Source organism: Plectropomus leopardus, chromosome 1, assembly GCF_026936395.1.
Source record: "Plectropomus leopardus strain MGB_pleo_1.0 chromosome 1, ASM2693639v1, whole genome shotgun sequence".
Taxonomy (NCBI): Eukaryota; Metazoa; Chordata; class Actinopteri; order Perciformes; family Serranidae; genus Plectropomus; species Plectropomus leopardus.
In genome coordinates, this window is record NC_142176.1 from 29,229,100 (window position 1) to 29,504,850 (window position 275,751).

Below are 275,751 nucleotides of genomic sequence, written 5' to 3' on the forward strand. Positions count from 1 at the left end.
GCACTACTCTGTTAGAGGTTATTGATAAACTTCTACTGGATATGCTCTGCTGCTCCCATTGGGAGTGCCCCCACTCCTCTCCCCTCCCAGAGTTTCACATGTGAAAAGTTCATTTGGCATGCAGGGACATTTTCATGTGAAAAACACATTAGCAATTCAAACTGTTGTTCCCACATGAAAACTAAGATTGTTTTTCCCCTTGTGACAAAAATTGTATGTATCCTGCATTAAGCAGAACAGAAGCAGTAACTTTTAAAATCACTATTTACTTCTATACAGAACCTGGACTGATACTGTGAAGAGAATCTAAAATAAACTAGTAAAACAAAGCAAGCATCATGTAGCATCTGCATCCCTAAATTGTCCTTTATTTGGCCTTTTAAGCTATGACCAATACAAAAAGAAATGATTATTATCCTTCAGAAAATTGCTAAGTAACCATGGTAAAAACATAAGCCAATGAGCAACACAGTTTAGCCCGTGCAGGACAAGGTTGTGAAATTACACTTCCACATATTCCTTAAATGTGTCTGTCTGCCTAAAAAGAAAAGATATTTACATTCCAAAATTAATATTAGATAGGCTATAACTGGTTATAAGTTCATTTAAGTTCTCATATTTGTTTCCTTGACTTAAAATAATAACCACAAACCAGTAAAATGACAGCTTTGTCAAATCAGATTTTAAAGGTGGCTTTAAAGAAATTTGTAAAAAAAAAAAAAAAAAATGGTTTTTGGTTTCTACCCTCCTCTCCACTCTATTCAGCAGCAGCAACAGAGTCAGTAGCAGCAAGCCTTTTATTTATAGCTGCTCGGCTTCGCACTGGCCCTGCCTGCCTGTCACAAGACCCAGCAGTGGATCCTCTGACGACAGCATCTGACTGACTGACGGGGAGCAAGAGAAGGACAACAGAGTCGAGAGGAAGAGAAAGAGGCTGTGAGGAAAAGAAAGAAACCGTGATAGCCTGAATTGGGAAATAACATGAGGGGAGCAAAGCCAGAGAGAAGGAAAAAAGAAAGAAACAGAGGGCAAAGCAAGTGCCTTTTTTCTCATCGAATACACTGCATTTAACACCATACCGTGCTCACAGAAAACAGACAGGTCGCCTAGATTTTTATAGTGACATGGGTTCTTTCAATGGCGATTTTCTTATTTTTATATGGGTTACAATATGTTCTCCGTCTGCTGTAATGATGATACAGCAAATCCATCTCCTGAGTGTCCCTCCTTCCTCTATAAACTAATAAAAAAAGAAAGAACGAACTGCATTTGGAATTTAAAGAAATCAAGATTAAAAGCATTTTCAAACAATTTGCCAAAGGGTAACAATTTACACATAGTCATTAGTTTATCCTTCTAAAAGCCCTTATCCTAGAAACCAATTTAGAGAGACATTTAAAAAACATTTTGGACTAAAAAGACATAAATATTATAATACAGACCCTCTCTCTTAAAAGTCTATAAGTGATTGAAAACATGTGCTATAAAGTTTTTTTTTCCACTTACTACTATTACTGCATTGCTTCTTCTCTATTTTCACTTACAGGAATGCACATTAAATGCAAAAGCCACGTTCTATTCTGTATGTTTATTATGCTGCTGGTTACTTAAATTTCCCTCGGGATCAAGAAAGTACCTATCTATCTATCTATCTAATACATTAATAGTCATTTGCAAAAATAACTGTAATAAAATAAAATACATTTTAAAAGTTGTTTTTTGTTGTTGTTTTTTTTTAAATGTGACACCTTCTTTCTTTGGGTTGCTGCCAGCTAAAAGAACAACTTGACAAGATTGTTTCAGCTATGCTGAATCACATGAAATAAACATTCAATACATATATATCAGGGCCAAGCAGGGCATTCCCAAGTGTAGCAGTGGCAATCATGAGCTGCTGCCTTAGTAAAAACTTCACACAGAGCGTCAAGTTGAACAAAGCACCTGATGCCAACCAGGGCGTCTGAGTCCTGGTTTCATTATGAATGCATTAATCAACTGGCTACCAATCAGGCTATTATCTATTAAGAACTTCTTACCGTATGAAGATAAAACAAAACACAAAGTTTCAATTGCTGGATCAGGTAAGCTGTCAAACGTGCTGTATGGAGCCGCAATCTCTAGGAAGTAATGCAGGCAGGTTGACCACCAACCTGATGCTGTGCTTTGAATTAATTTCGCCTGTGATCACAGATAGCAACCTTTTTTGTACAGACTACTGTGAAGAAGGCTGAATATTTCTACCATGTCTACAAAAATATTGTGTACTGCCGGTGGCAATGGGTGTCAAGCTAAGTCAACAAATACTGTATATAGTATCATGTAATTGCTGTGTTTGATAAAAGGTGTGATGCAGAAAAACATACATCTTCAAACCGATAATGGTGTGGCAGAGTCTTGGACTTTGTATTAGATATCTGTGTTGGCTCAGTGATAGTAATGAGAGCAATTGCTTTTCTCCGGACTCCTCAGATAACAGATTAGAAATCCTTCTGCTGAGCTGTCCTTAAGTGTCCTTAAGTGGTATAACATTCATTTAACACACTAAGATCAAATTAATTATTTTTATTTTCCATGTTGATTTTTATACCCATATCCTGGGGGTAACAAGATAACAGAGAGAGAGACACCACGAAAATCTATTCACTTTACCACTTTTGCCTTTTTTGATATATCAGAATACATGGTGAAGAGAGGAAATTAGCAGTGTTGAACAGATGAGGGTCAGATAGGGGACGACCATGTTACCTGGCCCACAGCCCTCTCCTTGCCCTGAGATAAGATTAGCCTGCTACCTAAAACCCTCTGGTGTGAGGAAAGGGGTGGGTGGTGGGAAACCCCCCAGTCAGAGCCAAACACCAGTCACCTCAGGACAGGAGGTCAGAGAGGAGGAGAGCAGAGGAGCAGGCAGTGGTACTGTTGTTTTATCAATGGCCTTGGTTGCAAAGCCCCTGCACTGTTCCTGAAATCCTGATGCGTCACACACTCCTCAAGTATCCATGCATCAGACAGCCAATCCGGTTAAATAAAGATCTGTAAGAGGCTTTGCTGTATCTAAGATAATAATAGCTCTACCTCACTGGGAGATATTTTAGCGAAGCACATCTTTGTGGATGTTTGTGACACACCACAAAGACGATTGCGTTCTCACGGTAACCACAGGGAACAGCCTGACCCAGTGGTGATGGTGGCATCCACTTTGGCTCCTTGACACAAGGCTCAACAGGCCTCTGGCTGACCGTCGCACTGCCTAGGGATTTTCGCTTGGGGGATAATCCGTAGAGACTCTGTTCCTCCCTCCTCCTACTCTCACTGCACACAAAGTGTGTCAGGGTCCTGTGACCGCTGGTGACACACAGGCCCACATTCTGAGAAAGCCCAGTTTACTACTGAGGGAAGGAAGGATTTTTCTTTCCCGAAGAAGATGTCCTCCCCACTACAGCAGATGCTGGTGCCCTTTATGTGTGTATGGGTTTATGTGTGTATGGGTGTAAAAGTGTGGGTGTTGTTGTGTTCCTGTGTACCTGTGGCTGTGCCTTCCTGTGTCTTTTTGCACTTACTGTGTGGGTTTATGTGAGTGTACTCTAGTGTGTGTATGTATGTGCGCACATCCCAACACATTTTACTGTCTTAGGTTACCCACTCGCCCCAACACCATGTGGTGCTGAAGCTGGAGGGTAACCTTAGCCAGGGTTCCCTTTGTGGTGAGCAAGCAGGTTGATTAGAACAGGCTCTGCTTACATCCCCTGTACAGAAGGCTTTGTGTTTAGCCCAGTCTCCTCTTTCAGCCCTCCTCAGAAGCTGCTGCCCAACAGACCAGAGCAAAAGTGTGCCAACACACCATGTACAATAAGCGTCATGCGATTCATGAAATAAGCTTTGTATAAATTATAAGTTTCCATATTTGAAAGCATTAATTCTGATGTTCTTGAATTTCCTGGTCTGTAAAACAAGTAAAAATCGAAAGGCTCGTTTAACTTTTTTAAAAAACATTTCTGAAGAATTGTAGACATCTGTCAGGTGTCAGGTCTCACAGATGATGCACTCCTGTTTCTATAAATCAGTCCACATTGACAACAAGAGACACGTGTTTTTATGTTCCAAGTTAAAGATGCACCAATTGAACTTTTTCTTGAAAATTTAAGATTTGCATACATCACTGTAAGGAACTAATTTTTGTCCATTTTTATGTTATGTAACAACAGGTCAGAGATTGCTGTAACATTACAAACTGAGCCAGCAGCTGACTGTGACTCAACATACATGTATGTGATATAAATGAAGAGTGTACATCTTGATTAACGCATTAAATAATTTAAAAACAATTCAACAATAACCCATTTATATTCGGAAAAAAAGAAAACATCCTCCTTTGAAGAGGTATTAAAACCCTTTTTAGAATTAAAAATCACATTTTACATTTTTAATATTAGGGTTGAAAGCTATAGATATTTGCAGTATATCCAGAGGAGCTCACAATAGCAAATTTAATTCCTTCCTCTTTCCAAGAACTCTGCAGCTGGCTAGTTGCCTACATTTCTAAACACAGAGCCTGTGACGCACATGCACGCATGTATTGTACGGGCTGGCCTACACCTGTGGCTCTAAACCTTCCTGGCTGGGTTTGTGCCAAACCTACTGGTGATCCCTGTATGTGTAGGTGGTTGGGATTTGTGTACATATAAAATTCAGTAAGAGTGAGGGAGAGAGAGAAATCCAAATGTAGGGGAGTGAGAGGGAAGGCTGGATTTATCTAGAGTTATGAGGAACATATCATATAAACAGTAGAATCCTTAGGGTACGTTTCTCGGTTTAATCGGACATCTGCAGAGCCTTGTTACTGTCTTATCCTGTAAAGTTATGTTAGGGTTACATCAAAAAGCCTTCCTTTGCCGTCACAGCAGACTCACCAGCCAGCAGAGGCTTAACAATGGCAGCCTAAGCCAATGTTAACATATGCCGGCAGCTAAATTAAGCTCCTAATTAACAATCTCATGCCGAGATAACATTATGGGATAAACATAGAGTGCCAAGTAACCACCTGAGCTAAATACCCATCAACGCACAAAGATCCCTCTCAAACACATCACTAATTGCCTTTAGAGTACATTAATTCAGTACTCCAGAAAAGCATCCCAGGAAATGTTGAAACTTATAGTTTAATCATAATGATACCCTTTATTTACATGGAATTTACAAAAATGATTTACAAACTATAATAGTAAAAATAAATTTCAATGTTTAAAACAAATCCAGTCAAAATACTTCCTGTGCAGGCAAGCATTCATTAACAAAGCTAGATTTGCAAGAGCTAGGACTAATCATTTAAAGACATCCAGCACTTTAGAGAAGCTCTTCATGACATTTAGAGTATAACTGACTTTGAGTCTGATTCAGGTTGACTCCACAGGTTTCTCAACATGGAGATGGCCAGTGGGTAGCGGTAAACAGTACTAAAACCACCAACAGTGCTAACAACAATGCTGGCAACAGTGCTAACAACAGTGCTGACAGAGCTAATGGTGTTAAGCCACTATGTCTTTGTCAGAATAAAAAACATCTTAACATGGAAAATAATTGTTTGCGGCTATATCAATGCTTTGAATGTTGTATACTGAACCTTCAATATAAAAAAAACAGATATAGCAGGACATGTCTTTAACTTAGGGTTATATAACGGTGTACAGCGACTAAATGTCTACAGAAATTAAACTCAATACGATATCACTGGATTACGTGCCCCACAACGAGCACACCATGCACACTTCACCAAACAACGGCCACATCACTGATGGTAACAAGCTAATAATCCACCATTCACCTTTTTTTTTACTCCAACAAGAGCTGAAACCAGATTTTCCAAATATTTATAAAGCACAATTTAATCTGTGCTATTGTATTTACATATTGTATTCAGTGACATATCTGGCATCTACTGGCCCAGTAACAGGGACTCATCTTGGCAATATCTATGAGTGTGTTTACAGTTATCTAACAAATTTGGTAACTTTTTGCAGTAACCTGGTTTCATAAAGATCATGTAAAGGAGAAACCTGGTTTCCTTAATCAGGAATCATATGGAAAACCCGGTAATGGACTTCTGCTAGGAAAAACTTGAGGTTTTGGCCAATATGCTTAACTAAGTTTTTTATGCATGCTGCATGTCTGCATGTTGCACCAGGCAAGGATTATTACTGTTAGATTTAAAAATAGCGTAGTTTGTAGTAAAATTAGGTTTCCAAAAGCAGACAATTTCTACATTTCAGACAAACACATACAAACTGAGGAAATACTATATAGCTTATCCTCTCATCTATAGCATCATACGCATATCACAAACACATTTTAAATATGCCAGCCTCAATATAATAGGTAGGGGGTGATGGACACACAGATTAGTCGCATGTAAACACAGGTTTTTGAGTAACAAGGTTATTCCAGTGCATCAAAATGCACGCTGCCCCGCCCATTAACTTGGTTTCTCCCAATAACCCAGTTTCTTATGAGCATGTAAACAAACAATGTGTCAGACAGTTCATGTATGTATTGGTTTTCAGTGGGGCAGGAGAGCCACAGTACATTAGAAGATTGGCCTCCAAGGCAAACACAAGCTGCTTGATGGCCTGCAATAACCCAGAGCAGATAACATCAGAGGCTACTGCTAGCAGGGGTGACATTTAAACAATCTGTCAGGGCTGACTGTGCATGTATCTGAAAAAGTCAGCCGCGGGGAGAGAGAGAAAGAGAGAGAGAGCGCGGGAGAGGGACAGGCAGGGAAACAGAGCTTTTGTGTTCCTTTATGTGTGAGAGACAAGGAGAAAAAGCAAGAGAGACAGAGTGTGTGAGAGAAAAATACAGAGCGGAGAGAGACAAGAAAGAGAGGAAAGCTGACATTTACACACTGTTGATCTGTAGTGCAGCTGCAGTATACACACATAGCTGATAAATGCACAAGTTTGTCCTCCAAACAAGTTCATAACAAATCATACAGATTATTAGACTGGATATGTTTCTGAAATATCCAAGCATCAAACAACTAATGCTAGTTACAAAAATGTAACGATGTTATATCGCTATTAGTGAAGTCAGCGGCTAACCGTATTGACCAGTTATGCATGTCAGTCTGAAGGTTAACTTTTCTGCTCTTCTGTTTACTGCACAGCGCAGCGGGGTCCAATGGTGGCTAGCTAGTGGCGTTCAGCAAATACTGCTAGCAAAGCCGGTCCAACCCAACAGCGTTGCTGTGGAAATATTGTGCCCACCCTCCGGTCTTCCTGCATGTTTCTCCAATGAGTTAGCAGCTAATATTAAACCACAAAACCCGTTTAGTACTGTTAACTATGGTATGACTGTTAACACCATTAGCAGTGTCAGCACAGCTAGTGGTGCTAAAATAGCTAAAGGGGTTTTGCCGCTCATAATTAAACCACTTACTAAATGGGGCTACCCTGGGGGGAGATCAGAGGGTGGCTACCATGTTTCCACAGGTTACTAGCAGTAATCTCTGAATGAACAGCATGGCTCGGGTGTATATTATGAAAAATATACAACCTTCATGATATCAGACTAGATATCGTCTTAGATTTTGGATATCATAATACTGTAAGTGTTGTCTTTCCCTTATATCCACATTACTGATGATTATTTATAAAAAAAATTATGTAACTATTTTGCGAAAACAACAACAGTCAACTCTACAGTACATGATACTGAGGTATTTGCTTAAAAATATTGTGATATTATATGTAAATTTCCTTCTCTCCACATGTCGACAATGTCCACCCCAACCTCCTGGCCTCCACCCACCTTCACACAGATTAAAAAACTGTACTAGCAGAACAACTTCTCATTATCTACGTTGCTTGTGCGGCAGTGGAATAGATGATGAGGATGTGGTGAGTTAATAAAAAGAAATGCAGTGTCCTCAAGTAAAGGGTCCATTTGCTCTGCTTGAGGGAGAGCCTCGAAACAGTCCTTTATCATGGTTGTGATCAGGCCATTACAACACAACAGAAAAAAACTAACAGGAAACAATCAAGGCAAACAGGAAGGCAGCAATCTCCCCTCCAGAAACATAAATGGAAGTGGAATACGTATAGAAAAAAATCTACTCTTCCTCCTCTTCAAAAACTCTTCCTTTCCATCTTCTTCACAGCTCTGCAAGTTTTCACATGTTTAACAAAATGACAAGAATATCTCAACCACAGAGGCCCTGTTCATGTTTTACTCTCTTGAGCATAATGTGCATAAAGTGATCAGCAGTTAATATTTGTAAAACCTCTATCCACAATTGTTGTGCCCTTTTTGCCCAGCTGTCAAAGTCCACATGGTCCACATTCCAATTGTGACCCATGTAGGAGGGTCCACACAAACACATAGGTTTCAACTAAAATATGTAATATATCCCATTTAAAACCTCCTATCATTTCTCTTTTTTTTAAAGTCCCCACAAAAATCACTGTTCCTTGAAAACTCACTTTAGAATATATCACACCCAGTCATAAAAGGAGTAGGACGAGAAAAACTACACAGGGTAGAAGTGCCAATACCAAGCATTAAACTTACTGAAATAAGGCACTGATGAGTAGCCTAAAATGGGATTCAAACCACCCTAATCCTTTGTGTAGCAAGCCTCATAGTAGAATAGGACCAAAGAGAGAAGGAAAAAATGAAAGCAGATGCAGGAGTTCAACAGCTTTCTCTCTGGTGTAATGCAGCCTCTGACATGTTGATACAGCGCAGCCAGCGGTAGCTTCAGTTACACTAAATTTAAACTAGACAGATGCCACACATAGTTACTCATGCCTCGCCCCAGGAAACAAACGTCTCATTCATCACACTGGGTGCTGGGACCCCCGTCAGTTCAGCAGGGTTAGGGGGCACCCACATGGTGATCTAGCCCCACATGTGGACCTCATGCATGACTGTCTGACCTATGACCTTTCTGTCTTCTACATTTTCATAGAAGTATTAGAACCTACAAACTCTATTTCTGACCTATAAAACCTTCAATCTAAAATTATAACATTCACAAAGTCCATATACATTACCTCATCCATCTGTTAAAATCTCCAGCCCTGTTTCTGTTTGTATGTTTTCCCATCTTCTTTGGTTTTCATGTTTTCGACAGTTTTTGGATATAATTTTTTGTGACTTTTGTTATAATTAACTATGGATATCAACAGGTATCAATGTCCTAAAAAAATGTCTAACAAGTCTTACATCAACAAACTTCGTAATTAAAATTACAAAAAAAATGCAAGATAACAGCACATTAGCGAAGTAGTCAAGTGCAGTACAACATCGTGAAACGATGCCACTTAATTTAAAGTTGGACACATTTCAACTGAAAACTTCTCACCAAATTAGCCGCGTGTGTCAATAAAAAAATCTATTGTTATGTCAGGGAAGGTGTAATATACTTTCTAACAAAGTTCAGGACAGCCTGTACTCTAATGACAGCTGCTTTTCTGAGTGGTGGCTCCCACCTCTCAACAAAAGTCTAAACAAATACACACACACGCACACACATACATAAACACACACACAGAGACACACACGAAAACACCTGGCTAGAGTCTGGGAGTGCTGACACACTCACCTGGCGATGTAGCGCACAGCATTCTTCCACTCCTCTCCTCGTTAAGATTGCAAAGTGCTTGAGCAGTAAAAAGTTGAAGGCTGCAGACGTGCTGGGACGAGAGGGGTTCTCCTCCACTAAGTACAAACGAGTCACTAGAACCTGCCGCCTGCCCTCTGCCACTCTCTTTGGGAGCTCAAAATAGTCCACCATGAGAGCGATGTAATTTCAGTCTTTCCCACGACTGAGAGGATCGTGCTCTTGGTTCAGAGACGTAAAGCAATGACAACAACATAGACAAGGGCAAAATTGCTTTCTCTGCTAGTAGCTCTCAGTTTGATCATTTCATCATGCCAAGTCTGCACATTTACATATCTTAATTTCTAACCATGACAAAGACAATCCTGCATGTACAAGCGTATTAACAGAACAAAATCAAACCTGACTAGTCCCTAAGTGGTTGTGGTGACTGCTGGCATCTGGAGATTTCATTAGCCTAGATCAGTCTCTCTGATGTCAGTGGTGGTCTCTCACATCCTGAGAGAGCAGTCAGAAAGGAAAGAAACCTCAGTCATGCTGGTGGCAGGTCTGCAATGCTCTGTGCTGGTATGGCGGCAAATGCACAACCACAAAGACTTCTTTCAATTTTCGAGATAAGAAAAAAGCAAGAACAAAAAAAGTCAATGAATATGGAATACACACAAAAAGAAACGTCTAGACAAAGAGAGTGAGTAAACAAAAATACTGTTCATGTTCCCCTTACCAGCAGCTAGAGAGCAGTGTGCCCCCCTCTCTTTTTATTCCACCCTGCCATCTGAACCCCACATGGCATGTCTGGGCAGAAAGCCAGACACCTCCACCATGGATCTACAACTCTGCCACCCATAAAGGGCACTTCTGCGCCCCCCCGCTTCATACCACCTCTAACGCCCAATGAGGCCACTGCTCGTGACCTGCATAGCCCTTACTCACATATACCTTATTTCTACCACTCACACAACCACTTCACATAGACACTCTATCACAAATGGAGTAAGTGGTACTTGAAGAGATAAGCCCAAATACATGTTGTAACATACTGTAAGATGGATTGTGTTATTTTCATACGTTAAACTTAATTCAAAGACAGTGAAGGAGAAATATGTTCTATAATTAGTATGTACAACCAAGCTTACCCTGTTTGATACTATAGATGAAAGCAAGTGTGAGGCTACTGTCGGTAGCAAGCAAAACCATCACACACGAGTGTTTCACAATGATAGAGCTGTACGCTACAAAGTGAAAAGGTCTGGGACTGTCTGCCATTATGCATAAAGTTACTTAAACTCGTATACTTCTTAACACGTGGTATCCGCTGCAAATATACAGGAGGCCGCCTAAGTGTTTTTTAAACAGCCTAATGATGAATTTAAAAAGAAAAAAGAAGGCACTGAGCTGAACCATCACAGGAAAAAATTGTGCACAAAAGAAGAGAAACATGAGGACAAGCAATGGTGACATGGTATTAACGGAAACATAAGAGGCTCAACGTATGCATTAGCATGGTGACCAAGCTAATGCCTACGGGAAGGTTATAACGTTACAGCAACATTCAACACCCTCATAAGATGTTTTTGGTATGATAATGTGTTGACCACAGATAACCCGTGATTGAATTCACCACATAATGCCAGCAAGAGTAGCTCATCAGATGGTACATTTGTGAGTAAACATTGCATAAGTTTACTTAACTAGTGGCTATTTCATTAGAATTAAATTAAATGTTAATTAAATACAAAATAATAATAATTAAAAACAACTTCAATATATTCCCTCATCTGTGAACATGGTTTCTGCCTGAATTACATCAGCAATTACGGCTGTTAAACAATGATGACAATAACCTGAACCAGCAAATTTGTCTTGATAATTTACTTGAATAATTAATCAATTATCTGAAGTGCCATTAACAATTTTACTGAGTTCATTTATACTAAATTGATACTCAACATGATGTGCAGACCTCATGGTAAACCACTTTTACTGAAAATATATTCTATGGAACAAACAGCCTGTGGAAATTTAAATGTTCAGAGCTTTGAGGGACACACATTAAATCCCATGTGCCGTTTTGTAATAGATGTTGGCAAAGGTTTCACGGGTGGACTATCTCAAAAACAACGATCTGTATGTAAAGATAGCGCTGTGCCCAACTCAGAATTACATCAGTGGAATCTGATTTGGCTATTCAGAATGAATATTCAACTCTTCTTCCCTCTTTTCAATCCAGAGTTTGAGACTTTGAACGGGATTCAGCAGGACGTTCAGTGTGACAGTGACATTTGCAAAACATAGTAAACTAGCTAACTATGGGAACAACGGATTAGAAATGTGGAGAAGGCAGAAGATGACGTTATCTCAAAGCCTGACTGGGTAAAGCATCTACTCTCTCAGGCAGCTGCGTCCGTGTCCGTAGCTGCCTGTACCAAGGAGCACCATGAAAGTGAGGAGTGCTCACTTTGCAGCTAAACCTGGGAAAGTATACTGCACACTGACAAACAAAAAACAGAAAAACTGCTTGACTTGAAGGAATTTCAGCCAACAGAAGGGTCTCCGACTGATGATTCAAATCTTTAGTCAGAAAATGTTTTTTGTGATTTGTGTGAAATGATCCTTCAACTAAACAAATAAAAACTTTGATTTAGAAGAACATCCTGATCTCCATAAACACACGGTTGAGGGAAAATGGCTACAAAGGTATTGACTTTGGATGGACTAACATTTTGCAAACAATTCAGTAAACCAAAAATGAAAAGTGATGAATTCTGCCATTCAACAGAATGTTACCAACACAATGCACTGTGTAGAGAGGGCATGAATGAAAACACAGACAACTGAAAGGCATTACTGGAGATGAACATCAGCAGATCTGACCTCAAGCAGAGAGTACACACCTGCTTGTTGAAAATGGTAAAACTTAAGTGAAAGTTCATGAAAGGGTCTGCAGGAAAATTAGAGAACCTGGAGTTTCTGGTAAGTCTATAAATCTGTTTTCTGTGCTTTTATACAGTCAGAATAAATAAAGTGTGAATAAATTAATTTATCGATTTTAAAGCTATTCTCTGTCCTTCCTTCAGATTTATTTCAGTGAATTTTGGATGATCCCATCTAATTTGCTGACGGACCTGTTCTTCTTTTCAGCTGGCAGTGCACGCAATCAGGGGAAAACCCTTACAGTAAGCTTGCCCAATGCCTCTGAATAGAACAGTGGAATATTTCACCTCAAAGAGGTGACTGTTTCCTGAGCAACAAGAAAACACTCAGAGAGAGCAAGAAAATGAAGAGGCAGACACCCATATGAACAAAGAAGAGCACAAAAAAGACAGACGGAGAGGCAGGGCGCTATGCTGCACCACACCATTAAACAGTTTTTTAAATCACCATTAAATATGCAAGAAGAAATGCTGATGACAGCAAGATAACCGACAGCTGGCCTGAGAGTAAAAGTGTGCAGGAAGCCATTTTTCACTAATCAACTTTGATAAAGAAAAAGATGAAGAGAAAATATCTAAAACAAAGATGATGACAATTGTCATAAACACGAGCAACCAGCTTCCATAACAGCACCCTTTTAGAGAGTTAAGCATTGTGACATATGGTAACTTCTGTGCAGCTGGTAAAAGAGACATAGAAATGTGGCAATGATGTCTCATTTTTATTTTGAGAGACGTCCCCTCTCCTTTTCTCGACATCACAGCCCAGTTGAAGCATCATTCAACAATAAGAAATTTAATGGAGTAAAAACCCGACAGATATTCACAGTAGACGTTCCCCAGCTTGTTACAAAAACAAGCCCTGACTTGATCCTTGCCTTCAGAAAAGGAGACCAACTCAGGAGTGTGCAACTCCCTGTTACTCTGACTGTGTGATCCTGTATTACACTCCAGTTATTAATTTGGACAGGCGCCCCCCTTTTGGGCCAACTCATACAGTCCGGACCAGATTAAAACCACTTGCACAGTGGTGCTTTTATTCCTACGCTTATTCCAACTGCAGTTTTTCCCCTCGTCCCATCTCCAAATCAAACTTTTTTAATCGAAGGAAAAATTGATTTAAGATCGCACAAGCCAAACCTTCATGGAGTCATTACTTTCCCAGAGTTTCATGAAAAGGACACAGCTGAAGAATTCACATGTTCCAGTTGTTTGGGCCCAAAGATGGAAACCAGTGAGAAGCTGAATTTAGCATAGATGCAAAGATAAACACAAATGCCATTAATCAATTCATTTGTGGTTTTAAATCCAGCTCATGACCTTTGTTGTTTTGTATATCACTCAGCCTGTGCACAATGTATACTAAAGACTTTTCCCACACATTTATTGTCAAGTTTTAACTGAATAGATAACCAAATTTTGAAAAGGCAGCAGCTTCTGTCATTCACAGGAATAACTTGGATGTTGTCTGAATTTTTACGGATAGCAGATGACAGATCCAGGACCATCGTTTTTTTTTCATTTCACTGCAACACCACCTGAGTCTAGTTTCCACCGAGGAAGTTTTGTCTGCAATTGCGATGCTTTGTGCAGACATTTGCAATGCATGCTTTCTGAATACATGCCATAGTTTATTGGTTAATTTTCAACCTTATTCAAGTGTCTGCACTGAAATCAGTAAATGCCTTAAATGACAAGTAAATACCAAAAGGGTGAAATCTGCTCCTGACAATCATAATGCATTTCAACTTTACCCGTTCGCATTTTGCTGGAAATTACACTTAAACAGAAACTGCCTAGTGCAGCCAAAATGAAAACACACCCTTCTGCACCTGTAAGACCTTTTAAAAAGTTTTATTTATCCACATATCACATGTGATCAATATCTCATAACATGCTATTTTGCAATTTTTGGATGAATATATAATGCATCCCCACAAGCAACAACTTATTTTGACGGTATGTGACCAGTTGTATACCAAGCACAATCTGTAATGTTCTATACTGCCAGAAGCTAACAGCAGTTTCGTAGGGTTTTCTTTCCTCACAAAAAAACATTAGTTTATTTTTTTTCTTTAAGTAGAAGCATTTCTGTAAGTAAATTAAAAAAACAACATATGTTTAGTTGTGTAGTAATGTTCCTGGCACTGTATGACAACATGACATATTTATTATCAACCTGTTCCATCACTTCACTGCATAAAAGCAAGCAACAAATTTTATCCCAACCATTTATATGGCTGTCAGTTAACACTACATAAATTGGAACAATTTGTCATAATGTGTATAATTTGAGACACATTCCTTTTATTTCAGTCTAAAATATCTGGCATTTCTTAAAGTTTTGATCAAAAGATCTGCCAAATTATATCTGATGCTTCCCATTTAGTTCCCATTTTAAATGTTTTCCAAAACTTAATCCAAAATAGCAGTCTTAGCAAGCAAAGACATTAATTCACTTCATATCTAGTTTTTCACAACCAAGCCTGTATTGATAGCTTACTTTATTTATATTGATATAACACGATTGAGATTATCTGCCATTAATAATTAACAAACCATGCATTGCTTAATCAATCTGATTCTCTTCTTCTTAACTGTGACATTAATTTCCGAGATATCCTTTTGAAGGAAAAATACTGTCCCTTAAGTCTTTTTTTCCTTTTTGATAGGCATTCTCATTTTTGTGGAATACTTTCACCTGCAGGAGAGAGGAGATCGTGTCAAGCTGCAAAGATCCTCATCTAGATTCAAACCCAAGGCATCTTATTTAGCCCAGGACAAAGACACTTTTTTATGTTCTTGGTATTTTCATAACTTGAGGCATTTTAAATCTCAGCAATATATGGCTTATAGTCTGGTCAACTTCAGCACATTACAAAAGCCATACCCTGGGGTGAAAGAAGATACTTACAAATTATAATAGGTCTTGCTATGTATTAAAGTAGTGACGAAGATGACAGAGTTTAGCAGAATGGAGTGTGCTGGAGCCTATTTCAAAACACCTTACAGCTAGATATCAGGTCAGTTATGGAATCACGTTTGAGGAAACTTGTCAAGCTACAATCAAGAGGACAACCTCACCTCCCTTGTACACCTTCTCCTCTTAAAATCTATCTTTATGGCATTGTGTTAGTGTTGGGACTCATTCAGACGGCACTAATAATGGTAATAACTACATAGTTTCAGGGTATATTTAATGAAATTTTAATATTGACAATGTGACAGTATTGTAGAGTTTACTGCCAGTTCTTTTACTAAATGTTTTTACAATGAGGTTTTTTAAAATCATTTGCAATGTGGATATAATAACTAAGTGAGTAAAGACAAATAACAGAACAGGTAGAATAGTCTGGTAAGTTCAGACAACTGTATTACTTTACTAATCAGCCTTTATAACCAGGAAAAGACAACACTGATAAATTTATGATATCCAAAATCTAAAATGACGATTGATGTTTACATATTGCCCAGCCTTATATACATACATAATATATATGTGTGTGTGTGTGTGTGTGTGTGTGTGTATATATGTACATATATATGTGTGGATATATATATATATATATATATATATATATATCCACACATACACACACACACACACATACACACACTTTGGATAAATTGATCTCTGTACTGGCAGAATAAGATAATGCCTTCAATATGTAATTAAGTGCACATAAAAACATTTCAGGACAATTTGTTGTTTTTGTAGCTGTGCATCAAACTTGGACATTTAGGTCTTTACATTTGCAAATATCAACAATAACTAATAACTCGTTTTGTTAAATTAAGTGAATGATCTTTATGACCATGCACACCTAACAATAATTAATAATTAACAATTATTACAGTAGAATAAAACAGCGGATGTGGTTGTTGAAACATTGCATCATCTATCATACTTTTTTTAAAAACTTATTTTGTAAACAACAAGTTATTAAAAGTTTTGACTAAATCGGCATGTGCTTCTTTGCAGAAATGTTCCTCTGTGACATTCAAACTGGTCCCTCCTTCAGCCATACTTCACTTACACCATGTCAACTGGAACAGTTGCAGTCACTCCCGCCAGTTACACGGCGTTTACAGTCGACGTGCAATGTGTTGCAAAAACTGAACGAGGCATTTACAAGTTTGAACTCACAGCTAAATAAGCATATGGCGATAACTGCACTTGTGCCACCGTGCTAGCATGTCAAGCTAATGACAGCTGTTGTTGTGGACATTAGCTGGGCGACCATTGAAAAGACGCGTGATACTTTAATATCTCCATCTCACACAAACACAAAAAAAAACCGTCTTATTGGGGTCGGTTCCTGTTTTACAGAGCACACAGTATCGAGATTGCGGTCGAAAGCTGCCGGGCTAAATTAAGCCAGAAGTAGCTAGGTTAGGGTGAGTAACTTATGTTAACATTACAGCATACTGTGCCGTTAGTTTACTACCAAACCAAGGGGAAACAGACTGACCTGCGGGGCCTAACGGCTGCTGCTGCCCGTCCTCTCCAAAAATCAGTCTGAAGTCCAGCTCCTCATTCCCGGGGCAGTTTGCAGTAGTCATCGGGTTTGACAGCTCGGGTTCTACCCCGCCACTCGACCGTCGACCGCTGGAGCAATTTATGCTCTCCTAAAATGTCACAACATTTACCGACTGCCACCACGCCGAACTTCAACTTCTGTTCATCTAACTCGAGCGCTTTTGGCCATACACGATCCCGTGCTTCCCCCCTCGTTTGACAAATCCAAAATACAGGTCGTTGGCTCCTCTTCCTCTGGCAGTTGACTGCTAAAATTCTGGCTTCAACTTAAGAGAAACTCGTCTGCCCCCCCTCTCTCTCTCTCTCTGTCTCTCCTTCCCTCACTGTTTCTCTGTCTGCCGACCGAGTCAACAACAAAGAGGCGCTTTCTTTGCCAGTCTTTAATCTTCGCTATAAAGCCGATGAATTGTCCTTTTTAATTGTCCCGATCCCCCTTTCTCTCTGTCTCTCCTGCTGTCTGTTTCGCTATCGCTCTCAGTCTCCGGAGCTCCTATCCCAACTTTTACTAACCCCGCGTGACAAGGCTGTTCCAGTGGTGACGTCAGCAGACACAACACAACTCAGGGCGCGCGCACACACACACACACACAAACACACTGCTCCTCCGCTATGGAGTTAATAAACAGTTTATTAAAGCCATATCAAGTTATGGGCCTGAAGTATATTGTTTTGGAATGTTAAATGTTTTGTGACATTCCTGGAAAGTAAAATAATACATAATAATTTACACAGGAAGAAATGGTTAGACACTAAACCAAATATCTTATAAACACTGATATCTTACTTTTGTGTCTTTTTGCCTTTTTTTTTTTTACTTTTGTACTGTAGCTGTATGTTGTAATTCTATGTTGCTTTGGTGTTAATAAATGTAACAAATATTGACCTTTTTGTCCTCTTTTTCATTCTAACTGTTATTGTATGCATGTTATTGTATGTAATCTTGGTGTTGTCATTTTTTTTTCTTAACTAAAAGCGTTTGGATAAAAGCAATAGTACTGTATGTGAAACATTAGTTACTACAGCATGTCTGTAACAGGCTGAAGTTGTAGGCCTACTACGACTATGTAAATAGATTAAACTTTTATGTCATTTATTGATGGCTTTTGGCAATATAGCACCCTGTTAGCTAAGGTGAAGAACAAAAAAGCTATCAAGACATTTAAATTGTTAAATCTTTGTAATGTGATCTAACCTGACATTATGAAATGTAAATATATTTTTTTGTTTGTTTATTTTTTTTAGTTTTAATCTTTGTGTTGTGTCTACAATTTATTTATTTTGTTTATTTGTTTTTCCCCTATACATATCTGTATGCATGTTTGTAATAATCTTGTATTCAATAAAGAAAGTTTGAAAGAAAAAGAAAAAAACACGTATACACACACACACACACACACACACAGCTCCTCAGCTATGGAGTTAATAAACTGTTAATCAAAGCCATATCAAGTTATGGACCTAAAGTATATTATTTTTGAAGGTATTCTATGTTTTGTGACATTTCTGGAAAGCAAAAAAAAAACCAACATAAAAATACATGGGGAACATCCTGCCTCAAAGTTCTAATAATTAATATCTTTGATTATGTCTTTTCAGTGTGTTAATATGCTGTGATTGCAGAACAAAGTGTTCAAAAATTTTCAATTCACGCAGCAAACCTTTTGACCTTGCATCAACTAGGTCTTACAGCACTTTGCTCTATTTAATTGGTCCTCCATTCTCTTCCAACCACCCAACATTAGATTACATCCGATTACGCCTGGCCCTCTCAACCCTACCTCTTTGTGTAGTTCCAATCTAAGCCATGATTGGTGAGTACAATGACATGATGCACTTTTTACCTTTAGATCCCTTTAGCCTGTCAGCACAGGGGCCCATTAATTTCTAATCAGCCAATTTAGGATTGTTAATGGTGCTGCACAGTAGGTAGTGAAGAATAAGCATCTTAATCATAGCTTTTTGGATGATTTAGGTTGTAGATAGTGCAGCCTCAATATCAGCTCTAACCTGGGTGTCACTAAAAAAAAATGTTGTTTCTGTTCTATCTCTTTTAACTGTTTCTTCAGGCTGGAGGAGGGTGTTTGAAATGTTGTCCTTTATTTTTCCCCTGCTCAAATGGGGATTTTTTAACAGCCTTTTGCACTTGGTGGGACTGAGAGGGTATTTCATACCAGGACACTAAAATAAAATGTTGGCCAAAGGCACAATGCGTTGAACAGGTAAATAAACTGTGACCAACCGTTCTGAAAATGTCTACAGTAAATCTGTACGGCCAGTCAAAGAGATGTGTGCGTTTTAAAATCCATTTTGTTAAATGCAACTTTGACAATGCAAGCTAATGAGTAATGCCTATGTGCATATTCAGTAACCACACAGTGTATTCATACTCTAAGGAATTCCTTTCTGTTATATCACAATGCAATTCTTAGAATTTCCTACTAGTGGTATGGTGGCAAGGGTAAATCTGCAGGTAGAATAAAGCAATAGTAAATCCGTCTGTATACTGACTGTTCCGCTGTCTTTAACCTCTGTGTCTCTATCCAACCCATCAATCTCCTTGGGTTAATCTTTATTGGTAAGCAACACAGAGGTTAATGCACTCTAAAGCTTTCATGTGTTGCTGCTTTGATGATCTTCTTGCCTGACAACATTTGTTTTAGAGTTCAATTATTTCCTGCTTTCACCCTGTTGGAGATATAAGTATTGACAGCACGTGGGGGTATTCAAATTCTTGTTGTGAAGCCCCCTCCCCGTACTATGCACACACACACACACACACACACACACACACACGCGCGCGCGCGCACGCACACGCACACGTATGTGGATTATCAAGAGTGTCTTCTTCTATCAAGCAAGTTTTTAATGTTTCACCAAGGGTTTTTGCAACACTGATAAGCAGAGTTATAAAACAGTGGAAGCTTTTATGATGTGCATTTTAGCCACTACTAATTCTACCCATCACAGATTAATGAAACTAGAGCAATATTTTTTTTACAGTTACGATAAATTTGCAATTAAAGAAACAAATATCTACAATTAAAGAAACAACCGAGAACATTTTTTTTGTATAAACTGAATTGTCATCTTTTCTTTTATTTATTGAAGCCAAACATGCAGAGAATAAGAAAGGGATCACTTATTATATTGCTGAAAAATAATTTATGCAAGAGCACATTTTGATGTACATCTATCAACACAACTTGCACGCATAGCAGACAACAGCCTCTTATTTTTCTGACACAGCCACACTACATATACCTATGCTAGATGCATGTGGGCGTACAGACAGGCGCTCCGCTCACAAATGCATCTGAAAGCATCAATATCACATTTCCTGTGGTCTTTATTTCCAAGCAAAAGCACAAAGTTTACCCTTGATTTCTATGCCACCTTCTGAAGAAATGCTCTTTCAAAAGACTGAAACTTGTTCTTTTTAGTACTGTAAGGGTTGGTGTCTCTAAACTTCATACAATATAGTAATATCTTGAAGGTTTAGACTGTTTTCAGGTGTGCAGTCTGATTAACAGGTAAAAAAAACCATTTCTACTCAAAAATGTGTTGTAATAAGTAACATTGCTCTCGTTGAAACCTTAAAGAACAAAGGAGGCTATTTTTGAGGCATAATCTAAGCAACAGTACTTTCAGATAGTCACACATACTTATTGCATTAAATCAGTAATGTCCCATATAAGTAACAAACAATTTCAGTCTATATTTAGATATACTATGGAATGAGGCCACTAAATTATTCAAGTTTCATATTTGATTGACTTGCAATGGAACAAAGAGGCAAAACAAATTTAACTGGAATATCATCCTTAACTGCTGCTATTGCCCTGTCGCAACATATTTGAGTCGATACTTCATTAAAAATAATGCAAGAAGATGATGAAAGGAAAATACTGATTCAGAAACACTCCTTAAAATGATGCAAACACACTAAGGATTGATCTTTTCAATTATATCAACTATTTAGTGTTGCACTCCACACATGCTCACAAAGGAATGGAGAACATACAGTTTTAGTTCTAATGAACCCAAACAGTTTTTAAATAACTGACTGTAAGACTTGTTCGTCATATTGCTCTAAAATTAAATTATAAAGTAATCATCACATTATTATGTGGCACTGACATGACTTGACTGAACTTTCTCCTGTGCTGCAGCTGTGTCTCCAGACCCTCCCGAGTCTAATTCAGGTTACCGGCGTCTCTTATCTTCACTGATGACCTTTGAAGGGAGGAGATAAAGAAAACAAATTGTGTGGGAGGCTGTAGATGTGGTTTGTGATATTATGTTCTTGTAGAGAAAGTTATGAAGGAAAAAAAAAAAAACATCAACAGCATCTGCCCCCACACTGGTCCTGTTTGAGAGGTGTCACTCTTTCAAGGATTGGGGTTTGCACACACTGCAGAAATGCAACGCAGCACCTTGGCAACACGCGAGATGTTCACTAAATGTCATCAAATATCACATTGCACACAGGCCTGTAACAACAGAATGTCAGCTGATAAAGGTTTTAAGGCTCACTTTGGCAATTACACTGTTTTGTAGACAAAATCTTATTTTTATTCATTCTGCTGCATTTGAAAAGTAATTTCTGCATTTTATTTATTTTATGACTGAATTCATCTGTATTTGATTTATAGACTAATGCAACAGAGTAGAATAGTGAGAGATATGCAGATTATTGCAGAACAAGAGGTTATAGACAAACAATATGTTTTATTTATTTTGAAACCATCTGAAAGAAATATCGTTGAATTGTGAGAAAACTTGCAAAAACTTGCCATCAGAGCTCCGAGTGGCATTTATGGGGACAGAAATCTTCCTTGTTGATTTATGCTGCCCTCTGTTGATTAGTCTGTGAAACTGTTGACTGAGTGACGTGATAAGCGAGTTGGACAAATGCTTCTCAACATGCAATCACAAGAACATGGTCTAATCATGAAATATATATATATATATATATATATATATATATATATATATATATATATAAATGATTTTTTATTTATTTTAATGTTTAATTAATTTAAATTGCAGGTACATTACAGAAAGCCATTTAGATGTAAGCAACCAGTATTATGCCCAGTTCAGTGTTGTTTTTTTTTTTTTTGTTTTGGAACACCCCCAGTTCATTGGGGATTCCACGGCATCGGTTTGTCCAACATGTGACTCTATTACTGAAAGTGTGTGTGATGTTCTGTAGCTACAGTTAATCAATCGGTGAGCTGATTCATTCACAGCACATGGGTAGGGTAGCTGGTGTACGATCAATGCTACATGTGACAGCAACACTGAGGCACACAGCTGCTGTCCTTTTTTTATGCAGGGTATAAATCTAAATGTCCTTTGCAGAAATATAATATGATGGGAAGATAAAATATGTGAACCCAAATAAAAAAATAAAAACATTCCTTGCAGGCAACTGGAGGGAGACAAGGCCAAACTGCAGAGGCTTATGTCCCCCTTTGGACCCTCTCTGGATGCCTGCCTGGTTAGATTAGTCTCCTTTTTATTAGCTTACACTCCCAGTGGCGAGGCAGCAACACTGGATTATCCCCCTAAGAACTCCGGGGCAGGCATACAAAATTATTCCTGTCTGCTGCCTTTAAGTAGTAAGTGTAAACATGTACCATGTAGGCATGCTTTAAAAGATTAATAAATCTTTCAACAATGCTCAGAAAAAAATGTCATTCTGCTTTCTTTGTCAATTCTCAGATAAATACAAATGAACTTATAACGCCTCGGGTTTGGTTTTCACTGAGGGGAATTGCCAGAGCTCAGTCATGTTGACAACAATTGACTGTCACTGTTGAGTCAATGACAACGCTTTTTTTCACCCCCTTCTAATCTATTACAACCTCTGACATTACTGTACTGCAGGCAGTGCTGATTCACCAGGGCAATGATTAGCTGATTGATTTACCATTAGAACAGACGTACCATGTACAAGGCTTCGAAATAAATACAGTAATCAGGCTGGAAAAGAACACTTGTCTATTGATGGTACATTGATTTTTTTTTTGTCTGAAACTGTTATTTTTACTCTTTTTTTTGCAGACAATATGGTGAAATGTAACTAAGTCCATATCATAAATACTCTACTTAAATACAAATTTAAGGTACTTTTATTTTACTTGAGCGTTTTTATCTCATGCCTTTTTCTGCTTCTACTCTATGACACTTAAAAGTAAAGTAAATATATAAAAAATATATAAGTAAAAGTAAATATTGCACTTTTTACTCCACTATAATTTTTTGATCACTTTACTCACAAGTTACTTTACAAAATAAGACTTTTGTGCTCATACCATACAAACATATAGCTACAAGTGCAGCTGAGACAATTGACTGATTGATTAGGAAAGTAATTGACAACTATTTTGATAATCTTTTAGAAGATCTTTAATTTAATTTTTTTGATGATTCCAACTTCTCAAATATAAGGATTTGCTGCTTTAAATTTTAATTAATTATTTTGATTTAAAAAATTGATTATTTTTTCGCTGCATTTGAAGACTACTTCTACTTCTAATACATTACATATGTTTCCATATTTCCAGAGTGTAATTACATACTTATACATACTTTTACTTAAGTCCCATTTTCCATGCAGGGTTTTTACTAGTAACAGAGTAGTTTTTTTTTCTTTTTCTTTTTTAAAATACAATTTGGTATTAATAGCCTATTTTTATGGTTGTCGGCCTAAATACTTCCTCCATCACTGTATAGAAATAATTAGCCTACCTTGTAAACTACCCAAATAGTATGTACATAATATATTTTCTTCACGGAATATTAAATTAAAATCATTAAATATTGCGCTGACAAAGAAAGGCTTTCAAAACTTTATCTGTTGCCAGCATTTCTGTGTTTATTTAATATATTTAATAACAATCATATTTAATTTTTCAATTACTGTTTGTATAGTTATCATGGAAGTTTTATTTTTGTTTCTTTTACAGTTGTGTTTATATTCTTATGTTTGTATTTGTGGCCGATTTTGAATAAAATGAGAAAAACAAATATGTATTTTGCGTTTCTGCATACGTCATCACCCCACGCCCATGTGACATCATCAACATTCGCCAGTAAAGCATGGCGATGTAGCTGTCAAATTGATCGGGATGCTAAGAGATTTGCAATGTTTTTTGGATATTTAGAGTGACTTTTAAAGATTCCCAGCGCTTTAAACTGGTTCCGTTTTCATAGTTTAGTCGTTTGTTTTCGTTTCTGTTGACTCCTAGCTGCTCGCGCGACAGTTAAACATCAAAATGCACTCCGTGAAGGTCGGCTGTTTGGCTTCGGCTGCATCGCGAGCTCTCAGCTCATGTGGAGTCCACTGTCGTGAGTTTCTTAAAGTGTCTGCTTGCTCTCATGGTCAGTGCTCTGCTAATCAGACTCGTTTTTGTCGCTCAGCGGCCTCGCCAGAGGTGACAGTTATCCGTATTCCTCGCGACATGCAGAAGCACATTGAAAATGTGAAACAGACTCGAGGCAAGTACAAGATCAACAACATCAAAGCCGGAAAGCTCCTGATCCAGAGCAAGAACCCTGATCTGAACCAGTCTGCTGCATACACTCTGGGGAAGTTTGAGCAGCCTGTTTTGTGCTCAAAAGGATGGAAACATGTCAAATCATTCGGTGACTATTTCACCATAAACAACATCAAGAGTGTTGCACCTTTTGTGGTTGAAAATCAGAATGAGGACGAGGAACAGAGAGCATCTATGACATTTCATAACCTCCGCATCTGCAAGGAGCTGGTGGAAGCTTTGAACAGTATTAACATTACCCATCCCACCACGGTGCAGCTGCAGACCATCCCAAAAATCATGAAAGGTCATAATGTTCTCTGTGCCGGAGAGACGGGCAGTGGGAAAACACTAAGTTACCTCCTGCCTATTGTGCACAGGCTGCAGGCTGAAAAGGAACCAGAGATGTACGATGAAAAAGAACACAATATTCGTGCTGTGGTTCTGGTGCCTTCCAGAGAGCTCGCCGAGCAAGTGGCGGCTGTGTCAAGGACACTGTGTGCTCCATTAGGCTTTGTGACGAGGTCTGTGGGTGGGGGGCGAGGTGTTGGTCACATAAAGGAAGTCTTCAAGAGGGATCATCCAGATATTTTAGTGGCCACACCAGGTGCGCTGGTCAAGGCCCTGCGGAGACGCTATTTGGACTTGAGCCAGCTGAGCTTCTTTGTGGTAGACGAGGCTGACACCATGTTCGACCCCAGCTTTTCTGACATGCTAGAGAACATCCTCAGCCACACAGACATTGCTAGTAATCCCAAGGAAACACAAGGCCTCAGCCGTAAGGCCCAGCTGCTGGTGGTCGGGGCCACCTTCCCCGGGGGTGTCGGGGAAGTGCTCAGCCAGGTGACAGATCTTGGCAGCATGGTGGTCATCAAGAGCAAGATGCTGCACTTCCTCATGCCACACGTCAAGCAGACGTTCCTGAAGGTAAAGGGTTCTGACAAGATCCTGGAGCTCAACCAAGCATTGAAGCTGCTCCAACAGAAACAAGGAGGAGGTGCTGCTCTGGTGTTCTGCAACAAGTCTGCCACCGTCAACTGGCTGGGGTACCTGCTGGAAGAGATGGGGGTGAAGCACGCACGTCTGCAAGGGGAGATGCCCGCTGCTGTGCGTGCAGGAATCTTCAAATCCTTCCAGAAGGGCCTGGTCGATGTGCTGATCTGCACTGACATTGCTTCACGAGGCCTGGACACATCCCGAGTGCACTTGGTTGTCAACTATGACGCCCCAGAATCTCACACAGACTACATCCACAGAGCCGGGAGAGTGGGGAGGGCAGGAGGGGTGGAGGATGGGGAGGTGCTCAGCTTTGTCACTCATGCGTGGGATGTGGAGCTGGTGCAGAAGATTGAGACTGCTGCACGTAGGAGAAGTAGTTTGCCAGGGATGGAATCTGAAATGCGTGTGCCAAAACCCAAAGTAGCAGAGGCGGAGGAGTAGAAATGTGTTTTTTGTATGTTTGCAAATAGAAAAGCCTCTGGTGAAAATGTTACTGTATGTGTTTTGTTGGTACTGAAATGTAGAAAACATTGTCAGCAGAATTAATCAGACAGATTTGTTCAAAACAGAATTATAGGTGGCTGTTTTTCTTTTTTCTTTGCCTAAAACACTTTATTGTATATATATTTTTTAAATCAAGAATAAAATTGCCCAGTTATGCTTGATCGTGCTTTGGAAGAAAATTCTACAAACATATTTGCTTTTTTTGGTACTAAACTAGCAAGCAATTGGGAAAAAATGCAGGAAAATTACTTGAAAAAAACAAGTAACTGACCCCGTAAAAGTGATTAAAATTATGATTATTTTGTGATATTGATAATTTGTGAAACATTTATTACCAAGTTGCTCATTGCCTTTTTTTCCTCGTTTTCTAAAAAAAAAAAAAAAAAAATACAATACCACCAATATGCTCAGGGTTCAAAGGATTAAATACTTGTGAAAGGCATCTGAAAGCAGGACAAGTATAGTGATGTCAGTCCAGGTTTCAAAGGGTTAATCTGTTCATTAACTGCTTATTTAGACTTAAAATACTGATTACATTATTTGCAGTCAGCTGATGCAGTAATTTATTTTAAAAAATGGTTGGACTTCAAAGTAAAATCAAATCGTATACTTCTCTAATCTTGTTTTATTTACCTCAGTTAATCTATTGAGCAATTTGGAAAAATGTGTTATCTTTGAAAAATGTACTAGCCATTTTCTTTATGACAAAAAACAAGATTTTCTTGATCCTTTAAGGGTGTGTTGGTCCAGTTTTGGCTTCTCTTGAATGCAAAAATAACATCCTGAAATAGATTTGATACTGAAAACAGAAACTGTCTGGGTTGGTGAGTGTAGAGTAATTTTTTATGTAAACCTGTGCAACGAAGTAATGTGATGACTGTGACTGACATTTCTGTAGACTTTTAACAAAACAAAACCTGTTGGCCACCTGAGTTTAAGAGTTTAAATAATTTCTCCAACACCGCAGCACCCTTAATAATTTGAAAAAAAACAAAACAGCAGTCAACTTTGCCCGATCTACCTCTTAAAATGTGTAAAATATGTTTTATATTGATAATATCATGCAGACAAATATTGAATTTTCTGGAGATCCTTTTGTAATCATCCTTACCATAATTTCAATAGTTGTGTATTTTTTTCTGTAAATATGTGCTGCATGTAATTAGCCACCAGGTGGTGCCATTCGTCTTCTTTCAGCTCATGCACTTGAGCTGCACAGTTGACAGGTCAACACTTGTGTACAGACTTTTGTGCTCAGTACAATTAACATATGTGTACAGTCACAAGGTGCCAGTGTCTAAAAGATTTTGCTAATTCCAGTAGGGTACATTTCATGTTTGCAGTACAGAAACGCTCCATCAGGTCACACCACTAATCATTAATCTCCAGTCAAGTTGAACACATGCCAAAACCTGATGTTTCTACTGTTGATGTGATAGGTCCGCTGTAGTTGAAAGGATTTTTTTCCCTCTCCTGTGCCTGTGGGTGCTTGTTGAAAGGAAACCGCAAAAGTGTCAACATGAAAATCTGCCAGTGAAGAAAAATCTTTTGGATCTTATTTCAAAGGTAATGGCTTATCCTGTAACCCTAATTTCATGGTTCAGTGGGTGTTGCTTTAGGCAACTTTTTGGTTTTACATGAATTATGGATAGATGACGACAAACTTCCAAGTAGACATTTCTGCCTTGAAACAGCGTGTAGTCTTATTTTGAAAAAGCTGTCTATCAGTCAGTCATTTTACACATCAGGTGATTTATGCTGGAGTGTTTGTGGAAGTATAAAGATTATAGCGGCAGACAGAGGGTCGGACAGACGTGTTAATGGCTCTGACAGTAACGAGGGGCTGCCATCAGAATGTCTGGAATCTAGCTGAGATTGTCCTGCTCCGGCTCGGGTCAACATCTTTAAGCTTCAACCCCCCACCTTAGGTTCACATTTCACCCAACTGTACCCCGACAACATGTCCGCTTATAGCATGTGGAGCAAATGCCTCCAATCCCTCAATTTATATTTTTGTCCTGTGTCACCTCAGCTGACCCCTGCAAAAATAATATACTATCAAATGTCCCACTTCCAGTTAGTTGCTAAGCGCCACATTAAGTATTTTATGGCTAACATAATTTTAGACCATAGCGCTTACCCTTAAAGGGCCACTCTAGCAATTTCATGTATGACCAATTTACGCAATACAAAAATTGGTTTCATTTCTTTCAAACACACAGAAGAAACATAATGAGCAAGAAATGTCCCACAAACTACAAAAAAGAAGCATAAGGTGACAAGGAAATTAACTGAAAAAAAGAAGCTGGGGGATGGGGCTGTGGAGTGTTATTAGGTGTTATAAAGAATGAGGGGAAAAATGTTTAGAAAACTTTATCATTTTCTTAATTGTATATTTAAAATCATTCATTTATTCATTGTCTGTAACTGCTTGTCCACGTAAGGGTCATGGGGAGGCTGGAAGCCTGTCCCAGCTGTCAATTGGGCAAAAGGCGAGGCACACTGTGGACAGGTCTCCAGACTGTTGCGGGGCTGACACATAGAGACACACCACCATTCAGTCACATTCACACCTAAAGGTAAATAAGAGTCACAAATTAACCTAACCTGCATGTCTTTGAAATGTTGGAGAAACCTGAAGAAACCCATGCAGACACAGGGGAGAACATGCAAATTCCACACAGAAGGTCCCCCTTGCCCAAAATCCAAACCTTGCCCCAACCCGGGTTTGAACCGGGGACCCTCTTGCTGTGAACAACCATTTAAAAATGAATGTTCCCTCACTAAGCCAACCCCACCACCCCTTCATATATAACAAACAGTCCCTTAATTTCTGGATTATCTCTTGGCATGCTCTTTTGGATCCTGGCTTGTTAAACAAAGGCAAAGCAAAGGAGGAGCATGGCGTAGGCTGGTTTGAGGTCACTTGTTCTCACCACTGAGCCTACAGTAAAACAAACAATGAGTATATTTGAGCAGGTGGTGATGTTTGCATGCCTTCCACAGGGAGTTCTCCTTTCTTTGTTTCTTACTTTGTATCTTTTTTTTTTTTTTTTTTTGCTTGAAACCAATACTTAAAGGGTATTAACTTTGTATCTATACAACATTTGCCCAGTTTTAATAAGAATCAGAAATACTTTATTGTTCTCTGGGGGACGTTGTGGTTTGTTACTGTTACAATTGCTCTGGTGGCAAGCATAGAGAATTATAGAAAGTCGAAATAGGTAGCAGCGCAAAATGTTTGAAAACACAAAATAGAAATACAGTAATAATAAAAACCAACTAAGTTTGGGAATATTTAAAATTCTAAAGATGTGTAATGTACTGACTGTGTTAAGTGTGTAAGAAGACAGAATAAAAATACAGTAATAATAATAATAATAATAGTAAGAAACTATTTGCACAAGTATATGAATATATATAATATTATAAAAACGCATAATGTGCTGAGTGTGTAGGTGTATAAAAATACAAAACTATGTACCCTATGCTACAATGCCATGTATAAAACTATTATATAAAGTAAGATGTATAAAATATAAAATATGTGTATGATGCTACAATGCACAACCGATATATATGAAAAGAAAGAAAAACAAGACTATATACAACATATACAATATTTGTGGCATGTTAAATATAGCGTACATTCAAGAGTTTAAAGAATATTGTACATTTGAACAATTGCACAGGATTGCTGTAGTTAATAATTACTAAATATTTGTTAATTAGTTAATGAGATCATAGAAATAATAAGAACTAATTTACCTCCATTTGTTCCCGTGGGCAATGGGTGTGTGTGAATGAACTAGGCTATTTATTTCCATTCTTTATTTACACAACTAAGTGTAACATAAATCCAGTAAACAATTAAGCATATACAAATAAAACAATAACAAAAACCCTGGGGGATATTACATTAAATAGAACTATAGAACTATTGAAAAACATATATAAATCGGTGAGTATTTTCATATAATGTGCAACATCCTTTCATATAATGTGCAATAATAGGTTATTTGTTGCTAAACTTACATTATGTATGATGTCGTTTGCAAAAATCTTTACCAAATTAATTACAATAAAGGTTTTGTCTTTTTTCTTGGGTAATTGGGAACGCCAAACACCACATTTTCCCAAAATAATGCAAAGTCTTCAGAGATATGGTCCATGATGAATCTCCACACGTCCATACAACATTTCTTTGTGTGAGTTCAATGCCCAAAAAAATGTGTAAAACAGTTTCAAAGAGTTCATCCCAAAAAGAGCAGGATGTATTTATGTCTTCTTTTAAATTTCTGCATGTAGCGGTTGGCAGGGTGTGAATGGACTACAAAGCGCTTGGTCCATTAATAATGACGCATTTCCTCTTTGCCCCACCATGGGATTATCTCCCCCCTCCCCATTTACACACACACACATAGTACCGCCGCTGCTGCTCGCGCACAGTCCAGCCACTTGGAAATTTCCCTCAACGCGGAGGATATTTTACTGCTGAGAAGCGGGACTGTCGGCTAATGTGCATCTTCTCCGGGCTGCCTTGCTAGAAATGCCCCAGTAAAGGATCTGAAGGTAGGTTCACAACCCTGTAATCGGCTTATTCCGCTGCCCATCTCCCCCGCAGCAGACGTGTAGAGATGTGTCTGACCTTCTCTCCGACCAAAGCTTTATATTAAACCCCGCACGCTGTGTGTGCTCGAGCCCAGCGCGAGTCCAAGTCCCCTGGATGGGAGCCTCTCTGTGGCCGCGTTTATATTTCGTCTGGTCTGAATGGACCGCTGCTTAAGTTGTGTTTCAGAGGCTGTGATGCTTATTTGAACCAACGAAACTTGCGGTGCCTTTTCTGTCGACTTCTCCGGGTTTTGGCGACTTTACAGAGAGCACGGGGCTGCTGCAGGGGGTCACCCGGTGAGTCTTTCTCTTGGTTGTTGGGATTCAGCATGTGGACAACGGAGGGAGGGTTGTATGGTGGGTGTGCAGAGTCAAAGAGCCACGGAGAGTTCACGGTAACATTGCACCGGCCAGGGAGAACCAGCCTCCGCCATGTTAAGTTACCATTTCATTCAAGCCGCCTCTAACGCCACAGGCAATTGTTCCCAACTTTTATTTTAATTAAACATGCCGTCAAGACTGCCATGTCTGTCACGCGCACATTTAAGGGCGGCCACCTGTGTAAAGCGCGTGGCTGTCGATGGTGTTAAAGAACCAGCTCGTGAGAGGAGCACACGTTATAGCTTCGCTACACCGTTTAACATCATATAGCCTGCATGCAGTGAATGTGATGAGCCGCGGGCGTTATTTCTAGCATGGTTTCCTGTGATTTGTGCATGTGGTTGCCACAGTCAAGGTGACAATGAGAGCAGCATGAGGGGGAAAAGTGCGACATGTAGAATATTGTATGGCTTCTCTGCATCAGCAGCTGTCCTTCCAGATTATATTGCATGATTGTGGGGATGGTTGCCTGTGTTGGCTCCGCTGCCACACCCCTTCATAGAAAGACTGCCACTCCAGTCACATGCTGCTATATGTGTTATTATTGCTGCAGGAAATCTCATGTTTTCAAATGTGTCCTCCCATCTGGCAAGGGAGTGAGTTGAATGATCACTTGTTTATGGGCCAAGTTTGGGCTCAAGGATCAATACACTCCATAGTGCAATTAGCGGATCAATGAGCAGTCGATGAATGTCAGTGGTGCCCTGTGTGGGACTGTGTGCTGGTTTGGGGGCAGACGTGACAGGTCATATGAGATGAGGGGCACCGGTGAAGCAAGGCGATGTTTGATGTGCAAGTGAGTTTCTCTGGCAGTTTAATGGGCAAAAGTAAATCGTCCCCTGAAGCCTCCCCTCACACGCACACACCATTCCCCACTCCCCCACTGGCTGCAGAGACCTTGGCTTGTCAGAAAAAGACACATGACCTTATAGACTGCAGGCTCCGATGTGTGTGTAATACCTCAGCAACGAGTGCTCTCCTCTGACTGGTTTGTTACACATCCTCAAGGCATGTCCAGTCTGTGATCTTGAAATCCAGTTGGGTGTTAGGACAGCAATACTTGTGGGAACGGTTGGCACTTATTAAATATATTTTCCCCCCAAAAATCTATAGTTAATAACAGTGTGAAGAAAATTACAGCAGCACGAGAATGTCATCCCATCCCCTCAAGTTGCCTTATGTTAAAATCTGTCCTTTCAAAATGGCAGCTCTTGCCTAATGAGCCCCCGTTCTTCTGCACTGATCAGTTATGCCTCTGTTTCATCTTGGTGAAAATGTCATTTTCTCAAGCCTCATAGTTAACCGGTACCATCAGCTGCTTCTGCTGCTTAGTATGCAACTCTGCCACCAGCGTAGACACTGATCATTTATTAAACTGACCAAACTCTATCTGGCTTTACTGACATAAAAGCAGCAATCAAAAGCTTTTTCATTATATTAGCAACTACGCTGACCTTTTTGGGGAATGTGTTTATGCGTCCATTATGCTAATAGTTTGAAACCAATCTTCTGAAAGCAGAGTGATCAACAATTGCACTCTTTACTGCACGTAGCTGTTCAGTTATTCAGTGCTGAAATCAGTGGCAGGAAAGGAGAAGCAGAGTGAATCTTCAGCAAATGACGTCTGCACGTAATGAAAGCTGAAAGCAGCTATGCTTTGCATTAGTGGAAGAACTTAAAATCATTCTGTGAATGACTTCCAGCATAACCTACAGCCCTGTTGTCATTGAAACATCTAACACAAGGCAAACAATTGATTTTCAAAGTCCTGCCTATTGGTGTATAGCCATGGGGGACTAACCTTCAATGACCATGTGCATCTGGCTTGTAAAAACCTTCATGGCCAATCTCTTCCGGCAGTGAAGGGGTTACTCATCAGCAGCACATGGCTAATTTATTGATCCGTAGCTATAATCTGCATGACAACAGGCCTTTGCTGTCAACCAGTGACCACAGAGAGGAAGTAATAAGCAACCCGTAATGACACTTTAATCTCAAGAGGCACAAATGTTAATGCACTGGGCCACGGGAAGGGAGCCAACAGTTTGCTGCCAGCCAGGTAGCTCTGCTGTGCATGCAGGAAGTGTCAATCAGAGTTGTGGGGAACAGTTAGCAAGTACAGTTCTTATTCAAATTTTCTGAAAGAAAATTCACGGGCTGTTGCAAGAGAAAGAAAAACACCGCTGGTAATCTGTATGCCTTTTTATGCTTAAGATGTGATGACGGAAAGACTTTTTTCATGCGGGTGAAAGGAAGCTTCAGTGGAGGGGACAGAATTTGAGCTGAACAGAGAATGGCTGGTTAAATTACATTTGCAAAAGACCTGAATGGCAGAATCTCTGACTAACAGCATCCCTTCTTCACAGTTGTTCTGAAATGAACATAATCTGCTGCTAATGCAGAAATAACCGGCTGAACAATCTGTGTCTGCTCTGCTGTTTCCCAGTACAGCTCCCAGTTGGTCACCTGGAACGCATTCGTGTTTTTTATGGATCCTAGAGCCTGAAACAAATGTCTGGAAGTTGTTGCCAGGTTGGTAACAAGCATCAGCTGCCAAATTGGCAACGGAAAGCTGAGGGCAAGTGTAATTGCCATAGGTTAGTTTATTTGACTGATGATGGTTGTGATTTCACAATTAAAGTCAATCATTAGAACATTTAGACTACACGTTTGTAAGATATTGCTTATTATTTAGCAGGCCACTTGTCAAAAGGCTGAATTGTGACATAATGTGAGCATCACATGTGTAGTATGTCAAATTGGAGTTTCCCATGATCTGGAGTTGAAATGAAATTTTTTTAATGGTGTGAATGCAGTGAACAGGTTCAGCTAGGATTTGTAGCATTCATATTTAGAAGCATGATATCTTACAGCTTTGACTTCTGGCATCTGATGACCCACTCTACCTCCTTTCTTGAATGAACAAAGTAGCCCTATCATTGACAAAGCATATGTTAGCCATGCAGGGCTGATGGTATAATTTTGCATAATTTTAATAAAATGCTCCCCTGAGTGTTGGTATTTTATTTCCAGTATGTAGGGTGGATTGTCATCCTCCTCTTCCTTCACACTTTCATCTCTCTCGGTCACGGAGTGAAAAAGATGCTTATGATTATTGTGATTCGGGAACCAGAGCTGTTCCTAGATGCACACATCATCTTAATACTTTTATGAAGTCAGACCCCATTTTTGATACTTTATATTCAGTGTGTTTTCTGAAGTAGCCAGTCAATGTATTTACATTCTTTAAAGAAGTATTTCTCTGCTTAGAAAATGGTCTTTTAATAAAACTAGGGTGTCTCCGCAGATGAAAGATGCAAATACTTTTGAAAGAAGAGAAAACAGAGCGAAAGGGCTGTTGATTTTGCTTAAGTGGTAGAAATCCTACAACTACCAGAATGCACTGTGCCACACAGGACCAAGAAATCCTCCTCTTGGTGGATGGCATAATGCAAACATTTCTGTACGAAACAATGGCCGCCAGCGAGTAACAATCAATCTCATATTAGAGTTCAACTGTAAGCTAAAACATGTTTCTGGAAACATTTGAGGCGAGAACTAGGCAACACAGTAACAGAACAATATTTGACCAATTGACTAATTTGACCAATATTCACATCTTAGTTTTACAGTTTGATCTCCATTTTTTTCAGCCTCCATTTTCACTGTGCAGGAAGCAATATGGCACCTACTTCTTGCTCACAAACCCTAGCTTATACAGCTAAACAGGGTGCTAAAATATGTTTCTGAAAATATTTTAGGTGAGAAATAGACAATGCAGTAACATAGTCTTGGTTTATATTCAATCAGCACAGCATAGTTTTATCATTTAATTGGAGTTCTGTCTGAGTTTGAGGGGAGGGGTTCTGTCTCTTGGTCCGCTTCTTGTCTCTGCAGTGGTGGCATGGGCGGTGGGCAATACGAGATCTAGGCACTGGTTAGATGTAGTGAAGTTTACCACAGTTCATTTTACACAAACTATTGTTTTGATAGAAAACTGGTTGAAAATGGGCAAAACATCCCTTTAAATACCCTTACAGTAGTTTTAGTGTTGTTAGTTGTTAGTGATGGAGTCCACCATTCCTGTCCTAATACAGTTTGCCCACCTACATATATGTGCAATGTGTGTTTGTTTGTTGCACTGTAGACATATAAACTGTTGCTGTTATGCTGTTTTTGAGTAGCTGCTGTAGTATTAAACCCCACTTGCTGTTACTATGGCAACCACAGTTGTTGCCAAATCAACTAAGACTGAAATTTTGAGGAGTACAACTTCAAGTTTTATACTACAGCTGAGTGGCAGTATTTGCATAGTTTAATACCTTACAAACTGCAGCTAACACACATTTTTAGGAATGCTGTGTTGAGGTGATGTGCTGAATGTGTGGAGTTCTGCAGTGTGAGGGGGAAACGGTCTGAATGGATGCAGAGGAATGTCTGGCCGAGTTCAAGTTAACAATATCACAGAATTTCACACTTCGTTGTGACCAAGCCAAGGCATGCGTAACCTTAAACATAAGAGTCAAATCACAAGATTCCAAGCAGGGCTTCCTGTGAGAAAGAGGGCCCCTGTGCCTGGCCCTTCCAAATGTGCCTTTTAAGTTTAAAACGGAAAACACGTTGAATCACTTTCTGTGCTCCTTTGTCCTAACCACAAACTTATATTAGGAGGGTTAAAATTAACAACAGGCAGCAGATTTACAAAACAATAATGAGTCATAGTTTTGATCCAAACTTTTATTTATTGTGAAGGTCAAATGATGAAAAAAAAACATGCACAGTGTCAAAAAACAAAATGAATATCAGTTAAGAGGTTGATGTACCTATGTGAAAATATAGCAATCATTTGAGATTCTGTCTACAGCATCAGCAGTGCAGCATGCAATCAAAGTTGTTCTTAGTGGAAATGTTGTGATGTGTAAGTTCTCAATGCTGGTCATTGTTTGGTGGATGCAGCAGAGTCTTTTTGGCACATCTCATATACTTTCTGTTTTTTCCCACCTCCCACTAAGCTCTGGTATGCCTGCCTCCCACTCAGTCCACCATCCAATTTACATTGCATCACACATACATGCCAGTACAGTGGTTGCCTGCCAGTAACACAAGTACTATTTCTGCACAAGTGGCCTTTGCTAATTGATTGGTTTTAAATACCCTGTATGACTCAAGGATAGGAAATGTTGGCTGTTTTTTTTGGGTCTATAATTAAACATGAAGTGCATTTCAGGAGGAGCAGTCTGTCTGATCAACCAGTGCCCTGCAGCAGTCTGCATATGAGGTTACATGTGTGCTGTGATGTGCTATAAGTCAGTGGACCCCCAGTCTGGTTTAAAAATACAGTATTTTGGTCATGCAGAGCAGTCTGGAGCAGCAGGAGCCTGTGTGGTTGTCATAGTGACGGGGGATGAAAACTCATGTTGCCTACTACTTAGTAGGCATTTTGAATTGAGTTGTTCATTTGAAGAGTTACCTCAGTAGAAGAGCATGAAATTTGTCATGACCACAAATGTTCATGTTTTAAATGGATAATTTTGCATGTTCAAGTTTCACAGTATTGTGTAGGTTATATGCGCTATGAACACAAGGTAAACTGGCATTTGGTGATTGGAGCTTCCATTTTCTTTTCTTTTTTTAAAAAAAATGTATTTATTTTATTTTTTATTTTGAGATGCAGAGTCATGGTATCCCTATTCAGTACAATAAATATACAACACAAAATATTTTTTTTAGAGCCAAGAGTGAGGGAAAAAAGTCAAGAATTTTAAACAAATGTCTCAGCCTTATTTCTTTCCATTTTCAATACAATGAATAAAGAGCTGAAAATAACTATACAAACCTGCAGAGAGAGAGGTGAAGGCTAAAAATGAAATATATTAACATGCTTGTAGCAGTAATTGGCTTCACACATTTGCACGTGTTACATATAGATATTTGGAGACAGAAAAGAATTCAAGAGGGAAAAAAAATTATTAAGTTAAAGATGTCCCTTCAATTCATTATCTTAATAAAGTCGGGTCTAAGAGGTTTTACCATTGTTGTATGAAAATGTTTGTCTTAAGTAACCTTCCACTTTCAATGCAGTGATTGTCTGTGCCAAAATTTCCCAAAACAACAGCTCAAAACATCACAGCCTTTACATATAATGCACACATGGTTGTAAGTTTAAAGAGAACTTAAGAGTTGTGTGTGTACCATGTTATGTACTTATTAATTGTCATACTAAGATAAGACTAAATATGTTACAAAAACTTGAAAGATCACTGGAGAAATCAGGTGAATTCCTGCTGTTTAAGTTTGACTCTTTGAAATGAATATCAGCTAAAAAAAAAAAGGCCTTATTAGCTCCCCAGAACTGCTCATCATAGGATTTTTATAGCTGTTTACTTAGCTCTTTTTCCTATACTTACTATATTGCCTATATAGCACTATTATGCAAAAATGCTCTTTTTGGTGTGACTGTTGTTTACCTTTTGATAAATGTTAGATTTGTAAATAAAAGTCTCTTTTGTTTTGTCTTTTTCCATGGGGACCACTGTAACATGTAGCTTTGGTTAGTTGTGATCTGAGTTGATTTATTTACATAATCTAATAGAAAAATCAGTTAGGACACGAAGTTACGCAAACATCAACTAGCCTACTCGTTGGGCCGAATCCAGGTTCAATTTGAAACTTGAGTTTGTAATTTTAGGAGTTTTGGTTAAAGCGAGCCGTCATCTCGACCCCTGGCTGAAAGTGGATCTGCTCTGAAATGTGTTTCAGGTTGCAGCTGAGCTCTTCAGCTATTACTGGAGTGCATCTCTGGCAGAAATCCCTGCTGCCATGGTTGCCACCTCGAGGCTCATGCCTCTTAGTCACCAGGGCAGAAATGTAACCTAATCAGGTGTCTGCTGCTCTCAGTACATAAGCACACCGTACTGCGAACAGAGTTGGCTGTTTTGTACCAAACTACACAAGGCACAAGCACCCTTGTGCACCATGTCACTCTATGACACCCTGTAATCGTCACATGTCACTTGGATTCCTTATTAACAATTATATTGCTTTGGGCAGTGAAATTCATATTTCTTATGCAGTCCCCTTTTTGATCTTTCCAGAGTAACTAGGAAATGGAGTAGCTGCCTAAAGGCTATAGATGGTTTGCTTCCCCAGGCCAAGTCAGAGAGCATGCAGCTAGTAAGTGAACCATGTAACACCCTCTCCACAACAAAAGCTAAGTGCTTTTTTTTAGATTCACTGAGTGAACTACTCGATGCCAAATGCTGCGTGTTGTGGTTATTTTTGGTATCTTATGCAAAGTGTGTTTGCATGCTTTGCTTCAAACATCGCAAATAAATCAGAAAATATCAAATATGTGGAGGTAAACACTATAAAAAGTTGACTTTTTATACAAGTGTGCAGTTTAAACCAATGTCTATACTGCTGATATTGTGAGAGGAGGCTTAGCATTTGAAGAAGACAGGATATCAGTTGGATCTACAACCAAAATAATAATAAGAGGATGAATGCATGCAGCTTTGATGATTCTGCCAATGAAAACTTCAGCCCATCCTTGTATTTTAAAGATTAGAGCAAGCACGACTGCATCTAAATTTCCTTTGCTGCTTTGAAGATCCGTTAACAGTTGGCTGTAACTGTATCTATTCCCAAAGTCACGAACAAATGGTCTTCTCATTACTCAACATGTTTGTTTTTTGTTGACAAATTTCAACATTTGTACCACTCATCAAATTATTTTAGTCCCTGTGACGCTGTGGTTTGTGAAAATGATCCTGCTTCGGAATTCCCCAGGAAGTGAGTGCAGAGCAGCTCGTAGCTTTGTAGAGCAGGAGTGAGTGAACACTCTGGGAGTGCTGGAAATGTATCCCACCCCTTCACTCCTCCTCAGCCCTCCTGCAGCCTGGGGCATCTATTCTTGGTTTTCTCATAAGGATAAATTCTTGCTGCAAATGTTTGGTAGCTAACTTGCATGGGGAGTGACCCCGCTGTATAAGGCCACCCCAAAGGCAGACGGGGCTGAAATGGTCCCAGTGTTGCAGAATAGAAATATTATGGAGATGTGAGTGTGGTGAACAGATTGTTATAATCCAGGGTGTATGTGTGCTGGACGGAATAGGCTTTCAGTCAATGACCAGAAAAGAATTTGTGTTTTTGGCTAATCGTGTGTGGAATGTTAAATGACATGTCAAATTAGAGGGACACTTGGCCAAATACCCTGTCTTACAATGTAAATGAAAGTGAAAAACAATGAATGTATCTTCACTCCAAAGTTGAATGAGTTCTTCTCTGGCCCATGTTTCATAAAAACAAAGCATAACCCTGTTGACAAATAGACAGCCTAGTGATGTTTTAGCCCACCTCGTACCACTGAGCTAGCTAACATTACAGCTCAGTAGAGGAGGACGCTGTTAATGTCTTTGCCTGAGCTCGTCCTCAATGAGTAGATGCACACTTCCTTCTGATACAGTGAGCAGGTGTAGTTTGGTAGAAAACAAATAGTTCTTACATGAAACTGCATACAACAAGGTCTGTGATTATCTTGAGTAACCGTGTCATGATTGAGAGACAGAGACATCGCTGTTGAGTTTTTTAAATTATTTAATTATTATTTTTTTAAATTATTTTTTGGTACATTGAACATCAGAAGCCAAGTGCCATATAGTTATATTTTGAGAGAAGGAAGAAATCTCTACGGACGATATTTTCAACACTCTGCACCTCACACCAAAACAATCTAGACTGATAAATAGCACTACAGGTAAGAGATAAACTATGCATTTTTAACATTTCATTTTTTTTTTTTCATTTTTCATTTTTTGCAACTGTTCCTTTAAGCCAATTTAAATCTGTTAGTCAGGCAGCATCTACAATGGTAAGATTTTGTAATTCTCTGTTTCTAAATTTGTTTGACAGGTCATTATTTTGCCTGATAATTGAAAATGAAAAATTCAAGCACAGATTATATTGTTCTGTGAAAAGACAGTTCAGTTGGGTGTCAGTGTTTGCTTTAAGCCCATTCAGATCTAACATGACAGATCTGACGGATGCGTTCTGCTTTATTTTTCTTTCTCATGCTTCAAGCTTGCTTTATTCACGGTGATTAGTATCGAGTTCTCCCTTTTGTCATACAGTGTACCAGGGTGCAAACTGTTGGCACGATCACACATAGCGATACATGACCACAAACAGCTGAAAAGGTTTTAACACACACTTCGAACAGGCTGGATGAGCCTCACCTCTCAGTTCTGGTATTCTCCTTCTTTTTAGACCCAGTACAAGAAAATGTGTTTAGTTCCCTTTTCTTGATGTGTGATACTTTGCTTTTTAAAGATTGTTTTGTGCTGGATGTGTTGCACTTTGCAGCTCTCTTCTCAAACATATCCAAGCTGACACTGCAGAATTCTGCAGATGATGACACCAGAAATAGCGCTTAAAGTGGCTGTTAATGTACGACTGTTACACAATTGCACCATCCGTGCTCCTTGCCCTTGGCCGAAATCCCTCTGTCTGGAACAGACTTGCTTGCACTCCCCACCTCCCCGCGAGCCTCTGATGTTGTTTGTGGAGGCTGTAGAGTTTGAATAGAGCTATATAAGGGAAACCATTCTTTGTTTATTAGTTAAGGGAGAGTACATGGGAGTGCTGCCAGGACTCTCAGAGTAGAAAAAGGGGACAGAAAGAAGAAGACGAAACACCACTCAAACAGAGTGTCTTGTGCTATGTGGAGCTGTAAACATTGCTCCATTTTTTAAAGGCAGCGTTATGAGCGTGGCAGCTGGCTTACATTACGTGTGGAAAGCTCAGTGTTAATGAAGTGGCTGAAAATAGCCTTTTATCTGTGCACTGTGCTATGGGCAGTGTGTGCTAATGCAGCAAGCCACAAGGATACAGTGCATGGGTACATTAGCCCACTCCCAGTGACTTTGTTTGGTGGACATTGTCAGTAGAGTTATGAGCAGTGGAGATTGTTGGAGAGAGGCCTCCCACCTGCTGCTGGCTTCATGTGTAGCAAAGCAGGAGTGCTGCAGGAATGATTCCTAAAACCTGAATATGAGTTAGCATTTTAAAGATGATTTTTTTGGCTATTTTTACCTTTAATTAATAGGACAGTTTTAAGTGTGAAAGGGTGGGTGGAGGGGGGCGACATGCAGCAAAAAGATAAGGCCGGAATCAAACCCGCGGCCGCTGCGGCGAGGACACAGCCTCTGTACATGGGGCGCCCACTCTATCCATTGAGCCAGGGGCCACATGAGTTAGCACTTTAGCACTCCTGGTTCTCTTGTGTCCAAGTCTAGTTTTTATAAATGTGCTTTTAGTTATATACCTGAAGTAAGGTCTGTGGTTAACACAAGCTTGAGAGATTTTGACATTTTGTTCTGTGTCATAGAATACATCAGTAGATACCCCACTCTTTGATTTTAAAGCTTTTAGGTGTCTTTAATAAGATGTTCGCTAGCAAGTGGCTAAAGGAGACTAAAGAACATCATCATGCCGAACATGAGCCTTTGTTTTGATGGCAGTGATGAAGTAATGACCATGTTGTAGTTTGTTTATAGCCTTGCTCTTTAGTTTTAATCCCAAACCCAATGGAAAATCCCATTGCCTTTTTATTGAGGAAACTGGGTTGGAGCTAACTTCTGCATCAGCTGACAAAAAATTTGAACATTTTTGTGGGTTAATGAATGCAGCGCAAGTGGAACTTGTCATGAATTTTGTTTTTTTCCCCCCTCAGCAGTAGTTTGTGGTGTTTTAATCATGTTGTGTAGATAATTCAGATAATTCAGATCAGATCACATCCATGGATGAAAGAAACAGTTGCTACAGAGGCGGTGAATGCAAACTTTTAGAACCAGCAATGTTAAAGTTTCTCTTTGACTGCACCTGACGTTCTGCTGCTTGATGTGTGCCCAAAGTGAGCTTTGCACTTCCATCATGGCACCATGCATGACCAACGGTTTATATAATTTAACAGTGCTCCTAGAGAATGGTCCAGCACCAAAAGTATCAAATCAAAATGTGTCACCAGATGTTTTTATCATGGTGGGCTGCCACAAATAAATGAATGTGTCATCTGCACCTAAATGCTAACATCAAAGAAACATGAAATCTTGGTTTCTGATGTTAATTCTCACTGATTTCAGATTATATTTCTACTAGAAGATGGTGGTTTGTGAAGAGAATCTTATATTTGTGATTTTATTCTAAAAGTGCTCCCTAAGAGTGGTCCAGCGCCCATGTACATCCATGTCTTGGTTGTAGCTTCACTGCATTAAAGAGACTGGCAAACAAGGCCTGCTTACAAAACATTTTATGATTTTAGAATTAATGCCTTTTTTATGCCCTGCTCCTCACATGAATGATAACGTGAGCCAGTAAGACATCAGTAAGCCACTCGGTTAAGATGGTTGCTAGAGTGTGCTGATGATGGCCATTTTTTGCAGATGTTAGATGACTGTTAAGTTGCTCAAGAGCTGTGTGTGTTGGATTATTTATAACCTGCATCTGTGAACATTATTAAATGTAAAGTGCTCCTGTGTCTCCAGAGACATGTCTCCAGTGGACTTAATGTGAAGGTGATGAGGAGATATTTTTTTAATTAGCTGATTTTACTATGGAGCTGCATCTGAACAAGTTCTTCACTTGTAGTACAGTTGTCGTTTGGATTGTAGACCTCAGCAGTGGAGATGGTGCTAACCATTAAGTTAAAAATGCTCAGATTCAGGTCAGTTTTGTATAATCAGCATGGCTACACAGTTTGCCACAAACTCAGATTGTTCATTGAATGCACTCTGCATGAACTGCATGCTGTTCATTGTTAAAAAAAAGGCCTTACCTTCAACTTTTTGGTGTTTTACTTTGTGCAGGATTAATGCAAAGTACAGGATTTCTTCACAAGTACTATATGCTTATTTTCCGAGGCTGCTGTCTGCAAACAGTTGTATAATCACTTCTGTCCCAGTTTGAATTTAACTGAGATAATCCAATATCAGTGTTTTCTGCTCTGCCAATTTGAAATAAAATTGTTTATAGTAATCATCTGAGCTTAAAGTTGGTGCACACAGTGTTTCATATTGACATGTCTATGGGGAGCTTGTTCTCCAGCTGGCAACGAGACAAATACTGCATTGTCAGATTCCTCTCTTTAGATGGACTCTGGCTTTTTTGTTTTTTGGACTCGGGGTAGAATGCCAGCCTTGTCCTCTGTTGGGTTACTTATCTCCCCGGTGCAGTACACACCCTCAGGGAAATTACTTGAGGGGCATCCCCACCCACCCCTTCACCTCCTCGACAACATGATTGAATGATGTCTCTTTCTCCTTGGACTGAATTCCCTGTTTGTTACTTAAGCTGTTAAAGTCTAATTTTGCTACAAGATTATCTGTTTGTAAGGTTGGTAGGCAAACACTAGGTGGGAAATATACTGCTGGCCACTCTTCAGGGAATGGTCATGCAGAGACTTGGTGCTGATTTTGAATTGGCAACAGGCGCTGGTAGGATGGTGGATTTAAATGCCAGTTACAAGTGGCAGATGGGAAATGGGATTTTTTGTTTTTGATCTGTTTTCCCGGATGTCAAGTGCAGCTTGTTCCCTGATTGGAGCTCTGTTAACTGTGCTGCCAAGCCTGTTACTTTCATGCAGCTGTGGGAGCAGGTGAGCGCTCCTGAGAAACCTGGCATCCCTGCTTGGTTTGGACTGCCTCACATTCCACTTCTTTATATAATTGGCAGGTAGACAGCTATTTAAAGGAACAGAAAATATTTTGATTTTAAGCCTTTTTTCTTTGTTTGTGAGTGTTAGATTAGTAGATTGATATACTCACATCTCCTTAAAAGTGGCTATTATCAATATATAGTCATGATGGATTGTAACACTACTTCAGCGTAAAAGGGGTCGCATGTAGCGATGAACCCTTATCAGCTCGAGTTTTATAGGGTTTTTCTTATTGTTTTGTTTTTATGGCTCCACACCAGCGATAGCTGTGGCCAGAGGCATTATGTTTTCAGGTTGTCTGTCCTAACATCCCATTCTCCTGGATGCGATATCTCAAGAAAACCTTAAAGAAATGTCTTCAAATTTGAAACAAATGTCCTGTTGGTCTAAACGACACTTTCTAGGTTTGGATGATCAAAAGTCACTGTGACCTTGTGTTCTTTTCATTCTCGTGTTATCTCTAGAAGGCCTGGAGGGAATTTCCTTAAATTTGGCACAGATGGCCACTTAGGCTCAACGATGAACTGGTTGGATTTTGGTGGTCAAAGGACAAGGTTTCTGTCGCATCCAAAACATTATTTTTGTGCCCTAACTCAATATTTTATATGCTAATAATAGCAAAAGTTCATGCAAATGTCTAATAAAATAAAATGATGAAGTAATGACATTTTATGCTGAAAAGGTCAAAGGTCATCTTCAATGTGACATTATAATGATCTGCAAAAACACTCTTCAGGCTGTTATTCAACATCATATCTCAGGGACAGAAGGGGAGACATTTTGTCAGGTCCCGAATTAGTGACACTAATCTTGGGTGTTCACCTTGAAACTGCTGATTGTACAGATCTGTGCTTCTGGGGGGATCATTGATTTTTTTGAGTATGCAGCTCCTTCGTAGCAACATCCATATCTGAAATATTGTCAACTGTCATAGCTCCGTATAAATCTGGACAGATATGAATATGTGAAAATGTAACTGCAACTTGACTAGTTCACAGAGGCATACATCTGCGGGGTAGTAATTCTAGCATTAAAAACCTCATCGTTGGAAGTGTAGTTTAAACACAGACCATAGCACATTAAATATACGGTTTGCTGTCACTTTTTGGGCAGCACTTTTTGGGATTTGTTGGTGTTAAAGTCCCTCCTTAGAAGTAAAATTCTTAAAAGTTGAGTTTGCTGTCTTGATTGTTGTAATCCCAGCATTCTGCAGCATGCGTTGAACCCATAGTGCTGGTCTCCTCCTTCCCTCCTGTCCCTGCCTTTGGTGCGGTTGTGGTATTCCTGTTGAAAGATAAGCCGTCCTGGAATCAACCCCATTCTGCTGACCTAGCAGGAAACAGTAGCAGCCATCCCCCCGCCTCCCCATCTCCTCGTCCTCCTCCTCCTCCTCCTCCTCCTCCCAAACCTCAACTCAATCCACCACCACCACTCATGCTCCGCTCTATCTCGCTCACTTTCTTTTTCTGCCACCTGAATCTACCCCTCTCTTAGTGTCTCTCACCCCTATCTTTCTTTCACCACCCTGCCCGTTCTCTTCTCAACCCTGCGGCTAGCAGGCATGTCAACACCTCGGCTGCATCCCAGTCACAGGGATGAAATGACACAGGTTGCTTCGCTGTGGGCTGTAAATCAGCACACACACATCTGGTAAATAGCTGACGGGCTGTGTATTGATGGACAGGATATTCACACTACCTGCTTGACATTTTGAATTTTTTTCATAGCGTTCGTCTGGGTATCTAAAAAATTGACTCCTCGTCCATGATTTGTGATGACTGTAAAATAGGAGTAAGTATCACTGGAGTTTAGTATCACTGTCACTTGCCTGCAAGGAAACATCAAGCAGTAATTGGCTTGGGATTGTTTGTGTCAGTTTACTATAATGCCATAAGAGGAAAAATCAACTGTAAGAGGTTTTTCTCTTTAATTCTTTTACCCTGTAAATTCTGTAACCTATATTTTGTGCCATGTGTTTGTCTCTGTTACACTTAGGTACATTAGATTATTAGACTAATCAGATAATAACATTTTGCAGTTGTGAAAAGTTGTTTTGACACAGATAATTTGTCATGTAGTTAAGCCTATTACCCAGTTTTGGGTTATTAAAATGTCAGACCAAGACCTGATTTCAGGAAGGAAAGCGAAAGTGTGTTTTGTTACACAAAGCATGAAGGAAGAAATCAGTGAGAGGACCACAAAATGATTGCATTCATATTTTAGGCTATAAGCTAAAAAGGAGAGTGCAAGCAGTTTCACAGTAGGGGATATATAATGTTTAGCAGATAATGGATTGACAGAGACAAGCACCTGTTGAACATAAATGTGAAATGTGCTTTTGGGCTTGTTGGCATCTTGATTGTAATCTGTCCTAAACAGTCTGATGGTGCTTCCACTGTGTGCTTTAATGCCTCCAATCCTTCACTGATGATCAGGTTCTTTATTTTTAAATACCGTTTCTTCAGATGCAAAGTGAAGCAATTTACCATTTAAATAGGGTTTTTCAAATCATCTCCACGCTCTCAGTCTTCACATGATGGGATCTTAAAAGCAAGAGCTGTGTGTGTGCACATTCTTGAGCATGTGTGCCTGCCATTGCCATTTGACTCTCCAAACAATGCAGAGTATTTAATGTGTATGAGGTGAATGGGGAGCGGCTCCTGCCTGCTCCTAACAATAGAACTGACAAGCAAGAGGCCAGGCTTTCACTTTGCAGACAGCACGAAAAAAACAGGCTTGGAGTCGTTGGATTGTTCCCCCACAATAGGCAGCCGCAGCCCTGTGAGGCAGTTTACCTCCCATGTCATGTTTTTCTACTTCTCCAGTGTCCCTGAGCCTCCACCCGACAGCCACCAGCCTGCTTTTTAATTGGTTCTCCTGGCCTGCCGCTTGGCTTACCTGCCTGCAATTGTTATCACATCTACTTGCCTTGGAATTACAGTGGACTTTTGAAAATGGGTTTGGAAAGTGTCACACTTAGAAAGGCACTCATCTATTAAAAAAAAACCTTGACTGCAAAACTGCTAATGGAGAAGATAAGGAACGGCACAGCAGTGCTTATCCTAATTAAAATGTATGTCAATCCATATAGCTGTTGACTGAATCAGGTTTTAGAAGCTAAAGCGGCTGGAGCTACAGTAGCAGACAGTTAAACGTCTGTTCACAGCTGTCCACCCAATGAGCGGATTAGAGGACTCCCATATCTCTGCGGCTGAGATGCAAAAGAAGATTAGGTCGGTAGCTCATGAAGAGAGCCAGCCCGTCCTAATCTGCAGGACTGCCAGAGTGAGACTCTGCCTTTTTTAAACTGGGCTTTGATGATTTATTGTATCTTAAAAATGATGTACTTGCCTCTGTGGCTGCCTATGTGTTTTTTTTAAGAGTCATTTGTTGGGATAAGTTTAAGAGTGAGGACATCGGCAGCCCACATGAGAAACAACCCATTGTGTAGTAAAACGTGGTCAAAATTGTACAGAACAGTTCCGTCTGTTCAAGTCAGTTACTATTAGTACTTTCTTGAAGTAACTTTTGCAGCATTAGTTGTGGAAATCACTGGAGGCTAGGGCTGCAGAAATAATCAAATTATTATCAAAAAGTGCAATATGGCCAAGTGCAAGATCCAAATCACTTGCACTGCATTTTTTTTTGCTAAAGGTAAAACTGTGGGTCCATAGCATTATGAATGAAGCATTGTGGTGCGACAGAGATGCGCAGGCCTGTAAATCATATTCCAGATGTAAAGGAACATGCTTGTTTGGGACAGACCCCGTGCAGAAAGACCCTTCCCACTAAAATCAGCTCATATTGCAATCATGATATCTGTCAAAATGATCACAGTATCTTTTTTTTTTTTTTTTTTTTTTTTTTCATATTTTACATTCCTACACGAGGCCCCATGATACCATATTATTGTGATTTCAATGTTTTCATAACATCTCTATTAACTTAAAGTTAAAAATTTCAGCCTGTTCATCTCACTTCAGTCATTTATATTGGGGCAAAATGTATCTAGTGGAATGAAAAAACTGAAATGTATTTATTATTGTATTAGGGTACTAAAAGTTTAATATGTTTTTACAATATTAAGAATTTAAATAATAAAAAATGTATAAAAGGCATCCATAACCAATACATTATTGCCAAGCAAAATATCAAAATACTCCTCATGGCTGGTTCTCATTCCCTGTGTTGCCATTTGATTATGATAATTTAATTTAATGAATTTATTATTTTTTTAGAGAATTATGAGAATTATAAGATCCTCCTTTTTGATACAGGCCTGAGCTTGATAAAATAATATTACACAGGTAAATGTTACTTTATATAAATCAGTAAAATAATAATAAAATGATAAAATAAACGAATAGATATCAAATTAGATTAAGTAAATAAATGAATAAATAATTGTAATGATGTCTTTATCGATCAAAAACACACTCATAAAGGAATGTACTAACATTTCTTTTCTTGCGTTACATTTTTTTGTTGTGGTTGAGCCTTTATCAGCAGAAATGGGGTAAAGTCAGAACTTAAAGATTGTTAACTCACACATTACACAATGTACATTAGGATCACTGAAGATCTCGACTCAGGGGGTGTTGGGTTCACGTAAACTGACCGGACGGTGTAACCGGAGCACAGTATCTATCATACTCTGCCATGTAGCATGATAGTGGGATTCGATTCAAGCTGCTCTGCTATGCCACGTCTGCTTGGCAACTGGTGTCTCTAGGACCAGCACCGCCCGACGGAAACACTGGACGAGGTCCCAACCTTTCAGCTCTGAACCTCGGTAGGCTTCCCTGGAAACCTTGTTAGATACCTTGGGTAGATTGTTTGACCTCAGTGAGAGCGCAGTTGCTGGCTGTGTTCAGTGTCATTTAAACCTCATCCTGCTGCGTGACATCCGCCCTGGTGATGACAGTTCCAGTTTAGCCCCTTATCTCCCAGCTCTCTGTCTGTTCAGCTCTTATGATGGTGGAAGAGAGAAGGACTTTTCTGACATGACCCTGCCTTACAGGGTCAGACAGACATTCTAAGGGAATTCTCCAGGGCAACATTTCTCCCAGCTCGGGATGAGTGCTGGTTAATGAGTAACAAAAAGTATACGTCTGAAAATGCACACAGTCAGTGAAACATTCGGGTTGAAAATACTGGCTTTAAAGGCATAGCTTGGGATTTTTGGAGTGAGATACTTAGTGTATTACATACAATAGATGGTGGTAGACACGCTCCCTTTCTCACACCCCCAGAAGCTCAGCATTACATTGCTGTAGGGCTGGGTTGATAGTAAGATGTTTTTTTAGCTGCTTAAAAAACGACTATAAATAAATAACTAAATTATTGTTTGAACACTCTGCTGAAAAACAAGCATGTGAAATCCTTAGAAAAGTTTTGTTTCAATTGGATCTTTTAACAGCTGGTTACAGCACTTTCTGACCCAAATAACTGACCAGCAGTGTAATTCAGTGCATGGCGGAGTTGGGCTTCTGCGTAGGGATACAAAAGTTATTAGGTTGAAAAAATGTAGCACCAAAGGAAAGGACTGTGTGACAACGAGGTAAAGCAGTGAAAATATTCTCCATACAGCATCCACTTAGACTGATATTGTTTTGTTTTTTGTTTTTTTAGGTAGGCCTTTTTAAAAGTTGTTAAAATATATTTTGCTGTCAACCCTGGGGTGATTGTGCCACCTGTTCCACCAAACAGGGAGCACACAGACGGTCAGCTTCTGTAAGTAATAGCCTGAAAATAGATAAGCATCTTCTACAACCCCACTTAAAAATCCCGAACTATCCCTTTAATGATGTTTAGAATTGTACAGCTGCCCTGAAATCCTGCTTATGTATTCTGAAAAAAGTGTTCATGTTAATGTGAATCTGGTCAATGGTTAATGGATTTTTTTTTTATCAGTAAATTTCAGTTTCCTCCCTAATTCTTATACTTAATGTAGTCTTGGTTGCAATTAAATTGTCAGTTTGGGGAATGTTTTTGGCATTCTCAGATGTTATTGTATGGCCCATCCTTAGAGGATGCAGGGCACACTTGCCATCACTTCATTTACTGCTACAAAGGAGAGGAACATTGTAACTGCAGTTTTCTTGGATGAATAGTGCAGAATGTGGTCTTCAGAGAGCTATCACTTCAAATGGTATTGGAATTTGTTTTAAGGCTGTAAGGAACAGCTCAGATAATCCCCTCATTTCCGATGATGTTTCGCCTTTTGCACTGTGTCTTGCAGCCCCAGTCTCTGTTGCCTCATATGCCACTGAATTTTAGCATTCAGGGTTTATGCTTTTGCCAGTCTTTTCTTACATTGTGGTATGAAAATAAGTTGTCCTGCAAAAAAACCCAAAAAACAAAAACATCTTTTATACTGAGTTCCAGTGCTGATGTTCTGCAATAACAGCACTTGACGGCAGACTCTTCTAGCAAAACCTTGAAAAATTGTGGTTTCCACCTTTTTATATGCTTGTCAGAGAGCCTAGGAAACTCTCTCACTTCATTTTGTCTCACATTAGTTTACAGTGCTCAGCCGAAGGGCAATAGGACACACAGTTGCATGCACACTCACACGGGGTGCTGTCACAAGAAAAAGAAAAGTGTAAACCAAATGTAAACATATTGTTGCCTTTTTACTCCCACCCCCAACTTGGCTGGATGGGTTTGATTCCATTCATGGAGTTGGGAGTTGGCCTGAGGAGGGACGAGGGTCTGTGTAATTGAATTAGTAGCTGTGCCCCCCCCCCCTTCACTGGGAGGGCAGGACTAATCATTGAGAATCTCTGCCCTCCCAAGAGAGGGTCGAATAGTTGCCTTGTATAGAAGAGAGACCAGAGGGGCTCTGTCTGCCGTGTGTGTCTTTTTATGTGTGTGTGTGTGTGTGTGCATCGGTGCCTATTTTTGTGTGTAAATGTGGCTGCGTGGTGTTTGATTTCCAGAGATTGTCTATACCTAGAGCAGATTAAATGGTGCGTCTGGACACAGGGCTCCTGACCCCTTAACCTCTGATGGGGAGGCTATGTAACAACTGCATGTGTGTATGTCTATGTGTGTGTGTTCGCATGTGATGCAAAGCAGCAGCTGTTCTCCAGATGTCTTCAATAACCCCCCACAAAAAAGGGGAAAAAAGAAGTAAGGAAAGAGAAACCAAACCCTACCAAGGTATAAATGAGGCTCAGGGAATATTTACGATAGTTATTCATTTATTTGTGAGTGCATGAGGTTAATTCATACAGGACTCATGCGCTGTTTGTTACACTGTGTGTGGGTGTTAACAAGTGTGATGTGCTGTTTGCTGTTGGTGTATAGGGATATTAATATTTTGAGTGTGCAGCGTTTTTAGAATATATACATAATATTACTACTTTATTAAACCTAGAGGTGAATGACTAATTTAATTGTCTATGTGTTAATAATCTAAATATCTTTGTGTTTTGGATAGACAAAATAAGCTTTTTGATAACATTTACCACAGCATTATGTATTTGGAATATTTAATTGGGGGACACATAAAGTGTCCATTTAGTGTCAGGACAGTTACATAAAGTTTACATAGAAACATTTTTTTCTATAGAAATGTGTACCACTTGAAGGTGTTCATGGGGAAACAATCCAAACAGATATCTGCAATGTATGCAGAATCTGTAAGCAAGATATTGGGGTTGGGATCATTTTGCTCTTGTAGTTCACGTGCAGTCTGAGCAGTGTTTACAAATTACATTTGAGGGTGTGGTTAAATTAATTAAAAATTAATTAAATTGAATTTTAAAATTAAAATGTATCTGTATTTATATGCAGGTATATGTTTATAGAGATCAAGTGAAATGATCAGTGTTCAGTGCAAGCTTTGCAAATTGTTAATGCTCTGACACCTTAAACAAAACGTCATATGAGCAGCATATATGCGAGGAATATATTTAAAAACTATAATGAATAAATGATGATAAAAACAAAACTAACTGCATGGGTTGATGCCTACAAAGATGTTCCGATTATTTTTTCCACAGCAGCCATTAGGTATTGATCAAATGATATTTCTTTTTTGAATAGGAAAACAACATCAATTTTTTGTTTTCCAGGTCAGTGAATGACTTCTCTTTGATTTTCTTTCGGGCTGAACCCCCTCGTTCTTGTCGGATGGGATCATTGCTGCAGGACTAAGTTCCCCACAGTCTGCATTGCTGTTGAAAATATATTGCTCACTCAAACGCACACAAACACAGCAAAGGCAGATGGTTTGTGTTTATATTACTGTTATTGGAAGCAGTGCACCGCTGGATGCTGCTGAAAACTGGTGTCATTAACTCTCTCTCTCTCTCTGTTACATTAGTGAAATTCTAGCTGATTTTTACACTGAAAGGTTATCTGCTTCACACAGGTGGTAGGAAATATGAATGTTTGCTTACTTATAATACAACTATTTATATTTTGCATTTTTTTTCCCCAGGTATTATGCACATTAATTAGTTATGATGCGGTGCCTTTTCTGTGAGTGTCATTTTTCTAGCAGGTAATAAGCACTATATGATGATTGCAGCTCAAGACAGGTGGCTCCCAGTGAGAGGGCGGTGGGTAATGAGTCCCCTTCCACACAAGGAACCCCCCCACCTACATTTATTAAGCCCAGATCCCATGGACCCATTTAGCTAATTGCATATCTGGGTCTGCTACTTATCCATGAGATCAGCGGAACACACCAGAGAATTAGTCAGTGGGCTTTGGTCAGTCCGGCTGCAAGGCTGAGCTGTGATGTTTGCCATGATTTAGGACTTTTAATCCCTTGCTAAAGAGACAATTGGGAAGCAGAAGCATATTCCTCGGTTTGTTTTTCTCTTCCTCAAATTTCAAGCTTCTGTATTTCTATGATGCCGTGTGGTAAAGCTGAAGGGGGAGAGATGTGCGGATGTTGGGGAGGAGTGAAATGATTGTACTGCCCTTGATACTAATGTTTAATGCCCAAGGACATGGTCACGGAAACGGTTATGTTCCAGCAAAATGGCTGCGCTGAGCCAGTTGTCATCCTAAAGTGTATTAAATTAAGAAATGTTCTACCAAATTCACATTTTGGATGGATTGTAGATGATTATAAGCTTGAATGTATTTGAGAAGGTATTATATCTGTTAGTTCTTATTCAGCCTTCAGGTATGTGATACAGGATTTTCCCCTGATGTAATGCATCATTTTGAAATTTAAACTGGCTTTGATGTTATAATTAGGGGTCAGTGGATTAAAAAAGTAAAAGGAATAGATTGACATTTGACAACAAATTGACAACAAAAGTTTGGACTCTGCCCGAAGAAAAACAACAATAATCCACCCACCAACACCTCTAAATTTCACTGAATAACTTGTATCTTTTTTAGAAAAAAACCCCGACCTGTTAAAACAACACAGTACGGTTTTAAATTTATTTCTCTCCGTATCTTTGGACTGAACCAGGCTGGCTATTTCCCCATGTTACCAGTCTCCATGCTAAGCAACGCTAAGTTTATCCTGGCTATAGCTTCTTATTTAAAGGGGCTCTATGCCATATCCAGAGCATTACAGTTGTCTGGATATGGCTCTTAACATGGAGGTGGCTAAGCTGGTGGCTAGTGGCTAGCAGCCAATGGTGCTACCTCCATAAACATTGCTAAACAATGGCAACAGTGCTGACGATGTTAACCATGTTAACAGCAACCCAATGGCCAGAAAAAAATGTGTACGTTTTTGCCAATGACAAATACATTTATATCATTTATGATATTTTGCACATACATTGAAACTTCACTCTTCAACAACACTGTGGTTAAGGTGGTTAGATTTAGGCACAAAAATCACTTGGTTATTGTTAGGAAAAGATCTAGTTTTGGCCAAAAATACCCAGCTTTGGGGGCACAATCCCGCTGGGAACCCCCCCCCCCCCAAACTTAAGCAGTGTAACAAAGTGTTACAAGTGTTACATTACAACACTGCCTAGATGACACACCATCTACAGTGCTCTTCACTTCCCGATGACAAAGTCAGCTCATACACTATGTCTCTTCAGAAATGTTGATTTATTACATATTAAACATGCAAATATGACGTATTCCAGATTTTCTTATGGTGACTGAGCTGCAAGCATAGGGGAACTGGTGGTTGGGCGCTACATTTCAGCAATGACAAAATGCAAAAATCAGCAGTAACCGCTGTATGTGCACAGTGCAAAGTGGCGACGATGAGCTAGCCAGTGAGATACACATGTGCACTTACTTATACTTGTGGCTGGACCCACAGAGAAGCTTGGATTACAACACACACAGAGGTAGCGTGACTTCATTTTCTGCTCAGGACGCCATTACTCCACTTTACCTTTACAGAGCAAATAGTGGTCTGTTACTGTTGTGTCACACACAGACCCTGTAGTGGAAAAACAGGAGACTGCTATCAATCCTCTCATCTGATTTTCAGAAAGAAAGAGAATAATTATGCTTTCCTAAATGTCAAACTATTCCTTTCAGAGAGGCAAGTTTACTAAAGGTTGTTTGTGCAAATCTTTGAAGAGTTTAAGGACAACTATGGTTGTGAATGAGTAATGCTTTCCCCTCAGTGAGCAGCTGCTGGTGTTTTTGAGGTGGCCTACAGCAAGGAAGTTAGCACCCAGCCCCCATTAGTTCAATCAGAGCTGCTCAGTGCCACCAACTGTGAGTGCAATAAATCAGGTTAATATGGTGAATTCATGTTCATGTTTTTGCTTGCTGGCTATGCTGTGATTTTCTCTCCCTCACACACACACACACACACACACACACACACACACACACACACACACACACACACACACACACACACACACACAACCTTGGTAAATAACACCATTTGCCACTGTGACCTGTGTGTAATCCAGCTGCGTTGATGGTGTGAGATGTTCAGAAGTCATAGTGGGCTGCTTTATTAAAGCCTCATTTTTGGGGGGGCTGAAGTGAGGTGTTTTTCAGGCAGGCACCACATTGTCTGACCTGTCCCCACTCTGTCCTCCTCTGCAGTGTGTGATTAATGAAACTGCAGGACGGACGGAACAATAAACTCTCCAGTGGCATATTGTGCTTTTAAGATTGCCAGTTGTGATGTGCCCCTGTGCTCCACCTCTGGAAGCCCCAGGGGGCCAGAGGAGTTTCCTTTCTCATTCAGTGTTTCACCAGGCCTATTTCCTGTAATTTTTTTTTGGTCTTGACAGATTTGACAAGAGTTAATCTAGCAAAATACTGAGAATTCATTTGGATCTTTAAGCACAAAGTTACTATGGTTTCTGAGATATCTCACAGCCCTAGGTGGTGTTTCCTAAACTAAGCATGTTGAATTTTGCTCAAAGCAATCTCCCTTAGGCTCTGAGAAGACTATTACAGAAATGCAAATGTCTCCTAAGATGTGTGAGATAAGGTTTCTCTCTCCTTCAGCCTTTTTTGTTTAAATTGGGTGCTCAAGTTTATTTTCCTGGAGGCAAAATGCTTAGCATTTTTCCTTTGTTACAGTATTTTCTTTGCAGAGTCTCCTTCTCTATTATGTTGTTTGATCTATGAGGAAAGTTTCCCTCTAATATTATGTTGTGGGTTTAATATAATATGTGTTCCTGCAACTTGACTCTCCTAATACCCACTTATTATTATGGAGTGTAAACATTGTAGAATACAGTTGAAGTGACATTTGACGTATAACAATATCATTTAAATGTTACACTGGATCAAATGTCGTATTACTCTGACAGTTTAAGCAAACTGATTTCATGAAATGTCAGTTCCTTTTGTCTTCAAATTAAAGGAGAACTCCACCATGACATTACAACACATAGAAAAATCTATTAACAAGTCCTGTAGAGTAAAACCTCATGTGTAAAAAAAAAAAAAATGTTCTGCCTAAAGTGATGTAATTTGAGGCAACATCAGTTGGAGCTGAAGACTACCAAAAAAAGTGAAGCTGTTTCCCAGGCAGCCAATGTGACGTGTGCAAACAAACAGTGGAATTACAACTCCCAGGTCCATCATGTGATGCCATTGGGCCCAAAAAGACTATTCATCATAGACTTACATTGTGAAAGAGCTATCTGTAAATTTGTGGACACATCTTTTTAGCCTCACAACCTCGCAAAATGACTTGTTTCAGTATCGAAATTTGAGCCATTCAGTCCAAAAACATTTCAAAAGTCTGGAGCAGCCACACGATTAAATCATTTCATCCCTGTTCAAGTTAGAGGAGGGCCAACCGGGAAATTAGCTGCCTGGCCGGCAGAAGTCTCTAATGTGCCTTCTCTATAGGCCCAACAATGCAAAAGATCTGGGTAATTTTATACCCAGGAAATTCAACTCTTTTTGGCTTCATGTGCCACTGAGCAACTTGCGCTCTTTTCAGTTCTCGTTATACATCCATGTTGTGGAGTTTAAAAGGAATGAGACTACCAGGTTTCATTAGCCCGCTCCACATTTTTGCCTGAGGCTAGCATACTAGCATAGTGCACCTGAATCTCTGTCTGAAGTGTCGGCGGTCAAGTTGCAGTGTAGGTAATCACCAGTTTTTAGCCTTTTTTTTTTAAAAACTGACAATGTTACAGGACACATCATTAACCCTTTCCTTTTAATTGTTGTTCTTAGTGGATATACACCACTGGAACTAACTGTTTTTTGACCTTTGCGGTGGAATTTGAAAGTGAGTCACTTTGTTGAATCAGTCATCTCCCAGCAAGAAACCCAAAACCTTTCCCTGCTCCCTGCCAATGTCAGTGAGTCAATGACACTCAAGGGACAGGTCGGTGCTGCTAGCTGCCTGAGCTAACACTTAGCTGGAGTCTAATGAGTAAGCAGGTTATCTGAAGCCGGATAGAGATTGTTAGTGGCTCCGTACAGTGTTTGCTTTCATCACAGTATGGCTGTTTGGATTTGACCCATGTTGTTTGTAATGCTTTTCTCCTGGATGATTCATTGTGGAATTAAGATGCCGCTGTTTCGTTTTCCTGTGAGAAATACTTAATCTTATCACACCTGTGCTGTGTGTGAAACACATCACGCTACCTGTGTGTATGTTTGCATGGCTGACACTTCATTGCTTTCAGCACAGTCTTGTTGAATGTGTCTGTGAGCGTTGATGTATCTGCAGTGTGTGCAAAACCTCCCGAGGGAGTGAGGACCTGCAGGACAGTGAGAGCCTGCAGCTTTTCCCTCTAGTGATCCACCTTCAGAGTGTATCTCACTTGTCCCCCATCAGTCTCCAGCCTGTCAGTGCCTGCAGCCCGTGTCATTAACTCTGGCTGTGGGCATGATACTGTTCAGCCTGGACAGGCGTAATAATCAACACTGCATATTGTGAAATATTATAGTTGTCCTGCTGTGGATTATTCCAGTCCAAAACTTTGAGGAACTTAAACTGCAGAAAAATACCACATTTATACCAAACCGACTGCACAACGTGCTTTACTCAACTACTTTTGTCACTGGTTTGCTATAAACTTGCAGATGTTCACTGCACACTAGATAGAGCAGACTTTGGCTTTTTACTGGCTTGTAGAAGTTAGGATGGTAACTGAAAGAGTGCAAGAGCGGCAGTTTTGAGAAGCTATAATGGACATCAAGAATCTCTCAACTGTAAGGACATCCCTGCAGCAGACCATCGGTATAAGGAGGTCTTAACAAAAACCTCCTCTGAAAATTTCTTATTTCTTAACATATGGCAGTCAGTCTTGAACTCAACTTCCGTATACCTAATTAATAACACTGAAATTGATCCCACATATCCTAGTGATTTGATTGTAATTATGTCAGCCTAATGGTGTTTTTTGGTTTTGTTTTGTGTTGTGTTGGTAAAGTTGTGACTACACAATGTATTATGCATTTTTGGAACTAAAAGTATACGAGGGCTGCAGCTAATGATTATTTAAATCAATCAGTTGATTAATCTGCCAATTATTTCATCTTCAGCTATCACCACACATACACTCTCTTTCTGTGGGAAACACTGACTGAATTGATTAATCATTGAGTCTATAAAATGTCAAAAGGCCCAAAGTGATATCCTCTGATTGCTTCTTTTGTCCAAAACTGTTAAACAGTTAAAATCTCAAGGTACGCTTGTTTGGAGCACTGAGTCACCTAGGTACGACACTGTTTACTTTCATAAATAATGAAGAAAAGCAGAAAATTATTGCACTCAAGAGGCTGGAACCAGCAAATGTTTGAAATTTTTGCTGGAAAATTACCAAAACAGGAAAGAAACGCCACTCTATTATTGTCATGTTAAAAAAGACAAGACGGTGGAGTGTTATTTTTTATGGTTTTCTAAAACCAACAGTGTGATGGATCTTTCTCTTCATAAACAAGCTGATTACTGACATGTAGCTCGCAGCTCGTTAGTTAAAGGGGCCACAGCTGCTGGTTTGTGGAGTCAGAATCTCACAGTTCAAAAACTGGGTTGCTGTTTCTAATTATTTACATAAAGCGCTTAGATTTTTAACATTTTTAACTATTTTACTGTTCTCCATAGCAATGATTTGTTGCTGTTAGTGCTATGTATTTCTTCTTGACATCGGCAGTTTCCAAAACATCCCCTGAGATATTTACATTTCTGAGGCACATGCCCCATAAAGCAGAACTGACTCAGATGTAAGGTCCAAAGAGGGACATCATATATGGAGAGCACGGACTTTGCTGCAACAGTTTTTATGCAGCCTAGTTTCCTTCTTCAGGTTTGCAAGTCCATTGTCCTGAATGTTGTGGTCAGGCAGTGGCTGATAATACCAAGGAACCTGTATAACAGCAGCTGTTTTGATATAAATCAACAAGCAGTAACACTTTCAGCGTGCGGTGCGAAATATCCAGCGTTGGCATAAAGTGACTAAATCTTAAACTCCAAAAGGATCTGCTCTGGTCACTTCTCAGTGAATGCTTTCAGCTGGATATCTTTTGATAAAAGTGCTGACGGCTGTTTATTTGTTTCTGCCACTATGTGGTTGTTAAAACACTGCATGCCTAAGGCAGGTTTAGAGTGTTTTAGAGCACAGTGGGGGGTGCTGCCACACCTGGAGCGCAATGGGTCACAACAAGTACAAGATTTGGGGTTGATCGAGCTAAATGTAGCCGACATGATCTACCACAAAATGCTCTGAGCGGCCTGTATAATTGCTGTAGAAAATCTTTGTGTAAATATTTGACTTGGCCTCCACTGAGTAGGAACTCCGAAGTTCAACCACCAATAGCAAGGTAGAAATGTTCAGTGTCATTTGTGTGTAATTCCTTATCTAACAATGTAATCCTATTATGCTATTTTACTATTTAATAACTTGTATTCACCTTATACTGCATGTTTCAGTGTGCTCAGAGAAACATTATTTGCATTGGTGCATTTGGAAAGCAGCTGAACTTAGATGTGTTTTCTGTGTTTAATGAACATAAGCAACATGCCATTTTGAATTTGCAGTCATGCACTTAACCAGCTGTAATTGTCTCCTTATTCTTGACAGGAAGATTCTAATGAATTTGCATATCTTCATTTTGTTTTGCCTCGAGGTATCCTCATGTGCTGCCACATATGGCATAGCCTATTACGAATATCTTAAAATATAATGCTGAGCATTTTGTGCCTGGAGATCTCTACACTCCTATAGGGGATCCATTCGTTAAATTCCTATTTAGAGGAAATATTGTAATTATCTTTGTATGTCAACTGGTATATACATATACATTTGTCTCACACATGTCCACCATTTGTCTTTTCAGCTGTGAAGATCAGCAGACATCCAAGGCTGCAATTTCCTCAGCAATAAGGTAAGAAGCTGATAATGGTGGACACTACAACATACATGTATCTGTGTGATCTCAGCACAACAGATGGTGTGCAGCAACACTTATGTATGAAAGAGAGGGAGCAGGAAATATTGGAGTTGGATTTTTATTAAACTGAATTAAACTGTGAAATCACACATTTTAACAAATGTAATGGAAACATTGCACTATAAATGTTATGATGCACCTCGTGTTGACACAGACTCTGAGCCTGTTCAATCTTCCCATTTTCCAGCACTTGTTGATGCTATGACGCTATTTTACTATTTTGTGGCTCATAGAAAATCATATTGTTTTGCATACACTGTATATGCACATTTTGATAGTTAGGTTACATTAAAGGCCCATTGTGTAAGATTTAGAGGGATTTAGTGGCATCTAGGATTACAGATTAAAACCAGCTAAAACTTCTCCTGGTTATATTTCTGTCAGTGTTCATTATTCAGGAGGTTTTTACTGGGAGCTGATTTATCCTCAGAGATCTCGTTGATTCCAAAACAAACGGACCTGGGGATTCAAATTGGGAAAAACAGTAAATAACGCAGTTTCACATTATAAATCAGTGTTTCTCCTGTGCTGTTTGGCACGACGCAGACAGGCCACTAGCCCAGCACCTGTTTGATGACTTCAGACGTTCAGGGCGTTTCCACCAGGAGCTGAATTATCTAGAAGTCTCTTCCTCTTGAAAACAAACCAACCTCATGATTTAAACAGGTAAAAACACAGAATAAAACAGTTGGTCTGTGTTGGTGTGCGATTCCATCCATGTGACTGCTCTTTCATCCTCTGCATATTTATCTTGGCAAGACTCATTGGGATAAGGAGTAGTTTCTAGCTGCCAGGGCACCATATGGACTCATGCTGTGAAGGCGTTAAAGCTGGGAATCTTTCTTCATGATAGTTTTTGTCCTGCAGGCTCTTTGCTTTTCATCTGCTGCTCATAATTGCAGCAGCAGCTACAGTTTCTCTGTGTTTTCTCACACTTATAGTCTGATGTTTTGTCCGTTTCCCTTTTTTCTGTCTTTATGATTCACTCTCTTTGCTTACACAATCACACAAAATGCAGTGAAAGCAGGGCACTGAACCTGTGTCACACAGGATGTACCTCACCTCTACAACTCATTCTGAAGTATGATACATCCTATTGGCCCGAGGAGCTGTTTAGACTAAACTGTCTACTTCCTGTGCATTTGTGTTTACCCAGCAAGGCTGAGTGTATGTTAGCCAGACAGACCTGGTCTATAGCTGCTTGTCAGGTGCACTGTATTGATTACCATGAGATTTCTTCTGTGGACACAAAAGGAGTTGCTAATTACTTTTAGATAATTAACGGAAGTCACTTGAATTTGTTAGGTGTTTGTGCCTGAACATCTGCATCTCTCCATGGCACTATACAATAATGGACATTTTTAAGCTGACTCAATGAGCTTCTTTTAGAGGGCAATTACAGTAACTGGCAGCATCTGGTGCCCAGCCTCTCACTGTAACCATGATCCGCTCCACAAATGAGGTTCACAGTTGCTATAAATTTTAGTTTCCCAATGAATAATGACCTCTAATGTTGATTTGTCTCATTCCATGCTTCGATAAACAGCCAGCTCCCAACTTAATTAGATGTGTGTTGAGTCCAAAGCTGAAATACAATGAGATGTCAGGTTAAATTTTGGTTTTTGGAAAATGTAAGCGATCCTCTGGTTTGTCCATCTGCTCAAAAGAGCTCCTTTTCCCTTTGGCTTTGACAGCGTTCAGCACCACTGCAGGTGGTGTGGAAAGTGCAGGGCAGAAAACAAATCAGTGATCAAAACCAAACACACTGTGTTTTTTGTAAAAAAAACAAACAAAAAAATTCCCACAACGACTGTAATTCTGATAGCACTTGTGTTAAGCTTCCCCCATTATACCTGTGTATTTAAACATTTCACAGTGCATTTTAAAAGGTTGCTGTGCTCTCAGTTTAAAAGTGCTGTCATTACATTTGGGGCATTAATATAGCAGCAAGCAATTATTCGCTCAGTAACGAAAAGTTGCAGTATCTTTATGTGTGCTCTGAGCTTCTCTGTTTTTTGTTGTGGTAGATGGTCTAGCTGTGTGTGCATGATAGTGTTTGTGTGTGTATCCTACTGGTGAGCCAGTCACCGCCACACTGCATTGCACTTTTATGGCGGTTACCGCTGATCATGCCCTGCCAGCCGCAGAACGATGTCCCCACATGTTAACGCTGTTAGCTCTGTCAGAGCTGTTGCTGTTGTTAGCGCTGTTAGCACTGCTGACTGGCTTAGCAATCTTCATGTTGAGAGCCTTATGGAGGCAATCTTGGCTCAGACTTTAAATCACAGATATGCTCTGAATATTGCATACAGCTGCTTTAATAAACGTATCTTAATTTTTCCATAAAAGTGGAAGTCCGTCTTGTACATATTTAGCTTTACCCCTCTTTCTGTTGTGGCTCTACTCAACTAGTGTCATTTGTCCAGTCTGTTTTCTCACAGCTGATTTGTCAAGCAGTGCCTAAGTTTATAGAACCATGGTGAGACAAAACACCAGTTGTTGTTCTGGATACAATATTTACATTATAGTTTCTTTTATCTAAATATGCTATAGAACAGTCATTCTATTTAAAGCTATTAAGAGGCATAAACTATTTTTGTTGAAATGCATAATTTACAATAGCTGTCCAGTACTCTTTTTCCATACTTTGTACTTGGACTACCCTGGATAACTCTAGCTCAAGACATCTGCCACCTTTCCCATTGCCTTTGTCCATCAATGAATAATCCATATTATGCTTTGGAAGCACTGCCTACTTAACTTTTTATTGAGGACATTTGCTTCAGTAGAAGAGAAAGCAGTCTGACCTGGTCGCAAATCAGCTTTCTATAATTTACCCATTTTGGAAGAAATTAAATTACAGTCACACATGCTGTGGCGCCTCGTTTTTGACATTTAAAAAAAGTGACTAAGAGATCTGCTATTGATTTGGCAGCTACAAGCCTAATTTGGATATTTAATAAAACTAATCTTTTTTTTCTTCTTTTTTTGCCATTGCAGGCATAATTTTAAGCTTATTTACTTGACCAAGAAGAATAAAACATTTAATTGGAACTGGCACGTTTGTATCTCTTATTGTAGCGAGTATAGTTACTATGTAAGTAGGTTTATTACATTTTAAACATCCCAACTTTTCCTCATGCCGTAGCCTTGAATGGTTGTTCTAATTGGGTATTTTTTCCTGGGTGCCACTTTGTTGCTAGCTTGATCACAGACTTTTAAGTGAAACAGCTCTGCCATGTTCGTTTTCTATAAAGAGAGAGATTTCTGTGCCGAAGATGGCTAAAGAGGTCCTTTCCCAGCCTGACGGATCTCATGTTTAGACGTTCTTCACAGAGTGTATTCCTCTGGACCTGGGCCAGTGGGCCCCAGCCAGGATCGACTCTGCAGTTATTCTTCATAGACTGCGACTGCACCCAGCTTCAAACTCAGAGGGGCTGCAAGAGGATAACGATCTGGTTAACAGATCATTGCACATTTTCATTATGAATATTTTGTACTGGGTAGTCTCAACTGTTGCCAGTGTGGACATTTAAGATCATACATAAAACTGGTCCCTAAAAATCGTTAGCTGCAGTGTGCTGAACTATTGCTTGAACCCTCCTATTCACAAGAGGTCCTGGTCGACCCAAGCTTTGTTTACTAAGATGAGTGTAAAGGCAGTGGTCACATCTGTTGTGGAATTATTGAGTCAGAACATCAGCATCATGTAGCAGCATTGTTACCTGCTATTAAAAAAAGGTCAATTTATCAGAAGTGATGACAACCGGGTCTGTTACTCAGCTCTCTGTGCTGACTGTGTATGGACTTAGAGGATGTGGTTAGTCTGTCAAGTGTTCTCTAAACAAGCTCTGCTGCTCTGCACTTGGTAAACAAGGAGATGATGTCACACTCAGTTGAACAAAACCTAGAAAAACCTTTTTGCTAGAGACTGTTATGCTTTTCCTTTTAAGATTCTGGATTCTTGACTATTTTACATATATCAGTTCAAGTATGCAGGGCTATGCCAATTAATCATGAGAAAAAAATGGCAAACCAATTATTCGGTGCAGATCATAGTTGGATTAGAGGTATCAGTCATGGCAAGAGAAGCGAGCCCTCAGTGCTGTGATGTGACTAATGATTTTAGTTTGTAAACTTCATTCATTTTATGAGAACATTGCCTCTTACTAAGCCTGGAACATGACTAGCTCTTGACCACATCTTACACTCTGACTCTTCCATGCTATTGCTGCATTCCTTCCACCAACAGACATTTTACTGGCAAGCAGTGATCATACCTCCTGGTGGGGGGGGTGACCAAGGCCATAGACTGAGGCCATTGCCACAGCAGCTGGCTGGCACCGCCGTGGTGAATCACCTGTTTATTACAAGCAGGGTGGCTGTCCCATCCAGAGGGTTGTGTAACTCCAGTTGCATCACTGCCAAATAGAATGGGATGTAGTGTCCAGAAACCCTTTGCCCTCCCTGGCATTCAAATCTAGGCAGCAACCATGGGTCTCCCCTCAAATGATGTCTGTGTTTATGTGTTTATTGATTTAAACAGGCTGGCCCTGGCATGTTTTTAATGTTGTTCAGTAAATGTAACCACTTTCACCCCAGCGAAATCAAAAAGGTTGCATGTACTTATTTGCTGTTGACCCTCAAATGCTGTTCACGGACTATTGATTGAACCCCAGTCATTTCCTTTTTCTTTTCAACATGCAGTCATACTATCACGTTTCATTGTCATGAACCCGTTCTTATGCCAAGGTCAAATACTGACTCTTTGTCACACCCCTCATCGTCTGATGGTAACGCACATGGTACCGTTTAGATTCTGTATGAGATTCACAGCTGTTACGTTGTAATGTGACTAAAATGAAACTGCTGCATTTAGGTTTGGGCATAAAGACTACTAGGTTGGGTTTAGAAAGAAGATAATGGCCCGGCTCAGAAGAGGTAGGCCCAAGTTTGCTTGTGGTTATGGTCAGACGTAGTGTGTCATAACTATATGACGCATTAATGTGATTTACTTGCATAACTTACGTAACATGATGTGAAAACAATTTAATTTTTGGTCTAACAGGACATGAATAGTGGTCTCTGGGGTGAAAGTCCTGTGTTTGTTTGACCCATCCAGCCACTCTGACCTCCAGGCTTTTGTTAGTCTTTATAGCTTTTGCTCTAAGCGTCTAAAAGTGCTGCATATGGGTTTGCATTGGAACTCCTGACAAAGTGTCAGTATCTGATGACCTGAGAGTGAGACCAGACTATATTCATTACACCTGCAACAATGTCAATACTGTAATGTGGCAGCAATTAAAGACCAGCGTCAGGTGCTGTTCTCACCATCTGATTCTCACCTCTGATCATAATAGATTTTTAAAACAAATTTGATTCATCCATAAAGTATTCAAATCTGTCTTCATGCAGCAGAAGGCAGTGGAATTATTATTGAGGAAACAGCTCAGACTAAATCTTTGTCTGACAGCCAGAATAATCCCTGGCCTTTAACTACATCAGAAAAGACCACAAGAAAGACAATCCCCTCAATAACTGTTAAATGCACACCAAAGCACGGAGATTATGTGGACCTTTAGTACATGGCAGGTTTTATTGATTCCCCATCTCTTTATGATTTGCCCATGCAACTTTGGGATTGGAAGGCGTTTATGTGACATGGGCACAGATGACCAAAAAGTCCTGACCGGGGATAACCCAACAAACATCTCTGACTCAGCCCTTAGTGATCCACTATATAAGACACAAAAACACTGAAATATACGCTTGTCATACTGGAGGACTGTAGGATCTTTGATTAGCACATTAACAAAGGGGAGAGAACAGAAAGGAAGACATACCTTTTAAATAACTAACACACTGTATTACATTTAAAACTATTATCCACTCATAATTTTGCCTAAGTAGGCAATATGTATTTTTCATGGCCAATATTATCCAATATCAGCTGGTTAGACACAGCAACAATCACGGTCTCCTCAACACATACTTATTTTCTATTGGTTAAGGCTGCGACTTCATCGGTCACCAAATTTAAACATGCAATGCGAAGATGTGAATTTGCTTCGCTACTAAGAGGGCAATATTTTTTATATACCACTTCACTCACATTGAATGGAAGTGAATATGAGGTTAATACTCAAAATTATTAATTTTGCTCATGTGTGACTGTATCTTTATACATTTTATGTATTAAGAAGTGAAAGTAGTTTGTGTCAAGAGTTTTATGAAAGTTGGCCAAACTTGACCCCTAACCAGTCATTTAGTCATGGTGGTCTTTATGCTTGCTGGTCATATGTTTGATCTAGTCATGCTGTTACGTGAGTGGATGATTAACCTCTTGAAAGTGATTGCAGGTTTGCACTTAGAAAGGATGTGTCACTCAGTAGATTCATGTGTATATTTTTGTCATTTCATGCAGTGCTCCTTATGTGAAGCGATAGTGTCTTTGCATAGTGGGGACGTGATGTTTTCATACTTAATCTTGGGTTGAGGCAACAACTGGGAAGGGATTTAAGACAATGTTGTTAGTTGCAGAAAATAGTAACTTCAGTCAGTCTGTTAAAAGTGCAATGAAAGCTGATTCACTCTGATTTCTAGGAGCTACAAATCCAAACAAAAATTTTTATTTGTCTATGATGTAGTGGAACATTTAGTGCCCCGTTCCGGTCAGAACACAGCCTCAGCCTCTTCTTACAACAGCAAAGTTCTCCAGTAAACATTAAATAATTGGACATTTTTGTTTTCGCCATAAATGTGGTTTGGTTTTTAGGTGCTGCATATACGCTGAACAAAAAAATACAACTGCAACACTTGTTTTTGCTACCATTATCCACAATATGAAATAAAAGATCCTAAATGTTTTTGAATGCACACAAAAGGCTTACTTTTCAAATTCTTTAAAATCTGTTTAAGTGAGCACCTTTGCCAAGAAAATCCATCCACCTTACAGGTGTGGCATATCAAGGTGTTGATAAAACAGCATCATCACTACAAAGTTGTGCCTTGGGATGGTGACAAGAAAGGCCACGCAACAATGTGGTGCTTTATCTTGAGAGAAAAAAACATTATTACAAGCACAACATACCAGCTAAGAGACTCCATAAATATATCAAGCAACAAATATCAGTTGAACTCTTGTGTTTTTTTTTCTTCATTTCAGTGCCTTATACAATGGATCAGATATTAGTCAGGCCACAACCAGCCTTTGTAACCATGGCAACCGGTATTTGAACACATCTTCAAGTGGCAATAGAAAAGTCGGAGTAATGTTAAAGGCTGGATCTATACTTGAAATGGAAAACAAAAGCTATGTCCAGGGTGTGAGTGAGGGTTGTAATACAAGATTAAATCTGAGTGGTGGCTCATAAAATGCCCACACAGCCCCCCTGTGTTTTCAAGTACCCATCGAAGTTGATATGTGCCAAAAGATGAGGGTGACTGGTTTGGCTTCAGATTTCAAATTGATTCCCTCCTCTGGTGAAGAGGTTGAATCGATCCCTGGTCCAACCCTCTCATGGTTTCCTTTCAGCTTGGAGACACTTAAAAAAATAGACAAGAAGGAGAATACAAAAAAAGCCCTTTTCTAGCAACTCCTCTTTGCTTTTAATGGCCTCATAAAAACAACAACAAGGTTATAAAAATAAATCACCACGTTTTATGCGCCTCTATACTGTATTATGTTGAATGAGGCATTAACGACAGGCTCTCTGTTGGATTTGGGGGAGTGCTAGCTGACTGTTTGCCTCTCCTTCTCTGGTCGAAATTTGACACCTGCGGTGGTGCTACTGCAGACAGAGAGGCATCACCTGGCTGCAGCAGTCTCTTTCTCACTTGTACACACACATGCAAATGTGCACGTGCAAAAACACAGGCAGATATGTAGTTTCTGTCACTCGGGGGGTATGCAGTCTGTCACCAGACTCCACCACCAACCAGGTGGATAATTATGCTAACAGGCTTTATTTTTCCTCACAAGTAGCTTCCTTTTCAACTAGAGTGGTGTGAAGAGGTGTGTGTATCCCCTTGCATTTGTGTACATGTGTGTCAGATGTGTCTTGTGCCACACTGAAGCGCAATTGGAGTGGAGTTTTTATCTGTAAGTATTTCACTTACCTCCTGCACCTCCTATTAATTAAATTTGTCTTTACATTTCTGCAGAAACAAATTGTAAAAGAATGTAGTTTGTAGACGTTTTATTTTATCAGCTCAGTCTGGCCTCATGCCATTTTGAGAGGCGGATAAAAATGTGATTTGCGGACACATTTGTGCCACCCAGCCCCTCCCTTGCTCACACACAAGCATTATTGAAACCTTGTAGGCTGCAAAACACTGGAACTCTAATGATCAGCATGTTTTACTCTGATAGTAACCAATCATAAGTATTCATTGGCAAGTTTATCTTAAATCCTGATGAATGCATGCGCATCCAAATTCATTGCTGTAGACTCTCTTTGTACTACACTCTTTGACAGATCTGAAAGACTTGCAGCATTCAATCAGCCTAAATATCCGGCAGAGCAATATTTACCCAGTGTACTCTTTTAACCTCTTGGCCACTGCCTCCCCATTCAGCCGGCTGGATGGTGATGACCTCATTCTGAACTGCGTCGGCTCACGTGTATGCTTTAGATCAGATCCATTTCTGCCCGATGACTAATCATAGAGAGAGAGAGTCACTAATGTGTTGTTTAGGCTGTGTTTGCACAGAAATGATTGCAGTGGTGCTAAATACTGGCAGCTGAGGTTATTTCAGAGAAAAGGCTGACTTGCTCCGGGAAAACTGTTTTAAACTGATTCATCATGGACTAATAGTCAAGCCTTCCAACCGTGTATGTATGTGGGAGGGGGGTCCTTTGCAGCGGAGAAGACTCTGATTAAATGTATTTAAACCATTGAAAGGTCAAAAGAGATCAGTAACAATAGAACAGGTCAGCAAGCCGTCAGCTGTGCACAGGTCTCTGAAAAACAGTGATATTCTGTAGTTTGGAGTGTGGTGTCTTTTTTTCAAGAGCTTTGACATAAACATCAACACAACAAATGTTTAAGGAATGGATTGAACTGTGTTTTTGTTGAAGTTGCAAATCTAAATATTAATCCAAACAAATACACAATTTATATATGCAACGTTGGTTTTTGGGTCAAAATTGTACAAAAAGGTTTGTAGTGGTGCAAAGCAGTAATTTAAGTCCTGAAGTGAGCTCAACGTAACCAGGAAGAATTTTACCTGTGTAATACACGAGCAGATATCTAATAATCTCATTGAAACTTTCCATCAAGGTTCTCCTTAATCATGTATCTTCTCTTTTGAAGTGGGGTTTCTCTACAGTCATTTTTTTTTTATTGACAGCAACTCCATTGACTTTCCAGCAGCTCTCAGCCTCACTGCCTCTCCTGAGGCTGTGTGTGGTGTCAGAGTGAAAGCCACTGTCATATGATAAGGTTGTATTGTGCTGCGCTGTGCTGTTTTCCATTGCAAGGCCAAAGGGCATTGCTTTGGGTCAGGAACTATGTGCTTTTAAGCACAAATGAAAAAAAAAATCTCTGAAGGCTACAAGTGTCTAAATTTAAGTCCAAGTTCAATCACATTTAGTTGTACCTTTTTATAAAAGGCATTTTCTGTTATACTTTAAACAGAAATGCTAATCCAGGGTGAACCAAAGAAAGCAGATGAACTAATTACCACACCTGTGTTAGCCCAGTTTGGCCCCAGCGTCTAAACGAGGCTACCAACATACTCTGGCCAAATATTTAATATGTTCCCTGGTCCAGAGCTCCTCTAGGATTGGCCTGGTTCACTTGTGGGCTGTTCTATTATTGGATTAGAGGCCGTGTTACTGTAACAGGGCCTGGGCATTCCCAGCAGGCACTGCTCTGCCTCATCGATCTATTGAACAATAGCTACATGTTCCAGTGCTCAGTCTCATTTTCCTTTTATCTTGTGAGCCTTTTTCCGACTCTTTGGATGGCCTTTTTTCGCCAAAAGAAATCAGATTTTGTGCGCAAAACATATCCTGCTTTCTCCTGAATCTTTTGTGTTTGCCATGTGCTGCCACTGTCTTCCTCTGGTGTGATGTCTGAATTTACTGCATCTGTGTTAAAGCTCATTTCTCGTAGTCACTGACCCAAACGCTACAATGCTGAACATAAATGATACCGTTGACATCTGTCAACACTCGCCCTCTTGGATGTCTATTTTCCAGCTTCAGTGTGGGGCTACAGCCTCATCCTGAAACAAGGGAATAGGTTTGTAAGGACTTTTTACCACACAGGTAACCTGCTCAGTCACACAATCATGTAAAATGGTTGAAACTTTGAAAATGACACATCCAGATTACCTTTACATCTGCTCCAGGCCACTCTGTTGTTGAGTAGTAGTTACAGTATCAGCTTCCCTAGTGGCCTCACCTCCACAATGTCCTTGGCAGCAGGTAGATGTACATCTTCAGCGTGTTCTTTTGTTGTGGGATCAATATGATACACGGCTAAAAGCACCTTCAGGGCTCGGTGGCTTGTATGCAATGCTTCTCATAATCACTGGCTATGCTTTCTGTTTATTGTAGGCGAACTTGGTGCCATCTTTACATGTGCTAGATTCCAGCTGAACTGTGATTTGGGGCTTTGCATCAAGTTTTTTTTCCTTTTCAGAAACATGTGAAAGTTAACTGTGACATGAAAATGATAGTTTGACAAAATATGACTAAGAGTCTGCATCCATGCTGGTGGCTCTGTGAGGCTGCTCTAAGGCACAGTCGTGCTTTGAGCTAAATACTAATGTCACCATGTAACCATGCTCACAGTGACAATGCTACCATATTTATGTATATTGTTAATCATTTTCACTGAGGAGATTTAGCAAGTTGGCGTGCTAACTGGCAGACGTGTCTTTTTAGGTGGTGGTCTATAGAGTGCCTCAGGGATGATCTTTTTCTGTAGGCCAACCAAGGAGCTAACGCTATGCTGGTTCCTTCATCAAAAAGCCTGTGGGATTTTTGCGTTGGATTTTGGATCATTGCAAAAATGAATCCCATCTGGTAAACAAACATTTATGATACCTGCTCATTTTGTTCAGCAGGATAATCTTCACAAATGAACACCGCTTTCAGGATTTTTTTAAGTCTAAATGCAGTCGCCTGAAGTAAAAAGCTATTGTGAAGCTTAAAGGAACTACACTATGGTTGCATCGCCACTGCTACGAGGCTGTGAAACTGTGCTCGGCACGCCTCAATTTGATGCTAATTTATTTCTGGGTTTTAGGACTCATTACTGGGGGTCTCTATGGAGGAAATGCTTTTTGTGCTTCAGGGGATTTCTCCACTGTAATATCGTATGGCCTGACAGCAAGGCTGAGCAGCTTTCTTGGGGGCCTGGGTGACCACAAATGTGCTAATTATGCTAATGGTACAAGCATGTGCCAGTTTTTGTTTTTTATAAAATAATAACATCTACTTCATGGCAATGCTAAAGGGAACATTTTTTCTTATTTGCTCTGGCTAATCAACTGTTCCCACCTGTCCCATTCTGGCAGATTTCCACCCTACCTGACCTGGGTCAGACCAATCACAAGTGTTTATCTACTATGGGGCATGTTTCAGATGACGACTGACAACTTGCCAGGCCTTTGCATTTTGCGAGAAATTTGTGAAGGCTCACGCATCCTTATGCTGAGGACATTACGGTGAGGATAAACCTAGCTTTGTAAAGAAACAATGAGCCATTTTCAAAAACAACCAAGATGTAAGCAGCTGACTTGGAACTTCCTGTTGAAGTACTAATTATCAAATTCTGATGGCAGAAATAGAAACACTCATTTACAGACATAAAGATGTGACACCATCACAGCTCATCTCTACATGCTGTGTATGTTTACATGTGTCTGTTGCTCAGTGCTTCGTCACCTGTTCCATTACTATGACTGCTTGAAGGTCTATCCAATTGCATTCAGAGGCATTTTCATCTATAGCTGTCAGTAACGCCCCTTGGAAATTGAAAATGAGGTTCCAGACAAACTCAGACTTGCTATTTAATCAGATGGTGTCAGACTGATTAATGTCTGCACAAAGACTTTCAATCCATTCAATAGTCGTTGAAATATTTCAGTCTGGGCCAAAATGCTGGACTGACAGACAGACGAATGTTGCTGTCCATAGAGCCATGCTGCTAACACAGCTAAAAATGATTAGCTCAAGCCCCCTTGGTTTATCTCAAGCTTTCACATGCACACATATTTCCTGAAAATCCCTATTTAATTAACAAAAGTCCAGTCCACTATGATATAATTGGCCCTGAATGGGCTTCTGCAGCCAGTGGTGTAAACCACATGAAAAATGTTGCTTACAGCAGAGTGGTACTGTTGAATATTCTTTGTTATGTGAGCCCTGCAGTAGATCAAAGGCGTGTAGGTGTAACTGGTGCAGCTGGGTTTAAAGTCAGGAGGGGGAGAGATGCTTTGTGCTTATGTATTACAGTGTGGGAGTGCACAGCGTATTAATGATTATGGATTTGCGTGTCCTCTGTCTGTGTGTTATTTTTACATGCATTGGTGGTCGAGTAGGTCCAGTGTGCGTGGCCAGTTGATCCTTTTTTCTCTTATTGAAGGCTTTGTCTTTGTTTAATTTGTGAATAAAATGGCATTGATTTCTTAAAACTGATGACAGCCAAAGGTTCTTGATGTTGTGAAGAGTATCTCTGCTCCTCTCTTATTTGGCATTGATAGTCAGGAAAAAAGCTGAGAGGTAGAGGAGTAAAGGAGACATTGAAAGCTGCAGACTGACAGCAACCTGGTGCAGCAGGTGGATGGGGTCTTGCAGTCAGATACGACAGACAGGTAAATAAAGCATGAAGGCAAACAGATGGGCCTGCATCCAGATGGATTTACCAGCATGGAGAGAGAGATAGAGACAAGAGTGATGGAGTAGGTTGCTGTAGGTGATACTGCACTGCTGTAGTCATCTCTGAAAATGCAGCTTTTTTTTTTTTTTTTACACCTCTCATCTAGTATTTCTGCCTGTTTTATCTGTTCCTTGCTGTGCACAATTGTAAAGTTAAATGCTAAAACATTGTGCTTCTGGATTTGCATCTGTAATCTTATCAAGTCATTAGCCTTAATTGGCCTGAATAGGCTGTTATAGCACATACAATGCCAAATCTGGGATTGGATTACTGGTTTGGATATGATTTAAAATTTGAGTATCACTAACAATATTCCCTTTAAATGTATTAGTAGCCATGCTAGTGACACAGTGGTTCTGACTGATATGTTTCAACAACTAGTGGTTGGTGTGCCATAAAGTTTGGTTCAGACATTCATTGTTTTCTTCATAAAAATCCTACACAGACATTTTTGATGGATCATGTTGTCAGGGTTCAACGTAAAGAAAAAAACAGTAATCTACTTACCCAAAGACAATTTTTACTTGTCTGTATGCTGGATTTACTAATACAACGTTGCATTTTACTTGCCCTGGACAAGTCAGGCAATCCTCATAGTTGAGCCCTGATTGTGCCTGATAGTGAAGATTGTTCTTCTCTGTTAACATGATCCTAAGAGACACTGTTTGGTAAAAAGTCACTGTCTATAAAGTTGGTTTATATATACACATATGCATGCATAATTGTGATCACCATCTGCACTGTTTTTTTTTAACAAAAACATTTAACTTTTAAATGGAGAGAGCTGTCTGTTAAATTGCATTAGGTCTATCCATGATATTTATGAAGGTGAGTTTGTTACTGCTGCTTTATGCACACTGAAGCCATATTCCCCTGCTGGATTTGGTAGCAGCCTAATGAGTTGGTTGTGCTCAAGTGTTTTGGGGGCTTTACAATCACATTTGATCTCAGCAAATCCTTTCTCATCGCAGTGAAGGGAAAATGTATGATAGGATGCTTTTGTGGTAATCCAGCTTTGACGGAGACTCTGCTTTGTGAGGATGAAGGAGAGATTTACCTCCATTTTTTAAATTGGCTTTATTAGAGTGTCACGCTCACAATCATGCTCATAATTTGTTTTGTGAAGCGTGATTGTATTTAATAAATTTAAAAGTTTGATGTTAAACAAGTTAAAGATTCAAGTTTTCAGCTGTGTTTGTTTGGGAAACAAATAAGTCTTTATTGTAAATGTGTTGTTTCTGTGCAGTGAAAGAAAAAATATGATTCACATCAGGACAACATGGTTAAAGGAAGGATAAATAAACCATAGTGTGTGACATAACCAAAAATGATGGGTGCATGTTATAATGAAGCAGACACACTGAAACTTAAAATTTCAACAACAGTGTGGGTGATGAATGTCGTTTAGACAAAAGAAAATGTTTAGTTATGGTTAGGAAAAGATTTTGGCATAAAATACATGATTTTGGTGGCACTATCCCTGCTGGAAAAACAGGGACGGGTTGCTACAAAATACCCACGTTTAGAGCCCATTAGCAGCTGGAAACGCAGCAATGACCTGATAAATCACAACTAGTTTTGTTTGTAGTTGGTCGTAAACAGTGGTCAGCAGCTTGTAATCCGTCTCACTTATAGGTGACACGCCATCCATCCACCCCTCTAGCTCCCAATGACAAAAACAGCTGATATACTACATCACTTTAGAAACGCTGATGTGACATTTATGAAATGTATGTGCAAATGTAATGTATTTGCAACATCTAGCGTCAAATACTGAGCTCTTAAAGATCCAAAAAACTCACGCCAACACCAAAAAGTTGTCTACGTCGTTAAACCCTTCAGTATCTGTAATGCTAGCCTTCTGATGCTAGCAGAAAGCCTTGTTATTGTGTGCGTGAGGCAGGCAGACTTTGACCAACTGTGTCCTGCGTGTGGAGCTCACACTCACAGCAGTAGTCCCCAATATGGGAGACTGAGGGACTGCAGGGGTATAGAGAGAGAGAGAGAGAGAGAGACAGAGAAACAGAGAGAACGGAAAGTCATGGGAATAGTGTTACTATGGGCCGGTACCAGAAATCAAAGAAGGGGTGTAGCCTTTCAAAATAAAACAGCTTTGTCTTTCTTTGCCTGCAATATAAATCAGTGGCCTTTCTTTCTTCTAAATATGATAAGACATTTTCATTATTTCATGGCATGTTGTTACCTGGAGTCACCTAACGCTAGCTATATCCTAAAATTACATTACAGTTATTTCGAAACACCACTGCACAATATCTAAGGCAGATTTATAGTACATGTTGCATAATAAATTCATTACTCTACTACAAAAGATTCATCACTTGACATGATTAAGTCTGTTTGCACAACCTGCATATTTCATGGTCGTGTGGACAGGAAACTGGCAACCACTTGTGCTTCAAGCAACAGCGATGTAGTGACGTGACTGCAATGGAACCAGGGCGGGGGAACATTCATTAAGCTTCAGCACTGTAGACCTGCTGGTTTCACATCAAAAATACAATTACAGTGAAATTGAAAGGCACTTCAGGGTGCAGTGGATTGCAGCAGAGTTAAAAATATTGAACCATGATGTGGCATAATGTTAAAATCCAAAGTGATTTCTGTGTTTGTAGTTACACTGCCATAAATAAGCTTTCTCTGTACTCTGTAGTCCTGCTGAGTCTGCTGGTGGTTCCACTGATAACCATTTCATCATATTATTGGTTTATCATCTTCTTTCCTCATTGCTTCTTCTTATCTCTTTACTTCTTCCTTCTGCTTGTCTGCTCATTCTTCAGACTTGTAGAGGCTGTTTGCTGCAGCGATTACAGTCTAAAAGAGGAATATGACATTATTGCTGTGGTTTTAAACAGTCTGTTTGTGGAGGCGAACAAACACCACCCCAAAGGTAAGCGCCAGACCACTGAGGCTCCAGTCTGTTATCAAATCAAAACAGAAAAAGGGAATGAGTGAACCAGGTGGTGATGCTTCATGGATTCAGAGGGTGATACAAGATTTTTTGTTTTTATAAAATGTGTTTATATACTTGTAAATCACCCCCAGCTTCATCCGCATTTCTGCAAAGTCACTCTTGTTGCTTTCATTCACTAAAATAGCTCTTGAGCTGGTCTTTTGAGGGCATCACTAAGAGTTTTCTTCAGTCATCATCCTTCCTTTGTGAGAACGTGTCATTGTGACAGGTTAGGTTTAACAGCGTGGGATCACTAGAATAACAAGTCATTTCTTTTTTTAGGAAGATGTTTGTTCTTAAAGCTCAGTCAGGCCAGAGCAGTGTGAGTTTTGCAAGAAAGCATTTGGCTTTGGTCCAACTGCTATCAACAGGAGGTTTGTGGAAGTGCATGACTGATTGAGATGGAGCCCAAAGCAATAACTGAGACAAATTAACAGGCTGCACTGAAGTACACCAATGAAGGCAGTTACAGAGCTCAAAACAATATTTTATTACTATAGAAAAAAAATACACTGCTTCAGAGGCCACTTTGAAAGGCTGCCTAAAATGTTTGGTTTGTTAATAATATATTTAAATCAGCATGAACTTATTGTATAACCGTAGGTAATGTCTAGTTGTCCTGTTACCACAGTAGCTTCAGGATACTGCAGAGGAGTGTCAACATTTTATCCCAGACAAACACCTTTGCTCCTGTATGTGAACATATCTCACATAGGAACCAGATTCTGAACGTCTGAGTCAGGGTCAGAAGCTTGCATAGCAGATGAGGGGCCGTCTGTGTGCTTCAGCCATGGCCCCAACTGACCCCTCACCCTTGACCCCCTGGCACAGAAAAGCCCTCTGTTCCTTTTTATCCCAGACAGGAGGTGCTCTGTTTGTGAGGCCACAGCTTTCTCCTTCTTCTTCTTCCTGCATTTTATCTCTGTGAACCACAGCAGTGTCAAATCATATTTTTATTCATATTTTTATTTTTGGCCACTTGAGATCAGCAGACATAAGTTGTGAACACAGCATTGAAGTATAATTTTTAAGTTGATATGGTGAACTTCTTTGCTAACAGTTGCTTATCTACACATTCAGCTGTTACAGGACAGCAATATAATTTATTTGGAGTAGGCTTGGGTGGTATCATGGCATTACAATATGCTAAGCTGTGTATTGAAGTGCACAGCACACACCACCAGAGGTCAGCCTCTGGGAACATGCAGCTTAGCTGAGAAAGATGACGACTGTGAGTGGTGGGGATAATGTTATAGGATGGGTAAAAAAAAAAAAAAAGCCTCTGGCCTTGTTTGGGAATATTGGCATATAAATTTATCATCAAATATATTTTTTTTTGCATTTTCTATTTTTAAAAACATCATCGTCATTTAGTCTGCTGATGTGTCGATAAACACTGCGGCAGCAGGTGTGAAGAGGCCTCCAACAAAAAGGGCACTTAGCAGGGGCGACCTCCAGCTCACTTTGCAGAGTGTGTGCCCCATATAGGCTGAGGCCTCTACAGCGGCCCAGGTTTGGTACCAACCTGTTCCCCCTTGCTGTTATTCCCCCTCTCTCTCCTACATTTCTTATCTGTCTACAGCTGTCCTATCAATAAAGGTCAGAAAAAAAGCGTGCATTTTTCCCATCTGTTCATTATTCTGTGGGCCGTAAACCTAGCAAGACTTGTCTAAGTAGGTTAACTGCATATTAGAAACACAGCATTGTAGGCTAGATGACATGCTACAATAACTTCTGTCACCAGTAGTTCAGCCTTTACATTTTTTAACACAAGTAGTGTCATATACTGTATATCCCGATAAAATGTCTGGTATGAATGCATACAGAAAATAGATTATAGCACCCAAGCCTCATTCAGAGTCATGTTTCTGTCTGCTCTGTTTTTGGTCTCTATATACTCTGGCTCTTTTGTTGACAAATGCATGCCTGTTCACCTATTAGTGAGTTAATTTGGTGCACATTTGGGTAATAAGTCTCTGTAGGTTCATCACTACGTGTGACCCCTTTTACATTGTCACATTGTTTTAACATTGTCATTTGATACATTATTAAAAATACTGTCATTGTTTCTTTTAGCTATAGTTTCAATGCATGAAGCACAATTTTATTTTTCTGTTTCATGCAGTGAGACGCAGAAATTACATAACAATGAGCAGATGGAGTGACAGGCTGACAGACAGCTCAACATATAGCTTTTTTTTTTTGAAACACAGTATGATATTTTTGTGGTTGACTTTATATGTGGTAAGAGACTATGGAGCATGGACCCTTACTGACTTCAACTTTGAAGATAAGATTCAGATTGCTTTGCTGCCTCTGCACATGTGAAAATGATGATGACGTGTTCAGACTCTTGTTGATGTTTTGGTTGCTGGCAAAGAAACAGATTTTAGAAGCACAATGTTTTAAGAAGTGGTTTGTTTTACACATCTTGTATGAAAATGATTGTTGAGAGTTGCCTCTTCAGCTCCAGTTGTTGTGGGCAGCTTTGTTGCTTTATTTGACCTTTAAATTTTCTTTGCTCAGGGAATTCAGTGTCTTTTCTTTGTCCCCAGCAGGGACCAGATGGCCGTTTTCAAAAAGTGATACATTTGTTGTCGTCTCTTTTTGGTTTATGAAGCATAACAATGGTTTCACTGTGCACAAATTAGCACTTTCTTCACATTCATAAAATTTCATTGTTTATGTGTGTGTGTGTGTGTGTGTGTGTGTGTGTGTGTGTGTGTGTGTGTGTGTGTGTGTGTGTGTGTGTATCATAACATCGTGCCTCACTACAAGAGACCGCAGATGTGCAAATAGGAATAAGGACTTTTTCTAATGGGAAAAATAAAAAAAGATGTTACCTGTTTTATCAAGCATAACAGCGACGCCACCATGAATAATTGAAACTTTGAGTATCTTCTAATTCCAAAATCAGATTTATCCCATTTGTAATAGAAATGTGTATCAGACTGGGTGTAAAGTGTTCACGCCCCCTCTATTAAAACAGGAAAGTCTCCTCCAACATCTGGCTCATTCATCACAGTCAATGAGTTTCATCACTGTGTTCAAGTTTTGGATCTCCTGGACTTGTGCCATGCAATAAACTCTGCTGCTCTGTCCTTCCCCTCTTGTTCCTCCTTGTTTTGCGCAGGTGTAGCTGCAGCCCCCGCCCACACCGCCTGCCAAGATGGTGGTGCTGTCGCTGAAGATCTGTGTTCGCCAGTGCAATGTTGTGAAGACGATGCAATTTGAGCCCTCCACAGCCGTCTATGATGCCTGCAGGATAATCAGAGAGAGGGTCCCTGAAGCTCAGACTGGACAGGGTGAGAATGATTAAAGGACATTGGATGGGGTTTAAACTGTAAAAGAAACAGAGAGGCAAAGGAATGATGCAAGAGGAGGAAGGCAGTGTGTGTGCTCAGGTTAGTCACTTTTCAATGCTAAAAATCAATGTGTTTGATGTTGTTATTCACATATCTGTGAACTTAACAATTAAATACAACAATTAAGGACTGTATCCAGCTCTATGTTAAATCTGATTTCTAGATTAATACTTCAGCTTGATTTAGGGGGGTTAGGATGTTCACACGCTCAAAAACTCATATAAAAGCACTTTTAATTGTCTTAAAGCTTTAAAAACAGTTAAATAGTATAAATAGTAACATTTGAGTCCTTGTGAAACAGATTTGTCATGACCTTCAGATTCCCATTTTCTTCTCTGTCTTGTGTAATGTGTATTATTGTTTGAGAAACCAATGCAGAGATCAGAATGCATGATATTTTTGATTATTTAGGTGACCACAGAGTCATACATTTTTAACATGACCTGACCAAGACCCATGATGTTGGACCCTGATCAACTTACCATCTTTCCAACTTTTCCACCTGACGGTGTCAACATTTTCATTTGTGTCAGCATTTATAATGGCTTGTGAGAAGGCAAACATAAACTGACATGCTTTTTCACGTGACGTTGAACTGGGTGTGTGAGATGCTCCTGCCATTTTTCCCCACTCTGGCACACTGCAGTGAGTCTGTCATGTTGGGGTCATGATGGAGCTGATGTGGAGGACAATGATCCCAACAAGGAGTAACTTCCATCACAAAAAGTCTCAAAAATGCTGATATTTCTCCTCACTTGTCCAGCTTCAGACTATGGTCTGTTTCTGTCTGATGAAGACCCCAGAAAAGGCATCTGGCTGGAATCTGGAAGAACGCTGGACTACTACATGCTCCGCAATGGGGTAAATATATCAAGCAGTTTAACACAACACACACATACAAGCACTCTCTATATCCTAAACAAATTTGCATTTATGTGCAGATTATGTGTAGTTGATATTTTACTAACCTCCGATTGCAAATGTTTAGTACAGCACAATTTGATAATATTGATATGAATAGATCATTGACAACGCGCTTTATGATGGAGAAAATATAAACAATTTAATTCATTTTAAAATACTTAATAATTAACAAGACCGTGTACAATGAAATGTATGCCTAGATCACACACAGCAGTATGAAAACACTGACTCAGATTGAGAGAATAAATTAGATAAAATTGGATATCAAGAAAAAAAATGGTCACATCAAAGGAAGCTTTTAAAAGTGACTTTAAAGAAGTGCCCCAGCCATCTGTAGATCCTCCGACAGTCTCTGATCCCTGCAGCCAAACGCCTGAGCGACTCTGGTTTGTCGTGTAGTGCTGCCTCTCAGTACATCTGTGGGTTTGGTTTTGCAGCTCTAAATGGTTTCTCCACCTCAAATCCACCAAAGGCAACCCAGGTAGAAGGCATGACTGTGACCAATTATTCTGAACCAAATCTCTCCTCATTGTTGTGATTGGAAGGGGAGCGGTGGGCTGTGATAGGCAGCCGTTAAATAAGGTTTTCTGGCCTATATTCTCCCCTCTCTCCACGCAACCTGGATGCATTTGATCATTTTCTCAGCGGGGACTTTCTTGGCCCCTGTCTCTCTGTCTTCTCTCTTACATTTAATTTCCTGCATTCCTCTTTCCTCTCTTTCACTTTTTTCCTCTGTTCTTTTCTCTTCGTCTTTTGTCTTTGAGCAGGACATCCTTGAATACAAGAAGAAGCAGAGGCCCCAGAAAATCAAAATGTTGGACGGAGCCGTTAAAACCATCATGGTGGACGACTCCAAAACAGTGGGAGAGCTGCTTGTGACTATATGCAGTAGAATAGGTACAAAGTTTTATTTTACTAGCCCTTTTTCTCAATTGCTTTTGAGGTGTGCTGTACAGGTTTCACATTTTCAAACTATTAACTTGCCCTTTTTATTAACTCTTAACAGACATATGCATTAAAATTCAGGGTTATGAAGTGTTAAAACATTCTTTGAATGTATGCAGATTGACCAGTCTATCAATGAGTAGTAAATATAATGTAAATACACTAAATGAACAGTTTCAATTGCTTTTGTTATTCAAAACACACTCAAAACTGAATGTTGAAAACAGATAATTATAAAGCATTAGGTGACCTGTTATGCTTTCCTTTTATTTTCTTTCGTGTAATTAATGTTATAGTGTCAGATGTTCATATTAAACATGACAAGTAACATGAAAGTATTGCCTGTGAACAAAAACCTTTAAGCTGCAGACTGTCCTTAATATCCGTTTTGAATTTTTTTTTTTTTTTTTTCTTTTACTTTGACTACAAGCTGATGTTAGCTCTTGATGGCTTTCTTTATATGGTCATCTGCTCCAGGCATGCTCTTGCAAGTATTTACATTACACAGCCTACACTGCTAAATGCTAACTTCAGGGAAACAGACAGTATGAGAAAAATAAAGTGTTTTTGAGCACTAATCATGATCTAATAGAAACCCAAAATACAAGCATAAACCTGAAAATGAGCATAATAGATCCTTTTTAAAAGAGAAATCCTTCTAAATGCATTTGTTAAAGTTAAAATCTTTATTCTTTCCTCTCTTTTAAACCTAGGCATCACAAACTATGAGGAATACTCTCTGATCCAGGAGACAGTGGAGGAGAAAAAGGACGACGGGATGGGCACACTGAAGAAAGACAGGACACTGCTGCGAGATGAGAGAAAAATGGAGAAGCTGAAAGCCAAACTGCACACAGACGACGACTGTGAGTTCAGTAAAAAAAGGGTTTGTGTGATCATAATAGCCAGCCTTATGGATTAGATGTATAACTTATTTTTGTAACAATATTACTGAATTAATTGCTTTTTTAAAAGTTGATCCCCACAATTCTACACAGTACAACATACATGGAAGTAAAAGTGAATTTTAAATAATATACAAGATTTGTGATTTAATACACCTTTAGATTTGTTTATGATTGCTATTGATTTTGATATTTTACCATTTATATACTCAGTATATTGTCTCCTTGTTAATTTATCATCTATCACTACCCCGAGGAATTTAATCTCAAAAACTCTTTCAATTTTATCATCACTGATCTTTAATTCAATATTCCCACTTATTTCCTTTCTATTTCCAAAAAACATAAATTTAGTTTTCGTTATATTGAGAGACAATTTATTAACATCAAACCAACATCAAGTCTGTAAGATTACAGATTTCATTAATATAAAGTATAAATAGTTTTGGACCAATCACCCAACCCTGCGGTACTCCACAAGTGACCTCCCTAAATCCTGACACAGTGTCATTAATTTGCACACATTGTTTTCTATTTTCCAAATAGCTTTTCAATCAAAAATGAGCTATGCCTCTTATTCCACACTTATCAAGCTTTTTAAGTAATTTGTGATGTTCAATAGTATCAAAATCCTTATGTAAATCTATAGAAAATGTATTATTCTCAACTGCTTCTGTTATTTTCTCGATCATTTCCATTACTGCATAAGTTGTAGTACTTCACATTCTTACATTAAAAAACGGTGTTAAGTCTTAATTATAGTGAAAAAACATTTGTTCAAACAAACTAAACCTTTTTTTTTATTCCTTTAAGCATCATTCTGACTGATAATAATAATAATTCTGTAATACTGTGATACCATGAAACCCCAGTATTTTCCGAGACAGGTATTGTGCCGTGAAAATCTCATACCGTTGCAGCCCTAGTGAAAACACATTTGACCTGACCTCACCTTATGATGCGCTCAGCCCAGATACGACATTATCAACACCAGTGAATCCAGGGTTCCCAGTAGCTCAGTTGGTAGAGCAGGTGCCCCATTAATAGAGGCTATGTCCGAGCCGAGGGGCCGCGGGATCCATTCCAACCTCGGCCTTTAACTGCGTGTGTACCTTTATGCTTAAGCTGTCCTATCAAATAAAGGCAAAAAGGCCAAAAAATAATCTTAAAAAAAGAAAAGAAAAACACCAGTAAGTCCCACATTGAGCCCTGTGCCAAAGTAGACAAAAAAAAACTGAAAGCATTGGGCATTTTTGACAGCAAAGGTTGAAGAAAATAGTTCCCTTCGTCAACCTACAGAAATCTGTAGATCCTGACTGGAGCTACTGGAGTGTAGTATGACAGTTCCACTCATTAGACATGATTTGGGAAAGCATACACGTCCACACATAACATTACACCTTTCACAGTATAAAGTTTTTTAACCTGTCTTACTTTTCAGAGAGTTGGCTGTCATAGTAAACTAGAAAAGCAAACAGACAGAGAGAGAGTGAAGGACTAATGGAAATGGCTTGCAGTTGATATTCATGTAATCAAACTAAAGTATTGCTTAAATTGACAGATCCTACACACGGTGTATCAATCACACACAAACCTACAATTATTATTTTATCTCTGATTGCTTTTACATTTTTTCTTTCTCTGTACTTAAATGATAATCATATCTTGATTTTTGTTTTTTTAAAATGATCCCTGTGCTGTGTTTTGTGTTATCAGTGAACTGGCTGGACCACAGCAGAACGTTCAGAGAGCAGGGGGTGGACGAGAGCGAGACCCTTCTGCTCAGACGCAAGTTCTTCTACTCTGACCAGAACGTGGACTCCAGGGACCCTGTCCAACTCAACCTGCTCTATGTGCAGGTCTGACCCTCACTCTTTTTACCATCAGAGGATAAACAATACCATCCACTTCTACTGCATTGCCTGATGGTGACAAGTAGCTACCAAAATGTGCAGTGACAGATAACTTTTGGATACATTATAAAGAACTGTGTGTTTCTTGTAAAACATTTTTAATCTTTAATCCTGATTAGGATTACTTGATCATAGATTTTTTGACTTGAAGCTATGATATAAGGCTTCTTTAGTTATTCCCGATAACTGATTTATTGGTTTTATTATTTATTTATTTATTTAATGAATGGTTTTATTTGTATTTTAGGCTCGAGATGACATCCTAAATGGTTCTCACCCGGTATCATTTGACAAGGCCTGTGAGTTTGGAGGCATTCAGGCCCAGATCCAGTTTGGACCTCACATAGAGCACAAACACAAACCTGGATTCTTGGAGTAAGCATCTACCCCACAGGAGGATTTCTCAGTGTTGTTGATTCCTATTCAATAATTTTGCATTTTAAAGAAACTATGCCTTTTTTACTCAGATTTTTGACCAAATATTAACTGTGGAATTCATTTGATTTGAATAAAGTTAACTAAAATTCTTAGAGATCCACCTTTTGTTGATCCAGCTTTGGGAGTTTATGGAATTGATATTTCCTTATGGTTTAAGGCTGTAGAAGATAAACTGAGTTCACGTTTTGTTTTTGTATGAACTTCAACTTCTTCTGTTTTTTGTTTTTTTCTTAGCCTGAAGGAGTTTCTACCCAAAGAATACATAAAGCAGAGAGGAGCGGAGAAGAAGATATTTCAGGTGTGGTCATCTTTTCCTTTTATAAAATGAAGATATTGAATTTTTTTGACTCATCTGACAGTTTTGCACTCATTGATCAGTTGCTGAAAACATGTATGATCCAACCTGCAGGATCACAAAAACTGTGGGGAAATGACAGAAATTGAAGCAAAGGTGAAATATGTCAAACTGGCACGGTCTTTGCGGACATACGGTGTCTCCTTCTTCCTGGTCAAGGTAAGCTGTAACACATACATTAATCTTTGTCACTTCACAAAAATACCGTTTTTTTAAGGAGTCCCACTATGCCCGTTTATTCAATAAAAAGACGATCTACACACAAAAAGTGAAATATCCAGCCTCAAGAAAATGTAGTCAGAGCCTTTTATCTCTCCTGAGTGTGAAATCTATTCTTTGGTCTTGGTGTTAACTGGATAAAGAGGCTGAGGGCAGTACAGAGCAGGTGGGGAAATTGTCTGTGTCCACCTTTTAAAGCTTTTCATGTCATCTGAACTAAGAGGAACAATGCCCTAAAATGTGTGAGAAGGGCATTTCTTTCATAAAACATTATGTTTTGACGGTCCAGTGTGTAGGATTTAGGGGAATATATTGGCATAAATTGAATGTAATATAATTAGTATGTTTTCTCAATGTATAATCACCTGAAAATGAAAACCATTGTATTTTCGTTACCTTGGAACAAGCCGTTTTTATCTACATAGAAAATGGATCCTCTTCCACAGAGGCCACCGTGTTGTGCTGCCACATTTCTACAGTCACCCACAACACACCAATGATGCAGTGAGGTGTTAACCAATCATATGTTTGCAGAGTGTTGCTTTCTGTTGTGTTCAGCCCACCAGCTTTCACTGGTGGGCTGAGTCTACGTGCGCTTGAGCAATACCATGGCCAAGATGTAGCTTTGTCGCTTGTAGTGTGAACAGATAAGACCTTCAGCAGCGGCGCAGATTCGATTCTGACCTGGGGCCTTTTGCTGCGTGTCATCCCCCTCTCTCTCTCTACCCCCGTTCTTGTCTATCTTTGGCTGTACTATTTAATTAAGAGGAAAAAATAATCATTTTTAAAACAGAAAACAATAGCAACTTAAAACCAACCATTTAGCGGAGCTTTTTTGATGGACCACCAAACCATTCATTTACAGAAGCATTTTCTCTACAAACACAGAAACAGACAAAAGTACACAAAGGAAGGAACACTTGGGTATTTACATGCCACATATACATCTTTTACATATTCTCTCTCATTCACTAACACGCACATACAAATGCACCTCGTCTGCTGGGAGTTGTTCAGCATGCTCCGGAAAGGAAACCAAACGTTGTCTGTGCAGCCGAGTGTGCCACTGAAGATTATTTCAGAGCGAGTGGGGAGCAAGTGGAGTGAATGAGGGAAACTAGACTTCGCACAGGCAAACCTGGGATACTTACCCTACCAAATAAGTCCAACTGCCAGCAAGATGTCTGCTGAAATGAGCAATTTGCTGAATTTTTTTTTTTTAACCTCACATCATGTCGCCATGAGGACATACTGCATAAAGTCATGGGAAGCTCACTGTCTGCATCGATAAATTGCTTTCCGGTTGTCACCTGTTCTGACTTCATCGCCAAGCTCTCGTAGAAAATGAGATCATTTCTGGTAATTGCTTAGGAAAAAAAGTCACTGGTGCTGACTCTCTGCCAGACAGTTCCTGGCTTTTCATCAGTAGCTTTCAGCACCAGAGGATAAGGGTAGAGATGAAGTATAAAAAAACACAAACTCTCTATTAGATCGGAGCTCACCTCATCAAATCATCATTTGCAGTAGCTCACACATTACACAGTGCTGCGAGTCCACACTGTTCCTCGCCTTTTATTCCTCATAAGCGTTAAACACACAAATCTTAAACTGTGTCTAACCTCCCGGCCTTGGATCCGTGTTCTCCTTGATCAGCTTGACATCTTCTCCGCTCACCTTTGTCATTTCTGTCATCCTCGAGTGTAATCCAGTGGAGCAGAAACATCTTAAAAATAACCCTGGAAAAAATGCAGCCTATAGTCCCTAACCCATAACCCCTGGAGGCCCCAGCAGGTTTACAGGCCCTCCAGGACTTTTACACAACTCACCTCTTTGCCCTCACGTCACAGCCCATCACAGTCCGTCCATCTGCTCGCCGACTGCAGCTCCTGAAGAAACGCTCTCTCTGTCCATGCAAGGAAAAAGAAAGACAAGTCAGCTGTTTTGTGGGCTCAGAGAGCGACTGGAGTATGACATTAGTGGCTTAGTGAATACAAGGCGGAGGTTGAGAGTTTTTGACAGACAGATAAAGACATGATTAAAACATAATGCTTTAATTAGTAACTGAAAAAAGTTTTTTTTTTTTAACTGGTTAGACAGATGAATACCCATCTTGGCAGATCAGTGTGACGGCAAAATTAGAGTTTCAAGCTGGCAGGCCTCTGAATTTAAATTTTGTTTCTTGAACTGTTAATCTGCCTTTTCTCTAAATGCCTTTTATTCAAGTAATACCCTCAGCAGGCAGGCAAATATGAAAATGAAAGATGATGAATTGTTCACCGAAGGGAATAAAATTGACATTTAAAATGGTTTGTTTGCATGGCGGGGGCTGGTGTCTTGTTGGTTTGTTTATTCTCCTTTAATTTATACAGAGTGGTCCAATAGAGGGGAGGCCCTGCTGCAAGTGTCCTGCATACATTAGCAAATAAAAAGGAGATATTACATTATGCTATAATACATATAGAGATAAGAAAAACTGACATTAAAACTTCAGACACAAAGCTTCAGTTGAAAATAGTGAATGTAAGGGAGCATTGCATTGTCACCAGCAGTCAAACTGAGAGTAGCTGTACCACTATGGTGAGTAATGATGGTCCTATCACTAATGCAGGCAGTGTTATGAGCACCAATTGCATCAGACCGTTGCCAGAAGAAGTATGCAGGATTATGATAAGTGATAGTGACGGTTAAAAGGATAAAAAAAGACATCAAAACAGTAATAAATAATGAAATACAAAGTGTGGATTAAATGTTTATGCAAACCTAAAATGTCATTTAAAGAAGGTCAAATGAGGAAAAAGAAATAAGGCTTAATCCATCTGATGGAGCAAAGTGTGTACTTGCTTTATTGCCTACTTAATTAAGAGAGAACCTTTAACAACAGTGAAACTATATCAAAACAAACTCGTTTACAAACTTTCACACAATTCATGCAGTATAATCCAAGTCTCATTTATCCATTTGTATGCTCAGTACTTCTCAAGCACATGAATTTTAGGCTGAAATGGTATTTAAACTGAACTGAGGTAAACTTACCTATGCTCTCTTCAAAGCCAGACTATATTGACAAAAACAGTATTAAACACTCACTCGCTGAACTCTCAGGAGCTGCTGGTCTACCACTGCCTAGATATATCTGTTATTGTGTGACTTTGGTGTTTAAAAGGGTTAGTTTGGATTAATCAAAGTCACACAATAACACAAACAAGCTGGGGCAGTGGTAGGCCAGAGGCTCCTTTGCTCAGCCAGATATGACTATTTTTGTCTATGGAGTCTCTCTTTGAAGAGACAATAGATTAGATTCACTGAGAGTTCAATTTTAAATAGTAAGGTGTTACTAAAAACATCTACAAAAAAAAAAAAACGTGTTTAGGAAGTATAGAGCATACGACTAGATAAGGGAGACTTGGATTTTACTGCACGAGTTATGTCAGTGTACGTAAACAGATGTTTTGGTATAGTTTTACTGTTGTTAAACACAAACTTACTTCAAATAATCAAGAGTTCCCTTGTGTGTTTGGATTCTTTGTTCACCAGAGGCATGTGTGAAAAAGTTAATTTATGCAGTATTTATGCAGCATTCTTTATGTGCAGACGTGTTGAAAGATAAAAAAACACACCAGTTCTTCTTATGTACAGTAAGGAGGGCAGATCTCTTCCAACTAAGTGCAAAGGGCATCTCACTTTTGTTCAAGTGTACTAGAGCTTTGCTTAACTCTATTTCTAATTTCAGACCACTGTGATCTAAAATTGTGACTGAAAATAATACCCATGGTCCAGCACTGATGAGATATACAATCAACTAGATGCTGCCTGACTGTACGAGAAAAACTATCACAATACGAACCAAAGCTCGAGATAATAGGATGACACCTGTTCAGTGTTGGCACTTACTTTAACACCACTTTTTCTCTCGTCGTCCACCATTGCCAGATGATGTGTTGTCAGTATTTTCATCCAACAGTAGTTGCAAAATTATGTAACTTAGATTTTAAAAGTTTAGAAGGATTAAATCTGCCATGTTTTGCAGGAAAAGATGAAGAGTAAGAACAAGCTGGTGCCACGGCTCCTGGGGATCACCAAAGAGTCTGTGATGAGAGTGGATGAAAAGACCAAAGATGTGGTTCAGGAGTGGCCGCTCACCACTGTGAAGAGGTGGGCAGCGTCACCCAAGAGCTTCACTCTGGTAAGACACACATGCAGAGAACATACAGTATATCTGAGTGGACGGTGATCCAGTCTTACACCAGGATTTATCACAGAGGCATCGTGACATTTTTATGCCTCCACGCTAGTGATAGCCGAGGCCAGCTGCATTATGTTTTCAGGTTATCCGTCTGTGACATTCTCATAAATGTGATATCACAAGAATACCTTGAGGGACTCGCCTTAAATTTGGCGCAAACCTCCACTTGGACTCAACAATGAATTGATTAGATTTAGGTGGCAATAGGTCAAAGGTAAAGGTCACTATGTGTCTCATTCTTGTGAACATGATATCTCAAGAACATCTTGAGGGAATTTCTTCAAATTTGGCACAAACATTGACCTGCACTCAGCGATTAACTGATTAGATTTTGGTGGTTAAGGTTAAGGTCACTGTGACCTTGCATCTGTGTCTTTGTTGGTGCTGTGTTTTCTCAAGAGCACCTAGAGGGAATATCTTCAAAATTTGGCACAGATGTCCACTTTTGACTGAAAAATGAACAGATTTGAAATCTGGTGGTCAAAGGTCAAGGTCACTGTGACCTCACAAAACATGTTTTTGATCAAAACTCAAAAATGCATAAGCTTACTATGGCAAAATGTCATGCAGATGTCTAACAGGATATAGTAATAGCGCAATGTAATTTATGTCCAAAAGGTCAGAGATCAGTTTCACCAGCATTTGCAAAGGTTTTGGTACTGCTGACTTTTTTCTTTCAGCCTTTCTATCTTTCAGCATGTATATTCCTGGTTGTAAATCAGAAGGACAGGCTCACAGTAAACCCAACTGTGCTCTGCAGTGGCCATAAAACAATCACTGTAGTGCTCAGTCTGCCTGTCCTTTCATTCCCTTGTGCACTTCAGTTATTGAACAGACTCTTTTGTCTTCCCTGTCAATATCCCTCCTTTGTGTCAGCACCCAGAGTCAATGAGCAACATGGATTTAATCTTGCAAATCTGGTAGATGTACTGTCTCTATTAAATTAACACTCTCTCTCCTGCTGTTAATTCAGCAGTGTTTTGTGGTTCGGGTTTTTGTGACACTGGGATTCGAAATGGTTTCAAAGGAGTGATTTGTCCTTCACACGCTGAAGGAGTTTTTGATCTGTTGGTGACAGGATGGGGTCACTATGACACCCCATTGAGTTGTGATGAAAGTGTTACCATATGATGTGTATAGATCTGTACTTAAGATTTTTTATTTCTGCTGGGTTTCCTACATGAAATCTTCTCCGAGATGCTTCTTTGGTTAATCTGACTCTCTGCATGTTGGAGCAGTTTTATGGCACCCAACAAAATGTGTAGTTTTTATCTGACACTAGCTGGCTCCGTGGCTTCACATTAATCCTCGCAGTAAATCCTCCGCCTGTGTGAAGTACAAGCACTACAGTGGTTACTTTCCTTACAGCCCAGGGTAAAATACATGTCTAAGATTGGACTGTGTGTGTGTGTGTGTGTGTGTGTGTGTGTGTGTGTGTGTGTGTGTGTGTGTGTGTGTGTAGGACTTTGGGGAGTACCAGGAGAGCTACTACTCGGTGCAGACCACTGAAGGGGAACAGATCTCTCAGCTCATTGCCGGTTACATCGACATCATCCTCAAAAAGGTGAGGCATATTTCTCTGGAGACACAGATGAATCATAACGAATCGATACGTTCTCAGATCTGTTGATGCTTGAGAAGTTCAAGCTTCTGTGTTGTAGAGCTGCCATTAAATAAAAAGCAGGAAGGGACAGCTGGGCTCATGTGGTACAAGTACATTGTAACTTGACTCTTCATTCTTCCTCCCTCAGTTGAGAAAGTTGACACAAATATGTAATTTCATTGCCTAATGCCTTCAGAATACTGAAAAGATATTTTTGCACACTTTTGCTTTTTTTGGCCTATTTTATATGACATTTTAGTGTAAATGTCCTTCATCTGGTGTATCCAGAGCCTTAAAATAGAATTTAATATGTGTCAGTTTGAGACCAATGTCCCTCACTGAATGACTTGATGAATTTGGGCTGAGGTTTTCTTTTATGTGGCACTTAATCCGACATTTAAGTTCCAGGCTGCTTTAAAAAAAATCACTATGGTCCTTTTTGAAACTAATTTTGTACTAATAAATTTGGTGCATTTTTTTCCTCTGCTGCAGAAGCAAAGCAAGGATCGCTTTGGACTGGAAGGTGATGAGGAGTCGACGATGCTTGAGGAATCCGTGTCCCCGAAAAAGTATGTGAATTAGTAACTTATAACTAGTAGAAGTGCTTTGACTTTTTTCAGCCATGTAGGCAGCATGACTCAGAGGATATGAGTCGGTGGACTCTTGGATGGATTGCCATGAAATATGGTGCAAAGATTTGTGTTCTGAACTGGAATAACTCAATCTGTCCAATGTTTTGGTTCATGGCCGGCAAAACTTGACATTTTTATCAAGCCTTAGCTGTACTTCGTGTTTAGTACTAAATATTAAATGTTATGCATGCATGCTAAGCTGGGATAAAAGATGTTATAACTGCAAAACATTAGCATTTTAGCAGTGTCATGTCAAGTGGGTTGTCACGCTAACGTTAGCATTTAGTTCAAAGCAACACTGTGCTGAGGCACAGCCTCAGTAAGGGCCAGCAGGGCTTCTTGTTACTCTGAGACAAAAAAAATGCTGTAAAACACCGTATACTTGCATGGAGAAAGCTAGGGCTTGAAATTAACTTTTTTACTCAACTATCCCTTATTCTACTTTCACCTGTCCTAAATTCAACAACAAATGACCCAAATTGATGGTTTTATTTTTATTCTACATAATTATATAAACTATTTATAATAATGTGAGTTAACTCAACTCACTGCATTGACTGACTCTGGTCCACCATTGAAGTTTTAGTAGTTGTTCTCTGCACTTATATCTAAATAAATTAAAAAAAAAAAAAAAGAAATTCCCATAGCATAGGTGTTTGGCCACAATCAGTTTTCATTTTTCTTTTAGTCATTGGTTGAGTTACTGTTTCTTGTTTATTTCTTACTGTACCGCACATAGGTCTATTTTGTGTCTAAGCGCCTGTGTGATGTAGATACATTTTTTGGAATTTAAACACATAACAATTTAAACGATATATATTCATTGGGACATGAATGTAAGAATTTCATTTATACTGATTGATATTTTTAATGTCCCAGAATTGTCCCAGATACTGTATTCATGTGTCTCAGGTGCTATTTCCATTGTCCCCAGGGACAACGGATCAGCCTTAATTTCAAGCACTGGCTAAAGCTTTATAAAAATAAGAAAACTGGAAATAACTCGAACGGACAACCATCTTGTGGTTGTATTAATTAATCTTTACAGTGTCATTCCCATATGATTGTCCTATATTCCAGCACAAACTGAGGTATAATGATGGTTTGTACAGGAGCTCAAAGCAGCACGCAAAGTTATTGCATATTATTTGCTCAAAACACAATATCAGACTGGGTCCTTTTTCAATTTCCTTCTCACCACCGCCCTTGACTACAGCTCACACATCCATCTTCCAGGACCTCATTTCACCACATGAACACCTCCTCAGCTCGACTTTATCCTGAGAGATAATCATTATGTGAGGAAATTTTGCGGCACTGGACAAGCAAAGGCCTTATCTGAACATTTCCTGATTAGATGTGTATTACTTCATTTATCCACAGTGGACTTGCCATGCGTAACTGAAGGCCCTTTTTTTCCTGTTCAGCCTCAATTGATATTGCTTTCCTGCTTTAAAAGGGGGAGAGGATTTGCTGCAATTGTTATTGTATTTTCCTCTCCTTTTTCTTTTTATCTGGGCGTGCACGCAAGGCCGAAGGCAGAAGTCTTTAATACTGCAAACACATAGCAAGCCAAACTCTGGAAGGCCTTATCTGAGGAAAAACAAAACAAAGCTTTGTCTTCCACAAGTACACAGTGGGAAGACTCTGCAGTGTCGGCCTGCTTTGTGTTAGTGGCCCACTGTCACAAACCAACACAACCACATTTCTTGGTGTAAAATCTCCTCTCTGAACACACTCACACACAGTAAAGAACTAGAAACTTGCATGTGTTTTGCCATTGTTTCAGCTTGTCTTGGATATATGAATACAACGCTGCTGTGTTTTGCACTTTTCTTTGTCTTCTGCTCCATTAGCAGGCTGTTTGGCTGATGATGTCTTTGTGTTTGCATCTGTATATCATGTTTCTGTGTGCATGTTGGAGTAGCCTATGCATTTGCTCTGGTTTTTAGTTAGATGTTGGATAGGTTATTTATTGAACTTGTTTTGCTTTTAATGACTATTTTTTTATATCAGATGAGTGAAATGAGTCTTGAAGAAACAAAACTAGCTTTAAAAAGACAAGAGGACTTCAAGCATTTATCTATTTGTGGGTCAGCGCGTTAGTTAGTATCACCCTGGTTTCCATGGGATTTTTCCATTGGATTTTGGGTTGCTGCAGGAAATGATAAATAAACATGTATGATACCCACATGTTTTATTCAGAAAGATAATCTTCACTAATGAACACAACTTTGGGGATTTTTGAAGCCTAAGTGTAGGCTCACTCATCTCATGTAGCCACTTGTTAGCAACTGCCCTATAAGACAAGTTAAAGCTTCAAAGTTTGCAAGTGGGGTATCTACCGACATATTTTATGTTGTGGAACAAAACGTGAAAGTCTCATTAGCTTGTGTTAACCACAGACCTTATTAAAGGCTTCTAATGAAAACCCATTCAAAAACCCTTTGTCTTTGAGGCGAGGAAACAGGAGGTGCTGAAATGCTCACAGATTTCTGGGTTTTAAGACTCCTTACTGGGGTTCCCCATTGGGTTTTTTTCCTTGAAGGGTATAATAGCTTAGTACTTGGATGACATACACCAATGTAAATTTCATATTTAGAATCTTCACCATATGTCTTTCGTTACATCACCATACAAATATGCAGCTACTTTGCATCCAGACAGCCATTTCATTTTCCTACTTGGAGATCTTGTTCTGGTCTGTTTTCTACATCTGGTGAGGCATTTTTTAATCTTAATGCTCTGCCATGATTGACACAGCTTTCTTTAACGCTCTGAGATGAGTAATTTGAGTGGCTTAGAGGATAATAATTAATCACCACTCCCCCTGATTTATTTTTCACCTCACTCCCTTTGATGATAAATGCCAGTGTGTGTATATGAATAAAATTAGCAGGTGTGCTTTGTAAAGCTCTCATTCTCTGCGCTGGTCACTGCACAATTTAAATGGATCCCTGTGACTCCTCAGGCTTTATCAACCAAGCATACATTACTGAGATTTTCTCAGCTTGAGTTGAAAACTTCAATGACGGTGTGATCTGAATCTAAAATTTGCCAGATTCACTCTCTGAAAGACATTCCTGAATTGTTTTCATGCTGAGTGTATCTTCTGCTTAAACTTGACAGAACTTCATTTGAAAAACACAATGTTGCTCTTACTTCCTGTTTGTGTGCCTGCAGGTCAACCATCCTTCAGCAGCAGTTTAATCGTGTGGGCCGGGTGGAGCATGGCTCAGTGGCGCTGCCAGGGGTGATCCGCTCCGGCTCCATTGGCACAGAGTCCCTCAGCATGGGCACCATGCCATCTGCTCAACAGCAGATCACAATGGGTCAGATGCACCGTGGACACATGCCACCGCTTGTAAGAACAGTAAAATGGATCTCAGTGTGATGTTTGTGTAGTTTCCATTCAGTGATGAAGTCCTGTTAGAGGTGCCATTCGTAAAATTCGCCAATCAAAGACCTTTTGTAAGGTTTCTTTAAGCATCCCTATAGACTGCATTCTGTGAGAAATTCACCTGTTTGTCTTCTTTTATGTGTAGAGTTCAGCACAACAGGCTCTGATGGGAACCATCAACACCAGTATGCAGGCTGTACAGAAGGCCCAGATTGACCTGGGGGAGGTCGACAACCTGCCGCCGCTAGGACAGGACATGGTACTGTACAATGCACATACAGTTAATATGAAACCCTCACATACTCTGTACGCATATTATGGTAATATATCACTTCCAATGCAGTAAAACAGCCATCAAACAAAATCATAGTGATACTAAGAGATACATAATAGTGCTGTATGCAGAATAACAGTCACGTTAAGGTGCATTTTATGCATGCAAAGTTTGACTTATGCTGTCCCCCTGTGTGTACATAGGCATCCAAGGTGTGGGTTCAGAACAAGATGGATGAATCAAAACATGAGATCCACTCCCAGGTCGACGCCATCACCGCAGGAACAGCCTCTGTTGTCAACCTCACAGCTGGTCAGTGGCGCTGGCATGACTAAGCAGATTGTGTTCTGTTTGTCTGCTACCAAATAGAAATTAAAAAATCAATGCAAATGTCTTGATAGCTGAGCAAGGTTGCATTATATGTTGTTGTATAGACTTTTTAAGCCTTTTAGGAATGCTTAATGAAACCAGCGATAGTGTTAAGTCGAGCCCGCAGTTTTATGAGCACATTTTAGGGGGTTTTCTGCTGAGTTAAAATTATCTGGCCAATTAGTGACTTCAAAGCAGATAATTTCCATGAGTCTGGTGTTCATTAACATCATTGTAGAGCCTGTATGAAGTCTAATAGTTCTCCTACTTCCTGCTGTGGCTTGATGAATATGGACTGGTGAAGTTGTCTTTTGGCTCAGTGCCATTCTGAACCATGCCAAGTTGAATTTTTTCCCCTTGGATAAAATGAACTTTATTTTATGCAGTCTCTAACCTCAGTTAAAACAAAATATTTTGGTCTCTTGGTTGAATTTTTGGCTGTTTACAAGAGTCGGTGAATCTTAAAAAGACGCACCAGAGAACAGTGGCATTTTTTCTCTGTTTGTGCCCGGATAAGCTTTGGTTTATTCACTTCTCCGGGACTCTATTTATCTGATGGCCTTTATTATTCTGTCTTCTGTCCCTATACTTAGGTGATCCAACTGACACAGACTACACGGCCGTGGGCTGCGCCATCACCACCATCTCCTCCAACCTGACAGAAATGTCAAAGGGTGTGAAGCTGCTGGCTGCACTGATGGAGGACGACGTGGGTGGAGGTAATGACCTGATGAGGGCCGCCAGGACACTAGCAGGGGCCGTGTCTGACCTGCTGAAGGCTGTAGAACCAGCCTCTGGAGAGGTAAGCAAAGGAAACCCCACACCCACAAAATATCATACTGTATGTATTGTAAAAACAGTGTTTAAAAAAACCCAAACTGTAGATTTAGTATTGTACTGTAACATTCCTCCATTCATTCTGCTTTTGAAACCAGCTTTTTGTGATATTCTTCCCTTCCCTCCATCCCCTCTGTTTATCTATCTTGCATGTTGAAGATGGCAAATGCACTGTTTTAATGTTAAAGTTCAACATGGCAAATAAACTCTGATGGACAAAATGGGAGATATTAGTGTAAAAACTGAAATGTAAAGCCCAAACCAAGTGGAGAGTGAGGGCACATGGATAGAGACGGTAGATAAGAAGAGACAGAAAATGGAGAATTAGGTGTGAAAGTGAAGCCTGACGCTGGATTTGAGCCCATGCAAGCAAGCAAACTTTCCACCATTTGTGTTTCTTGACATGCCAGATTTTGTGTGTGTATTTGGTTGTCTACACAGTGATTTTTTTCTGTCCAAATTGACAACCGAAAAAGTTAATCAAATTTGCCACGGAGCAGCTCTACTCTGAGACAATGTATGATCTGTATGTTATACAGATGCTCTCCTGCTCCTCCAAACTGCACCTGATTCTATTAACGTCCTTTTTCTGCTGGCCAGCCTCAGCTAACTTAATTGTCCACGTCGGTCTTAATAAAGACCTCAGACTGAGGCTGAATGTCATTTTGTGCCTTTATGGAAACTGAACTTGCTTAAAACCTCTGCAAAGGACACTTTGTGTACCTGTAATGTTCTCACTGAGGTCTATTAAGAATTTGTTGTTTTGTTGTGGAAGTATCATTCAGAGGGTAATGTACTGTACAGTTGTTGGCTGGTAATCTGCATAATGCACAGGTTTATTTAGCTGTGGGACAACCCTGAGCTATATACACTTGTGCATTATGCATGCAAGTAGTTGGAAAGATAACTCATAGCCTGCAGGCTAGTTAGACAAAGAGATGTGGGCTGTTTGTTAGAGTTGACTTGGTGTAGAAATATGATGTATCGCTTTGATTAAATAACTCACAATGTGTTACGCAGTTTGCAGTACTCAAATGGCACTAATGTTTTTTTTCGATGCAGCATACAGCACAATAAAACACACCAGAGGTTACTTAGAAACCATATTTCAAGATGTAAGATGATGCAGTTTCCAATCAGACTTCCAAATTCAGTTTAACATCCTGATGTCTTTCTCTGTGTGTGTATGTGTGCACGCCTGCGTGTGCTTGCGTGTGTGCGTTTGTGTACGCAGCCCAGACAGACTGTGCTGACAGCAGCAGGCAGCATTGGCCAAGCCAGTGGAGACCTCCTTCGCCAGATTGGAGAGAACGAAACAGACGAGAGGTTCCAGGTAACGCTGCACCCCATCCATTTATCATCGTCATCACCACAGTCTGTGCAATATTCAAAGAAAACTCAGTCCTCAGGAACTCAGTTAATCAAAACCACATTGCAACCAGGGGAATATGGAGAGGATATTTCCGTACTTTAGCTAGATGTTTTTGTTTGAGTAGAATACTACTCTAACTGTTAAGCTTGTGTTTTTCCTTCATGTAGCTCTTACTTGGCTGAATCATGATTGTTATTGTAATACAATGATTGTTGAGGTTATACATACAGAAGATCATATCAGCACAACTTTTCTTTTAACCTGCCTGTTGCAAAGCACTGGGGTGTATTTCAGAGTTTTACAGTAATTCAGCAATTATGAGTTGTATATGTGGGCAGTGGGTAAATGTGCCTTTTAAAAAAAATTAGATTAGACTGCTGATACTGCCATCAATGCGATTATATAGTTGAGTATATAATATACAATAAACAAACTTTTGAAAAATTAAATGTGATGGCAGTTAGATGTCCTATTTCTGTTCTGTTCTTCTGCTCTTCAGCACAATTACACACAACTACAGATATAATCCTATGACACAGAACATAATGAATCATAATTTAACCTTTATCTGCAATATCCAAATGCAATGATATAAATGCATTAGAAGAAAGACTGTGCAGGTGTATGATGTTGGTGATAAGTTGTTTGGTTTTTTTCATCTTTGCCGCCCGGTGGTATAGGACATCCTGATGAATCTGGCCAAAGCAGTGGCCAACGCTGCAGCCATGTTGGTGCTGAAGGCCAAGAACGTGGCCCAGGTTGCAGAAGACACTGTGCTTCAGAACCGGGTCATCGCTGCCGCCACCCAGTGTGCCCTTTCCACCTCCCAGCTGGTGGCTTGTGCCAAGGTACAAGAATATGTTTAAGACTCACATTTCATGCTTAGTAGCAGAGAGTCTTTGTACTAAATGACTCGCATCATATCGGTATTTGTATAATATGCACTCAATTCCCAAAAAGTAAATTCAGTGGATATTATGCAAATACTTTGAATATGATGCACTGGTGGTGTGATGTTTTACCATTTATTGTGTCAGATCTGTCTCGGATTTGAATGTTACACTTGCACAGTGGATGTCTTTTGGGAAGCTATTGTTAAATCTTTTTGGTTGAGTGCATTAGATAACTCTCCATTTGTTATGCATCTCCACTCATAAGTAGACCGCACAGTGAAGTTTGGTAAATAGAGGTTTTTCATGTACTCAAAAAAGTCTCCTATTTATCTGAAGCTAAAAAAAGTGTTTTTAGAGAGTGAATATATCAGGATGCACTGAGGCGCCGTTAAATACCCCATGCCCGCATCGTATTTGCACATCTTTAATTGTACAACCCACATGCCTCTAATTAGTTTAAATGCCCTCCTGGCTCCCAATCAGAATAGTTGCATTTACTAAACAAATCCTCACCTCTCTGCATGGCAATGTGATGAGAACCATCTGCTGAATCCCTTTTAAGTCATTTTTTCCCCTCTCTCCCTTTTCTGTGTCCTCTGTTATCTATGAAATGTGATTTAATGATCTAAAGACTTAGAGAGATGGTTCTATTACAATTTAAAATATGTTTGACGTTTATGTCTAAGTCGCATTAGGGAGGTAAGATGGAGATTACTTTGGCAATATTTCTTTTCTTTCTTTACCACTGAGAAATTTAAACTGGATCTGATCTTTCACATCATTATAACTTTAGTGCCATATGATGTAAATGATTTCTGTTTGTGCGTCTGTCTTTCTGTTTGTCCGTTTGTCCCATTCTTGTGAAAGTGATATATCAAGAACGCCTTGAGGTATTTTCTTCAGATCTGGCACAAATCTCACTTGGACTCAGTAATGAACTGATTAGAATTTGGTGGTCAAATGTCAAAGGTTGAGGTCACTGTGACCTAACAAAAAATCTATTTTTGGTTTTAAAATCATGCACTAACCATGACAAAATTTCACACAAATGTCTGATACGATGTAATGATGGAGTGATGCCATGTTATATTCAAATCAAGGTCAATTTCGCTGCGATTTTAACTATATTGCAGAAACAGGATAAGCTGAGAGGGAAATCCAGGCACTCCAAAAGTATGCGAATGTGAACATTGCAGAAACACTCTGCCAACCATTATTCCACGCCATATCTCAGGAACAGAAGGGGAGACAGTTGGTTGGATTCTGCATTAGTGACATTAATCTTGGGTGTCCACCTTGAAACTGTACTGATTTTGTATATCTTCGTGCTGCCCGGGCTGAAGACATTTGTGAAGCATCCGTGCATTAGCAACTTCTATATTTGAAGCATTGTTAAGTGTCTTGGCTACATGTGAGTTTAAACAGACATGGATCTAACCTATAATTGCAACTTGACTCTTTTTTTTTTTTTTAATTTTACAATAAGGATGAAATAGACTTCACTTTTTCTTTGTTATGTCCTTTCCTCTTTCACTATTATTTTTCTACACTTTCACCTTGTTATTATAGGTTGTGAGTCCCACCATCAGTTCCCCGGTTTGCCAGGAGCAATTAATTGAAGCTGGAAAGCTGGTGGATCGCTCCGTGGAAAGCTGCGTCCAGGCTTGCCTCTCAGCCACAGAGGATGGGGAGCTCCTCAAACAGGTCAGCTTGATTAATCTCTAGACTAAGGGTGCTCTGTAATGTTCCATCTATCTTTTTTGTTTTGTCTCTTAAGATAACAAGATACATCACAAGTTTGACCTAGAAAATACTAATTGGCAACAAATGAGTTCCCTAGAATCTCTGATTCTTGCTTTTTTCCCCTATAAACCACACTGGAAATTCTTATTCAGGGTATTCAGTTTGTGTGCTATCCCCCGGCTTAAGAAACAATGAAGATAATGAGTCAGTGTGCGTCTCCCCGGCCTGATGGAATAAGAAGCAGGCAATAATGCAGCTTAAGAAACACAGCAATAACGTTAATGACTTGCATCTCCTGTGTTGAAGGTGAGCGCAGCAGCCAGCGTGGTGAGTCAGGCTCTGGGAGATCTCCTGCAGCATGTTCGTCAGTACACCTCGAGGGGAGAGCCTATCGGGCGTTATGACCAGGCCACAGACACCATCATGACCGTCACAGAGAGTATCTTCAGCTCAATGGGAGACGCAGGTGAGTCCAGAATATGATATGATACTTGGAGCTGAAAGCTGAGAAAATTAGTCATAACTGTGCTTCTGCATCAGTTCAGCTTTGAGGGGGACTTTTTCTAATATGCTAAAAAAACAAAAAAAGCTTAACATGTTTGAATGAATGCACTTTTTTTGTGATTATGTACAGCACTTAGATTAAAGAAGAGGTTGATTAATTGCCCTTTAACTGAAAATTAAGCAGTCATCAGCAGGAAAGTACAACCCACAGCCAGCTACTTTCAGCGAGGGTTTAAGTTTTTATTAGTCATGCTAGCCACACAGATCTAGGGACGACAATCAGTCCAACACTTTAATTCAAACTAATGCATCCATACAATCATTGGATGGGTTACCATGAAATATTGTACAGAAATTCATGGTGACCAGAGGGTAAGACCTAATGACTATGGCGAGTCTCTGACTTTTCCTCTATTGTCTTTGTGATTTCCAAATGATTACAACGCAGTTTTTGCTACTGTCATGCTTTGAACAGTTTTGCACGTCTGTCCGTCCTGGAAAAGGGATCCCTCATCATCCTCTGCCATCCTCCATTTTTTCCCCCCTTTTCAGGGTTTCTTTTTGGCAGTCTTTCCTTAGGCAATGTGAGGGTCTAAGGACAGAGGGATGTCGTATGCTGTAAAGCCCTCTGAGGCAAACCATGTTTAATGGGCTTTATAAATAAATTGACTTGACTTGACTTGACTTGGCTTGACGTGAACTTCAGCCTTTAAATGAGGCTAGACTTGACCTTACTTAGCCAGATATCTTGTTTTTAAATAAGTGATGACAAAGCACTTCAACTATGTATTATCTAAGCTTCGAAACCTGCTTTCCACAGCAGGTTTCTCTTTTCCGAGTAGATGTCTCATGGTGTATTGGGCTCGTGCTTTATCCCATCTTCTCCTCAGAGAGAATGGCGTGATGGCAGGTTTGAATGGAAGCACTGTCAGCCGTGGTGAAGCCACGGAGAAAAGCTGACAGCAGCGTTAGCAAATCTGACAGCAGAGAAAGACAGACGGATAGAAGGAGATTCACAGGGAATGTCCCGGGCCGGCGGTCAGCTTAACAGAATTGATTGGTTTGATAGACAAGCAGAATTTCTGTTTGTTCTGCTGAAGCTTGAAAACATGCAGCTAGTTGGAGAATACAACCTTAGAACCGGTGTCAAAAATGTGTCAGAAACCGCTGTCAAATGTGTCAGGTGGTGTCACACCTGGAGAAAAAAAACGACTGAATCCTTCTGTAGTGGAGTGTTGGCAGATCAACTGATGCATTCACAAGAATTATCGCCAAATAGCTTGCGGGGTGTGCCAGGTCTGCTGTGATAGGGAGAATATAGACAACAATCCTTTTCTTATCCCTGTTGTCTCGTTAGTCTGAATCTAAGAATATTTCTGAAGGAATCAAAAACACCAGGGCTGCAGGGACAGTTGCATCTAAATGTGTCTTCACAAGTCACCTACAGGTGTTAAAACATTCTGCATGTCTGATCAGGGAGAGCAGTACAACTGTGCAAGAAATGCAACTACACTGAGCTGAGACAAAGATGTTTGTTTCATATCTTGTTTCCTGCCAGGTGCTTTTTTATGATGCTGATGTTGAACTTTCTGTATAAAAAGCTCACTGTTGATTATGACTTCAAACAAGTTACTATCGTTTCTGATTCAAAATGAAATTATGTCAAATTAAAAGTCAGTGCAGTTTCTTGAAATATTTATCTGCTTCAAGGATTGCCAGCATTGCATCATTATCCTATATGTGCATCATTATTCTCAATGCAAAAGAAAGCAGCCATCAAATTTGATTATTATTGCAAATGGTCAAAGATATGTTTTTAAAAAAAATTAAAATAATCTAAATTATTCATGACAAAAAAAACTCATGCTCATTCTCAGTCTCTCATTAGAGTGACTCATACATTAATTCATTTCTCCAATTTTCTCTCTCTATGCTTCCTCCCACCTCCACACCACCTCTGTACCTCTCTAATCACGTCTCAGGGGAGATGGTTCGTCAAGCTCGGGTTTTGGCACAGGCCACGTCAGACCTGGTGAATGCCATGAGGTCTGACGCCGAGGCCGAGGTGGACGTTGACAATTCTAAGAAGTTGCTGGCAGCTGCTAAGTTGCTGGCAGACGCCACCGCAAGGATGGTGGAGGCAGCAAAGGTAAGCACTATGTGAGACAAAACATGATGATGATATTTATTGCATTTATTTTCTTGTAGTTTAGCATTTATATACTAAGTCATCAAAAGCAGTAAATCCACTGAATTTAGGAGCAGCTGTAAAACAAGCTTTAGTCCATGCATAATTCACCAAAACAGTTCACCCAAAGTAATCTTTTGGGCAAATTTTTGGTTGTAATCAAAGCACAGGTATATTTTTAAGAGCAGTAGCTTATATGAAAATGTACCAGGCTGGGTTTTATCTACTTGTACATTAAGGATGACGTTTTCAGTGACAGCTGAGGGGAAAGAAGCTGGGCCAGAAGCCCTAAGAGAAGTGTGAGTGTGCGTGTTTGTGCAAAATTGGAATTTAAGACGTTGTTTTGATTAATAAGAGATTCCCTTTAAATTTTCTTCCATAAAAAAATATTTAATTTGGGGACACATTTTTTTTCTTCTCTCTCTCAAAGGTTTTGGATGGTAAAGTCAACATCTGAAAATGTGGTTATGTTGGTCCACAGACACTAGTAGTGTCTGGTTTCATGTGTTTTCAGTATTTTTCTATCTATTTGTATGTCTGAATTAGATATCTAAGTTTTGAATTAGAAAATGTGTTATTGCCCCAGTTAAAACACTTTGTGTGCTTTAATTATTCAATTCAGGGTTCTGCAGATCCTTAAAAAGTCTAGAAATAATTAGAAAGTAAGGCATTAATTTGTACTAAAATGACTTAAATCAATCTAAAATGCTAAGACATGAAAAGGAGGTTTTTATGAATGAAATAATAAAGGAGGTGTATGAATAAAAATAATTTATTTTAAAAAATAAATAAATAAAATTAATGAATTAATTGATAACATCTATTTTTGAAAAATATTTTACCTTTCTCTTTTTAGCTGTAGTTACTGTAAATTTGGCCTGAAATTATACTGAATAGTATAACTAAGTTTTAAAAAGGCTTAAATCTAACTTGCCTTAAGCTCTAGGTCTGATTTAATTATTTACCCTTTGTAGCAGCTGCACGGTGTGTCTCATTCCCCTTTCACACCACAAATAAAATGTGCTTGTTTTTAGTGTGAATGGGTCAACACATATTTAGGCTTTGCAACACTCAACCAGGGCTCAGTGCCTCTCTGATGATCTTTGGTTTTAATTTTGTTGCTTTAATTGTCATAGAATTACTATTGGAGTTGTTACAATCCTTACTTTATGATACTGAATGCAACTTGGGATGCTCTATGGCACAATTTCTTCTCTATTTAATGTCAAATAAACATCAACATTAGCTGTTGCATCAAAACGTTTCATAAGATGACCAAATAAAAGAACATTGTTAAGACTATGCACCATATTGAATATGCAGTGTAAATATTGTAGTGGACAGTTTTAATTAATTGGAACTAAACAAATTCCTGTGTAGTACATAGATTGGACACAGTCTGGTCTAATCCTTTGGTTTAATTGCTGTGTTTTTGGAAGTGCAGTTAACAGCTAAAATTAGCCCATGAAGACACCCGTGCACAAAATGAATAATTTTATAAATACACAATTATTGGGCTGAAAAATTTTAATCCACACGGTGTTTTAAATTAACCGTCCAGTTGTCCTCACACCTCAACTTTCCGGCATAACATGATTAACAGTAAGAGGACATCAAACTCTTTCTTCCCTGACTGCTGTAGGGCAAGCTTAGATTTGCCACTCATCCCATCTTCCACTATCCAAACCATTTATCTGCTATCTCTCTCCATCACTCTCATTATCTGTCTGCAGAATCACACACTGATATTAATAACTCTCCACTTTCACCGTGAAAATTAAATGACGCCCTCCGGCTGGTTTGATGGTTGAGTTTGATGCCAGACTTATCACTGTCGCAGCTGTACATTTATCTGTGTCAATGGAGGATGAGACCTCAGCCCGGTGTTGCCTTGGTAACTGATTGATATAGCTTGTACAGTTTAGGTTTTGGACCATATGTTTTGCAGCTCACTGTGATTATGCTCAGTTTTTTTGTTTGTTTTAATCCCTTGTCAGGTAATGATTTGTTTGAGCGAGACACATATTGTGCATGGTATTGTATCACTGTAAAACAGATCCTGCTTTTAGAGGGCTCGTTCCCCATAATGAATTCATGCATGTGATATCTTGCTACTTCCTCTGGAAATCAGCACTTTTTAATAATTATGCAAATTGGCTGTTAAATTTAAACTGTGTCAGCAGTTGCCAACAGGCAGATGTCAGCTGCAAACACTGATTTGAAGCTGGTCACTAACATCATTTTACTGGCATTAATAAAGTCAAATGTTGAAAAAATATTTTCAACCCGTGAAATTACTAGAAATTAACATCAAAAACCTTTTTTTCTGTTTGTACATATGTGTCTCTTGTTCATAGTGATATCTGTGTCTATGGTAACTTCTGTCAGCAGCATCAGGGGGGGATAACATCACCTTAATGACACAGGTTTTCAGTGTACACACACACACACACACACACACACACACACACACACACACACACACACACACACTCACACTCTCACCTCTCTGTGTAGCTGCAGGTGAAGCTACAGAGTTCCCAATTAATTAACCTAATGGCAGCAGGCTTAACTTTCTCTGCAACAGCAGGGGACACGGCGGTGTTGAGTGACATTGGTCTGCCCAGAACCCAGTTAACTTTCTCTGCTGGATTCATATAAATGGGAAGATAAAAAGAGCAGCTCTCTTACATGAATAAACAGCATCTCTTGATATTTAGCCATCAACAAAGAAGTGATGAAGATGAGCTACAGCGGAGTTTAAGTGCAGTCATTTAAATCTGCGGCATTTTCAAAGGTCTGACTACACTGAGTGGATATTCCAAGATGACTTCTATGCGCTGATGGCAGTTGCGTGGGTGTGTCTAAGTAGGTGTGTGTGATGCGATGAGTGCTGACATGTCATTCAGGAATGATAATGCTTTAAAAAACAGCAGTGCAAAAGAAAATTATATTTTTACAGATTGTAGGAAGTCAGGGGAATTTTGGACAGATCATTCAGTCTTGATTTTTTTTGTCTTCCCACCATTTTACCAGCTATTTACCATCCTGCTCACTCTGTGTGTGTTTGTGTGTGCGTGTGTATGTGTGTTCTCAGGGCGCGGCGGCATACCCAGAAAATGAGGACCAGCAGCAGAGACTGAGGGAGGCTGCAGAGGGCCTGCGTGTGGCCACCAACGCTGCTGCTCAGAATGCCATTAAGAAGAAACTCATTAACAGACTGGAGGTCAGTGTTTCACCTTCATAAGGCTTGAGTGATGTCAGGGTATTACAGTATAAAGTGGTATTTAGATATCCCAAAGGTATGATTTTCAGTACTGTCAAAAATATAGACACTCCTCTTTCTGTTAAACTGATACGGAGATGCTGCATTGAGGCAATTTAGTGCACAGCACTCACCACCAGATGTCAGTCACTGCCCATGAAACAGGCAGCTGAGCTGAGAAAAATGGCGACTGCAAGTGCTGGGGATAACATTACAAGACTAGCAAATGCCTGCCAGCAACAGCAGAGAAGGCGAGCTGGGCCACACAGTGTACAGCGAGCATGTTTTCACATCTACACACACCCGCGGGAATATGTCAGCCGTCGCCAGTTGGAAAATTTTATGGTATTGTGAAATATTAGGAAAGTATGAAAAAAGAGATGCAGTTCAAGCCTAACCTTTAACACACTGGCTGAGAAACTGCTACTTTAGGATGAGGATTCTGAAAATGTCAACAATAAAATTTGACATTAAAACAGCAATTTTTGATTCTGTTAATTAAATAAGTGAATATTCAGTGTTAATTTCAGCAGCATGTCGTTCACTTTTAAATGTCAGCGCTTTAGGCAGATTCAGTTTGTTGTTACTCTGTTTAAATGGCCCTGAAATGGGAAAAGGAGTCATTTGTCATCAAATGGGATCAGAAGCTCATTTGCCTCAAGCTTAGTTAACTTACAGCTCAATTTAATATTTAACTCATAAACAGAGTTAATGAATTTCGCAGCTTTTGTTACATGCATTACAAGTTGCGTAGTCCTTTGCACTTTCATAATGTGTCTTGATGAGCAGTTATATGTGCATTTAGTTCATGATTATTAGGTAGTTGTGATAAAATATTAGTTGTAATATTGGGATATTTATTATCTACAACAGTTTATTTATTTTGTATAAACAAGATGTAAGACCTTAAATTGAACTTGAAAATTTAAGGACCAATAGGACCAATTATAGGATATTTACACTCAAATGCATTACAATATGCTATTCTTAAGGTTTCAGCTTATCATTTTGTGAAGAGAAATTTTGGAAATGTAAGGAAACCCATGTAGGACCATTATTTGAAGTGCCTTTATACCACACCACTCGACAGAGGAATCTTTGAACATTTAGATTCAAAAGCACAAATTTGATCTTAGAGGTCTTTGCTTTTAATGGACACTTGAGGACAGACCTACATAGAGACAGACAGAGCTGCTGTTGACCGTAATTTACATGTGGATGTTTTTATGGGTCTTTTTATTCCTCAGAATGCTGCCAAACAAGCTGCTGCTGCAGCCACACAGACCATCGCTGCTGCTCAAAACGCCGCCGCCTCCAACAAGAACACCGCTGCTCACCAGCAGCTGGTGCAGAGCTGCAAGGTGAGGATATGTGCTGACAGCAGGGTGCCACTTACTGTTGGGTTTGTTCCATTCCCCCTCCTGTTAAATGGAGTATTAAAAATGTCTACTTCACAATATTTTTCATTCATAACTAATAACATCAACTGTTTGATGTATTGTGTGCATTAAATTGCTTGCTTGATGATTTATAGAATAGTATAATAGAGAGAAGTCTCCATTTTGACTTTATTTAAGCCTGTGTATATGTATGTGTATGTGTATGTGTGCTGTGTGTGTATAGGCAGTGGCAGACCACATCCCACAACTTGTCCAGGGGGTGCGCGGCAGTCAGGCCAAAACAGAGGACCTCAGTGCACAACTGGCTCTCATTATTGCCAGCCAGAACTTCTTACAGGTGCAGCACACACAAACACACAAACACACGTACAACCTTACTATTTCTCACCTTTGCTGGAAGGGAGAATGTTAAAACATTATGTACTCAGATTCTGAAACTTCAGTCCTATATTGGGAACCAGGCTGAACAAAGTATAAATAGCTTTTCTGCCATATGGGGATCCATTGAAAATAGGCCTGTAACCTCTTTTTGGTGTAAGCAGGCAGTTAAAGAAGCAGTGGTGTGGTGGGATTACGTCTTTAATGCCTCAGTTGCTTTTTTACAGATGATGGAGTACCGTGGGCTCTACAAAAATACCAACACATAATTTAACCTTTGTTCCTTGTTTTTGCTCAAAGCAACATTTACTTTTCTAGGCAGTTCCTTAATGCTCTAAGGGAAAATACAAGTTTTATTGATTTTTTTTTAAGGATAAAAGTATTTTCTTTACCCTTTTCTTTTCCTCTCTGCAGCCTGGTAGTAAGATGGTGACCTCGGCCAAGTCATCTGTTCCCACGGTGACGGATCAGGCTGCAGCCATGCAACTGGGTCAGTGTGCCAAGAACCTGGCCACCTGCCTGGCTGAGCTGAGGACGTCTGCACAGAAGGTAGAGCGCAGACACACAGAGGCACTCGCATAAATTCATATTTCATATGCAAATACATGCAAAAACAAACCTAATAGACTTAAATCATCCAAGAGAGACACTGTGGCTGCTCTATGGTTTAAACCACCGCATGAACAAAATAACATCAATGAGTTTAAATTTGTTTTTTTTTTATTCCACATCAGAAGTGAGCTGCTGTAGTAGAAGCTTTTAAATTACATACTTATCACATCAGTTGATCTGTTTAATTCGCTCCAGGTGCAGGATTTGGAGCAAGTGTATGTTTTGTGTATAACTAGCCATTTGTAACTACCTGAAACTGACAACAAAATTCATTTTTGTGAAAGTATCACTACTTATAATGTAGTAAAACTCTTGGAACCATGTGGATTGTGAGTGACAGCAGACCTCCTTTATTTTCTAGGCTCATGAAGCCTGCGGCCCCATGGAGATCGACTCTGCGCTCACAGCCATCCAGACCCTGAGAAGTGAGCTGCAAGATGCCATGCTGGCTGCTGTTAATGCCCAACTGAAACCACTACCCGGAGAATCAGTAAGCTTTTTTAGACTTGTAAGCTCAGTTTTACAAACGATATTGACTACCAGCAACTCATGTCTGAAGCGCGGTCTGTCAGGTTTGCAGCCCAATATTTTGTAAGTTGTATGTAAAGCTGCTGCTTTATTTTCCATTTTTCCTCTGCCTTAGATGGAGAAGTGTGCTCAGGATCTGGGCAGCACCTCTAAGTCAGTGGGATCCTCCATGGCTCAGCTGCTCACCTGTGCAGCACAAGGGAATGAACACTACACAGGTTGGTTTTGCTGACACACTTTGACTTCTTGAAAACTTTTACTAAGGAGCAGAGGTCATGTAATCATATCTATCCACCAACCTTTAGTTTTCGAATACATACACACAACATACGCATCTCCTGAGTATTTAGTATTTAGCGTTTCTTTTGCTGTAAACATCACAACCTCAACAGCCAACATGAGCATAGCTGCCAGTTTTAATTTTAAAAAATCCTTGATCTGTGGGTTAAAAGTGTGGTCGCTGCTTCAAATACTTTTTGTTATCAGCATCTTTTGCTTTGCAGTATACACTGCTCAAAGCTTCTTTCTCTTTTTTTATATCAGACTGAAATATTTGAACTGCTTGACTTGTGATGAAACAATCCAATTATCCAGTATTCAGTGTCAAAACTCACATGCTGCTTTGTGTGGTACAATAGAGTAAGGCCATTTTTAACACATTAACCTTGAATGCTTTTGTTATTTTCAGTGGTAAAACTGCTTTTCAAAGACTTTTCATCATCTTTTTAAAGTGATGAGTGAAATACAACTCATCAATTAAAGGAGGAATTCTTCACCCACAAAATGTAAATTGTAATGTAAATGTAAATTTGTATGCAATTACTCGATCTATTACGTTGAATTAATAAAGAAAACGTCTTTTCTCGCATGCCTCTAAGGTGAATAAAGAATCTAAAAACTGATCAAATTCTTGATGAAGTAAGCAGACGCTCTACTTGTGTGCTGAAGTTATTCAAATAGTAATGTTTTGGTAAAGATAGTAATGTTTTAGTAAAAATGCATGTGTCCTCAGCAAAAGACTGGATAAAAGAGACTGCACAAGTTGTGTGACATTTGTAAACTAACGTTTTGATATAGTTCTACTATTTTTTAACTCGGCCCCTTTTAACTGCAATTCATCAAGAATGATCACCATGTTTGGATTCCTCGTTCACCACAGAGGCATGCCAGAAAAATAAAGTTTTCCTCAAGAATTCAATGTAACACAGGGTGAGAAATGTGTATACAAATGATTATTTCGTGGCTGAAGTATTACTTCAATGTTTTTTATAGATGTTCACTGCTACATATAATATGGCTTCATTCCAATAGTTTTATCCCATTCAGCTGGTGAGTTGTAGTTAGGATGTCCAATTTCTTATGAGACATTTGTTGTTGTTTCCTTTTGGACTAAATTACATTTTCTCTGTTTCTTATTGACACATATTTGTCATTAATGAGTAAATACTCTGTTTAGAAGTATGGATGTTAGTCTTTGAGATTTTGAAATGAGTACATGCTAGTGACATCATCTTGTAAAAAAGTGTCATATATGTATAAATGATCTCTGAGTTCTGTCTCTGCTGAGCTACTTTCCTGATGGTAGTTGTCATCAGTTACATCTGTACTTTTTGTTACCTGTGATCCTGTGTGTAGGAATAGCAGCCAGGGAGACAGCTCAGGCCCTGAAAACACTGGCTCAGGCAGCCCGCGGCGTTGCTGCCTCCACCACAGACCCCAAAGCTGCTGCCGCCATGTTGGACTCAGCTCGTGACGTTATGGAGGGCTCTGCACTTCTCATTCATGAGGCCAAGCAGGCACTGATTTCCCCCGGAGACGCCGAGAGTCAGCAGAGGCTGGCACAGGTGAGATGATTCAGGATCGCTTGGGACTATGGAGTCTATTCTGCATGTCTGTCCTTTTTAACGCATCGAGTAAGTCTTTATGCTGCAGGCTGGAGAATCAGTCCAGCCTTCATCTTTCTGTCAGACTAAAGCACCGGCCACTACAAAGACATTCCTGCCAGCTGTCAAAACAAAAGTCTTGCAACTTGAGTCTGCGAGACTTTTGTTTGCACTGATTCATTTGCAACTGAACTGTCATTTTTCATATTCTTTAACCTTATCTCCACCCTCAAAAAGTTCAGTAAAGGAAATAATGTTTTGCTCACCACATATAGTTTGATGAATGTTTAATTATTGTGGTTTCATCTTCAATTCATTACACATCAAATACACTGTTTTAACTTGGAAGCCTGAATTTCCACTAAAACAGAAAGTTTAATGATGCTAAACATTTTATAGAGCCCTTTGAATTGTCAAACTTTTTTTTTTTTTTTTTTAAAAAGTGACTTTTAAAGGTGGCTAAACTGAATTGGTTTATTTATGAGATATTAAACATGCAGCAATGTAAACTGTAAAGAAACATCAGCTCTTTTGCCTGACTTTTTTCTTTGCTAAATATATTTTGGCAAATATTTTCTCATGGACAATATCTTAGCTGGCTTAGGAATACTAAATTGTAATGCAGAGAAAACACAAATAAGGCTTTTTAGAAAAAAAAACAAAAACTAATATAATACTACTTTGTCATTTGAAAGTGCAATGGGATATAAGACTAACTGAAGCCTGTGCTGCTTTTTTAACATATGGGCTCTAAGCCTTCACTGAAGTCCCTGTCATGTTGTTTTGTGCTTCTGTTTCAGCCTTTACGATGTCACACAAACATACAGGCTGATAAAAATTAAAGAAAAAAGTTGCAAATTTCAGATTTCTAGCTCAGCCTGGTTTGCTGCATATACGGTAGATGCTGCATATAGATGATACCTCTCTAACTCAGTCTTCTTTGAACCTGCTGTGTGTTCCAGGTGGCTAAGGCTGTGTCTCACTCCCTGAATAACTGCGTCAACTGTCTGCCCGGCCAGAAGGACGTGGACATGGCTCTCAAGAGCATCGGGGAGGCCAGCAAGAAGCTGCTGATTGAGACTGTGAGTTTGGTCCGTGACTCGGCAAACCTCTGCCAGCGAAAATAGCACCATGTATGTCTGTAAATGCCCCCCAGCAAAACGATCCTTAAGGGATGTATCAAAATTAATGAGACATAAAAGCTGAAAATAAAGTTGACTGCTAGAAAGAAAAAAATTCAGGTATTATTTTATTATTTTCAAGCGCATTGTTAAGCAAGGTCACAGTCTGACAAGGCGGGGATACTAACATTTTATCATTGGTATACACATAGGGGCAGTGTCCTGATTTTATTTTATATTGTTTAAAAAATTTACGCAGCTCACAAATTTCTGAGCTCAGACACAGTCATTATTATACTCAGCATTATTGCAACAATTTTAACAGAGCTTTGATATGGTTGTTTTTTTTAATTGTACCATTTTTTTCTGTTTTATTTTAGATAACTTGAGTGCTTATACACAGTTTACAATGAACTGCAGTTGTGGCTGCTGTCACACCTGCTATTTATGTAATTGCTATCTAGCTTTTTTTAACCTATAGTTAAGTGTCTCTCTTCCATCGTGGACTCCTTCTCTGTACCTTTGGTTTAGATCCCTCCAGCCTCCAAGTCCTTTCAGGAGGCCCAAAGCGAGCTTAACCAGACAGCAGCAGACCTGAACCAGTCAGCAGGCGAGGTGGTACATGCCTCCAGAGGCTCCAGCAGCCAGCTGGCAGTGGCCTCTGGAAAGTTCAGCGAAGACTTTGATGAGTTCCTGGACGCTGGTATAGAAATGGCCGGTCACACCCAGGTCAGTCTCGTTATATCGGTTTTACGAGAACATCAAAGTCTTTTAAAAGTGCTCTAACAGACATATCAGCCTTTCCATTCAGTTGAGACAGCAGGAGAACTTTTCAAACGCATGTCACTTCACAAATTGCTATGACGTTATAATTCTGTCTTTTTAGAAAAAAGACGACCAGGTGCAGGTGATTGGTAACCTGAAGAACATCTCGATGGCTTCAAGCAAGCTGCTGCTGGCAGCCAAGAGTCTGTCTGTGGACCCTGCAGCAGCAAATGCCAAGAACCTGCTAGCTGCTGCTGCAAGGTAACACAAATAGCCACATAAACACAAACATACACATTATTTTTTTGTTATTCCTTTATCCAAAATGTCCATAGATTATATGTAGATTACTCCATGTATTATATAAAAACAAGCTACAACTGTAAATGGAATATTTAAACAATGTTTTATATTATATTATTTGTAATATTTTAATCCATTTCTATGTTTAAACAGTAGTTTTACACCACTAGGCAGTGAACAACTTATTCACCATATCGAGCTATGGTAATATTATTTATCAAAGAAAGTGTGAATTGTTATGATATTGATGTTGTCAGCAAAATGCGTCCAGTCATCGACTGAAGATGAAAGTTATAACTTTATAAAAGGCTTGGTTCTGATTGCAGCTGCCAGCCTCAAAATGTTCAAAAAGACTTGTTAAAGTTCTAATAAGAATTTCAAACATTTGCTGACAAACTGCATAATCTTGCACACACAAACACATGCATACAGATTCTTGATGGATGCACAGGCCTCGTTATTAACACACACACACACACACACACACACACACACACACACCTCCAGTAAAAGTGCTCACACATGTCCAAGTCTGCATATTCACCAACTCTTCTCACCTTCAATGACTAGGGTGTGATTTATTTATTTTTCTGTTCATGTGTTTGTTTCAGGGCAGTGACTGACAGCATTAACCAGCTGATCACGCTGTGTACGCAGCAGGCTCCTGGCCAGAAGGAATGTGACAACGCCCTGAGAGAGTTGGAGGTAAATACAACTTTACAAGCTTGTGATTAAACAATCAGCAATCACATCAACAGAGGACTGAGGGGAGTTTTAATCTAGGTTTATTTACCTATGGTCTATCTGAGTAATACCCAAATAAATTTCTAATTCACTCAATAGCCAGGGAGGATTTTGTGGGGGAAAAAAAAAAAGAAAATGTCGAATACGATCTAAGACTCAAACTCCTTGCTCATCTCCCAGGCTGTCAGAGGGATGCTGGACAATCCCAACGAGCCGGTCAGTGACCTCTCCTACTTCGACTGCATAGAGAGCGTTATGGAGAACTCCAAGGTAGGCCTGCAAATCACACAGCCTATTGATCAAACAGCCGAGCTCTCTGCACACACACAGAGAGCTTAGCATCCGTTGCATTCCTCGCTTTCTTCTCTGTTCTGCTGACCTGCTCCTCTGTTCGGTCCAGGTCCTGGGAGAGTCTATGGCAGGTATTTCTCAGAACTGCAAGACTGGAGATGTGCCGGCATTTGGAGACTGTGTCGGATCAGCTTCTAAAGCTCTGTGTGGCCTCACTGAAGCTGCGGGACAGGTACAGAATGTTGAGAAACAACTTTCACAGTACATGAACTATCAAATCATAATACCTTTTGTTGGTTGTGTGAATGCTGATTATTTTTCCCCCTCAGGCCTCCTACCTGGTGGGTGTGTCTGATCCTAACAGTCAGGCAGGGCACCAGGGATTGGTGGATCCCATCCAGTTTGCCAAAGCCAACCAGGCGATCCAGATGGCCTGTCAGAATCTTGTCGATCCAGACAGCAGTCCCTCACAGGTACATGCTCTTACAATGTTTTCATCATAGCAAGCATCCAAAAACCTGTCAGTCTCATCTACAATATAACAGGTTTAGGTGTTGGCAGTATCATCAGATGAGTTTCTTAGCTTTTCTGCAGAGATGTTCCAGAGTATGATTCATTATCAGGTCAGGAGTGTTGTATGGATGAATGGTAAAACCTTAAGAATTTTATATAGCTATGATTATTGGCTGTTTTATTGCCCAGCAAAAAATCAGATTTCCCATCATGTTGGTTTTATATGGAAATAAGCTTGAATCCTTCTCTCATGCTGCTACATCTTTTGACATGTTGCACATTTAAATCAGCTGTACTTCTTGTGTTACATGGAATAGTTCAAAAAGAAAATAATCCATAACAACAGAACAGAATTAAAATGTCTTCAAACAATTAAAGCTGACAAAGCAATGTTTTTATAGCACCCGAATTTGTGTAGTCTGAAAGGTCTGAAAGTACAATATTCAACTTGTTATCACCTTTGTTTTCTTCAACAACATTATTTGCTAAAGGCCAACACTTTTTTGCCTAATTATAGTGTTTATGGATGGCAATTTTGCTTAAACAAAAAGGATGTTACTCTTTAACAAAAAAGTCTGTCGTTATTAGGATCCTTTCCATAATGTTGTCAGGCCCTTTAAATAATAATCTTAACTTGTCAGTGATGAAAACAAGCACTTTCAAGGGAAGTAAATTGACAGTGCACAAATGCCGTGAGTGTTTATATTGCAGCCTGGTTTGCCCAGCTGCAGCCTTCTCGCCCCAAAACTGTTACAATTTCAAGAACTGTTGTCTGCATCAGTCACTCAGAGACAAAACCAAGGGGAAAATTGGGTCAGGTTACAAAAAAACAGAAGTTACTCTTTAACAGGAGGTGCATGCTAAAAGAGTAAATTTCTTTATACGTGGAAATGTCTTTGGCACAAACGCTGGACTTAACATGGCTGTGTTACATCTTGTTGTGTGTAATGTGGCAGGTGCTCTCTGCAGCCACCATAGTCGCTAAGCACACCTCGGCACTGTGCAACGCCTGCCGTCTGGCTTCCTCCAAGACAACCAACCCAGTTGCCAAGAGGCACTTTGTCCAGTCTGCCAAAGAGGTCGCCAACAGCACTGCCAACTTGGTCAAAACCATCAAGGTAGGATTTCTTTCCCTGTCTTGCCTAAAGGTTGGCTCTGTACCCTAATTGGGTCGTCATAGTATAGATTTGGACGTAGTTTTGATTTTGATGAATTCTGAAACCTGAATGATTCATATCAGCTCATATTTGTTCCCACAAATAATTTCTGTTAAATGTCAGGGATTTGTTTAACTCTTGACTTTTGGGTTAGATATTTAATCAGATTTTTGTCATGAACCTTCATATTCCATCTCTTTTACTCTCTAGGCTTTAGATGGTGATTTCTCAGATGAGAACAGAAACAAGTGTCGAGTTGCCACCGCTCCACTTATTGAGGCTGTGGAAAACCTGACAACATTTGCGTCCAACCCAGAGTTTGCCAGCATGCCAGCTCAAATCAGCAACGAGGTATGGCCACTTTAACATTAATTTTGGCTGTATACACTGGAAAAAAAACCCAAATACTGTACCAAAAAAAAATAAAGAATAAAAAAACGCAATAATTTCTACAGTCTTACTGATGTTCATTTTATTTTTATATAGGGCTCTGCGGCACAGGAGCCCATCCTCCAATCAGCACGCTCCATGCTTGACAGCTCCACCTACCTGTTGAAGACTGCACGCTCATTGGTTATCAACCCCAAAGACCCACCCACCTGGTCTGTTCTGGCTGGTCACTCTCGCACTGTGTCCGACTCCATCAAGAGTCTCATCACAGCCATCCGGTTAGTGAGCGAAAATGTATTTACATCTGATAAATGAGCGCCAAAGAAAGAAATTTGTGACAAAAATACAGTATCTAAAGGAATAGGTTAACATTTCGGGAAATTGCATTTATGAGAAAATATATACCACTGTTTTGTTAGTATGGTCAATATATCCTAGCATTAAGACTGGAAAGGGAAAGGGAAAACAGCTCGCATGACTGTCAAAGGCGACAAAATCCTCCTACCTGCATTTTGAAATCTCATGAACTAGTATGCTGTTATATTTTGTTTATTTAACCTTTCACTGGTAGTTACGTAAGAGCAGTGACTGAAGAGATGGTGATTTTGTTGAGTACTCTTGTTTTTGTGACTGTGGGAAATTACCAAAATATAATTTTCATGACTCCATCTTTAAACCACTGTACTCTATTTCCTTGAAAGTGAAGTGAAGTTATTTCTGGAGACACAAAGGGGATTATGGGAGGTGTAAATTATAATTAAGTTTTGATTAATTTCAGTGTTCATATATTGCTCTATAAATGTCTCTGAGACTAATGCAGTGTCCTTGAGACAGGATGCCCAAATACTGTGCCATGGCGTGACAAATGCTTGTTCTTTTACCTCCACAGCTTAAATTTTTAATCTCCTCTTTCATAGCTTTTGTACCTGACCTTGATCAGAACAAAACTGATGCCCATGAGGAACTAATTCCCGGTGTCAAACGCACTGAATTTTAAGGTCCCTGCTCGGCTCAGAACATCTGCACGTTGGCATTCACACACAGCCAGCATAGCATCTTGAATTCTGATGTCGATGTCCTTATCACAGTCTTCCCTTTTAGACTGCAAATTAAGTACTAGAGCTGGTTTAATAGCATTCAGTGACACACTGTGCCAAATAACACAAATAGGAACGCACTCCATCCCACAATAGCTGTCCTCATAACTCTGTTAGTGTCATTAAACACACAGATGAGGTTTTATTTTAGTTTCACTTTCAGTGTGCTGCCATGCATGGAAATGGATGTTTAACTTAACTTATTCAGCCCATGTGGCCGGTGCCCCAGACGACTCAGAGGCTTCAAAGCTAATTTGGCTGCCCAGCTTGATCTCCCTGTGTAGTGACGAGACCCTACAGGCCACATTTCAGTTGTGTGACCTGAGCAGCAATGAGATGAGGGAGCCAGCAGAGAAGATGTTACAGAGACATCCCGGAACCTGTCTGTGTTTTAATAAGTGTTATGTTAACATTTGCACTTTTGTCTTCCATTGTATCTCTATTCCTTTCTTTGTTGCCCTCTCTTTCCATTTTTTCCCCTATATATAATCTTTTTATTTATGTTCTCATTTCTGTTTCCAACCATTTTATTGCTTTTCCTGTTCCTGTTTTATTCTCAGGGACAAGGCCCCAGGCCAGCGGGAGTGCGACTCGTCAATTGATAACATCAACAAATGTATCCGGGACATTGAGCAGGCCTCTCTGGCAGCAGTCAGCCAGAACTTACCCAGCAGGGACGACATCTCACTGGAGGTAAGCAACCACCAGAAAAAAAATCTTGACATTTTCCACAGACAACTGCCAGTATCCTTTTCTGTTTCCATTTGTCTCTATTTGTAAGTCCTTGTCTGGTTGTTTATCTTGTCACTTGTTTTATTTTTTTTCCTCTTTCAGTTTTACAGTTTTTGATTTTTCTTTTTCTAGTCCTTGTGTTGCTTTTTGTGTCTCTCTGTTAAATTATGGATCTATTATTGGTGGTTTTAATTAGATTTCTGTCCATTCTAGGTCACACATGTCTCATTAGAAAGATATTAGGGATTTGATTTTCATTAAAAACAAAAACTATCTGCAGTGAAAACAAGTACTTTTATTGGTGCTTCTAGCAGCAGACGTGCAGTACAGTATAGATCCCACTGTATCTGTATGCCCCTATACCTGAGAATGGTATACTTTGACGCAGAGCAGTATTTGGCACTTGCACCAGTTTTGTTGCATTATGAAGAGTTCTAGCTCACATATTTGAAGCTAGAGCAGTTTGGGGCAAATCTTTTCCTGTTTAGTTCCCTTCCTGGTGCTTTTTAGCAGATGACTAATTTGAATGTACCTCTGTCTCACATGAAAAAAGCAAGATAAAGACTAATTTCTTTTTATTTCCTCTCTTCAGGCGCTGCAAGAGCAGCTGACGTCCACTGTGCAGGAAATTGGCCATTTAATTGACCCTGTTTCCACTGCTGCCAGGGGCGAAGCTTCCCAACTAGGACATAAGGTATATAGGGCAGGGACTTAATTACTTTACTTAAATACTGTTGCTGTGGAGCAGCACATTCATCCTTTTTTTTGGGCAGCAGTATCACACATTTTGACATGTTAGTATTGGGTCGTCTGGACAAATTAGGATTGTGATAATTGTTACAGTAAGGTCTCTACCAATATCTTACCAGTATTATATATTATTATATGTATATATGTATATGTATTTTTTATATAGTAGGCAATGCTGTTTCTTAAATCAGTTGATATCTCTAAAAGTTCTATTCTCTCCAAAATTAATCAGTGATGGTGTTCATTAACTTACTGTTATTTTTCTTGCCCATTGAAAATGCGGCATTTGCTGTAATTGAGGAACTGTGGTGTTCTCACAGACCTCATTAAAAACTCTCACCCTTTGCCTCAGGTAACTCAGTTGGCTCGTTACTTTGAACCGCTGATCAAGGCCTCTGTGGGCGTGGCATCCAAGCTGATGGACCACCAGCAACAGATGACTTTCCTGGACCAAACTAAGACCCTGGCTGAGTCTGCCCTGCAGATGCTCTACGCTGCTAAGGAGGGTGGAGGAAACCCAAAGGTAGGGCTATTTTGCTTACTGCTCCACCCCAAGGAGAGTTATTTGGGCATTCTTATTTTATGTTGTGTATTTATTTATTTATTTAACTGTTTTATTTCAGGTTTATTGCCAAGTAGGTTTTTGCTTAGAAGGGATTCAGTGGTGGAATGTAACTAAGTACATTTACTCAAGCTGTGTACTAATATACAGATTTCACTTTATAGTTTTTTCTACTACATATCAGAGGGAAATGTATATCTTGAGCCACAGTAAAATTAAAAAATAAGATTTTTGCTCACAAAGAGATAAGGAATTAAAATGTTTTGTTAAAGGTTTAACTACCCAACAGTTTATAACAGTACAGCAACATTTTGATGAGCATTTTAGTGATTTTTCATGCAAAAAACAAACTAACAAAATCAAACAAACATATGATTCCAGCTTCACAAATGTGAGGATTTGCTGCATCATTTTTAAATAATTAATACCTGTAATTTTTTAGTACTTATGTTAAGGTTTGGTATCTTGGTTGGACAAAATAAACATTTTGAAGGAGTTACTTTGACTGCAGTAATTGTGATGGAATTTCTCACTATTTTCACTGTTTTTACAAGGAATCAATTAATCGATTAATGGACAAAATGTCTAGCTGAATAATCCATAAAGAAAATAGAAAGTAGTTAGTTCAACATGAGCTGATACAACAGTAAAATCCTGCTTTTAAATTAATGCATAAGTAATAATCATCTAATGACATAATTTATAAAAGTACTACACTTACAGTGGGCATTTTTTTGTATTAATTCCATTTACTTTTAGTGAATTTTCCTGATTCTACTTGCATACTATACTGAATTGACATTTTCAGACTGCAAGACTTTAACGTGTAACAGAGTATTTTTACAGTGTAGTATTAGAACTTTTACCTAGAAAAGGATCTGTATACTTCTTCCTCCACTGAAGGAATTTGCCTTGGTGTTATGGTGCATAACAATAATACTACTAATATATTATATTTAATTGTGTCATGGTTTCACACTTCATAGGCATCCCATACCCATGATGCCATAGCGGAGGCAGCCCAGCTCATGAAGGAGGCGGTTGATGACATCATGGTAACGCTGAATGAGGCTGCCAGTGAAGTGGGAATGGTGGGAGGAATGGTGGAGTCCATCGCTGAGGCCATGGCCAAGGTGAGAGCTGCTGGGCCGGTGTGTCTCACAGGATGTTGGATGCTCAGCTTCAGGGCAAACACTGGTGCTTATAACGCACTGGGACATGGCTGTCACTTTATCCTGGATACCAGGTTTGTGACTGGGTAAATCAACTCACACTGCGTGGTTCTTAAAAAAATTTAAATGGATACTTTGCAAATTTTCAAAGAGTTCTGTATTATAACAATGCAGGTAGCTTGTATAAATGAACCATGTCTTACCAGCGCCAAGATCTCTCTGTTTGTTTGCCAGCAAAAATCTGCAGAATTGATCTAGGTCTGTTACTCAAACAGAGATTGTATTTACTCATTTTTGAATGGCCACCGCCACCATGAACACAAAGAGTATAGAAGCGGATCAAGAGAGAAAGCTGCCCCCCCTCTGTCTCTCAAACTCTGACCAAACTCTGATCAAAACGTCTCTATTACTGCATTGTCTATTTCTTGCCTAAAAATGTTTTCAGAAACATGTTTTGGTGCCACCGGTGTCAATAGCAGGAGCGTTTATCGGTCAGTTGTGGCATGGTGCATTCTGGCAGTTGTCGGTTTCAAATCTTGATCAAAAGCTAATGCTGAAACCCTTTTCCTCTGGCTTCTCTGGTCATGATGAATGAATTTCAAGTAGTCTTTGCATTACATTTTTTGTTAAAATACCATCTTCTCAGCAGAAAAATACTTTTTTTAAGCTAGCTACAGGCAGTCATCTCCTCCATAAACCCACCTTGTGGCATCTGGCTGAGCAGAAAATCTCTGACATGCTTTTCTGGTTTTCCTTTCCAACTTCTTGCTACGCAGACTGCTGAAATGAAGTGAGGACAATGTTTTGTTTGCCTGCAACTACACACCACATTATCATTTCAGCATAATCTTATTGAGTTGGCAAAATTGCATAGCGGAAAATATCTTGCTTTGGCACAGGACATGATGGAAAGAGCCAAAAAATACTGTCGAGAAAACAAGTGTGACAAATGTGGTGTAAGTTGATAGTGAGTACAGAGGAACTGATTTTATAGATTTCCTTTTTTCTCCTTTTTTTTAAACTCATGATTTCCTGTTCCTGCGTGTAACGTCTTGATTATAACCTCAGTGTTTTCTAGGCACCATAAAAAAGTCACTGATTAGCATGTGAATAAAAAACACGAGCCATGGAAGCGGAGGGAAATTGACTGTCAACACAGCCAGTGTTAGGCCTTTAGACCATCTTTCCAATTAACAGTCAAACTATTGGCAAACACAGAAGGTGTGAAGCAAGAAAAAAAACTTTTTATCTCAAGTACAGACAGAATAGCATCAACTAATTAAAATCCTCATCACCTCTCTCAGTGAGACTTATCACAGGGTTGAAAAAGTGCCTCAGGTGTGGGTCACCAGAGGGAACAGCATCTCTGCATCACCTTTCTGTGGCACGCCATGAATAATTAATGAAAGTGGTTCATTTTGGATCTGTGTGTGTATTTTGTCAACGTGTCAGTCAGTGCGTGCATGTCAGTAGGTGATTAAAAGGAGATAATCCGTCAACACAACAGTCATTCTCTGCAGAGGTGATTTAGAGGGTTTTCTGCTGAACTTTTAGTCACTTACTCAAGACAGCACAGTCTCAGGTGTTATCTCACTCAGTGGGTTAACCCTTTGAAACCTGGAGCCTCTTCCCATGTTTTTGAAATAAATCAAGCCAATGTTTTACTAAGGGTTCAAAGCATTAAGCGAACATCATGTACTTGCGATATTGTAGACTGATTTCAGCGCCAGCATGCTCTTCCCCATATGGCGTCATCTCTTGTCTCCTCAGCTTTGCCCTGACGCTGACTGCTGAGAAATGCTGGAAACAAAATGTATGCACTGCAAGCTGGTGATCAAATGTTTTTATAGTTGATGCTATTTTAAAGCTGTAATTACAGAGTGGATTTGATGGATAATTTATAATGAGTGTTTATTGTTCATGCCGAGTGTTTATTTGAATGTAAAATTACATTAATGTTGGTTTGCAGATGAACTGATGCCTGTGCACCTGGCAGAATTATTCTAATTGAGGGTTAGATTAGACTGAATATGACGCTGTAATTTCAGAGCTGAATGATGGATTGCCTTCATGTTTTGAGATATTTTTACCTTTTGTAAAGGACAAACCAATAATTCGTTAGATAAAAATTTAACTCTGTGTGTGTGTGTGTGTGTGTGTGTGTGTGTGTGTGTGTGTGTGTGTGTGTGTGTGTGTGTGTGTGTGTGTGTGTGTGTGTGTGTGTGTGTGTGTGTCTTTTCTTAGTTGGATGAAGGTACACCGCCTGAACCTGACGGCTCATTTGTGGATTATCAGACCAGTATGGTGAAACACTCAAAGGCTATTGCTGTCACTGCTCAGGAAATGGTAAGCTTTCAAAATAATTGTTTCAGTGTGATATTTTGGAAATATGGCCATGACTTGTGAATATGTTATTGTTGATTAGATGGAAAAACTTCTAAAACGCAATGTTTTATTTTTTAGAATAGTCAAAGAAATCAAAATAAATCTTTCCTATGTGAAGTAGAACAAAGAGGTGGATGGTGTCACGGCTGTTGGCTGAAATTGTGTTCATTACCACCTCTTTGTCGAAGATTTCTTAACTGCTAATTTTGTGTATTTTGTACTGTGTTTTTTGTTTGATAAAGAACACATTTAGCACATTCTTATAGTATAGGCAGCTGCTGTGTGTTCAGTTTATTGAAAGTGAAGGTGTGTCAGTTTGGACAGACAGTCTGTGTGTGTTTATACCTCAGATGACCAAATCAGTGACATGTCCAGAAGAGCTGGGAGGCCTGGCCTCTCATGTCACGGCGGACTACAGCCAGCTGGCCGTTCAGGGCCGACTGGCTGCTCACACAGCTGAGCCAGAAGAGGTGAGGATGGCCTGGGTGTCACCCAAACACAAATTCTCTTTCTCGTTAAACAGCTCTGCAATGTCAGTGTGTCGGATTTGTCATTTTAACTCTTATAGCTGCATGCTTATTAAATAAAATGGTTTGTGAACGATTAGCACACAGCGAATATGTCACGGTTGCGCTGAGACACATTTTTTTCTGTAACTGTTTATATTACGGTCTTTGATTTTTATCTTAATTATTTCTTACAAACTGGATTTCTCTTTTTTTAAAAAAATTATTATTGCTCAGTGAATTTCTATCGTGCTGTGTGTGCCGTTATCCAGATCGGTTTCCAGATCAAGACTCGAGTGCAGGAGCTCGGACATGGCTGCATCTTCCTTGTGCAAAAGGCGGGGGCTCTGCAGATCACGCCCTCTGACGGTTTCACCAAACGAGAGCTCATTGAATGTGCCCGTGCAGTCACAGAGAAGGTATCGTCTTGTTCATTAAAACATTTGGGTTTCAATTTTGTTGTCTTTTATTTTTAAGAAATGTACCTAGCTGTTTCATTTAATGTCTAATTAATTTATTTGTACCCTATATTGAGTTTTTGATCTTCTATCTTTTCTTAATTATGTTAATACCAAATCACTAAGGGAGGTTTTCCTGCTCGACATGAAAAAGATAGTAGCATAGTAATCTTGCACGTCAAAAAATGTGTAATGCAGGTGCTGGGCCGCAAGAGTAACAGTAAAAAAACATCAAAAAAAGTCAGCACACTGTAGCTCCCTTATGTGCACTTTATTGACAAATCCACAAGTGACGTTTCAAGCTCATGCTCTTCTTTACACTTAGTTTGGTGTAACATTGCACCATCTTTAAATAGCAGGGTGGGATCACAAAATAGTCTTGTGGTATTACAGGTGTAAAAAAAAGCAAAGTTCCTTCAAATACATCACACAATATATACAGTATGTACAAATACATAAAACAGTGTATATCCAGAAAAACACAAGTACAAAAAATAAATACTTGACAGTTATAGTTATACAGGCTGACTGTTTAATTTGTAGTCCATGGCAAAATACATAACTCTGCGGACTGTTTTAATACTTCGTGGTTAAGTATTGCACCAATCATATCCAGGCAGTCTAGCAACTTCGTACAGATGTGGCCTGTGCATACAAACATTTCTCTGAAGGTACTACTAGTGTGGAATCTCCTGAAATTTGCTGCATGAATACTACTCTCAAACTAAGACCATTTTTTTATCATAAAGCAAGGGTTTATATTTTTTTTGTTCATGACAAGAAAGCAACAGAGTTGTTTGTGTAAAATGTTATACTTGTTCTGTTTCAATCTCCTAACCCATCATTTCTTTTATGTTAGAATTCAAGTCATTTTTTTCCTTTAGTAGCAGGAGTCCGGAAACATCAGTTAATCAATTTCTACTGCCACTCAGGCATCTGCGAGGAAAACAAATGGAGTCGAAACCAGTGTGACACGTACTCATTTCACCGAGTGAGTGATGTGGTGCAGTGTGCATTGCTCTGCTCTGACATGCTGTTTTGCTGTCACAGCAAATTTTAAATCCTCTAGCGACTGGTGGTTCGGGCCTCTCAGTTGAATGCATTATTTATCACATTCCAAGGAGATGCATACAATGCAAAATGGAAGTGTTCATCTATAGCAGCGTGGTTTTTATTTTTCGCCCAGTTTTGACCAGTGAAGATGTGTTTACCTCCACGTGAGCTGACTAAAACATAATAATACTTCTTTACAGTAAGAAACTAATTCAGAAATTGAAAAGCAGCCTGATTGAAATATTATATCTAACAGTTAAGGTATGTCAAATGCACTCTCTGTCTTAGGTCAAGATACCCGTACATCCCCACCTGTTTGATTATAGGGTGTGATGTCTGTGTGTGTCCTCAGGTGTCCTTGGTGCTCTCGGCTCTGCAGGCAGGCAACAAAGGCACTCAGGCTTGCATCACGGCAGCCAGCGCAGTGTCTGGCATCATCGCCGATCTGGACACCACCATCATGTTCGCCTCTGCCGGCACGCTCAATGCAGAAAATGATGAGTCCTTCGCTGACCACAGGTTAGAGCTGGAAATGTTGCCCGATTGTGTTTGCATGTAAATACAATTGTTTGGATCATCACTCAGTCTACAAGTACAAAATGTGACTGGAGTCTAAGACTTGCCCTGTTGATATCTTTCATCTGAAACTGACACAATGACATATTAGCTGGTGAACGGAGGGCATGAAGACTCCGGAGTTAGAAACTACAAATTACCCCAAGGGTTTGAGAGATAGAGGAAGTGTCACATCTCTTACCCTTCTTGCTGTTAGACTAAAGACACCACTCAGAGGCAGGATTCCTGTGGTGCCAAATACAAAAGTATGAAATAATTCTGGTTTCCTTCTACGATATCCCACATTATTGTGCAAATGTTTAGTAAAATTGTCCATAATCTCTTGTCTGACTTGTGATAAATTGAGTTTTGATTAATAAAGTTCAAAGAGTTGCATATCTAATGACCCAAGACAGGGCCTGATGCATTACATGCAGCTACGACCAAACGTTATTAACCTAGATCCTTACAGATAATAGTTAGTGAAATTTTACTGTACCTCACTGAAGAACCATGAAAGCAGAAATATAGAGAAGCCCTGCAGGGGAAGGATGAAAGGGAATAGAATCACTTTTTATCTCAGATTATGTCACGCAGCTCGCTTAAAAATCAAGACCAAAGTTGGCACCAGTTTCCTTCAATTTCTCTTGTCAATTTTAGAGGAATAACAGACTTGACTCATGACACAATCTTACCGCTACAGCTTTGATGTACAAATGTCTTTGATATGACAATAGATGTGCACCACTGCGCATCATTTTCATGACTGTGATTCACACATTTATATTATTTCTTCCGATCAGGGCTTCATTCATCAAAGAATATCTTTTGTCTTCTTCTCTTCCTTCCTTCATTTCTGCCTCCTCATCTTCTCTTTCAGGGAAAACATTTTGAAGACAGCTAAAGCTTTGGTGGAGGACACAAAGATGCTGGTGTCCGGCGCGGCTTCCGGTCAGGACAAGCTGGCTCAGGCCGCCCAGTCTTCTGCCAAAACCATTACCCAGCTCACAGATGTGGTCAAACTGGGAGCTGCCAGTATTGGCTCTGATGATCCGGAGACGCAGGTTAGTCAGTCTTGTCTTGTTTTTCTTCCCTCAGCTTTCTGTTTGTCCTTTACTCACCGTGCCTGTTATCAGAGATATGGAAGACTGAGTTGTGAATGGCAATTTTCTCTCTTTCCCGGGCTGCGTTGTAATAAATTGGTGCCTATCTGTGTGTCCTTTCACTAGGTGGTTCTGATAAATGCTGTCAAGGATGTAGCCAAGGCACTGGCTGAGCTCATTAGTGCCACCAAGTGTGCCTCTGGCAAGGCAGCAGATGATCCATCCATGTACCAGCTGAAGAGCGCTGCCAAGGTGAGGGGCATCAGGGAGTCTACAAGTCCTGAAACTATGTCATCTAATTTGAGGGCCTCCAGTGGGCTGGAAAACTGTTAAATATGGTGTGTGTGTCATTCTCAGATTTAGAAAGCTGAAAGCATAATCAGCTATACTAATTTGTTTTCTGATAGGCTGTTATTTTCTTTTTCCCCACTGATAATAACAGTCTTATTTTCTCCTGCACCTGATATGAAAAAGGTCTATTAAAAAAATTTCACATTCTGTATGTATGCATAGCAGACATCCTCCTCTTCCTCGGGCAGCGCCATTAATCAGCTAAAGCACCCACCCCCTGTCATTTTGAAACCTGTCCACATCAGTAAAACTGTACACTGTGTCTCAGTAATGTAAATAGCTAAGAAATTGATGTTCCGGGTAACAGGAAACTGGGATATTTTTGTCCAATATAAACCATCTGAATCCTTCTTGGCTTCAGCACATACAGTATGTAGTGTAAATTTTCAAAGCTGCATAATCCACCAATGACACACTGCTGAGTGTTCATTATCACCTCGAGCTGTGAAGTTTATAAAAAAAAAAGAAAAAAAATGTCAGTTTCACAGTCTGTGGCAGCTCAGTGTGTCATGGAGTCATGGAGAGATAACAACATGCCTCACATGCATTTTAGGACCTTAGATGAATAAAGATTCTTGTCAGTCTTTTGTAAGATTTTAGCTTCAAGTCTTGAGAGTGTTTTTTTTGCATGAGTGCTGTGCGCCCCCTATCTATGAGTTTGATGTTATGCACTCTCATATTCCTGTGTGCAATGCTCCAACCACAGAGGAAAACATTAGGGGCTTATGATCAAGCATGGAAGGGCAAGATTTGCTAAATATGTTAACAATGTAAGACATTTTTAGCGGGAGCCACTGTCTTATTGTGTTGCAGTTTAAACCATGACTGGATTTGGCAATATACAGTTGTTATTGCCCAAGTCTTCCTTTTTTTATTCTCTCATTTTTATGGCCTTAGTATTACAGATATTAACTGCCATTTTTTCCATTCTATTAAACTTAATTTAACTAGACTTACCAGGTCATCTACTCTGATACGCAGAATTTAGTGGCACTGGTGATGACCTATAAACATGCTCCAGTGCTCCATCCTCATTGCTGTGAAATGTCAATGTGAATGAACATCTTTGCTTTCATAGACTCAGGGTGTTTGGGGTTGGACATAGGGTAATCATGTTATTTTATCATGCTGTGATAGAGTGTATATCAGGGTACAAAATCTCAGGGTGGTTTGGTCATTTCTCAGTCAAGTTAAAATCACAAATAAACAGACTTTTCCACACAGCAGTGAAAGTGATGTGGGGGGTTACAGGTAGATGCTGCAGGGTTCCTAAATTTAGGAGGAGATACCTAAATAGGTATAAAAAGTCTTTCATCCCTTTTTTAGTGAATCTCCTAAATTCAGGACATAATAAGGTTTTTCCACCTATCAGAATGCACTTAATGTAAATTATCTTATTTTATTTTTACTATTTGTGTTTGGGGATTTTTCCTGTCAGGTGATGGTGACCAACGTGACGTCCCTGCTGAAGACAGTAAAAGCCGTAGAGGACGAGGCCACTCGTGGCACCAGAGCGCTGGAGGCCACAATTGAGTGCATCAAACAGGAATTGGCGGTGAGAACAGGCAGAGGGCATGTGCATGGATAGATGCTGGATATCAGCAAAGAAGTGACACTAGTTTTACAAGGATTACATATGAGTTATTGACGCTTAATGATGTCTTAAACCCTTATCGCACAGGTTAGGTATTACCTGTAGACCTCTAGTAATACACAGCTACACAGCAGGGAGAACCATTCACATATAGAGCACACTCACATCTGTCAGAGGAGCATCAGACTGGTTTTGTCAATTACTTTACCTAGATGGGATCCGGTTAATTAAAATAAGGACACCTAATAAGGTCTAATCCAGTCTTCTTATTGTTTTTTTTAGGCTGTCATGGCACATTCTTCACAGATGATCCAGCTTTTAGGGGACAAGTCAGAGTTTGCTTATCTCCTGTTAATGTGCCACATGTAACAGAGACATGGGGGGGTGATTTCTAAATTACAGGGCATACTCTGCTGATACTAGTCCGACGAGTATAGGGCTTGATTCAAGAGCAATATTTTGGCTTTTCGTCTAAAACTGATCTGATCATGAAAATGTGAAGGGGTAGACACAGCAAAGTGATGCGTTTTTGTTCTTCTGGAGCTATGCTTTTACCAGTCTCAAATGATTCCCACACACTTTGTCATCCCCAGGTGTTTCAATCCAGGGATGCTCCCAACAAGACAACCACACCTGAGGAGTTCATTCGCATGACTAAGGGCATCACCATGGCAACTGCTAAAGCAGTAGCTGCAGGGAACTCTGCACGGCAGGAGGACATCATCCATACAGCCAACCTCAGTCGCAAAGCTATCTCAGACATGCTCACCACCTGCAAGGTTCTTTTATCACCGTACCAGTAGATAAAAACATACATGTGTGATGTCTTAATGTGGTTACCTGATGTTTAACATCCCTGTTAAATGTGGAGCGTACATGTTCCTGTTTTTTTTAGCAAGCAGCCTACCATCCAGAGGTCGGTGAGGAGGTGAAGAACAGAGCACTCATGTTTGGATCAGAGTGTACAACTGGATACATCGAATTACTGGAACAAGTGCTAATGGTAGGTTGAACATTGTGTCGGTATTGTCAGTGAGAGAGTAAGAGGCTTTTATGTTGTGCTTTGTAAGCATTCGTGAGTAAGACAGTTTGAGACATACTATATATTATGTGGTCATAATGGCTTATTGATTGGTTTTGATCATTAAATTGTTATTCTCCCCTTTCATTTCTCTTTACGTTTCTTTCAATTATAGAACAAATTTGACGGTACACTTTGTATGAATGTTATCAGATATGTTGCACATATTTTTTTTATCTGATATTTTTGACTTTCCATCCGGATCATTTTATATTCATTTCTCTGCTGTTCAGCCTAACTCATTTGGTATCTTGAGGAATTTTGGGACATTAAGGTAGCCGTTGGTAAAGTGTTTTGGTTTGAAAAAATGCTTGGCCACAAAGAGTTTTTAAGATTAGAGTCAACTGTGGATCTAGTAGAGTTTTGGGGGCTAATAAAAATGCAATATGATTAATTCAGTGGAAACCACTTCCTCAGACTGAGACGACTGTTGTCTCAGAATAGTGTGTCATTTATGTGTGTGTTTTTGTGTGTGTAGGTCCTGCAGAAGCCCACTGCAGATCAGAAGCAGCAGCTGGCAGTTTGCTCCAAACGAGTAGCAGGAGCTGTCACAGAGCTCATCCAGACCGCTGAGGCCATGAAAGGTAATGGCTCACACACACTTCACACACTGACTCCTTTCACAGTGTTTTACCTGATGGAATCAAATCTACTCTGAACAAAAATATGAAGGCAACACTTTTGTTATGCTCCAAAAAGACTTATTTCTCTCAGATTTTGGTCACAAATTTGTTATAAACTCATGTCAGTTAGCACTTCTTATTTTTCAAGATGATCCATCCACCTGAGAGGTGTGGCATATCAAGATACTGATTAAGCAGCATTATTACTTCCACAGATGTGCCTTGCGATGGTCACAGTTAAAGGCCACTCTAAAATATACAGTTTGATCACACACAGTGCTGCAGGTGTCACAAGTTTTGACTTTTATCAAGTTTTGTTTTCCTGTAAACTGTCTCCAAAGTTATTACCGAAAATGTGTCAGTACATCCAACCTTCCCAACCTTACAACTACCGACCACTTATAACCACAGGAGTCCAGGACCTCCACATCCAGCATCTTACCTACAAGATCATCTGAAACCAGCCACCCAAACAGATGATGTAACAGCTGGTTTTAACAACCAAAGAATTTTTGTAGAAAGCATTTAAGGGGGGGCTCATCTGCATGCTCTGCGTTATCTTCAGGGTCTTGACTTGACAGCAGTTCATTATTGTAATTAACTTGAGTGGGCAGCTGCTCAGAAGTGCTCAGTAAAACAGATTTTAACAGATTTGTAATTAAATTTGAGAGAAATAAGGCTTTTGTTTATTCAGATTTTGTGTGCAAGTCTTAGATTTTTTTAATTTAAATTTAAGAAAAATGTGAACAAAAACAAAAGTATTGGGTTCATATTTTTTTCAGTGTACATCAATAACTTTTATTTCTTCACTAATGAAACTTCAAACAAAAACACTCATTATTATAATCCCCCAGTAGGAGGCTACCACATCTTTAATAAGCTTTATTTCCCAAAATAAGAGCTAAACCTTTCTTTTAAACAAACCTTTAGTAATACCCCTGTCCTCTTTCTCTTGCTACAGATGGAGGTAAGTTAGCATTGTTTTCTGACCTGTGACTTATTCCACCAGTTGTGAGCTGTTTGACACCTTCTCTCCTCAGCACTAACATTGATTCATTTTGAAATCCAGCTGCTGTCAGGCTTCTCAAGTACATTGAGTCAGTTTCATCCATTGCGCTTCGTTTCATGTGCTGTCTTATTTTGAATAAATCACTCCATCTTCATTGCAGTGAATGGCAGTTTGTGATCTTCATCAGCTATGCATGGGATGCAGTGAAATGTGGCACTCTTTATTTTCTGTGTGATCACAGTGATGTTGTTGTTGTTGTTGTGTGGCATGATCTTTTGACAGACCAGTTTGTGAAGTATTTTTTGAAATCCTAGTTCAAATCTTAATTGCGTGTTTGCATGCGCATCTCAGGTTCAGAGTGGGTGGATCCCGAAGATCCGACAGTGATTGCAGAAAATGAGCTGCTCGGAGCAGCAGCATCTATTGAAGCGGCAGCTAAGAAGCTGGAGCAGCTCAAACCCCGAGCCAAACCCAAGGTGGGTGACCACATGGCTGATAACTATCTGCGTATTTGTCAGTGTTTGGAGACGGGACAGTACACAACAACATCAAAAATACAAATTTTCCCCCTACCTGTAGTGCTATGTACCAGTGTAGATTGTTTTGGTCTAAATGACCAAGTACTGGAGATATCGGCCACAGAGATGTCTGCCTTCTCTCCAGTATAATGAAACTAAATGCTTCTCGACTTGTGGTGCTCAAAGCACCAAAAAATACATTTGAAAAGCTCAACAGTAGTGTCTCTTTCAAAAAATCACAACACGGTTACTCAAGATAACCCACAGACTTTGTTATAAGCATTCTCATGTAGGAACTATTTTCTTTTTACCAAATTACACCCACCAACCATGTCACCATGCAGAGTGAACCATGCATCTACTCATGGACAAGAGGCTTGTGCTTGTGACAATGCAACATATAGCACCACAAGCGGAGTTCCATCTAGTTGCATTACAGGTAAAGAAGACAGACATCTCTACGTTAGACACCTCCACAGCTCACACAAAAACAATATGGATTGATAAAAAAGTACTACAGATAAGAGCTGAAAATAAAGTGTATTTGATTTAAGGGTGAACTAGGCTAGGACTCTGTGTTAGAGGCCTTCCTAACTACAGAAGAAAAATGTTTGTTATGAAAGAGTATATAACATGAGATTATGACTCCTAAAACACAAGCTCTCATTACAATGGTTAATAAAAATATATAGATGGTAGGCCCCAGTGAAATAATTAGATTCAGATTCAGACAACTTGATTTATCCCAAAATTAATCCGATCCTTTAGTGAAAGTACCGACACCACAGTGTAGAAACTCTATTACAAGATAAAGTCCTACACTCAGCATTTCACATCAATACAGATGTAGTACAGAAGTCTAAATGTATCATTTGCAAAATATACTTGAAGTATAAAAAGTTAAAAAAAAAAAAAAAAAAAAGATGCAAGATGGCTTCCTTTATGTGATATTTTATTAAGTGCTTTATCAGGGAGTTATTGTTAATACAAATTCATGTAAAAATATATTACAAGTAAAATTCCAGCTTTCAGAAATTAACTTGAGGAAATTAGATAAATAAACAGGGTTCTCAGGGTTCATGGAAAACATGGAAAAGTCATGGAATTTCACAATCTTATTTTCCAGGCCTGGAAAAGTAATGGAATTAGTCAAAATTCATTGAAAATTTTGGAAAAATCATATAATTTTGTTGTATGTAATGAAATTGTTACAGTAAACTATGTAAACTACTATGGATTATCTTCAAAGTAATGTAACATATGATGTTTCGTAGGTTTCATTATTTACTCCCTGGTTTTGTCGCTCCTGTACTGTATGCCAGCCAGCTGAACTAATGTTTAAATAGATTGTAAATCTGGTGTGTTTAAAAAAAAAATGCCAGGCAAGTAGGGCAAGAAAAAAATCTTTATTATAGGCCCTTGAAAAGTTTATCCTTGAAATTTTGTCCATGAAAATGTGACAAACCCTGAATATAATGTATAAATTTGATGATTTTTCCTTTGTTGTCAATGCTTTGAAGCATGACTTGATCAGTGTTCTGTGCTTGTTGGTAAACATCTATGTTGTTTTTTGTGGTTTTTATATTCAGTTTTTGGTGTTAATGTTAAGAATGCGTTTTCACAGTAACAAAATGAAACATTTTTGACATTCACAGAAAGGGTGCTCTGTGTCTTGTGCCGTCTCCTCCCTGTTTACATTTTCCCATCAAATTTTCTTTGACCTCGATTTAAGAATAAGACATCACCAGAATCTCTTAATTTGAGCTTCCCGTAACAATCGCTCACCTTTTAACCCATTATGATTCCTTCTTCCATACAAAACATCTATCATGTGTCCCCCTCCACCTCCAGTCATCCGTCCATCTGTGGTAGTACTAGCTAAAGCCTGTCCCAGTATATGTCCTCTGGCTCCCAGTTAAACCCTCCCCTCCTTCCCTTCCTGCCCCCACCACCGGAGGCCTTCTCTGCAGGGCTCTGTCTGATATGTTTGATATATTAGGTTGTTATTCAGTCCCAACTATATATCAAACATATTCCTACAGTGTCCCGCTCTGTCTACAGACTTGTGGTATGAATGTGTTTGTGTGTGAAAGTGTGTGTTTTTGAGTGTGTGTGTGTGTGTGTGTGTGTGTGTGTGTGTGTGTGTGTGTGTGTGTGTGTGTGTGTGTGTGTGTGTGTGTAAACAGGCAGAATTAGGTATGACTGAATGTGTAATACTGACAGATAATCTTCGTGCAGAGTCTTGTGTCGTCTTCAGTTGCATCTGGCTCCTTATCGGCTTAGTTATAAAGATTTTTTGTATCTGACTGTTTGGAAGTTATCTTTTATTTCTTTTAGTCACCAAATGTGTCAGTATATCATAGATTAAATGCAGCTTTTTATATCCCAAAGTAAAATCACTCTCAGTGACAACAAATTGAGTTGACCAGTCACATCTCAGAGCAATCAGTGATGATTTGATGTGGATTTTCACTTTAAATCCTAGTAAAATTAACAAACTTTAGCCTTCTGAGGGATCCTGTCTGACTGATTGGTCTCCTTCCCCCTCAGCAAGCAGATGAGACACTGAACTTCGAGGAGCAGATCCTGGAGGCAGCCAAGTCCATTGCAGCAGCCACAAGCGCTTTGGTCAAATCAGCCTCAGCTGCTCAGAGAGAGCTGGTGGCTCAGGGCAAAGTGGGCCTCATCCCTGCCAATGCTGTGGATGACGGACAGTGGTCCCAGGGGCTCATCTCTGCTGTAAGTGTGTAGTGAAAGTTCATTTTTCTTAGCTTATAATTTTAGCCACAATTTTACCAACAAAAGTTTTCTTTCTGCCCTTTTCTTCTCCAGGCACGTATGGTTGCAGCAGCGACCAGCAACCTGTGCGAGGCAGCCAACGCCTCGGTGCAAGGTCACGCAAGCGAGGAGAAGCTCATCTCTTCAGCCAAACAGGTGGCAGCCTCCACTGCCCAGCTGCTGGTGGCCTGTAAGGTGAAGGCTGACCAGGACTCTGAGGCCATGAGGAGACTACAGGTACAGTACAGACACACTCCAGACAAGATACCACCGTCCAGTTCAGCTGCTTTAATAAAGAAGTGTCACGATGTGGAGCAGGTTCAGTGTTCTTGTTCATAGTCTTTCTCGTTATATGCTGCTATAAGCTATTCTCAACTGACCTCCTCTTATAGATTGCTGGCAACGCAGTAAAGAAGGCATCAGACAACTTGGTGCGTGCCGCTCAGAAGGCAGCATTTGACAAAGCGGATGAAGACAACGTGGTGGTCAAGACGAAGTTTGTGGGTGGAATAGCACAGGTAAGAACACTGTGCAGCATCAGCCCATGTAATGAAGTACATTTACTTAGGTACTGTACTTAAGTACAGTTTTTGACTATCTGTACTTTGCTAGAGTAGTACTTTTGTAAAATTATTACGTTGAATCCACTACATTTGAAAGACAAATATTGTACTTTTGACTCCACTACATTTCTATAAAGACTTCAGTTACAAGTTAAATTTGCTGTGGAGTCAGCAGATGATTTTTTTTTCTTTTCTAAAATGAGAAGGGTCATAAACTGTGATCATGCAGTTCTGCACATGGTTTGTTTGTCGAAGTGGTGTCCCCGTACATCTACCTAGTACATGCACTACCCAGATTGAGCTGCTGGTCTGTAGAGACAGGTAGAGAGGAGAGGTCATCAGCAGGCAGCTGTATTTAGTTATGTGTTGTTAATCATGGCTTCAGCAGCAGATGGAGCTGAAGACTCCCCACTGGATCACACATGGTCATACCTCAGATTTGATTATGAGATGAAAAATGATTTGTATCTTTTTAAATGTTTGCTCTTTTTACCACACAGAAACTTCATCATGGCCCACAAGAATTTGGTATCTATTTTCAACAAGCTTTTTATTCTACAGATTCTACACGAACGTCAGTGAATTCAAAGTGTTGTTTTACAGTCATTAGGATCTGCACATGCATTGTGACAGTATACAACAGTGCTTCGAGATTAAAAAAAAAAACTTTGATTGCTTAAGTTTTTTTTGTAAGAAAGTATCACATTAATTTAACTCAAGTAATAATCTGACTCAGCAACTTTCATATATATTTGAGTACCATTTGACCAAGAGTATCTATACGTTGACTAAAGTAAGCGAGTTGTGTACTTCGTCCACCACTGGTTAGTGCTGATGTATTATCAGGTGTATTGTAATCTTTATTTAGATTTATTAGCACCAGATTGCACATAGTTAAACAACATACTATCTGAAATATTGTCTGTCCTCAAATATATGCTCAAACAGTTTCTCACATTCTTGAATTGCCTTTGCCACGCTGTCACACTTATTTGTGCACTGACATTTAGCAGCATTGATTGAATTCCTCTGAAAAAGTATATCAACTTTTGAAACACCTGCGGCTCCTAGATTAATTTGTTTCTCCTCTTGTCTCTTCATGTTCTCAGAAAATACATTATCCAGTACTCCATACTGCATCTGTAACTTTAGAAATGTGGGAATTAAAGCTTAGTAAACTGCATGCATGCATACACAAACACACTCACTGAGAGATGGCAAGCAGACTTTAATGTGTTAATATTTACCATAAATCAAATATTGTCACTTAAGCGTACATTCGGTATTTTCCAACCTAGTCCATATTTTCCCATATTTTGTGTCTAAATGACTAACGGGCAGAACAAATTTTGAAATTGATCCAGCACTGAGTGAGAGTGCTGCAGACAGCAGCAGCGAAACAGGCTGCAGTGTAATCACTTGGGGCACGTTCACAGAATGCACAGAAGTGCTTGTTTTTGCCACTGGCATGTTCAGACTACATGAACTAAGACAGTTTTTAAAATGAAGATTTGAATATAAAAATAAAATTTAAAATGTTAAATGCTTTTGATTATTATTATTATTTTGTCTGTTTAGATCATTGCAGCCCAGGAGGAGATGCTGAGAAAGGAGAGAGAGCTGGAAGAAGCCAGAAAGAAACTGGCTCAGATCAGGCAGCAGCAGTACAAGTTCCTGCCCACCGAACTACGAGAGGACGACAACTAAATCTTCAAGCTTACTGTCACTGCTGCATACGTCCGAAGGTTTATGTTGCAAGTTTGTGTCCTTTTAATGGCACACTTGAACAGGTATGTGGCCTAAAGCGACTTCAGAAATGTTGTGACTGATTTAACAAACCAGTAATGCCCAAGTCTGCAGTGAGTCCACATCACATGGAAAAATCTCAAAGTCAACTACTTGCAAGTTTGAAATACTACTGTATGGAACTGACTACTTTCTGGAAACAACATAAAGATTGCGGCAGTTCGACTGAAGAACTGCGTTTTGTCCTCATGTATAGCATTAAAACTACTTTGAATGATCCAATCTGATCCAGAATGTGACACGCTCGGGACAAACAGCACAGCTCACATGCTTTGTTTGCCCATAAGCTACAGTTTGTTTGTTTTTTGTTGTTGTTTTGCAGATTGCAGCTCTAGTTCATAAACTTCTAAGATGAAGGAATGATTGTATTGCCAGTCATGTGATATAGCCGTTCAACTGCAGCGCCACTCAGAGAGCAAAAGGATTTCAGCACAGCACTCTGATTTTGTGTGAATGTTGACCTTTATGCTCCAATTTGGCACCTTACTGTCTGTTTAAATCCTGTAATGTGTCTTGACTTAAATTCAGTGGACATTAAGACTAAGGAAGGATGGTGCAAAATAGTGTTTCATACTGTAAATTTCATTTACAGACATATTGTTTTGGGGGAATTTCTTTAAAGTAGACAGTGATATAAGCATCTTTACTCTCTTTCTTGTCATTTTTTTAGAGGATATTGATGGCCTCTAATGTCTTTTTAAAGTGCAAAAATTCTACATGTTCATCTATGCTCTTGTGTCATTGCGTACAGCTGCTCAGACTCAAGTACAATGTTTTACATTACCATGTGAACACGGGACGACATACTACCATAGAAGGAATATTAACTACTCCCAAGTATTTTTAGCAGAGAGGGGTCACAAGTGGTCTCACCTGTGTATAGAGTGTTTCCCCAATCCTTCAAACATCTTTTTTATTCCTCATCTTTTCAGGTAATCAGACTTACTTTCACTATAAACAGAATTTGATCGTGATGCAATAACATGAAAGGTGCTTTAGGGGGCAGTATAGGTTTCCCTTACACCATGCAAACTTATAGTAATAATACAGGAGGTGATATTGTATAACTGTGTGCTCATTTTGCTTTTAAGTAAAGGTATATGTGGTTAGAGTAACTGGGCAGGTTGATTGGCTACATGCAAATTAAAAACACATGTAAATACCTCAGACGTCTTGAATCAACTAAATGCCTTGCAGTGCTGCGTCTGTGCTTTGTCTGATGGTTACGGCTCCCTAGGCTCGTTCCTTTATGATTTTCTGTCCCACCATTACTGATGATTTTTCCAGCAATACTAAATCACTGCCAGGGATTTATTTTGAGTCCTTTCATTTCAGATTCTGTAAATTCAGAGAGAAGCAAAATTCTAAATCTGCAAATAACTTGGCAATAAGCGAGATGTAATTAATAAAAGCTTTTTCAGAATTGATCTTAAAATAAGAAGTCAAAATGAAATGACTGCAATACTAATCACTGCAGTTCATCGCTTTTTATTTTGGTCCATCAGTCTCTGGATTTATGTGTACTCTGTGCAACTTTACTGAATATACCACTTGCTGCAATAGAAGAAGCCCTTTTGTTTACCGAGTTTGATTGTAGTGTGTTTGCTTCCCTTATCTTACTTGAGGAGCTGTGTTTCAATATTAAACTACAGTATATAGTAAGATTAGGTCCTGCTGTGAAAATGCATGGCTTTGTGCTTCAGATGCATCTCTTTGTTTATACAGCGACAGAGTTAAACTTGTAATGATGCACTGAGTGATCCTGACCTCCAGACAGTATAGCAAATGGATAAAGACGGTCACTTTCAGATTTTTTTTTAACAGTTGGGTTTGAATGCAGGTGTTTTCTCACATTGTATTTTGTGTGTGAGCGTGAGAGGGAGGGAGGGGTCCACTACTCATCAGTCAAGTCTGTAGTGTTATTATTAGTGCCTTAGTCCGTAGCCCATACATTGTCTGGTCTGCTTGAGTGACAGCTTCACCTCATCAGTCAGTAGAAGGTACTGGACGAGCAATTGTTTGGGAATGTAGGTTCATGTCCATGGGGAGCTTTCTAACATTAGTTGTCCCACTTGTTAAAGTGCTGTTCCTCTAAGTGCTAAATCATATGCATCCCCTCTATCTCTCTCTTTAACTCTCTCTGCCACATGTAAGGCCTTTTGGGGATGACAGAGGAACTGTTCGCCAGTCAAAAAAATGTGTTGCTGTTTAAAATGTACCATCACTATACAGTATATATAAGTATGTATATTATATATATATGGACACATTTTTGTACTGCATTCCATGGGCATGTACCACAGTGCTTCTAAACTACGACAGACTGGAGATTTTGGTCTGTCAACTGCTTTATTGTACGCTATGAAGTCACTGAAATTTTAAGGATTGGCGTTTTTTTTTTTTTTCTCCTCGTGCTTTTAAGCCTCTATTAAAAAAATAAATGTGTTGAGAACATTTTGATATATATCTGTCACCATTAAAATGTTGTGACGCATTTCAATAATGTGGAGTAATTGAAGTGGTCTGTATGTTTTTCCCTCCCTCAACTAAAATCAAATTATGAAGTTACTACAATAAAGATAAGCGATAACTTACGATGTAAAAGATATTTATCTGGCCTCGATAAAACTATTTTTTGTATTCACTGAAAATAAAACATTTCAATGTAACTTTGGGTGTCAAGTTTCCTTTTGTGTAGCAGAGACGGAAATGTGTGTGCATTTTACACAGGCTGTTATTTACATCCTTCATACATCCTTTTTGGTTTATAGATGCTTTTTCAGATTTTAGATCTGCATTCCTGTTCATCATTTTCCTGTGTGAGGTCCTCCTCCGCACTGAATCTTGTGAATGTAAATTTGAACTCAGAAATATCATTAATCCCCTTTAGTATAAAAATTACTTATAATGCAATCAACCTGAAAAATCAAACACTTCATTTTTTTAAATAAAGAATCCAACTTTATACCAGAGGTAAAACCAAGTCACTGTTTTGCAAGTTACAACTAAGTCTCAAGTCCTAAGACAAGTCCCAAGTCCTAAACTTTGAGTTTTAAGTCCTAAATGAGTCATAATGCGCTCTTCAACAAATGCAATGCCATTTTAACAACAGAGAAATAACATATTGCATTTGCAAAAATCACTTTTATTTCATTTATATTTATTGTTAAAAAAAGTGCAACTGATCTTAAATTTAAAAAGTCGTGCTGACACTGCAGTTTCACAGCATAAAGTATGTTTAACAAGTGCTACAACAGAATTGATTTTGTATGTTTTTTGTCATGTCTTCTTGGGCTCAACTCATCTCATACTGTAAAAATGTCTTCAGTCCTCTGTCTTTGAGCTGATGTAGCTGCATGCTGCTGGGTTGAAGTGCAGGGAACCGTGTCTTGTCTGTAACTTTATCCTCCCAAACTAGCTTGAGGGAATGTTTCAAGTACTTTCAAGTCAAAAGGCTCAGGTCCAAATGATGTCCTGTGTCATTGGTGTTAAAATCCAAGTGAAGATGTAAGTCTTTATATTTTGTCAAGTTGAGCCTAAAGTCATTAAAAATATGACGATCTATAAAAAAAAAAAAAAAAAAGGGGGAAAAAGGAATTGTACACACTCTTATATACACTGAATATTGTTGACTTGTCCTTTATAAATAAAAGTTATAAAAAAAATTAAAAAAAATAAAAAAATATGACGATCAAACTCAAACATTATTTGGAGCACATAATCTGAAACACATTCCTCACAAGCTCAGATATCTGTAACCACACTGATGGCCGTAGCTACCATAAGGACATTAGGGTCATGTCCACATGTTTTTCCTTTGCAAATTTGTGGGGTTTTAGCAACCTGACAACAACCAACAATATAGATCAATGTGATGAAGCCGTCAGTGTTAGTTGGTAAAATGTATTCAGGTTCAATACCCAGACCAAGAGGGACACAGTTCTCTACTCATTAATGTTAGTTTTGGGGCATCCTAAAGAATTCAGACTTTTATGTTGGCAAATAGAACTTACAGAAAGTAAAATTTGACAGTTGGCCAAATAGCTAAAATATGAAACCTGCAAGTCTCTGTGTGTCTGTTACATCCTCTCACAATAGGATCAGTAGTCCCAGGATGCAGAACTATAAGTTCTCTAGTCCCCGTGAATAACAGAGAGGTGTGTGCTGGCAACCGAACAAGGTCTCTTTAAGTGTCAGGACAAGATGGTATTTCTGAGTCAGCACTAAACCTGAAGCTATATTGAGTCCGTGCTATGAAGTGAGAGCCGTGCTAAATTTGTCTGGCACTAAAATTTGAGGCGGCAATGTCAATTACTGTGTCACAGCTGTTACCAACGCTGCTTCTAAACCTGGTATCCTTTTTCTGCATTTTTCTCCTAAAGTTAGTTCTTTCGGCTACCACGAATGTGCTCTTCCAAGTTATAGCACTCTCAGTAACTCTTTCAACTTTTTCCAGTTAGTATCAGATGTGAGTCTTAACAAGAAGCATGTTACACCAACTTGGCTGCAGGGGAGACAGCAAAAACCCTGGCTAAAGGGACGAGGGCATTTAATTTAATGTGGACAAGCAGCTGATAGAAGACAGCTCATCCATTTTTTTTAATGCCCTAAATCTAATTATAATAAAAGTCAGAAAGCGGGTACAGTTACTGATGACTGCGGCATGCTACATAGCAAGGTTACAGGCTTCATCCACTGAAGACAAGTGTATTCATTCTAAGATTACCTGCCTGGACTTGTAGGCGCCACAGGCGCAAACAGCCCGTTGATTCTGTGTTCTCATGGTCACTGCCAAATTTTTACTTTTTCTTTTCAATGAAAAACACCACTGTCACAACACACGTTTGCTGTGTTACTCCACCGATGGAAAATGACACACCAATGACATGCTGTAACAAGGACGGTGCACAGTGACTAAACACACTCATCATGATATTTTTACATGACCTCACCAATAAGCTCCGCACATCTAAACCCTTCTGAGCATCATTAGGTTGAATTACAGTAAGAGATGAAGTTTGACTCAGATGGATTACATAGAACAACATACTTCCTCCTCGATGCTTTAATTATTGAGGAAGAAGTGAGGAATTCCAGTCTAGACACTAACAATGAAATCATCACAGCACTCCCATTTTTGTCTGGGAGCTGCTCACCCAGCTGTCTCAACACATCTATAATGAACAGCTCTGGGCTTTATTTGCGGCCTGACACCACAGCAGCAAGGTTTGACTCAACTGTGCTTTCTCTGTTTGGTCTAGAAACTGATAAAATTCTGTCAAAATAAAGCTTGAATGATAGCAGTCACTCAATTACAGAAGAGAAACCAAACTATGAGCTGTGAAACACCACAGAAACACAAAGACTGTATTTAGATTCATGAGCTCTGTTCACAACATAAATCAGTAATGCATACAGAGCCATCAACAGACAATGGTCACCTAATGAAATAAAACCTCAAAGGTCTTTAAACTTCGACAGTGGCTATTAAAAAAGCTGTAACATCATTGTTACAGGGCTCATACTTCCCTGCATGATGGGAATAGTGGGAATTCTGAGAGTTGTTTCAGTTACGGCACCCATCAGCATAAATTTGATACAAAGTGAAAAATTTCTTCAATGAAAGGACCAATTAAAACACTGATGTCTCAAGTCTGGAAATTAAAAGCGAAAAAAGGAGCTCATTTTTAATAGATTTTAGAATGCCACATTCCCCTGCATACATGTGAATAAAGCAATGTGATAAAAAGCTCAGAGGAAGCCATGAAAATGACCACTCAGTCTTTACTGCAGCCAAAAATACTGTAAACATGTTGTCGATGAACAATGGCCATGGGAAGAGACTGTAAAAATCACAAACTGAGTTATAATAAAAAAATAAAAAAGACCTCTGTTTGCACAATAGAGAACTCGAGGCCTAAATATTTCAGAATTACTTACAGACCCCTGAATTAAAGCCCTAAATCTAAATCTGAGTATATCATTAATTGTTGGACAGATACAATGTGTCGATGTTCATCTCTCTATCTATCCAGGGTGCTAGGGTGACATGGATTGCGCCATGAGCCTCTCTGATCTCTGCATATGACAGGCATGCCTGGCTGGCTGCTTAATACTTCACAAAACACATGGTGGGATGACAACACAGTGACAGCTGACTGCCTTAAAAAGCTCCATTGGGCTGGACCACCAAAGAAATAAACTGTAGGAGAAAAAAAACACAGAATAAAGGCATAAAAAACTTCATGTAAAAAGTCGATGTTATGAATAAATAATCTTAAAACAAAAAAAACATTAGTTACAAAAACACTTTGAGACCAATTTGTTAGATCCTCCAAGAGTGTTTCTGTATCAGCTGTTCTAACCAAGAAACATTTATTGTTACCTCGAGATTTATCTTGATGTGTGATTGATCAAAACTTATGGAGTAGTGATGTGTTTTGGTTTGATATATTGTTTACTTTGCTTGTTTTTCTTCTTTTCCCCAAAAATTAATTTCACAAAGGAACCACACTGATATGCTGTGAAAGAAAGCTAATGCCCCCATTGTAAAAATCAGGCTCAGTGAGGGTGGGAGTCGCTATAAGGGCCATGGACAGAGTCAAGCAGGTGGCCCTCAAACAGCAAGATCCCAAAAATACACTCTCAACATAACACAAGCAGAACAGTGGAGACGAGGGTGGAGAGGGTGGAAGCTAAAGGAGGCTCTGTAGAGAACAACAAAATGCTGTTAGTGTGGGTTGTTTTGCCTCATGGACAAGAAGACACAGCTTTTACATATAGTATTACATAACACTGTGTGTGTGTGTGTGTGTGTACATCATGTATCTTAATTTCGCCCATTAACTCATATTTAGCCATACTTGGAGCTTGATTCTTCTTCTCAAAGTACAATTTCCCCAACATGTATAAACATGTACTACTGTATTCAACTGTAAACTATTATTGAGCAACTGTCTACTCGTCCTGACCACAGGTTGTGTGTGACAGCTGCGGCTGTGCCAGTGACCCTGTGAACTATCGCAGAGGTGCAGTGAGGGGGGCTGTCGAAATGCCACAGCTTCTGTATCTTCCACTGTGCACGCCACTATATCCACTGCGGCCCACTTGAGATGTATTTCTCATTGCTCAGATGGGAGCAGGACGAGCTTGATGATATACCTCTACAGACAGCAAAGCCTATCTGATTGCTGTTCGGATGTTGAAGTATGCTGAGAGGGGAGCTGCTGAAATGATCCCTGGAAGACAAACAAGCCATACTGGCTAATATGACACCCCACAGAGGGAGAAAAACTTTCACAGGGGCTTATCTAATCAGATATATTTGTTTTGTATGAATAGCTCTGATGCATGGAGTGCTTTTACAATTCTGTCTGTTAGCTCTGTTGAAATGCAGAAATTTGTTATCAGCGCATGATTTATTAGTGTCTAATGTTTGTTCTGGCACAGTTAGATGTAAAAAGTATAAATTATTGTAAGACAATACTCAAATTATGCCTGTTGTTCTCACGTGTTCTCTAGTTTATTTTCCAGGGTGATAATAAGGTCACAAATATCAACATGTCTCTCCCAAATAGACCCCCTCAGAAGAGCTACTACTTCTTTGAGGTCTTGACACTCCTCTTCCTGCCTGTCACTTGGATGGTGTTAGAAATAGGAGTGGACTGAGAAGTCCTGTTGTGAGGGGGGTGTGCCCTCCTGACGTCTATAACCCATGTTTGGTCATAGAAGTAGTCAAATGTCATGAAAGGGCGAATCACTGAAGAGATCCAGAAAAAAGACAGATCCCACGTTGACAAACAGCTGCAGTTGTTTCCAAAAAAGTATTGGGTATCCAGTAACTGCCGAGCCAAACTACATATTTGACTCACTACAATCCAGGCGAGCTCGCACTCCAGCTTGGCGTTCAGTGTGGTTCAGACGCTCCCATCGTTTCTTTCAGTTTCTTTTGTTTTTGGTTTTGCGCGGACACCGCCGACACTAAGCAGCCATGGATGCCATCAAGAAGAAGATGCAGATGCTCAAGCTCGACAAGGAGAACGCCTTGGATAGAGCTGAGCAGGCCGAGTCAGACAAGAAAGCAGCTGAGGACAGGAGCAAACAGGTAGGCATCCAGTGTGAAACGCGCTCTGGTGTTTTTACGCACCGGTGCCTAGTGGCACGGTGCGCCTGGCGCTACGGGGTCCCTGCATGTCCCCTGTCTGGTGACTGAAAAACTAAAACATTTGTCTTCATGTAATTATATTAACTTTTGAAAGTCTTAATAATGTGCTTGTTTTATTTTTTTATTTTAAATCATAATCGGGCTGCACGAAGTTGGCAACAAAAGGGGAATATGTTACAATTATTGTTGAATTCCTCATGATTTAGCCATAATGCCTAATAATACGCATGTTCTGACAACTTATAATGATTGTATTTCTTGATGGATTACATAGAGTTTATTATGCAAAGCAAACGTTTCTTATTTTCTCGCCTTAGAGATTGTTTACTGGTACTGCGAGGTGTTACATACCTGGTGTGATTGAGTCTGAGAGTAATGATGACTGGCTGTCTATGTGTTCGTAAATCTCCTCTCGTTTCTCTGTAATCAAGCTTGAGGATGACCTGGTCGCACTGCAGAAGAAGCTGAAGTCAACTGAGGATGAGTTGGACAAGTACTCTGAAGCCTTGAAGGATGCCCAGGAGAAACTGGAACTGGCTGAGAAGAAAGCCACAGATGTGAGTTTGGGCTGACAGTACCAGTGTCTGGTGGAGAAGCCCCAATGAGTCACACATTACTTAATGTTTTGACCTTGAACCACCTCTTGGGTCCCCTCAGGAAATTAAGATTGCCAGCCCCCATACAGATTAACACTGATGATTAAATTATGCAATAATCAATTAGAGGAGACCAATGGGCAGTATAAGAGGAAAATATGGATAGTTAAATTTAGCTCTTGTGCTGTATATGGTCAGGTCACTGCTCACTGGCTTACCAGTGCATTCCACAGCCATTTGGATGAATCTGAGGACCAGTGTAGGGTTTCACTGGGGCATTTTACAAGAATATTCTGGTGTGTTCAATCCTCGACAGATTTGTGGTTGTTCTGGTTTCAGTTGGCAGTTATGTCTGATCCTGATATAGTTACCACTTTATTGAATTAGTTTAATGTTACACCAATTACGCCTCAGTTACACTTGATTGATAGTAACTGATGAATTAAGTACAAGATGACATAACATAAACTTTGTTTCCCAATATGGACTTGTTGTTTGAGTGTTTGACAGGGAAACGTACAGAAAAGGAAACAAGTACAAAAACAGATGCATACCACAGATCAGAGAAGAAGCCTAAAAACTAGACTTAATATACATTTTGAGTACATATACAAAATAAATCATATTCAGTTAAACAGAGGTACAAAGTACACCATGGACAAATAGTAAGTACAGAAGCGCCTCTATTCAATAACTTGGAATCCCAAATACAAGTGAAACATAATTAAATTGCAATTCATAAATAGATAAATACAAACAAATGCACTGGAATTTAATAATGGTAGATAAAGTGTCTTGTGTCTGCAGACAGCAGTGTTAGCAGCACGATGTACATGTATTGCATTTGTAGCAGGAAAACAAAGTGGGTGAGGTTCAAAGAGGGCAGGACAGAACAGTTGGGGAACATAATTATTATTACTATTAGAGAGAAGAAGATTTATGTTGTGTTTATTAATAAGACTATTAATTGTGTGTACACAGTTGTAATTTAGCTCATGACTTTATTATTTTTTAAAGTAAACTTTATCAAATAAATAATACAATGACACAATAGTGACAGACAAAAATTGAAAAATAAGGAAATAAAACACATGCACGCACACACACATAAACAACAAGACAGAGACAGTATTTTAAAATCATGTAGACAGGTTCATGAATGGGGGGTTATAATGATATATGATAGATACATATATATTATTTACATGTTTCAAAGACTGCATTAGACTAAATCTATCCGAAAAAACTACTTGTCAACAGGGGGATGATTTGGCAAATTTAGATTTGTTTAGATTATGTGTAGATTTGTTTATATGAAATGTTTGCTTTCAAAAAAAAAATCTTTGAGATTGATTTCTCAGCGTGACCAGTATTCTTTAAAATATATATTTCCAAATCTGTCTAAAATTGAATAGAATGTGAAAAACTCAACCAGACTGTACTTAATTTATCTGCATAGGTGGGTGGCAGCAGTGTGACTTTTTTATTTTAACAACATGACCCTGCCTCAAGCCTCCCTGGGTGACTGAGGGAAATTGCATGACCCTCCCTTTACCATGAATAACCATATTTCACAGTTTATGGCTGTGATAAATGGTGTGATTTTGGAGATTTGTAAAGAAAAAAAGCTTTTAAAACCCACTTGCATGTTTTGGGGGTTCTGAGGATATTTAAAAATATATATATTATATGACCATTTACAGTCTACCTCCCCAGTGCTTCGAACAAACAAACAAAAATTGTGTGCCTCTCCAGTTTCGCACAACCCATCTCCTCTCATGAATAATGAACAGTCTCTATAACAAATGTCTCAGATTTATTAACCCTTTGAAACCTGTGAAATTTGGTTTGATTTCTTTCAAAAACATGGGTCAAAAAGCAATGAGCAACTTAAGAAGAAATTAGTAAAAAGAACATTAAAATCACCTGAAAATTAGCAAATAAATAAATAAATTTAAAAAAATAAAATGAAACAAGAAATCAACTGAATTAAAATCATAAAAATATAATAGTTCTGTAAAATTATTTTTTTCCCTATCTTTTTTTTAATGAATTCCAAAATCTACTAATTTCTTGGAATTTGTGTGAGTCATGTTGTCACGTTGCTGATTGCCTTTTCCCCCCATGTGTTTAAAAGAAATCAAACCAATTTGCCTGGTGTTTAAAGGTCTAATTAGCTTTGAAAGGCATCTGAAAGCAGTACAATAAAACTAACGTTTCAAAAGGGTTAAATCAAAATGCACATTTTTCATCCAAGTCAATAAATCTTGACAACATTACATGAGGAGGGTAGAAACTTGGCTCACTAGCTGAATCAGAAATGTTTGGGGCTGTAATTTTGATAGGGTCAGCTCAATTTACCAGGAGGGGATGCCCTCAAAACCCGTCATGAGTTTACACAACCTTACAGATAGAAAGAATAAAAAAAATGATAATACCTACTTTGAAAAGGAAAAAAAAACTGGAAATAAACACAACTGATACATTGTTTTTATTCATATGATACATTTTATTACTTGCGTGTAAAATCAAGTACTTCCGGGATGGATGGCACGTCCCAATCCTCATCAGCGGTTGATTAAAGGCGGTGGGGGCAGGGATCAAACGCGCCGCATCTCCAAGTGTGTGTGTGTGTGTGTGTGCGTGTGTGTCTGCGCTGAAGCAGACAGCCGACACCGACCCGAGGGAAAAGTAGCTTAGCTGAGACACAAAAAAACGAGCAAAAAAATGGCCGGTGGGAGCTCTCTGGAAGCTGTGAAAAAGAAAATCAAGTCGCTGCAGGACCAGGCCGATGCGGCGGAGGACCGGGCAGCGTTACTACAGCGGGACCTGAACCAGGAGCGGAGCGCGAGGGAAGCAGTAAGCCGCCCTGCTAATTATTTAAGGCAATTAGTCCCCAGGCTGTCGACGGCATTAGGCGTAAATCTGGTCAAAAAGCGTGGCTGCTAGGCCCAGACAGCGACGGTTTATGCTCAAATGCATGCACGCTTGAGATTAGCCCACCGTGGGATGCGAGTAAACGCTGTGTTGATGAAAGGACACCACCCGGACTCGCCCCGAATAAGCAAACAGCTCTGTTAACAAGTATCATGAGGCTAATGTTGCTGCAGCACCTCAGCTCCTGACACCAAAAACTCCCGCAGCTACTAGCTAGTAGGAGCACAGGGAAGCTGCTTTTTCTCTCTTCAAAATACAAAATTGTAACCATGTTTTGCGGTCAATTTATTCTTGGGTCAAGATACTGTAACAAAGTGATAGGATATTTCAGGCTCGACTGTAAATAAGGGTTGATAAATTGGTCTAAAATTGTTTTTACAGGCACTGCTAACATGTATTAAGATTAAAATGTGTGTTAAAAGAGGAACAATGCCACCCTCTCTCAGTCTGTATATAAAAAATGGACACCAGAGCCTGCATCTCTCCCTTGGGGCTTGTCTCTGACCCAGCCCAGGCCCCTCCTTGGAGAGTATGGGATGGTGTTGTGAGCCAGTTCAAACGTGATTTTGGCCTATCCAAATGAACTTGATTTGACTGTATGATTGTGGTGTTGTGTTCTCCCTAGGCTGAGGGTGATGTAGCTTCCCTGAACAGACGTATCCAGCTGGTTGAGGAGGAGTTGGACCGTGCTCAGGAGCGTCTGGCCACGGCACTGACCAAGCTGGAGGAGGCCGAGAAGGCTGCTGATGAGAGCGAGAGGTGGGTACCTTTGCACCTGGAAAACAGACGTGTCTTGGTCAACACAGTCTGCTCATGAGCCAGCCCCTCTGTCAATGCTTGGTGTTATACAGGAAAGTCACGGTTGTAGTCTTCATATACAGAACCTCGCATTTTGTCAGGTTTTTTGTTCTCCATCATCTCACAGTGTTTGTGTGAAATATACAGTACTGTGCAAAAGTCTTAGGCTACCATAGATTTGTTGTTTTTGTAAAGTTCTAATGGGGGTATATACATATTTATTTCTCAGTATCTTTATTCAAAAAAAAAAAATACAGAGAACATATACAGTGCATTAAACCACCAAAAACGGTGGAACAAAATGGCCTCTTCAGACTGCAGTTGATATTTAGTTTGGCACATGGAATCATAAACCATAGAAAAACGTTATGTTTTAAATACACCGGAAGATTATTATTGTAAATCTCATATTATCTGCTCAAGAGAGTTCATGACATGCTAAGTGGAAAGGGAGGTTGCACTAAATACTTGCAACTTTAGCCTGATGAAGCTGTTTTATTGTGGAATATTTGCATTTTAAATACTGAATACATATTTCCTGTATGTTCTGAGTGTATTTTAGTAAAGAGACTACTGAGAAATAAATATGTGCGATCATTGTAACCTTACTAAAATAACATAGTTTAAGGTGGCCTAAGACATTTGTGTAGCACTGTTCATTGAAGAGTGAGGGGTTAGGACAGGATTTTGACATCCAGTCCTCAGTCACTCCACTGCATCAGTTCACATGCCCTTTCAAACTTTTGGAGCAGAGTGATCATGCTGCCTCTAAATGCCTTTAAAACAAATAAGAAAGCAAGATTTATTACTCTAGCTCTGACATGTTAGATTCTGCTAAACTACTGTTTGCTTAAAAAAAAGAAAAAATCACAATTTGCACCTGATTCATGCTGTTGGAGTACCACCCCTAACATTGCAGTCAGTGCTGCCACTGGTGGCTAGAAATCATATTGCACTAATGCTCAGAGGTGTGGCACTGAATAGCAACGAGGATAGAAAATTAGTTTTCTTAGATGATGTTTTGCATAATAACATGTTTGCATAACTTTAGATATCCACATTTCTGCAGTTAAACTCATCCCGACCAATACTGGAAAGCAGAGCTGTAGCATTCTGATAGTAACTTAAAGATTTACGACAACTGCAAGCTCTTGCAGCAGGAATAATACAGTCAAACTCCTCGCTATGGGTGTGTGTCATGCAGTATTTGGTGTTTATTCAAACATGACTGCCTACACATAGTCATCATGTACATAGTGTAGTCCACTTGGGGTGTAATGATAATATAATAGTAAAAACATTGAAACATAAAGTCATCTTAAAGATACGCCTTCATTTGTTAATTCTCGTGGTACATCTTTGGTCACAGTGTCCTTCCTTCCTAAACATTATAACGTGGCAGATGATGCCAGCCAAGAAAATCATGTAATATTGACCCCAGGCCCCTGAATAAATTGAATTGAAATTGTATCATGGCAAACTTTTGTAATATCAGCAAATATCACATTGTTGTACGAAGAATCCATATAATAATGTGTCAGGATGAAACTTTGATTTACAAAATGGCACGCTGCTGTGTCTGTTAAGTATCCAGACAGATTGTCCAGATGTGTGAATGTATGTTAAAGTGTATGCAGTCTTAAAACTCAGACCACTTTCTAACCAATGTGTGGCGTCAGTAGGAACCATGTGCTTTGTGAAAACTTTATTTTAAGCCACTTAAAATGGAGTTTCTTATCTTTGTCGGTCATAATTGTATTATTATTGTTATTATCAGGGATTTCTCAAAACATTTTGGCCCGCTGTTGTGCCTTACTATTTTTGCCATACTCTTTTCTTCCCCTCAGAGGCATGAAGGTCATTGAGAACAGGGCAATGAAGGACGAGGAGAAGATGGAGCTGCAGGAGATCCAGCTGAAGGAGGCCAAACACATTGCAGAGGAGGCTGACCGCAAATACGAGGAGGCATGTTTCTCAGCTGTTCACTGAACTTTGGGCTCTGCATTTTCCACATTCTTTTAGCTAAATGTAACAGCTGACAACAATGGACACTTTCAGTCAGCTACATATTATTGCCATGAGCCATCAATAAAAGTAACGGTTGTAGAAGAAATGAAATTCCGTCCGACTGCTGATCGTTTAACTAAAGTCTGTGTTGTGAATTCAGGTGGCCCGTAAGCTGGTGATCATTGAGAGTGACTTGGAACGTACAGAGGAGCGCGCTGAGCTGTCTGAGAGGTAACCACTTCCTTCCCCTTCCTCTACATCTGTTCCTCTAAGTCCAAACTTTTAAAGATATATTGCAGACAAACAGTTTGTATTTTTTCTTTGTTTATCTGTGGCATCTTCCCGCTTGTTCAATGGGACCATAAATCGATAGCAAATGCTCTGAGCTTGAGGAGGAGCTGAAAACCGTACAGAACAACCTGAAGTCTCTGGAGGCTCAGGCAGAGAAGGTAAGGTGGCTGCCCAGGACGATACACTACAAATAATCCACAGTATAAACCTTTGAAATGTGTTCAAAACTCTCGTGTATATGTGTCTCACTCTGGCCTTTGTATACAACCACAGTACTCACAGAAGGAGGACAAGTACGAGGAGGAGATCAAGGTTCTTACAGACAAGTTGAAGGAGGTGAGTTAAACTTCAGTCGGCAAAACTGATTGATTGATGTCTTTATTTTGAACATGAAAATACAACAAAAGCAGCCATTCAAAGCATATGAATAACAAAAGGAAAAAATGAAGATAAACATATTAAATTCCATCCACAAAGTGCCTCAATTTAAATGTGAAAATGAGTAGGAGTAAGTGTAAACTTATTTAATCCTGCCCCTTTACTCAATAATTAAGTTATCCTAATCATGTCATATATGTACTGATGTATACATATACTACCTGTTTCAATACATCTGATATACAATAATATATCTTTAAATGTACAAAATATAAATATACTCATATACTCATGTACATTCATTTGATCAAACTACATATTTACAAATAGCTACGTTCCTATCTAAATATAAATATACTAGTGAGACTTCTGAACAAATTAATAAATAAATACATAAATATATATATATATCATCCTGCACTTTTTAATGTAGGTATTCTGCAGTTTTGCAGAGCTTGACACTGATGATTTAAAATATTAGAAGTGATATTATGTTTTCTTTTTACAGCAGTGAAGCGTCTTTTATGCTTGTAGGGCTGTGCCTAGTAATGTAAAGCTCTTAATGTGAATTGTTAATGTAAATGCATAATGTGACTTGTTAATGTTTGACTGTGTTCCTCCACTCAGGCTGAGACTCGTGCTGAGTTCGCTGAGAGATCAGTCGCCAAGCTTGAGAAGACCATTGATGACTTGGAAGGTATGAATCGTTTCCACTTGATTTTTTTTTTTTTGGCATTAGATAAAGTTCTTAAGAAATGTAGGGGTGTCTACATAAACATAAAGAAATCTTTGTCAGGCAGTTTTCAGCTTTCCTTGTAAAGTCTTCTTACAGTATAATACAATAAACACCAGTTTTCTCTAATTTCTTAAGGGGATGCTCGTAAAAGAAAGAGTGCCTCTTTTGTAAACACTGGTGCCATGTGAGGTTATTTATCAGGGCAACAGAGTGTTAAATAGACCTCAGGACAAATATCTTCACTGTCAGTCGTCTATTGGGGGGGAAAAAACAAAGCAGTGATCCACAGAAGCCGGCGTGATATTATTCATGTTGGCAACATTTCTCACCACAATGCTGTTTGGCATTCTGGTGTAGTGACTGTTCAAGGCCAGCTCGTCCCAAGCAGTCCTCTCAGGGTCATGGAACATGTGATGCCGTTTCTCAGTGACTCCTCAGGAATCTGACACAACATCAGCAGCTGTTCATGTGCACTTCCTATTTCTGTCCTGCTTCTTTCAGTTTCTCTATTTGTGTTTTCCCCTTTTTTGGTTGCTGTTCTCTGACACTATTGTTTTTCTGTTGTCTTTGCGTTTGACTTTCAAATCCTTCACTGCCACCTCACAATTATTACCACACAATAGATGAGCTGTATGCCCAGAAACTGAAGTACAAGGCCATCAGCGAGGAGCTGGACCACGCCCTCAACGACATGACCTCCATGTAATTCACCATATGCTTGTTTTTGTGTTGTGCCTTAGAGCTCAACCCCACTAACCACTGTTACCAATGTACAATAGCTCCCTCTTGTGGCATGTTTGAGTGCAGTGATTTGTATTTGGCCAAATTGTAGACGGGCTGACTTCAACAACAAATTCTCCTTTCCTGCTGGTCTAACCTTGTGTGTGTGTGTGTGTGTGTGTGTGTGTGTGTGTGTGTGTCTGTGTGTCTGTCTGTGTGTCTGTGTGTGTCTGTCTGTCTGTCTGTCTGTCTGTGAGAACTTAAGGTGTTTTGGATATATTTTGACTTGCTTCTTAGGCTAGGTTTCTTTTCGTTGCCTACTAACCACACTTCATAGTAACATTGTTCTCTCACCCTCCCGATAGACTGCCACTTTGTTCTTAAGATTCACTTTCTCTAGCTTTTTTTTCTCATTTCTGTATCCTTTTTTCCTTCTTTGTTGTGTGTGACATTTATCTTCCATTCCTCCTTTTTATATCTCCAACACTTTTGTTGTCTCCTTTTTTTTCACAGCTAAATTTTTACACCCCTCACCTCAGAAGCTGGTTGAACGTCATCATCTCTCTCCTGTGCAGCGCAGCCCGACTTTCTGTCTCTGTATTTCCTTACTGCCCCGTCACTTCTGCACACTGGGCTGTCGCTGCCGCCATCCATTTGTTCATCTCTCATACAGACTTTTGAGCCGTATTGCTTTGTTTAAAATAAACATTCTTCCATCTATGCCAGCCCTTCCCCCTTTCTCCTGCAATGTTTCTTCATTTCCATTTGTCCTATCTTTTTTTTTTGTCTTATGTCTTTTTAATTTGTTTTGTTGAGTAGCTTTTGAATAAACTCTTAAGGCTCCCCTCCCATTCACTGTTCCTTTTTCTGTTGAGAGGACAGATTTGTTATAATGGCAGTATTAGGGTGTTAATTCTCTTATTTTTTAACCGTCTAGTGATCACGGGAAATACAACAGGTGTCCTCTGTTGTCCTTTCAAATTAGAAGAATATGGTAAAATAAGCAGCTGTTGTGATAGGTTACCCGCTTTGATAGACAGTTTATTCGGCCATTTGTGCAGCTGCTTTATGTTTTGTAATTGAAAGTTTCACAAGCTAATAGCTTGAGCACACTTTGGTAGCTAAAATGATGAACTGCGTCACCAGAGACACTGACTCAAACCTCTTAACGGTGATCTTTAGTGGCTCATCCTCCCTGAAAGATTCAATGTGTAGGATTTGGATGGATATATTGGCAGCAATGGACTATAAAATGCGTTTGTTTTTTGTGTATAATCACCTAGAGATAGGAATATTATTGCTTTATTTACCTTGGAATGAGCTGTTTATATCTACATAGGGCCACTATGTTTCTACCGTAGCCCAAAATTGAACAAAGCAAACAACGGCTCTAGATAGGGCAGTTTGCATTTTCATGTCAGCCACCGTAGTTAGTAGCCTTTCCATGATGAGTGTTGAAAAAACACTTGATTTTTAAAACGGTGAAACTGCTTGACTCAGTGTGTTTACGGGTCCATTTATTTCGTAAAGGAAGAGGCTCACAACCCTCCTGAACATCCTAATCTTAAATTATCAAAGAAAGGTGAACACACATTATTAGGTGCTGGGCTAACAGCCTGTCTGCCATGTCAAACTGCATCAGAGAAAACACAGTTTTTTAATGTGAAAAAGTAGTAAAAACCTCCTGAACAATCAACACCAAAGGAATTCTAACCAGGAGTTGACGCTGGGCTCATGGGAGAAGTTTCAGCTGGTTGCAATCTGCAGTTCTCTCCACTAGATGCCACGAAATCTCTCACACTGCTTCATTAAAGAACGGAAGCTCCATTTTAATTTTGGCTATACCTCCTTTGAAATTAATTTTAGCTTTGCAGTTTCCAGAATGATTAGCCTAACCTCAGTCGCTACGCAGAAAGTCGTTGTCTCTGAGTCTGGATTATGAATTGGTCATTTACGTATAGTCTTATCTTCAGGCTGTCCTTCATATCAGGGGAACAGAACAGTGATTTCAGTAAAGGCTACCGCAAGCTCAAAAGCAACCAAAAGAATAATTAGTAGGCGATGTTGCCATGGTAACCAGGAAAGCAGGTTGATGACCACTTGTAAGACCTTTTGGAAATGTAAATGAAAGAAAAATGGAGTAAGTTATTGCTTTAGTTTGGCGTCCATGAGGGCAGCAGTTCAACAGCTTGAGTACAAAGTTGACGCTTCTGTGATTCACTTTAAAGCAGCACTAACTCTTTTTGTCTTTTGTACTAACCTGCCTTCTGTCTCTTTCCCTTTTCTCTTTACCTGCTTTCTGACTGTCAAGACCATCTATACAAGCAGCTTGAGAAAAACCGCCTTCTGACCAATGAACTGAGAGTAGCCTTAAACGAGGCCTAAGCTGGAAAGGGCTCTCGTACGCTTCCATTCTTCTGAATCTCAAATGTCCAGGCATATTGTCTAATGCTGTGATATAGAAAAAGTATAGACAACAGTGTCTATGACACAAAGCTTAAACCAAGTAATGGTTTCAACAAAATGGGAATACAATGTAAGATTTTCACATTATGCATGCTCCAACTGCAGTTTCAGACGGGAGGTCGGACAGCCTCGCTATATGAAAAGCTGGTGTGTTTACTCAGATATGGACAGGGCTGTAGCACTTCAGTTGAAATCGGCATGCTGCTGTTGCTCATGGGATGAAGGCTGTGAGGTCACCTCTGACCAACAGCTGGAGAAGGCTGAGTGTGCTGCAAGGGGTCCAGAGAATGCGTTGAAAATCCTTGAATCCCTCTCTGTGATGTTATAATTGCTAATGAGTCTTAAAAAAGGACGAGTATGAATCCTTAAAAAGTCTTAAAGGCATTAAATAAATCCATCTAAAAAAAAAAAAAGTCCTCAATTGGCATAAAAATGTCTTAAATCAATCTTTAAAGAGTGTTGCTAAGACATAGGAGAAGGATACTATGAATCATTGAAAATCCTCCCCCCAAAAAACCAAAAAATGGTAATATCTGTTTTTTAAATAATTTACTCGCCTCTCACATTAATGTCACACAGATCAGGATAGAAGAAGAACCACGCCAAGTTTGACCTTTTAACTTTACCAAAAAAAGTCGTGCTTTATGTTGCATTAACCTTTGGCTGAAATTGTCCCTATCCCTGAGTAATTTGTTCATGTTTTTTTCTCTCAATGTTGGTTATTGCAAAATTAGTTTTAAATTTAATTAGCAGTGGAATTAAAAATGTCTTAAAAAGTCTTAAATCTAAGTTGCCTTAAGCTGTAGGTTATAAGATGGGAGTCTGAAACCAAACTGCCCTTTATTTCAGTGCTCATGCAGATTTGATTTGCTCTCTTGTTGCTTGTTGGAGTTTTTCTATCTGTAGCATTTCAGTCAGGACACGCCAATGTTTTCACCTTTTTTAAAAAATAAATAATAGATGTAATTTTCTTGATAGACTGCCCCTGATCTCGCAGTGAGTATGAACACGCTGAACAAACCTTCACTTCAGTTGAAATAGAAACACAGGGTGAAGGAGTATATTTTGGTGTGAAGCCACAAGGATGCAGAGCAGACTACTGGGACATTTTGAGGGAATTCACACGCCATATTTATTTATACGAGCTGGCTAGTTGTTAGAGATAGGATAGGTTGTAGTCGTAAATGAAAATGTGCCTGTTTGATAACAGAGTTGTGATCGGACAAACATCATCAGGGGTAGTTGTGGAGGGAAATAACCTGTGAAATATTAATGGGGAGAGTTTCCATAGAGATCTCTAGTTTGGAGTTAAATCGGTGCTCACAGTTCTTTTCTCGAATGACCTGACACTGCTTGAAGAGGATGCTTCGACTTGATACTCTCAGACATGAGCAATGTTTAGAACCATTTCCAAACCGCAGACCTGGCAAAGCACCATTCCTTTGTCCTAAAACCGGCTCACACAGTCTTGACTACAGCCCTGTCTATAGCTTGAGTTTAATATTTACAGTGAGTTGGCTCACACTATCAGAGTAGTAGATATGTGCATACTTAAAGAATGCAAACTGCTGTTATCGAATATATTACGGTGAGTTTTCTCACACTCATATGGTTTTTAACAACATCCAGCACACGTCTAACACTGTTTTCCTGGGCTAGAGCTTTGTCTGTTTTATATTCTGTGCATCTTTGAGCTGTTATGATTTTTAACCGATGCAATACTGTATTAACAGATAAACTCACACAAGCTAAAGAAGAGGGCCTGAGCTTAAAGCAGATGCTGGATCAGACTCTAATGGAGATGGTTAACATTTGACCCAGCTCTGCTCCTCTCCCTGCCTTGACTCATCTGCTCTGAATATGGCTGGCTCCCATATACGGCTGCTGCAGATAACATTGGGCCTTATGTTTGTACGAGTCCTCTGACCTTGTCATCATGAAGAAATGAGCTCTCCAAGGTAGCACACGTGGCTTCGGCGAGCTACAGTTAAACTACACTGTTTTTGTTACACACTGTAATCAGAGGTCAGTTAAAATTCACTGCACATCTTAAATAAGTTTACATGTACATGTTGGGACAATTTGCACTTTCTTTGGGGGAAACGTACAGCACATAATCTTCGTCAGCAAAGCCATAAGTTTAGACATGGTTATATTAAAGGGACTTTTATTATGTGTACATTTGTAAAGTTGCTTGTGTGTCTTTGTTTCTTCTGTATGGTAAACATTTATTCAGTGTCAGTAATGTTGTACACTTGCAGTTTAGCACATTCGCTTAAATGTACTGTTTGAATCAGCAAAGTAAAAACGTGTGCACGCTGTACTCACCTTTCTGTTCATGTAGAGAAACCGTTTTGTTTGATTTTGTCTCTCCCATTTTATCTCGGAAATGTAAAGATCATGAATAAACGGTTGGATCTAGTACAATTTATTTCTAGTCTGGCTTCATTGCAAATATTTCTTTGGTATCTTTATATCTCTATGCCGTCAACAGTTGTGGCTAGAGGCATGATGTTTTTGGGTTGTCTGTTCGTATGCATGAATGTCTGTCTGTCCCTCATCCAATGCTCCTGAATATGATATTACAAGAATGCCTTGAGGGAATTTCTAAAATGTTTTGCAAATGTCCACCAGGACTCGAGGATGAACTAATTAGATTTTGGTGGTCAAAGGTGGTCACTGTGACCTCAAAAAACATGTATTTGGCCATAACTCTAGAATTCATGTGCTAATTTCGAAAACATTTCATTAATGTCTAACAGGATAAAATATTGAAGTGGTGAAATTTTATTTCTAAAAGGTCAAAGATCAACTTCACTGTGAAATGGTGTTATATAATACTTTCCTGAGCATTTTTCAACATCATAACTCAGGAACAGAAGGGGAGACATTTGGATGCTAGTTGATGAAACTGAAACTGAACTGATTGTTATAGATTCTTTTTCTTTTTCTCTTTTATTTGCGCAGTAAAAACAAAACAGAACAACAACATTAAAACAGAGGCAGATTGTGCAGGTTAGATACAGAAAAACCCTAGAGGCTTATGAGAGAATCTCACTTTAAAATGGATTATAAAAAAACATGGAATCCTACAATATCAAGAAATAAAAAGAACTGTGCTGCTGGATTAAAAGTGTGTGTCAGCATCCTTTTTTAAGAAGTTAGAAGTTAGTTTGCAGCAACATCCATATTAGGACCTCTGTCGTGGCTACATAAGAGTCTGGATCGACAAGGATGTAAACAGTAACTGCAACATGAGTGATTCACGGAGGCATACAACCCCGAGACAGTAATTCTACTTTTAATCTGTAAAGACAAAATAGGGGTGAATGAACGATGTCAAAAGCTAATCATTTATTTAGGCAATGCAAAATAAAGCACTAAACTTTCACAGTGGTACTGTCACTTGTATTTTAAATAAGAGCTATACCATGGTGCTGTGGACAACTTGAACTATAAACTTATTTTTATGCAGATCACCACCAGTGCGGTGAAACCTGACTCTAATGTATCATTAGGTAGTTGTTCCCAGCCTTTTTGTGCTTGTGATGCTTTAACATGAAACAATGTCTACTTATGACCTCTTATCACAGGTTATGGTCTCAGTGTGGACATGATTTGTAACCTGTTAAACCAATAGGGATTCCTCTCTGAAATCATTTTTTTTTTTTTAAAGAACTTCAAAAGTGCTAAAGAGGTAAATGTTTGAGCATTTTACATTTCACACTGACAATACCACAGATAAACATAACAACAAACAGTTAATCTTGATGGTATAACTGAACATGGTGAAGAAACAAAATGGTCATCCTATTAATAGAAATGAACCTTAACATAAAATTGTTCACCACTGAATGATTCAATCACATTTCCAACAAATTCATAGCAGACACTAGACTTTGAGTTTTATACAAATAATTCTTAATGAACATAAATCATTGTCTGACCGTGAATCCCATATTATCCATTCTGTACTTTCACCTGTTTAATTCCAAAAAAAAAAAAAAAAAAACGATATCTGATGATTTACCTACCCGGTTTTTACTTTAACCCAGGTATATATTTAATTCTTACACCCTGGCCAGCCATTAGATATCACTGAAAAAAATCTTCCAAATCGTGTCCTTGATCAGACTCCAACATGGCCAGTGCAGCATAGACCTTTGCATGGGCCTTGAGGGGAAGTCATCTGAACCCTTTGACCCTGATTACACAGTTTCCATAATATACAAACACAGTTCTCCTATAATTCCTAAAATATCGATCAGCAGAAATAGACATAGCGTGTTCTATCGTACATTACTACCAGCCAAAACAATGAACAAGAAACTACAGCAGGAGTAAACTAGAAACTGCAGTGGTTCATCCTCGCCGCAGGGGGGCGCTGTGTCACAACGGCAGCAGCGGAAGAACAGCAGAGGTGAAAGTTCACAGCTGGGCAGCCGTGCTGGAAGACTCGACACGACTTGAGAGCAAAATATGGGTGAAAATCAAGATTTTACCGTTTCTATACAAGACAGCAAGGCTGCATACATACTCAGCAATGTTGCAGAAGTGGTTGAGCGAATTCTGACGTTCGTACCAACCAAGTCGCTTCTCCGGATCGCAAGGTATAGTAGAAACATGTTTATGCTAAACAGCTAACTTAGCTAACACTAAGGCTGTCGATTGGAAGTGAAACTACTTCTTAAAAACATTTTGGACAGTTAGAAAGCTAATATGGCAGCCAGAGTATTTTAGGAGTTGTTTTACTCAAAGTGTGTAATTGCGTTCAGCTACCCGGCCCTGTTTCTCTGACAGAAGCTAATAGCTAACTCTGTTGACAAGTTTCTGCGGAGCTAGCTGGTGAAGCCGAGTGTTTGTTTGTGTTTGTCATCAGTGTGTGCAGACTGTGGAGAAACTGTGCGCGCAGAGTGCTGAGGACTCAGCAGCAGCTCACCTGGGTGTCAGCCCGTGGACCGTCCAGCACAGACGCCCATGTCCTCAGCAGCATCCTGGCTGACGAAGTGGAGGTAAAGCACGGGAGACTGTTTTAGACATTAAAAGACCTGAAACGTCACCTGGCGAATGTGTCGGTCAGAGTTGATGTGGAAAATATTGACTAAAATTTGTATTCTAAATAGCCTGACGATAGTATTTGTTTTAAAAATCTGCTTAACTTATTTACTTTGGCTGAGGAGTGCTACTTTATAATATAAAAGTTTCAAAAACAGGTGCTCTTTGGACACAAAAATCACCAAAAAAGCAGGGAGAGGTTAGACTTTTTATTTTTATTTTTTAATTTTTTGCAGTATGTTATAACCGAAAAATACCAAGGCACACTATTTTGCAAAAGTGTGCCTTGTTATTATTTTTTTTAAGTCAATCCACTTCCTCCTCTTTTGGTCATATGCTTACCACACTTGCTCATCTAGAAATGATCTCCCTTGTAGCTCAACGGTAAAAACTGAAAATGAGTTCAGGAGATGATTTAAAAAATGTATTATCATGCATTTATGAATAAAATGACTAATAAGGTGTGGTATATTGTTAGCTAATGTATTTTGTTTTGTGTTTATAAAGTCAAGTGAAAATTAAACAAAAAAATCTCCCTTAGGTAAACAAAGTAAAAGTTCCTCCCATGCTGACACTTACTTTGCACCTTTTAGTAAATGCATTTGATTGGTGATCATTAAAATTAAATGCTGGTACAGATAGTCAGCAAAATGCCAAATATCAGCCCCAATAATCAGCCAGGCCATTAATCTGTTGACCCCTACTATAAAGTATGTCGTCTGAGGAGTGCTACTTCACATATGTAGGTCTCATAAATAGGCGTTCTTTGGATCCAAGGACAAAAATCACCAAAAAGGAGGAAGGGGTTAGACTTTTTATTGGTTTTGTCAGTAAGTCTTAACCAAAAAATACCAAGGCACACTGTTTTGCAAAAGAGTGCCTGGGTGGTTTTTGGTTATGACTTAAAGACAAAACAAATAACAAGTCTAACCTGTCCCTCCACTTGCTAATCCAGAAATGATCCTTCTTCTAGCTCAACAGTAAAAACCTGAAAATGTGTTCAGGAGTTGATTAAAAAAAAAAAAAAATTATTATGCATTTTTAAATAAAATGACGAGTAAGGTGTGGTTTATTGTTGGGTAATGTATTGTGGCCAGATTGCAATTAGCAGAATCTCTAACCCATGTTCTTTTCCTCTGATTATTTTTTTAGAAAGTGTTCCTCCTGCCCAAAACAGTTCTAGCGTTAGTGGATTGTGAGGCATTCAATGGACAAGCTTATTGCTACAGACAGAATAAAGGTTGGTATGATATTGGTCCTCAGTGCTTTTAGACACTGTTATATTGTGTTTGTTAGAGACAGTATGCCCACTCAGTGCCCATCTTTCTCAAACATAATTGTTCAAATTGTGATAGTGGAAAGTAGTGTTGGAAGCAGTATTCAGTTCCTTTACTTTAGAAAAAGTATTAATACCACACTGTGAAAATAATCCACCAGAAGTAAAAGTCCTGCATCCAAAGCCTTACTGTATTAAAAGTTTGTATTATTGGCAACTTTTACTGAAAGTATGAGAGTTATAGTACTCATTTTGCAATAAAGTGTTCCCTGACAGTGTTTTACTATTACATATGATGCTTGGGATCAATAAGCTGCTGCATTAATGTCTATGTTGCATCATACTGCCGTAGATGGAAGGCTTGGTAAGCTGTGCTAATTTTAATCACTTTATTTATTGTTGGGTAGTTTAATCTATGGCAGTAAGTCATTCTAGAAAAAAATCATATGTTTGTAGCATGGCTGTCACGAAAAACAGCTGTTTTAAGCTTTGTGATGATGCACTTTCATCTGATCCACGATGGTTTTTAAGAGTTTATTGAGCCTAAGAAGCAGGAGAATTTTCTCATTCCACACAAGGGAAACTCTTTAACCTTCAGTTTATCGCAGACACTCACATTCAAAATCAAGATCAATGCTGAATTCCGTTAGACAACCCAAAAGCAGAACTGAGAACTTAGGTCATGCTCATGATCTGTACCTTGTTGGTCAGTTTCATCTTGTGGCGATTGTTCCTGTTTGTCACTGCAGCTTTAGAAGCATGTGTCGTTGTGACACATTAAAATGATTCTGCAGTTATTGTTATGACTGATCACCTGCACTTTTAACACAAATTCCCCTTTAGAGAGGATCATGGCACTTATGTCATTGAAGTTTACTTAAAAACAAGAAAAGATGTGTTGAAGATGTTAGTCATTTTCATTAGTCTTTTTTTTGTTTTAGTTGCTTTGGCCACCTGCAGTTTAATATATCCTCCACACTAATTATGCCATAAGAGCCTCTTGGCTTTGGACTGACCTGCCTGAGGAGATAAGGCTTACAGAACCAGTGACTTCTTTTAAATCACTTCTTAAAACCCATGTTAATAGACCTGCTTTGATGTGATGTCATCATTTAAAAAAAAATCACCTGTCATATTTATGTTTTATTTATTTTATTTCCTTTTTGGTATGATTGTTTGTATTACTCTATGTTGGCATTTTGCATTATTTGTCCTCTTGTGCTAATTTGATCCTAACTCTAACCTAGTTTCGTCTTGCTTTTGTTCTGTAGGGCTGCCTGGCTTTCTGTTGTTCTATTGTCTTCTGTGTATCCCATTTCTGCTTTTGTTAACATGTTTTTTTTTTTAACCACCCTAAAGCGAAAAGGAGTCGCCACAGTTCAGACATAGTTGAAGAACTGAACCTGCTCTTCCCAAAAGGCTGTGACATCATGGGTGTCTCTACACCAGGCATAGTCTGTAAGTGTTCCTCTTCTCTGACTCTCTTACATTTCCTTATTCATTGAGACGTAGGTAAAATCCGCACCTCACCCTGTGATGAAAGCATGGATAGCCGCATACAGGGAATCATTTAATTCAATACTAAAATTAAATGAGCTTCAAATGTATGCAGGTACAAATATGGGGCCTTATCATGTTCAAGTACTAAGGTAGAAAAATATGAAAGCTAACCAGGTGTCTCGGGTGTATCAAAGAGGAACAGTTCACCTCAGCATAGAGGCGTACGCATTAATCCCCACCGCTGCTGCCTCGTTGGAAAGCACCAGTGGTGGCTGGCACTTCCCTGCCTCTGCCTCTGATAGATTGCCTAGTCTCCCTGGTGCTGTGCTCCCCATTTCTCCATATAATCACAACCCTGCGGAGATGTGACTCTCCATCAGCCATGTTCTCTTTCCTCAAGATGATGGCTTATCAGGCTCCCGTCGTCTATCAGCTTTAATGGCAGCCTCAGCTGTTTGTGATAACACTCATTTTGTGATATTGCAGCTGTGGGTCACCACAAGGTCACCACGTACATCGAATTCAATTGAATGAAACCTTTATGTAAGGTGGATAAGGTTGAGTCCTTAGATTACTTGTGATAAGTCTGCCATATAGCTGCGGGCACATCTAATTATTTCTGCATGTCGGTAGTGGGGCTGCGCAGTTTTAAAATGATGACTTGTGATACACCTCAGAAAAGTACATCTGCAGAGCTTTATATGAATTTCATAAACTGAAACAGTGGAGGAGTTTGATGAATGAGATACTAATGCGGTGTATATGCTCATTTTGGATACAGTAAAAAGTTTCTGTAATGCACAAATTCAGTTGCACGCCAGCTCAGCAAAAATGTAACGATAACATCTATAAGGTGTACGGTTTTTAGGCCCCTCTCATGATCCTATAAATTTGACAGCACAAAATGTTTTCTCATCTGCACAGTAGCTCATCCGTCTCCTAAATTCTCTCAGCTGAGCACATTTAGAAATGCCTTCAGTGCCGTGTGTTGAAGGTAGTGCAGTCATACCTGGCTGATGTTTCTGATGCTTTTGCTGCTCTTACTGAGGTTACTGAGATTGTAGTTTTGTATCATAAGCAAAGATCAAATTAGGTGTTTTCCAGTTAGTGTTGGTGAGGTTTCACCAGTGACCTGTTCCTCTTGCGGAAGTTTTTCTGTAGCATTGCTAACCTGAGTTTTTTTTTCTTTTCAGTTTTAATTTCAATTTCAGCAACCTATACAATTATATTCACCATCTTGCCTGTAGTTTTGTTTGGTATTTTAGGTGTATCTATATAGGTCATAGATAATTTAGCAAAATAAAAATATAGTTAAAGAATTAAAAAAATAAAAATGCTGTCCTGAGTTTTGAAAAATTGTATCTAACCCAGCGTCAGTCAACTGTGGTTTATTAGCGAGGCTGACAGGATTGTGCCTTGAGCTGCAGTTTCTGCCATGGCCACTGGATGCCGCTTCCCAAGTAAATGCCAAAGCCAGAATAAAAAAAACAAAACGAAAAATATGACATCAAAGTCAAACATAGTAATATAATAAAAGTTAACAAGAATCACGGCTCTTCAGAAGATATTAACGCCGTAAAAGAACTGTGTAGACACGTTCCAATAAGTAGGAAAACAGTGGATCCTTAAGCGCCCCTGTAAGCCATGACAGTACGACAGTAAGACAACACTCACAGTACCAGGACACTAAAACTATAGTTAAATGAAAGTCGTCATTATCCATTTTATCATTTACACCTATGCTTTCCTGTTTGACATGTAAAACATTCTTCTTCATGGAAAGTATCACTTTAAGCAGCAGTAGTTGCCTTGGTCCTCCTGTCACGTCTGGTTTGATCTGCTTCGGTCAAATTAAAATGTTCTGGTTCCAAGATGGCAGCAACAGTAAAGCAACAGTACCGTCTGGAAACTAGAGTGATGCCTCAGACATTTTGTCTACTTTCTGTGGTTGTAACTAACACTTGAAGCAATAACCAATAGCGATTGCTTCAAGTGTAATAAATTAAAAAAAAAGTAAGTATAAAAAAAACAAACCAAACAAAGGTCACATCCTCCCTGCAGCGATAACTCAACTAGTTGTCAAAACAGTTAATGTAAACTCTGGAAACGTGTGGTTACCTTAAACAGTTAACCTGATTTCAATATTTCGAGTGTTTAGTTTTTAATCTGCATACTTAGTAGTTCTGACAAGATTCGGCATGTTGTCTCTAAGTAATATAATTTAGCTATAGGGGTTGATTTCAGTGATCGATACAATGTCAGCCACAGAGGAGGAACTCCCCGGTGAAATAAATTGCTGGAATGATTCCTCAGACTCACTGGCCTCAGTGACAAATGATGTGTGTAAGTAACTGCATATAACTCAATATTATGTCTGCTCCTCTGTGCAGTGACTCCCAGCGGCTCTTGCTCCAGCCTTCCTCAGGAGTACCAGGAGGGGGAGGCTGGCTTTGCAATCATGCTCCCCAGCATCGAAGGTGTACACGTCAAGCCCTTTCATTTTTGCAAGAAGTCCATCTCCCCAGCAGCCCTGAAAGAAGCAGGTGAGTGTAGGCTCGTTACAACGATCCAACAGGCTTTCCGCAGAGCTTTAAGAACTCTTAAAAGGCATCGAAAATGAGGCCTAAATTAGCATTAAAAAGTCTTCAGTCAATCTTTCGAAAGTCTTAAAAATGCTTAGACATTTAAGGTAGGATTGTTTTTTCTGACATGGCATGGCAAAAGCTTAAAATAATGTTTAACTACAGTTTTTTTTTTACAGAATGTGTCTTGCGTTAGCATCACCAAAAACTGATGTTTTGTTTTCCAATGAATATTTGAAAAATAAAATAAAATTCCCCCCAACATTAAGTAATTGATGTCAGTACATGTTCTTTTACTGTCAGTATTGGCGTCTGTAAAATTGTTCCTAAATTTCAGTTCATCAGAAAAGTTTTAAAGTCTTAAATCACTCCTTAAGATCTAGGAACCCTGATTCACTAATCCAAAAAAAGAGAAATGAGAAACTTGTAAAACCTTCCAGATATTGTTTTTGCATTGCATTTTTGTTTGTTATACTTTCTGCACAGGTCTAATTGACAACCCAGAGCTGCGTGTGGTACTGATGTTTGTCTATGAGGCATATAAGTCTGGAGGAGCGCGGTTCCTCAGCCAAATACTGGATCCACTGGCCAAGAGCAAAGCTCTTATTGCTGGAGGGCTGGTAGAAAGTGTCTTCTCTCCTCGCAGATACTGGTGAGTTAATGTCCTTCGCAACAATTCCTGGTTATTTCTTACCTTTTCGGGAAAGAATAATGCTTTGATACAAAAATAACAATTGCAAATGATTACCTGTTCAAACACTGTGAGGCCTCCTCAAACATAGTTTGACTGAAGAGCTTTCCATATGTGCTGGATAATCTCCCCTCATTTTAGATTATGTGTTTCTCTGTCACTTAATACCACTTATGGAACTGTCAACAGAATTTAATTGTATTTGTAGCTCAAAATGACCACTTTAACACTTGCAGAGTTAAATTAGCAGCGGCGTCTTCCACTGCCTTCTCTTTGCAATATTCACAGTGTCCCTCTCCCATCATTTCTCACTCTGTAGCTGTAGCCAGGGTGCATATGGTGTGGTGGGCCTGACCCTGAGTGGCCCTAAGGTGCAGGGAGCATCTGTGCTCTTGGATCAAGACATCAGCAACCCAAAGGCGGCTGAAGCCACAATCCGGCGGCTAAAGGCAGCCAAAATTCCTGAGCGAAACACCCTCGGTTTCATGTTTGCCTGCGTGGGGAGAGGCCAGAACTACTACAACAACCAGGCCAATGTAGAGGCAGACGCCTTCCACAAGGTGTTCCCCAACACTCCGCTCTTCGGCCTGTTCGGTAACGGTGAGATTGGCTGCGACCGAATCGTTAAAGACGACTACACGCTGTGCGACACTGACACAGACGGTCTGCAGCACGAGTACACTACAGTCATGACCCTGGTTCATTTAGGCTGACTGACTGACCCACAGTGACAATGGACAAACTGAAGAAAAAGACGACCCATCATACCCCTGTTTGCAACAGCATTTGGGAACAACAAACATTTTGTACATAGTGTTACTCACATTACGACTCCGGATATTGCTGTCATCATTTCTGCTCATGAAGCAGGAAAATGATCTCTTTGGCCATCAGTGTAATGGCATCATTTGGGAAATTGTGTCCCTCGGAGACTGTGTGTGTAAACACAGCTTCGTATTATAACTAGTGTGTTTCACTAAGTTCAGATATAAAAAGATAAACCTCTTTTAGTATTCAAATGTGACAGAATACGCTTGTAAAATATACCTGTATATATTTTTTTTTCCAAATTTCGCACACATTTAAGGCATATCTCACCCTCTCACGTCAACCTTGTGGAGTTTTTCCTTTACAGGTGAGTAAAAATATACACTTGTGTATCCAGAAAGCTATTGTAATAGTTGATTCAGCGCAGGCACTTTTTATTCGTGTAAGTAAGAGGAGTGTGGCCCCTCTTTCACACAATCAAGAAAATCTTGATTTAAATGCTCTTCCTTGTTACATAGGTTTTACACTTATGGTTTTTTCACTTTGTTTTACCGATGGAAAGCAGAAATGTTAGCCTACAATTTAATACTCTTTGGTAAGATATCTGTCCACCATGATTCAGTTGGGCACAGAGGAATCAGGCAGAATCTTACAGTGCCTATTATTTTGTCGGCAGGTCTGGTCATATCTCTCACTACCTTCGTCCAAATGCAAATAGTTGGGCTTAATTTTTACGTCATCTCCTCCTCCTGCAGCTTTACAGAAAAAAAAACATCCTAAAACAGAAAAGAGAGCGGGGCAGAATGGCTCCCCTGTTGGCTGTGTAAGTAACATTGAGCAGAAAAAAAGTCTCAATTTTATGTCATTTTAGTCCTGGTTCTTCTACATTTTAAACTTAAGGCAACATTAACACAAGCTTACAAGACTTTTAAATTTTTTTCTACTACATAAAATATATCAGTAAATACCCACTCATGAACTTTGAAGCTTTAATGTGTCTTAAAAAAGACGGTTGCTAACAAGTGGCTAAGTTTGACTACAGGGCGCAATCACGCCGAGCAGTGCTGAGTACGGCTTTACAGCCGTGTAGCAGTGGCAGCACGGCCACAGTGTAGCCTTGTTCGTTTTAGCCCAGTAATGTCTTTTTGCTTTGGCTTCAAAAATCCTGAAAGTGGTCTTCATTTGCTGTAAGTATAGGAAATGTGTCTTTACCACTTATTTTCTGCAATGATCAAGAATCAAATGGAAATATCTCATAGGTTTTTCAGTAAGGGAACCAGGGTGACATCACCTTCCAGGTTGGTCTACAGAAAAAGCGTTATCCCTGGGATAATCTATGTTGAGCTTCCATTTATCTATAAAAGCTGCAGCAGTGATTGCTGCAATAATGGGTGATTTCTAGAAAAAATCCAATATTTAACTTTTTAGCAAAAATGATTCCTCATTTTGTATCATAATACACACACCTGCCCTTATAGCTTTTGAAGAGGCAATGAAATGCATTTTGTGTTAGTGTTTATGGCTTACTGATCAAAGGTGTTTGTTTTTGCAGTTTTCTACATGTGCCAAATCATATCTGCTCTATTCATTCCCTCAATAAATTTAATTCAATAAATAGATATGTCCTTATCCCCCCAGCCCTCCAACCCACCCCATTTATTCATTTATTTCTTAAACTCCACAGTTACAACAGTATCTTCAGAGCCGGTCCCTGGCCACACTGGGCGTTACGCATCCTTCCTCGGTTGTAACTACAGGCCTACTACTGTTAATTCAAACCACAATTCCTTATTTACGCACACCCTGAAATGTGAGCCTCAGCCTATAACATCTCCAGCAGCCCACGTCCAGGCGTGTTTGAATAAAGGAAGAGACGCTTGAGATTGATTGATGTGCGCTTTAACCATCGACTGGCTAATCCCGATGAATGACAAACGGTTAAGCCAATTGCTGTAACGGTAATTTATATTCCCATAGTATCTTTATTTTGGGAAACCGTAAAAAACCCGCTCATGACACGGAGAGGGACGACCTACCAGGCGTAAAGCTAATAAAATCATCTGTGGCGATAATCCGCTCTCAAATTGGCCTCAATCGGGAACTGAGAAAATCTACTCGCAGGCTCTTTCTTTCTCTCTCTCTCTCTTTCTCTCTCTCTCTCTCTCTCTCTCTCTCTCACACACACACACACACACACACACACACACACACACACACACACACACACACACACACACACACACACACACACACGTCCACCCCAACATTTTTAGACTGCTATGTCGTGACCGGAGCGATGCAAATGTCACACGATTCATTGGCTACTGTCAGTCTCCGGCACGAAAACGTCAATGTTTTGATGGCGTTTGGATGAAATTGGCCCGGCCGCTGCTGTGTGGACGAGGGGGTCTGTAGAGAGCCGAGGTTTCGTCGGGCTCGCTTCAGCACCTGGACAGCTCCTCTCGCAGGGTTCCCCGCTGCGCTCGCCGGGGAAACCCTCGGCTGAGGAGCGGGACCTGGATCTGGAGCCCCCCTCAACGCTCCATGCCAGGAGGAGATCGCACTTAAAGGCTCGTAATTTGACCAGAATCAGATGCTAATATGATCTTGCCGATTGACGATGCTTCTTGCATTTGAGCTTCAGCCTCTCTTTGGTTTTGCACTGAAATCTAAGCAGCGCAAGTGGGAGCAGCGGAAGCAGCAGCAGCGGCGGTGGTGGTGGTGGTGGTGGTGGTGCTCGTCCAATGCAAAAGTGCTAAGGATAGCTGCAGCCTACACACACTGCGAGCCTGCTGCTGCTTCACTTACTCTGATCACCACCGAGGGAGACATTACTATCAGCAAGGGGGCAACGGGAGGCACGATTACCCGTCAACAATGTAAATCTCACACAGGTAGGTCCCTTTGCTGCAAATTAATAATTCATGCATGTATAGCGAGGAGCTCTCGGTCGTTGTGTGTAGAACTCTCATTTAGTTTGAATCTGATATCAGCGAGTAAATCAGTTTGATCACAGGTGCATGCACGACACTGATGGCAGGAACTGAAAAGTCTTGACGTACATCCAATTCTGTAGAATGCCAAATGTTTGATCCCAGAACTGTAAGCAGCTTTAGGGGTGTGATTACAAGTTTACATTTGCAAAAGTTCCTTTATATTTGGGGTTACAAGTCTTTTGGTGAGTAGGTGGAGCACAGTCCATCTATTGTTAATGTCTTACATTTTTATTGCATTCAACTTTTTCAAAAACATTTGTGACCTAAAAAGCTGCAAGGCTAGGCTTTCTGTTAATGACATTATCTGTTGTCACTTAACATACCGGAGGACAAGCCTTTGCACAGATTTCCTCATGGCTTGTGAAGCTTGTAAGTTCCACCAATTTTAACCTAAAATTGATAAACAGCTCATAGGATGCAGTTAAGAGGAGCTTCTCATGGCTAAAAACCAAAACACTTAAATACAATTTCATTGAATGTATCTGACGGGGTTGGGAAATAAGTTTTTTGCGCACCTGTGGGTAGTGGGCTGTAACATTGACCAGCCTCTTACTATTGTTTATGTTTTTTTGCTGGTGAGCAAATCTAGCAGCAACTTGCATGTTTTCCCTGCAGAAGTTTTGATGTTACAATTTAGAAAGTCAGAGTTTTGATTGATTTTGAAGTGCAGATAACAGACCTAAAACTATCTTTCGGGATCTCTGACCACTTTGGCTACTGAATTAGAAGTTGCCAGCCACCCATTATTAATCCCGTTTGTAGCATTATCTGTATTTCACTTGCAATAATGACCGTCTTCTTCCCAGGTTCAACATGAAAGCAGTGTCTATCAGGTGAAAAGGTGAACTGCTGCACTAAAACAGACAGAACTGAGAACTGGAAACCTTGTGACAACCATCTCCTCATCTCTCCTCTCTCCATCAGATAGCATCATGGCAAATGCTGAGTGAGTGCAGTCCACTTTTTCTCGTCTTTCCAGCTCTCATATTCCAAACCAGCATTAAGAAACTTCTTTTCCCGTGTATGGCAAAAAGGGTCAAAGTGTAAATATATAGTTAAATGTCAGAGTTGCAGAATTGGTAATAGAGAGCGACTGTGAGACATCGACGACATTCTTATGAATTTCTTTCTCTTTATTTCACATTACACTTGATCTCAACTTTTCTTCTCTCCTCACTGTTTCCCAGGTTTCTGTGCCTCCCCTTTCTACAATAATGACCTTTATTCACTCACACAATGCTACCGTTGAGGTGTCTCTTACCCACATCACTCTGAATGCTAAACACACGCATACTGAGATGCAGAAACACACCTGCACGATGCTGATTACAGAGTGGCCATTCTGCAGCTGTAAACACAGGTCACTATGTTAATCATCTCTGCAAAACGACACAAGGCTATATTGATTATTATCATCCGTGATTATTACAAATTAACACATTTTTGCAACAACTCCTTTCCACCTCCAGTTTTCTCCCAGCTTTCCATTTTTAAACTGTGCTCTCCAAGTGCGTAGTGAGAACAGCTGATGCATTACTAAGGGAACGTGCTGCCTGTGTGTATGTTTGTGTGAGTGTGTGTGTGAAGACAAAGTAAGAGGTAAGGGAGAACACTGAAAATCATTATTCTCTGTTAAGTCATGATTCTGCTGGCGTAGCATGACTCTCTAATTTGTCTCATCTTAACTAGCTGCATTTATTCTCTTGACCTAGATGAATAGCCCTAAATCATTGCTCCATTTGTGCCTTTATAAGAGAAGAACCAGTTCCGCTCGTGGTCCCATACAGAGCTCAGCTCAGCGGGTCTCAGTGGCAATGTCATATCATGCTGTGTTTAAGGTGAAATGCATCCTAAAACAGATGACTATAGCTCGCAGTCACTTTTGACAGTCCGGAAAGAAGCTTTTACTCTTGAAGACTGGTGATTTGTTGTTAAAATACAGTATAAATAACAATGAAACAGTCTTTAATGAGGTACAATTAATTTCCTCTTTTAATTTTTCAGCCATATTTGCAAAAGTGTTTTTACCTTGGTGCCATTTATAGTGAAGAATTAGATAGCCAGTCTGTACATCATTAATGCTTAGTGATTATGAGGGAAACAAACCTTTGTTTTACACAAATTAGTGCTTGATTCTATAAAAAGGATCTGACATATGCTCGTCAACATGAATATATATTGAAATTCAAAAGGACAAGCAAATAACTGGCAAAGTGTCAAGTCAGTCTCTTATTTTCAGTGCAAATACTCAGATGTTTTATTTAAATGTACTAAATTAATTAAATAAATTAAGTAAATACTAAGGCTATTAATTTACAGAAGGATTATCAACAATTATCAGGAAAATTTAATTAAAATATCAAAACCCCTATGACTGATTAATTAATTTTCTGTGATATTATTTGATTGTTAACACTGATGCATCAGTGTGTAAGCATCCCTTTACTCTTGCAACTGGAGCTATTTAAAAAAAAACCCCAAAAAACATATATATATATATATATATATATATATATACAGTATATTGTTGGGTTGTTTAGTGTAGTGGTTCCCAACATAGGGGTTGCGGCACCCTCCAAAGGCTCACAAAATAAATCTGAGGGGTCGTGACGATTAAATGGGGCTCTGCAACACAAAATGTTATTCAATATTCTGACTTTATTTTCATATATATATATATATATATATATATATATATATATATATATATATATATATATATATATATATATATATATATATTTGTTTTTGATATCCCAGGACTGTTTTTTTCTAGGGGTCACAATTCAAAAAGGCCTAGAGCCACTGGTTTAGTCTTTGTGTTTTACAAGCTCATCATGTGTTTTTTTTAAAAATTATTATTATTTTTAACCTAAAATCGCAATCTGAAAAGTAACTACAGATGTCAAGAAATATTTTTTTTTGAAAACTCTGAAATACAGCAAAGAAAAAAAAAGACAGTGGCAGAAATGGGAAATTTGGAAATGTACTACATCAAAATTTCCCTGTTCTCCAACTCTACAAAATTGTACCCCCACTGCTTGGTTTTAGCTGACCAATTCTATCTTTTGGCCCCCTAATGATGTCCAAGATATGTGACTGGACTGCTTTCAGAAACAATGTTATCATCAATACCAATACAACCAGTCTAACTTCATGGGATTATTGTATACAGTGGACTTTATTTAAGGGTGGATTTTTCCTGAAGATTCTGAAGGGTCCTCTGCGCTGGTCGAGACCATTCATCTTTCCCCCTCATGTCGCTGTTTATCCTGTTGTTTATTCAATGCCAGTGGGAGGGTGGAGAGGTTGGATGGCCCGGCCAGTTTTGTTCAGAGGGTGGGAGTTGACAAGCACATGGTATCTTTCTGCCTTTCAGGAGAAATGCTCACTACAAGTAGCCCAATATTCTGCCTAATTGGCTCTTTTCGTACACTGTCATCATGTACGCCGTTAGTTAGCTATGTATAATAACAAATGTTGGTTAGGAGATCTCGGTGATGTGTATTAGGCCAGATCTGTTTTTAAAAAGGGAACCATTGATTTTAAACATTTAGCCTCATATGTTTCCTAATTATTGTTATGCACTGACTGAGGAAAAATATGTGACCTGTTTCTTGACAAAAAAGTATTTGTTTTAAGCCAAATCATGCTGTTATTATCTACACCTAACCATGTAGTCCCTGCAACTAAATCTAATGAAAGTGACAGTGAAATTTAACTAAACTGCAGGTCAGTGGGCATTTAATGTGCTGATAAGTGGTAGGTGTAGCAGGAACCTTTGAACCCATGTCTGTGATGCTGATAAACACTAAACAATATTCATTTAACCAAGTAATAACATTAGAAATGGTTACATTTAGAGCCATCCTTGCCTGACTTTTCTTCCTGAACACCTATATCATTACATCTTGCACCATATATCATCATAATGTTGTCATTTTCAAAGTAGTCAGTCTTATCTGTGGAAAAAGTCTCCCTCCAGTAAATTGCCCCTGGGAATGCCATCATAATTAGAATTATTCACCTTTTTTTTACTGAATTAAATGTTCACAATTTTATAAGATAACAGCTGTTGTTATTAATGCTGCATACCGCTCTAGATGCAACAGGGAACACCTCAAATACTGATGTACAGAACAAACTTTGTGTCTACTATGTTTCCCCAATGCAAAATTACAGTGAAGAAGAAACAAGTCAGTCAGTTAAGTCAGTTTCAAAAGTACACAGAAATCTGTCTTTTCACTCATTAAGTCTTTCAAGATCTGTATTCCCCGAAGTATCTGCAGAAATTAAAATAATCTATTATTGAAAACTGACACAGTATAAAAAGGTCCACGGACCTCTCCATTATGGAGAAGGCTTATGTACATCTGCTGTCTTAGTCCCGCCCCACGAGGGTCTCTGTGTCTCCTGTGTCTTATAGAGCTTGTATCTGTAAAGGTCAGATAAGAGACTGGTCACACCAGGGCCAGAACAGTCCATTGTGCAGTCCACCAATTCATCATAGTTTAATCTGTAATATTATTAATGAGCTAATGTGCCTGGCAGACTTCATTAATATCCACCGGCATGAAATTACAAAAGTTTCTCTGGAAGTTGAATTGGGTGTTCTAAGAAATTACCTGAAGCAATTTGTAAATGCTGTAGAAGTGACAGGTGTTTTGTTCTACAACATGAACACCATGTTAAGCACCAAGTTATATTTTCTAAGCTAGTGCTTTGAAAAAACTGGTGGGTGAATAAACTGGGGTGTATGTTGACCAAAATGTAAGAAAGGTGAGGTGAGGTTTTTCTTTCTGCTGGTATAACTGTTTTTGCATTGTTTAATCGGGGTGCCGGTAAAGTCCTGTAGGTGAAAACTGAGGGTCTTTCTTTTACCTCATCTTCATCTTTATGTTGTACGTAAGTCAGCAGCAAAGATAAACATTACTCACTATCCCGACTTTCTTAACAGCAAGAAAGAGACATTTATTTAGTTCATGGTGCTAAAACAAACATGCAAGTGTGAAATGTCTATATGTTGTAGTCGCTAAGACAATTCTTACAGTTAGACATTGAGTCTAACTATAAGTTAGGAGTTATAGAATTGTTTGCAGTGTTGGCCACACACTTATATGCGACGAGTCTGTAACACTAATACATAATGATGCCCAGCTTCTCCAAAGTTCTCCACAGCAGCTGGTGGGAGCAGAGAACATCTGCTTTGTGTTTGTATGTTCTGGCCAAGTTTTGGGTGTGTTTTAGATCCTCAGGCGGTTGTGGTCAGACAGCCTAATCTAACGCGTGCATGTTGATCTTGTAGTCAACTGAGGCCTTGGAGTGTGGCTCAGGATAAAACATGCCGGGATAGAGATACATTTTCTTCACTCCCACAGAAAGTGTATTTCAAAGCTGCCATTGGTCTTTTCAAGGGAAGGTGATATTCAGTGTAAAACGTATGTTTGATGTAATCTTTGGAAATAATGGCTCATATAGATTTTGTTTTCTTGATAGATACATATATTTACAATATATGTCAAAATGTAAAAACATAAAATGTCAGATTTTTATGGTCTGTTTTCAAACGTTACTATTTCACGGTACAATTTTCAGCTGCACAAGAATATATACAACCTGACATATCCAGTATCTAATGATATTATACAGAGAACAGCAGATCTTATTTTCATAAAGATTCATAATAATTCATAATTTTCAAAACAAGTTTAGGTGGACTTCAGGATTCATGAACAGTGTCCTATGAAAGTTTAACCCTTTGAAACCTGGATAAATTTACTTGATTTGTATCAAAAACATAGGAAGAAGGCAATGAGCCACTTAAAAAGAAATGACCCAGAAATAAGCAAGAAATTATTTTTTAAAAAAAGACAATTACCTGAAAATTAAAAAAGAAAAACAAATAAATTAGTAAAAAAAGAAAAAGGAAAAAAGGAGAAAATGACCTGTAAAAAATGCCTTAATACTATAATAATTCTATTTGCTAGACATTTCTTGCCAAGACGCTCATTTCCGTTTTTGTTTTTGAAATGAATGCAACACAAGAAAAGTGATGTTAATCCAGGTTTCTAAGGGTTAAAAAGGCTATAAAATTACTGAGTTCACTTTAAAGCACTTTGAAACCAAATTAATTCAGCAGCATGGGTCGACCCTCTCACATTGACAAATGTGACAGATCAAATGTGTCAAGTATTGCAGAAAGTTCTGTGGCATTTTTCTCACAGACAATCTTCACGTGTTTATAGAAATCACCCGTAATGACTACACAGTCATATTCTGTGCAAATAATTGAAAGCATCTCAGTAAAATCAAAAAGAAAATTTGGAAAGTATTTTGGTGGCCTGTAAATAACTGTATATGAGATACATGGAGAGAATTTCACTTCCATTTTAAATTACATATATTCAAAAGATAAAAACTTACCAAAAAACAGCTTCCTACAAAGAAATCTGTCCCTGAAAAGAGCGCAGACACCACCTCCTATTTTGTTCTGTCCTGGTTCAAACTCTAATCTAAAATTTGGTTGGGTGGATTCAATAAGAAGCAGCATTTCTGTTTTTGTTGTCCAACCAAATCTCAGTTAAAAACATAAAATCAAGCTTATAAGAGGTTATAAAATCATTGATTAAAAGTGATTTATTACCCAAGGATCTGATATTAAGTACTGCTTGTTTCAAGTTTGTTGAAACAGGGCCTGAAATACTCTGCTGACAGGGAATTTGAATCAGATTTTTAGGATTGGATGATCTTACAGTCACCCTTTTATCTATTCTTTGCCTTGAGACTGGAGTGATTGTATTTGGGGTGTTTATTCTCTCCCCGGGCCTCAGATTGCTAAAGGACAGTAATAATGAGGAACAGTTCTGGAACAACAGAGGCCCAGGGTGTCCCAGTGGCTACACATAGTGATAGCAGATGACCTTGTGCTGTGTTAGGCCTTAATAGCCAATAGTCTGGGTGCAGGCCGAGGGGGCCAAGGTGGCCCACTGCTGGGGGGTTTGAGGAGGGAGGGGCAGGGCACCTGGGGGCTTTGGGGGGCATTTCAGCTGGGTGGGTGTTTGTGGGTGGTGTATGGGTGATGGCAGTGCTTGAGATCTGGCCATACTGGGGGTGAGTGGGATCATTGTAATCCCAGACTTTACCAAGTCCTCCATCTGGCTTGTGAACCTGAGAGGTGAGACAGGGGAAGGAAAGGATATCAGGGAATCAGAGGAGAGTAAGGATACAGGTGGGGGGTCCGGGGCTGGGGCAGAGGTGGTGATGAAGGGGAATCCACAGGGAAGCAGTGTCAGTGATGTCATTTGGGGGCTGGCTCTCCTTCTGCAGGGGAGACTATGGAGAGGAGGCCAGGTAGGGTTTTGGTTCCTCAGACAGTGGAGGAGATTGTCTGTCAGTCGGATCAGTCCACATCCATTTAGGTGGTAGCCCATTCGATTGAAGAGCTCTACCCATTCCCAAAACAATGAAAGTCAGGTATTCAAAGCAAGGAGGCAAAAGAACTTAATGATCCTTCTGTCAATCGTTGGGAGAGGCCCACTTATGAATGAGTGAACTTTCAGTGTGTCGAGCCTGTTAAAAAGTTTTTAAAAATCCTTTTTTAAAAATTCAGATTCTCTTCTCCTGGTGTCAATGGCTCCCACATGCACGATGACCTGTTTGATTCCAGGGTGGTTTGACAGCTCCTGGGAGAGAAGTCCAGTTATGTCACTAGCCTCAGCACTTGGATAGCTGCATGTGATGATCCTCTCATTGTTTACAACACTGATAGCACCGTCTCCCACAAGCAGGATATCTCTCGCCCTCACCTCTGGCACTGATTCTTTTTCCTGGAGTGCCTTGTGCCTCTTCTTCTGTATGCCACGGCAAATTTCACGTTTCTCCTTGTGAATCTGATCATTTTTAATTCCCTGCTTCCCATTTATAAAATAGCTCTCTGGCTCGCTCACAGTTAGTTCAGACAGTGGCTGATATTTGTTTCTTAGCTATATGCCTGGAGATGCTGTAATTCTTCCTGTGATACCAGCGTTTGTTTTTCTGATTCTGTTCTGTATTGGCTTAGCACCAAGTGTATGCCAGGCAGCAGTGGTATCAGTCTGTTTGGGTCCTTTTTTTTTTGTTTTACGATTATTGTTTTTGCATTTTTGCTGTTCTTAGATAGGACAGAAGATTAATAGTGTGAAAGGGGGAGAGAGAGGGGATGACATGCCTTCATATACGGGGAGCCTGCTTTATCCTCCAAACCACCGGACGCTCCCCCGTTCAGGTCCCATTTTTTTTTTTTTTTTTAAAACTTCTGGGAAAGACACTGTATCATCCAGGTTTAAAATATTAGAGGTAGACTTAGCTGTCTTACCACTGGATATTATGGAGAGTGTCTCATGAAGTCCTCTCTCTAAACTTTTACCTCTTCAAGTGTAAAAGTCCTCATCTGTAGCACAGCGATTTCCTCTAAATATTTCCAACAGTTCTGGCATGATGTGCCTGTTGTTGATTTTACAGGATTCAACACATTCTTGTCACACAGGGTCTGTTCATACTGCAGCTCCAGCTGGTCGGAGCCGTCCCTTGCCATTGCTCTGTGTAAATACACGTAGTTTCTTCTGAAGAAAAAGTAGATAATCCCGATCCAAAAATGTGAAAGATTATCCTCCCAATGATTTCATTGTTGTAGGAAGACTCTTTGAATGTGTTTGAGTTTGTGACAAGAAGGAAAAAAAAGGAAAAAACTAGGAAAAATAAAAGCTTAACAGAGAGCAAGCAAGAAAAGTGTCTGCATTGTAGTGAAGCAGGAAGAAATGTTTATTGCATAAAATTTTGTTTTTATTATTTTATGTAATGTTTTTGGATAATTGTCCAGTAAAGTGTCCAGATTGTGTGAGGGAGCTACATAACATTTGGTTGTAAATTCAGTTGTGGAGGACAACAAAAGTTAAAATATCTAAAACTTTGAACGGCAATGCATCTGCCATTGCTGTTCTTCTCCGCCGGCCTTTCGTAATTTTACTGTCCTGCTCTCGTCCACTAACATCACATCCATTTTTCCTTTTTCCTTGATACCATCTGAATGCAGCATAATAAACTACAGCCCTGCTAGTGGCTCTGTTAAGCTGTACCAATGTACAGCTGTACTCTGTGCTAACTGCTAACACCAGCATGCTAACATGCTCGCAATGACAATGCTAACATGCTGATGTCCATTAGATGTAATCTTTACCATGTTCCCCTCCTTTGTTTAGCCAGCGTATTAGGATGCTAACATTTGCTAATAAGCAGACAAAGTCAAATTATTCTTTGTCTCTCCTTGAGGCTGCGTCTAAGTCTGTCTTATTGCACAGAGGTCACAAGGTTCATGAGAGAGACACCTCCAGTTGTCGGAGGAAGAACATTCTTCAGTGCCACTGGCTCATAGTTACTTTCATGACCTTCTGTTTTGGTCAGTAAAGTCCCTTGAGCAACTTTTGTCACATAGTGACCTTTCCTACCTGGCCCACAACTCTACAGTCCACTGTGTACTTTTATCTGCCACCCCCGGGGAATCCTGCTCCCCTGAATATCACTTCTTTCCTGTGGGTGCACTTCTGCACTTGCTGTCTTTTTAGTCTCTCCATAAAATTATGTTATTGAGAATTTTGCAATTGCTACTTTCTGTTAGATAAGAACACAGAAGATACTCAGAAAGGTCATTATTTGTATTAAAACAGCAAAAATGTTGCATTTGTAGTTTTACTTGCATATATACAGAGGAGGGTTTGTCTATGGGTTTTATTTATGGACATTATTTGGATATTAGTGCATTACTAATCTAATATACTAAACGTCACCTTGTATGTTAATGAATTATATCAATATTTTTGCAGCACTTATCAGCTGAACAGCACTATTTTAATGCAGGGAACTATTAAATTCAAATGATCTTTTTCATGATTTTGTTTATTTTGTCTCTTGGGTTTAATTTTATTTCTCATATCAGGAGATCACTTTGTAAATGAGTCTACAGGATCACATTTCCATGCAATATTATTTTAATTTGACAAAAGTAAAATGGATATATATACCGTAAGGGATTACCTCGCTAAACAATCTTAAGTCCCTGCAAGTAGTACAGACTTGCAAAACAAGACATTCATTGAAATATCACAAATATCTCAAAATGCATACCTAACCCTATTGCTTCACGTAGAAAACTTTGCTGAACATTGTACAAATCCATTGGCTGGGTCAGCAGCTTTCCCCGATATCTCAACTGGCAGCCAGGCAGCGCACCAGGTACATTACTGTAAGCTGTGAGCCGGCGGGCTCTGGACAGCTTGTGTCTGTCATGAGCGGTTATGTGTACGGTCCTGATTGTTTGGGAAGAGAGCCAAACCTGCTGCTGTGCTGTAGATGAGAGGTGGTATGGATGAGATCTCGTGTGTGTGTGTGTGTGTGTGTGTGTGTGTGTGTGTGTGTGTGTGTGTGTGTGTGTGTGTGTGTGTGTGTGTGTGTAGAAGAAGTGTAGAGATGACATCTATCTGACCAACCCGCTGTGGCCTTACGCTGCATACACACAGTCTCAGAGCAGGAATTAAATCTTTTCCAAGTAAAATAAGTGTGGATGCATTCATCATAGAGGCACATTGACAACTTCCAGAGTATAACAACGTACTCGTCTATCCTAACATACATTTACTGTAATAAATGATCAATTGGAATTTTTTAGGGCAGCACTGGTTGCAGAGCTAAATTAGTGATAATAAGTGTTGCTAGGAAGGAAAGGGGATGTTGTTTTTACTAAATACCATGTGCCAATTCTTCTTTCGGTTATATATTTTTAAGTAGGTGAGACTTGTAATTTAAATCCCCTGAAAACTTTAAAGTGTATGCATTTAGCTATTACCTTAAATATGCATGATAAAATATGCATTAACCATAGTGCAACGTTGAAAAAAAAAACTAAACAGACATTGTTGGGTATAATGTATTAAGAGTTTAACAGTCAAAAACTTACAGTAGCTGGCCTTGCATCCTGACAACTGTCGTCCCATATTATGCTCATTTTCAGGCTCATACTTGTAGTTTTGGTTTCTGTTAGAACATGCTTACATGCTTAAAAGTTCTAATCAAATTAATTTCTTCATACAGTGCTTAAATATACCTGTATTAACTCTCTTTCTGAGACACTGTTGTAGTGCCTGTCTCTTTAAGCCCCCTCCCAAAAAAGTCCAGTCTGCTCTGATTGGTTAGTATTTCTGGGGGTCTTGCAACCAAAGTCACTGTAGCTCTTTCTATCGCTATACATTGTTTTACTGAAATTGCATTGCTAGACAACAGCTTTGGTCAATGTTTACTTGTTGCCAGCTGATGTCATTCACAGACACTGCAAAACACTGCAACATGAAATACAAATGGACCAATTTAAAATGTGAATGTGTCAGTCTGAAATTATATATTTAATAGTTGTGACATCACAACTTCACACTAGTCCAGATGGCTTGTTTAAAGGCAACATTTCTCTTTGAATTGAGTGCTTTGATACATAGACAGTATTTAGATAGCACCTTTACATGACATGGACTGGTGGCTTTTTATGGGACCTTTAAATCCTGATTGGTGCTCAGAAATAGAGCCCAGCCCACCTCAAACCAGCAGGAAGACAAAACACAAAATACATAAATCTATCAAGCGAAATAAACAACTTTTCGATCTTTAGCAGAATAATTGTTTGTGTGGGCCTGCTTTGCTCATGAGTATAAAGATTTTTAGGGCATATAAAGCAAAATAATGACTGCCAATTGTTGCATCAATTGATCACTTGTAAAGCCTGCTTCAGAACGATCACTTCCTTCATCACAGATGTCCTTACCTCTTTATAACTTGTTTGAGGGTATAAAGCTAACTGAATCTGATGTCCTCTTTTAAGTTTGTTCTTTTTTAACTTTATTTTTAGACTAGCTTTCTTAAATTTACATTTTACAGATTTCCTTACATCTTCTGCCTGCTGTCATTCTCTTATTCTATTCATTTTATTTGTATCCCTCTATGTTTTTTATCTATACCTTACTTACATTTAACAGACAAGCAAGGTTTCTGCTTTTAGAAAAAGAAGGAATATTCTGTTTTGTACTTTAATATCAATTTTTCTACACTCATACAATACATATTGCATTGTCCATGAATCAACAGCATCACAGCCTCTGGTGACTGTTGGTTTCACTATTAGTGGGGCGGCATAGCTCAATATATCATAACAATCATTCATTTTGTGATAAAGGCACCGAATTTGGCAGACATGGTTGCCATGGCCTACATTGTATTTTCATTACATTGTACCGTGAAGCAGACAAGACTGTTCTATTATTTTACCAGAGAGAGATACCACAACAATTGTTATTATTGTCATTTAAAGTACATAAGTAACATATAGATAATTATGTAGAATGCTGACATTTTCTTGATGTCAACATTCAGTGGCAGTACATTTACTGAGCATTGTTACATGGCCCATGTTAATATGCAGCTGTTTTCTCCGCTGCTGCAGTTGAATCCAGTTATTACTATAACATGCACAGGCATTTTCATCATTTTGTTGCATTTTCTTTCATTTATTATTGCCTTACACTAACCCCCCTGAGGCAAACTGTGCTTTGTGATAATTGGCTTTATAAATAAGATTGACTGGATAAAACATATTTCACTTTAATGTGTACGTAATCAATATTTGTGGTGTTGAAAAAAATGAACGCAGCAGCTTGGGGTTGGCTAAAGTGCTATATACCAGTAACAGCAGGCAACCATTTTGGAAAATGGTAGCCATGGTCACGAGAACGCCAGTCTGCAGTGGCCCGATATCTAGACTTTTTCTTAATACATTAAGCTATATTTGTACCAAATTTGGTGCTTTTATCACAAAACAACAGTTACAACAATAGGTTAGCTATGCCGCCCCACTATATATAGAAAATGTATCTTCAAACAAATGTAAGGACTTCTTGTCGAGGGAAATAATCCCATCAAATTGGGATGAGGGCAGCAGCTCTTGAGACTAGATTGCAATAACACTTCTTCCTGAAACAAAGGGTTTTTATTAATGAAAAACAAATAAAGCTGCTGTTGTATGGTATACATGCAGAGATGATAAAGTACTCCTGGGGATGGCTACCACCAGTACTTTTTAAAGAAACTTTCACCTTTAACTTACATCTTTATACCAGTATAAAGAATCATCAGTCTGTATTCTGTCTAGGTCTGTCAGTGTAAATGTGTTAACCGGCATGTGATTAAGGTCTGTACATAGTGCTTTAATTTTTTCACATCATGTTTGACATTCCTGTCTTTCAGACTGTACCGGGCTGAGTTTAAAAGCTTGAGCAATAACACTGGTATCATATGAAACTAGAAGACCAGAGGAATCCAGTGGCACCATTTCATGCTAGCTTCTCAGGAAGCTGAATAATGCTCCAAAGTTAGGCTAAATAAGAAAAATGGCATGGTCATTTAGAAGGGGTCCCCTGACCTCTGACCTCCAGATATCTGTGTGAAAATGGGTTCTGTGGGCACTCATGAGGCTCCCCTTTACAGACATGCCAACCTTTTGCTAGTTGCATGCAGTTTTTTGCTGTCATTTGATTCTTAATCAAAACAATTTGGTAAGACTTGCTCTACTTTGTCAATAAAGACTTCATAACTGATTTGCAATGCAAAATAAAGGAAATGTAAAAGGGATTAAAAATTGTAATTAATTGTGAATTAACAATTGAAATTCTGCAATTAATTGCAATTTACCAAATTAATTATCTCAGTTATTTTCTAATGTGTCGTTATTTAACTTTGTGTTGTACTGACTGTCTTTCAACCTGCTTGAGTTGCGCCTACTTACTGTGTCTCTTGAATAGCACAGGAGAGCATGTCGCCTCTCTTATTCAGGGGTGGTTTACTGATTGTGGTGGTCAGTATTAAAGAAAAGTGACCACTAAAAATAAGACTTTATAGATGAATATGGCCTTTTTATACAGGAGGTTTGAAGGATCTCCATGGTACACAGAAGGTATAAAGCTAAATGACTCTTTAGCCAACAGGAACATGCTTACTCACCTGAAACAGTTATTGAGAATACACCTGCTTACAATGGCTGTGACTCGTTCATTTGGTTGAGTTCAGTGCATTTGCTGTGGTAACATAACTACAGCTGGTGCCTTTTTTTCTTGTGTTCATGCACTGTTGGTGTTCATATACTGTCCATTTGTTCACTTGTTAGGTTTTTTGAATGAAGCTGCTCTTCGTTATTGTTGGTTCTGGTTAAGTTTACAATATATTATGGTAGGATTTTTTAAATAGCTTAACTGCTGGTTAATGTTTCACTAAAGCAAAATGTGCCAGTTAGATTTGTTTTTGGAAATCTACATTCCAACTCCAGATGCAACTATTGTGATTTTTAACAAATTATTTGTTTTGTAACCTCAGTTTTTTTTGCAGTATGTCTGTATATCTTTCAGTATATTAATAAGGGAAATTTTGATTCTAGATTAAGCTTTCTAGAACTGTTGTAAAACTAGTATTAAAAAAGTACCTCACCATTTAGCAATTACCAATTGTGCTCATTTAAAATTTGTTAGACAGTTTACATCTCCAGCAGAAATGGAGATATTGTCTTTTTTGAAAACCTCATGCCCAGGTGCATTTCCTGGGCTTGAGAACATCTGGGGCTTAGCCCAAACCTCTGTATAGGGGTCTGGTGGGATCCTCCCCCAGGAAAAAATATGATAAACAAGCTCTCTTTCAATGCTTTTTAATGGACTCTGATACCCTGTTTACAATCAAACTACATGACTTAATTTTCGGAAACATTGAAATGTGTTCCTTTGTAGTTTTTAGTAATCATTATTGTGTAGAAACAGAATTCTTTACTGCTATCATGAAACATTTTGTGACTAGAGTTGGCCAAACAGTTAAATGTATTTATGCCAACAGTGGTGGGAAAGAACTAAGTACATTTACTTTAGTATTGTTGCCTACTTAAGCACAGTTTTGAGGGACTTGTACTTTACCTGAGTATTTCCATTTTCTGCTACTTTGTGCTTCTACTCCACTACATTTCAGAGGTAAATATCATACTTTTTACTCAACTACATTTATGTGACAACTTACCAATTAATTTGCAGATTCATGAATGCATCATAAATATTAACTAATACTTTATAATATGATATTATGGCTTAAACTACGAGGCTTTATAGAGTAATCAAAATGAGCTGGGGGTGGCCGGGGTGTGACTTTTTTTCATCTTGACCCCCCGCAGCTATAGATGTTTTTCCTGTTGAATAACCCTCCCTCTACCATAAATAACTTATATTTTTGTATTCACACCAAATGCAGGTTGTTCTGGAGCAAATGCAACTAGCAAATAGCCCAGGCGTTAGTTACCAAAACAAACATCTAATTTCTTAAGCAAAATGCAAGTCCTCCTTAAAAAACAATGTGTTATAAGACTGTTGCAAACTTTGTTTTTCTGTTTTTACAGTTCTGGCTATGATAAATGGTGTGATTTTGCAGATTTTTAAAGAAAACACACCTTTGAAACCTTTTCTAGGGATTTGACTTTTAGAGGATACTAAAATAAACACAAAAGACTACCATTTAAAGTTGTATGTGCCTCACCTAAGCCAAAATAAGAAAAACTTGAGTCCCTCTCCAGTGCTTTTTTTCATTGTCATTTATTTTACGAGTTCGAAATGAAGATGGTCTGGCTCGCTTCAAGCAAAGATGAAGAGGGGGCTACAGAGATTTTGTTAACTTACTTCTTTCGAACACCCTTTAAATTTTCAAACTTGCAGTCTTTAGCCCCAAATGACATTGATTAAAATGACATCACTTGAGGCAATTTACAAGACTTTTGCACTTCCTTCTGGAGACACAAAAAGCTTTGTAAAACTTTTCTTTCGAAGGACTCCCCAAGACCTCTAAACAGACTTTGTAAAATTGGTGGCGTTCCCCCTTAAAGAACACAAGGGTCCCTAATTTATCATGTTTCAAATGTTCCTGCCAACAGCTTTAATGCTTAAGATGACTGAAAATGTGCTTAAATCAACACTGCTCTCCATTCATTTTAGTAAAAAAGGTACATAGTTTATTCACCTCATTGCACCTCAACAGCACTACCACTCAAAGCTCACTTAGCATGATCCTCTTGTTTTCCAGTGTGGTCACTCATGTTTAAGTTACATATTCATGGCTAACTGAGGAGCTGCTTGGTGCCTTGAATGAAAGTGTAAAAAAAAGTCATGTTTTATGCTTATTACTATTTTATAGAAAATCCGTATTTGGCTGGTTACTTCTTCACTTCCCGGTGTTAAGGTCACAGAGTCAGAGTTTTGATCAGATCAGCCTTGATTGCTTTGTTGACGTTATCATAATTCCCATAACAGACTTCCCTGACACACACACACACACACACACACACACACACACACACACACACACACACACACACACACACACATGCAAACACGCAACCTCATTCGCAGATATTAGGATGTCCTCCAACAGCTCAGGTCACTCCAGATTGCATCAAAGGTCCTTTAGCACTGACATTATCACTGTATTTTTTAATAAACTGTGGTTGTATTGTGGAACAGGGTCATGGTGTGCGTGTGTGTGTGTGTGCGCGCGCATGCGTGTGTGCGTGTCGGGAGGTTAATATTATCTGCCTCCATATCTATGTGTCCTGTCCTGTCTGTTTACCTGTCTGTCCTTTCCTGAAGGTATGTCTGTCTGTCAGATTGTATGTCTCTCCTCTGAATGTTTTAGGTCACTCTGCTGTTTCTCACGGTAGTTTTGAAGGCGAAAGAGTGAAAAATTCAGAAACTCAAGATGGATAAAGTATGGTAGTATATAGCATATAGATTCTGGGAATATCTGTGGTGTTTTCTCTGCACACAACCATGAATACAATCACTACAGTTGTTTTCTTTGTTTTATGAGTGCGTAAACCAAGAGGTAAAATAGTAATATCATGTGATTATGAAGCTACACACAGGAGCTCATGATTTACTGTCCATTTAAAAGTGTGATTTTGTTGTAAAATTTGGAATTTAATGATATTTGTATAATAGAAAGTGGAGGTACCTTTTCCTCTCTCTCACCACCTTGTTTCCTCTTTCTAATGTTGTCGTCCCTACATTTTCATTATCTTCTTCACTATCTATCTGTACTCAATTATGTTTCCGCTTCTCTCTTCTTTTACCTTTTCATTTTACTTCACTCTCTTAATTTTATGTATAACCTCATCTTCTTACGACTAGTCCTCCTCCTGAACTTTTGTGCCTCTCTTCCCTCCCTTGCCTCGTTTCCTCGCGCATCTTGCTTACAGCCCAGTCTCTCTGGTCCATTTATTTTTTTATCCATCTTTTCTTCTTTTATTGTTCATCGCTCCTTGTTTCTTTATTGCCCTCCCCTGTACTTGTTGTATAACCCCTAATATCCACCCGCCTTTTCTCCCACTCCTCCTCTCGTTTCCCCTCCCCATTCACCCTTTTCCTGACTTCCTTTGACGTTTGAAGGAGAGTGGGGATCCTTTCAGCTGACAAAGGGAGAGGGGATGACGTCACAGCAGACATGATACACCAGCATCTGCTCTGGTCTAAAAATACACACCACAGGGCACACACAGTCAGTCTGCAGCTGCACTCAGCATTTGTTTCCACCTCCACGCTCTACTGAGATGGCCTAACTTTTACACAACTGGGGCTTGTGGGCACGCTGGGTTACATGCTGCTGGCCCACAACTGAGGAGCCTTGTGTTTAGATATTCAGGTTTAAAGACCTTAGGTGGATGAAGGTGTAGGGCAAAGGTTTGCTGATATGAACACAATGGCAGGTTAGCATAGTTATTAGATTAAATCCAGCCTGTTATTTACTGAATTCATTTAAACTTTCTTGTTGAAATTCTCTAATTAAAACCTAATAAGTGCAAAATATTGACAACAAATGCATTGACTGTAAAAGACAACTGTTCAGGGTAGTAACTAAACTAGATCTGAATTTATGGTAATCTTTTTTTTAATTTACCCTAATGTTGAAAATGATCAGGCTGGCCTTTTCCCCCCCAATATATTTATATTTAATGACAAAATTTCATTATTTGATATTCCAGGAACTTTACAAAATACCTCAAATGTAACATATTTTTACTACATGTGGGTCAAAAGTGATCCAAATGCATTTTATTTCTGAAAATACAATGAGACAACAGAGCGTCTTCACTCCAAACACAAATTTACAGCCTCGTTGTGGTCATGCTACCACGGTGTTGTTCGTTTATAGCCTAATGTTCACGTTTTTCGTCTGGTGATTGCATTTAAGCTTTAAAAAATATAAGAAATGTTGTTCATTCGGGACAATTATCCTGCTGGACAAACCAGGGCAATGCTAACCTCTGCATCAGCCTGCAAAAACTGTTGTCCTTGCAGCACTGTATTATAATAAAATTACCCTACTTATTAGCTAGCTAACATTAGCTTGTTAGCTAACCTTACTGAAGCTGTGGATGCGCTATTGCTGCGTAGTTTGCTAAGTTGCTAAGTTGCATAACCTGGAGAGATACACTATTGTTTGCAAGGTTTTCAATTTGATTAAAGTGACTTAATACTATGATGATGAATACTAATGAGGCATTTAAATAATTATTTGAGCAAAATTATGAAGATGGTACAAACCCTAGAGATGTTTACTTCAAAAACCTTCTATCATTACAATATTGTCTTCAATATAAACTCTAAAATTATTACATATCAGATCTATTTGCCTCTCAGTACTCAACTGTCCTGCGTTTGTTTCTTATCTCTCATTTTCCTCTTCTCCTCCCTGCAAGTTCACCTTTATCTGAATGTTTTGGGTTGTGAGTGAATTATAATAGTTGCTCAATTCCCGACTGTTTAAAAAAATCTGGATAGTCACAACACACACACACACACACACACACACACACACACACACACACACACACACACACTTTACCCCCTGAGTAATCACTTCTTTGAGCAAGGCACTGTACCTGCAGCTCCTCCAGTCCTCAGCAGTGGAGGACTGTGTGAGTGCTCTGTAGCTCCCTGGTGCTACAGTGGGTGTTTGTGTGTAACCCTCTCGGACCCTGCCTTTCCTCCCTAAGGCCATCACTGTAAATAAGAATATGTTCTTAGTGAAGTTGCCTGGCTGAATAATTAGTGTTTTTTATCTGCACTGCTTTTGTGCTCATAGGTATACACTTCAACAAAACCCTTTCTGTCCTTTTCTCCTGCTCTGTTACATCTGGGCTATTTTTACTATTTTTATGATAATTGATGAATGTCATTATGCTCTGATTTTGATGTGTAAAGTATTTAAATATTTACCTGAAATGTTAAAAAGAAGGATATCTTCTTCTTCAGAAAGTGACACTAATGTGGTATCTTTCTTTCTGAAAGTCAGACATAACATCTACTCAAAAATTTCCAGAACAGCATAAATTCTAAATTCATTTTGCCGGTGTGATGTACTTTCTCTGCACACGTGGAAATGTACATGCTTTTAAAGTAATGTATGCCTTTCTCTATTTTCTTTCCTCTTTGTACTTGCATGTGTGTGTGTGTGTGTGTCTTTTTTCTTTCTGTTGCTGCTGTTGGCATGTAACTAGGGAAGCGGAGCAGGCAGGTCTGTCGGACTTGGAGATCATCTCGCAGCCAGTGGAGGATGAGAACCAGTGCTTGGCTCCTCCAGTCCAGCTGGTGAGTTTTGGCTACAGAGATCTGCCCCTAGCAGCTCTGGACCTCTCGCTGGCTGGCTCACAGCTCCTCTCCAATGCAGATGAAGATGAAAACAGGGAAGGGTGAGTAAAACTACTGTTGTATAGTGAGGATTGCTCTATGTGATGGATACTTTTGGTTTGTTTGTTTTGAGTATGGTTTGCTTCTGTGGCAAGTGTGAGTGACAGACGTGATCATTTGTTGGTTTCAAATGGCTTTTTGAGTGAATTCACAGTGACAATAATTTGCTTCTGTGAACAGTTTGGCAACAGGGAGGTGTGAGTGGCACATTGATGGTATTTTTTTCTACTGAAGGTGACTTTTCTGAAATCATTTGGAAGTGGCACAAACACACACTCACAGTCAGTGTTGAGCCAACAGATTCTTGCACATTATGAGCACTGATTTGTTTAAGGAACTCAAAAGACTTGACCCCTAAACACAACTAAACATATCACTCCTGTGAAGACACCAATTGTACATTACTTTCCCATCTTTCTTATGCCCTGAGCTTATCGTGTTTACTTGAAAGATGGACCAGATTTTGGAAACTGATCAGTCTTTTACCTGTATGCAACTCTTCACTTATTTCTGAAGGCTACAGATGATTCCCCATCTTCTCTTGCTCAGTATTCTTAATATTGCCGATTTCACGTCATGGCGTATACAAATTTCTAAAAAAAAAAACTTCTTCAAGAGCTTTAAGTCACCTTCAAATTGTTCTACATCACCAATGCATTATCATATAGGAAAACCTTTCTCTACAAAAATCTGAAGAAATTATATGATTGAAACTAATACTGTGAAGTGGGATGATTGGCAGAGTTTGTGTTTATAGTCATCAGGCTCGAAGTCACACAACCAACAATAACAGAGGGGCAAAGTGTTACTTGTTTGTATGTGTTATGTTTGCTGCAGTAGTGACCCAGTAATTTTTGTTTTACTCTTGATACTATTAGTCAATTCAATTCAATTTTAGCATACAACACCCCTCTGTCCTTAGACGCTCACATCGACTAAGGAAAAACTCCCCCCTAAAAACCCCTGTAACGGCAGAAAAAAGCAAAACTCTTTTTTTCCCCCGTTATATTTCACAAATTCAAGTAAAACATTTTTGCAACCACAAACTCAAATTCATTGATCATGATGATTATTGTGAAGTTAGTGTTATGCCTGGCTTCTGGCATGAATCGTCAAAAACCATACACAAGGTAAATTAGAAATTTAAAATGCACATTAACTGCAGCATCATCTGATTCAACATGACTTATTAGATACATTTTCTTTTGTGTGCGAATTTTATGAAAAATACAAAATACACTTTATTAAAGGATTGTTGTGAGTACATACATTCATAAAGTGAAAGTTTGCTCAGAAAAAAAGCCTGCTGAAACAAATTATTATTCTGAACTTGGCAGCTTTGCTTTGAGGTGATTACACTGGACAACGCATCAGGCTTGAGAGCCAGTGTCAGCAGTATTAGGCCCCTCATTCTTACTCGTTCTATCTAAACATACAGCTCTACTATGGAGGTGTCCACCTTTCACACTGAGTGTTGAAGACCTGATTGATGCAGAGCAAACTTCACTGAACTTCCCACTGTCAGCAGTCTGATATTATATGTGATTTTTTTAAACCAAATTTCTGCACTGAAAACATAAAAAAATCATATTCACTGCAGATTATTAATGTTACATTTACCGCACCACCGGTGTCTAGTATGGAGCAATCACTATGGAGTCATGAGCAAAAAGGAGGCATGGGAGAGCTGTGAATTCCAGGAGAGACTATCTTACGTTTGGCGCGAGGCGGCGCGCAGTTGTCAAGTGTCAGACCGATGCAGTTGTCATTTTCACGCCCGGCGCCCACGTCCTTTAAATGACAAATGTACCTGCGCCCATCTGTGCACCCCTGAGGGTGTCGGTCTTAAAGTGAGGTGTGGTCAGGTGCGCTGTTGGTGGATTTTGAGGCAACAAAAAGCGAATGTGCCATTGACCAAATAAAAGCTGATCTGAAGTCAAAGGCGCAGTCTGTTTCCTGCTATTTAAATGGCAGATTATTCAGATAGCAAGATGCACCTGCCAGCGGTTCAGATGTTTGGATAAGTCAGGTGGAACATCACAATACAGCCCTCAAAGTCGGAGCATTTGTGGCATGTTGTGTGTTGCACAACATTGATATGCGTCACGAACGCCTCTTGGACATAAATGAGGTCACATTACAGGACATAGGAAGGCGTGAGGCTGAACTACGTGTGCCGGTGCCGGTTATCCCAAATATGCCAGCATCAACACGCGCACTAAGAGATCAGCTGGCTCTTCCCATTTCTGCTTGATTTTTAGCTCACATCCTCACATCATTGTACACTTTTCTGCATTGTAAGGCCGTTCTGGAGGTTCCAAAAAATGACTGAACCTGCACCGCCACGTCCTCTCATTGCTTCTTTACCTCCTGCTTTTGGTGGATATCTGCTGCTTCCACAAATCATCTGCTCATGCGCCTTCAACCCGCGCACAAGCATATCGGGTTCTTCAGTAAAACACCTGTCACATCTGTAATTCGCCAAATCCGTCATTTAGATCGCAATCCGCCAATTCCGGGCGCCTGGCGTTTAAAGGGAATGGGAGCTGACACACAGATTGGTTAATTCACTTCCACCCAAAACACAACCATGACCAATACAGAGTCTAAATACAACCCCTCTGCGCCGTGCGCCGCACCTGGTGCCGATATTATCCGCCGTTTACCTACCAAAGTGGACCTTGGCACCCTTTAAACGCATTTATGCCGTGTGCTTTAGACCACGCACTATAGATGGTCTAAATAGCACCCTCAGTGTGTCCTGTCATGTCAGTCCTTTGAAGTAGCCTCACATGCTGCACCTTTTATTTCTACATTTTGTAACCTCACCTGTAATATGACTGAACTAAAATGCATTGATACAAGACATTCTAGATAATTTCAGTTGCAATAGAAGCCAACCCCAGTTAGATAAAGGTTATGCCAGCTACTGAAAATGTAGATTGTTAGTGTACAGGTCAGAATTTCAATGTAATAAACACGTATGGGGCTCTGGAGGTAACTTTCCAAAGTCTGACTAAACAACCCTGGTGATGCCATCAGGGTTATGTTGGTTTGAGCTTTGACACTAAACATGTTTAACAGAAAAACTGTTACAAACTTGTGGATTTGAAAGATGTGGACATTTCCCAAGCAGGGAGCGCCTAACCAAAAGATGCTATCAATGCATGATGAGAAATGTAGGATCCATTGTTTATTGAGCTTGACCATAGACTGTATAAAACAGTGGACGCAGCATCTGGATCTAAATAGTGAAGTCAATGTGGAAGTGCCATAAGCTTGCATTCTTTAAAAAGGCCATCAGGAGGTGACTTCACTGGTTGCAAAAAGAAGTCTGATTATATGCAAGTCTCTGAGAAAATGACTACTTCTCATTTGATTTATTACCTCAGTAAATATTTTCCTCATGAGTGTATGAGCTGAGTTGCTAGTTTTAAGTCTTCTTCAATACAACACAATGTTTATTTTGTAAACTATGGCCCCCTTTAGAGTAAAATAGAAGATAAAGCAGGGGTATGCTTTGGGGTTTGTTTTAATAGACGAGTTGCAACCATGGTGACCTGTCAGTCAGAATAAAGGCATATCAATGTATATACCTGGCTCTGTACATTTCGGTGAACTTGTTTTTGGTGTACAGGTTTTCTTCTTAAAACTTTGACTCTGAGTGTGTTCTCAGTTAATTGGTCACCTAAAGATGTGGAGCTTGACTCATACTTGGGATTGAAAGTCAGGACATGTCAGCCTCTGGGGCTTTCATCTTGACAATTCTTTTCTTGTAATCTGTCTCTTGTTAGTCCAGACGTTTCTGAGAAGATACAATTGTTTACAGTTCAGATTTTCTATCCATTTTGCTCTATGACTGCACTCTATTATTAAGTTTTAGTAATTCACCACTTAGTCAACATTTTGCTCAACATATCATAGTAATTGCTGCTTTTGTAATGCAATATGTCAGTATGGTAGGGTACTTTCACATTTAACAGACTTACACTTATTTCATTTTTTTTTTTTACCAAAAAGCTCTCTTTCTCTCTCTCTCTCTCTCTCTCTCTCTCTCTCTGCCTCACACATACACACACACACACACACACACACACACACACACCATCACACTTGCATAAATGCCACATAGTATGCATGATTATCATCCATCATGTGTTAAGTCTCCCTCCCCAAGTCCTTGACTTGCTGTCCCTGTAGCTCAGTATTAACATCAATTTATCATTAAGTGACAACCTCTGGGTTGTCCAGCATCCATAAGTTAACTGAGATCAATTCATCATTTCAGACCAAACATCCTCCCCTTGCCTACTGACAGTAGGAGCCTTTATTGTAAGCGACATTTTGCAGCGCAGGAGCTAATAACATCATGTTCTTAATATCATATAATAAGTCTTTTGTCAAACTATGCTGTCATATTCTATTGTTTTATTGGGTTTGAAATGGGTGATCAAAAGCAGGCTGTTTAAGGTTTATATGGCAGCACCATCAGTTGTTTGACGTCATTAATACAGCACGGCCTACACTTAGAAGTCGGTTATGACCTACAAATTTCCACAGACTGATTTAAATTTGTTTTTTATGATTTATATGTAACCAGGCATCAATACTTGGTGATCACTTTTTGCTTTTACCATCCCTACTCCCCCTTGTTTGCTGATGCTAGACAAAGAAACAGGCTTTCTTAATGCACCCCTCTGCTGATAGCTTGAATGTAAAAGAACACTACAGATTGTTTATTTTTCAGATCTTTATTTGATCAATTAAAGTTTGATCAAATCTTTTAAGACCGATTCATCAATTGTTGATTAACCCTTTGAAACGTGTGCAAATTGGCTTAATTTCATTCAAAAACATGGGAAGAAGGCAATGAACAACAAAAGAAGAAATGACCTAAAAATGTACAAGGGATTCGTAAAAGGTTACAAGAAAATCACCTGAAAATTCATAAAAAGAAAAGAAAAGAGAGAGAAATTTGCTTAGAAATTATAAAATATGTGGAACACAACTTTAAATATGTTATTAGGATAATTATAAATATTCTCCCTAACATTTTAAAAATAATTTTCAAAATATACTTTTTTACTTTTTTTTTTTTTAACAATTTGTCACTCTAGGTTTCAAAGGGTTTATCATTATCATTCCTAATACAGATAAACAGAGAGAATACTGTAATTTTCAAGGCTGCGTTATTTAAGTTAGAGGTCTGTTAAATTGAGGACCTGCTGATCGTGGTCCTTGTTTTTTTTGTCAGCTTTAACATGATAATGTGAAATTCTAATGCAACATATGGATATGAGGTCACATCACAGCTGTCCTTTTGATTACTCACAACATTAACTGATTTTTTTTTTCTTTTATCGTGCAAAACATGCTCACTGTCCCGTCTTTCCATTCTGTCCAGCAACTGTGACTCAAACCTGGCTCTCTGCGCAAGCTCTCACTAGGATGCACATAAACACCATAAGCTGTAGTACAGCATCCAGCACCGCACACGCCAAATCCATACACACTCCCTCATCCAAGCACGCCGTTTGACACTAAATCAGGTCTCACTCCATTGGTTCCCTTCAGTTAGCCAGTCATGGCCAGAAACAGATGGATTTCACAGACACACCGTCAACAGTAGGCGGTGCCGACACTCACACTGCGCTTGTATCACAGCCAGTACAACCCTCATGTGTCCTATTTCATATCAGGGTCAGTGATGGCATGTATTTACATCCCTATGCATAATGGATAGACATGTGTATGTTTGCTGTTTTTGTCCTCGCTGTCTTGGAGCTGGTGCTGTTAGGAAACATTCAGCGTACAGTGATTAATTATTTATGCAGCATTTTCAGTTGTAGCTCAACCTGTGAAATACCTGTAAGGCTGTTAAGCTAGTAGGCCAATAACTGGGTCACGGGGCTGCTGTTGTTGAGTAATCACAAAACGAGGCTACCAATATCTTCAAATGAGTTTAGGTTCGAGGGCCAGAGACTAAAGTTCTTCTTTCTGGTCTCGAGGCTAAGAAATTGTAAGAACCCCTACTGTAAGAAGCTCTAACAACAGATTTACCAGTCACTGCGGTGAAGGTTATTCTACCAGTGAGCCCAATTTACTCAAACTGTGCTTAGTGCGATGGGGTCACTATTTCATATTCAAGTCATTAGTGTGAAATGTCTTCCTGTAAAAATGCTGCCAGTGGGAGTTGTAAAAGTCATCATTCTTTCGTTTAGCTTTAATGAAATTCCATTTAAATCCACCAGGCATGAGCTCCAGTAATGTGTGCCTTACATCTCCACTATACCTTAAACGCCACGCTAATCCCTCACATTAATCACTATTACCTCTACCTCTTGCTCTGTTATAATATCAAGAACCGTGCTTGCATCACATCATGTGTTTTTGCCAACCTGTGAGATTTTTAGACAGAACACAGGCACGAAGTGAAAATCAGCGCTGAGAGAGAAAAACTGTGAAGAAAAGAGGCCCCCTCTGACATTAAGGCCGCGTCATTAGAATCAGTGAGATGTAGCAAGAGCGCATGTCACTGAATGTGTCAGTCAGCCCGCTGCACCTTCAGGACCCAATTCTGTTTTATTCTGTATATTTCAGCACCACTGGGATTTCAGTGATTACGCCCATGCCTCCTTCTCCTCATTACCGTATTGATCTACCTGTCAAAAGACAGCGGCCATTAGCCTCCTTAAATGACATTCACGAGCACCACGCCCGTGCATCATCATCATGTTTTACGACGGCCTCCTGCAGCAGTGGGCGGGCGTCTTTAGTCAGCGATTAGGCTACCCGTGAGTTGACTTTGTTGGGTCATAACAAGTGTGTAAGCACCATCAGGTATTTGCTTCAGAATGCAGATGGGAGAAGCCAGAGTGCATCGAGCAGAGAGACCAATTGCTAAACTCACCTCTAGGGAAATGGGGCGGAGGAAATGAACCTTTTTTATGGGCGTGTGGAATGATGAAGTGAAGTTGAAAGACAGCGAGACAGCGGCAGTAGGACGGCAATCCACAGACATCAAAATGAAAATATATGTGGGAGAGGAAATTGTTAGCTGCTCCACTGACTCTACCTGGGAAGGTGGATTGCCCCACATCCACCAGCACCACCAACACACCTCACCCCCACACCCCTCCACTCCCAGCCTGCATTAGCTGGCTCATTGGCTCCCTGAGATAGTGAAGAAGCGTCATGAAGAAAGCTGTGCATGGAAAATGTTTAGGCATGCTCGGTAGTAATGTTTGGCAAAAACGAGAGCACGCTCTCCTGAAAGTGAAAATGTCACAACCATGGCAGAGGTGTTTCATCAACATGGTGACGGCTCATTGGGTGAGGAGTGGAGGTTATTTTCACTGGCGGTTTGGGAATGCCTCGCTGTCAGGAAAACTTTTCTCATCGAATCATTCCAGACAGAAAGTGGGTGTAAATTAAAAATATGCGAAGTAAACAGATATATCTTCTGTTGCGGTGTGTTTAAAGTTTGTGTCAAATTTAATGTACCAGCTTGTAGCGTATTTCAAAGTTATTGAGCTCATCAGTTTCGTTGTCCCTAAAATTGAAACTGCGGAAAGAAAAATCACACATTTACATTTTTGGAGCAACAGACAACTTGCAGGCTGTATATATATATATATATATATATATATATATATATATATATATATATATATATATATATATATATATATATATATATATATATATATATATATATATATATATATATATATATATATATATTGGATGCTAAATGAACAAAGCTTTGCAATATCATGGTTTGCCTGTACTGTATGGTTGCAGTGTGTTTCACAGCAGGATGCAAGCAGAGAGGATTAATCAAGAGAAAAGGCTCTTCTGTCAAGCTGCCACTGTGTGATGAAGCACCTACTGTCAGCCATGTTTGCATATCATAGCCTGTAGCATTGTGAAGGTGGAGCTGACCTTACTGCTATCTCTCGTACAGGGCGCTGCCCTCACTTCACATGACAGCAATGTAGTCACTCACACAAATCCCCTCCTCTGTCTCTCTCTCACACACATATCTGTGCATGCATGAACAGAAACACAGAGTATTTATACACTGAGAGAGAGGGAGCAATGCCAGGCATGAAAAGCTTTCTCACTGCACTACATAGTGGCTGTTAATCTAATCCTCTGTAATCATGGTTCACTTCATATTCCAGTTTATACTGTGCTGTCACATCTCATTAGGAACAATAGTGTTCCTTCATTGATGCTTCTGCACATTTAGATAGGCTCTTCTTTCTCTCTCTTTCAGCACCTTTCTACATATTTCTATATTCATCTGGATTTTTCTCTTGCTTCTTCCTTCCATTTGCTCAGTTTCTTACTCTTTTCGCACTCAGTCTCTTCTCCTCCCATCGTTTTTTTTGCCCTCGATTTCACACAAAGTATGTCTTCCCATACTGAATCCCAATCTGCACTGTAACTAAACTAAATGCCAAGAAGCAGCCCGTGTTTTCTCATCACTGCAAAATCATGCTGCACACGCTCGTCAGCACATCACCAAAACTACCAGAGGCACCTTCGCGAGCCTCTAGGTTCACAGTCCTGTGGTGAGGGTGAAGAAAGGTGGACAGGTTGGAGATTTCCAGCACCCGTTTACTGTATTGTTGCCTAACACAGTGTTCCTATCAGGAGAGACGTGGGCGACATTGTGGGAGGTGGTTTTTCTAGCTAGCATCAGGGGGCAGTTGCAGTGTTAGCAGTTTTGGCGTCATGGTAAGTGGAGTGTAGTTATTAATAGAGTTGGGCCCATCCATCTTCCTGTCTAGGAAAAATACTGGGAGGACCAAGGTGGCGTGGGCTTGTGTTCAGCACTTTCATGGCCGCCCACTCTCCTCCTAGTCATCAAGCTGCTTTTGTTTGTTTGCTCACTTTTTTTTTTTAGGTTGAAGGGTTCTTTTGGTGCATTTCAGCTTGTATTTGTGTAGGCTGCTGCTGGTGTGTGACTTTGTTGGGGGAGGGGTGTGTGTGAGCGTTTCTAAAAGGTGGCACCTTGTACGGTAGCCTCCAGTGTATGAATGTGTGTGTGTGAAAGCCCTTTGAGTGGTGGATTGACTAGAAAAGCGCGATAGACGTGCAGGTCCATTTACCACTCCAAAAGCTGTTGCAAGACTCAATCAGTGACTACCAACATATACCAACATCTGTGCCATGATACACACATAAAAAAGCTATAGGAAATGTCAGGGCAGAGTATGAGGATATGGGGACTGCCTGGGCTTATTATTATCTGAAGTATTGGGCTAACACGTGCATTAAAGCCTGCAGTGTAGAAATATCTTAAGATTCAAGTTGCCAGACTGGCTCAGCAGACCACCCCAACTCTCTCCCACTGCTGTTACAAGTGCACACCTGAGCAGTAGAATGATGTCACCTCCCATCCCAGTGATGGGTGTGTGGCTGCCAGACGCAGAGACAGAAGCATATGTTGCTGATACGGCTGTTCCAAATGTGCAAGGAGTCCAGGGTTAGGTACCAACACCAGATGGTTCATCTAAATCTGTAGTGTGCAAGGGGGGGGGAAGGAAAAAACAAGTGCTCCTACCCTCTGCCACCCACCAGCTTTAGGCCAAGGGTCCAAATGTTCCATTTTGGAAATAACTACTGGCCCGCTTGCAAGTTTCAGAAAGAAGGAGAAAAAAAAGTGGCCCCTTGCATATAATCACAACCATCTCTGGGGGATTTTGTGGCGGGCATAGCTCTGAGACCCTGCGCAGTATTTTACCACGTTATTAAATGGACATTTAGTTTTAACACTACTTCTCTCTAGAAGAAAAAACGAACCATCTCTAAATCTTTATTTTACACACTGCGACTTTGTTTAAGGAGGGAAAAAAAGTCAAATGTTTAAGTCTTGCTTTTTGAAATAATGCATTCTCTGAAGGCTCTTACCTGGTCGAGGCAGTTTGGCCTGATTTAATTAGGGAGCACAGGAAGTTGTCTGAGACAGCGCCCGGGGAGTGGCCAGCCTCCCCGTTATCTCCCAGGCTTCTTAATTCCTCTGCCACAGGGATAGTTACTAGCCCGAGTAGTGAAGAACATAAATGCTCATTGTTTGTCAAATAGATGTTTTCTGTCTGTCTTGAGGACGAACGGACATGGATGAACTTTTTATGGCAGAGATTCTCAAAATTATAAAAAATGCTGAATTAGTGCTTTTATTTTGAAAGCAGCATCTGTTCAAAATGATGTAATTTGCCCTCACGCTCCACTACTCTTCTTTCTATAAATACACCAATAGTTTAGCAGCCCAACAGAACAAAACAACAACACCACATTATGAGTGAGTTAGGTAGTTAAGTTTCACCATCATTAATTGCTTAAAAGTTCATTTCTCTTGGTAGGAACAACATTAATTCTAAACCCCCATTTTACCCCCAACCACAATTGGATTGGATTAGGATTAGGGGTGGGAGAAAAATCGATACAGCATAGTATCACAATATTAAAAGACAGTCACCAAAAATACACAAAAAACATTTCTGTCCAGAGAGCATTGGTGTGATCTAGCAGGACTTGAATATTTGCTTTTACTGCATCTTATTTCTGGGGCTCAAAGTAGCTCAAATAAAAACAATAATATTAATTGATAGATACTATTTACACCTGCATGCTGCATTTGCTGCATTTTAAATGAGCTCCACAATGACTTCTTATTCACATCAACTCACTTCTGCCATTTCAGCAGAGATCTGTAACTAACCGCAGTCAACAACAGTATATTGATCTAGGCTGGCTCCGATTGGCTTCACACATACGAATGCACACATATGGTATACATGCCTAGAATACAGAACACACCGACGCGGGCGCTCACACACAAACACACACACAGTGACCTTCCTGTCCCCTTGTAACAAACAAATGAGTCTTTCCCCACCGTTCCCACAGGACGAGCTGAACACCAGTTGCCCTTGTTCACTGTGTTGTGCACACGAGGAAGGGCTCTCAGTAAACTTAAGCATCTAGGTGAACGTTAAATGTAATCTAAATCATGTAAATCTGTGGCTGTGCCACCCCTCTTGTCCCACTTCTGTAGGGTGAGACAATTTATTTAGAAAAAGGTATTTTGGGAGCTTTCCAGTTTAACAATTTCTAAACTGTACTTTTTACAGACATTCTCACCATGATTTTCATCAGATTATAAACCTCTGGGCCCCACTTTCAATTTTAACCTTTTATTTTCTTTATCAACCAGCTACAGTACCACTATAGTTAGTATCAGCTACTGATGCTAGCATGATTAGAATGAAACTAAGAAGCTTTTATGCACGTGCTGCACACAAACAAATGAAGGACTTTAATAAAAGGTATGCTTGCCAGACAATACTAGGGTAAATGCTGTATAGTTATAATTTACTTATCATAGCTATTGCCGAGGTGAAAATATCCCCCAAAAAACAAAAGATGCTCTATCTCTGAGCAGTAGTCAGTCCCTCAGAGATTTGTATCTTGATTCCAGGGTCAGTCATTTATTCTTCTGATTGTGTTTCTACTGAAAGTGCTGCAGGAGTTTTAAGGCTTGCCTCTTCCCTGCTGATGTGTTGTGATCAGTGGCGCACAGGCATTGGTAATGGGGAACCTTTCAAATGTAAAATTAATTACCTGCAATCTGACAGCATCAGGGAAACTCAGCATGTATTTTATGCTTAGTTGGTACTCCCCTTTTTCCACGCTTGCTTTAGCATGAAGCATTGTGTATGTGTGTGTTTGTGAGTGTGCGCATTGGTTGTTGAAACGTGGGGCCTGCTGGAGATATTTGTTTCTGAGGGAGGATAGGATGCAGACCTGTCTGGTGTGTGCTTTGTCAGGTGAGACTGAATTTGCCATTAGCAGACTGTGATTTTGTTCAAAAGGAAATTCATTATCCTTCCTTCAGAAAGAGGACAGTCTTCTTGCACCTGCATGTCCCTTCTTTTCTTCCCTGTTTAAATCAAATTCCATAAACACTGAAGTGCTTTTTCACAGCATGTTGTTTGGTTGTAGATACACAATAATTTTACATTAACAAACTCTGGGCCTTGTGCCTTGAAACCACCGCTGGGAGCACTGGCTGTAGGAGGTCCTGGTTTGACAATAACACAAATTAATAAAGATGGTGTCTTTAAAGCCAGTAAAATAAGCCAAAACTGAATGGCAGTGATCTATACCCACATTCATAATAATATTTTTGTAACTGTACTTGTCTTGCATGCCAGAAACATGTTTTATTCCATTTAGTAATATGTGGAGGGCACAGAAAACTCTTGAAATTACTTTACAGAAACATTATTTTTCTTACATAAAATAAATTGACAGATGCCCTTGCTTTTCTGTTACTGCTGATATGTGAGTAATGTAATAAGTTGAGTTAGGATGCCATGATTTATTGTTATAATTTGCTTTTGAGTCTTTCTGACCTCTAGTGGTCAGAAATGACTAAATATAGTTTTCAACGCATTGTTAATAAGGATTCTGTCAGTTGGCTCCCCACACTAAATACTTCAAAATCTGTTGCCTTAAAATCTTTATTTTAAAAAGAAACTATTAGATTAAAATAAAAAAGTAAGTCTCCAGGTTGTCTTAAAATTTTAAGTTGACTGAATTTAAATTTGTAATGATTCAATTTGTCTTCTCAAGTTCAGTCAACTTTAAATTTTAGTACTGGCCAGAAACTAACTTTTTTAAAGTTAAAACAAATAATTTCTTTTGCATTCATGGTTTCCAGAGGATAAAGATGATTGACTTTAGTGAATCTGTAAAACTGACAACATTTTTTTTTCAGCCTCAGCTGTGTTTTGTTCTAAATTGCAAATTGCAAAATAATAATGCTTGCAAGCTGCTAGTGTGGCTGGAGACTTTCTGTCTTCTTTAAACTGACTCAGGAAATGCTAAATTTAATAAATTTGACTGAAAATAATGCACAGTCTTGTTTTATCTCTGTCTGTCTCTTTCTCTCTGTTTCTCAGTATGGGTGTAAATGAGTCTTATCCACTGGGGTCACATTTTTGCACAGCAGCACAACATAAAAAGTGTTGAGATGATCTCACTGAACTTCACGTTCACAGTTGCACCTCTCATCCCAGGAACAGTTGTCATCACCAGTTTCAAAGCACCCCAGGCGATTAGCCAATAATAGAGTCAAGGAAAAAAACGTATGAGTCGTGAGTAAAAATGATTCTTTATTTTAATTATTTCACAATAATAATTTATTTAAATAATAATTTTATTTCATATTATTCATAGCAAGCAATCCATTACCTGAACAATGAATACATCTGCTCACTATAAATTGTCAAACGACTCAGACTGCATTAACACAACTTCTACGCTGCACTTTTTCGTATTGTTTGGACGTACAATATTTTATGTATACACATTTTGGCTGCTAGGTGGATAAGTGGTTCTTAAACTTTTTTAGGGTGCTTTTGTTGGTAGGTTTTCTACTCTGTTGAACCACATTAAAAGTGCTGGTACACTTGAGTATTTAAAATAAAATCAAAATTATTTCTATAATTTACACGGCGTGCAGCAGTGATACACCTTTTACAAATTATATGATAGGCCTTAACGTTTTGGGTTGTGCTGTGCACTACAGTTTGAAGAATTAGGAGTTAAGGTGCTGTTTTTGAATCCACTGGCCGGCTGAGGCTTTTATTTGGGAGGCCAGTGTCTTTGGGAGTTTCCTCCAGGACTTTATGGGCCTAAAGAGGACAAACAAGAAACTAATAAGGTAGAAGGTAGAAGGTAGATTTATTAGTCATTTAAAAAGTTTAACAAACGAAATTACTTGTGTCCTTGATCCTGCTACATCTTTGTTGAGTTGAAGGATGAGCTGATTAAAATCAGCAGCTATTATGAAGATTCCATTCGGTTGCTTGGGCATGTTGCTGCTGATGGAATCATTAAATTCCTGCAGTGCATTTTTTGAATTTGCATCAGTCTTATGTCCTTATGGCTCCCAACAAGGTCCGCCCATCCAGTGCGATAGCTTGATCCGGGATGTTAGGGGTTAACCATGTCTTTGTGAAGATGTGCGCAAAGCAGTCTCTGATTACCCGTTGTTGAATGAGCCTCAATTGCGTTTCATTCACTTTATTCTCCTGCGACCGGACATTAGCCAGAAGAAGGCCCTGTAGAGGAACAGCTCGGTCGAAGTCTGGTCAGCCTCGCCCTGATCCTGGCTCTCTCCCTTCTCTTTGTCCGGTGCTTTCAGTTTTGTTTCTCCCCTCTGGAGAATAGGATGAGGAAACTATCATTACTACTAACTTTTTGTGTCAGTTTTAAAATTTGACAACTCTTGTAAAGACCATACATTAAAAATATATTTTTAGAAGAAATTACCAACATTTGGCCATTCCAGAGCCAAGCAAATGTGCTGAATTTAACATAATGTCAAGAAATGGTTGAAAAGTTGCTGGTTAAACATAGAAAAATTGTGAAAAGTTGAAATAATTAAAGCATAAAATTTATTTATTAATTTAGAATTCATTAATAAAGAAAACTTCAAATTGAACCTATACTTACTGTTTGAGTGAAATGACTTATTTTTTATTGTTGTCCATTGGACTAAGGATGAATGAATGTTAGCAATATAACCCCCTCCACTGCAGTGGAGTACTTTATCTGATGAGACCATCAGGTGCTGCGAGTCTGACAGTCACGGTGTTTGGTGGCTCACTCAACATGCTGGTATCGATTATTTTCCCTGATTTAATCTCCCTCCTCTGTTTCCCTGTCCAGCTCCACTCAATTTCACCAGCAGTGAGAAACAGTGACAGCTATATCAACCTGCTCAACACACACTGGCAGCAGAACGGATGTAGAGCAAAAAGAAGTGGACAGGGAAACACAGAAAGCAGGAGAGATAAGGACAGAAATGTGGCGACAGAGCAAATGAATTTGTACTTTGTCCAAAAAGTCTTGCAATTCGACTAAGATGACATCAGCAATGTGTTACTTTGTAAATTAATATTATGTTGTGTAAAATGTCAATGTGAAAAAATCTGTGAAGTCAAAGTGAGTCTCAAAGCCAGCAGTTTGAGAGGTGACCTTGTCCACTCTATGTGCTTGTCTACAAGTGACTTGGGCCAGGTGGTTCTGTCAGGCCGTCAGGGCTGAGCGGGTCACAGAAACAACATTTGCTACTGTTCTGTTGCTTTAATAAGACTCATTAATATACTGCATGTGTCACCAGCAGCGTCTGACTGCGTCCCCTCTGGGCTGGGCTAGTTTTGGCATGACATGAAGTAAGGACACACACATTCACTGAATTTAGAGTATTTGTCTAACGTATCAAAGCTGAGTCTTTGCACTGACTGTGAACTCACATGCCTTATCCATCTGTGTCTGTGAGCATGCGTGATGCTTTGGCTTGTGTGATGTAGTTAGCCTGTGAAAAGACCATGCATGTTATCAATGCTGGTTAGATTGTAACTTACAGGTTTATTACCTAGCTTGATTCATCATGATATCCTCAGGTGATAGTTTGATCTGTGCAGATGCTGCCTTTCAATGTGTTATGAACCAGCGAGGCACTGGTTAGGTGTTGTGCTCAAAGTGACAGATTTTGGAGGACATTGGAGGGACAGACAACCTCATGAATTTCTTTTCAAGTCTGTGGAACTTAAAAACATGCTTTATAGTGAGATTGTTTTTTTGCTCTTTGCTGCATTACTGGATGTTTATTGACTCAAGCTCCACTCAGTAGCAATAAAATAAACCAGGGATACTGAGCTTCCCCTGAGGCCGCTTTTGACAGAAGAATAGGGGCCAGTTAGCATTAATTAATCATTTTTATCAGAATATATTATACTGTAAATGAATTAGCTGTTTTCAACCTTTTGATTTGCTGTCCTCACGCATTTTGGCCAAGAGGCAAATCTAGTCACAACAGCCATGCACAGGTTGTGAATTTGCTTTGCTTAGGACAGTGAAGGAATCTCCCCTATCCAAGAAGACACAAATTTGTATATGTCAGGTGTACATGGTGATGCTTCCAGGCTTTGAGGACATAAACTGGAAACAGGTCCGGAGCATCCTCTCCTGGCACTTTTTTGAATTAATAAATCAGCTCTATTTTGATGCTTTTAAAATTGCCCTCTGCCACCCTATTTTCATTCAAATTACAAAAAAAAACAAGTGTGAATCAATATATCTTCATTGTGAATAAAAAAATGGCTGGCGGACCACCCGCCGTAAGCTGAATAAGACTTTTCTGCACCAAGGGTTCAAATGAATAGTGTGACATATGGGAAATTCTGCTTTTCACTTTCTTGACTTGGATAAGAAAATCGATACCACTCTCATGTTTGTATACAAAGGATGAGGCTAATGCCAGTGGCTCATTAACTTACCTTAAAGACCAGAAACAGGAAGAAACAGCTTGTCTGGCTTTGTCCAAAGGTAAAAAAATAATATATATACAAATATGCACTGGACTTTTTATTAGCCAGGAGCAGTAGCCTAACGTCCTACTGTCTTGTTGTCATCATGAGGTTGCCAAACAACCGGCAGAAACTCCAAGAAGTCACCGTTTCCAGAAAAAAAAGGGTGTTTGAGGGAACTTTGACTTCGGTGTACCTAAAATCTTGGCAATTGTCCTATTTTGGGTGGAGGAAATAGTAAAATGACTCAATAAGTGGTATTTCCTATTACTACTGTATTCAGTGCAGTTTATTGTGATTGGCTGCATTATGAGATGATTCCAGGAGCCTTTAAAGCCTGAGGAGACAGTACCCTTATAAAAGTTTGTGAGAAGTGTATTTCACTTTTACCACTCTCTTTTACTACCCTCACTCATGGAGTTTTATTGTTCTGGTAATTTTTCTTTCTTTCTTTCTTTCTTTTTTCTTCCCTGCAGCAGTTGAATGAAGCGTGAAATCATTTGATATAAGATGCACTTTGATGGACTATCTAATCATATGGTGGAAGTTCGCTAAACCATAACCTCTGGAAATGGAGGTTGTTTGAACCAGTGAAATGTTTGGATGACTGAAAAGTGCAGATTTTCTTTTTTCTTTTTTTCCCTTTTTCTCCCCAAACCACCTTCTGTTCTTACAGTGTTGATTATTACACCTATTACGTTCATAAAATCAGATCTGATAAAAATGATGTGGATATATTAGACTCCACTGTATGCTGTGAGGTGTTTGGAATAGCCACAAATCCATAAAGGTGAAAAAAGGTTATTACTTGAGGTTGACTGGTGCAAATCCCCAGAGATGATGTGGGTGTAGAGGGCGAATGAGTAAATCTCCTCAAGTTCAACTACTGTCAAGGTGGCCTTCAGCAACTCCAGCTGCTCTGGTGGAACAGATCAGTAATAGTCAGTGAATATTTGAATGGAAAGCAGTGCAGAACTGAAGGACATCATTCACTCACTCCCTGTTTAAAGGAAGAAACAATACATTATATTTCTCTTTTCATGATCCTATGACCACAAACTTAGATGCTTTAAGTACCCGGAGAAATAATTTTATCTTCCCGTTTATTGCATTTTGTTATTAAAAATGCCGCGCTCTTACATTGTTGCCTGTAATAATTAATTTGTTGATTTCTCATTGCTAGATTTTCTTTAGTTGAATAATGGAATCTTCTTAATTTTCACAACTGCCTCACATCTCACCAGCTGATTCTTTTATGGCATAAAAATGCCTCAGGGAGAATTGTGTATGTAATATAGCAGCTTGTCTTTGCTTGATTTGTAGTTCACGCAAGTTTTGGACCATAATGCTGTAAGGTGTAGCTGGCATACATCGGAAATGAACTGCTGCAGATGTATTGTTAAAAGAATATTGGCGATGGGTGACTGGACATTGGGTCGTCAATTTTACTTTAAAGGATTTTAGTTTTGTAGTCAGTTGGTCCTTGCTCAAATGTCATGGTAGGATACAGTTTTAAAAACCTGAGCTCACATGCTTCATTACTCTGAAATTTAGCTTGGTTGGTAAAGATCACTGTTGCAATACTTGATTGGTCTCAAGACCACTTTTTGAAGGTCTGGCGATGTTGATTTAGGCTCCTCAGTGTTTGTATTTGTTTGCTTATAGAAAACAATGGAAAATCCCCACACAAAATTCGCCTCTGCAATGTCTTGTCATTATTTTCTTAAGACATTTCTCATGGTACATTTATAGTACACACACAGTATATATGCCCATAAATGATGTAGGATGTAAGGGTAATCTTCGTTCTTTTTCTCTGGATGTCTTTATGGGAATGTGGCTCTTAAAGATCACTCTGGGGAGTTTCCATGCTTTTTATGTTCCCCATTTTATTGTAGGTGTAGTGTGCAACACTGGTCTGGTCTTGGTGTTGACTCAGTGTTGCCCTGGCTTGGTCTTGGTCTGGTTTCTGTTTTGATACCCTCTAGTCTTTGCCATGACTTGGTCAAAGGTGGTCTTGACTATAACACTGGTATAGATTTAATGCTAAGGGTTTACATGTTTTTTCCTCTTTTCTTGTTTATTAATACCTTACTATTAACATATACTGTATATTAATATATGTGAATACACTGATTTTATATATTTTATGTATATGTGCATAAAGGTTGGCATAGACTGGCTCTCAGAACGACAGGATACCTGGCATCCGCAGAGTCTCGACAAGACTCTGGTGGAGCAGATTCTGCACCATCTGGAGCTTGCACGATTTGTGCCACCCCACCCAAAGCCAAGAAGATGATTGCTATCAGCATGATTATGCCTTTATTAGATTAGCTGTGCATTGTTTACAGGCTCATGGCTCTGCTCATGCCAGCCTTGAACTAATACTTTCCTCTGGAAAACCAGTGGGAGGGTGCAGGGTTCAACCCAGCAGCAGCTGAAACCATTTCCCTTATTGCTACATAAAAGTGTTCCTCTGGGAAGAAATCATAAGGATTTTTGTTATTAGAGTCAGTTCCCTAAAACAAGTTAGAGATTCAACCTTGACTGCTGATCTGGTGTGGAGGTTGTGTGAAAATTCACAGCTCTCTTTGATCAAATATCCAAAGAGCCACACATGTGGATGAAAAAATAGACGCATATGTGGTCTCTTCTACTGACTGAGCAGGAGTTAATATGTCAGAGATGAGGAGGTGAGATGTGAAAAAAGTCTTCCCCCAGGGGAAAGTTCTGCAACAGCATTAAATCTACTACAGTAAATGCTCTCCTCTCAGACTGTTTTTAAGTCACATTGAAAGCCAGCTAAGCAATCATACTTCCCATATCATCCTATGGACAGAATAGGTTTTAACACAATTTGGTATCGAGGGAAGTTGATATATTTCCTAAAAGTATCGTACAAGCTGTCATTTTAGAGCCTAATTTTGCAAAGGAATGGGTTTATAATTTTATTATTGGGATATAAAATATAACTGTAAAAGTAGGATTTTTATTTTGTCTTGATTTGTTTCATTCTAGTATGGAGTCAATGATAGATGCTTATTTTCCCATTCAAATCCAGCTCGTATAAAGCTCGTTTCAAGGATACAACACACCTTTATCCAACAGTTTTAAAGTACAAAATGCGATGTGGTTTAATAGGCTATAACTGCCATTGAAACCCATAAAATATCCAGATTCTTCCATAATGAGTGCAGCGTAATCAGTGATAACGGAGCCATTTTGCCACTGTTGCAGCTCATATTAGCATCACGCCAAGGAATGAAGACATGATCAGAGGAGAGAAATGCTCTGCCAACGTCTGTCTCGTCTATGCCAGTGCATGGGGAGAAGGGAAAGGTAGTGGGCAGAGCCAACTTTCCACTCCAGCTGGAGAGCTGGTGAGAGGCATTGTTTCTCTCATCTCCTACTGTCAGCCCTTGTAGTAGCCGGTCTGTAAGACTAGCCACTGTTTCAAAATAGCATTGAGTCATCTTGCCAGACACCTAAATGGCCTAAATGCTGGATTCTTGCAGCACCTGGCAAAGAAAAGCTTTTGTTTTTTACAAGTCTTACAAATGTTCATCAACTATTTTCTCTGAAGGATATAACCTGAGTTAGAGTCGAAGTGTATTTAATTTAAATATTTTCTTGTATCTCACACTTTTGCTTGAGTCTCGGGCCACTGATTTTGCTTAACTTGAAAATCTTCCCTCTAAACTGCATCCTCTACAGTGACTCCCTTCATTGCCATGTAAAAAGGAGTCCATCAATATTCCAGTCACACGTACGGCTGATGGTCGAGTCACTCGTCCACAGAGCCTCACTGTCCCGCTCTCTGTCAATGCTGTCTCTGACCACACTTCCTTTCCCTTTCGCTCTGGCCATCAGCACCAAACTTTGTGCAGATTATACAGACATAATCTTTCTTAAATGTAAACTACCACCCTCTGTTGGCCATGTCAGGGAGTTCAAATATCAAGATCAAACCACAGAGAAATTGTTCAGCATTGCACTCAGACTGGGAATCGTGTGTATTATGAATTATTCAGGTGTCACATCTCAGTATGTCACAGTCACAGTGTCACAGTTTATTCACCTTGGTTATACTTTGTCTAAAGGCAAATAATTACATTTGTGCCAATAAAAGATTATCTTTTTAATCAGGGGTTTGAGCCCAGTTTACTTTCATGACATGTAGTGCCTCTCTATTCTTTAATGCATTATGTGGTCTAGAAATGTAATAAAATACCCATATTGATACAAACCTACTTATTATAGTAAAAAACTGCCTTTTTTGTGTTTACTCTTCAGGTCCAACTGGCTGAAGCCCTGCTGCGGTCGTCGTGTGGCCCTGTGGCAGGTCTGTCTGCTCAGCGCTGGCTTCAACTGTATCCTGGTGGCCTGTGTCATCCTGGTGGTGCTTTTCCTGTCTCTGGAGCTGCTCATAGACACCAAACTCCTACAATGTAAATATAGAGTGCATGGCTGTTTATTTATTTCTCTCATTTTAACCTTTATTTATTAATTTATTTATTTTTATCAAGGGGGAGGTTTGCTGAGCATGCATATTCTTCTCCAGTAATACACTGTGTGACGTTCATAAAACACCTGGGAGGCATTCAGTGCAACACGCAGGAGCAGCTCCACTGGAGCAGCGGGAAGTTAAACGCTTTAGTGTCCTTGAGCATTACAGTGAATCTTTACTAACTCTGCTGGTGCTGCTCTTACACTACGGTCTACCTGCCGGCAGGCTCAGATTAAGAATATTCATTTTTATAAATAAAAAATGTGTGTCAATATTCTTATTACTACTATAATTTGCTCTACATCTATACTGCTGTATTATTCAACCCATTAGATTCAAGGCTTAGATGTTATTACTTTTCATGGTCGACACAGTGAGACATCAGCAAGAGAACATCACAGCACTGTACCTTCCCCATTAATGATATAACTCCCCCTCAGATTTACCTTTTATGTGAGTGTAGTTTGTAGAAAGAAAATAGTAGTAAAGTAGTAGTTGTGGTAAACTATCCCTTTTAGTAAAACATCTTAGTGCTTTTTTGGTTCCCTGGATTAAATTTGAAATAATGTACTTTGACAATAACACACTGCGCACATTCAAATAATCTACATGTGTGTGACTTTGAATTTATGTCTTCATCACTCGTAAGTGTTTGTCGAAATCATCACAGCAGTCATTTAGTGTCCACTCTTTGCGTCACCACTGTGTGTGTGCCGGTCACAGAGGAGCTGCTGGTGGTGGATGGTAAATGGTTGTGATGGAGAAAGGCGATAATGAACCAAGTCTGTTGTCAATGGCAGCAGGCACACGTCCCCATCGATTACTGGCCAGCATCCAGCTCTGATGATACCTGAGTCTCGCTGTGGGGACTGCAGGACTCTGCGCACTTCAGATGTATTGCAATCCAGTGCTTTGTCTGCTGCCACTCCTGCAAGACAAACAGTGAAGTGAGCAATAAGGTGGCAGAGAGAGAGGGAGTGCACAGAGAGATTAGTGGCGTGGGACATGGATAGATTCAGGTTGTCACTGTGCATTAATAGATGGACTTTGAGATATGGAAAACACTTACTGCTGATGGACAGAATGTCAAGGAGAGGAGCAGCAGGAGGAGTGGTTTAGCTAAAGTTCAATATTAATTCAGACAGGAAAGAGTTTTTTTTCTTTCTGCTAGACCTTCTTTAGAAATGGCACAAAACATGCTTTTATGAGACATATCTTAAGACACAAATTAATTTAGACAAATCATTTTTATTTCTAGATTTAAAATGAACAGTTCACCCCATAATCTAAACTATATATTTTTCCTTCCACCTGTAGTGCTATTTATCAGTCTAGATAGTTTTGGTGTGAATTGAAGAATGTTGTAGATATCACTTGTAGAGATGCCCATTTGAATATAATGGAACTAGAAAACACTCGCTTTGTGGTGCTCAAAATGCCAAAAAAATACATTTGAAAAACTCAACAGTCATGTGTCTTTCCAGAAATCATGACATGGTAACACTAGATAGTCCACAGACCTTGTTGTGAGGAGTTTTATGTAGGAACTATTTTCTTTTGACACCAACCAACTGTATAAGTAGAAGCATGCATCTACTCATGTACATGAGGCATAGGCTCGTGACAACATGAGATGTAAACATTAATGGCGTCCTCCTCAGCTGAGGTGTAGTGTTATCTAGCTCACTAGTGCTGGGTGAGTTTGCAGTAGATGAACACTTCCTTGTGCGCAGTGATATGGTTGGCTGGTGTAGTTCAGTAGAAAGAAAATAGTTCCTACCTCCTACCTTGAAACTGCTCACAACAAGGCCTGTGGGTTATTTTGAGTAAGTGGGTTTCTGGAAAGAGACATTGCTGTTGAGTTTTTCAAATTCATTTTTTTGGCCCTTTGAGCACCACAAGCTGAGTGCGATCTAGTTCCATTATATTTGTGAAAAAGCAGATATCGTTATGACAGATATCTCCAAGACTCGGCAGCTCACACCAAAACAATCAAGACTGATGAATAGCACTACAGGTAAGAGGGGAAATATGTATATTTGATTTTGGGATGACTTGTCCCTTTAAATTGATCTGCTCACCTCTTGTGCTCCTCTTTAGAATCTTGTTTAACATGAGTCCTGTGTCTTCTGTCAACAGTTTCCAATGCTTTCCAATTTGCCAGCATTATCCACTGGATCAGCCTTATCATCCTGTCACTCTTCTTTTCAGAGGTAAGACATTGTTGCCTATAAAACCTTATTTCTGATAAGACCATAAATAAGAATATCATAGTTATCATATACTGTGGTTCTCTTCTGTTCCTACCTCTCTGTTCACTGTCTCTTGCATGATGTTGTAAGGTAACACCAGATCTTCATGGGCACAAAGACCCTGGTATTTTAACTGTCACATTTCTTTTTAACTTATAATTGAATTAAACCAAATTAAACCTTCATTAACTGTCGATTATGTCCTATCTATAGCAATGCAAAGCAGGTGCAGGCCTGAGGGAACGAGAGCACATGGCTGCCTTTTAATTTCCTTTATCATCTAGTCAGGTTTCCGCTTTAGCTTCAGAAATGCTACCTGGAGGCACGGTGGCCTGGAATGTCTATTATGTAAACCGTAATTGTAATTAGTCCTAATAAAATTTGAGCCATTGTTTGATAAGATAATGTCTTATCGTCGCTCTAGAATTGTGCAAAACAAAATGGAGAGGGGAGAATTGGGCCCATAGGCCTCCACTCCAGTGCAAACCAATTACCCGGACAGCCTCAGCCCCAATGCCCTAAACCAAACATTAATTACCAGTGAGCCAGCAGGAGCAATAATTAAAGCTGAGCTTAATGAGCAGTGGGGATGGGGTTACAGTGATACGATCCATCCAAACACCTCGCCCACTGACATCACAGAAGAAGAGTCATCTGGGAATGGTGTTAGATAGATGTAGCATATCACCAGCCGGTCCTGCCACACCAATCAGAAATCAGGATTCAAACATGTGGGCGGGGTCCCTGCGCTTCTCACTTGACACCAGCACTGTTGTCCAACATGCGCTCTGAATGATGGATTAGCGGGACCAGTCGTACATGACACCCCCTGCTAATTGGAGTGTAAATCAATGGCCCAGCTAAACAAAGGCTCCCTCTAACCAACAGCATATGCAGAGCACAATGTAGAATTTGATCCCATTTCAAGTGTTGTATCGTCCTTTTGTAGGTGAAAGATCAAGATAGAGAAACGGATGTACCACAAATATAATAGTTGCAGCAAAGAACCAGTTGAAATGCTTTTAAAAGACTGTTCTCAGGCAAACCATTGACATTATTCTGTGTGTGTGCATGTATTTACTTTTTTTGCAGCTGCAACATATTTTCCACTAATGTAATATAGTTATATTTTGGGCTACTTTAGGGTGTCTAACTTCACATATAGCATTTAGAGCGATAAAATGCAGTTTTCTTTCTAAGAGAATAAATTAATAACTATACTAGAATCATTATTCCATTCGAAAAAAAGGGAATATTTGAGGACGAAAACTGCACAGCACGAACCTCTTCTCTTTGTAGTCCATGTTCACACATCTTGACAAAGGGTGTTGGATGTGATGACAACTCAAAAGACTAAGAATATCACAAGAGCTTTTTATATGTATCAGTACACTCTCTCACCTATCTATTTTAATGCTTTCATTTATCTCTCTCTGTCTGTCTTAGACTGTCTTCAGAATTGTAGTGCTCGGGATCTGGGACTACATAGAAAACAAAGTTGAGGTTAGTGCTGGTGTTTGTTAATCTGCATGTCTTAATTTGGTCACCTGTTCCAGTGTGATATATCTGTATTTTCTGTTTCCCCCAAAGTTTACAAGTAAAAGTAGTAGAGGCTGTTCAGCATTTTGGGAGATAGACTTTGCATAAAAACATTGGCACATATTTGAATTTTGTTTGTGCTTGTGTGTGTGTGTGTGCAATCTCTCAGGTGTTTGATGGTGCTGTCATCGTGCTGTCCCTGGCCCCCATGGTGGCCTCCACGGTGGCCAACGGGCCCAGCAGCCCTTGGGATGCCATCAGCCTCATCATCACTCTACGCATCTGGAGGGTCAAGAGGATCATAGATGGTGAGGAAAACTTGTATCCACCACATTTACCTGAAGATGTTATATCTAACATTTCTGCAATAGTTTTCTAAAAATAATAAAACCCATGTTATATATTTTGTAGAGTTGTGTACTTCAAGTATCCCGAATGCAATGTTAAAACCCAGAGAAACCCAGACATTTTAGTCAAGCTTAAGGTGCGTTTCATTTGGTTGCCAGTCAATGGTGCCATATAACCTTTAACCCCTCTTGCTCAAACTTATGGAGAAACATCCACCATCACTGTAAGTCAAACAATATCACATAATTATACACAGATAAAAGTAATACAGCATTGTTTCTGCCACACAGTATCATTTTTTCATTTATTGCATGCCATTTTACAACACAGTCATTCAGCTGAGACCTTATTTATTGATATGATTTTTCTATAATGAGCCATCTGGCTACAATGTGCTACTATAACAATAGGCCTCATGCAAGGCTAATGCATACGGTAAGGTAATAATGATACAAAAATGTTATGGTGTTACTGTGTGACTGTCAGTGTAAGTTCAAGTTCACCAAAGTCACATAATAACACAAACTAACCAATCAAGGCAGCGGTAGACCAGCAGCTCCTGTGTACTGTGAGGTAAAATGACTTTTTGTCAATGGAGTCTGGTAGCTTTGAAGAGAGAATTTAAATCAGTTTCCCAGTGGAAAAAGCTGTGTGACAGCAAGGTAACAGGGTAAAATTTTCACAATTTAGCGTACACCTTTTAGAAATTAAATTGAGAAGACACATCAAGGTAATTTTGTTATGATGTTAACTTTAACATAAAAATTTAAGATAGCCCAGACACTAACTTTTTTGAGTTAATACAAATATTTCTTTTAACAGTGTTGTGTGACTTGTTTTGACCACATAACAGCACTGAGCTTCCACAAGATTTAATTTAACATTATAAGTAAGCAAGTTGATGTTACATTATTTGCAACTATTTCATTAGAATAAAAAACTTAAATCCAAGAACATGATTGCTGCCTAAATCGCATCTGATTTTCATCTGCAGTGTTGGTTGCTTAACAATAAAGACAACAACTTCCACAATATCACATCATCATCAAAGTCGGACTTTTCATAATGTTTTTATTGAGAGACTCCTAGCGGCAGAAATTACATACTGTGCCTTTAAGAGGCCTGTAAGAGAGACCAATTAATTTTGTGGAGCAACTCAAGGAAATACCCAGTCTTTCTTAACTCAAAGAGATTCCACATCTGCATTAGAAACAGCTTGCCTCGAAAGAGCTAAATGACCCCATTCTCTCCATGATTATACAAATTATTTACTATTCAGAGCAATATTGCTATTGATCATCCCTCATAGTAAATTGCAGCCACTCTGCTTCTCTAACTTGTATTGATTGTAAGGGGATGGTTAAGTAGATTCAGAGAGGCCATAATGAATATAGTGGTTGTTCTGTCCTATGCTAATGCAGAGCAGTTCGATATCTGTTCGGAGGTCACCCTCGCTATGGGCCTCTGACTGCATACAGGATCAGCCACAAACAAACCACATAGAAACTCAGTGTGCAGTTTGTGTCCAGCGAGACCGTGGACAAGTAAAGGGCTATTTTCCCTTACATTACTCCTTAAAGCTTAATTTGCTAGAGGAGTTCAATGAGGCTACAGCCAGCTGCTGGTTAGATTAGTTTAATGCAAACACTAATGACAGTGCCAAACAGCTAGCTTAGTTCTGTCTAAAAGTAACAATATCAGCGTACCTGTTTAATCCATCCAAAACACGAGATGTATAAAAATAAGGGGGGTTGTGTGTCTTACAACCTTTTGCTAAGTACTGTAGCCTTACTGATGATGATGATCTAAATGTCTATCAGAGAAGAAATGAGCATACTTACCAAAATGTAAACTCATTCTCTTAAATCTGTACTCTATGATCAGCTGCTGCTTTGTTGTTCTCATTCAGCTTCAGTGGGCAACACATACAAACAGATGATTATGTTATTGCCTTCATGAAAACATCCAGTGTCTCTTGATGATTCTGGACCTAACCTTTATAGTTGGGTTGTGACTTCATGTTACAAATAAATCTTTTGAATTTGAAAATTTCAATTTTTTTGATGTTTGGAAATTACTTTTTGTTATACGGTCCTAAACAGAAATATCTTGCCTGTCTTGCCTGATTTCAGGATGGCTTTAGGCTCTTAATCAGACATGAGTACATTGTTTTAATAGATAAAATGTATTGAAGTGAAGGTGTCACATCATAATGACATGATTAGTCATTTGAGGAATCAATACAATACAGTTTTCAACACCATTGATTTACTCTGGTGAAGCTTGTTCAGCAGGAGCATATTTCCTGCTCCTTAACATGCAGCTGCGGTGTTGGTTTCCAGGGACTGAACTGGTGATTTTCCTGCTGCACACCTCGACCTGTTGGGTTTGATATTTGTGAGTGATTGAGTTTCCTTGTTAGGCAGGCGGCAACACACCTCAGAGGAAAGAAATCACACTCAAACCAATAAATGTACAGCTAAGGGACCGACTCGGTTATCGCAAGAGAGGGATTGAGTCTCCTGCAGAATTAGCTTGACGTATGAAGTGGCGATGTTTGTGTCAGTCCGATGGGAGTGGAAATACAGAGGAGAGAACTGCAGCAGAATTTGTAAAAGGCTGGAAAGCAGAATTTATTAGCAGAGCGATATGTCAGATGGGAAATATGAAACCTCCCAAACATGAAGAAAATAGGTGATCAAAAAATAGTCTTCCTTTCCATTTTTTGCATTGACTTTAGAACCCACATTTTCTTGTTTTAGTGCTCTTTGCAGAAATATATATGAAGACAATAAAATAAATACTTGTGCAAGTATTTTAAACAGAGACATCTTGTAAAAGTCACCACATTTCTACAATAGATTGGATTTTTTTAGATTGTCATTTCAAACATTTAACATCACAAATAAACAAAAAAATATAAGCAATGAAAAACAAACAAACAAGAATACCCACAGAGCAAAAAACATGCACAGCAAACACTCAATATACAACATAAATTAATATTTCATGTCTGAAAAGGAGGAGGGTGAAGTGAATACTTATCAAGTTCCATCCCTTATCAAGACAAATCAATCAATTATCTTAATATTAGACATAATTATTCAGATACTACAGCCCGTTGTCCACTATACACATCAAAATCAAATCAAACTAAAATGAAAAAAAAAAGTGTCTATCTATTTCTTGATGCAGGAACTACACAGTTAAAGACACAGTACGCAATCCAGATCTTGAACTCATATGTCGAAGTTTAAGACCATTTTACCATCCAAGAGACTATCGGAACATTTTTATTTGTTTATTTACATGTCCTGCCTAGTGGAAATGCATCCAAAGCCCCCTCACTTACAGCTGACTGTGTTCACCCGCAATTGGAAAGCAAACCTGATGCACCTATTGTTGTAATGGGGGACTTAAATCATTGCAAAAACAACTATGCTCTTCCTGGATTCTGGCAATATGTCAAAAACAGCACATAGAAAAATAAAATACTGGACAAATGGCAATATGGCAATATGGCAATATGGCAATATTAGAGATGCATCCACTGACAGAAGCAGACCAACCCTTTCAAATTTGGACCACAACATAATTCAACTAATTCCTTCTTTCATGTCTGCTCGCAAAAGCAGCAAACCTGTTACAAAGACCGTAAGTGTGTACCAGGATGGGAATGAGGAGGAGTTAAGTGGCTGCTTCCTGGCCACAGACTGGGACATCTTCTTTCAGGACAGAAATACTGACAATATCACAGAGGCAATTACAGGGTATATTCACTTTCAAGTTGACACTGCAGTGCCAAAGAAGACTATCAAAATATACCCCAACAATAAGGAGTACATCACACTGGAGATCAAGCATTGCATCAGACGCGAAAAACAAGCTTTCCTGAACAACAAGGCGCTAGAACTAAGGAATTCAAGGGAAAATTAAAGGAAGCACAAGAACAACATAGGCTACGTGTCAGGGAGCCTTTTTCAACTAAGAACTCGAAAAAATGCGGGACGCCATTACAAATGCGACAAACTTGAATTCTGACAGCGGAGGGATGCATGTAATGAATGAACTGAAAAAAGCAAATTAACTCAACAACTTTCACAAATGGTTTGATTGTGTTGGGAGTGATGGTACGAGGATTGTGCAGATTTGTTAACTACAATATCATGCAATCCATTAGATAGAATTGAAATTGATCCAGGTGCTGTGGTCAAGGCTTTTTCAAAAATTACATACCAAGAAAGCTTGTGGGCTAGATGGTATTTCACCCCTCCTCCTGAAAACATTTGCCGATGAGCTGACTCCAGCTTGGAGTCCTCTATACCAGCTCTCTGTTGACACACATACGATCCCAACATTATGGAAAAAAACATCATTGTCCTGGTTAGAAAGAGGCCTTGTTCACAAGACTATAATGATTCTAGACCGGTAGCATTAACATCCGTAGTGATGAAGGCACTTGAACGCATCATGCTAGGGATTCTTCGGGGTGAAGTACAACATTTCTTAGACCCCTGCCAATTTGCATATAGGGATGGTAGAGGCAAAATGTGTAATGTTTTGGCATTGTGTAATATCTAACATAGGTTATATAAATTGACTTGTGCGGAGTGTGTGTGCATTTCTTAGTGTTGTGTGTGCTTTTATTAGGTGTAGGGCATTTGTACAATAATCTTGTATAGCACTTTAGTGTAATTATCATCCATTTAATTTAGGGCATTGTGCAATACTCTTGGGGTGTATGGACTGGTGGGGATACTGTGGGTTAATTGTAGTCTGATTGTATGTGAGTGGGATCGCATCGCCTGTGTTCTCTTGACCTAATGTGTGGATCCGGGGGGGATACTGTGTGTTAATTGTAGTTTGACTGTGTATTTGTATGGCTAAGTGGCCTGGGTTTCTCTGTTGTCCAAGACAAATTTCTCTTAAGGGAGACAATAAAGGCTTATCTTATCTTATCTTATCTTATCTTATCTTATCTTATCTTATCTTATCTTATCTTATCTTATCTTATCTTATCTTATCTTATCTTATCTTATCTTATCTTATCTTATCTTATCTTATCTTATCTTATCTTATCTTATCTTATCTTATCTTATCTTATCTTATTATTACTCTTTATTATTGAAAAAAAGAAAAAAGAAAAAAATCTTTAGATATCATGATAATATTGCTATCATGAACTCTTTTGTCCATGGTAATTGTGTAGTGAAAATCTATTATCATGCCAACCCCAAGATATTAGTAGTTAAGTGTTTTTTCTGCTCTGTACATAAGTTGAACAGTTTTTATGTCAGCTAAATCTTGCCATTTTAGTGCTTTTACTGTGATAAAGTGTAGTTCTGTTCATTCTCCTTGCGTGGTTTTGTTCACAAATCTTATTGCTCTTCTATTTCAAGGGTGAAAATTTCATTTGTAAAAAAGTAAATGGTGAAAGATGATGAGAAATGTTTCTGGGGCAATATGCAAAATCGCACAATAGTCATAGACAACAAAATGATCCTTGCAAAGTGCTACAGCACTTTTGAAAGCAGGGAAATGGGGTTCTGTGGGTTGTTGTGTGATGTAAGTCAAAAAAGCTTGTGTGAACAGTGAAACACTTGACTCTAGGTGAGAGGAGAGTGTGGAGCAGGGCCTTGTGTTTGCCTCTGTGAAGTGTTGGTGTGAATTACACTGTTATGTGTGTGCTGCCAGCAGCTGTAAGTAATGCTGTAACACACACACACACACACACACACACACAGAGTTTCTACACACATATAGGCAGACACATATAACACACAGTATAATCATGCAATCAACACTGTACAATTGCAAGCACATTTTGACATAGATACAATATGCAGGAGCACAGATGTGTTATTGCATATTATGTGGCTAAATAATGAACCTGTGATTAAGCTTTTCATGCCTGTTTGAATTCTGACTGGACTGACCCCATCTGATGTCCCCACTATTGTGACGTGTGTGTGCCAACATGACTATAAATAGGTACAAGGAGCATGTGGCGATGGCTGTGTGCTTTGCTCTGCCCCCCTTCAGTACCAGAAGGGCTGTTTCATTTTCCTCCTAGTGTTTTGACAAAACTGGCAGTGGAGACTCATAATAGTTCAGATCCACAACAACAGAAACTGCAGCAATCGAGATATTTGAATAGGAGGAGCATAATTACTGATAATGTTTCACCTCTTTATGTTGCCCATAGCAACATTCCCCATCAGGATACATAGTAATACCATGTGTGATATCATGCGGCTGGCTTACAAATGTGATCACAGAGAGGTGTGAGGGACCAACTGTCTGCCACCTGTGATGACAACAGGTATCCAAAATTACTCTCACTGTCCTTTTTTTAGGTGCGCCTTCCCATCTTGCTGCAGAAAGTGTGTCATGTAAAAATAAAGTGTGCTGTCAGATTGTAAGAGCTGGAGTTACTGATTGATCAAGACATGATTTAAGTGTTTGATGCATTACTTCAAGCATGGCTGTACATTAAACTTACTATACTTTACCAGGGATCCTTTAATAAATAATAAAACAGCAGCTCTGTGTAAAACAATAAAAAAAAAGATTGGTGAGTGATGATGAGAGTTGATTAAATTAATGAGAGAGGTTGAAGGAAAGGAGATTCAAGACTGGCGAAAGTATGCTGGCAACACTTAAATACAATGAAGTAGTAGGAAGAAAGAAGCACTTTGGTTAAACCACCGTATTTTACAGTATGTCACGTCAGGACTGTGAATAATATGTCAACATTATAGCAGCTGCAGGTTCGATTCCAGTCTCAGCCCTTTGCTCCTCGTATATATATATATATATCTATTGATATGAGACTAGATATCATCTTAGATTTTGGATATTTATGATATTTATATTGCAAGTGTTGTCTTTTCCTGGTTTTAAAGGCATTTACAGTAAAGTGGTGTAATTTTCTGAACTGACCAGACTATCCTAGCTGTTCTGTTACTTGCCTTTACCCACATTTTCATTATACCCACATAACTAATGATTATTTATCAAAAATCTCAATATTCCACCCCACAATACTGGCACAATTCCAATATTGAGGCATTTGGTCAAAATTATCACGATATTTGATTTTTACATATCACCCAGCCCTAAGCCACATACAACTCACACAAAAAAGACAATGTTTGAACTGCAGAAGAAACTTCTAATGTCAGAATTTTGAATTAAAAATTGTTCACCTTTCACCAGATTCTTTTTGTTTCCAAAATATGAAACCAACACACATAAATTCCCCTTTTTTAAAACTCAATCACCCTGTCCAACTTATCAAACCACATTTGCTCTGTTATCTTAGTGACACCCTCAAGTCGGCATGAAATAAGATTCCTGTGAAACATTTTTACTTTGCAAAATTTATTTATTACAGCTATAGGGTTACCAACAACCAGTAATTAAAATGGGTGCATATGTGATGACAGACATGTATACAGTAAAAGACAAATGGTCACTGACCTTTGACCTTGATGTGTTTCATGTATCTATTGTATTACCTAAGAAACTGCATTTCCTCTCTAAGTAAATCTTGATGCCTCCTAACACACCTGGCATTCCTTTTCAGACCATTTAATTGTGACGTTTAGTGATCGAAACAAATGTTGTTAAAAAAAACACTCTCTCTCTCTCTCTCTCTCTTCACTTCTCCATATTAGCTTATGTGCTACAAGTCAAAGTTGAGATGGAATTGGAGATCCAGCAGTGTGAGAAGACCAAGGCTGTGAGAGAGGAGCAGCTGGAGCGTCTCACTCAGATCTGCCAGGAACAGGCCGTGAGTACCAAAACGCCCTAAATTTAACCTGCAGGCTGCATTTCCCCAGACACTTCCACAAAATTAGCTTGTAAGATACGAGAAAATGTTCAATACCTGCATACAGAACTGGGGCTTAATTGGCACAGCAGCAATACATGCACAGCACAGATATCTACCAACAATCTTGACATGGTTTTGCATGCATGAGGACAGAGAATTTGTGCATTCAGCAATATTTTGAAATTGTGGGTGTTGCGACATATAGTGAAAAGCATATGGTTGACCCATAATTTGCACGCAAAGTGTTTAGAAGTAGGTAGCAATAACCTTGGGCATATTCACACATAATAATTCACATTATTGTATACCAGTAGTAAAATTGTCATTGTAGTTGATATTGTCATATCAACCATCCAGTCTTCATAAAAAGTCTGTTTGTAGATTTGTCAAAGGAAATAGTTAATTACACTTATGGTTTGAGTAAGCCCCTTAAGCCCGTAATACTTATGGCCACTTTAAAAACTGTAAGCTCATCTACCACCAGAGGGCAGCAAAGCCCCACAAATAGGTTAAGTCATACACACGTTATTAATATTTTTTAGAGCACACACAAATGAAACCACATGAGAAAAGGCAGACTACAATAAGTATTGATAAAACTTAATCTTAAATTCAGGCCGGGTATCAGACATATACAATAAATAAATAGTCGCATACAACACACTTCTAAAAAAATGTTTTAACCAAATTGCTCTTCATAAACGTGGGCAAAAATGTTCAAGTTACTATTTTTTATTGTGCACGTTAGGGGATACCTTATCCCATGGGTTCATATATGACCTCAGTCAAACTGTGAATGAATTAGATTTAATTATAGTAAGAATTACTGTTTCACTTGGAAACAACACTAATACATACCTACTGCATGTATAATTTGTAAAAGTGACTGTTTACTGTGTTTTCTATTAATAATATAATATTATTTCCATTATTTTGCATTTACCTCTTTTTTTAAAAAAAAAAAAAAATACTGCTGTAGTGTTTTCTTGTCAGTGCGTTGCATGTATTCTTCAGGATCTAAAACCCTGAAATCAAAAAGGACACATCACAGCTTTACATCAGCAATGCATACCATTCAACCAGCACATAATTAGATAATGCACTCGGAGTAAACACTTTATTAGTGATAAACCTTGATGTTTTTAAATATGATCTGTCAGGGCTGGAGACTATTTGTAACTATTTGTAGGAACTTTATTTATCTATGGTCATACTGTATAATCTGCTCAGATGGTGTCACAGACCCACAGTATATTACTTGACATAATGTGTTTTACCCTACAAATTGTGTAAATCATAGTCTACACTACACAGGTATTTTCCCTATTTAAAAAAAAATTATATTGTAAACGGTGCATGTGATGTTCTTGTGTTAAAATGTGTGTAGATGATGTTTTCTCCTTCACCTTTGCACCTCATTTTTTTTTATCTTTGCCAACCCATCATGTCTTGTTCTCTCTTCTTCCCCCTCTTCTTTCTTTCCTCCCATCTTTTCTTACCTGCGTTACCCTCCACCCCCTCATATCCTCCTAACGCATTCTTTTTATAACTAATTTCTTCCTCTGCTCATTTACACCTCCAACTTGTTACTTTTCCTCTCTTTTTCTCTGCATACACACTGACCACCTCCAGTTTGAGATCAGGCAGCTGAGGGCCCATCTGGCCCAGCAGGACCTGGACCTCGCAGCAGAACGTGAGGCAGCCATGCAGATCCACCATGTATGGGGCAAACAGGGGAGAAGTTTTCAGGTTGTAGAAGGCTTGACTCCTGGGGAGTCTGACGATGAGGGTGGCCAGAGAAACTCCAGGGAGGCTCGTTCCACTGCAGGTACAGTGCCATCTCTAAAGCAGAGTTTTTAGGGACTGGGTTGCGAGATACTGAAAACAGTAAATGTTAAGTGATTAGGCTTTGTAAACAGATATATGTGTAGCTATATAGCATTTATACTATATAGCTGATCTCGAAAGAATGTATGAAATAATTTTTTTATATCATCTGGTACAAATTTTGGCCCCTAAATGACCTTGCAATGAGGATAATGCAGATGTTTAAAATTAAAATCATTATTTCACAAGCTGGAAAAAATGAACTAATCTAAGACAAAAGTCTGCAGCATTAAAGATATAGCTAACTTGAATACACACCATGTCAGGTGCAGTGTTTGCTTGAGAAAGCAGCATGACAAACCAGGAGAGAGGTGCACTATAAGGTATGTACATAATTATGTGGAACAAAAAGTCTCTAAAGGTGTAACATCAGGGGAACTGGATGCCAGAGCAGTGTACAGTTAATCTGTAGCAGTAGCCCTGGAGCATCTTCGAGGCCAGGCTCTTAGCCCCTCGGTGCTCGCACACAACACCCATCTGACCGCAGGCGCTCCGGGATCAATATGAGGGCAAAAAAGCTTTTAGGATCTGGTGAATTCTGAAGAAAACAAGCATGCTCTCTGACACTGCACCAGCTTGCATGGGTTTCTGTCATGCCCCAACTATCTCTCTTACCACCCTCCCCCCCTCGTGGCGAGGCCGGCCTAGCTAGCCCAGGCCACTTGGGCTATTTCAGGTACAGAGTGCTCTGTGCATTGGGCCTTGTTTGGGGAGAGTGGGTTCCTGTCAACATCTGTTCCCTTTCACCTGCATACCACAATAGGGCAGCAGGAGGCTCCGCGGTGGCCACAATATTACCCCAAGGGCATAGTGGGAAATCTGGCTCTCAGAAACAAGTGGGGCTCTTTACAGAAACATGGTCACTGGGATGAGCACTTAGGCCACAGGGCTCAAGTCAAGTCAAGTCAGGTCAAGTCAAATCAAGCCTAGTTTATTTGTATTGCTCAATATTGCACACACAGTGTCAGTGGGTGTCTCTCACACTCATCTGCGTGGTGCCATCAAACTATCAAGAACTCATATCAAGGCAGTGGCCTTCACAAGAATTAATGTCTCAGGAGATAGAGAGTTTTGCACCTTAAAGTACCAAACCATGTCGATTTTAAGAACATCTAGTGGCGTTAATCAATGAGCCAGTGGAGTTTTCTCTCTGGTGCTGAGAAAGGATTGCAGTGACAGAGCCCAAACTTCTGCAACAGGACTACAATAGAATAGAGGTATTGAAACAAAGAAAGATAGGCTTTTTTGGTTAGAAGCAACTTTTCAAATGATCCTACTGAAAACATAATCCTTGCAACATGTTACAATATTAGAAGAGTCTACAGCCACGGCAGGGCTGGGCGATATAGAGAAAGTCAAATATAATGATTTGATTAACCAAATACCATGATATTGATATTGCACAATTCTGTAGGGTTGGCTTTAGCTTTTAAAAAAATATTTTCACAGTTAGATGATAATTAAACATCACTAATTTAAATATGACAAGTAGAACAAAAATTACATTATTTTATTGTAATACAGCCTCTTTAATGAGGAAAATACAACACATGATGTTCAATATCCAAAATCTAATAGAATATCTACAATATTGATATATTGCCCAGCTCTAAGTCACACTATTGGCTCTACTACAGCAGTGCTTTGAGCTAGATGCTAATATAATATATGCTAATTAGCACCAAACACAAAGTACAGCAAAGGCTGATGGAAATGTCATTAATTTTGCAAGTCATAAACTAAACTGATGATGGCAATGGAAGGAAATTAAGTCAGGAGTTCACTAAAGTTATTCAGATTCACCCTCCAGGTCTGAAACAAATTTGAAGGCAATCCATCCAGTAGGAAAAAAAGGAAAATCCAGGGGATCACTTAAGTCATTAGGGTGTATCCTCCGGGGACCATGAATGTCTGCACAGAAGGACAGACAGTCATTGCCATTGCCAAATTCCATGCTGCTAACATGAAATATATGGTAAAAATGTCCCCAAACTGTGAAACTGTCATTTTTTAAAATCAAATCAGAGTCGATTTCTTGTAATCTAAACTTATACATACATTTTTACGTAGTTTATCTATATTAACATTAGTTGCAGTGGTCTATTCTCATACCACTTCACCTGTGGTGTAGAACTGATACCCCCCCCCCATCAAATTTACTGTTCAGATTTAACCTAAAAGGACCCCAGCTTGTCACCTCTCTTTTGCAACAGACAGATGACAGCCTGATAACTTGACTGTCACAGAAAGAAGGGCAGAGCCTTTTATGCATGCTGGACAGCCCATTCTTTTTTCTTAAGACTCATACGTTATTAATTGTGGAGTGATTGTCTCAGTCTTGTTTTAGTGAGTGCAATGCTTCCTCTCCAGGGGTGGCTCAGGGATTAATATTTTAGACTGAAAAATAAATGAAATTACCCATCAGAGTCTGCAGCATGTCCCGGGGGACAGGGGCTAGCACTCAGGGTACTCTGGGTTCGCACTCAGCCAGCGGACAGTGAGCTCAAGACCAATCAAGCGAACAGAGGAGCATAGCAGATCACAGCTATTCACCATGCACACTGAGGTCCGCTAGACTGGAGGGATCTGTGCCTGAACAAAGAGCTCCCACTCGCCCTCTCTCACTCATTTCCCCCCATTTCTCTCATCCCTGAAACCAACCCCACCCTGTCTCTGTCCCAGTTTATTTCTGGTGCAGCTAATGCACGGTGTAGCAGTGCGTGATCCTGACCACTTGACAATAAAGCACCTGTGGCCTGGGGCAGAACTCATCTCTGTCAATATTATGTTGTAAACATAGATATTTTCCATTTGGACTAGTTTGTGTGGTTAAAACTGAAATGGACCTACAGACAAAAAGATAGGAAATCAAATTACAGTCACTGCCGCACAGAGCAATAGCAGAGTCAGTAACACCATATAAACTCTAATTTGACTGGTCATTTCCTGCTATATAATTGTAATTTATGGCTCTTAATTTATATTGCATATAATAATATCTATGTAAGTTCAAACCGTATTTGAGAATAGTTTTGTGTTTATTTGTGTATAATCCAAAAAATCAACAACCTAGACATTATTGCATAAAGATCAGATAACAGATAGCCTTGAAAACACTGCAAAAACAGATAAGAGCAAACACAACAAAACATAGGTTTTACTGATGCATTGACCGTAGGTCATATGAGTGGTAGTGAAGAAGAAAGAAAGAATCAGAGTTGAATAAATGGATATAGGAATATTTTCTGTAAATATGAAGAAAGGTTCACCAAATTATAATAAAAATGTCAGCAGGTGTAACCCATAATTTGTACACAAAGGGTTTAGAAATAGGGATTAATCAGATTGTGCAGGCTGTGGTCAAATAGAGGAGAAACTGAAAGGTTTGTGATGAATAACGAGGGGTTTGATTGTTGGCCCTTCCTTGGACTTGATTTATATATATATATATATATATATATATAGTAAACAATATTCGCACTATGGCAACCCAATGCATGTTGTTATTTACAACTTTATTGATGTAATAGTAATAATAATAATAATTATAATAATAATATCAGTTCTTTATTTATTTTTTCAACAAAGATCCACTAGTGCGTGATGACATGAACAACTACATCAGCCAATACTACAGTGAAGCAAGCAGTGGTGAGTGACTTTGAACACTGACTTTAATACAGTATATACCACTCCATGTACATGTGAAGAAAATAATTTACAGCAGTAAATAATTTAATTTAGTTGTTATAGGGCTGCTAAGTGACAGGGTAAAAATTCATAGGTTTGGTTGAAGATTTGGATCATGCAGGTAAATATTGCATACCTTATACAGAGAGCAGCATAGTCCATTCACAGGTTTTAAGATAATGTCTATATGAACTTATGAATGCCTTTAATTTGTCTTGATTGAGGTGAATAACTAATTTCTTATGGTTCTGTTATGTTATTGTTTATTTGTGTTGTCCAACTTTCTCTAAATGTATACAATGACTTTTGAGATGCTGGAGCTTCTGGCTTAGGTGCCCGGATCATCACCACAGCAGCCATCGATGTTCACCTCCCAACCAATCCAAATCCCATCCAGTCTAACCCGATGCTTGCTATGGAGCGAGTGGGCAGCGCCGTAAGTGACGCCTCAATCAGCATATCACAGTCCAGTGGCAGCCTAACGGCCCGCCCCCACAGCCTGAGTAGCCACACCCCTGGTTCATCTATGACAGACTGCAGCAGCAGCACGGCTCAGGACCTCAGTCTGTGCTACAGCACCCATCGCTGCTGCCCACCTTCCTTCTCAGGCCAGGACCCCTGCAGGGACCCCAGCATGGTGGTGCAGGAGCTACTCTGCTCCCTCTCTGAGGACTCCTGCCTTGCTCAAAAGGGCCTGGTAGTGGACCCTGTCAACCTTAAGCTTCCCAGCCCTACTGGCTCAGAAAAGGCCAGCCCTGAGCTGGACAACAGAATAAACATCTTCAACCGCAGGAATCAAGAGGAGAGACGAGGTCGAGGAAGAGGGTGTGTGCTGTTGCAGACCAAGCCTCTGATCCACCTGCAGGGCAGCACCACCGAGCCGTCCCTGGAGCAGAAGTACCGGCTCCTGGGACCAGCTGACACACCTCTGGGGCACATGCCTGACACATAAGCTACATTTATACAGAAACAGAGGTCTTTTCTCTTCTTTTACTGCCACCCTGTTTGGCATTTATCTGAACTCCTTTGGCAGGTCATGAGAGGCACATGAGATTTACAAATTGGATTTTTATGTTGCTGTGTAAATCCAATCTTAGCCAATCCAGAGCAAGCTTGAGCCTTAGCTTTCAGCTGAAAATGATGTTCCTTAACTTGATGTATTCAGAAGTCATAGTAGAAATGACAATAAGAACTCCTAGGCCTTTTGCCACACTGTCCAACCTCCCCTGTTCCTCACTGATGGATTTTTGAAATCAGAAATTCCCTGATATAGCACAACAATGACTCTTAACATCCCAGTAAAAAAGGAGTCAAATGTGTTCTTGGACACATTCTTCATCAGGAATTCTCACTTTGAATAGGTCCTAAATGCACTGAACTTTACATGAATTAAAACCAGCCAGGGGCCATTCAAGCCTTTACCGAACAAAAACTTATATTCTGTACCATGTTGCAAACCAAGACACTGTTCTCTGTTCTTGGGATTTAAAGCAGTTAAAGGAGTGTTTTCTATCGCATTTTACTGGTTCTTTTGTTTCTTTAAGTTGTATGATCGACTTCAAACACCAATCATGCAAACATCCTTTGTTCAAACAGCCACAGGGTACATAAGACTGGCTTAACTACACAAACAGCCTTTTTTTCCCTTTGCCTTTCTGTCACTTACTTGTTTAATTTGAAACCATGGACCATCATCCAAATTTATTAAATAACATTTTTGTTTTACTTGTTAAAAAAAAAAAACATTAGTAGGGTGTATTTGTGTGGATGAAATGAAAAGGTAAGTGACTGGATTCTTCACATGAAACTAGATAGGAGTGCTTGTAGCATGAACCTTTAAAAGATATGTGCCCCAAATGGCAAGCAAATTCTTTGCACTTTAATGTTTACAGACACTTTTGTAAACTTGATATGGAGGGAGTTATTGCCAAATGCAGGTGTTGTCATTTGAATGAAAATAGCAAAAATAAAAGTTAGTATTTCCTTAAGAGCTTTCAGTTTACTGACTCTTGTTAATACATCATGATCATGTTAAATGATTTTAAAGCTTTACTAAAAATACTGCTGCACAATTGTACCATTTAGTACGCTCTCTAATCAATTACATTCTTCTCACAGGCTCCGTATTACACATTAGTTCATTATCATCGTCGTCTTATATGCATATGGTTTTGAAAAACCTAAATTATTTAAGGTTATTAACATTGGAAGACCTGTCATAACAACTGCTAATTGGCCAAGTCATTGTAAGTGTGTCGTGAGAAGTATCAGCCCCCTAATTACCCCTTTCATATCATTAATTCAGAAGATAAACTGCTGTACCATTTTGTTGCTTGTCAAATGTTTACAAGTATCCTGAGAATGTTTTAATTGTTAATAACTATTACAGCAGCAATTAAGCTATCAACACAAGTGTTTTAAGGTAGGGGAACTTGGGAACTAGGTATATGGATTGTTTGTAACAGCCTTTTTAATAATATCAGAATAACATCCATGTCAGTTCACAACGATTCTGTCTGCAGCTCTTTTTGTAGACACAAAACTGAAGACATACCACAGTGGTCCACATCATCTAAAGACCGAAGCAGAGCTACGCCCCCTTTTTAAAGAAGCATGGCCAACCATGAGGCAAGGAGGAAGTGCAAGGCAAGTTTCAATCTATTAATCATATTGTTAAAGTACACCTGAGTGGGTTTAAATCCAATTAGTTAAAATAAACTTCTCCCCAAAAAACAGTTTTTTATTGTCCTCAGTGACCGACTTTGTTGCAAGTTTTTAAAAAGAGCCAACATGTAAGTTGATAACTTTGATCTGCAACCTTCCAGCTATTGCTAGACCTCTCACATCAATCTAGTTTAAAAAAACAACAATGCCTATTGCATGTCATGAAACAAGTAAATAAATAATGATCTGCTTGGCTCTAGACACACACAAAGGAATCCTATTGAATGTGGGTGCCAAACTCTGGTGCAGCCTCAGCCTGTCACGGCTGCCTCGATATTAATGCCTGAATTGGAGGTGCTATATCTCTAATTTAAACCCCTTCCAGCTCAACCAGCCGTGTAAAAGATGAGACACAGTTCAGCTCCACCCTGGGCAACACTGCCCAGTGAAGAAGCTAAATTATTTGTACACTAATAACTGTAAACAGAATGTGATGCCGAATGCGTTTCCTCTATGACTTAAGGACAATTGAAAGGCCTGCCTAAATGATTCATATGAACCCAATTTGTCAATATGTATCATACCAGGTCAGTGTGAGTTAAGTGTTGAGTTTTGACAGGCAGGGACACTGAGAAGACCTTTAGGAGACATGCTAGGAAGTAAATTGCTTTTGGGACGTCTCTGACGAATCAAGAGGTACTGTCCCTGTCACACTCACAGGAAGCTAAGTGAATTAACAGTGACCATTAGATTCTTAATAATTAAAATGTTTTAATAATGGCACAGAGGGAGTCACTTTAACTGCATTAACATTACATGATCATTGTTGATTAATCATACCGACTCTTAGGTACAATAAGGTAACGGCTTCCTTCCATCCTCACAATAAAAAAATATGTAAATTCTTTATAAAATAACACTGTAATAACAGCTTCACTGCAGGTGTAAAAAACAGATCTAAAATCTTACATTGCTATACTTTTATGCCCTTTATTTGATAGGACAAGGAGAGAGATGACAAGAAAAGTGGGTGAGAGACTGAGGATGACATGCAGGAAAGGACCACTGGTCGGACGTAAACCTGGCGCCACTGCGACCAGGACATATAGCCTCTGAACTTGGGGTGCACACTCTACCAACTGAGCGAACAGGTGCCCCGTTAAAACATTTTTAATAACACTGACTTTGCCTTTTTTCACTGCATCAAGACAATTATTGTCATAGACAATTTTGAACAGAGAGTTGGCGGAGACCAAAAACAGAGCTACTCTGAGAGTTCCTTATTGCTCTATTTTTGGTCTCTACCACCTATATATTAACTATATTGGATACACATTTAATATGTGGCCATGAACAGTACTTCAAATGAATGTTGATGTTGCTCCGTATATTCTGGATTTGTAAAGAAGCAACTAAAATGTTTGCCAAATTAAAGTAAAATATGACAATATGTCAGTGATTACACTTTTTCTGCTCTCAAGTGTCCAAAAGTATAGTTATTTTTGCAGGTTTAATGTTTTTATCCCACTACCTATCTGTGGAACTATTGTTACTTATTAAACACCACATTTTAGTTAATTGGTGTCTATTCTAAGTATAACTCAACAGCAATAAGCAGGTAATGCAAACCACGTTAGCTGGCTGCAACTGAAATGTACTGAAAATTAGGAATATTGTGATAGTAAATGAGCCATTTCACTGTTTCAATACCTAAGTGGTCTTCATTTTGAAAGTGATATCTTTTCAAGTGCATAGAAGAGATTTTGATTGCTGCCATATGGCACAGAACAGTTGGATATATGTTAAAAAGGGGCAGTCTCATTGAGAACAAACAGATGTGGAGAATATGACTGCATTACTGCTGCGGTCTGACAGATTCAGAACACGTCGCACACAGGAACACAGGACACTCTTTCAAGAGGCTCTGAAGCAGGAGAAAAATACAAATAAATTATACATCATTCTTTAAAAAGCTTCTCAGGTTCTCTTTTTGAAACATATTTCTTAAGTGCACAGGATCCAGAGATTCGCTTGGTGGAAGAAATCCACTCAGGAGACTGTTGTCATGGTTACAGAAGATTTTTTTTTTCATTTACATAAAACAGTTTTCTTTGGTACCCTCCCCTCAGATGCTTGTTGTGCTACCTGCGATAAAAGTGGGTCAAACTGGAACTAGAAACACGACCTATTAAGTGACCTAGCTCAATCACTTCAGTCCTCTTGAGATATAATATTAATTATTAAATCAGATTTTAGTAAATGCAGATCATATTTTTAAATTTGCTAATAAAAAGAACACCAACAAAATATGTACAGAAACAAAATCAGAAAATTATTGAGACCGATTTCTTACTGTAAAATTCTATGGCTTTTTCCCAATGTTTCCAAACAAAATAAAAAAATTAAAAAGTAACACTGATAATTTTTCCTGATGTTCCTGAATATGTTATAAGCAATCAGAAGGAGACTTACGCAAATTTGATCATGTGATAAACATGAGGACACAACTGAGATACTCCTCTGGGAGACGGGATGCGACATCACTCTGTGCTCCAAAGAACTGAATAAAATAATCTACTGAACATCAAAATTAATGCAGCAATCCAATGTGGAAATATGTAGTTATGCATGACTTGCTATGTGAAGGGTAAATTAGCAAACATTTTTGAGTAAAAAGCCCAAATCTTTAGGGAAATGGTTGCCACAGATTCAACATTTCTCTAAATCCTATGAGCCTTGTACATGTTCATATTTAGAATCTTGCCTCTGCAACAAATGCTTAATCTTGACCAAACATTTACACCAAACATAGCTTAAAGTTGTTAGTGCATACTGAGTAAATAAAAATCAATGATTTAAACATCTGCAAACTAACATTTATTCTAAAAGTGAATAAATAATTCCTGTTTTTCTCAGTCTGACTCTGACATGCTTTGTTTATTGTTCTGAACACAAATCTTTTGAATTAAATAAGAATTTGGTCTTGTGCAAAGTTCATGCTATATTTACAGTGGAACACACTGCATATATACAATATATGTATTTATAAAGTAATAAATAAAATACAGTATAGGTACAATATAGAATACAAGTTACTGTCAATTTTTGGTATTTTTATGGGGGATATATATAAATTGGGGATTAAGGAGTCCTCTCTCAGAAAATTTATAGCATCAAACACTTAATTTGTGGAATTCTGGTGAATTTGTATGAATTTTTTATATTTATTTGGGGGACAAATGCATGTTCTAAATATCGGAGGGGATGTGTCCCCTGCGTCCCCCACAACATCCACCCCTATGCTGTAATGAAATGTATTCATTTAAAACTAATTAACTAGGATCTTAAATGTTTTCCAACAAAAGTGGCTGTTTGACAACTAATACCACTTATTGGTAATTTTTGTCACAGTAACATTTTTTTCTTTTTTTTTTTTTAAACTGAGTAGAGGGTGATGGGCTGCTGAATTTCTCATTTTTTACTCCCCTCATATTTTTTTTAAATTCCTTGATATCCTTCAAGCTTGTGACACAACCAACCAAATATTTTGCAGTGTCTCTGGCCACTGAGGCAGACACTGACATCGGTCGCCCCGAATCCGGTAGCCTCCAATTTAGTCTTACTCAGTAGCCTTGGCTAAATCACAATCACTGTCCCTGCCAGGGCTCAGGTCGGTCTGCCAGCGCGTGCTGGGGCCCTGCAACATTTCCATCTGGCCTCTGGGGAGTCGCACATCAATTGCTCTCAGCTAAATGCACTCACATATGAATATTTCAGTACAATTTAATGTTTCAGCTACAGCCCCAAAGGAGCAGAGCATCAATTTGTGAACACAGTTCTCCTGGAGTTAAAAGCCAGGCCGAATAATACAGTATGAAAGGAGCTGTCAGTCTAGTGGGCCTTTTTTTTCACTTGAGAGACAGAAAAAAAGCACACCCCTTTGGCTTCAGTATCCAGCTGCATACAAACAGCTTCCCAAAGTTTTCTCTGGAAAGAAGCAGGCTGAGGCAGCAGCAGGCAGTTTTTGGTTCACCAGAGTCACCGGTCGATTTGCCAAGCTCGTCCCAGAGCTCTGGTTGTCTGCCATTTGGTCTCCACATGCTCACACACACACTCACACACACACTCACACACACAGCTGGTGGAGGGAGTGGGTCAGGGAGTCGTGCACCTGCTGTCTTGTTAATAAAATACCCCAAAGTGATGCTGAAACCTCTTCCTTTACACAGCAAAGCTTCCCTCAGGTGTGAGAACATGAGTGCTTTACAAAACAGGCAGATTGTGACACAACTGAATTAATCAGCTGGTCAGTAAGCGGCAGAACACTACGGAGCACATGGCACAAGACTGAAGTATGGGATGACATTACACTCATTACATTAAATTACCCAGCAGCACTTATGGTGCAAGGGTGCATCCAGGGCATTATTTTACTTTCACTATCAATTAATCGGCTGCTCATTTTTCCTATTAATCAAGTAATTGTGTAGTCTATAGAATACCATAAATAATTAAAAAGAAATAAATTGCAATTTCATAGAGAACAGATTCAAATAACTTTTTATTCTTTTATTCTAATCACTTTTTTTTATTTTATTTTACAGCCAATGTTAACCCAAATGTATTTAGTATATGGCAAAGAAAAACAATATATTCTCACATTTGTGGAGCTGGAGCTGGTTTTTAAACGACAAAAATGTATTATTTAATATTTTGAGATTAATATTCAATCAGGTGACTAATCTATTCTAATGCTTTCTTAATCCCTGTCAGACTGCTGAAACAATTAGTTGATTATAAAGTTTCAAATCAAAAAATGTTAATGAATGTATCTACAAGTAAGTTGATAAAACAGGTAGAAGCATGAAACCCCAACAACTTTTGCGTCATCCCCTAAACAATACTGTTCTTTTTTGGCTTTCAAACCATGCTGGTAAATTTGAAAGACTTATAGCAAAAAACTGTAGTAAACTGTAAATACAGCTATGTCTGACAAGTATCCATATGTTAAAAGTAAATCAGTGATAAAAAGTAGATACTGTGAATATTTTTCATGTTTCAGCTTTTTGTTTGGTTTTAGTGAACAAAATTCTTTGCAGACCAACTGTTTCAGTGTGTTTAGAGGTGTCACACTTGAGGTGATAGCATTATTTTGACTGGGATGCTCTTTTCCTCATTTAGTGGGACACAGCTTCTTGTGAGACTGCTGATAAGCAGCAGGACCACTGCTCTGTGCTGATGAGAGCAGCTGATAAGAAAATACAAGATGCACATTTGTAAAATAAAACAGGCGGCTGACAGTTACACTGATAAGGTAATAATGGAACAGGTTCTCCAGCTGAACAATGCAGAACTGCCCTGCGGCACCAATCAAAAATTAATTCTAATTATCATGTGAATACTGCATTAACTCTGAAGAATTATGAATTATAAATCTGCAACATGGTTCCCCTCTCTCGCTGACTCGCTCGCATGAGGATGTGATTTTTTTTTTCTTGCTGATGCATTTTTTTTTTAAAAACTCTGTCACAAAATAAATAACGATGCATGCAGACCTACCATCACTGTTGATATATGTAAAAACTATTTATTGGAAAATATACTGTCATTATGTATTATGGGTAATCCATAACCATTTTTGTATTTAAGGTCATTACAAAGTCATTTGAGTAGATTGCTTACACATTTTAAATAACCTGAGTGCTTATATTCATTTCAGTTTTGGCAGGCTCTGAACATGAAGCGTCATCTTAAAGCCAATTCACTATTGGTTCTAGTAAATCATTATCATCATTTTATGCTATTTTGGATGACATATGATACTATGATTTTTTAAAAATGCTTTTTTGGTTGAGATATTATGCTATGAATTTTTAAATGTATTTGAACAATCTACTATACAGTGACTTTTTTCCTGCTATTTTGGCAGACAAAAAATAGGTTACTATTGATTTTTTATGCCATTTGGACAACATAATATACAGTAGTATGATGTTTTTATGCTGTTTTGAATTTCTGATGACATAGGATACTGACGTTTTTATGCCATTTTGGATGGCCTACTATACAATGACTTTATTTTTTCATGACATACTATACTATTACGTTTTTATACTTTTTTGGACAACATACTACACAGTGACTTTTTTAAAATGCCATTTTGGACAACACACTATAGTATGCCGTTTTATGTCTTTTGAATAACATAATATACGACTGATTATTTATTCACTTTTGGACGACATACTATAGTATGATTTTTTCATGCCGTTTTGGACAACATAACTTTCAGTCAGGCTTTAGAGTGCTTCATAGCATAGAGATAGTGCAAGTAAATAATACAAAAGACTTACTGATTACTTCTGATAAAGGACTTGTCTCTGTAATTGTTTAATTAGATTTCAGTTCTGCATTTGACTCTAGTGACCATCAAATCCTATTACACCACTTAGAACATTCTTTGGCCTTAAAAGAATAGCACTGAGCTGGTTTAAATCGTATTTATCAGATCATTCTCGGTTTGTTCGTATTAATGATCAATCCTATTAATCCTACATACTATTCTATGACTTTTTTGCCATGATTTTCGATAACATAATATACTATGGCTTTCTTTCATGATTTTCAAAAATAAAGTATACTATGATTTTCTTTCCTGATTTTGGACAACATACTTTTCAATGACTTTTATTGATGATTTTGGGCAACATACTATACTACTTTCTCGTTATTTTTGATGATGTACTGTACTATTTTCTTTTTCTTGATTTTGGATATCATTCTATACCGTGACTTTTTTTCATGATTTTGGACGATATACTATAGTATGACATTTTTTCATGATTTCAGATGATATACTATGACTATTTTAATTATTTTGGATGACGAACTCTGGTATGCCATTTATTTATGGTTCTGGACGACATACTTTAGTATGACCTTTTTTTCATGATTTTGGACGACATATTATAAAATGACCTTTTTTCATAATTTTAGAAAATGGCAGCTACCGGCATCTGGAGTACTATGTAGGTACATTTCGGCTGAATTTTTGCAACTCGTTGTTCCCAGAGGCAAGTGGGCCAGCTTGCTGGCTAGGCGAAAGGCTAACAACAGACCTTCTGACGCTCTTTCTGAATAGCGTTCGCTCGTTAGACAACAAGATGAACTCAATGCGACTCTGGCTGACCAGCTACAGAAAAAATGCAGAACTGCTGTGCATTTCTCTTAACTGAAACACGGCTCAACAACAACATGCCGGACTCAACTTACCAGATTGATTGGCTACTCCTGTGTGTTTACATCAACAAAGGCTGGTGCACAAACTGTGGCCCCGTGAACAGCCATTGTTCTGAATCGGTGGAATATCTTATACTGAAATGGTGTTTGGTCTGGAGCTCACAGATGTTGTCATGAAGCTCCCTGACAAACACCCGAGGCGTTTTTTGTGGTAGCAGGGGGCTTTAACCAGGCTTAACTGACGGACATTTTGCCACGCTTCTACCAACACCTCTCCATAGCAACCACGGGGAACAATGGACCACGTGTACACCAACAGACGGCAGGTGTACAGAGCAGTGTCCTGCCCCAAACTGGGCTTTTCTGACCATATCTTGATCCTGCTGGTTCCTGCTCATCATCCTGTGCTCAAAGACAACAAGCCCACACAGAAGACCATCACTGTGTGGCCCAGTGGAGCTGTCTCTTTGCTCCAGGACTACTTTGAATGCACCAACTGGCAGGTATTCAAAGAAGCAGCAACTGGTAAAGTGAAGGTGGACTTGGAGGAATATGTGTCATCGGTTTGTGGATACAACAGCAAATGCATTGATGACGTCACCACCACTGGGAAAATAACCGTCCATCCCAATCAGAAACCCTGGCTTAATGGAGAGGTGCGGTCTCTTTTGAGGGCACAGGATTCAGCCTTCAGGTCCGGAGATACAGTGGCACTGAGATCAGCAAGGAGGGAACTGGAGGCTGGTATCATAAGGGCTATGGCCACTTATGCTCTGAGGATACAGGGTAATTTTTACACTAGCGACCCCTGGAGCATGTGGAAGGGCATAAAGAGCATCACAGAATATAAAGGAAGGGAATGCCCTCAGGACCTGTCTCCTCCTGATGCTCTGAAAAAAACCTTTCTATGCCCGCTTTGAGTCATTCAACTCCTCCCACAGCACCAGGCTCACACTCCCACCAGGTGAGCTGCCCCTCAGTGTGTTGGCTGTGGATGTCAGGAAGACACTGAGGAGGATCAACTCCCACAAAGCAGCAGGCCCAGACCACATCCCTGACTGTGCTCAGGAGCTCACAGAGGTCTTGACGGACATCTTTAACATCTTCCTCTCCCAAGCTGTGGTGCCAGTTTGTCTCAAGATGTCCACTGTCATTCTGGTGCCCAAAAACTCAGCAGTTAAAAGCATGAATGACTATTGTCCCTATTGGCTCTCACCCTGATAGTCATGAAATGCTGGTTTTGGCCCACTTAAAGGACACCATTATCATCAACGTGGACCCCCATCAGTATGCCTATAGGAAAAACTGGTCTGTTTCTGACGCATTGTCACCTATTGTCCACTCTGCTCTCACCCACCTAGAGAGCAGTGATTCCTACGTCAGGGTGCTCTTCCTGGACTTTAGCTCTGCCTTTAATACCATCATTCCGCATATTTTACTTAATAAACTGCTGCTGCTCGGATTAAAACCATCTCCCTGTAATTGGATCCTGGACTTCCTGACAAACAGGCCACAGTCTGTAAGGATCCATGGTGCCACTTCGTCCATCATCTCACTCAAAACTCAACACCAGCTCCCCACAGGGATCATCTCTAACAACCTCACGTGGGCCACCAACACAGCCAGCACAATAAGGAAGGCCCACCAACACCTGTACTTTTTGAAGAAGTTGAAATGGGCTAACCTCAGTACTGCTGTCCTGACCTCCTTTTACCGGTGTGTGGTGGAGAGCGTACTGACATCCTTCATCACTGTCTGGTATGGGAACTGATCTGTGGCTGACAGGAAGGCGCTGCAGCGAGTTGTTATATCTGCTCAAAAAATCATCAAAAGCAGCCTCCCTTCCTTGGAGGACATTTATGTCAACATGTGCAGAAGCAAAGCTTCATGTATCCTGAAGGACTCCACCCACTCAGCACACAAACTGTTCACGCCCCTCCCCTCAGACAGAAGGCTGCACTGCCTCAAAGTAAGAACAACGAGGCTACTGTAAAGTGTAGCTTCTTCCCAGAGGCTGTGAGTGTCATGAACTCCTGACCTAAAGTCTGTCCTTAGCAGTTTGCTTCACTGCTGCTATGTATTAACATGCTGCTTTGTTTTAGCTGTGTTTTATTTAATATAGGTTTTTAGTTTATTTATTACTATCTATTATAAGGTCTATTTTAGCTAATATTATTTATGCTTTCACTGTTGGACCTGAGAAACTTCAATCCTTTCAATCCTTCATGTTTTTAACATGTTTTGAATGACAATAAACCAAACTGAACTGAATGTAAATACTATAATATGACATTTTTTTCATGATTTAGCAGGACATCCTTTCTCAGCAGGACCAGCACCAGCAGCTCCAGCAGCTGCGTCTCCAGCAACAGCATCTCCAGCAACAGCAGCTCCAGCAACAGCAGCTCCAGCAACAGCAGCTCCAGGAAAAAGTATTCCAGCAACAGTGTTCCTGTTCAGATAAAAGCCATGGTTTAAATAGGAGTGGACTGACAACTGGGGAAAGAGATCGCTGATTGTAAAGTGGGTTCGCAGCACGTGCATTCATTTAACAGGTAGGTAGCACATGATGACTCTAAACATGTCATAGTATAGTACGTCGAAAAATGTCAAAATATAACATGTACCAAGAACATCTGAAAACCACATTAAATAGCATGCCGAGACATGCCATAGCATAGAATGTTGTAAAAACAGCCAAAAACACTGTAATAAAGTGCGTTGAAAAAATTGCCAAAAATGCCATACTATAGTATGACAAGGTGGAAATATGACATGTACCAAAAGCAGCTGAAATGAAATAGGGTGAGGAGACACGCCATGACACCACCATAATGTAGAATGTCCAAAAAACGACCAAAAATGGCATACTATATTATGGCAAAAAATGTCAAAATATGAAATGACCCAAGAACACCTGAAAACCGCATGAAATAGTGTGCTGAGACACACCATAGTATAGAATGATGCAAAAATTACCAAAAATGGTATACTATAGTATGGCGAAAAATGTCAAAATATGAAATGACCCAAGAACACCTGAAAACCAAATAAACAAAACAGAAAAAAAACAGCCAAAACGACTTAATATAGCATGTCTAAAAAAATGACCGACAATGGCATACTATAGTATTGCCAAAAATATCAAAATATGACATGTCCCAAAAAAAGCTGAAAACTACATGAAATATTGTGGTGAGGCATGCCATAGCATAGAACGTTGCAAAAACGGCCTCAAGCACCATGAAATAACATGTCGAAAAATCTTCAAAAATTTCAAAATTTGACATATCCCCAAAACAGCTGAAAACACCTAAAAAGGGCATAAAATAGCGTGCTGAGTCACGCCATAGCATTAAAATGTGCAAATGTGGCCCAATTCACCATAATATGGCATGTCCAAAAAATGACCAAAAAGGCTAGGCTATAGTATGACAAAAATGCCAAATTTTGACAAAACCCAAAAACAGCTGAAAAGCATCTTAAACCATATGAATTAGCATTCTGAGACATGCCATAGCATTATAAATGAAAAAACTTCCCAAAACACTATAATATAGCATGTCGAAAAAATGACCTAAAAAGCAAGCCTCTCCCTGAGCTACCACCTTATCTTGGTGGAGGGGTTTGCGTGTTCCAATGATCCTAGGAGCTCAGTTGTCAGGGGCTTTATGCGCCTGGTAGGGTCACCCGTGACAAACAGGTCCTAGGGGAGGGACCAGACGAAGCGTAGCTCACCAGACCCCTTATGATGAAACCCATAAATGGTCGAAAGTTTCCCTCGCCCAGACGCAGGTCGCCGGAGCCCCCTCCTGGAGCCAGGCCTGGAGGTGGGGCTCGATGGCGAGTGCCTAGTGGCCAGGCCTTTATCCATCAATGGGTCAATGTGGGACCTCCTTCCCGTGGGCTCACCACCCATAGGAGGGGCCAAAGGGGTCGGGTGCGATGTGAGTTGGGCGACTCTCTTCCACTCTGGAGTTGCCCCTTGGTGAGAGGCACTGGGCAGGGGTGGCAATACTTATAGGCCCCCAGGTCAGTGCCTGTATTTAGGAGTTTACCCTAGTGGATGAGAGGGTAGCACTTGGCATCAGGACACCCTAGGCTGCAGTTCGATGATCGACTTTGTAGTCGTGTCATCGCACTTGCGGCTGCATGTCTTGGACACTTGGGTGAAGAGAGGGACAGAGCTGTCAGCCAATCACCACCTGGTAGTGAGTTGGCTCCGAGGGTGGGGGAGGAAGCTGGTAAGACCTGGCAGACATTGTGAAGGTTTGCTGGGAATGTCTGGCAGAGTCTCCCGTGAGTTGGAGCTTGAACTCTCACCTCCGGGAGAGCTTGACCATGCCATACTAAATAGCATGCTGAAATACGCCACAGCATTAAAACGTGCAAACACTATGCAAAACACCATTACATAGCATGTTGAAAAAATGACCAAAAAAGCAAGGCAATAGTATGGCAAAAATGTCAAAAACTGACATGTCCCAAAAAAGTTTAAAACACCTCAAAACAGCATAAAATAGCGTGCTGAGACACGCCATAGCAATGAAATGTGCAAATGTGGCCCCAAACATCATATTATGGAGTGTCGAAAAAATTATCAAAAAAGCAAGGCTATAGTATGGCAAAAATGTCAAAAGTTGACATGTCCCAAAAACAGCAGAAGACATCTCAAAACAGCATTAAAGAATGTGATGAGACACACCATAGCATCAAAATATGAAAAAAGGCTAAAAACACCAAAATATTGAATGTTGGAAAAATGACCGAAAAAGCGAGGCGATAATATGGCAAAAATGTCAAAATTTGACATGTCCCAAAAACAGTTTAAAACACCTCCAAACAGCATAAAATAGCGTGCTGAGACACGCCATAGCATTCAAAAGTGGAAAAACAGCAAAAAACACCATCATATTGAGTGTCGAAAAAATGACGAAAAAAGAGAGGCTATAGTATGGCAAAAATGTCAAAATTTGACATGTCCCAAAAACAGCTGAAAACATCTCAAAACAGCATTAAATAGCGTGCTGAGACAAGCTATCGCAATAAAACGTGCATCTTGGTCCCAAAACACCAAAATATGGAGTGTCGAAAAAATGAGCAAATAAGCAAGGCTATAGTATGGCAAAAATGTCAAAATTTGACATGTCCCAAAAACAGTTTAAAACACCTCCAAACAGTATAAAATAGCATGCTGAGACACACCATAGCATTCAAACGTGGAAAAACGGCTAAAAACACCATCATATTGAATGTTGAAAGAATGACGAAAAAAGCAAGGCTATAGTATGGCAAAAATGTCAAAATTTGACATGTCCCAAAAACAGTTTAAAACACCTCTAAACAGCATAAAATAGCGTGCTGAGACACGCCATAGAAATAAATCTCGCAAATATGGCCCAAAACACCATATTATGGAGTGTCGATAAAATGACGAAAAAAGCAAGGCTATAGTATGGCAAAAATGTCAAAATTTGACATGTCCCAAAAACAGCTGAAAACATCTCAAAACAGCAAGAAATAGTGTGCTGTGATACACTATAGCAATAAAACGATGCAACTTGGGCCCAAAACACCATATTATGGAGTGTCAAAAAATGACCATAGAAGCAAGGCTATAGTATGGAAAAAATGTCAAAATTTGACATGTCCCAAAAACAGTTTAAAACACCTCCAAACAGCATAAAATAGTGTGCTGAGACACACCATAGCATTGAAACGTGGAAAAATGGATAAAAACACCATCATATTGAATGTTGAAAGAATGACAAAAAAAGCAAGGCTATAGTATGGCAAAAATGTGAAAAACTGACATGTCCCAAAAACAGTTTAAAACACCTCCAAACAGCATAAAATAGTGTGCTTAGACACGCCATAGCAATGAAACGTGCAAATACGGCCCAAAATACCATATTATGGAGTGTTGAAAAAATGACGAAAAAAGCAAGGCTATAGTATGGCAAAAATGTCAAAATTTGACATGTCCCAAAAACAGTTTAAAACACCTCTAAACAGCATTAAATATCGTGCTGAGACACACCGTAGCATTCAAAAATGGAAGAATGGCTAAAAACACCATCATATTGAGTGCTGAAAGATAGACCAAAAAAGCAAGGCTATAGTATGGCAAAAATGTCAAAATTTGACATGTCCCAAAAACAGCTGAAGACATCTCAAAACAGCATTAAATAGCGTGCTGTGACACGCTATAGCAATAAACGATGCAACTTGGGCCCAAAACACCAAAATATGGAGTGTCGAAAAAATGACCAAAGAATCAAGGCTATAGTATGGCAAAAATGTCAAAATTTGACATGTCCCAAAAACAGTTTAAAACACCTCCAAACAGTTTAAAATAGCATGCTGAGACACGCCATAGCATTCAAAAGTGGAAAAACGTCTAAAAACACCATCATATTGAGTGTCGAAAAAATGACAAAAAAAGCAAGGCTATAATATGGCAAAAATGTCAAAATTTGACATGTCCCAAAAACAGTTTAAAACACCTCCAAACAGCATAAAATAGCGTGCTGAGACACGCCATAGCATTCAAAAGTGGAAAAACAGCAAAAAACACCATCATATTGAGTGTCGAAAAAATGACGAAAAAAGAGAGGCTATAGTATGGCAAAAATGTCAAAATTTGACATGTCCCAAAAACAGCTGAAAACATCTCAAAACAGCATTAAATAGCGTGCTGAGACAAGCTATCGCAATAAAACGTGCATCTTGGTCCCAAAACACCAAAATATGGAGTGTTGAAAAATGAGCAAAAAAGCAAGGCTATAGTATGGCAAAAATGTCAAAATTTGACATGTCCCAAAAACAGTTTAAAACACCTCCAAACAGTATAAAATAGCATGCTGAGACACACCATAGCATTCAAACGTGGAAAAACGGCTAAAAACACCATCATATTGAATGTTGAAAGAATGACGAAAAAAGCAAGGCTATAGTATGGCAAAAATGTCAAAATTTGACATGTCCCAAAAACAGTTTAAAACACCTCTAAACAGCATAAAATAGCGTGCTGAGACACGCCATAGAAATAAATCTCGCAAATATGGCCCAAAACACCATATTATGGAGTGTCGATAAAATGACGAAAAAAGCAAGGCTATAGTATGGCAAAAATGTCAAAATTTGACATGTCCCAAAAACAGCTGAAAACATCTCAAAACAGCAAGAAATAGTGTGCTGTGATACACTATAGCAATAAAACGATGCAAATATGGCCCAAAACACCATATTATGGAGTGTCAAAAAAATGACCATAGAAGCAAGGCTATAGTATGGAAAAAATGTCAAAATTTGACATGTCCCAAAAACAGTTTAAAACACCTCCAAACAGCATAAAATAGTGTGCTGAGACACACCATAGCATTGAAACGTGGAAAAATGGATAAAAACACCATCATATTGAATGTTGAAAGAATGACAAAAAAAGCAAGGCTATAGTATGGCAAAAATGTGAAAAACTGACATGTCCCAAAAACAGTTTAAAACACCTCCAAACAGCATAAAATAGTGTGCTTAGACACGCCATAGCAATGAAACGCGTGCAAATGTATTTAAAATACCATATTATGGAGTGTTGAAAAAATGACGAAAAAAGCAAGGCTATAGTATGGCAAAAATGTCAAAATTTGACATGTCCCAAAAACAGTTTAAAACACCTCTAAACAGCATTAAATATCGTGCTGAGACACACCGTAGCATTCAAAAATGGAAGAATGGCTAAAAACACCATCATATTGAGTGCTGAAAGATAGACCAAAAAAGCAAGGCTATAGTATGGCAAAAATGTCAAAATTTGACATGTCCCAAAAACAGCTGAAGACATCTCAAAACAGCATTAAATAGCGTGCTGTGACACGCTATAGCAATAAAACGTGCAACTTGGGCCCAAAACACCAAAATATGGAGTGTCGAAAAAATGACCAAAGAATCAAGGCTATAGTATGGCAAAAATGTCAAAATTTGACATGTCCCAAAAACAGTTTAAAACACCTCCAAACAGTTTAAAATAGCATGCTGAGACACGCCATAGCATTCAAAAGTGGAAAAACGTCTAAAAACACCATCATATTGAATGTCGAAAAAATGACAAAAAAAGCAAGGCTATAATATGGCAAAAATGTCAAAATTTGACATGTCCCAAAAACAGTTTAAAACACCTCCAAACAGCATAAAATAGCGTGCTGAGACACGCCATAGCATTCAAAAGTGGAAAAACAGCAAAAAACACCATCATATTGAGTGTCGAAAAAATGACGAAAAAAGAGAGGCTATAGTATGGCAAAAATGTCAAAATTTGACATGTCCCAAAAACAGCTGAAAACATCTCAAAACAGCATTAAATAGCGTGCTGAGACAAGCTATCGCAATAAAACGTGCATCTTGGTCCCAAAACACCAAAATATGGAGTGTCGAAAAAATGAGCAAATAAGCAAGGCTATAGTATGGCAAAAATGTCAAAATTTGACATGTCCCAAAAACAGTTTAAAACACCTCCAAACAGTATAAAATAGCATGCTGAGACACACCATAGCATTCAAACGTGGAAAAACGGCTAAAAACACCATCATATTGAATGTTGAAAGAATGACGAAAAAAGCAAGGCTATAGTATGGCAAAAATGTCAAAATTTGACATGTCCCAAAAACAGTTTAAAACACCTCTAAACAGCATAAAATAGCGTGCTGAGACACGCCATAGAAATAAATCTCGCAAATATGGCCCAAAACACCATATTATGGAGTGTCGATAAAATGACGAAAAAAGCAAGGCTATAGTATGGCAAAAATGTCAAAATTTGACATGTCCCAAAAACAGCTGAAAACATCTCAAAACAGCAAGAAATAGTGTGCTGTGATACACTATAGCAATAAAACGTGCAACTTGGGCCCAAAACACCATATTATGGAGTGTCAAAAAAATGACCATAGAAGCAAGGCTATAGTATGGAAAAAATGTCAAAATTTGACATGTCCCAAAAACAGTTTAAAACACCTCCAAACAGCATAAAATAGTGTGCTGAGACACACCATAGCATTGAAACGTGGAAAAATGGATAAAAACACCATCATATTGAATGTTGAAAGAATGACAAAAAAAGCAAGGCTATAGTATGGCAAAAATGTGAAAAACTGACATGTCCCAAAAACAGTTTAAAACACCTCCAAACAGCATAAAATAGTGTGCTTAGACACGCCATAGCAATGAAAGCGATGCAAATCATTAAAATACCATATTATGGAGTGTTGAAAAAATGACGAAAAAAGCAAGGCTATAGTATGGCAAAAATGTCAAAATTTGACATGTCCCAAAAACAGTTTAAAACACCTCTAAACAGCATTAAATATCGTGCTGAGACACACCGTAGCATTCAAAAATGGAAGAATGGCTAAAAACACCATCATATTGAGTGCTGAAAGATAGACCAAAAAAGCAAGGCTATAGTATGGCAAAAATGTCAAAATTTGACATGTCCCAAAAACAGCTGAAGACATCTCAAAACAGCATTAAATAGCGTGCTGTGACACGCTATAGCAATAAAACGTGCAACTTGGGCCCAAAACACCAAAATATGGAGTGTCGAAAAAATGACCAAAGAATCAAGGCTATAGTATGGCAAAAATGTCAAAATTTGACATGTCCCAAAAACAGTTTAAAACACCTCCAAACAGTTTAAAATAGCATGCTGAGACACGCCATAGCATTCAAAAGTGGAAAAACGTCTAAAAACACCATCATATTGAGTGTCGAAAAAATGACAAAAAAAGCAAGGCTATAGTATGGCAAAAATGTCAAAATTTGACATGTCCCAAAAACAGCTTAAAACACCTCCAAACAGCATCAAAAAGCATGCTGAGGCACGCTATAGCAATAAAACGTGCAAATATGGCCCAAAACACCAAAATATGGATTGTTGAAAAAATGAGCAAAAAAGCAAGGCTATAGTATGTCAAAAATGTCAAAATTTGACATGTCCCAAAAACAGCTGAAGACATCTCCAAACAGAATAAATAGCGTGCTGAGACACACCATAGCATTCAAACGTGGAAAAACAGCTAAAAACACCATCATATTGAATGTTGAAAGAATGACGAAAAAAGCAAGGCTATAGTATGGCAAAATGTGAAAAACTGACATGTCCCAAAAACAGTTTATAACACCTCGAAACAGCATAAAATAGTGTGCTTAGATACGCCATAGCAATGAAACTTGCAAATAGGGCCCAAAACACCAAAATATGGAGTGTCGAAAAAATGAGCAAAAAAGCAAGGCTATAGTATGGCAAAAATGTCAAAATTTGACATGTCCCAAAACAGTTTAAAACACCTCCAAACAGCATAAAAAAGCATGCTGAGGCACACTATAGCAATAAAACGTGCAAATATATTTAAAACACCAAAATATGGAGTGTCGAAAAAATGAGCAAAAAAGCAAGGCTATAGTATGGCAAAAATGTCAAAAATTGACATGTCCCAAAAACAGTTTAAAACACCTCCAAACAGTTTAAAATAGCATGCTGAGACACGCCATAGCATTCAAAAGTGGAAAAACGTCTAAAAACACCATCATATTGAGTGTCGAAAAAATGACAAAAAAAGCAAGGCAATAGTATGGCAAAAATGTCAAAAACTGACATGTCCCAAAAAAGTTTAAAACACCTCAAAACAGCATAAAATAGCGTGCTGAGACACGCCATAGCAATGAAATGTGCAAATGTATTTAAACATCATATTATGGAGTGTCGAAAAAATTATCAAAAAAGCAAGGCTATAGTATGGCAAAAATGTCAAAAGTTGACATGTCCCAAAAACAGCAGAAGACATCTCAAAACAGCATTAAAGAATGTGATGAGACACACCATAGCATCAAAATATGAAAAAAGGCTAAAAACACCAAAATATTGAATGTTGGAAAAATGACCGAAAAAGCGAGGCGATAATATGGCAAAAATGTCAAAATTTGACATGTCCCAAAAACAGTTTAAAACACCTCCAAACAGCATAAAATAGCGTGCTGAGACACGCCATAGCATTCAAAAGTGGAAAAACAGCAAAAAACACCATCATATTGAGTGTCGAAAAAATGACGAAAAAAGAGAGGCTATAGTATGGCAAAAATGTCAAAATTTGACATGTCCCAAAAACAGCTGAAAACATCTCAAAACAGCATTAAATAGCGTGCTGAGACAAGCTATCGCAATAAAACGTGCATCTTGGTCCCAAAACACCAAAATATGGAGTGTCGAAAAAATGAGCAAATAAGCAAGGCTATAGTATGGCAAAAATGTCAAAATTTGACATGTCCCAAAAACAGTTTAAAACACCTCCAAACAGTATAAAATAGCATGCTGAGACACACCATAGCATTCAAACGTGGAAAAACGGCTAAAAACACCATCATATTGAATGTTGAAAGAATGACGAAAAAAGCAAGGCTATAGTATGGCAAAATGTCAAAATTTGACATGTCCCAAAAACAGTTTAAAACACCTCTAAACAGCATAAAATAGCGTGCTGAGACACGCCATAGAAATAAATCTCGCAAATATGGCCCAAAACACCATATTATGGAGTGTCGATAAAATGACGAAAAAAGCAAGGCTATAGTATGGCAAAAATGTCAAAATTTGACATGTCCCAAAAACAGCTGAAAACATCTCAAAACAGCAAGAAATAGTGTGCTGTGATACACTATAGCAATAAAACGTGCAACTTGGGCCCAAAACACCATATTATGGAGTGTCAAAAAAATGACCATAGAAGCAAGGCTATAGTATGGAAAAAATGTCAAAATTTGACATGTCCCAAAAACAGTTTAAAACACCTCCAAACAGCATAAAATAGTGTGCTGAGACACACCATAGCATTGAAACGTGGAAAAATGGATAAAAACACCATCATATTGAATGTTGAAAGAATGACAAAAAAAGCAAGGCTATAGTATGGCAAAAATGTGAAAAACTGACATGTCCCAAAAACAGTTTAAAACACCTCCAAACAGCATAAAATAGTGTGCTTAGACACGCCATAGCAATGAAACGTGCAAATACGGCCCAAAATACCATATTATGGAGTGTTGAAAAAATGACGAAAAAAGCAAGGCTATAGTATGGCAAAAATGTCAAAATTTGACATGTCCCAAAAACAGTTTAAAACACCTCTAAACAGCATTAAATATCGTGCTGAGACACACCGTAGCATTCAAAAATGGAAGAATGGCTAAAAACACCATCATATTGAGTGCTGAAAGATAGACCAAAAAAGCAAGGCTATAGTATGGCAAAAATGTCAAAATTTGACATGTCCCAAAAACAGCTGAAGACATCTCAAAACAGCATTAAATAGCGTGCTGTGACACGCTATAGCAATAAAACGTGCAACTTGGGCCCAAAACACCAAAATATGGAGTGTCGAAAAAATGACCAAAGAATCAAGGCTATAGTATGGCAAAAATGTCAAAATTTGACATGTCCCAAAAACAGTTTAAAACACCTCCAAACAGTTTAAAATAGCATGCTGAGACACGCCATAGCATTCAAAAGTGGAAAAACGTCTAAAAACACCATCATATTGAGTGTCGAAAAAATGACAAAAAAAGCAAGGCTATAGTATGGCAAAAATGTCAAAATTTGACATGTCCCAAAAACAGCTTAAAACACCTCCAAACAGCATCAAAAAGCATGCTGAGGCACGCTATAGCAATAAAACGTGCAAATATGGCCCAAAACACCAAAATATGGATTGTTGAAAAAATGAGCAAAAAAGCAAGGCTATAGTATGTCAAAAATGTCAAAATTTGACATGTCCCAAAAACAGCTGAAGACATCTCCAAACAGAATAAATAGCGTGCTGAGACACACCATAGCATTCAAACGTGGAAAAACAGCTAAAAACACCATCATATTGAATGTTGAAAGAATGACGAAAAAAGCAAGGCTATAGTATGGCAAAAATGTGAAAAACTGACATGTCCCAAAAACAGTTTATAACACCTCGAAACAGCATAAAATAGTGTGCTTAGATACGCCATAGCAATGAAACTTGCAAATAGGGCCCAAAACACCAAAATATGGAGTGTCGAAAAAATGAGCAAAAAAGCAAGGCTATAGTATGGCAAAAATGTCAAAATTTGACATGTCCCAAAACAGTTTAAAACACCTCCAAACAGCATAAAAAAGCATGCTGAGGCACACTATAGCAATAAAACGTGCAAATATGGCCCAAAACACCAAAATATGGAGTGTCGAAAAAATGAGCAAAAAAGCAAGGCTATAGTATGGCAAAAATGTCAAAAATTGACATGTCCCCAAAACAGTTTAAAACACCTCCAAACAGTTTAAAATAGCGTGCTGAGACACGCCATAGCATTCAAAAGTGGAAAAACGGCTAAAAACACCATCATATTGAATGTTGAAAGAATGATGAAAAAAGCAAGGCTATAGTATGGCAAAAATGTCAAAATTTGACATGTCCCAAAAACAGTTTATAACATTTCCAAACAGTTTAAAATAGCATGCTGAGACACGCCATAGTCATGAAACTTGCAAATAGGGACCAAAACACCAAAATATGGATTGTTGAAAAAATGAGCAAAAAAGCAAGGCTATAGTATGTCAAAAATGTCAAAATTTGACATGTCCCAAAAACAGCTGAAGACATCTCCAAACAGAATAAATAGCGTGCTGAGACACACCATAGCATTCAAACATGGAAAAATGGCTAAAAACACCATCATATTGAGTGCCGAAAGAATGACCAAAAAAGCAAGGCTATAGTATGGCAAAAATGTGAAAAACTGACATGTCCCAAAAACAGTTTATAACACCTCCAAACAGCATAAAATAGTGTGCTTAGATACGCCATAGCAATGAAACGTGCAAATATGGCCCAAAACACCAAAATATGGAGTGTCGAAAAAATGAGCAAAAAAGCAAGGCTATAGTATGGCAAAAATGTCAAAATTTGACATGTCCCAAAACAGTTTAAAACACCTCCAAACAGCATAAAAAAGCATGCTGAGGCACACTATAGCAATAAAACGTGCAAATATGGCCCAAAACACCAAAATATGGAGTGTCGAAAAAATGAGCAAAAAAGCTAAAATGTCAAAATTTGACATGTCCCAAAAACAGTTTAAAACACCTCCAATCAGCATAAAATAGCATGCTAAGACACACCATAGCATTCAAACGTGGAAAAACGGCTAGAAACACCATCATATTGTATGTTGAAAGAATGACGAAAAAAGCAAGGCTATAGTATGGCAAAAATGTCAAAATTTGACATGTCCCAAAAACAGCTGAAAACATCTCAAAACAGCATCAAAAAGCGTGCTGAGGCCCGCTATAGCAATAAAACGTGCAAATATGGCCCAAAACACCAAAATATGGATTGTCGAAAAAAATGAGCAAAAAAGCAAGGCTATAGTATGGCAAAAATGTCAAAATTTGACATGTCCCAAAAACAGCTGAAGACATCTCCAAACAGAATAAATAGCGTGCTGAGACACACCATAGCATTCAAACATGGAAAAATGGCTAAAAACACCATCATATTGAGTGCCGAAAGAATGACCAAAAAAGCAAGGCTATAGTATGGCAAAAATGTGAAAAACTGACATGTCCCAAAAACAGTTTAAAACACCTCCAAACAGCATAAACTAGCGTGCTGAGACACGCCATAGCATTCAAACGTGGAAAAACGGCTAAAAACACCATCATATTGAATGTTGAAAGAATGACGAAAAAAGCAAGGCTATAGTATGGCAAAAATGTCAAAATTTGACATGTCCCAAAAACAGCTGAAGACATCTCCAAACAGAATAAATAGCGTGCTGAGACACACCATAGCATTCAAACATGGAAAAATGGCTAAAAACACCATCATATTGAGTGCCGAAAGAATGACCAAAAAAGCAAGGCTATAGTATGGCAAAAATGTGAAAAACTGACATGTCCCAAAAACAGTTTAAAACACCTCCAAACAGCATAAAATAGTGTGCTTAGCCACGCCATACCAATGAAACTTGCAAATAGGGCCCAAAACACCAAAATATGGATTGTCAAAAAAAATGAGCAAAAAAGCAAGGCTATAGTATGGCAAAAATGTCAAAATCTGACATGTCCCAAAAACAGCTTAAAACACCTCCAAACAGCATAAACTAGCGTGCTGAGACACACCATAGCATTCAAACGTGGAAAAACAGCTAAAAACACCATCATATTGAATGTTGAAAGAATGACGAAAAAAGCAAGGCTATAGTATGGCAAAAATGTCAAAATTTGACATGTCCCAAAAACAGCTGAAAACATCTCAAAACAGCATTAAATAGCGTGCTGAGACACGCCATAGCAATAAAAAGTGCAAATATGGCCCAAAACACCATATTATGGAGTGTCGAAAAAATGATGAAAAAAGCAAGGCTATAGTATGGCAAAAATGTCAAAATTTGACATGTCCCAAAAACAGCTGAAGACATCTCAAAACAGCATTAAATAGCGTGCTGTGACACGCTATAGCAATAAAACGTGCAACTTGGGCCCAAAACACCAAAATATGGAGTGTCGAAAAAATGACCAAAGAAGCAAGGCTATAGTATGGCAAAAATGTCAAAATTTGACATGTCCCAAAAACAGTTTATAACATTTCCAAACAGTTTAAAATAGCATGCTGAGACACGCCATAGCAATGAAACTTGCAAATAGGGACCAAAACACCAAAATATGGAGTGTTGAAAAACTGACAAAAAAGCAAAGCTATAGTATGGCAAAAATGTCAAAATTTGACATGTCCCAAGAACAGCTGAAGACATCTCAAAACAGAGTAAATAGCGTGCTGAGACATGCCATAGCATTCAAACATGGAAAAATGGCTAAAAACACCACCATATTGAGTCCTGAAAGATAGACCAAAAAAGCAAGGCAATAGTATGGCAAAAATGTGAAAAACGGACATGTCCCAAAAACAGTTCATAACACCTCTAAACACCATAAAACACGCCATGCCAATGAAACTTGCAAAAAGGGCCCAAAACACCATAATATGGAGTGTTAAAAAAAGACAAAAAAGCAAGGCTATAGTATGGCAAAAATGTCAAAATTTGACATGTCCCAAAAACAGCTGAAAACATCTCAAAACAGCATTAAATAGCGTGCTGTGATACGCTATAGCAATAAAACGTGCAAATATGGCCCAAAACACCATCATATTGAGTGCCGAAAGAATGACGAAAAAAGCAAGGCTATAGTATGGCAAAAATGTCAAAATTTGACATGTCCCAAAAACAGCTGAAGACATCTCAAAACAGCATTAAATAGCGTGCTGAGACACACCATAGCATTCAAACATGGAAAAATGGCTAAAAACACCATCATATTGAGTGCTGAAAGATAGACCAAAAAAGCAAGGCTATAGTATGGCAAAAATGTGAAAAACTGACATGTCCCAAAAAGAGTTTATAACACCTCCAAACAGTTTAAAATCGCGTTGTGACACACACCATAGAAATGAAACTTGCAAATAGGGTCCAAAACACCATAACATGGAGTGTTAAAAAAAGACAAAAAAGCAAGGCTATAGTATGGCAAAAATGTCAACATTTGAAATGCCCCAAAAACAGCTGAAAACATTTTAAAACAGCAACAACTGACTGTGTGTGAGTGCTTGGGATTTTCTGTGTGTGTGCTGGGGTTGTATTTTCCATCTCTGTTTTGCAAGGACTGAGTGTGGCTTCCGGTTGCTGGAACTCACGGCACACTCTCCCACCTGCACCTCATCATTAATCAACCTGTCACTGCTTATATAGTCCGACTTCACATCTCCTTGGCGCCAGATTACTTCCCGCTATACAACTGGTAGACAGGCTGTCTTATTCTGAGATTTTTTTCTGTGCTTTTTTGGATTCGTTTTTGTGTCTCTCGGATTTTTACTCATTGTGACTCTCTGTGTTTTTCTCCAGTGCCTCCCGTCTCATGCTCCAGCACCTCACCACCCAGCCCCTTGTCTTCCTGCTCAGCCACCACCTCAGGATCTTCACAGCCCTTCGCAACACCAACCTTACCTGCCCTCGTTGCCTGCACCATACCTACCTCACCTGCCATCCGTGCCCACGTGGTTCCCCGGATCCCTTTTCCCCTATTCCTTGTCATCACATTTTCCCCATTAAAAGTTACAATGTTCAACTTTTCAATCCCTGTCCAAGTGTTTCCTCATGGGTCCTTCCCCAGTCATGGTGCCCACGCTGGCACACATACCATAACATAGCATGTTGAAAGAATGACCAAAAAGGCAAGGCTATAGTATGGCAAAAATGTCAAAATTTGACATGTCGAAAAAACAGCTGAAAACATCTTAAAACAGCATTAAATAGCGTGCTGTGATACGCTATGGCAATAAAACGTGCAACTTGGGCCAAAAACACCAAAATATGGAATGTCGAAAAAATGAGCAAAAAAGCAAGGCTATAGTATGGAAAAAATTTTAAAAATTGACATGTCCCCAAAACAGTTTAAAACACCTCCAAACAGCATAAAATAGTATGCTTAGACACGCCATAGCAATAAAACGTGCAAATATGGCCCAAAACACCATATTATGGAGTGTCGAAAAAATGATGAAAAAAGCAAGGCTATAGTATGGCAAAAATGTCAAAATTTGACATGTCCCAAAAACAGCTGAAAACATCTCAAAACAGCAATAAATAGTGTGCTGTGATACGCTATAGCAATAAAACGTGCAAATATGGCCCAAAACACCATCATATTGAGTGCCGAAAGAATGACGAAAAAAGCAAGGCTATAGTATGGCAAAAATGTCAAAATTTGACATGTCCCAAAACAGTTTAAAACACCTCCAAACAGCAATACATAGCGTGCTGTGATTCGCTATAGCAATAAAACGTGCAAATATGGCCCAAAAGACCCTATTATGGAGTGTCGAAAGAATGACCAAAGAAGCAAGGCTATAGTATGGCAAAAATGTCAAAATTTGACATGTCCCAAAAACAGTTTAAAACACCTCCAAACAGCATAAAATAGCGTGCTGAGACACACCATAGCATTCAAACGTGGAAAAACGGCTAAAAACACCATCATATTGAATGTTGAAAGAATGACAAAAAAAGCAAGGCTATAGTATGGCAAAAATGTGAAAAACTGACATGTCCCAAAAACAGTTTAAAACACCTCCAAACAGCATAAAATAGTGTGCTTAGACACGCCATAGCAATGAAAGCGATGTAAATCATTTAAAACACCATATTATGGAGTGTTGAAAAAATGACGAAAAAAGCAAGGCTATAGTATGGCAAAAATGTCAAAATTTGACATGTCCCAAAAACAGTTTTAAACACCTCTAAACAGCACAAAATAGCATGCTGAGACACGCCATAGCATTTAAACATGGAAAAATGACTAAAAACACCATCATATTGAGTGCCGAAAGAATGACCAAAAAAGCAAGGCTATAGTATGGCAAAAATGTCAAAATTTGACATGTCCCAAAAACAGCTGAAAACATCTCAAAACAGCATTAAATAGCGTGCTGAGACACGCCATAGCAATAAAACGCGCAAATATGGCCCAAAACACCATATTATGGAGTGTCGAAAAAATGACCAAAGAAGCAAGGCTATAGTATGGAAAAATTTCAAAAATTGACATGTCCCCAAAAGAGTTTAAAACACCTCTAAACAGCATAAAATAGCATGATGAGACACGCCATAGCATTTAAACATGGAAAAATGGCTAAAAACACCATCATATTGAGTGCCGTAAGAATGACCAAAAAAGCAAGGCTATAGTATGGCAAAAATGTCAAAATTTGACATGTCCCAAAAACAGCTGAAAACATCTCAAAACAGCATTAAATAGCATGCTGAGACACGCCATAGCAATAAAACGTGCAAATATGGCCCAAAACACCATATTATGGAGTGTCGAAAAAATGACCAAAGAAGCAAGGCTATAGTATGGCAAAAATGTCAAAATTTGACATGTCCCAAAAACAGCTGAAAACATCTCAAAACAGCAATAAATAGTGTGCTGTGATACGCTATAGCAATAAAACGTGCAAATATGGCCCAAAACACCATCATATTGAGTGCCGAAAGAATGACGAAAAAAGCAAGGCTATAGTATGGCAAAAATGTCAAAATTTGACATGTCCCAAAAACAGCTGAAAACATCTCAAAACAGCAATACATAGCGTGCTGTGATTCGCTATAGCAATAAAACGTGCAAATATGGCCCAAAAGACCCTATTATGGAGTGTCGAAAGAATGACCAAAGAAGCAAGGCTATAGTATGGCAAAAATGTCAAAATTTGACATGTCCCAAAAACAGTTTAAAACACCTCCAAACAGCATAAAATAGCGTGCTGAGACACACCATAGCATTCAAACGTGGAAAAACGGCTAAAAACACCATCATATTGAATGTTGAAAGAATGACAAAAAAAGCAAGGCTATAGTATGGCAAAAATGTGAAAAACTGACATGTCCCAAAAACAGTTTAAAACACCTCCAAACAGCATAAAATAGTGTGCTTAGACACGCCATAGCAATGAAACTTGCAAATAGGGCCCAAAACACCAAAATATGGAGTGTCGAAAAAATGACGAAAAAAGCAAGGCTATAGTATGGCAAAAATGTCAAAATTTGACATGTCCCAAAACAGTTTAAAACACCTCCAAACAGCAATACATAGCGTGCTGTGATTAAGCTATAGCAATAAAACGTGCAAATATGGCCCAAAAGACCCTATTATGGAGTGTCGAAAGAATGACCAAAGAAGCAAGGCTATAGTATGGCAAAAATGTCAAAATTTGACATGTCCCAAAAACAGTTTAAAACACCTCCAAACAGCATAAAATAGCGTGCTGAGACACACCATAGCATTCAAACATGGAAAAACGGCTAAAAACACCATCATATTGAATGTTGAAAGAATGACAAAAAAAGCAAGGCTATAGTATGGCAAAAATGTGAAAAACTGACATGTCCCAAAAACAGTTTAAAACACCTCCAAACAGCATAAAATAGTGTGCTTAGACACGCCATAGCAATGAAACGTGTAAATACGGCCCAAAACACCATATTATGGAGTGTTGAAAAAATGACGAAAAAAGCAAGGCTATAGTATGGCAAAAATGTCAAAATTTGACATGTCCCAAAAACAGTTTTAAACACCTCTAAACAGCACAAAATAGCATGCTGAGACACGCCATAGCATTTAAACATGGAAAAATGGCTAAAAACACCATCATATTGAGTGCCGAAAGAATGACCAAAAAAGCAAGGCTATAGTATGGCAAAAATGTCAAAATTTGACATGTCCCAAAAACAGCTGAAAACATCTCAAAACAGCATTAAATAGCATGCTGAGACACGCCATAGCAATAAAACGTGCAAATATGGCCCAAAACACCATATTATGGAGTGTCGAAAAAATGACCAAAGAAGCAAGGCTATAGTATGGCAAAAATGTCAAAATTTGACATGTCCCAAAAACAGCTGAAAACATCTCAAAACAGCAATAAATAGTGTGCTGTGATACGCTATAGCAATAAAACGTGCAAATATGGCCCAAAACACCATCATATTGAGTGCCGAAAGAATGACGAAAAAAGCAAGGCTATAGTATGGCAAAAATGTCAAAATTTGACATGTCCCAAAAACAGCTGAAAACATCTCAAAACAGCAATACATAGCGTGCTGTGATTCGCTATAGCAATAAAACGTGCAAATATATTTAAAACACCATATTATGGAGTGTCGAAAGAATGACCAAAGAAGCAAGGCTATAGTATGGCAAAAATGTCAAAATTTGACATGTCCCAAAAACAGTTTAAAACACCTCCAAACAGCATAAAATAGCGTGCTGAGACACACCATAGCATTCAAACGTGGAAAAACGGCTAAAAACACCATCATATTGAATGTTGAAAGAATGACAAAAAAAGCAAGGCTATAGTATGGCAAAAATGTGAAAAACTGACATGTCCCAAAAACAGTTTAAAACACCTCCAAACAGCATAAAATAGTGTGCTTAGACACGCCATAGCAATCAAACGTGCAAATAGGGCCCAAAACACCATATTATGGAGTGTCGAAAAAATGACGAAAAAAGCAAGGCTATAGTATGGCAAAAATGTCAAAATTTGACATGTCCCAAAACAGTTTAAAACACCTCCAAACAGCAATACATAGCGTGCTGTGATTCGCTATAGCAATAAAACGTGCAAATATGGCCCAAAAGACCCTATTATGGAGTGTCGAAAGAATGACCAAAGAAGCAAGGCTATAGTATGGCAAAAATGTCAAAATTTGACATGTCCCAAAAACAGTTTAAAACACCTCCAAACAGCATAAAATAGCGTGCTGAGACACACCATAGCATTCAAACATGGAAAAACGGCTAAAAACACCATCATATTGAATGTTGAAAGAATGACAAAAAAAGCAAGGCTATAGTATGGCAAAAATGTGAAAAACTGACATGTCCCAAAAACAGTTTAAAACACCTCCAAACAGCATAAAATAGTGTGCTTAGACACGCCATAGCAATGAAACGTGTAAATACGGCCCAAAACACCATATTATGGAGTGTTGAAAAAATGACGAAAAAAGCAAGGCTATAGTATGGCAAAATGTCAAAATTTGACATGTCCCAAAACAGTTTAAAACACCTCAAACAGCAATACATAGCGTGCTGTGATTAAGCTATAGCAATAAAACGATGCAAATATATTTAAAAGACCCTATTATGGAGTGTCGAAAGAATGACCAAAGAAGCAAGGCTATAGTATGGCAAAAATGTCAAAATTTGACATGTCCCAAAAACAGTTTAAAACACCTCCAAACAGCATAAAATAGCGTGCTGAGACACACCATAGCATTCAAACATGGAAAACGCATTAAAACACCATCATATTGAATGTTGAAAGAATGACAAAAAAGCAAGGCTATAGTATGGCAAAAATGTGAAAAACTGACATGTCCCAAAAACAGTTTAAAACACCTCCAAACAGCATAAAATAGTGTGCTTAGACACGCCATAGCAATGAAACTTGCAAATAGGGCCCAAAACACCAAAATATGGAGTGTCGAAAAAATGACGAAAAAAGCAAGGCTATAGTATGGCAAAAATGTCAAAATTTGACATGTCCCAAAACAGTTTAAAACACCTCCAAACAGCAATACATAGCGTGCTGTGATTCGCTATAGCAATAAAACGTGCAAATATGGCCCAAAAGACCCTATTATGGAGTGTCGAAAGAATGACCAAAGAAGCAAGGCTATAGTATGGCAAAAATGTCAAAATTTGACATGTCCCAAAAACAGTTTAAAACACCTCCAAACAGCATAAAATAGCGTGCTGAGACACACCATAGCATTCAAACATGGAAAAAGCTAAAAAACACCATCATATTGAATGTTGAAAGAATGACAAAAAAGCAAGGCTATAGTATGGCAAAAATGTGAAAAACTGACATGTCCCAAAAACAGTTTAAAACACCTCCAAACAGCATAAAATAGTGTGCTTGGACACGCCATAGCAATGAAACGTGTAAATACATTAAAACACCATATTATGGAGTGTTGAAAAAATGACGAAAAAAGCAAGGCTATAGTATGGCAAAAATGTCAAAATTTGACATGTCCCAAAAACAGTTTTAAACACCTCTAAACAGCACAAAATAGCATGCTGAGACACGCCATAGCATTTAAACATGGAAAAATGGCTAAAAACACCATCATATTGAGTGCCGAAAGAATGACCAAAAAAGCAAGGCTATAGTATGGCAAAAATGTCAAAATTTGACATGTCCCAAAAACAGCTGAAAACATCTCAAAACAGCATTAAATAGCGTGCTGAGACACGCCATAGCAATAAAACTTGCAAATATGGCCCAAAAGACCATCGTATTGAGTGCCGAAAGAATGACCAAAGAAGCAAGGCTATAGTATGGCAAAAATGTCAAAATTTGACATGTCCCAAAAACAGCTGAAAACATCTCAAAACAGCATTAAATAGCATGTGAGACACGCCATAGCAATGAAACGTGCAAATATGGCCCAAAACACCATATTATGGAGTGTCGAAAAATGACCAAAGAAGCAAGGCTATAGTATGGCAAAAATGTGAAAAACTGACCTGTCCCAAAAACAGTTTAAAACACCTCCAAAAAGTTTAAAATGGAGTGCTGAGACACGCCATAACAATGAAACGTGCAAATAGGGCCCAAAACACCATATTATGGAGTGTCGAAAAAATGACGAAAAAAGCAAGGCTATAGTATGGCAAAAATGTCAAAATTTGACATGTCCCAAAAACAGCTGAAAACATCTCAAAACAGCATTAAATAGCATGCTGAGACACGCCATAGCAATAAAACGTGAAAATATGGACCAAAACACCATATTATGGAGTGTCGAAAAAATGACCAAAGAAGCAAGGCTATAGTATGGAAAAAAATTCAAAAATTGACATGTCCCAAAAACAGTTTAAAACACCTCCAAAAAGTTTAAAATAGAGTGCTGAGACACGCCATAGCAATGAAACGTGCAAATAGGGCCCAAAACACCATATTATGGAGTGTCGAAAAAATGACGAAAAAAGCAAGGCTATAGTATGGCAAAAATGTCAAAATTTGACATGTCCCAAAAACAGCTGAAAACATCTCAAAACAGTATTAAATTGCGTGCTGAGACACACCATAGCATTCAAACGTGGAAAAACGGATAAAAACACCATCATATTGAATGTTGAAAGAATGACAAAAAAGCAAGGCTATAGTATGGCAAAAATGTGAAAAACTGACATGTCCCAAAAACAGTTTAAAACACCTTCAAACAGCATAAAATAGTGTGCTTAGACACGCCATAGCAATAAAACGTGCAAATATGGCCCAAAACACCATATTATGGAGTGTCGAAAAAAATGACGAAAAAAGCAAGGCTATAGTATGGCAAAAATGTCAAAATTTGACATGTCCCAAAAACAGCTGAAAACATCTCAAAACAGCATTAAATAGTGTGCTGTGACACGCTATATGAATAAAACGTGCAACTAGGCCCAAAACACCATATTATGGAGAGTCGAAAAAATGACCAAAGAAGCAAGGCTATAGTATGGAAAAAAATTCAAAAATTGACATGTCCCAAAAACAGTTTAAAACACCTCTAAACAGCATAAAATAGCATGCTGAGACAGGCCATAGCATTCAAACATGGAAAAATGGCTAAAAACACCATCATATTGAGTGCCGAAAGAATGACCAAAAAAGCAAGGCTATAGTATGGCAAAAATGTCAAAATTTGACATGTCCCAAAAACAGCTGAAAACATCTCAAAACAGCAATACATAGCGTGCTGTGATTCGCTATAGCAATAAAACGTGCAAATATGGCCCAAAACACCATATTATTGAGTGTCGAAAAAATGACCAAAGAAGCAAGGCTATAGTATGGCAAAAATGTCAAAATTTGACATGTCCCAAAAACAGCTGAAAACATCTCAAAACAGCATTAAATAGCGTGCTGAGACACGCCATAGCAATAAAACTTGCAAATATGGCCCAAAAGACCATCGTATTGAGTGCCGAAAGAATGACCAAAGAAGCAAGGCTATAGTATGGCAAAAATGTCAAAATTTGACATGTCCCAAAAACAGCTGAAAACATCTCAAAACAGCATTAAATAGCATGCTGAGACACGCCATAGCAATAAAACGTGCAAATATGGCCCAAAACACCATATTATGGAGTGTCGAAAAAATGACGAAAAAAGCAAGGCTATAGTATGGCAAAAATGTGAAAAACTGACTGTCCCAAAAACAGTTTAAAACACCTCCAAAAAGTTTAAAATAGAGTGCTGAGACACGCCATAGCAATGAAACGTGCAAATAGGGCCCAAAACACCATATTATGGAGTGTCGAAAAAATGACGAAAAAAGCAAGGCTATAGTATGGCAAAAATGTCAAAATTTGACATGTCCCAAAAACAGCTGAAAACATCTCAAAACAGCATTAAATAGCATGCTGAGACACGCCATAGCAATAAAACGTGCAAATATGGCCCAAAACACCATATTATGGAGTGTCGAAAAAATGACGAAAAAAGCAAGGCTATAGTATGGCAAAAATGTGAAAAACTGACTGTCCCAAAAACAGTTTAAAACACCTCCAAAAAGTTTAAAATAGAGTGCTGAGACACGCCATAGCAATGAAACGTGCAAATAGGGCCCAAAACACCATATTATGGAGTGTCGAAAAAATGACGAAAAAAGCAAGGCTATAGTATGGCAAAAATGTCAAAATTTGACATGTCCCAAAAACAGCTGAAAACATCTCAAAACAGTATTAAATTGCGTGCTGAGACACACCATAGCATTCAAACGTGGAAAAACGGATAAAAACACCATCATATTGAATGTTGAAAGAATGACCAAAAAAGCAAGGCTATAGTATGGCAAAAATGTGAAAAACTGACATGTCCCAAAAACAGTTTAAAACATCTCAAAACAGCATTAAATAGTGTGCTGTGACACGCTATATGAATAAAACGTGCAACTAGGCCCAAAACACCATATTATGGAGAGTCGAAAAAATGACCAAAGAAGCAAGGCTATAGTATGGAAAAAAATTCAAAAATTGACATGTCCCAAAAACAGTTTAAAACACCTCTAAACAGCATAAAATAGTGTGCTGAGACACACCATAGCAATAAAACGTGCAAATATGGCCCAAAACACCATATTATGGAGTGTCGAAAAAATGACGAAAAAAGCAAGGCTATAGTATGGCAAAAATGTCAAAATTTGACATGTCCCAAAAACAGTTTAAAACACCTCTAAACAGCATAAAATAGCGTGCTGAGACACACCATAGCATTCAAACGTGGAAAAACGGATAAAAACACCATCATGTTGAATGTTGAAAGAATGACCAAAAAAGCAAGGCTATAGTATGGCAAAAATGTGAAAAACTGACATGTCCCAAAAACAGTTTAAAACACCTCCAAACAGCATAAAATAGTGTGCTTAGACACGCCATAGCATAAAACGTGCAAATATGGCCCAAAACACCATCGTATTGAGTGTCGAAAAAATGACGAAAAAAGCAAGGCTATAGTATGGCAAAAATGTCAAAATTTGACATGTCCCAAAAACAGCTGAAAACATCTCAAAACAGCATTAAATAGCGTGCTGAGACACGCCATAGCAATAAAACGTGCAAATATGGCCCAAAACACCATATTATGGAGTGTCGAAAAAATGACGAAAAAAGCAAGGCTATAGTATGGCAAAAATGTCAAAATTTGACATGTCCCAAAAACAGCTGAAAACATCTCAAAACAGCATTAAATAGCATGCTGAGACACGCCATAGCAATAAAACGTGCAAATATGGCCCAAAACACCATCGTATTGAGTGCCGAAAGAATGACCAAAGAAGCAAGGCAAGAGTATGGCAAAAATGTGAAAAACTGACTGTCCCAAAAACAGTTTAAAACACCTCCAAAAAGTTTAAAATAGAGTGCTGAGACACGCCATAGCAATCAAACGTGCAAATAGGGCCCAAAACACCATATTATGGAGTGTCGAAAAAATGACGAAAAAAGCAAGGCTATAGTATGGCAAAAGTGTCAAAATTTGACATGTCCCAAAAACAGATGAAAACATCTCAAAACAGCAATAAATAGTGTGCTGTGATACGCTATAGCAATAAAACGTTCAACTTGGGCCCAAAACACCATATTATGGAGAGTCGAAAGAATGACCAAAGAAGCAAGGCTATAGTATGGAAAAAATTTCAAGAATTGACATGTCCCCAAAACAGTTTAAAACACCTCTAAACAGCATAAAATAGCATGCTGAGACACGCCATAGCATTTAAACATGGAAAAATGGCTAAAAACACCATCATATTGAGTGCTGAAAGAATGACCAAAAAAGCAAGGCTATAGTATGGCAAAAATGTCAAAATTTGACATGTCCCAAAAACAGCTGAAAACATCTCAAAACAGCATTAAATAGCGTGCTGAGACACGCCATAGCAATAAAAAGTGCAAATATGGCCCAAAACACCATATTATGGAGTGTCGAAAAAATGACGAAAAAAGCAAGGCTATAGTATGGCAAAAATGTCAAAATTTGACATGTCCCAAAAACAGCTGAAAACATCTCAAAACAGCAATAAATAGTGTGCTGTGATACGCTATAGCAATAAAACGTGCAACTTGGGCCCAAAACACCATATTATGGAGTGTCGAAAAAATGACCAAAGAAGCAAGGCTATAGTATGGCAAAAATGTCAAAATTTGACATGGAGTTTAAAACACCTCCAAACAGCATAAAATAGCATGCTGAGACACACCATAGCATTCAAACGTGGAAAAACGGCTAAAAACACCATCATATTGAGTGCCGAAAGAATGACAAAAAAAGCAAGGCTATAGTATGGCAAAAATGTCAAAATTTGACATGTCCCAAAAACAGCTGAAAACATCTCAAAACAGCATTAAATAGCGTGCTGAGACACGCCATAGCAATAAAACGTGCAAATATGGCCCAAAACACCATATTATGGAGTGTCGAAAAATGACCAAAGAAGCAAGGCTATAGTATGGCAAAAATGTGAAAAACTGACTGTCCCAAAAACAGTTTAAAACACCTCCAAAAAGTTTAAAATAGAGTGCTGAGACACGCCATAGCAATGAAACGTGCAAATAGGGCCCAAAACACCATATTATGGAGTGTCGAAAAAATGACGAAAAAAGCAAGGCTATAGTATGGCAAAAATGTCAAAATTTGACATGTCCCAAAAACAATTTAAAACACCTCTAAACAGCATAAAATAGCGTGCTGAGACACACCATAGCATTCAAACGTGGAAAAACGGATAAAAACACCATCATGTTGAATGTTGAAAGAATGACCAAAAAAGCAAGGCTATAGTATGGCAAAAATGTGAAAAACTGACATGTCCCAAAAACACTTTAAAACACCTCCAAACAGCATAAAATAGTGTGCTTAGACACGCCATAGCATAAAACGTGCAAATATGGCCCAAAACACCATATTATGGAGTGTCGAAAAAATGACGAAAAAAGCAAGGCTATAGTATGGCAAAAATGTCAAAATTTGACATGTCCCAAAAACAGCTGAAAACATCTCAAAACAGCATTAAATAGCGTGCTGAGACACGCCATAGCAATAAAACGTGCAAATATGGCCCAAAACACCATATTATGGAGTGTCGAAAAAATGACCAAAGAAGCAAGGCTATAGTATGGCAAAAATGTCAAAATTTGACATGTCCCAAAAACAGCTGAAAACATCTCAAAACAGCATTAAATAGCATGCTGAGACACGCCATAGCAATAAAACGTGCAAATATGGCCCAAAACACCATCGTATTGAGTGCCGAAAGAATGACCAAAGAAGCAAGGCAAGAGTATGGCAAAAATGTGAAAAACTGACTGTCCCAAAAACAGTTTAAAACACCTCCAAAAAGTTTAAAATAGAGTGCTGAGACACGCCATAGCAAAAAAACGGGCAAATAGGGCCCAAAACACCATATTATGGAGTGTCGAAAAAATGACGAAAAAAGCAAGGCTATAGTATGGCAAAAGTGTCAAAATTTGACATGTCCCAAAAACAGCTGAAAACATCTCAAAACAGCAGTAAATAGCGTGCTGAGACACGCCATGGCAATAAAACGTGCAAATATGGCCCAAAACACCATATTATGGAGTTTTGAAAAAATGACGAAAAAAGCAAGGCTATAGTATGGCAAAAATGTCAAAATTTGACATGTCCCAAAAACAGCTGAAAACATCTCAAAACAGCATTAAATAGCATGCTGTGATACGCTATAGCAATAAAACGTGCAACTTGGGCCCAAAACACCATATTATGGAGTGTCGAAAAAATGACCAAAGAAGCAAGGCTATAGTATGGAAAAAATTTCAAAAATTGACATGTCCCCAAAACAGTTTAAAACACCTCCAAACAGCATAAAATAGCATGCTGAGACACACCATAGCATTCAAACGTGGAAAAACGGCTAAAAACACCATCATATTGAGTGCCGAAAGAATGACAAAAAAAGCAAGGCTATAGTATGGCAAAAATGTCAAAATTTGACATGTCCCAAAAACAGCTGAAAACATCTCAAAACAGCATTAAATAGCGTGCTGAGACACGCCATAGCAATAAAAAGTGCAAATATGGCCCAAAACACCATATTATGGAGTGTCGAAAAAATGACCAAACAAGAAAGGCTATAGTATGGCAAAAATTTCAAAATTTGACATGTCCCAAAAACAGCTGAAAACATCTCAAAACAGCATTAAATAGCGTGCTGAGACACACATAGCAATAAAACGTGCAAATATATTTAAAACACCATATTATGAGTGTCTGAAAAATGACCATGAAAAAAGCAAGGCTATAGTATGGCAAAAAAGGCAAAATTTGACATGTCCCAAAAACAGCTGAAAAAATCTCAAAACAGCATTAAATAGCGTGCTGAGACACGCCATAACATAAAAGTGCAAATATATTTAAAACACCATATTATGGAGTGTCGAAAAAATGACCAAACAAGAAAGGCTATAGTATGGCAAAAATTTCAAAATTTGACATGTCCCAAAAACAGCTGAAAACATCTCAAAACAGCAGTAAATAGCGTGCTGAGACACGCCATGGCAATAAAACGTGCAAATATGGCCCAAAACACCATATTATGGAGTGTCGAAAAAATGACGAAAAAAGCAAGGCTATAGTATGGCAAAAATGTCAAAATTTGACATGTCCCAAAAACAAGCTGAAAACATCTCAAAACAGCATTAAATAAGCGTGCTGAGACACGCCATAGCAATAAAAAAATATGGCCCAAAACACCATATTATGGAGTGTCGAAAATGACCAAACAAGAAGGCTATAGTATGGCAAAAATTTGACATGTCCCAAAACAGCTGAAAACATCTCAAAACAGCATAAATAAGACATATGAGTAAAATGAAACACCATATTATGGAGTGTCGAAAAAATGAGCAAAGTATGGCAAAATGTGAAAAACTGACATGTTCCAAAAACTGTTTATAACACCTTCAAAAAGTTTAAAATAGAGTGCTGAGACAGGCCATAGTAATGAAACGTGCAAATAGGGCCCAAAACACCATATTATGGAGTGTTGAAAAAATGTCAAAATTTGACATGTCCCAAAAACAGCTGAAAACATCTCCAAACAGCATTAAATAGCATGCTGAGACACGCCATAGCAATGAAACGTGCAAATAGGGCCCAAAACACCATATTATGGAGTGTCGAAAGAATGACGAAAAAAGCAAGGCTATAGTATGGCAAAAATGTCAAAATTTGACATGTCCCAAAAACAGTTTAAAACACCTCCAAACAGCATAAAATAGCGTGCTGAGACACACCATAGCATACAAACGTGGAAAAACGGCTAACAACACCATCATATTTAGTGCCGAATGAATGACCAAAAAAGCAAGGCTATAGTATGGCAAAAATGTCAAAATTTGACATGTCCCAAAAACAACTGAAAACATCTCAAAACAGCATTAAATAAGCGTGCTGAGACACGCCATAGCAATAAAAAGTGCAAATATATTTAAAACACCATATTATGGAGTGTCGAAAAAATGACCAAACAAGAAAGGCTATAGTATGGCAAAAATGTCAAAATTTGACATGTCCCAAAAACAGCTGAAAACATCTCAAAACAGCAATAAATAGCGTTCTGTGATACGCGATAGCAATAAAACGTGCAAATATGGCCCAAAACACCATATTATGGAGTTTTGAAAAAATGACTAAAAAAGCAAGGCTATAGTATGGCAAACATGTCACAATTTGACATTTCCCAAAAGCAGTTTAAAACACCTCCAAACAGTTTAAAATACCGTGCTGAGACACGCTATAGCGATCAAAATGTGGAAAAAAGGCTCAAAACACAAAATTATGGAAAGTCGAAAGACAGACCAAAAAAGCAAGGCTATAGTATGGCAAAAATGTCAAAATTTGACATGTCCCAAAACAGTTTAAAACACCTCCAAACAGCATAAAATAGCGTGCTGAGACACGCCACAGTCATGACACATGCAAATAGGGCCCAAAACACCATATTATGGAGTGTTGAAAAAATGACCAAAGAAGCAAGGCTATAGTATGGCAAAAATGTCAAAATTTGACATGTCCCCAAAACAGTTTAAAACACCTCTAAACAGCATAAAATAGCGTGCTGAGACACGGCATAGCATTTAAACATGGAAAAATGGCTAAAAACACCATCATATTGAATGTTGAAAGAATGACGAAAAAAGCAAGGCTATAGTATGGCAAAAATGTCAAAATTTGACATGTCCCAAAAACAGCTTAAAACATCTCAAAACAGCATTAAATAGCATGTGAGACACGCCATAGCAATGAAACGTGCAAATATGGCCCAAAACACCATATTATGGAGTGTCGAAAAAATGACCAAAGAAGCAATATATATATATATATATATATATCATTCTTATTATTCTATCATTATTATTATATTATATTATACATAACATTGGTCATCAGACATAAAAATGTCAAGTGCTAATGTCATGATGCTGATACTATTATTAATACTAATATTATGGATATTATTACTACTATTATTAATACTATTACTACTATTATGTGTGCGATGTCTTCAAACTGATGTTATTACCATTATTAGTATTATATGTACATCTCTACACATTCCCCTTATTCTGCTGTCATCATAACCATGCTCATGTGTATCCTTACCATCATCAGATTGCACCTTACCACTGCATTTGCACTACCTCAGTATTCTTTTGCACTACCTCAGCATTCTATTTATTCTATTTTTATATATTTATGTTTATTTCTATCTTCTATTCTTCTTCTTATTTTTCTATGTATGTCTCTGTATGTCTTACATGCCAAGCTGCTGTGACAACTAAATTTCCCTCCGGGGATCAATAAAGTCGTCTAAGTCTAAGTCTAAGTCTGAAACACCATATTATGGAGTGTCGAAAAAATGACAAAAAAAGCAAAATGTGAAAAACTGACATGTTCCAAAAACTGTTTATAACACCTTCAAAAAGTTTAAAATAGAGTGCTGAGACACGCCATAACAATGAAACGTGCAAATAGGGCCCAAAACACCATATTATGGAGTGTCGAAAAAATGACGAAAAAAGCAAAAATGTCAAAATTTGACATGTCCCAAAAACAGCTGAAAACATCTCAAAACAGCAATAAATAGCGTTCTGTGATACGCTATAGCAAGAAAACGTGCAAATATGGCCCAAAACACCATATTATGGAGTTTTGAAAAAATGACTAAAAAAGCAAGGCTATAGTATGGCAAAAATGTCAAAATTTGACATGTCCCAAAAGCAGTTTAAAACACCTCCAAACAGTTTAAAATACCGTGCTGAGACACGCCATAGCATCAAAATGTGGAAAAAAGGCTCAAAACACAAAAATATTGAAAGTCGAAAGACAGACCAAAAAAGCAAGGCTATAGTATGGCAAAAATGTCAAAATTTGACATGTCCCAAAACAGTTTAAAACACCTGCAAACAGCATAAACTAGCATGCTGAGACACACCATAGTCATTCAAACATGCAAATAGGGCCCAAAACACCATATTATTGAGTGTTGAAAAAATGACCAAAGAAGCAAGGCTATAGTATGGCAAAAATGTCAAAATTTGACATGTCCCCAAAACAGTTTAAAACACCTCCAAACAGCATAAAATAGCGTTCTGAGACACACCATAGCTTTCAAATGTGGAAAAACGGCTAAAAACACCATCATATTGAATGTTGAAAGAATGACGAAAAAAGCAAGGCTATAGTATGGCAAAAATGTCAACATTTGACATGACCCAAAAACAGCTGAAAACATCTCAAAACAGCATTAAACAGCTTGTTGAGACACACCATAGCATTCAAACGTGGAAAAACGGCTAAAAACACCATCATATTGGATGTTGAAAGAATGACAAAAAAAGCAAGGCTATAGTATGGCAAAAATGTCAAAATTTGACATGTCCCAAAAACAGCTGAAAACATCTCAAAACAGCGTAAAATAGTGTGCTGAGACACGCCATACCAATAAAAATTGCAAACAGGGCCCAAAACACCATATTATGGAGTGTCGAAAAAATGAACAAAAAAGCAAGGCTATAGTATGGCAAAAATGTCAAAATTTGACATGTCCCAAAAACAGTTTATAACACCTCCAAACCGTTTAAAATAGCGTGCTGAGACACGCCATAGTCATGAAACTTGCAACTTGGGCCCAAAACACCAAAATATGGAGTGTTGAAAAAATGACGGAAAAAGCAAGGCTATAGTATGGCAAAAATTTCAAAATTTGACATGTCCCAAAAACAGTTTATTACACCTCCAAACAGTTTAAAATAGTGTGCTGAGACAAGCCATACCAATAAAACTTGCAAACAGGGCCAAAACACCATATTATGAAGTGTTGAAAAAATGAACAAAAAAGCAAGGCTATAGTATGGCAAAAATGTCAAAATTTGACATGTCCCAAAACAGTTTAAAACACCTGCAAACAGCATAAACTAGCATGCTGAGACACACCATAGCATTCAAACGTGGAAAAACGGCTAAAAACACCACCATATTGAATGTTGAAAGAATGATCAAAAAAGCAAGGCTATAGTATGGCAAAAATGTCAAAATTTGACATGTCACAAAAACAGTTTAAAACACCTCCAAACAGCATAAAATAGCGTGCTGAGACACGCCATAGCATTCAAACATGGAAAAATGGCTAAAAACACCATCATATTGAGTGCCGAAAGAATGACCAAAAAAGCAAGGCTATAGTATGGCAAAAATGTCAACATTTGACATGACCCAAAAACAGCTGAAAACATCTCAAAACAGCATTAAACAGCTTGCTGAGACACACCATAGCATTCAAACGTGGAAAAACGGCTAAAAACACCATCATATTGGATGTTGAAAGAATGACAAAAAAAGCAAGGCTATAGTATGGCAAAAATGTCAAAATTTGACATGTCCCAAAAACAGCTGAAAACATCTCAAAACAGCGTAAAATAGTGTGCTGAGACACGCCATACCAATAAAAATTGCAAACAGGGCCCAAAACACCATATTATGGAGTGTCGAAAAAATGAACAAAAAAGCAAGGCTATAGTATGGCAAAAATGTCAAAATTTGACATGTCCCAAAAACAGTTTATTACACCTCCAAACAGTTTAAAATAGTGTGCTGAGACAAGCCATACCAATAAAACTTGCAAACAGGGCCAAAACACCATATTATGAAGTGTTGAAAAAATGAACAAAAAAGCAAGGCTATAGTATGGCAAAAATGTCCAAATTTGGACTGTCCAAAAAACAGTTTAAAACACCTCTAAACAGTATAAAAAAGCATGCTAAGACATGCCATTGCAAAAAAAACATGCCAAAACGGCTTAAAACACCATATTATGGAGTGTCGAAAAAATGACCAAAAAAGCAAGGCTATAGTATGGCAAAAATGGCAAAATTTGACATGTCCCAAAAACAGTTCTAAACACCTCAAAACTGCATTAAATAGCGTGCTGAGATACGCCATAGCATCAAAATCTGGAAAAAAGGCTAAAAACACCAAAATATTGAATGTCGAAAGAATGTCCAAAAAAGTAAGGCTATAGTATGGCAACAATGTCAAAATTTGACATGTCCCAAAAACAGTTTAAAATACCTCTAGACAGCATAAAATATCTTGCTGAGAAACGCCATAGCATCAAAACGTGGAAAAAAGGCTAAAAACACCAAAATATGGAATGTCGAAAGACTGACCAAAAAAGCAAGGCTATAGTATGGCAAAAATGTCCAAATTTGCACTGTCCCAAAAACAGTATAAACCACCTCTAAACAGTATTCAATAGCGTGCTGAGACACACCATAGCATCAAAATGTGGAAAAAAGGCTAAAAACACAAAAATATTGAACGTCGAAAGACAGACCAAAAAAGCAAGGCTATAGTATGGCAAAAATGTCAAAATTTGACATGTCCCAAAAGCAGTTTAAAACACCTCAAAACAGCATGAAATAGTATGCTGAGATACGCCATAGCAATAAAATGTGCAAATATTTCCCAAAACACCAAAATATGGAGTGTTGAAAAAATGACCAAAAAAGCAAGGCTATAGTATGGCAAGAATGTCAAAATTTTATATGTTTCCCTCAAACAGCTGAAAACACCTCAAAACAGCATAAAACAGAGTGCTGAGACACGCTATAGCATTTAAACGTGAATAAATGGCGCAAAACACCATAACATAGCATGTTGAAAAAATCACCAAAAATGTAAGGCTGTATTATGGCAAAAATGTGAAAACTTTTAAATGTCCAAATAACAGCTGAAAACAACCTAAAATACCGTGTTGGTCCACGCCATAGCATTAAAGCGTGAAAAAATATTCATAACCACCATAATATAGCCTTGTCAAAGGAATGACCAAACAAGCAATGCAACAGTATGCCAAATGGCCAAAAACACCATAACATCGCATGTTGAAAAAATGACCGAAAACGCCTTATTATAGTATGGAGAAATATGTCAAAATATGCCATGTCCCAAAAACGAATTATCTGAAATTCACATAAAATAGCATGCTGAGACACGTCATACCATAGAATGCTGAAAAAAGGTTAAAAAAAAAAATCATAATATAGCATGTTAAAAATAACTGATAACGCCACACTATAGTATGGCAAAAAATGTCAAAATATTACGTCTAAAAACAGCTGGTAATCACATTGTATGGCATTTCGAAACATGTCATATTATAGAATGTCGAAAAAAATACCAAAAACATCACAATATAGCATGTTGATAAAATCTCAGAAAATGTCATAGAATAGTATGTTGAAAAATGTCAAAATATAACTTATATACTATAGTTCATACTATAGTGTATCAAAATATGGTTGAAAAATTTGGTTTTCGAAATGTTAAAAAAAGTCATAGTATAGCATGTTTAAGTAGTTTTAGTATAGCATGTTGGAAAAAACAGTATAAAAAGTCAGTATTTATAGTGTTTTAAAGCCAGAGTATAGCATGTCAAATAAAGCCTTACTTGCCCTGCATCACCACATCTACACATCCGCTGGAAAGGATTTAATTCCTGCACTTGGTTCAAAGGAAAACCCGGAGCATCATGACTCCCAATTGGTTCGGACTGTTGTAAACTTTAAATCTTTTTCTGGACAATGTTTTTATGGTAAAAGGAGATTCATGGACATCTAATTTTAACTGATCTTATCAATAAACACTGTTATTTTTATATATACACAGCCTTCTCTTTACTGTGTTTGTTGTGGCTGGGAATATTAGCTTTAAGATTAACACCAAGTACCTGTGGTGGTACAATTGAAACCGAAATAAATAACCAAAACGAATATCCCACTTTCCTGGGATATATTAGCATAGGGCAGTTTGAATTTTGTCAGCCAGCTTTGGATGTTGGAACTTGAGTTGAAAAGTTTATTTAAAAAACTCTTCTAACTTCAAGGCCCTTCTGAGTTTGTCCTTATCGCTCAAAGCTTTGGTAGTTCTTCATAGAGATTCGTCAGCATGCAGTGCTTCAATAGTAGCCTCTTGTCAGTCACCTGTGGCATCAATAAACAGTGCATCATTGTGACAGCACGGGGAAAGTTGTAATGGTCTGCAGGAGAATAAAATAAAATTTGCATTTTAATGACATTTTATATTCAAAATTCATAAATCCTCAAAAAGGTTTCAATGTTTAAATGTACACATCACTTAGATCAACTCCTAAATCACA

The 275,751-nt window shown here is 38.9% G+C and overlaps 6 protein-coding genes across 17 annotated transcripts in view; 5 read left to right on the forward strand and 1 right to left on the reverse strand.

Moving 5' to 3' along the window:
* The window catches only part of nfatc3a (nuclear factor of activated T cells 3a), a 67,276-nt gene extending 49,668 nt beyond the window's left edge, over positions 1 to 17,608 (reverse strand). The window contains exon 1 of one of the 2 annotated variants that reach the window (XM_042510103.2): positions 17,022 to 17,608. In XM_042510103.2, the coding sequence (XP_042366037.1) occupies positions 17,022 to 17,112 (91 nt within the window). In that variant the 5' untranslated portion in view covers positions 17,113 to 17,608. Of the gene's footprint in view, positions 1 to 9,598; positions 9,872 to 17,021 lie in introns of those variants that run through there. The other variant, XM_088079450.1, reaches the window with a different exon arrangement.
* Positions 17,609 to 24,154: 6,546 nt separating this feature from the next.
* On the forward strand, positions 24,155 to 26,297 carry ddx28 (DEAD (Asp-Glu-Ala-Asp) box polypeptide 28). The gene has a single exon (XM_042488211.2). It carries the CDS (start codon positions 24,373 to 24,375, stop codon positions 26,071 to 26,073), a length of 1,701 nt encoding a protein of 566 aa, XP_042344145.1. The 5' UTR covers positions 24,155 to 24,372; the 3' UTR covers positions 26,074 to 26,297.
* A 4,275-nt stretch (positions 26,298 to 30,572) lies between these two features.
* On the forward strand, positions 30,573 to 139,376 carry LOC121960475 (talin-2). Of its 4 annotated transcripts, none has more exons than XM_088079467.1 (59): positions 30,573 to 30,708; positions 59,561 to 59,608; positions 60,221 to 60,340; positions 78,673 to 78,844; positions 79,668 to 79,765; positions 80,596 to 80,725; positions 81,487 to 81,639; positions 83,395 to 83,537; positions 83,839 to 83,966; positions 84,264 to 84,327; positions 84,439 to 84,543; positions 88,631 to 88,786; positions 90,309 to 90,410; positions 90,942 to 91,018; positions 94,265 to 94,445; positions 94,627 to 94,740; positions 94,959 to 95,067; positions 95,718 to 95,926; positions 97,196 to 97,294; positions 98,014 to 98,181; positions 99,796 to 99,930; positions 100,276 to 100,435; positions 102,456 to 102,622; positions 105,759 to 105,887; positions 107,174 to 107,287; positions 107,550 to 107,663; positions 108,119 to 108,253; positions 108,678 to 108,806; positions 108,960 to 109,062; positions 110,480 to 110,688; positions 111,690 to 111,809; positions 112,380 to 112,577; positions 112,735 to 112,874; positions 113,528 to 113,621; positions 113,841 to 113,930; positions 114,061 to 114,183; positions 114,281 to 114,424; positions 115,421 to 115,582; positions 115,832 to 115,972; positions 116,108 to 116,289; positions 117,669 to 117,801; positions 118,433 to 118,534; positions 118,943 to 119,113; positions 120,139 to 120,285; positions 122,569 to 122,670; positions 123,060 to 123,179; positions 123,488 to 123,634; positions 125,079 to 125,245; positions 126,162 to 126,345; positions 126,511 to 126,636; positions 128,174 to 128,290; positions 128,923 to 129,108; positions 129,225 to 129,332; positions 129,889 to 129,994; positions 131,394 to 131,518; positions 134,111 to 134,299; positions 134,393 to 134,575; positions 134,731 to 134,856; positions 136,480 to 139,376. In XM_088079467.1, exons 4-59 carry the CDS (start codon positions 78,709 to 78,711, stop codon positions 136,606 to 136,608), a joined length of 7,629 nt encoding a protein of 2,542 aa, XP_087935593.1. In that variant the 5' UTR covers positions 30,573 to 30,708; positions 59,561 to 59,608; positions 60,221 to 60,340; positions 78,673 to 78,708; the 3' UTR covers positions 136,609 to 139,376. The 4 variants fall into 4 exon arrangements, with proteins under 4 accessions (XP_087935593.1, XP_042366248.1, XP_087935609.1 ...); XM_088079483.1 differs by lacking the exon at positions 30,573 to 30,708 and adding an exon at positions 30,741 to 31,044; XM_042510314.2 differs by lacking the exon at positions 60,221 to 60,340.
* A 5,187-nt stretch (positions 139,377 to 144,563) lies between these two features.
* On the forward strand, positions 144,564 to 158,231 carry LOC121960605 (tropomyosin alpha-1 chain-like). 7 transcript variants are annotated; one of them, XM_042510666.2, is made up of 10 exons: positions 144,569 to 144,811; positions 145,303 to 145,428; positions 149,030 to 149,163; positions 151,050 to 151,167; positions 151,370 to 151,440; positions 151,583 to 151,658; positions 151,774 to 151,836; positions 152,506 to 152,575; positions 153,238 to 153,316; positions 153,848 to 154,066. In XM_042510666.2, the coding sequence occupies exons 1-10, from the start codon at positions 144,698 to 144,700 to the stop codon at positions 153,849 to 153,851; spliced, it is 855 nt and encodes a 284-aa protein (XP_042366600.1). In that variant the 5' UTR covers positions 144,569 to 144,697; the 3' UTR covers positions 153,852 to 154,066. The 7 variants fall into 7 exon arrangements, with proteins under 7 accessions (XP_087935644.1, XP_042366527.1, XP_087935630.1 ...); XM_088079518.1 differs by lacking the exons at positions 153,238 to 153,316; positions 153,848 to 154,066 and adding an exon at positions 155,646 to 156,261 and having other exon boundaries at positions 144,564 to 144,811; XM_042510593.2 differs by lacking the exons at positions 153,238 to 153,316; positions 153,848 to 154,066 and adding an exon at positions 157,534 to 158,231 and having other exon boundaries at positions 144,566 to 144,811.
* A 1,971-nt stretch (positions 158,232 to 160,202) lies between these two features.
* Positions 160,203 to 169,318, forward strand: fbxo22 (F-box protein 22). The gene is made up of 7 exons (XM_042485997.2): positions 160,203 to 160,410; positions 160,680 to 160,812; positions 162,008 to 162,095; positions 163,491 to 163,589; positions 166,022 to 166,174; positions 166,700 to 166,865; positions 167,224 to 169,318. Exons 1-7 carry the CDS (start codon positions 160,280 to 160,282, stop codon positions 167,615 to 167,617), a joined length of 1,164 nt encoding a protein of 387 aa, XP_042341931.1. The 5' UTR covers positions 160,203 to 160,279; the 3' UTR covers positions 167,618 to 169,318.
* Positions 169,319 to 169,457: 139 nt separating this feature from the next.
* On the forward strand, positions 169,458 to 230,948 carry LOC121965014 (transmembrane protein 266-like). Of its 2 annotated transcripts, none has more exons than XM_088079555.1 (11): positions 169,458 to 170,566; positions 171,475 to 171,614; positions 190,314 to 190,505; positions 211,194 to 211,348; positions 213,547 to 213,620; positions 215,106 to 215,162; positions 215,368 to 215,506; positions 223,226 to 223,341; positions 225,016 to 225,211; positions 228,859 to 228,921; positions 229,272 to 230,948. In XM_088079555.1, the coding sequence occupies exons 2-11, from the start codon at positions 171,601 to 171,603 to the stop codon at positions 229,910 to 229,912; spliced, it is 1,647 nt and encodes a 548-aa protein (XP_087935681.1). In that variant the 5' UTR covers positions 169,458 to 170,566; positions 171,475 to 171,600; the 3' UTR covers positions 229,913 to 230,948. The 2 variants fall into 2 exon arrangements, with proteins under 2 accessions (XP_087935681.1, XP_087935689.1); XM_088079563.1 differs by having other exon boundaries at positions 229,293 to 230,948.
* Positions 230,949 to 275,751: the final 44,803 nt, after the last annotated feature.

Bases quoted from the DNA above. Each gene is read 5' to 3' on its own strand.
- LOC121960475 (XM_088079467.1), top strand. From the start codon at position 78,709: ATGGTGGTGCTGTCGCTGAAGATCTGTGTTCGCCAGTGCAATGTTGTG. The intron at 119,114-120,138 runs GTAGGGCTATTT...CACACTTCATAG, and splicing joins AGGGTGGAGGAAACCCAAAG to GCATCCCATACCCATGATGC. The intron at 120,286-122,568 runs GTGAGAGCTGCT...GTCTTTTCTTAG, and splicing joins TCGCTGAGGCCATGGCCAAG to TTGGATGAAGGTACACCGCC.
- LOC121965014 (XM_088079555.1), top strand. The intron at 190,506-211,193 runs GTGAGTAAAACT...TTTACTCTTCAG, and splicing joins GAAGATGAAAACAGGGAAGG to GTCCAACTGGCTGAAGCCCT. The intron at 215,507-223,225 runs GTGAGGAAAACT...TCTCCATATTAG, and splicing joins GGTCAAGAGGATCATAGATG to CTTATGTGCTACAAGTCAAA.
- fbxo22 (XM_042485997.2), top strand. From the start codon at position 160,280: ATGGGTGAAAATCAAGATTTTACCGTTTCTATACAAGACAGCAAGGCT. The intron at 160,411-160,679 runs GTATAGTAGAAA...GTTTGTCATCAG, and splicing joins TCGCTTCTCCGGATCGCAAG to TGTGTGCAGACTGTGGAGAA. The intron at 163,590-166,021 runs GTAAGTGTTCCT...TCCTCTGTGCAG, and splicing joins CTCTACACCAGGCATAGTCT to TGACTCCCAGCGGCTCTTGC.
- LOC121960605 (XM_042510593.2), top strand. From the start codon at position 144,698: ATGGATGCCATCAAGAAGAAGATGCAGATGCTCAAGCTCGACAAGGAG. The intron at 144,812-145,302 runs GTAGGCATCCAG...TCTGTAATCAAG, and splicing joins CTGAGGACAGGAGCAAACAG to CTTGAGGATGACCTGGTCGC. The intron at 151,659-151,773 runs GTAAGGTGGCTG...ATACAACCACAG, and splicing joins TGGAGGCTCAGGCAGAGAAG to TACTCACAGAAGGAGGACAA.
- ddx28 (XM_042488211.2), top strand. From the start codon at position 24,373: ATGCACTCCGTGAAGGTCGGCTGTTTGGCTTCGGCTGCATCGCGAGCT.